This window comes from Patiria miniata, unplaced genomic scaffold (assembly GCF_015706575.1).
Source record: "Patiria miniata isolate m_02_andy unplaced genomic scaffold, ASM1570657v1 HiC_scaffold_29, whole genome shotgun sequence".
NCBI classification, from domain to species: Eukaryota; Metazoa; Echinodermata; class Asteroidea; order Valvatida; family Asterinidae; genus Patiria; species Patiria miniata.
Window position 1 is genome coordinate 535,186 of NW_024037068.1, and position 282,065 is coordinate 817,250.

General features: G+C 40.0%; 16 protein-coding genes, 5 long non-coding RNA genes and 1 other non-coding gene across 29 annotated transcripts; 8 read left to right on the forward strand and 14 right to left on the reverse strand.

The window, feature by feature from the left end:
• Positions 1–4,150: 4,150 nt before the first annotated feature.
• Positions 4,151–8,823, reverse strand: LOC119735822 (methyltransferase-like protein 22). Its single transcript, XM_038209758.1, has 9 exons — positions 8,671–8,823; positions 7,715–7,990; positions 7,550–7,590; positions 6,333–6,477; positions 5,982–6,125; positions 5,493–5,570; positions 4,608–4,707; positions 4,310–4,472; positions 4,151–4,204 (listed from the first exon to the last, which is right to left on the reverse strand). Exons 1-9 carry the CDS (start codon positions 8,750–8,752, stop codon positions 4,151–4,153), a joined length of 1,083 nt encoding a protein of 360 aa, XP_038065686.1. The 5' UTR covers positions 8,753–8,823.
• Positions 8,824–12,084: 3,261 nt separating this feature from the next.
• Positions 12,085–14,921, forward strand: LOC119735728. The gene is made up of 3 exons (XR_005272215.1): positions 12,085–12,212; positions 12,491–12,642; positions 13,204–14,921. It is a non-coding gene; the product is annotated as an uncharacterized LOC119735728 (long non-coding RNA).
• Positions 14,922–18,196: 3,275 nt separating this feature from the next.
• Positions 18,197–36,750, reverse strand: LOC119735729 (intraflagellar transport protein 56-like). 2 transcript variants are annotated; one of them, XM_038209628.1, is made up of 17 exons: positions 36,552–36,750; positions 35,192–35,329; positions 33,945–34,152; positions 32,726–32,767; positions 30,236–30,285; positions 29,316–29,461; positions 28,198–28,369; positions 27,278–27,352; positions 26,593–26,695; positions 25,934–26,043; positions 25,164–25,227; positions 24,204–24,292; positions 23,507–23,590; positions 23,272–23,341; positions 22,077–22,183; positions 21,213–21,346; positions 18,197–19,921 (listed from the first exon to the last, which is right to left on the reverse strand). In XM_038209628.1, exons 1-17 carry the CDS (start codon positions 36,552–36,554, stop codon positions 19,807–19,809), a joined length of 1,710 nt encoding a protein of 569 aa, XP_038065556.1. In that variant the 5' UTR covers positions 36,555–36,750; the 3' UTR covers positions 18,197–19,806. The 2 variants fall into 2 exon arrangements, with proteins under 2 accessions (XP_038065556.1, XP_038065557.1); XM_038209629.1 differs by lacking the exon at positions 32,726–32,767.
• Positions 36,751–38,313: 1,563 nt separating this feature from the next.
• Positions 38,314–45,742, forward strand: LOC119735741 (uncharacterized protein C630.12-like). The gene is made up of 8 exons (XM_038209658.1): positions 38,314–38,426; positions 39,197–39,504; positions 39,602–39,779; positions 40,691–40,834; positions 41,264–41,422; positions 42,030–42,080; positions 42,738–42,924; positions 43,398–45,742. The coding sequence occupies exons 2-8, from the start codon at positions 39,236–39,238 to the stop codon at positions 43,538–43,540; spliced, it is 1,131 nt and encodes a 376-aa protein (XP_038065586.1). The 5' UTR covers positions 38,314–38,426; positions 39,197–39,235; the 3' UTR covers positions 43,541–45,742.
• Positions 40,526–40,598, forward strand: Trnat-ggu. The gene has a single exon. It is a non-coding gene; the product is annotated as a tRNA-Thr (tRNA).
• A 2,438-nt stretch (positions 45,743–48,180) lies between the features above and the next one.
• LOC119736003 (folliculin-like) lies at positions 48,181–62,212 on the reverse strand. Its single transcript, XM_038209988.1, has 10 exons — positions 62,120–62,212; positions 58,866–59,219; positions 57,263–57,409; positions 56,022–56,297; positions 54,245–54,458; positions 53,343–53,494; positions 52,214–52,327; positions 50,605–50,863; positions 49,527–49,629; positions 48,181–48,932 (listed from the first exon to the last, which is right to left on the reverse strand). Exons 2-10 carry the CDS (start codon positions 59,112–59,114, stop codon positions 48,743–48,745), a joined length of 1,704 nt encoding a protein of 567 aa, XP_038065916.1. The 5' UTR covers positions 59,115–59,219; positions 62,120–62,212; the 3' UTR covers positions 48,181–48,742.
• Positions 62,213–65,223: 3,011 nt separating this feature from the next.
• On the reverse strand, positions 65,224–72,232 carry LOC119735362 (sulfotransferase 1E1-like). The gene is made up of 8 exons (XM_038209062.1): positions 71,949–72,232; positions 70,846–70,992; positions 70,028–70,195; positions 68,729–68,859; positions 67,927–68,167; positions 67,241–67,335; positions 66,890–67,079; positions 65,224–65,527 (listed from the first exon to the last, which is right to left on the reverse strand). Exons 2-8 carry the CDS (start codon positions 70,904–70,906, stop codon positions 65,424–65,426), a joined length of 990 nt encoding a protein of 329 aa, XP_038064990.1. The 5' UTR covers positions 70,907–70,992; positions 71,949–72,232; the 3' UTR covers positions 65,224–65,423.
• A 2,377-nt stretch (positions 72,233–74,609) lies between these two features.
• On the reverse strand, positions 74,610–81,008 carry LOC119735361 (sulfotransferase 1E1-like). Its single transcript, XM_038209061.1, has 8 exons — positions 80,827–81,008; positions 80,220–80,364; positions 79,863–80,030; positions 78,849–78,979; positions 78,056–78,296; positions 77,165–77,259; positions 75,699–75,888; positions 74,610–75,127 (listed from the first exon to the last, which is right to left on the reverse strand). Exons 2-8 carry the CDS (start codon positions 80,278–80,280, stop codon positions 75,024–75,026), a joined length of 990 nt encoding a protein of 329 aa, XP_038064989.1. The 5' UTR covers positions 80,281–80,364; positions 80,827–81,008; the 3' UTR covers positions 74,610–75,023.
• A 3,115-nt stretch (positions 81,009–84,123) lies between these two features.
• Positions 84,124–109,897, reverse strand: LOC119735363 (putative sodium-coupled neutral amino acid transporter 10). The gene is given in 20 exon segments (XM_038209063.1): positions 84,124–86,239; positions 87,343–87,864; positions 88,981–89,067; positions 89,454–89,563; positions 90,114–90,234; positions 91,172–91,236; positions 91,523–91,648; positions 92,449–92,632; positions 93,637–93,749; positions 94,457–94,574; positions 95,700–95,882; positions 97,205–97,307; positions 98,253–98,374; positions 103,905–104,045; positions 105,570–105,663; positions 106,468–106,495; positions 106,498–106,512; positions 107,386–107,503; positions 108,425–108,737; positions 109,739–109,897. Coding segments are annotated over 19 exon segments (3,795 nt in total). The 5' UTR covers positions 108,518–108,737; positions 109,739–109,897; the 3' UTR covers positions 84,124–84,787.
• Positions 109,898–114,683: 4,786 nt separating this feature from the next.
• LOC119735747 (caspase-7-like) lies at positions 114,684–119,631 on the reverse strand. Of its 2 annotated transcripts, XM_038209663.1 has the most exons (6): positions 119,391–119,629; positions 119,018–119,144; positions 117,422–117,732; positions 116,428–116,603; positions 116,024–116,171; positions 114,684–115,416 (listed from the first exon to the last, which is right to left on the reverse strand). In XM_038209663.1, the coding sequence occupies exons 1-6, from the start codon at positions 119,533–119,535 to the stop codon at positions 115,178–115,180; spliced, it is 1,146 nt and encodes a 381-aa protein (XP_038065591.1). In that variant the 5' UTR covers positions 119,536–119,629; the 3' UTR covers positions 114,684–115,177. The 2 variants fall into 2 exon arrangements, with proteins under 2 accessions (XP_038065591.1, XP_038065592.1); XM_038209664.1 differs by lacking the exon at positions 119,018–119,144 and having other exon boundaries at positions 119,391–119,631.
• A 797-nt stretch (positions 119,632–120,428) lies between these two features.
• Positions 120,429–157,903, forward strand: LOC119735749. Of its 3 annotated transcripts, XR_005272220.1 has the most exons (7): positions 120,429–120,558; positions 122,891–123,022; positions 124,018–124,093; positions 140,820–140,941; positions 153,591–153,718; positions 155,732–155,807; positions 156,969–157,903. It is a non-coding gene; the product is annotated as an uncharacterized LOC119735749 (long non-coding RNA). The 3 variants fall into 3 exon arrangements; XR_005272219.1 differs by lacking the exon at positions 156,969–157,903 and having other exon boundaries at positions 155,732–155,962; XR_005272221.1 differs by lacking the exons at positions 153,591–153,718; positions 156,969–157,903 and having other exon boundaries at positions 155,732–155,962.
• Positions 157,904–157,914: 11 nt separating this feature from the next.
• LOC119735748 lies at positions 157,915–167,090 on the reverse strand. The gene is made up of 6 exons (XM_038209665.1): positions 166,995–167,090; positions 165,458–165,523; positions 163,224–163,331; positions 161,745–161,807; positions 159,450–159,554; positions 157,915–158,560 (listed from the first exon to the last, which is right to left on the reverse strand). The coding sequence occupies exons 1-5, from the start codon at positions 167,082–167,084 to the stop codon at positions 159,456–159,458; spliced, it is 426 nt and encodes a 141-aa protein (XP_038065593.1). The 5' UTR covers positions 167,085–167,090; the 3' UTR covers positions 157,915–158,560; positions 159,450–159,455.
• An 8,345-nt stretch (positions 167,091–175,435) lies between these two features.
• On the reverse strand, positions 175,436–180,471 carry LOC119736136. The gene is made up of 2 exons (XM_038210148.1): positions 180,320–180,471; positions 175,436–178,787 (listed from the first exon to the last, which is right to left on the reverse strand). Exon 2 carries the CDS (start codon positions 177,784–177,786, stop codon positions 175,675–175,677), a length of 2,112 nt encoding a protein of 703 aa, XP_038066076.1. The 5' UTR covers positions 177,787–178,787; positions 180,320–180,471; the 3' UTR covers positions 175,436–175,674.
• An 11-nt stretch (positions 180,472–180,482) lies between these two features.
• Positions 180,483–183,535, reverse strand: LOC119736137. Its single transcript, XR_005272280.1, has 4 exons — positions 183,505–183,535; positions 182,824–182,884; positions 180,865–181,063; positions 180,483–180,513 (listed from the first exon to the last, which is right to left on the reverse strand). It is a non-coding gene; the product is annotated as an uncharacterized LOC119736137 (long non-coding RNA).
• Positions 183,536–198,700: 15,165 nt separating this feature from the next.
• Positions 198,701–201,658, reverse strand: LOC119735413. Its single transcript, XR_005272164.1, has 3 exons — positions 201,591–201,658; positions 200,174–200,283; positions 198,701–199,724 (listed from the first exon to the last, which is right to left on the reverse strand). It is a non-coding gene; the product is annotated as an uncharacterized LOC119735413 (long non-coding RNA).
• A 4,314-nt stretch (positions 201,659–205,972) lies between these two features.
• LOC119735823 (caspase-7-like) lies at positions 205,973–207,804 on the reverse strand. Its single transcript, XM_038209759.1, has 3 exons — positions 207,742–207,804; positions 207,061–207,211; positions 205,973–206,563 (listed from the first exon to the last, which is right to left on the reverse strand). Exons 1-3 carry the CDS (start codon positions 207,802–207,804, stop codon positions 206,361–206,363), a joined length of 417 nt encoding a protein of 138 aa, XP_038065687.1. The 3' UTR covers positions 205,973–206,360.
• An 81-nt stretch (positions 207,805–207,885) lies between these two features.
• Positions 207,886–208,852, reverse strand: LOC119735824 (caspase-6-like). The gene is made up of 2 exons (XM_038209761.1): positions 208,567–208,852; positions 207,886–208,078 (listed from the first exon to the last, which is right to left on the reverse strand). Exons 1-2 carry the CDS (start codon positions 208,748–208,750, stop codon positions 207,891–207,893), a joined length of 372 nt encoding a protein of 123 aa, XP_038065689.1. The 5' UTR covers positions 208,751–208,852; the 3' UTR covers positions 207,886–207,890.
• Positions 208,853–213,132: 4,280 nt separating this feature from the next.
• Positions 213,133–229,323, forward strand: LOC119736056. Of its 3 annotated transcripts, XM_038210060.1 has the most exons (15): positions 213,133–213,273; positions 214,053–214,126; positions 216,145–216,289; positions 216,915–216,971; positions 218,445–218,533; positions 219,229–219,277; positions 220,089–220,227; positions 220,343–220,560; positions 221,618–221,772; positions 222,720–222,808; positions 223,453–223,626; positions 225,637–225,727; positions 226,045–226,234; positions 227,208–227,406; positions 228,508–229,322. In XM_038210060.1, exons 1-15 carry the CDS (start codon positions 213,184–213,186, stop codon positions 228,663–228,665), a joined length of 1,917 nt encoding a protein of 638 aa, XP_038065988.1. In that variant the 5' UTR covers positions 213,133–213,183; the 3' UTR covers positions 228,666–229,322. The 3 variants fall into 3 exon arrangements, with proteins under 3 accessions (XP_038065988.1, XP_038065990.1, XP_038065989.1); XM_038210061.1 differs by lacking the exon at positions 213,133–213,273 and having other exon boundaries at positions 214,062–214,126; positions 216,150–216,289; XM_038210062.1 differs by lacking the exons at positions 213,133–213,273; positions 219,229–219,277 and having other exon boundaries at positions 228,508–229,323.
• Positions 229,324–231,362: 2,039 nt separating this feature from the next.
• Positions 231,363–264,698, forward strand: LOC119735610. 2 transcript variants are annotated; one of them, XM_038209380.1, is made up of 18 exons: positions 231,363–231,532; positions 245,543–245,596; positions 246,556–246,585; positions 247,953–248,153; positions 248,873–249,147; positions 250,015–250,047; positions 250,579–250,872; positions 251,428–251,527; positions 252,105–252,268; positions 252,862–252,923; positions 253,454–253,696; positions 254,246–256,464; positions 257,168–257,285; positions 257,885–257,974; positions 258,418–258,618; positions 259,053–259,220; positions 260,022–260,114; positions 260,736–264,698. In XM_038209380.1, the coding sequence occupies exons 4-18, from the start codon at positions 248,002–248,004 to the stop codon at positions 260,850–260,852; spliced, it is 4,329 nt and encodes a 1,442-aa protein (XP_038065308.1). In that variant the 5' UTR covers positions 231,363–231,532; positions 245,543–245,596; positions 246,556–246,585; positions 247,953–248,001; the 3' UTR covers positions 260,853–264,698. The 2 variants fall into 2 exon arrangements, with proteins under 2 accessions (XP_038065308.1, XP_038065307.1); XM_038209379.1 differs by lacking the exon at positions 231,363–231,532 and adding an exon at positions 235,199–235,673.
• Positions 264,699–264,804: 106 nt separating this feature from the next.
• On the reverse strand, positions 264,805–273,384 carry LOC119735611 (meiotic recombination protein DMC1/LIM15 homolog). The gene is made up of 13 exons (XM_038209381.1): positions 273,189–273,384; positions 272,748–272,792; positions 272,508–272,558; positions 271,658–271,753; positions 271,265–271,347; positions 270,361–270,413; positions 269,802–269,916; positions 269,005–269,096; positions 268,075–268,148; positions 267,792–267,906; positions 266,742–266,802; positions 266,332–266,448; positions 264,805–265,182 (listed from the first exon to the last, which is right to left on the reverse strand). The coding sequence occupies exons 1-13, from the start codon at positions 273,240–273,242 to the stop codon at positions 265,113–265,115; spliced, it is 1,026 nt and encodes a 341-aa protein (XP_038065309.1). The 5' UTR covers positions 273,243–273,384; the 3' UTR covers positions 264,805–265,112.
• Positions 273,385–273,823: 439 nt separating this feature from the next.
• Positions 273,824–280,469, forward strand: LOC119735435 (NHP2-like protein 1). Its single transcript, XM_038209135.1, has 4 exons — positions 273,824–273,963; positions 278,410–278,536; positions 279,372–279,509; positions 279,984–280,469. The coding sequence occupies exons 1-4, from the start codon at positions 273,961–273,963 to the stop codon at positions 280,106–280,108; spliced, it is 393 nt and encodes a 130-aa protein (XP_038065063.1). The 5' UTR covers positions 273,824–273,960; the 3' UTR covers positions 280,109–280,469.
• LOC119735436 lies at positions 275,008–276,059 on the forward strand. The gene is made up of 2 exons (XR_005272170.1): positions 275,008–275,187; positions 275,504–276,059. It is a non-coding gene; the product is annotated as an uncharacterized LOC119735436 (long non-coding RNA).
• Positions 280,470–282,065: the final 1,596 nt, after the last annotated feature.

Sequence of the window (282,065 nt, forward strand, 5' to 3'; positions counted from 1 at the left end):
GGGAGGTCCATAATTGGTCGTTTCCTGGTGACGTCATCGGGTGGAAGTATGCTGGCGGCAAATTCGGCATTCCCCCGCCGCATTTGAATATCATAACTTTCAGCCCCACTACACACATTATTTTGTTTGCAGTATATTTTAATACTTATTCACACTTGTTTTGTTCACTACAGTGTTTGTATTTTTCTTAATTTGTGTGATCCATGAGACACCTTTCACTGGCTGATGGGGGCCGGCGCTCACCCAATTTTGTTGACAAATAAATTGACTCCAAAAAAATTGGGATCTGGTAAATATTCCTTTAAATAACAAGGGGTTGGGTGTAATGATCCTGAATTGTAAGCCTCAGTTTGCAATGTCATTTTTATTTCCAAATTGTTTCTTCTTGTTCCTATGGTCAGACAAACATCATGATGGCAGTTTACGGTTGCGTACACTGCACATAAATGCAACAGAGATTAGAGTTCCTATAACATTATAGACATGGTCTTCGTATAACAAATTATTTATTTCTCGCACATCTTTCCAATTTTGAAATCAAAACATGCACATTTCTTACCAATTTGTTATGCTGCAGCCAACTTAGTGCCAGCAATTGGAGTCTTCAAGTCGAGCTGCGATCATATTTTCACTCTAATGACAATGTACGTGCAGTTCGTCTCCACTCGACAGCCTCATTTTTCATCTCCAGAAAAATTAAACCTATCCCACCCTTCTAGGCAGGGGATGTGGGTACAGTGGGGTTAGGAATTTGTTCCCCATCTCCCACCACACCTACATTTAATATACGTTTGTCTTTTGCCCTCCCAGTACACTTTTGGATCCCTATAGCTGCAGAGGTACATTATGTACTGTGCCTCCAACTTTGGAGGCAAATTTGTTATTAACTAATACTTCAGTTCATTTCATTTCATTTGTTTTTTATTCCAACTTAGAACACACCCCTTAACCCCAAGGGAGGGTTACTTTAACATTTTAAACCTGAACATTTCAATATACATTGGCAGGAGAAAGCAAAGTCATCAAGAGCTAAGATTGTCTTTTAAGTTCATAAATAAACAGACGAATTTGGCAACACAATTAATAATAGATTCATCTGTTGAACTCATAAGAAATTACATTTTTGACCGTTTGTAAGCAACTGAAAATGTTAATTTTTTTCAACTTACAAAGTTCAACATTTGTTCCCTTAGAACACTGTATAATGGTCAATTGAATAAAAAATGGATCTCAGATTCAACTTCCAAATTACAGTGAGGGCAAATTCGCTGGTCATATTCAATACCTATAACCTTCCAATTTCTATATAAAGCTTGTGTGCACAACATCTGGCAAAATAAGTTCGATATAAAGAATTATCTACGGAACATAGATACAACTCGAGCTCATAGGTTTTAAAGGGATTGGGATTGGTCCTGGCATCATTATACAAGTATAATCTAGAATACCAGTTATCAATAAAAACATTACATAATTGCTTAACAGTGACAAATAAATCCAAAACAGTCTGTTGATTTTGAAGGCCGAGATGTTTACTGGGGCATTCCAATTGACTGCATCAAAAGAATTCTTTAATTTAAGAAATAAAGATGGCTTTCGTTTAAGATAATGGACCGTAATTCTGCCATAAGCCCAGACTGGGACCTCAAGTGCTGGAAAACATGCAATACAACATCAGGCCAACTTTACTCACTCGTTAGCCGACAAAATTCTCAAAAATTTCCATGAGGCAAAGAAAAGGTGCTCAGTATTTCACCAGCCAAGTTTGAGGTCTAAATTCAATTTTTAAAGGAGACATTTCTTCAACAGTGATTTTGCACCTGAGAGTGATACAAAGTTATTTCAATTTGAAGCCTGAAGCTAGACTGGTACATGTCCAACTTTTTTGATAAAATTGACCCTTCAGTAGTCTGGTGGCATGACCTGATGACTATGGAGAGAGTGTGTAGAAGAAGAGACTAGATACCAGATGTTTCTTTTGACACAGTTGATTGATGCAGTACTAAAAGGGTGTTGGACTGGTTGTTTCAAGTGCCAGTCTATTTTCTTGTATTGCACGTTTTCACCATCTTAACTTTTGGGACTCTTAATCTTATACACAGTAATGAGAGTTACATTTTAGGACTAGCTATTAGCCCTGCCATGGGACTCTCATACACAGTATTGAGAGTGCCAAATTTACAGACTAGCCACTAGCCCAGCCAACTGCGGACATGATCAACAGCACTCGCATCTCTCCAGTGCCACACTGCAATTTTCAGTCTCAGGCACAGGGTGTCATTGGGTTGTGCAGTCTCGGCTGTGATTTCTAAAATCATCATGGGAATGATGTCCATTGTTCATGATGCTCTTGTCCACCGACGGCAGATGGTTTAAAACTTGTCAGCGGTCCGTCCAACAATGCAGGAATCTCCAGCAGCACTTTGCCCTGTCAGAAATGAAAAAGAATGGATACATATTGGGTGCGAATTCATATTTTCATGTTCCAATATTACGTCCAACTGAATTATATTAAACTTCTGAAATCATTAAAGCCGACTCTGAGAACTGCAGAATCTCATATAACATCTCCCACTATACACCCTTTTATTTATAGGCATATAGGATCATTTGCTGTTCATGCATTTTGTTCGTTTCCAATAATAACACCACTCAAAATCCAACAAAGAATGTTCAAAACCTAACCTGTTTAACTTTCATATCTCAGTGGATATTACACTTTTCGAGAAAACAGTGACAACCCACGCACAATTTTGGTCATGGAACACGATGTCATCCATAGCACTCTTTGACTGATCGTTGGAAATCACCTACATTTCTTGATTTCTTCTAAATGACAGCAAGCCAGATGGAATAATTTCACTGGGTGTTTAACCAGTTCGCGCCGGGATTATTTTGACAAGATCGAAACAAGGAGCAGGATTACTTTTCACTCGACCTCAAGCCAGGCGGGTTGAAGCAATCACCCTCGGGCAGCACACTCATATCAATCAAATTTACTTGAGCAAGACAGTGCTGGTATAGAACACTCACCAGTTTCTTCAGACCAAAACCACTCCTTCATCAGATGGCTGTTTTACAATTAACCGTTTGACTCGTTCAGCTTGTTTGGTCAACTTGCAGCTTGGCTTGCTCGTTGTGTGGTGGGCTAGTTGGCGGGCTGTCCCAGGCCTGTTAGTTTCGCATTAGTGTCCCCAATGACACTGATTTTCCACAATTCCTATTTGGAAAGAGTAAAACAAGACGATTGAAGACTTCAGTTTGAAGTTCCTAATTGGGCACTTCCCAGATCATAGGGCCCATTAAACCATTCCTTACAACGAGACCATCGCAGTTCCCTCGGCAGTACAGACAATGTGACATTTGTTTACGAACTGAATGTTGTGATTACGTGCTGCCATCTTTCAGCAAACGGTTCTCTCCTGCACTGCATGTATATCTCTCTTGAAATATGAATGGTTTAAAAGTGTTCACATATGCTGTTTAATGTGGGCCAAATAATTAAATGTAAAAGATGCATAAATGTTTGTGTTGCCTGCTGGTTGATGTCGGCATGACGTCACAGGGCACATGGTCTGTACACTGAGCTGAATGCTACCCGGCATTTTTCAGGCAAAAATGGCTTATTCAAATGCAACATCTATATTTGCCCTCACAGTTACCCATGTTAGGCCAAAAAAAAAAGTCTCCGGTTTCTGGTATGGAGCTTACCCAAAAAGTGGTGCGGCGACGCGGCTTTTTTTTTTTTTTACCTGTTTTTTTTGCTTCAAATGTCGGCTGATGACTGCAAATGGTGCCCAACTAAACTTAGTGCAAATATTATGGGAGACCAGAGAGGCCACATAAAGCTTATTCTCGATCATAACCCCATCTAAAAACACATTAAAATTGTGCAGCAGCAGGATTCCAGTCAAACCAATGAGTTTGGCAGTTTTGAGACATCATCTTTCATTGAAAAAAATACTTTTTAATTTTGCCGACGCGCACGGCTACGGCAACGCGCGCGCATACCAGAAACCGGAGACTTTTTGTTTTTGGCCTTATGCTTGGGATGAGAGTAGCAATTAGTCACAATAAAGTGCCTTGCTCAAGGACACAAGCACCACAACCCCTCTTGCTGGACTCAAACCCACAGTCTACAGAATTAATCTTAAGATCTGTAATTGGATGCACCAGACCACAAGGAAACAGCACTCTCTTTCTCCTAAGCACAGGAAATATTTGACAAGAGATGCATATCTATAATACACCTTATACTCTAATAATCTTTGACATTTTTTAATTTTGAATTATCGCAGACTCCACTTACCAGCTGCTCAGTTCTTCGGTACTGAAAACACAGTGGGAAATCGATTGGCAGCAGCTCAACACAGTATTTCACATCTTGAGAGGAGGTTAACCTTGTAATATGCCAGCGGAAGTGGTCGTAGGCTTTACAGGTCACGTCCAGATCCTGAATTGTAAAATTCAATCTGCAAAATGAAGGAGAAAATAACTGAACTAAGGAAAACAGTGAAAGATCTTTTAAACACGGTATTACCGTACAACATGTACTAAGTAAACACCAAAAACTCTGCTCATGAAATTAAAGAAATCAAGCATGTTACCTTTTTTCCAGAGCTAGAAATGCAGTCTTATCCTTCCCTGTAGACATGAGTCGAATAAGTGTGTTGAAGAAAGCATCAGTCAAATCATCATCGTATACAACTGCAGAAAAAAAGGGCGGTAAAACATTAACTGAGTTCATCACAAGTCATCACAAGTCTAGGGCTGTCCATTTTTGAATGATTTAGTATCTGATTATTCGAAACTGCATTTGACCAGATATTCGAAACTCTGCGGTCAAGTTTACACATGCCAGCTGCAACTGCATGCCGCACCTGTCAAAAGTTGCACGACTAAAGCGCGCCGGTTAAAACCTGCGCGTGACGATCAATGTCATGGTCAGCAGGAGTGTTTTGCAGTAAGTATTTTATAACTGTCAATGGCATCTGGCAATAAAAAGCAACAAATTTACGATCAAATTAATATCACAGTCATGTGAGTGCATACGTAGTTTTTTATCTTTCGAATACCCAAACCAGCATAAAGCTATTTGAATATTCGGTTGACGATCGAATATTCAAATATTTGGTATATTCAGCAGAGTCCTACACAAGTCCTCTCATGTCCTTACATGTCATCACAAGTCCATCACAAGTCATCCAGTCCAACTCACAGACAATTCAAATGAATCGTGATAAAGCCATTCTTTCGTTATCGTTCATTCCCTGTTGTTTGTGCCTGGACAAACTTGAAAATTTTATCAAACATCTAGTTTTACGGAAGTTCTCTCAAATGTTGGTATCATTCAAAATTTCGGTAGGTTGGTTGTCTTCTTTGGTTGTTTGTCCCCTTTGAGAGGTTAAAAATGAATGCGAAAATAAAAAAACAGGATTACAGAATTCCTATTTTTGTTTTGCTTTCGATTTCATAAATAAAAACCATCTCACCATCTGCAGCAATAATAACAGTGACTTCTTCCAGTTTCTCAATATCTTTATCACTCCATTGAAAAGGACCAGGATCATCTGGAAAACAACACAATCCAGAATAGATTCTCTTTAAAAAAATTAACTTCAAAAGTCACAGATAATTATACAATTTTGAGATTTATTTGAAGTTCATTTAATTCAACGTCTGTTCCTGCCAGCTTTGTAGGCCTGGCATGCTAGTTTGTTGAGTACCTGAGTCCTTGAAAAAAAAAAGTAAACAAGCAAGATGTTCTGGGTTCGAATCCTGCCAAAGCAAGCCTTTGTAAGTCTTTTTACAAGCTTGGGAATTATATCCTACATGAGGAAGTGAAAAATCCTGCTTCATTAATTGAGTTCCATATGGACCAAAATGTGAGAGTTTTACAGCAACACTCTATCTGATAATTAAAAAGTAACATGAACCGATGTCATCAAATGCTTCCAGTGGTTTTACAATTGCTGATTTACCTGTACTCTTGGTGGACTGAAGCCAGTCTAACTCTCTCACTTGGACGACTGCCTTTTCCTCACTCTTATCCGAATAACCCACCAAATTGTGGCAGTTGTGGTCGATGTTTCTTTGGCACATCTCCAAGACGTTTGTCCCAGTGTCTGAAACAGTATTCAAGTGACATGTGGAACGCACTGATAATTTACAATATGTCAAAACACTGTGTAAAAAAACTAAGTCAAAATTACCCAAATGCTGTTGTAATTTGAGTGCCAAGTCCATTGTTTACTTGACAGGAATTTAAATTTTGTTTGTATTTCTCAACAACTCCGTTGTATCTTTCCCCAAAAAGGTTCAGAGATCAGTACCTGTGGCGAATACATGGGATGCAGCCGTTGCCATGACGATGCTGGCCAGTCCGACCCCTGACCCCATCTCCAAGGCAACCCGGCCCTTGAACATCTCCCGGTGAGTCAGGAGGAAATCGCAGAGAAGCAGACAACCCTGCCAAACCTGCGAGAGTATTGTACAAAAGAGACAGTGTTGTCATCATATTCATCACAGTGCAATCGCATGTCATCCATTCTCATGTCACGTTACAAGCTATTCAAATGAACTGTGTCAAAGGCATTATTACTATACCTCATACATATTCATGATCGAGAGCCGAATTCTCACTGGTCCATTCATCATCACGTGCCAGCCGCTATTTTTGCTGTTTACCAAGCGCGCACGCCAGTATTCACACACGGGGTAAATACGCATGCGTAGTAGACTGTCGCACGGGTTACCCGCGTGAAAGTCCTTACGCATGCGCTTTATGAAGCAATCGTGGAACTATTGTACGGGTGTGGTACGCACACGCAAACATCGTCGTAGCTACACATGAAAAGATAGGGGCACATGTAAATGTTAATTCAGTTCAGTTCATCAGCATTTCCCGAGCTCATTGATGCCAAACTGGAGAATATTGTGGACAACAAAGATGTCTCCTAGCTACTAAAAAAGTTGTCCACAATGCGGTAGAAACTCTTAGGAGTTACTGTATTACCAAAGATCTGAACTTTTCTGAGGTTGAGCAATATTCTTTTGGTGAGCTGGACAAGTTTCTCCGAAGATTTTATGTCGAGGTGTGTACTGCAACGGGAAAATTTGGCAACTGAATATGTGTGAGGTATAGTAAAACAAATATAACATGGTTTATTTCGGGTGGATAGCCAATATTAGCTCCCCTCGGTATTGGAAGTTGACAAACTGGTCTTGTCAACTTCCAATACCTCGGAAGCTAATACGGCCTATCCACCCTCAAACCATGTTACCATTTGTATTATTTGTTGTTGATCATCCGATGTTACTTGTGTCTGGACTTGTGGACCGACTTATGATTTACTTCTGACTGACTTGTGAACGACTAGTGATTGACTCGACCAGAACACTAACATTTATTGCATGTGACTGCTTGTAAGCTACCTTTAATAAAGCACATGAATATATAGCTTCACGAATACAGGACATTTTTTGACTGTTCTGTTTTTGTTAGCTTTGGTTTGAATTGCAGTTTTGCAATAGAAAGCCGTGACAGTACCTGCAGTCCAACGCTATCAAGTGTAGTCGCCATGGAGTGATCTGCAAAAATAACACACAGAAAAAAGTAAAACAATTACAAATACAGCAAGTTGTATATAATTTTTTTCTAAAATATGAAAACGTAAAATAACATGAAATAGAAAAGCCAGAAATGGAGGCTTACTTATAACAATGACGTTCTGCAGCTCACAGTGGCTCCTCCTCTTCCTAACAACCACCAAATCTCCATCCTCATCTACTGTTGCCATGGCAACAGACTCATCATCATCATCCCCATCATCATCATCATCATCATGTGATTCCAAGTGCCTAGATTCCAATCTCTGCTTTGCGCTAGACCAGCACACATTTTCCTGTGCAGTGTGTGGTGTCTTGCGTGATGGCGATGAGACTAGCTGACTTGATGAATCAGGAATTTCAAAGTAGAATCTTGTAATTGCTGCACATTGTAAAGTAAACAATTAAGGTTTAACTAGACCCAGTTACTGTGGCGCTACAACTTCTTTTGTCAAATTTTGATCCCTTGTACGTAGGATCGACCAAAGTCTAAATTTGAAAAGAAAAAAAGGAATTCCAGTTCATAACATTGATTTGGTAGAAGGGTAATGATGCAGTATCCCAAGAGTATCCCAAGGGTAATAGTGCATGTCTGCACTACGACATGTATGAGTATGACCTTGGTGATTGTCAATCATTACAAATATCAAAAATCTACAAATTCAGGACATTTCCGAATCTGTCAAGTGTTAGAAAAAGCTGCATGCATGGCTGTAGTGTTACTGTTACTGTTAGAAGGTTTTGAACACATCCACAAACTTTAAACAAATTAGATCAGGATATATATGCCTTTACATCTTTCCATGGAGGTAGACCTCAATGATCGTTCTTTCCCACTAGACCCATTTAAACTAGGGTGCTATAAAATCTCTGTTTTCGACTTTTGTTTACTTTGGTACCAAAGTCAAAATTTGCAAAAAATTGAGCTCTAATCTGAAATACTGGCGCCCTAGGTCGATCTTTCCAATGGGTCACGCTTCGACTTTCGAGTAAAAAACTTGAGAGTAAATTTGTGAAATTAATTTAGCAATTATCTTCAAACGATTGCTTTCGATCGCCTACCATGTCCCTCATTTATCAGCTGAGAAGATGGAGGGACGTAAACATGGACATCTGACAGCACCTGCTCTCCAGATTCACACATGCTGCTCTAATTTTAAGTTGCGCCAAATGTAAACAACCATCAGTGCAGGGCACGTGCGATCCTAACTCTGCTGGAGCGCCCTCTATTTAAAAAAAAATAATACATATATTATGGCGAGCGCCCTCTATAAATACATCTCATATACGCCGTGCATTCAAGAAAAGAAGACCTCTTTGTTATAAACCTGTAAACATACCGCCAATGTTTACGGGTCAAGCCTTGTTAATGTTTCACGGAATTGTTGTTATTATGCTTAAGTACACAGCAATTCTAGCACGGTAACAGACACACGTAAGCCAAGTTGCATTAAGTTATAGTCCTGCACAAGTCTAAATTGTGTACAATTAAATCCTCCAATTGTCATTTTCATGTCATTTTTCTGTGAAAGTTCACTCATTTAAGGTTTCTGTAAATTTCTTCAGTCTTTGTTTTGCTCTTCATGAATTTGATTACGTAATTCTATTGTGGACACATATACTTTTAGTAAGGTAGGAAACCTTGGGCCAACTTAGTTTTCATTGACAAAGTCATTGGCAGTTGAACCATTGAGGAAAGAATGTATCCAGACGCCACTTCAGCGGTTGTGTACATGGAGAGTCGAGAACATTTCCAAATTATTTCCTAACAAAATTGGAAATGTTTGTCAGTTTAAGATTCATGTCTTTTCAACATTTTTGCAATAACTGATCATGGAGATAATGATTTGGAGGTTTGTGGTAACACCATGTGAATCATCTCTCAGTTTGAGTTGTGTGCTGGGTTATAAGAACTAAGAAGAACCAGTTGGTTTATTATTCTGTGATGATAATGAAACAAGTGGCGTCAGGACAGGATGCAACATTCTTTTCATTTGAAAATTATAATGTTGTATTAATCTGTCCAACAAAAAAAAAGGTTTAAGTCTATATTTTTAAGTTTCTTTCAAGGCTTAGTTTCTTATTGATAACCCCTGCATTTAACTTACCGCCTAACATGGTTCTTCTGTTTTTAAAACTTCTGAATTTTAGGAGATATGACAGGGAGATCAAAGATTGTGGCCGTCGGATAGCTGATTTTTCGAAGCATGGTCCAAAAAATTGATTGAAATATCAAACAAAACAAGAGACTATGAGCACAAGATTACTACTGATTGCCTTCCGTTTGCATTTGCAGTCTCAAAATGCAGACGGTTGAATGAATTTCTAAAATGGGATTAATGGACTTAGGCCAAAAAAAAAAAGTCTCCAGTTTCTGGTATGCGCGCGCGTCGCCGTAGCCATGCGCGTCGGCAAAATGAAAAAGTATTTTTTTTCAATGAAAGATGATGTCTCAAAACCGCCAAACTCACTGGTTTGACTGGAATCCTGCTGCTGCACAATTTTAACGTGTTTTTAGATCGGGTTATGGTCAAGAATAAGCTTTATGTGGCCTCTCTGGACTCCCATAATATTTGCACTAAGTTTAGTCGGGCACCATTTGCAGTCATCAGCTGACATTTGAAGCAAAAAAAATCAGGTAAAAAAAAAAAAAGCCGCGTCGCCGCACCACTTTTTGGGCAAGCTCCATACCAGAAACCGGAGATTTTTTTGGGGGGGGGGGGGCTTTGAGAAAAGTCTTTTCAAAAACTTTGTAAGTAGGCTTTCTGCAAAGATGATCTGTTTCGAATACTTCCAAAATATTTAGTGCAGTTTCATCAATATTTGCTTTGATTTTGAAGGTTCTCATCGGACAGTGAGAAGCGAGCAAGGCAGACAAGCCAGCAAAGTTGAAGGAATGGAGATTGGGCCTACGCGTACGGATAGCCCAACAAGAAAACTCACTTCTGTATATTTTCTTAGATCTGACTGAGAGAGAAATTTGGTTCTGAGATTCGTAAAGCACAAGACTATATGCACTGGTATATGTCCAACTGGAGGAAAAGGCGGATCTTTCCACCGGCCTATTCAAGAACGCCTGCTTGACTTTGTCAAACTTTTAATAATTATTATTAATTATGCTCGAGTCTGAGGATATACAATGTATAATGCTTGAATGTATGATATGTCTTTATGCTGTGTTATTCAAAGAAAATTCCAAAGTAAATTGCACGTGTCCAAATAAACATAAAAACTGCCAACTCATAAACCTACACTTGACTTATATGTACAGCTGTGTCAATTATAACAGTAGCCCTGGCCTGCTATAATTTTCTTCGAACATCATCATGCTTATGAGCGATCGGTCAGTGAATTTGAATTATTTTTTAAAACATGAACTGTGGTAGCTCTTTTTGGAGTTTCATATTAAAAACAAAAGTGGGTTTTTATAGCTATTTTTATAGCATCACAAAAGATATTCATTTCTTGAATGAGACATCTGCCCACTTTTATTATGTAATAATTACTTCACAAATAGAGTATTTGCGGCATAACAATAATTCAAAGGCCACCCATTCAGTATTAATTATTGATAATATGGAACTGGGAACCAGTCTTCTCCCAGGGTGGATAAAATGCCGCCTTCTTAATTACGATGGGTATACAAGACACCAACAATAGGGAAAAGTTTTTTTTTTTTTTAGACAACAGTCGAAAGGTCGCCATGAGAAAAGTGACTATATTAATAGCACAGTACATCTATAATTGCCCATGAAGGTTATTTTTTATGAGACAAGCATTACAATTAAATTCACCTTTCATATCATTTCAAATTTTGTTAACATTAGTGAATAAATGTTGGAGAAAGTAATTGACCTTAAAAAAAATTGGTGTTTTGCGACAGTCGCACTGCATTGCAAGTGTAAAGTTCAGGCTTTCGAAGTAGCTCTACCCGCATCGTATGTTTTATTTAAACTATGAAACCACTTGATTTTCTATTTCGCTTTCGGACGTTTCACGCCGTCAGAAAAAAAATACTAAGCTTTCTGTTTTAGATACCCGCGATTATTGGGCTCTTAAATAGTTCGAAATTTTTTAACATCAACCTTCTATATTTAAACGAGGGCGGATTGTTTCTATAAATGTCTCATTTCAAAGTGCAAAGCTTTCGTATTGCTAGGGGAAAAAAAGAAATTTAGAAACAAAATGTATTGTTCATTGTGAAACTAAAAGGTTTTGCCATTATACTTGTCCAATATTTAGCGCCCTCTGTTGAAAAAATGAACAGCTCCCTCTATTGATTTGCATAAACCGCTATTTATTTATCCAATAAATAGCGCCCGCTATTGAGAAACATAACAGCGCCCTCTACGGACCATATAGTTACCGACTCGCCCCCATTTTCGCCCCTTACCAACTCGCCCCACTTGTTCGCCCCAAACGGGAAGGGTCAATAGAGGGCGCCATTCATTTTGTCAATAGAGGGCGCTATTTATTGGATCAACAGAGGGCACTGTTCTTTGTATCAGTTGACGTCAGATTGCGCCAGTTATCGGGCCATACAAAACGGGAAAATATCAACGTGAGGCACGTTTAGCCTAGGTACAGTTAACTCGTTTTTAAAGGTAAATTCAGAGTAAAATACAGGATTCTTTTTTAAGAGCAGTAACGTGAATGAATATTTTGTGTCCGTTCTGATTTGGACTAAATATTATTGGTAAAATTTTACAGTGCCACTGACGTCACTGTCACTTTGTGTCAGTCACTCAGTTTGCGTTTGCAACTGCAAGAACAGTCTCACAATTTCGGACTAGGTTCAACTAAGACTAAAAGTGTCGGCAAATAACTCACAATTTACTAACTTTATTTATGTAATAAAAGTGCCTTTCTTTCTGTATTCTAGGGTTTAATAGTTGACGACGTGAGCATGCAGCCAGTGATATGCAAGCCACGGCACAGTCAGTGGGAAGATGCAGCATTATGATGGCAGTTCAGATTGCAGGTTGATATGCAATGGCAGCAGACATGGCTGGATGTGCATATGGGATGATACAAGTAGGTTTATGTTAGTCCGAAAATTTGGGACTCTCAATACTGTGTTTTGCACGTTTCAGAGCACTCCAGGCATGAGTGGTCCCAGTCTGGGTTGATGTTATAGAAATATAGGGCTGCAGGGCATGTTGGGCCTGGGGACACAGATTTTATATTTCCATTCAATTTCCCAAAAGTTGATGAAAGGAGTGGGTGCGTTCCAGGCTTTTAAGGAGCTTGTGAGGAAAAAAATGTGTACGCTTTCTTGACCATTGTTGACTGGGAGTCAAACCAAATAGCTGACACCTACTATTAATTGCAGACACCTATGAGCGATTAACTTGAGCATCATGCTTGTTGAAGATGTTGGGGCTTGTTGAAGTTGTTGAAAGCTCATGGAGGAATTTTTTCATTAAAAAACCTTGAATATGTTACTGTCCCTGTGGAAAACTTAATTAAAGGATAAAGCAAAGATGTGAGGTTGTTTTTTTCAGAATGAAGAATCAGATTGCATGGCAAGATTCAAAGTCACTGTTAAAAATGTATTTAGCATTAATTTGTTTTAATGATATTATTATTCATCAGGACTCGGGAGTCATTGGATGACTGAGCACTCATCAGAATAGCAGCAGAGCACAGACAGAAAAAGCAGCAGCGATACGGTCTCAGCTGTCTGACACAGCAGAGAGGATGCCTAGCTGAGACAAAGAACGAAGACAATGACGAAGGCTGATTATCTACAGCGATGTACCGAGATGTTCACTGCAGAGGGTCAGTGTAGTTGAGTCAGCTGCTGGATTAGAGGACGTGCTGTGAATGTGTCACTTTGCCTTTGGCAACTCGGACAAAATTGACCCGGGTGCTGATGCGTGACATTAACTTCAGCTGGAGGATGTTGCAGAGTAGACTGCAGAGCTGAGGAGGTATGTACGCTCCTTGCAGCTGCTTTAATTGGCATCCAGACTGACTCCTGCTAAAATGTGATCAGCAGGTTGGTGGAGAGAGGCAAGATCATGGAGAGGCTCACCCAGCTGTCACAGACTGGACTTGGACTGATATAAACTTCCATATATGCAATTTGGACTGTTTTGCATGTTTAGTAACTCTCTGTGGTGTGGTTTGGGCTATTCACAGAAGTCTTGTGCTCTATGAAATTCCTTGTACCAAGTTTTGTAATTACATGTAATTGCTTGCAATATTAACAGTCAGATATTGGTGCATGGTACCCTTTCGATTGAACACAGCATAAATATCTGACTTGGATATATAGTCTGAGAAGAGACATGTCAGTGTTGTCTTCATGACCTTTGACACCACTCCCTTCATTGGCCCATCCTTGGATCCGTCACTTTTCTGGAGCTGTTATAGCAGTATAATTTCAGTAATCCTATTAAATTCCCTGGTCGGCGTCTATACATGTATTAAGATTTTATTTGTTTATAAAACGGTTACCACTGTCTGTGCAATTTTCGAGCACCCCCCCCCCCCCTTCCCAGAGAAATATAATTGTTTATATTGCTGTTTATTTTAACAATACAACAGTTAGTCACTTTTAAATGAGAACGAACAGTTTGTCCCATGTTTGGTTATGGAATGATAACTTTACAGATTTTAATTATATAGAGATGTCACTTTTCAATTTCTAAACTGAATTCAGGGGTTGTTTTTTTTCAAAAACTGTGACGAATTAAAAGTGCCGGATTTGGTCTGAAACATCCAGAAAACACATTTCTGAAAGGGGGCAAGGGTAGTTTCAGGATTTTCAGTAGTGTTTCAGGCTTTTTTATTGACATTTTGGTGGTATCACTGATTATGCAGCCCAATAAAAATTCAGTTCTTGTAGGGAAGACTGGTTCCCGACTCAGAAATGATGATGTAGGGGCTGGGAAATAGCCTGGCTTCTCGCACAGGGGGATCTGTTTGTGCGCAAAAGCTACAAAAAAATACATGCCTTACTTGTTCAGAGGGTTGCAAATGCCCCAAAACAGAACAAAACAGTTGGGTTGTGTTCTGTTAAACAGATCGAAAATATGAAGTAAGAAAAAATTAATTAGCTAATTTTGTGGACGCTGAGTCATCTTAAATGCCTGTTACTTGCCTGATCATTGCTTTTTAAAAGTTAATTCATACAGTATACTGACATGCTTTAAATATTTTGGTAAAAAAATGTTTTATTTTTGCAATAAAGTGCTCTTCAAGACTTCAAAATAGTTCGATATTATAAGCACAGTCAGTAATAACCCTGTGTTAAGTTTGATATAAGCTGTTGAGGTTGAAAGAATTAAAACTTTAAATGCTTTCCAGAAAACACTGTTTTATGCATGTTCTTTGCCAAACTTGTCTCTCCTATAGTTTTCAATTTCTTGATCCAATCATGGAGGAATAAATTATATTAAAAATATATATATATATATGCATGCATATATATATATATGCATGCATGTTTATAGCTCTACAGAGATGTATCGAGCACTGTGAATTGTGATAGAAGACGATTTTATTGGATATATATATATGTGTATATAAATTAGGCCTACACATGAATTTGTTGGTGTTTATATTTTAAATATATTGATACTGAGAAAAAAACTTCTATTTTGTTAAAAAATAAATTCAGTAAATTTATGTTTTAGGAAGGTAAAAAAAGAAGAAAATAAAATAGTAAGGGTGGGACTCGAACCTGGGTCGCCTGATTGGTAGTCCTACGCCGGTCCACAAAACCACACGCGTGTTCAAGTATTAAGGCTGTTCTGCTCAATTATAACTGTGGGACAGGCTTATCGTGGCTTTTCACGTTGACGCCCATACAAGCTTAGACGTAATACACAGTCTGATGATGTAACTCACTCGTTTGATTTTGAGTTAAACTGTTTGAGTTGAGCTAAATTTGATTGGAAAAGGGTAAAGGGTGTAAACTGCACTACAATCGTGAAAATCGATGAAATAAAACTTGTACAATCCTTGGTTTCAGTACGAAACACACGTGTTCAACGGATGCAGAGAAGACCATTTCTTTTGTCCATTTCCTTTGTTGAATCTTGCGTTAACAATAAAATGTTTCCATTGAGGCAAAAGGATTAAACGCCGCGATCTTTTTTCACGCTTGAGCGCCTCTGAATGGGGTATATTGAAGCGGAAAATCACGGAATACAGCACTTAGGCAGCGTTTTAGGCCACATAATGATACTTTTTGCAGAGGAAATTACATACTGAATACAACTATAGTTTCAAAATGTAAAAATTCGCCGTATTTAAAAAGTCGAGGTAAAAATTTTGGGAAAATTTTGCCAAAACTTTCCTCTTTCCAACGTAGGTGGCGCTATATATATTTCATTCTCGCATGTGCCGTTGGTTAGCGCCATGGCGCTATATATGATTTTATTTCTCAGTGCGTGCTAGCCGCCTGATCTTATTTCCAAGCATATTTTATAATAAGAAAACTTAAGAATAAGTTGAATGGGTCTTCAACTAAAACAAAAGCATGAGGTCAGCGAGAAAATGCGATCCGAATAGAAGTCAACTTTAACGGAACAAAACAGGCGATATTGATCACCCCCAGAGGAACTTCCGCTAGGGGCGACCTTTCTTGTAGCCGCCCCTAGCGGTATATATTAACGCGCGTACCGCTGGGGGCGACCACTATTGTCGTCCCTAGCGGTACACCGCTGGGGGCGACCGATATTGTCGCCCATAGCGGTATAAATTAATGCTTGTACGGCTGGGGGCGACCGTTATTGTCGCCCCTAGCGGTATACCGCTGGGGGCGACCGATATTGATCGCCCCCAGAGGAACTTCCGCTAGGGGCGACCTTTCTTGTCGCCCCTAGCGGTATATATTAACGCGCGTACCGCTGGGGGCGACCACTATTGTCGTCCTTAGCGGTACACCGCTGGGGGCGACCGATATTGTCGCCCATAGCGGTATAAATTAATGCTTGTACGGCTGGGGGCGACCGTTATTGTCGCCCCTAGCGGTATACCGCTGGGGGCGACCGATACTGATCGCCCCGTAAGGAACTTCCGCTAGGGGCAACTTTTCTTGTCGCCCCTAGCGGTATATATTAACGCGCGTACCGCTGGGGGCGACCACTATTGTCGCCCCTAGCGGTATAACGCTTGTACCGCTGGGGGCGCCCTTTGTCGCCTCTAGCGGTATATATTAACGCGCGTACCGCTGGGGGCGACCATTATTGTCGCCCCTAGCAGTATACCGCTGGGGGCGACCGATATTGATCGCCCCCAGAGGAACTTCCGCTAGGGGCGACCTTTTTTGTCGCCCCTAGCGGTATATATTAACGCGCGCGTACCGCTGGGGGCGACCACTATTGTCGCCCCTAGCGGTATAACGCTTGTACCGCATAAATTTAGCGCGCAGTTGGCTAGCGCATAGCGTGTGTGTATGGCTTATTAAAAGGGGATGCGTGGGGCTGGCTTGATTTTTGGTATACATATACGATTTATAAACCTTTTTAAAAACTATTCCTCCACTAACGACTTTTAAATAAATATATTTTATAACAATAATGTGATGATTTTTTTTCTAGGGCTAGACTGCTTTCCAACCCCGTTCCCACGCGGCGAAAAAAAATCCCCGCCTCCCCCTGCCTCTTGCTTCATGCGATAGGCCCTTGGCGTTATATACACGCCTGTTTTGTTCCGTTTAAAGTTGCCTTTTATTCGGATTGAATTTTCTCGCTGACCTCACTCTATTGTTTTAGTTGTTGACCGATCCAACTTATTCTTAAGATTTCTTTTTAAACTAATGTGATGCTCGGATGTAAGATCGGGCGGCTAGCGCGCGCACTGCAGAGAAAGCAGCACATGCGAGAATGAAATATATATAGCGCCACCTACGTTGGAAAGAGGAAAGTTTTGGCAAAATTTCCCCCAAAATTTTACCTCTACTTTTTAAATACGGCGAATTTTTGCATTTTGAAACTATAGTTGTATTCAGTGTTCAATTTCCTCTGCAAAAAGTATCATTATGTGGGATAAAACGCTGCCTAAGTGCTGTATTCCGTGATTTTCCGCTTCAATATTCCCCATTCAGAGGCACTCAAGCGTGAAAAAAGATCGCGGCGTTTAATCCTTTCGCCTCAATGGAAACATTTTATTGTTAACGCAAGATTCAACAAAGGAAATTGACAAAGAAAATAGACTCCCTTGCATCCGTTCAACATCTGTTCGTTGACAGCTGCCATGGTACACATCGTGCACCACAGAAGTACCACAATCTAGCCGCCTGTAGACAAGGCTAGCCCCTTATCTATTGAACGGCGTGCCGATGCCATGGGGTGTTTTTCAAATATCGGCATCGTTACCAGCTGAGGCCCATTGATAGTAAATTCTGGCTAGATATAGGGTAATCGTTTTGCTTGTGGAAAAATTAAATCATATAAATTCTCCCACGGCAGTGGAGTTATCCTGACTCTTGGTCTCTCTTTCGAATAAATCTCTATTATAGATAGAACCTATACTAACCCCCTCCGCCCAAATAAAAACTACAAACCCCTCCCCCAAAAGAAACCCAAGCAAACTCAACCAAGAAAACAAACAATAACAAACAACAGTATTTTTCTATTTATGATTTAATATTCTTTCAATCAAAGAACTATGCACAGCATTCCAACAATCTTTTAAGTACATGTTTACATTTACAATACACCTACACAATATTTACACGCACTGTAAGATAGGATTTATCGGACTAAAAGAAAGGCAGTAAATATAAACATTTAACGTTTTGACAAATGAAGTAAAGAAATGAAGTCGGAATATGTATAGAATATCACACAATATTGTACATTAAACAAATATTATTGACAATGTGACAGATTATGAGAAAGATTCTGCTGGATTGAAATTTCTGACTTTGAAGTTGGATGTAGTGACAAGAAAATCGCAATGTCGGTTACAAGTTTGAGGGAATGAACAAGAACATATTAAGTATAATGTCTTTGTCACAAGTACAGTTGAGTAATTATTCATAAAATGGAAATAGCATCGGGGTGATGTAATTTCAATTTTAGGTTTTGCCCTTCATTAACGTATTTTTCTCACAATCACTGGGGGGCAACACCGAGTTTAGAGTGTTTATAAAATAATTATGTCGGTGAAGGGCAAAACCCAACATTGAATTGACACTCGAGAAGCATCTGAACCAACTTGGAACTGGATGACTTAATTGTGATGTTTTTAAGGATTTGTGCAGACTTGCGATGGACGTGACTAAAACCTGTTCCTTTCACTTATTTCCAATTTGTTTCATGGCCTTCTGGACCTGAAATGACTTCACAAACGTATCCTGAAAACTTGTGATTTTATATTCACATATGAAGCATTAATTAGCAAAATGACAGGTGCATTACCTAACATCCACGATGACTACCCCCTCCTGGCATAATCATTCCTGGCCCCGCATTTTCATGCCCTTGGGGTGTAATTAAACAAGCCCCACAAACTCCAAGAAAACAAAATTCCGATTGTCTCAAAGGCATATACAGTGAAATCTCGATAATTCAAACTTCAAGGGAACAGTTTCGAAATGTGACTTAAGCAGAATTTTGAGATAAGCAGGGTTGTATATCATTGTTATACTACTGAAGGCAATGGATTCTTTGTTTGACTTAACAGTTGTTTTGAGTTGTTAGAGTTTGAGTTATCGAGATTTCACGGTAAGATCATTTGCTTTTCATGCATTTTGTTCGTTTACAATAATAACACTACTCAAAACCCAAAGATGAATTTTCAAAAACTAGACTGTCGAAGTTTCAACTCATCTGTGGACATTACACATTTCTCGATTTCTTCTTAGTGACAGACGATATGATTTTAGTGGGTGTTTAGTACCAGTATGATCTTTAATCCAAGTAAGCTTTTTGAAAATAATTTGGTTGGCTACTTTTGGGATGAATGCAAATGACCCTATATGCCTTTAACCTTCATAATTATAATGAAAATTTCCATGCTTAGTATTTTTAGTTAAAGATCAGACTGTTTGAAATAGTGCTAATATAAAAGAAATATACATATTTCAAGGCAACATTCCTATGTGAAGATCAAATCACTTTGATACAACAGTATTGTTCTTTTGTTTTATTTTTGGAAAAATCCCTTTGTGAAGCAGGGGTTTTTGGAATGTACAAATTTAAACAATCTAGTCAAGACTAGGAGAGGGACCTCCTCAGCTCAGGAAACTGGTACCCTGTTGTCCTTGGCCCACTTCTTCATGACACGGATGATGTATTCCACCTGCGGGTTACCGGTGTTGCGCAAGATTTGAAGGATGTCTCGCAGTGTTTCCCTGTAGAGGAAAAAATGACAAATATTTAGTGTCGTTAACTTCACTGGGTTTTGTACATATAAACATGAAAGCTGTACAAAAGAAGAAAAAAAAGTAGGAAAAATCTGTAAAGATCAATGAATTTGAACTAGAGGGCTAAGAAGGTGAAAAGTACTCGAAACAAAAAGCCGCATCTTCTTTGAGTGTTGCCCGTTTGCTATTTCCCAGGTCTGCATCATGACTGCCTGTGGTCCATGGCTGCACATACAAGTTTATGGCTTCTAACTCGTGCCCCTTGAACAGAGATGATTGATGAACTGGGGAACCACCAACATTGGGCTGGATAGCTCAGTTGGTAGAGCACCAGAGTGATACTTATTGAGATGTAATTGGTCAGTGCGCACTGTTTGATTGATGTACTGTTGTCACCTGACCATCACCTGACCAAAACTTGAGATCTGATTGGTCAGTGTGCACTGTTCGATTGATGTTCTGTGGTTACCTGACCAAAGGTTGAGATCTAATTGGACAGTGTGCACTGTTTGATTGATCTACTGTGGTCACCTGACCAAAGGTTGAGATCTAATTGGACAGTGTGCACTGTTTGATTGATCTACTGTGGTCACCTGACCAAAGGTTGAGATCTAATTGGACAGTGTGCACTGTTTGATTGATCTACTGTGGTCACCTGACCAAAGGTTGAGATCTAATTGGACAGTGTGCACTGTTTGATTGATCTACTGTGGTCACCTGACCAAAGGTTGAGATTTAATTGGTCAGTGTGCACTGTTTGATTGATGTACTGTGGTCACCTGACCAAAGGTTGAGATCTAATTGGTCAGAGTGCACTGTTTGACTGATTTACTGTGGTCACCTGACCAAAGGTTGAGATCTAATTGGTCAGAGTGCACTGTTTGATTGATCTACTGTGGTCACCTGACCAAAGGTTGAGATCTAATTGGTCAGAGTGCACTGTTTGATTGATCTACTGTGGTCACCTGACCAAAGGTTGAGATCTAATTGGTCAGTGTGCACTGTTTGATTGATCTACTGTGGTCACCTGACCAAAGGTTGAGATTTAATTGGTCAGTGTGCACTGTTTGATTGATGTACTGTGGTCACCTGAACAAAGGTTGAGATCTAATTGGTCAGTGTGCACTGTTTGACTGATCTACTGTGGTCACCTGACAAAAACGTTGAGATCTAATTGGTCAGTGTGCACTGTTTGACTGATCTACTGTGGTCACCTGACAAAAACGTTGAGATCTAATTGGTCAGCGTGCACTGTTTGATTGACAGACATGACACCCACCTTGGTTCATGACCAGCAATGATCTGCTGGAATACGCCCACGCACGCCCCTCGCTTGCCCTCCCAGTATTCAGGATTGGGGTCCAATCTTTCCAGGACATCGAAAGCCTTTGCCGCATAGTAGAACTGGCCCATCTACCGACGGAGAAGTTGGAAAATAAAAATTCAGAAGAGACTGTGACAAGCTACAATTTGAGGTCGAGCAAAAACAATCAGAAGTTTAAGTGAAAAGCCTGAATTTTTCAATCATTTCGCCATCATTTTCACAAAACGATGAATTTGTTCAAAATCAATATTTTAAGCAATTTGGGGTTTTTGGCTATTCTAATCTTTTATGATGTTCTCTACATGCTTACCAAAGTTCGAGACACAAAAGTGCATCCTTCGTAATTCAAGCTCATTACACAAAGTGGTAAATGTGCAACGAATCAGGGTCTTTTTTTTCATTTTGACAGGGATTCATCACTTATTTTACACGTGAGAAAGAATGTTGCAACCTGCCGCCACTTTTTTCTTCATATATCTTCTCAATAAAGCTCAGTAATTGCAAAAACGTTTAAAAAAAACATGAACCTGGGACTGAAAAACATTTCCCATTTTGTTAGGAAATGGTTCACAGATTTTCTTGACTCTCCATAGACTTTGTACACAACCACTGAAGTGGCGTCTGGATACTGCATTCTTTCCTACACATGTGCTTTATTTAGATTGATGTCTCCTCTACGATTTGTGTTTTGACAAAGTGACAAATCTGTTTCGTGAAATCGGCTGTAGGTCTAGATTGAGTGACTGGATACCAATTTGGGGCTTAAGCCAAAATATTTACCAACCATACAACGGACAAATATAGGGGATGATGTTTTACCTTGTAACAATCGTTGGCAATGAGCTGCAGCAGGCTGAACGATTCGCCAGACGTCTCCATCTTAAGGTACAACTCCCAGGCTAGTCTGGCCTTACGATTCATGATGTCTGAACAACGAAAAATACAGACAGAATGGTTATAAATACAGTAGGAGACCACTATAACAAAATGCAATGGGGCCAACAAAAGATGGCTCGGTTGCATGGATGCTCGTTTCAGCAATTTTCGGCCAGCAATGTTCAGTGTAACTCTCTCTTAAACATTTGGGTGTCACGGGAATGTTCATCATAGCAAATATCTGTCGTACAATCTGCTTAAAATGTGATAAAACAGTCTCAAATGGCAAAAATACAATTAGGATGTGACGTTAACACGTTCAAACGAAAAACAAATTCTAAATCCGTTTTTCAAAATTTTCCAAAACATGTAAACGAAACCCAAGTTATAAAAAAGGGACCTCAGTTCATGCAATCTGCCTTTGAGATAAACAAACATAGCACAAATAATTAACGATCCTCCAAACCTATTTAATTTACAAAACCTTAGAAGCACCACAGTGGTTGAATACATTCGGGGTACATTTAGTTACGTTTTTACTGTATCAATGACTGCCTGGTATTTACTAAGTCAATCACTGTTGATTTTATCATGTCAATCACGCCGGTCTGCAGATCAGACATAATGGGTAGGCAAAAGCCATCGTGAATGGCTAAATGTTTAAACGGTTCTTCAAATATTTGCTTAACATTTACAAAATTAAACGCAAAGTCACATCCTTAATGTACGAACAGGGCGATGATAGGGACCCTTCCATTCTACTTCACACATGGGCACACATGTGCATCTCCCTTATCTCAGGCATGTAACTGGGAATTTAGAAGAAAAAAAAGAGGAAACTCCAAACCAAACAAGACTTGTTCAGTATTATTCAATTTGTAATGGCATTCATGAGAAGTAGATAACGAAAAAATCAGCGGATCAGAAGAAATGTTGCATGCCTGTTACATGCCGCGCTGCATTTTTCAACAGTACATGAAAAGTGCGCATGTGGCGTGTCGTGACTCTAGTTGAACAGTTGCGGTTGTGATTGGTCAAAACATTATGAGTTGAAGCTTAACGGATAGATTCATTCTCATAATTAGCAACTTTGAAGTTGGAAGAGGAAACGTCGTTCACAATTGATGGTAATACTCACAGCATCTTGCCAACCAGCTGAGATACGTGTAGTCGTTCTTGATCTTCTCACTTTGGATGAGCATAAAAATCTGGAAAACAAGAAAAAAGAAAGTCACTCCTATTAAATAATGGAAAACCAAGTGTTCCTCACCAAAACAGTGGTCTATTAGGCACGGGAGGTGGCACAGAAAGATCATCAACCGGGTTTTAGTCGTGTAGCAACAATGAAAATTTGGTCAGAGAGTTCAACCTACCTCCTCTGCTTCCTTGAAGTTGCCTGCCGTGGCTTTGGCCTGGGCATAGTTGTAGTTGAATCTATCGTCGTTGTAGAAGTAACTCTAGAAACGTAAACATACAAAAAGTCATCTTAGTTTTTCTGATAATTTTCCCACATGCACTACTTTTTTTTTCCAAAAAAAAAGAAAAAAGGCCAATACAGCTAAACCATGCCACAGAAACAACTTGAGCAAGTTGGGGCGAGACTAGTGGTTGATTCGTAATGTAACTTGATACCTGAGCTCTAATAGCAACATGCAACTGCCTCTAGTCAGACGATGACCAGTCAAAATAATATGCACCATGATGCCTACAGTTATCGGTAACCAGCGATGAAACTGTGCCCCACGTCTGGTTCCAAATTATCTGGTCCAACCATCCTTCGTTCAAAGTAGTTTAATAGTCGAAATATGGTTTACTATAACTTGCTCTATGGTGTGCTCACCTAGTACAGCACATGGGAAAATGGCAACACACATTTGCAACACTTTTGTAGGTATTTTGGTTTTCAATTTGTTGCAAACACTTTTATCAATCAAACACACAGTGCTCATCTTTTGGACCAGGTTCAGAACTACCCATTGGTGAAATGAGCGCCCCTCGTTCATGTCCAACAGTAAATGTCGCAGAGCGCCCTCTACAGTCTGAGCAGGACCATTGCCCTTACGCACTCACCTTGACCGAGTTGAGATATATCAGCACATCCTCAAACTGCTTGAGAAGGAAGAAGCACGCTGCCATGCACTGCCGTCCCGGTATCGTGTCTGGTATCAAGCAGATCGAAATTATGAAATTATCAAAAAACGAAACAAACAAACCTCACCAATACTTTGTGGGAAGACTCTCGGAGAATAAACAACATGTTTTGGAAGAAAACAGGTTGTGAATTTATGGTATCATGATGTTGGGACACTGATAATGGCCCCAGCCGAAGGCGAGGTACATTATCGGCGACCAGGCCCCAAGCTGGTTTTAAACGTACTTGTTTAATACCAGCCAAGTACATATTTATTCTCATATATACCTTTTGTTCAAAAATTCAAAAGTTAAAAATTATAAATTACTTCACGTTTTAGCTACGTTTATGGTAAGTGCCTCTCGCGAGTAGTACTAAAGTTCTTCTTATATGGAGATTGGCACGCGCATGGCAATGTGGCGCAGAATGCAGCGGTGCCGGTGAAGTGTGAATTAAGACTCTATGAAATGCGGACTCATTGGTAGTATTGCGCATGCCAAAGTCAAGACTGTGAATGTTCAACCAATAAAAGGGTAAAAGGTACCATATTTCATAGGAGTCCAAATTTCATCAACTTTTTAAATCACCCATGTGGCGGGCTCTCGACCAGTAGGAATGGGTCAACTGTCTCAGGTATTTATGAATATGGATTAGAATCCAATTACAAGACTCTGTATTTGTGTCCTTAGGCAGTGCTCTTTACTCTTAGCGGTTTTCCTTTCCCTAGCAGTGTTCAGTTACTGTATGAATTTGTTACAATCCAAAGTGGCGGCCGTCTAGTTTGTTCCCACAGAAGTCGATATGGATCCAAGAAGGATATCAGTCAATCAATCAGAAGTAAAGTTCAGTAAAAGTGTCAGATGTCATTTTTTCTACAAACTTTTTGAGGGTGAACTTACCACATTCGCTCGCTGAGCCGCCAACCAACTGGAAATACTGCTGAGCAATTTTCAGATGTTCTCTCTGAAAAGAAAATAATTCAACGCAATTAAGTTTTTTAAATTATACTCCCCTAAACACTTCTCACCCTTATGAATATATGTGAGGCGTTCTGGCAAAATGAGACACAGCTGAGGTCTAAATGAGGGTTTGCAGGTATTAGGGAAGAGAATACAATTGTCCTTACAATACTGTTTGTTGCACTTCAATCGGACACTCCGTTGGCAAGTTATGGCTGTTTAAAGTTTACATTTATCGACATGTCAAAAAGTAAAATACCGAGAAAAAGGCCTTTCAAGTTTCGAGGTTTGTAGCCGTGCAAATGAAAGATGCTGATTGGTTTTCCTTAAAAACACGTTTACTCCACAATTTTTAGACTATTTCTTTTAAATATTCGTGGTAGACATATCAAAGGTTATAAATATCAATAGATCTGAAAATTAAAAAAAAAATCACCCCCATTCAGTTTTTGCAAAATTTCTCCAATACGGCCTGTGCCCAGTTCCGTCTCATTTTGCCAGAACGCATCTTCTCTGGACCACTGTCCACTTTTATCCACGAGTAACATTAATTTATTTAGCTGCGAAAATTTAATACCAACTGTCCAATTTCAGAAAATTATTTTTTTTTTATCAAATTCATTTGCTTAGCGACAATCAGCGATGTGCATCACATGACATTTTTTGGTGGTAACCAATATTTGAAGAGCGATTATTTTTTTAACTCTTACCGAACCCTGTTCCTGGCCTAGTGCCGCATTGACCACGCCCTTCAGTATGTACTCCTGGGGCGTGGTGGGTTCAATGTCCTTGAGCAGGTTGTATGCCTCGTTAACGTCATCTACAAATATTTTAGATAAAAAATATATGACCCTTATTCATCGTTTTATACTTTACATTGTTCTTCCTTTTCAACAGACAGATCCATAAAAGGCATATAGGATCATTTGCATTTATCCCAAAAGTAACCTACTGAATTACAATCAAAAAGCTGACTTGGATTAAAGATTGTACTGGTACTAAACACCCCATGAAATTATTCCATCTTGCTTGCTGTCATTTAGAAGAAATCAAGAAATGTAGGTGAATTACAACGATCAGTCAATTGACTGATTTTTGGAAATAATGAATTCTGTTGATGAAATCGTGTTTCATGATCAAAAGGTTGTGAATGTTTTTTCAATGTTTTCACAGAAATATCCACTGAGCTGAAACTTCAACAGGTTAAGTTTTGAAAATATTTCTTTGGATTTTTAGCGTTTTTACTATTGGAAACAAACAAAATGCATTAAAAGCAAGTGATCCGATATGCCTTTAAATGTTACGAAGTTTAAAATTGCTAACGTATTTTAAATTTACAGTGGTAAATGCTTTAGCAACTTATTCTGACCTTGCTTGAGATAGTAGATAACAAGATTGAGTCTCGCTTCTGGGATGACGTCGATTAACGGAGGCAAAACTTGTAGGGCGCCCTCACCTCCTCTAAACACAACCTGTTCATCAAGAAGATACACAAAACATTGTTTTCCAAGTACAAAATCCTGTGACAACAGACCAATCTGAGAATCACCGCACATATTTTGCAAAATAAACCATTTTTTTCAACCCACCGACCCCATTTTGAAAGGCATGTAATCGGAAGCAGAAGTCTAAGAATCTCAGAATCTCAAAAAGTTGACTGGATATCGCCGCTAGGCCTCATCATCCTCTTTGACTTCACGCCGGTGCCGTGCAAGCGTGAAATTAAGGTTGTGATGCAAGATGTTTTTCTAGGGCTGTCTTAAACTGGGATGATGTTTGATGGATAAGTTCATCAGGGAGCTCGTTCCAGTCTACAATCTTCTTTGGAAAGGAATTTTTGTGGTACGCTTGCGTGCGGTATTGCAAGGAAGCGTAGCACTGATTATGTCGATTTCTTGTGATCTTTCTACTAAGGTGCTGTAATAAGAGATGTCAAGGCAATTTCTCAGAATCTCAGGTTTTTTTTCCCCTAAATACATTAAGATTGATCAAGAGCAACAGTTCTAGTCTGAAAGGACAGAGCAAATTAAAAAAAGAAGAGGAAAACTACTTACCAGATTGTGCTTGATGAGGTCTTGAGCAAATGTGAAAGATGGGGATGCAAGGTCCTGGAGATTCTTGAGCTCCGCCTGCGAGGAAAAAAAAAATCCAACTCACGTATTAGATCTGATATATAACCAAAAGTTTGATCGGGAAATTGACTTGTGAAGAGCCCTCCAAAAAGTTAATTCCATGCCAAGAAAACTTAGCTGTGCATACAAAAAAACTACTTGGTTGATAGCTTCAGCTGACCAATTTGACGATAAACGTGAGGCGTACTTGCAAAATTGAGACAGAACAGGGTAGCGGTCAAAATGAGGGTTTGCGGGTAGTTGGAACTAAAATTAAATTCTCCTTACAATACTGTTTGTTGCACTTCAATAGGACATTCCATTGACAAGTTATGGTTGTTTCACGTTTTCATTTATCGACCACGTCAAAAATGTTTCGAGTTTTGTAGTCTTGAAAATGAAAGATGCCAATCGTTATTCCTTAAAAAAAATAATTTCAGGATTTTCTATTATTTCTATAACCCTAACCCCTTGGGCTCTTTTACTAGAAAGTAACCTGAATCTGCCAAAATCCATCAATTTTGCCATGCAAAACAATTTTGGTGGCCAGTGAGTCCATCAGAATCCACCAGTTAGGCGGGAGTAAATCTGTTGAGATCCTGAATCCGCCAAAGTCCCCCAACAGCTCAGTGTAGAGGTATCCTGAATCCATCAAAATCCTGCAGTTCCACTAGGCTTACAATCCTGAATCCATCAAAATCCCCCGGTTTGTGCAATATGGAGGTATCCTGAATCCGCCGAAATCCCCCGAAACAGGGGTGTTGATTTTGATGGATTCTGGTACGTTAGGGTTAAAATATGTGTTGGGCTCTGTGCTCTCTGTACACTTTAGGAAATGTTGTCGATTATGGATGACCCCTTACCTCGGCGGCCTTTCCGTTGTACAGCCTGAAGTGATTACAAGCCTTGAGGTTCAGGGCGATGGCGCTGTCGTTGAAGTGCTGCAGATATACTGCCAGGACCTCCTGCGATACATCGTAGTAGTCCAACTTGTAGTAGCACAGGGCTACATACACATTCAGGGCTAGGTAGTCTCTACAAAACGACAAATCAAATACATAGCTATCTTTCTCATTTTGATCTGAGCTCGCTTTTTTTCTGTCCCCTTGTTGTGTGATAGGTGACTTCATAAGAAAAAAAAAATCACCAGGCCTCCCTTACTGAACTGAACATCAATGTACATTGTACACAAAACTACACAAGCTTGCGATAGATCACAATTCCATCATAAGTGCAGTCACAAGTAACAGTGGATGAACAATATAGGCTCCGTGCGCCAACAAAAGAGGGCGCACTTTTAACACTTCTGAGAGCCCCTTGGACGGGACACCGCGTGTGCGCACTGTAATTTGCGCGCGAAGTAGGCACAACTTTTTTTTATCCTGAATGTGCACAAAGCCAAGCCACAGCGTCTTCACGCGTTTCAAATATGCTCGAATTAAACTTGCGATGGTCTCCCAGACTCATCCCCAACCCCAATAACTTTGGATCAGTCGAAATACGCAGTGTATGGATCGGGAACCAGTCTCGGTCACCCCTAACTCTCCTTTTCTGGCCGTTGATGGGGTACTTATGCATGCACCCCATAACAAAGGAATGCCTTTGTCACACTCCATTTGAATGGTTTGTGAATTGAATTGGGACTGGAGGACTTGTGATGGATTTGTGATGGCTTGTGATTCATGCGGACTTCAAACATGTTGTAGCATGTACCCACACTATCCAGCTTTCTATCTATGCACAAATACAGGGGAATTTCCCATGATAAATGGCCTGAAATTCGAGGTATACCAAGTCGTGTCATCGCTGGCCAAGGCCCGGCTGACATGCAGTCCAAGGGAATATGCTGCACACAAAAATAAACATGGCTGAAACACTGTCCTTGCAGGGCAATAAACCTCAACTGCAAGGTAGACAGTTTCTGCATCGGAATGCTATGTACGTGTGTAACTGTACTTTCAAACATTTCTAGCCTGGCTACCTGTTATCCAGCAGGATCCTCTTGTAGATGTCTATGGCCTCTTGGTAGTGGCTGCGCAGGTAGTGTATGGAGGCCAGGCTAAGCTGGTCCTGGATGATATCCTGCAGATTCTGATGATGGGACATCAGCTTCTTCTCATCGTTAAACTGAAATAAGAAAACACACAAACCAAATCTGAATTTCCAGGATCCCAAAATTCTCCTATACATTTACTACAGATTTTTCGAAGTTGAATAACAAAATTTACTGGAGTCGGGTTTGAACCTGCGACCTCCAGATTGCCGTTCCGGTGCTCTACCAACTGAGCTATCCAGCCCTATGTTGGTGGTTTGCCAATTTGTCAATGTCTTTATTTAAGTGCGCTAGTCGGACTTCTGTTTTGTTTTTGTGTGTTTTTTTAAATATTTTTAATGAAAATGTAAAGACACGTTTGAAAGCTTAGAAATTTTATGATTGACCTAAGGCGGTAGAATTGCGTTAGAATCGCATCAACACAGCTTGTGAAATATTGTTTTATTACACGATTTACAAATGGACGCGAAACGCGCAACATCTGAGACAAACAAAACTTAGCGTAAAAAAAAATTACATAGGGTTGTCTAAGAGGCGTTGCTTAGTTGCAAACGGCGATAGGTCAATTACAATGAAAACTAACAACTTTCATCATGTAATCAAGAAAAATGGTAAATAAAAAACATGGGAAAAGCTAATTAGTTTAAACAATAGACTCCTTTTTGGTTAAGTAAAATTAAATTTACAAAAATAATCAAACTACGACGATTTGCCTCCATAAAAGATTCTGATGAGATGGAAATAGTTATTTTAAAAAAATTTCACAATCATACTTCTTTTTGCCTTGTAGCACCCAATATGATGCAATCGTGGGACAAATCTGATGCATTAATTTATGTCGCACTCACCTTCTGTGACAGGTGGAACAGCAACCTGTTTTGCAGACTGCTTTTGGGCACTAGAAAAAGAAGAAAACCAATTGATTGGGTGACAAGACGAGGCTGAAAAGACAAATTGAGTTCTAGTCGACTCTCGTTAATCCGAACTCGGTTAATACATATGTTCTGGTTAGAATGAACATTAAGCCTCGGTCCCGATCTGTGCATTTTCCTGTTCTTACAAATCTGTTACAACAAAGATTATGGCTAAGCCCGGCTGAGTTTGTATCAATGCGAGGCGACTGTAGTAAACACTTTTACGGTAATATGCGCCATCTTGTTCAAGAGGCAACAAAAAACATGCGTTGTTGAGCGCGCACGTCAATCAAAAACTTTTGCGCTTTCAAGTCATCATGCCATTATTCCAAAATGCGCTCGCGACTTGTCTGGCAACACGTGTTCTTTTTGCCCCGTGAACAAGGTGGCGCATTTTATCGTTAAAAGTGCTTATTGATTGTGAATAATTGACTGACTTGATTGAGCTTTTGCTAGACACACCACCCTGAAAACATGAGATGCCAACAAGTTGGAAAAGAAAACTGAAGCTTTGCATGGTGAAAGTGGGTATTTCGTTATTTTTCTAGGATACTCCGAGCAACTCCTCATTCCATTTTTATCTCCAAGTTCAAACAAAAGAGGGTGAACTTATATTTCCTATATTTTCCGCTGAACAACATGGATATGCTCCATCAAATTTTGTGCACTCTTAAAGTAGTCTGAATTATAAATAGCAGATTGGCTTTATATTTACAGGTGAAAGCAGAGAATTTTGACAGCAATTTGACTTGGTTTGGCCTATATGATGCAAATAGCCAGAAAATATAAAAACAACAACCAAACGGGTGAATGATTCGCTGTGAAATTTTGCGACAGACAGGCAAATCAAATAACCATCTGACAGACCAATTTACTGCGCCGACGAACAGACTGAAACGGCTAAAATTTGAACAAACTGACTGCACCTTTGTTAATGAAGGAAATTATGTGCTAAATTCAAATTATGAGTGTGCCACTTAATCTGCATAACATAAAACTTTTGTATCCAGATTCACATCCAATTTATTTTGTACAGATGACATAAGACCTAACAAATATTGTAAAAATATCATAATAGGACAATCCTTCAAAAAGTTTTCGGGAAAAAAAACACCAAGATTTGAAAATGGATAGTGATTGATTTAAAGCAAGCTCCAAAGTGCATGTTAAATTTCTGATCAGGAATCCATTACTTGCAAAAAGCAAATAACTTTGTCCTACAGTGGTACTTTAAATCCCAAAACGTAATTCCTGGCAACTTTTGATGGGGAGGGGGAAGGGGGGAGGGGGAGAGGGGGGGAGAGGGGGAGAGGGGGAGAGGAGGTGAGGGGTGCGATGAGCAATGACTGTAAAGGAAGTTCAATAAGGCCAGAAATCTAATGTTACCATAAATGAAACCAACAAAAAATGTATTGGTCCATGCTAACATTTTTAACCAAATATTATAGAGTCCTTTGTAATGAGATGCAGTCCCATATACACGATACAGTATCAAAATCAAGCACAGGTGGTGGGTTGGAATAGATTTTGAATGGATTAGTAGGAAAGACCATGACAAAAAAACACAGGTAAGGACAAATACCCAGTCAGTGCACACAAGAAAGAATTAAATATACATTTCTACAATCTCTGTAAAAGATGCGTTCCCAAGGCTATTTTTTAGTTTTACCTCAAAAAATACATTGAATTTTTTATTTTTTATGAATTGCTATTTTATGGTATTTACCTAGCAATATAAAAGTTATTCACTTTTGAATAAGACACCTAACGAAATAATTCACCGACGCTTAGTTACTGATCTTATTCATCACAAAAATTTAAATTACTGGCTGTCGGACAGTACTTCGGCTCTCTCCAAAATAGGAATAAGTAGTGTTTTCTCTTTAAAAAAAACATACAAATTGAAAAAAAAAATGTTTTTAAGAGCACAGAGTATGCATCTTTAATGTTTGAACTAATGTTCATCTTTATTGCAGTTTCTAATAATGTGTTAGAATCACGAGCCTGTAATATTACATTGCCAGCACTTCTTAAAATAATCGCCTGCTTTTAATTCAATTTCTTTTCAGATTGATTTTTTAATTATTTTTTGCTCATTTTGTTTTGTCCAGTGGATTTTCAGTCAAGAATCAAGAAATGTTGTTCGGGGGATTATTTTTTCCAGATTCATGAATTGCAGTGCTGTTTAAATCTTACCCATCAAAATCAGGCCGAGAATTAAAAAGTTGGTGAAATACATTCATTTTTTCGTTCGTTTATTCGGACCGACAATGTGAGGACAGACACAGCTTTGTATAGGTACAGCATCCACCAGAAAGATCACAAGAAGACAGGGAGAAAAACTCATAAAAACCAAAGAAATGTTTGGACTTTGGATGAAGGATCTAACACTAGATTTCAAGTCACAACAGAAGCAAAACTTACTGCCGTCCTCATTCACAGCCTGGTGACTAGATTTGCCCAGGCCTGGGATGTTGGGAATAAAAACGAATATTAATTGACACAAACAAAAAATGTGACCTGATCCAGCAAAAAGTGAGTCTTATACATTTTTTATCACTTATTGCTTTTTATGTATTAGAAAGAGTGTACTAAGCTCCTCGTTTTGACATATCACTCGGTCTGACTACTCATGAAAGTCGGCACTAATATGGGAGAAAATGTTGAACATTTAACTTGATTTCCACTGTACAAGGATTCTTTAAAAAAAAATTGAGTCAGTTGAATGATGCAGTTTTCTGATTCTGACACAGCATTGATTCGCCATGGGGCATCACATGTTTCTACTAAGACAGTCAGGAAACTAGACTTTGATATTGAATTGGAAAATAGAGAGCATGCAAAGAGCGCCCTTACTGTGGACAGGTCTGCGTTCCAGTATGATACGCTAGAATAGACACTCTGGGTTTTCATTGTCGCTGAATAAATGAATAAAAAAAGACCACGAAGGAGACCATGAAGGAGTAGAATGGCGCGTGACAAACAAGCTTGCCCTACTGTTAGATGAGAAAGTCGCCCATCGTAAGCAGTTATCCAATGTACGGCATCACCACGTGAGCAAGGAACTCCGTCTGTGCCTCTACAACGCGTTCATGCTCCCTGTACTTCTCTACAACATGGGTACCTGGGGCCTCTCTCAGAAACAGAACGATCAACTGGACTCATTCCATTGAAGCCAATTACGACAGATCATTGGCATGCGGTGGCCACATGGCATCTCCAACAAGGCACTCTACCATCCTTGCAAGTGTGGTCCACTCAGCATCAGGACCCTTGAAGCACGCTGGCGACTCTTCGGCCATGTCCTGCGGCTACCGAGAGATGCACCCGCTCAGAAATTCATTGAGGAGTACTGCGGCACAGAAGCAGGCATTGAAGGTCGGCGAGGACGCCCTTGTACCACAGTACCAAGCATTCTCAAACAATGACCTGAAGACGGTAGGCAAGCGCCTACGCAACACCGCCAACTTGCAGCAGCTATGACTTCTGGCAAAGGAAGAGTGGAAGGTGCCGACGAGGAAAATCGTCGAGACGGCAGAAGCGAAAAAAACACAAAAACTGCTTCGCACGCAAACCTGTCCACAGTGACTGCGCTCTGTGCAAAGCTCTCTATGAGATCCTAAAAATAAACATGTTGGCTCACCTTTCCTGGCCGCGGTCTCTGCCTCTGGGTACATCCCGAGGAAGAAGTAGCAGCAGCCCAAGTTGACCCAGACGTCGGGGTTCACAGCCTCTTTCTTGCTGAGCTTCTCGTACTCTTCCATGGCCGCCTTGTAGTCGCCCAGGTGGAAATAGCAGTAAGCAAGCCACATGTCCGTCTCATCACTACCCTTGCCGCTGTTTCTCGTGAACTGAAACAGAGGGAGACAGAAATGGAAATTGATACGTACGTTCATGTCTTGATCAAGAATCCTGGTTAACTTGTGATGTCACTGTCAACGAGTAATCTTGTACAAGTTATCTTGTTCAATTTTGACATTCTATAAATTCTATAAAGGGCATTCTCAAGGATATCTGTGCTACCATCTTACGGAGGCGTCATTCCTTCTTTTGTCACGTCCAACGGCTACCGGACGACACGCCAGCCCATTCGGCCCTTAAGCTGAGTGTCGATGTACTGGGAGGACATGGCAGTAAGCCAGTGAGCAAATTTTTTTCTCAAAAGGTTTTCAATAAACCAATGTTTGGGTCCGTAAGTTGAAAACAGAAAACCCCTGAACTGAATTGTGTCTTCCTAAAATGACATCACAGCAACAGTGCCCTCAGTTGTTCGAAAAGGCATGGATAATGTTTAAATGTTTAAAGAAGTGCACCTTTCAATACAAGTAACTCAAAAAAAGAGGAAATCAAATAGTTTTGTTCAGTACAAAGTTGCACGAAATGTGTTCCTAAGAAAAAGTCATTTCATGGACCCTTTAAACCCTAACTCCCTAGCCATTTCTGCAAAATCCTCCACCTGCCTCCATGTAAAAATAGCACATAGCCTCAATCCTGCAAAATCCTCCGTTATTTCTTGAATGTGGTCCTTGGAGGGGTGACTACTGCCTCAATCCTGCAAAAGCCTCCAGCAATCACTGTCAGTATGTTGAGGCAGAGCCAGTGACATCCTGGAGCAGTGCAGAGGACTTCAAGTATAATCTAGGCCTAAATTTATGCATGGCTGAGCATAAACAACACAAGGTCTGGCCCAAGACCTTGACACAGCGCATCCTCCGAAATCAGCAAAACGCTTTTGCCATGTAACCTCAATCCTGCAAAATCCTCCATTTTGCAAAGAGGATTTTGGAGGGTTAAGATTTTAATGAACCGGTCTATTAAGGGCTGCCATCTGCGGTCCAAGCACGGAGTCTATAGAGAGGTAACTGAAGTATCTGGGCCCCATGTCCCTACCTCCAGTAATGTAAAAGCGCCGGTGTAGTCCCTGGAATCCAGGTATTCTTCCAGCTTGGGAAGCTGTTTCTTCTTCTTGCTCTCCTGGGCTGGAGTCGAGGAGCCAGGCCCAGTGGCCGGCTTTTGCCTTGACAGCATCTGTTTGGAAAAATTACAAATCCAACACACTCTCTATCATATCAATCGACAACGAAATAGATGAATTTACATTTATTCTTAACATTTGAAGGAAGAATGTAGTATCCTAATGCCACTTTTCAGCATTACCTTAAATTAGGCCAAAAAACCACATGATTTTGGGACTTTCACCAAACAGAATATTTCGAAAAACTTGAGCCGTTTCAAAAACATGCCCAAAAAGCATCCGTGATGTAAACTTCTTTTTACATGTTTGGTTTTATACTAGCCATTGCATAGACCTTTATCATGCTGCCACCATTTCAGTCATGTTCCCTGTATCCAATAACAGTACTGAAATTATGATAATGTTTTTGTGAAAAAAGGAACCAGACTATTTTTCCTTCCAGCGTCGCTTTGGTTACGTTGATTTGAATGTGAAAAAACCAAGATGGCTCCAACATGTTAATGGTCTATTGGCATTGTGTTTGACAATGATGTTACATTGAATGTCAATGATGAAGTGGAGCAGGGCAGGGTTTAATTATTCGAAGTGGCTATCGTTACGGCACTCGTTGTTTAGCGCCCTCTACGATTTTTTTTTGATACGCACGCAGGTATATGATTATTTGTTTCCCCACGTTTTATCGAGCAGTGCGCCAGCTCAGCCGATAGAGGGTAGGATTTTGCACCGCGAGGTTGCGGGTTCGATTCTCAGTTTTGCACTCGAATTTTTTTTCCTTTTCTAACCTGAGGCTTTGGAGGATTTTTTTAAAAAGGGAAATAAAGTCCGAATTTCATAAAGTTCAAATACACTTTTTTCCTTCTAATTTTATATTTTCTTGTCATGTTTTTTTTATAAAAGTTGCCAGGTTGCAGTCTACCGTAACGATAGAAAATGGGAAATGCGTTACGGCTGCCGTAACAATAGCCACTGCGTTAATTATTTTTTAACTTTCATATTAAAATAAAATTCAATGAAATTCTTTCAACACAAATAGTCCACAAACACCTGTCATGCCCTCTGTTTAATTCAGAAACACACAGAGCAAAACTAGTAGTAGGCCTATGGGTGTAAAAAACATCAACACATGACCCATGGATTCCGAGACCGTACTGCATGCACAGCTGATCGGCCAGCATGCACAGCTGATCGGCCAGCATGCACAGCATGCACTCCAGATCCTCGGCTCTAGCTCTGCATGCAATCATCAGCGTCTGTTGCTAAGTAGCCAAAACCTACCATCTTGAGACCGGTTTCGTCGAAAACCCTTCGCTAATGTTCAGTTTATACGATCTCCATGAATGCTTCCAGTTAAAAAGCACTAAAAAAGATTGTAAAAACCGCTTCGTTTCTACGAATTTTAGTAGGTTTTTCCACCGAAATCTGCGTTCGACTTGCAGATTTTCACTGCCTACAACTATGCCACCGTAGAGGGCGCATTGCTTATACGGACTATAGCGCCCTCTGTTGACATACAGTTATTTTTCTCATCTCTCTATTCATATTAATCTGAGACACAAAAGGTGTTTATTAGCAAAGAAAATAATTTTCCACTAAAAATCTGTGTGGGCAGAGCCACGTTTTTTTGGAGAACAATTGAAAATCGTGATTTTCCCACATTTCAGGTTCATTTTTTTTTTCAAAGTCGCGCCACATTCATTGTTAAAAATACTAAACGAATAATTTTCTGCAAGCAAAAGACCCGGCGTCCCAAAGAAAGGTGGACCGTGACTTAAAATTTCTAGCAGCAATGCGGGTTGCGGAACGTATTGCAGGCCACGGTCTTCTGGCCCTATTTTGTGCCTTTGGAAATTTAATTTGGACATGGAAAAGTCAAATTTTCTTATGGGAAAAAAACATCGGTCGAACGTAATTCAGTATGTTTAGAGGGTTACACCTCTATGTTCCGACACCCCTATGTTCCGACTGCACATATTCCTATTCCTAACCCTAACCCATATAGGGGTGTCGGAACATTTCTTTTTTAAGACAAGTTACTAACTGATTGTCCTTTGCAGCTAGCCGCAGCTCAGTCGCGGGAATGGAAACAGATTTTGAATAGACGACGTACAGAACTTACATCCACTAATTTATTCAGGAGAAAACAAGGGTCAATAACAGTACATTTTTAAAGGTATTATGCCTAATAAAAAAAAAAATAGATTTTTAATTGAACGAATTTTGATATATGTTTAGTTTATAAACGAAAAAACTCCCTTTTTTCGATTCTGGGCGTCTGCAAACCGGGGGCTTTCATTTTGCGCACAGACTAACCCACCCTGCGGCATCCAAAAATTCGAATTTTGTAAAGTAGTAACGTCGCTGGTCTGTCCGCTCATTCAAAAGTGTATATATAGCTGTTATATGTGCTGGGGAAAATAGTACGGGAAGTATACATCTTTAAATATGGCTCATATATGGATGAATCGTAAACCTCCAAAGCAAACTCATCAGTTAGAAAGGATCGGGTGCAATATTACGGTCGTCCAATTTCAATTCTGCTTTCCGTTCACCGGCACCCCTCGCAAAAAGTGGTCGGCCAGCTTTCGGTACAAAACCTCATTGGCTCGTGGTAATGTGTTTAAACCTTTTATCAGTCAGCCGATCACGCTCAATTGACTTCGGCAAAACCACAAGACCCATATAAAAGGATAAGTTAACCGGACCATTTTTTTCCCAAGAGTGTGGTTTTTAATGTTTATGTTGGAGATTCTGGTTTCTGTAAAACGTTCAAATGCCTTTTTTTTATTTTTCCCAGCAGAAAATTTGACTTTTTAAAAAAAGCACAAAATAAATTGAAAATAACAGCACAAAATAAATTGAAAATAATCTGAATTTCAAACAAAGAGGAAATTTGGGGGGGGAGGGGGGGGGCCTTTCAGTAAAATATGGACGGAGAGGGAGACGCAAGTGGTGCCACGCTTTGTGCGAAGTGGGCGGAGCTTAATTGATCGGTCCCAGATGACAGTCACGTGTCAGTTCACATGACCTTTAGTTATTTACATCTCAACCCCCGACTTTTGAACCTTTTGCAGCAGATCGATCGTGCATCACACGGGCGAATATGCCTAGCTGAAAAACAATGACAAAGTGCCCATCATAAAATCGTAGAAGGTAAGACTGCCGTATTGTTCTTAGAGTTTCGGTAGTTAAAGCATAGAGCAAGTTATGGTTATAAAGAGATGAAATGGTGAAATTTCCATGGTGGTGTCCATCCATAATCAGCTGAGCAGGTAACGCTTGCAACGCGCGCGCGTTGTCTCACACAAACATGACAAATTGAATGCGAGTGCGTAGAAATAGGACCGCGTAGCTTTAGGGGGTCTGGCGGATGGCTCCATGGAAAGATTTCCATATAAGAAGTTCACTAATTTTCCTCTGTATTGACTAACAAGCCCCCAGATAGCAATTTCATGTCATCAAAGTCAATTTGACCAGTGAGAAAATACAAGCATTTTCTTAGAAAACACTGACGTTGACTTAGAATTTTTCAGTCCAATCTCATAGTCATAGGGTTTGTACACAGGGTGTTGAGTGAACTTCGTATATGGAAATCTTTCCAACTTAAAACACCACCCTCTAAATCTTTGATCTGTACTGATTTCTCAAATGGCGTTTTTTTAAATAAGTTTTTTTGCTGTTGTCGGGGTGAAATATGATGGTTTTTGTGGGTTTTTTTGTACGAATTTGAAGGGTTCTGCTGAATTCTGCATGCAGTTGTTGCACTATTATTTAATTTACTTACTGCTGTACGCAAATGAATTATATGCTTTACCGGGAGCTTCGCAAAGTGTAGAACTAGAAATCAACATCAGTTATAATCTGATATCAACAATAGTAATGATTTACTTACCTTGCTTATGTTACCTCCCCCTAATTAAAAGAAACACCCACATGCAGGGCAGAGCCATCCATTCATCATCATGCAGAAGTTTGTTCCGTCCTCTTGCTACACCATGCTGATGGTCAGCGCTCTGGGGCTCATCATCTACAACGAGTACCTGGAGTTCTACCTCCTCAAGCAGAACCAGTGGACGGGGGCCCGGCACTCCATCCTGCACCCGACAGCGAGCACGGCGGACGCAGAGCAGACGGGGACCCCTCCTCAGGATCCTGTCCGGATTTTGTTCGTGGGCGACCCCCAGATACAGGGCTACCAGGACGAGCCAGCGATTTTAGGGTACATCACAAGGTATGAAAATTAGGGAAAGGATTTCCTCCACAAACAGTCAGGTTGGTAAAAAAACAATCTAGGAAAACAACCAACTCTCCTTTTTTTGTTTGCACAGATGGGACGCAGACGTGTACCTGCAGAAGTACTTCCACGAGGCAATACGATACATCAAACCAGACGTCGTCGTGACAATGGGAGACCTGATCGACGAGGGCAGTATATCCTCCGACGCTGACTTTGAAATATACGCAGAGAGGCTCAAGAAACTCTTTGCTGTTCCTGATCATATCAAGGTGATTCCTAATAGGCTATACTTTCTTTGTACAAACACTAGCAAAAATCCCGTCTAGTGAAGACATTTATTATATGTATATGACAAAATTAAACCCTAACCGCCCCGAATCCTTCAAAATCCTCTTTGTCTAAGTGGAGGAATTTGGAGGCTTGAGGTTACGTGGCAAAAGTGCGTTACTGATTTCGGAGGATGCATTTTGTCAAGGTCTTGAGCCGGACTTTGTGTTGTTTTTGCTCAGCCATGCATAAATATAGGCCTGGATTATGCTTGAAATCCTCCGTTCTGCTCCAGGATGTCACTGGCCAAGCCTCAACATATTGACAGTCACTGCTGCAGGATTTTGCAGGATTTAGGCAGTGGTCTCCCCTCCACGGACCATATTCAAGAAATAATGGAAGAATTTGCAGGACTGAGGCTATTATGCCATTTTTCCATGAGGCCTATTGGAGGATTTTGCAGGATTGAGGCTACATCCTAGCAAAAAGGCCTATGGAGTTAGGGTTAATAAAATTAACGTTAAAAGCAAAATAACGGCCAGTAGAGGTGGCAAACCTGAAAAGGCAAAGCTTGTGTGTGGCTTGCCAAATTTAAACAGACAAACAAGCAAATATTTACCATCTACAAGGATAAAAGAGTCATACAATTCCATGCACCAATTGTTAGGAATAAGGAGCCATGAATAGTCAAGTGTTAAAAGTTTGACGGCCTTACAAAAAATCAACACATTATAGACTGCCAACATAGGGCTGGATAGCTCAGGTGGTAGAGCACCGGTGTGGTATACCGGAGGTCGCAGGTTCAAACCCCGCTCCAGTCAATTTCTTTGTCCACCCAGTCGGTTCCCAAGGTGGTTTATTTAACATCGAAAACTTCATTACAGCAATCGTTCTTCTCCTATTCCTTTTCCAGTCTATTGTGATTCACCTCTCTGGCGACAATGACATAGGCGGAGAAGGTTCGGACCCCCTGACAGACGACAAGAGAAAACGATTCGAGAAACATTTTGGCCCCGTGACGGAAGCGGTGCACTACAAACACGTTGCGTTCTTCAAGGTATCCCAAAAGATTCATCTTTCCATTTCTCAGGGCCGGGGTTTTAACACTTTCTTTTTAACCAGTTTGCGTCGGATGTCGTGTATACATGCAACGGTTTTGCGGTATTTGGAACGGATGACGGATAAGCACACAAAGAGCGAGGCTGGAAATATTTTGCCAGCGACCCGCTTGCAGCGAGCGAGGCCAGAAATATCAGGGTGTGCTACCCACAGATGACGGCCTGAACCCGTCTGGCATCGAGGTTCATGAGAAACAATCCCGTGCCTGGGTCCGGTCACTGTCAAAATAATCCCGGCGCGAACTGGTTAAGCTTGTCGCACTAAAAATAGTACAGCCCAAATTCCTATCCTTGCAGTTAATTTGTTGGGGCTCTGTAGTTGGTTTATGTTTATCCTAGTTTTACTTTTTGAATTGTTTTCTCCACAGATCGATTTTTTACCGTATTTACATTTCGTGGGCAAAGAAAAAGATGAATTACTGCAAGTGGAACTGGAAAAGATGGCCGACGAATCGAGGGAGTCTTCAGTAAGAATAGTCCTGTCGCATGTCGGCATGAGTAGCTCAATGCTGTACAGGCACATTGGGGTAAGTGTCTTGCCTATGGACTTAAATCTGCAATGATACCACTTTGTTGTGATATCTGCATCACCATACGTTTTGAAAACTTAAACTTTTCATGACTTTTCGAGAACAAAATTAAGCCAAATAAGCCAAAATTTCTTGCTAACCGTGCAATACGTTTACCATGAGCACAAAATTGTCTGCTATAGTATTAAAGCGGAGCCATGAAATTACTTACTGTTAGTAAAAAATATACCTGCTTATTGTAGCAGAAAATCTTGTGCTTACGGTAACCATATTTCACTGCTTAGCGAGGAATTTTGGCTTCTGCGCATACGTACATCCCATAACTAAGGATGCTCTGCTTACGCAAAATTTTTCTGCTAGCGCTGTTAGCAAAAAGTTGTGATCGTAAGGGCGGAATTCTGTGGTTAGCAGAGCCATGAAATCGGGCCCAGGTGCAATATTTCTGGATGAAACACAATGTGCGACTGTAATTGTGAATTTCTGTGGACCAAGATTTCCTTCATGGGCACTGCTGGGGTCAAGTTAATGGACTTTTTTTTTCTATTATGATAATGTGATTATTCTATTTGCAGTAATTGACAAAGTTGGTTTGGTTTGTCCACAGGTCCTGCGTACGCTCAGACCTCAATATGCTTTCAGTGCCCATTCGCATCATGTAAGTTTTCAGACCAGTGCAGAAGTCCTGTATACACGTCTTAGCTCTTAGGGCCCGTCTGAATTCATATCTGGGACGAGTTCCGGACAAGTTGTGGGTATAGAATCACTCACTTTGTCCGAATAAAAGCTCTGCATTTGACACTTCTTTTTGATTAATTTCATTGAAAAGTGCACTTCTAATAAAACCTTTTACAAATTGTCCCTGCTTTTCCGGACAACTGAGGGTGCTGTTGCTGTGATGTCATTTCAGGAAGACGATGTTCAGTTTAAGGAATTTTCTGTTCAAATCGTGAACCCTAAAATTTGCTCATTGAAAACATTTGTGAGAAAATTTTGCGCACTGGCTTACTGCGGTGGACTGACACAACAACGAATCACCAAAGAAAAGCGACAGCGAAATATCAACAATTCTGGCAACTTTTGGGCTGAAATAGCTGTAACATTGAGGTTTCTGCCTGAAATGGCATCACACTTCTGCTCATAAATATGGAAATTCGTATTCCGGAATACCCTTGGAAATGGCCAAACGAAAATTTAAACTAAGGTTAATGGGACACAAAGCTGCATTTCCAAGGATTGCATTCAAAAAAGTTACATTGCATGGCCCCTTTAAAATGTTCTCTTCCCCAATTCCTAACCCCGTTCTCCGTCACAGTCAGGCTTTGTCAAGCACCGCCTCTCCAAGCTGATGGGCACTTACAAGGGGGTCTACAAAACCGAGCAGAGGCCCATCGCTAACCTCACACCGGAGGAAGAGAGTTTCGAGACGGAGGAGTACAGAGTCCCAACATGCAGCTACCGGATGGGTGTGCGACACATGGCGTACGCTGCAGCAGTCATCGGTAAGTACCCTTCCCTCACAGGTACCCATTTATACTCCTGGGTGGCGACAGGCAATTGAAGTTGAGTGTCTTGCCCAAGGGCACAAACGCTATGTTCCTGGCAGGGTTCCAACCCCCGCACATGAGTCAAACACTGTAACCAGTGGACCATGGGATTCTACAAATGGTTATTCAAACAAAATCATCTCGAGTTGCACAGGGAACCATTTTACTCCCCGGTGAGGAAAAGCTATTGTGATAAAGTGTCTTGCCCAAGGACACATTCACTGAAACTCAACAGGCTGGACTTGATCTCACAGATTCCCACTGCCATGTCGCTGCATGTAACATGTGAACGGAGCGGATAGGCCAATCTATTGAAATCTTAAAGCCATTTACTGAGGTGGTTGCAAATTTGTCTATTTGTAATCATGTAAATTAAGAAAATAACCAGTTGTTAATTGTAATTCAGGTTTTTTTTGTGCTTTACGCAGACGAATCGGGAAACCTTCACTATGCGTTGCTGGAGTTGCCGTCACGGTTCAAGCAGTTGTACCGCTACGCCATGTTTGGGGTCTTTGCGGCCATCGTCGTGGTGTGGACGTTTGTTTCACATTCCATACGGCGGAGAAGATAGCAGATCATTAGTAGGCTAATGAGAAGTAGACCAAAAAATGGAACCAGACTATCTGCATAAGCAAAGTTATTCCCGAAAGTTCACACAAGACTCTACATCCAGTCGGTCTGTAGCATGAGGATCTGTTGATGTTATGCCTCCATGGAAATAGCGTTTTGGGGGGGAAATATCTGTTTTTTGGAATTTGTGTCCGATCTTAAATCCAGATGGAGGCATGTACTATGCGTGGCTGGTGCAGCCTGCACGCTACTAGCAGCTGTGGCGTTACGCCACATTTGGCATCTTTGCTGGGATTGTACATGTCTGGGCAATACTGATAATATAGTATACAAAGTGGTGAGGATGAAATTGGAAAAGTCAATGAGTTTGGGTCCCACCCTGACATCTAGAGTTTAGAAATTCACAATCTGATGTTGAACAAAGAAATTTACGTGAGTGGGATTCGAAACTTGGACCTGCAGAACATTGATTGGTCGGCAGTATTGTAGTCAAGTATATTTCCATGAGTACGAGTATGAGTACTTTGCCATGAGTACAAGTACCTTGCCGCGAGTACGAGTACAAGACAAATTATTTCAATGTGTGTGAGTACCGGTACGAGTATGACTATTTTATGAATAGCCTACAAGCACATATTTGTGGGTACACATTCTCTCACAGGCATTTTTATGTCAATATGGGTATTAAATGAATGCCAAAAAACAATACCGTACCAAAAAAATGTCTTTTCCTAAAAAAAGAATAAGATACCAGTAAGAGCATAGGTAATTTTTTTGGCCCTGCGAGTATGAGTACGAGTACATTCGTCAGCCCGGTTCATACTTCACACAAAAGCGAAAGCGAAGCGAAATTTGTGACATCAACAATTATGTTCAAAGCACGCCCACCATTGTTGATGACATGAATTTCGCTTCGCACTTGCTTTCGCTTGAAGTATGAACCAACCTGTATTAGTATTCTCATGGTCAAACGGTGCAACTGGTTTTAAATTCCCCCCCACCCCCCCAAAAAAACCCCAATCACAACAAGAAACTGAAATTTGTACCATATTTTTTTGCATTGTTTACAATCTGTGGTAGCGATATTGGCATAATTGATTACCAAAGAGAAAATATAGAAGACCTTGAACTTTTAATGCAATTTTTCTTGATAATGTGTGGGGTTTTTTTTCAAGATATGCCTTTTGCCATGAGAAGGGCCGAAATATGAAGTGTTTACTTGGTCACACCAGATCTTCACAAGAGGAATATTAGTCGGCAAACTGTCCAAAGTTTGAAACATGGTGCAAATCAAAATAATGTGAGAAGTTAAAAGTAGAAATTACAAACAGAACAACCCATAGGATAGTTCTTCGTGCACTTTACAAATCATCCTGTGCATACGGGCGAATGCAATTCGTTTTTCAAACTGTTTACAGTAACACAGATGGAATTTGTGCAAATTGTTACAGTGACTTAAATATTAACGACGGTATATGGCACTGCATTCTGAACCATGTTATTACTTGGGTCAATATTGGTCAAGACCCCCATTGGTTTGTTAACAGTATGCCAGGAGGTGAGGAAGAACATTGTATTTTCTTCTTGACCATCAAAATGAAATATTACCAAAAAAACTGCACGAGTTGCACACTACTTGAGTGTCACTCCAATTAAATAATTACACATATTACGTTGTGATAAAATATGTTAGGTATTTAGAATTAGCAGTTTTGTCGCCAATTATTATTATTATTACAATAAGATATTTTCTGATTAACCACCACGTGAAACAGTGTTTGCTAGTTATTTTTTTTTCGAAGGAAGATGTTATATTTAAAATTAAAAACAGTGTGCTTTCATTTTTTTTCTTCAGATTTTTGTTTCTAGCGATTGTGATTTTTGTTTGTAGGTTTATGCTTTACCATTCTCACTTTTAATATTCTCAGTTTTAATGTGAACCAAGATTGGATTGAATTCGTAAGAATGAAATGTCATTCCTGACGTCATTTCAGGATTTCACTGTGTGCTCTCTCGTTTTGCAAATTTGTGTTAGCGTTTTGGGCACAATTAAGTCATAAGAAAACACCAATTTTTATCAGAATGAAGTTTCACAAATTGTCAATATAAATTTTATTCATTATGGAGAAGTTGTAAATATAATATGCTATGTACAAAGTTACATCATACTAAATTAAACCAAATAAAATGAACGTAACATGCACTCAATGTCTGAAGAGATATTGTAACTGTTTTGTTTTTTAATCAATTTAATCCTTTGGCAATGCAAAGTGCATATTAACTCTGGTTTTGCCAACTTTCCGAAAGGGTTTAGAGTGTTGAACATTTTTCCATTTTGTCAAATGTCAAAACAGTGTCCTGGCGACTCAAAATAAGCATGAAGTGGGACTTATTAATTTTTATTTCTAGATTCTGCAGAACAAAATCTTTGTAATGGTATATAACATTTGGGGTGTACTGAGTTCAGTTACAGAAATATAGACTGCCAAATAAAACAACGTTTTCAAACAAATTTTTTAGAAAATGAAGTTAAAAGTCCCGCTTTTGTATTGCAGTAAAGTGAAGTGAGTTAGTACAACGGGAAAGATGTTAGAAAGAACCAAAAAAGTAGGGAAAGATGTTTGATAAAACCAAAAAAATAGGGAAAACTTAGAACAAGACGCATCGACCACCCCCTCAGTTTTTGACTTTGCCCCACAAACTAAAAAAAAAATTAGGTTTTGCCCTTCACCGACATATATACACTGTATACTCGGTGTGTTACCTCCCGAGTGAAAGTTGGAAAAATATGAATAGTTAATGCGGTACCCGCTGCTATATACATCAGATTCGAACCGGCCAGCCGATCCCGTTAGCTCGGTGGTCGAGTGGTAAGACGTCTGCACTAGAAAGCAGGAGGTTGTGGGTTCGAGTCCCACCCGAGTGATTTTTTTCCAACTTTCACTCGGGAGGTAACACACTGAGTATTACAGTGTATATACGTCGGTGAAGGGCAAATTTCTGAATTCGTGCTCATTTCGTGGTGACAGGTCACGTATGCTAGCAGATTCAGTAATCACTCGTCCAAAGACGGCGACCTCCAGATTTTGATAATCCAGTGGGTGTCTGTTATTGTGTCCTTGGCAAACCGATGACATAATTGATGAAGAAAATCGCGCAATACTGCAGCTTTTACAGGCCGAAACAGCTGATAAATAATACATTTTCCTTGAAGTTGCGTTCCTCGTGCTCTCCATAAATTCGATATTTTTTCTATCGATAAATTTTCAACAAGTATGTTTTATTGCTACAAAAAACATCCTTTTTTTCCCCTTTTTTGGACGTCCGCAACACTATGAAATAAAAAGGATCTCATTTTAGATACACACAGATCCGCTTTTTGAGCAGACTGACATTATCTATACTGACTGTGGGGCGGGAACCAGCCTACCCCATGACAACAAAGTTATTGTCTGGCAGCCAATACTTCGAAATTGTTGAGTAATAATTCTACGACTAAAATAACATGAGTTTCACCACTAACCAACTGCTATGGGCTAAGTAACTCCAGCATTTTTAGAATTGATTCTGATTCTGTCAAGGAATTGTGATTCTATTTGGAATCGCAGTTGTCACCAGCAAAAATAACATTGGTATAAAACCTCCATCTATAAAGCGTCTGTGTGAATAGCGATTAATTGTTCATTAGAGATTATTAAGACTTGTAATCTCTCTGTAGAACATGATTCATCTATCTCCAAAAAATTCTTTTTGAAAAATAGGTTTTCTGAAAAATTAGTATTAGCACACAATTCAAGACAATCAAAAGTATTTGCAACTGATTTTTAAACGACAAACATGAAAAATAAATGCCTTCACAGTGCAATAAACCCCTTTCTTCGTTCATTTAAAATAAAATCTACATTTAATTAAATTTATTCAGGCCATATAATTTATCTTTCTTCAAAGAATCGTGGAATCTTTGAACATGTCTGAGTCGCCTAAAAATGTTTGGCACTTCTGAGATTCGAATTGATTCTTATCGTTTCCTCAAAAAAAGTGGCATGATGATTTGATAAGAGCTTGGAATAATTGGTTCTCAAAACGCAGGAATTACTATTCTGATTCGCAATCGATTCCTCAAAAAGGTGGAATCATTATTCCGATCAGAGTTTGGAATAATTTCTTATTGATTTCTCAAAAAGGTGGAATCATGATTCTGATTCCAAGTTTGGAGTCGAATCTTATCGAAACCTCCGAAAATCGCACAACATAATGGATTTTATCCACCGTTCACGAGGCCACTCATTCCCGACCGGCCATGTGCTAGCGGACGGTGCGGTACGTAGGTACGCTGGAACCATTGTATATCATCTTTGTATATGCACGCATGTGCGACACAGTGACTTTTCCGTCAATGTTTAACCTTTTGTCCAGCCGGAAAAGGCTCCGATCAGTGTTATGGCCCGTGTTTCTACCGTTGAACACTCCAATAACGACTGGTGAAAGAGATTAAAACTACGTTCACGATGATTTTAACGTGCCATTTCCATCGACTTTTCATCGACTTTTTTTCCAAATTATGATTGAAATAAAATGATATTTTGTGAAAAAATCGTTACAAAATCAAATTTTGTGGGACACATTGTAAAAAAATCGGAAATTTCGTTGGAAAATTCAAAAAGTCGGATTTCCGATTAAAATCGGAAAAGTTTCATCTTTGCAGTTTGAAATCGATTCCTCAAGAAGGTGGAATCATGATTCTGATTCTGAGTTTAGAATCCTTTCTAATCGATTCCTCAAAAAGGTGGAATCATGATTTATTATTTTATTATTATTATTATTCATAATTGGTTTATTATTACACGCATATCTTTTTTCGCCGCCAGCAGCCGAATTGTAAAGAACATAACATTAATAACACAAACTTTACTTTCCAATTCCGAGTTTGGAATCGATTGTTATTGATTCCTTAAAAATCTGGAATCATGATTTCGATTCCATGCTTAGAATCAATTCTTATTGATTCCTTACAAAGGTGCAATCACGATCCCGATTCCGAGTTTGGAATCGATTCTTATCGATTCCTCAAAAAGGTGGAATCATGATTCCTATTCCCAGATTGGAATCGATTTTTTATCGATTCCGGTGCGGATATTCCGGTTCGGAATCTCCCACGTCCAAACTGCCAGCCAACCAATAATACTCCAGGATGAAACTCACTTCATGAACTGGAAGCACCCATGCTGGAAGTGGTGAGCAGATGGGAGCGATACTGGGAGCTGAGGCCGTTGATCCAGTATTTCAGGAGAGATTTGTCCTCGGGTTTGGCCTTGAGGATTTCCAACAGTCGCTCCGTCTCCTCCTCGGTGTGGGAACCGGCCCGGGTGAACTTGAAAAGCAGCTTGACTTTACTGTATATTGCAAAATACAAAAACCCAAACACAAGAAATGGTTCATATCTGTCAAATTTGTGTGATACAAAAATAAACTGCAATGTGCACAAAATGTGGCATGGTATTCAAAACTAGGAACAATTTGGCAGAGCTACGAATTGAGAAACAGCAGCAAAATGACATGGGAGTGATTTTCAGCAATTTTGAGATTTTAAAATGTTTTGATGCTACTAATGTTTTAAACGGGAGACCTGTTAAGGTTTCAAACTGAAATGTTACATACCATTTCACAAAGTTACGCTTTGTTCAAGATTTTCTTTTGAAATTGCAAAAAATTAGCATGACATTTCGAACTACCCTTCAAATTTTAATAACTTTGCTGTTTAATATACAATTTCGATAACCAAAGCGGCATTTGAAAGAGCAAGGTCTACATTTTACTAATATTGCAATAACTCAAAATGGACTTCTTGCCCAAACTTAAGTGCCTGATTCTCACATACCATGTCACATAATAACAACACAGACTTGACGAAAGAATCCCCCCCCCCCTAAATTTAACACATGTTAACGTGGAATTATACTCATCTACATCATGAAAGAATGACTCACTTCATCCATTCCTCTTTCAGAGCAACCAGGAAGGTGTGGATCACCTCCTGGTTCAGGTTTCTGTTGTCCAAGACGTTCTCGATCTTGGTCAGAATGGTAGGTGCTGAAGAAAAAGAAAAAAAAAAAAATTGGGAAAAAAAGGACGAAAGTTCAAGTCCCCCATGGGACTTGACTTTATGAATAATGATGCATTCCCCTGAATGACGCATTCAACAAATTCTATTTGTTACAATAAATACATTTTAAACTTGTGTGTTTTATTCCCAACGAAAATGCTCCTTTTTTTTTCCTTTTTAAGCTCTGGCAGGAGCTTCAACATGTCTCTTGGTGGTCTGTCTGTCTGTCGGTCTGTCTGTCTTTCGTGGTGTCTGTCTGTCTGTCCCCGGAAAATTGATCAAAAGAATGGTGTTTCAGATGTGCCATCGGTGTCGCATTTTTCGACGTCGCATTTGTCAGCTCCGGCAGGGATCGTTTTCATCGATTTCATGCAAGACTTCTTGCAACATGGCCACTTGTTTTTTTAACATCTGCAAACCTCTGAAAAACAGCGTTTTTGTTTTGGGCACAAACACATTTGCTTTGCAAGCAGACTGGCTCCCAGCCTGTACGTTATCGATACTGATTGTAGGGCGGGAACCAGACTACCCAACATGAATGGAATTATTGTTTCACAACCAATAACTGAAAAGTGTCAAGAAATAACTCAATAACTAAACATGGGTCGATTTTTTTCGGTCTTTGTCTCATCCAAAAGTGAATTGTGAACTATTGGAATGTTAGAAAAATAGCAATTGAAAAAAATTCTATTTTTTTTAGCTGAAACTTGAAAATAGCATGGGGAATGCAACTTTAACACTAACTCCCTAGCATGATTTACAAGGAACCATACCCATCCCGGCAAATTCCAACACCATATGGGAAACTGCACACACATATTTCTGACTTTGATTCTGAAGGTGTGCCAACCCAATATAAAAGACTGTCAGTGTTGTGGTACTGTACCCATCCTGACAGATTCCAACATTACATGCTGCTGGGGTTTAATGGGTTGAGTTCTGTTACGGCTAATGGGCCTTACCTTTGTCTGGTAATGACCCCGTGCTACTCATAGTGATGCCAAACCCATGGAAAGGGTCAGGTTCCTTGACGACGACCCTCTCACATTCCCTGGGCGACTGGCTGGGGCTGATGATGTCCAACAGGATGAAGAACTCCGACGACTTGATGTGACCCGGCAGACTGGTGCTCGGGGACAGACCCAGAAAGTTGCACTTGAAGGACTCCTCGTAGTGGTCGCTGTGGGTGATGATGTGGCAGCAGCCGACTGGCAAAAGAGTCTGGGTACCAGACAAAAGTTTGAAAAATTAAAAAGATAATAATAAGTAACAAGCATATACCTCTCCTTTGCTATGTCACATTTTACAATTGTTGACTGCTCTAATGTGGGATATGGCGCGTAGCACCCAAGACAAAGCCAAGGATGCTATACGCTCAAGTGGGTTAAAAATGACACATCCCACATCACAGCAGTCATCAATTTGTTGTTTACATTGTACCGATCCGCTCCGTTCACAAGTACCCCCCTCACCGGCAAAGAAAGTACAGTTGGGGGTGACCGACCGACGCCATCTTGCCTGACTGCAATTTTGCCGCGACGCGCGGCCACCACTAGCACTGCCTGTACGTAGTACAACTAAATCCCCTGGTGTACGTGTGTTATGGTCACACACAAGAAACGGTGCGCGTCAACCAGTGAAATGTCCAGCACATAGGACGTCGTTGCTAGGTAAAAGGCCGCCCTCTTTCGTTGGCACACAGAGCCCATAGTAAGTTAAAAAGATAAAGGCTTGTAACTACTATGCAAGAAATAAGTCAAATCGCCGCAATGTAACCTTTGATAACTGCGAGCTTTCCTGTTGGACACGAGACTGAGCGTGGTCACAGTTCTCAGTCGCAAGGCACGCGGGCAGGCCCTCGTGTGTGCAACGCAGAGGTAATTTACATGCTACGCTGAGTATATGGAGTAAACTGTTATTTTTATGGACTGGACACTCGGCCGTTCTAGACCAATGAAATTACAGTATCAAAGATGCAATATAACCAGGACATCAGTAGGGGCACCAGACTGTCCAAACTGGGAACAAATAATAAGCAAAGAAAAAGTTTTTCTTGGGGGGGGGGGAGGGGAACTGCAAAATATTTTCCCAACATGCTGTTCATTATACATGCACACTCATGTACAACATTGGCTCTGTGCACAAGTACCCCTTCAACGGCCAGAAAAGGAGAGTTGGGGGTGATCTAGACTGGTTCCTGATCTATCCACTATGTATTTTGAATGATCTAAAGTTATTGGGGGGTGGGGGCTAGTCTAAGAGACCATCGCTGACGACGCCTGACGCTCACGCGAAGACTCTTTAGCTAATAGCTTTGGCACAGTCAGGAAGTCGTGCGTACTTCGCGCGCCAACCAGTACAGTACGCACATTTTGCGTCCCGTCCACACGGCTCTCAAAAGTGGCGCACGGAGCCCATACCCTGAACAGCAACACAATAGGTCCCTTCAAACAGTTTCTACTCAGATTCTACTGTTAAACATACCATCAGTAAATCATGGGAAAAAGGTGTGGGGCAAACTTGGGGGAGGGGGGACCCCAATTTTTTTTTCTCACGTTGTACTTTGCTTACCTTGAGAACTTCAAAGAAGGAACGCAAGGTGCTCTTGAAGGTGCACCTGACTATGATCTGATTGCCAATCAGCACGTGGTGGGCAAGATCGTGGAAATTCAAACTGCCCAAGAGCTGAAACAGAACACAAATAGCTGTAAATAAAATGGACAATCCAAACTCAGCAAGACCTAGGCCAAAATGTGTGTTAAAAAGGAGAGTGCCGGTCCCATTCATTGTACACACAAATGCACAGTCAGGACCAAGGCTCCATTGTGCAATTTGTTATAACTGAGTCAACTGTACTTGGATGTTTGTTTATGTTTGGACTCGAAACTTATTGGAGAATGTAGCCACACAATCCAGCTCCATGTCCATGTAGCATATGAGCCTCCATGACCAAGTACCGAATAATAATCTCATCTTTATTGGTCGTCGCTGGAAATAGGTGAAAAGATAAAGAAAAACATAAGCCAAGGTGAACAGTTGTTGTAAGACGTTCGGCTAGCACGAACGGATTTGCATATTGTAGCCTAGCCATGTGAGGTCTCTGAGCGCGCTTTACACGTGTACAGTACGTGTGAGTAATAGTGCACGGCTATGGTTAGAGGCCAGCCATCAATCATCGGACGCTATCGTGGAACGCCTTGACCAAGGCTATGTGAAACTTGGTTAATTTTAAGAACCTACACAAGAATTGCGCACAAAGGCCACACCCGTTTTACTTAGGCCAAGTTCGGGCAAGGACCATTAGTCGACTAGTGGTTGATTTGTGACGTACCTTACGCCTGCGCACTAATAGCAACGTGTGAACGTCTCTAGTCAAACGCTGGTCAAAATGTCATCGCAAAACTTCTGGATCCTGGCTCCCTGCTAGCGTTATGAATGTGCGCGGCTATTGGTTACCAGCGAAGCAACCAACCCCAGTAGGTTGGTTCTAAATAGTCGACTAGCGTAGTCAACCACCGTCGACTAGACAGAGTTCTGGCAAACGTTAGTTAACCATTGGTCAACTATAGTCCTTGCGCGAACTTGGCCTTAGCTACGGCCAGCTGTAACACACGTGTCTATGGGAAGTGGCTACGCCGTTCTTCCATAGACGCATGTGTAACTTTAAGCCGTAGCCATGTAGGTTTTGACGCGGCCTTACTCGTCTGAGATGATGCAATGACTTGACAGATGGCCCGCCATCTTGCCACTCCTCTCGGCTGTCCTGGATGGCTGTTGGGCCTTCCGCCGTCCCTCCCGCTGGATCGGGGTCCATGGTCATGGTGGAGACCTTGATGAAACCTTCCTCGGTTTCTGTAAAAAAAAATTTAAAACAAATGTTTTTGCTACCAAATTTTCCCTTTCTATTTCATCATGAAAATTGGTTTCCCAAAACAAATACAAAATTTACAAAGACTTTTAATGGCTGCTATGGTTACTTGTCCTTTGGGGGGGGGGGGTGGGAGGGGAGAGGATTGTACCCATGTGTCTTTATTCTATCCCTCCATTTGGGTGGCATGGGTGGCTTAAGAGTAAAGCGCTCGCCTCTCACCAAGGTGACCACGGTTTGAATCCTGGCCGCGGATCACATGTGAGTAGAGTTGTGCATTGGTTCTCCCCTGTGCCAAGAGGGTTTTTCTCCGGGTCCTCCGGTTTTCCTTCCTCTGGAAAAATCAAACACTTTCCAATCTCAGGCTGTGCTCCGTGGTCATATATGGGTCGATGTGGCCGGCAGCCATAGGCGCCTTTACGTGCCAGCGGCCCGACCACGTTGTAGCCGCGTCCTTCGCAATTCAGCATACCAGCTGCGAGTAAGGATGATTAGCCTCCCAAATTATTATTATTATTATTATATGAACTGTTCTCAAAATGAGCAAGCGTTGTTTTGTTGTTGTTGTTGTTTTTTTGGCTGAATCCGAAGGGTCAGCCTATCCTCTTACTTACTGTCCGAGTCAATGAGACACCGACTATAAATGAGTAACTAAACTGAAACTTTTGAGTCCAGTTTGACTAGGCAAACCTTGTCTTTAAATTATTCCTTTGTAATTTTGAGGTAGGACCAACCTTCCTCGTTGTCCAAGTCAATCAGAGCCTCTTCTTTGGGCGGTCCCTCCAGGACCTTTTCCGTCATCCTGCTGCCGCCGGCTTTCAGTATCCACGCGAAGACCATGTGCAGATAGCGGAAGACGTTCTTGTCTCTGGTCAGCTCTAAGAGGGATCGAAAGGTCTTGCTGCCGCCCCTCCGCCTCCGGTAAAAATCCCCCGGGGCCAGAAACTCCTGCAAATTTTTTTTTACCAAACACAGTGTTTCACTTATGCATAAGAATTTAGGCAATGTATTTTTTTCTGCGAGGCTGAGTGACACACTTAGGTTATGTTGTCAGACTCTCGTGCGGTGGTATATAGGTTTGAACCCTGAATGGTGCTTGTGTTCTCAGGCAAGACACTTTACTATGATTGCCTGTCGTGACCCTTAGGTATACATGGGTAACTTTGAAGGAAGAGACCAGATTGATTTCAAGCTGCTGTGTTAACTATGATCCAATGCAGTGGCAAGTTGGAGGCATTTGATGGCTTCATAAGGTATTTATTAAGGTTTTAAGACGGCTCAGGCATGGTGTCTGCCCTGTATCAACCTTGATGAGTTGTACAATAACAGGCTCCAGGACCATCACGATTTGCAGGTAAAATAGGTCATTTTCAGTTACTATGTATACTCCGCAGCTATAACGTCACCTAAAATGATTGCGCAAGTTACGGCATAATTTGTTGCACACGTCACTGACTTGCGCATTTCGAAATTTTCATGAAATTGTCACAACTGAAAAGTTGCGCAATGAATTGAGGCGCTAGGGGGACTTTTTCGTGAAATTAGCTGCGGATCCCTTGCAAGCATGGACAAGCTACTGCAGTTGTAGCGGGCGCACTACCAACAAGATGAATCAGTCTTGGGAACTTTGACAGCAGGACCCCAGAAATTCTGAGACAGCTCACACACAAAATTAGCTTGTACAGGGCTCGCAAAATCAGTTGTCAGACGTCCCGGGAAAACCACAATATTTTGTCAGACAACCAAAAGTTCCAGGTTGCCTGCCCAACAACCACTTTTTTCACCAATACTCACACATTTTCACACTTTATTTTAGTCCATGGGATTTTCAAAAATTTCCAGAATCCCATACATGTGCAAAGCGTTGAACAATAACCATGATAATATCGACATTTGGTACTACGCTGCTGCGCTGTCACCATTTTGCAAGCGTGTGTGACCGGCCGTGGCTGCGTGCGTGTGTACAGTACAGGCGCTCTGCATGCACGCATGGAAGGTCCAGTCGTAATATAATTGGAAACACACGTACATAAAGGAATGCATTCGCTGCCTACATACATTACATGTGCGAAACGTCGCTGCATGATGTAGCTGGACCGTACGTACAGATTGAGATTGACCACTGTTCCCTTTTGGCTGACACCCCTTATTGCTTTATTCGTAGATTACCAACATCACACTTTTTACGGGCGCTACGTTGCGCTTTGGAACTGTGCTGGACTCTATAATCCACGTCCCAAATTTCTTCACTTTTTTTCTGAGTTTTTCCTTAAGTTTTTTTTAATATCCAATGGTGACACTTACCAATATAAATAAAACATTAAAAACCAAGAAATACAACCAGATTACAAACACCCCTGCCCGAAGGGCAACTACATTTTTAAAAATTTTACGAGGCCTGTTTTATGCTTTACAACTGTTGTAGCTTGGCCATGCTTGTAAAGGATCAGGACCAGCCGCATTAGGAGAGGACAATCCAAACCCAGTCTTGAACCTAGACTTAATCGGTACCTGGTTGATGCGCTCTGCCCGCTGCGGGTGCTCTGACTGCTCCTGCTCGTAGACTTTGAGGGCCTTGGCCTGCAGCTCGTCGATCAGGGAGCGCATGTTGGCCACCAGGAAGGGCCAGGAGTTGAGCAGGAAGATGCGATCCATCATGACCACGATGACGCTGTACCAGCGCTGGAAGCCCCGGGCGTGGCTGTCCTTGATGAAGAAGGTGTAGCTGAGCACGTAGCCGTGGTGCTCGTCCCCGAAGAAGATGGGGCCCTCCCGACCTTGGCAAACCTTCAGTTTTGTAGAATGAGGAATTTGAAAGGTTTTGAATGCGAAAGGATACGCATACACGTACATTAAACTGTCTGTATTACCTTTATCCGCCATTCCACTGTTTCACACTTCGTACTTGTACACACACTTAGCTATCAGAAGTCTAGGGGCTGGACGTTGTTATGGTCGATACGTGACAACCGGCCCCTGCGAGAGGGCGCTATCACAACCAACCAATATCGCCCACGGCCTTGTCAGGAACAACGTCTAGGGAATGTTGTATAGGTTGTGTAATGCGTGCACACCTGTTTGGCCTAATATATGCAGCATGCAATTCAAAAAAATTATAGTAGTTCCGAAGCAAACTCTCAAATTTCTTCCAGTGCAATAAAAGATGCAGCAAGACCTTTGTGCAACTTCACTGGTCAGCTCTTTTGTTGTGTGTAGTATGTGTGGGACTGAAAATGGACCGTAATTGCCTGCAGAAGTCGCGCATGCGCACTAGTTTCCCCCATTTTTCGGGGGGAGATTTCAGCAGATTCCCTAGACGTTGTTCCCGACAAGTCCACGGGCGATATTGGTATGTCGTGATAGCCCCCTCTAGTGGCGGTGGGTTATCGCGGCGGTGGGTTTTCGCGTATCAAACCATAACAATGTCTAGCCCCTAGACTAAGCTATAAGGTCTATTCTAGTAGCAGCAACCGCAAATGGCAGACTCAAACAAAAGCCCTGTTTCTGCGGCCAATATTGCTCTGAAGCACAAAATGGCACACATGTTCAGCAACTCATTCCCAAGTCCTCACAAGTTGATCACAAGTCATGCAGTCCCGAGTCAAGTCAAACGGAATTAAAATGAAATGAGACAAAGCTTATCGTTCATCCCCGGTTACTTGCGACTGGACTTGCGACTGGAGCTGATTCACTTGTGTCTGGACCGGTGATGGACTTGTGACGGACTTGACTATACAACACTTCTTTCATACCTCACAGCTAAGGCTCCGGACGCAAGCCTGCCTGACCATAGTGAAGATCTGAGGGTTCTGTGGGTACTGCGTGCTGATGTAGCTGATTCCAACCTCGTGGTCGTGGCTGATGAAGTTTGGCTGGCCGGGCTGGAAGGACCTGCACGCCTGTATTGAGAGGTTGAAAGGTCACGGGATGAGAGTTGAAAGGTCATGGGATGAGAGCTGAAAGGTCATGACTGGTAAACAGCAGGGATTCACCTTATACAATTACTATGGGCTAGGTGCACAAGTACCCAATCAACTGCCAGAAAAGGAGAGTTGGGGAGACCTATACTGGTTCGCGATCCGTACACTGCATATTTCGAATGATCCAAAGTTATTGGAGGTGGGGATACGTCTCGGAGACCATCGCAGGTTGAATTTGAACATATTTGTGCGCCGACGACGTCTGACGCTCACACGAAGACGCGGTGGCTATAGCTAATTTGCACATTCAGGAAATTGTGCGTACTTCGTGCACAAATACATACAGTACAATACGCGCACGCTGTGTGTCCTGTCCACGGAGCTCTCAAAGGTGGTAAAAACGCGCCCTCTTTTGTTGGCCCACAGAGCCTATATGTGACCCACTCCACAAAAAAGGGTATTAAGTCGCGCTGTGCATTATCGTGTAATGGCCCGCTCAATGTTGAGAGGGTGAAAATTTTGTCAAAATGTGATTTTCATTTTTTTTATGAATGACATCTTTAATACCTAAAGTTTCAGGGTTCATTCACAGACATGTTGATTTCGATGAATAAAGTGGGAAAATACGACAATTTTGAGTGCATCGTGCCCAAATCTACATCAGAGCCAGCTATTTCAAAGCCTGTTTTCTCAGTTGTGTAATTCGAACTCCAAGGAAGTGATTAATATGCAAATACGTTATATCTCCAGAAGGGGAGGGGCTATGGAGCTCTTTTATATACCGAATGAAAGCTTATGTTGTGGGCTTTCCAACCATGTATATAACTCAATTTCACTTTTTGGCGACTTAATACCCTTTTTTTCGGAGCGGGTCACATATATATGCAGAAGGCAGCTGAGGGGGGAGGGCATATGATCGTCCGACCCAATTTTGGTGCTAAACAAAAAATGTGTAATTGTGACAATAAAGTACATTAATAATTGAAAGTTAACGGTGCCAACTGTAATTAATGGACTTGTTACATCCCAACTAAGGCACTATCCCAACTATAGTTGGGACAATTCCAACTTCAGTTAGGATAGTCCCAACGATAATTAGGAATTCCCCAACTATTATTGCAAAATATCAGGACCATTGCCATAGTTGGGACCATTGCCATGGCAGACTTGTACCCATGGGCACATTATGTACAAATGCACGCATAAAGATTCCATTACGAACACTCACCACTTAAGTGTCAAATGATGTCCAGCCCCCCCCCCCCCCCCCCCCCCCCCCCCCCCCCCCCCCCCCCCCCCCCCCCCCCCCCCCGTATTTCAAATTTGCAACATCAAGAGAAATGTCATGACCTTTTCATTTTCATTTTCATCGCCCAATTTTTCGACACAGATTCACACCTCTGGTTTCAAGTGCAATACCATCTTGATGGCTCACCTCACAAAGTTCCGTTTTGGAGGCGGGGGACTTGTGGTCCCCACTGCCGGAGGCAGTGGACACGGTTGAGTCTGTGGATCTGGACCGACGGAACAACGGGTGTCCCGACAACCCGGACGCACCCTGGTCATTCTTGCCATCGAACGCTGTGGGCTGCCGCTCCTCATTGGTGTGGAAGGACTGGGTACAGAACAGAATGCTTGGTCCGTGTAGCTCGCAGAAATGGCACAATGCGATCACGGCGTTCATGGTTGGTGGAGCATTTCAGGTGCTGGGTATTATGGTGGGGACTTCTCCAGTGATCAGGAAGTGAGTATCAGGCTGTTACTCTATACCGCTGGCTTTGTTGTTTGTCTGAATGCAGAAAATACAAATGGGAACCAAATTTAAAAACTGACGCCACTTTTTTCTTCATATATCATCTCAACGAAGGTCAGTCATTGCAAAAATGATGAACAGACATGAATCTGGGACTGAGAAACATTTCCAGTTTTGTTTCCAATGCTTAGAGAAAATTTCCTTGACTTTCAATAGACAATAGACTCGCGGAAGTGCTGTCAGGTTGCAACATTTTTTCCTACAAATGTTCCTAAACACTGTCAGTTGTGACTTTGTATTCACGAGATGGGAATCAGAGCATTTTACAATTTCAGACTTACTTTCCCTTTTCAAAAAAATTCTCCAGAGCCAAGAATCAGATTAGGAAAATGTCATACACTGTAGGCCTAATTAAATGTTGAGTCAATTTAAAACAATAAAAGCATGTTCTTAATTTTTTGGGGGATGGAAAAAAATATATCGAAAAATGTCACTAGCCGAAGTTGTACCAAGGATATTTCAATCATGAGATACACACACTATCCACTCGGCCCTCGATAGTGCACAAACGATGATGGTAATTTAATACTTTTTGTAATGTTACCAGTGATGTAGTGCCTTGATGCTGGGCCTTGGCCTTAAGGCTGCCTTAAGGCTGGATTTTAGGGCCTTGGCCTTGGCCTCGAGGCTTGAGGGCAAAAGCCTTGGCCTTGGCCTTGGCCTTGAGGGTTCAGGGCCTTGCAATTTTGAGTCAAGGCTCTTCAAGGCCCATAGATTTTTGCATTTTCCAGATAAATCTGTTCAAAATTTTGCTGTTACCGTTTTAATCGTATTACCATGGAGGAGGGAAGCACCCTATAGATTTGTGTGTTGGGCACACTTCCACTTTTGTAGCATCACATTTTGTTACCATTGTAGTAGATTTGCTGCAAAAATATTCCGTACACTTGTGGGGCTAGTGAGATGATCACTTTAATTGCATATAATAATAATAATAGAGAACATTTATATAGCGCCAAAATCCGTCTAAAAAGACGCTCAAGGCGCATATAACTATGGAATAGATCTGATTGGTTGTATATGTCTCCCTGATAAGTGCTAAAGATTTGCATGTATCTGTTTTAGATAATGCTGATATTTCTGACCAAGTTGGGCCAGCAAATAAAAAAATTCCCAAATCAGTTTCTCGGATCCCCTTTTGATACAATTGGGAGAATTGTGTGTCAATATAGAAGTAAATCATTATTTTGTCTAGTTAAACCATATTGAAGACCTGAACTTATACTTTAATAGATACAGTGCAGTCATAAAACGGTGTAGGCCTATGCGAGCATGTTGATTGCAATTAAAGAAATGTTGTTCTTCGTAACGAGCAATTCGTAATGATAAGGGCGGATCCAGGGGGCCAAAAGGGGCCATTGCCCCCCCCCCCAAAAAAACAAATACGAAACCGTTTTTTTTTTAATGTGACGTCGTAATAAAGGCAGGCAATGAGTACACCACCATCTTTTCCTCAAAAAAACATCGGTAAAAATGGTCAGAAATTGCCTCAAATCGCACCATAGAGCATATCTCGAATCCAATTTTTTTTCGGGGCCCTTAGGCGGGCTCCGAAGCCCAAGCCGTAATTTTTTGACCCACTTTGTTTGGGGGGGGACCAAAATTTCTTTGCCCTCCCCCAAATTGTGTTCTGGATCCGCCATTGCGTGATGACGTGTCACTCATGTGACTATAATTAGTTCTATATCAGTGGTCATTTCATAAAACAGGGCCTTGGCCTTGGCCTTGGCCTTGAGGGTTAGGCCTTGGCCTTGGCCTCGAGGCTTGAGGGTCAAAGCCTTGGCCTTGGCCTTGGCCTTGAGGGTCAAAGCTACTCCTAGAACTATGAGGCTCCGCGTGAGCGGAGCCTCATAGATCAAGAAGCCCGCAAAATTGCCTGCAGCACAAAACACTAATAAAGTACAAAAACGTCCATCAAAATGCAGCCATTTCACACAGAACCGCTGCACAGTTTGCCCCTATACTCCGTACTTTATCTCTTGACATACTCACCTATCTTGTGCGGAACTAACATGGGTGGATTCTGTCGGTTTTTAGGCCAAAATGATGAAAAATATGCCCTTTCCGCACTGAGCCAACCTGACACTTGAAACGTGCACGCATATGATCGAGCGATGATTTTCGGTTCGCTCGGAGCGCGCCGCGGGGGGTACGGTACAAGCGAAATGATAGTATGCACATGCGTACAAGTGCATGTATCGTACCCCCCGCGGCGCGCTCCGAGCGAACCGAAAATCATCGCTCGATCATATGCGTGCACGTTTCAAGTGTCAGGTTGGCTCAGTGCGGAAAGGGCATATTTTTCATCATTCTGGCCTAAAAACCGACAGAATCCACCCATGTTAGTTCCGCACAAGATACGTGAGTATGTCAAGAGATAAAGTACGGAGTATAGGGGCAAACTGTGCAGCGGTTCTGTGTGAAATGGCTGCATTTTGATGGACGTTTTTGTACTTTATTAATGTTTTGTGCTGCAGGCAATTTTGCGGGCTTCTTGATCTATGAGGCTCCGCTCACGCGGAGCCTCATAGTTCTAGGAGTAGGTCAAAGCCTTGGCCTTGGCCTTGGCCTTGAGGGTCAAAGCCTTTGCTCCAACACTGTAATGTACGCCTACTCGTACACAGGTCAAAGAGGGCACTGTACAATCTAGCTGGCTTAATATCGTTACTAGAAGAAAGCCGGTTAAATCTAGCCGGCTAAATATACACTTCCTCAAAAAAAACCTCCAAAGCTAATGCACTGATTTACAAAGAAGAAAATGAATTAATATGATTTGATTAAAAACATAAATTATATTAAGAAAACTAGTAGATTCGATCGCGGAATCTTCCATGTAGTAGCACTTGCAAGGAAGAAAAACATGATTTAGGGCCTACCTTGTGCAATTTCAGGGCCTTAAGTTGAACTTGAAGTTGAACTTGCCTCTTGAGTGAATGACGTGTTGACGCGCGCAGTGCCAGTACTACGGCGCGGCACGGCTATGATTGTGACACAGTCACAGAGTAACTAAGTTTTCAATAGGCCCATTCGCAAGAAAACCTCACATAAAAATTCAAGGAAAACCTCAACATGACGAACGACGCTGGAGTGGAATCAAATTAAAGCCCATTCCTTATTACTAATTCGAGTTTGACTCTTCCGTGTTCATGGTCTTCGAGTTCGAAGTCAGAGAATGAGTAAGAAGGTAGCGTCAGTATCACACTGGGAGGAAGGTACACTTATCATAATTTATGCCTACGTCACCAAGTCGATGAGCTGGTCGTATGACGTTGCTAGAACATGAATTATGCAGATCCGTGCCAACAACGGCCGAGGCATGCATGCGCCAGATGAAAGCGCTGGCTCGTATGCGCAAACGATAGCCTAGCAAAGCTGACCGTCAACTCAAGATAGCGGCGGTTTATTCCCCCATGGTCGAACTAGCCCGTTTTGGCGAGTCAAACATTATTAGTACAGCTACGGGCAAAGATGAAAAGAAAGGAAGGAATAAATCATTGCATTCAGAAAGCAAATCCGTTGCTGTATCAATTTATGGTTAAATAGATCTGTTTATTAAAACACTGACGAGATTGCCTTAGGATACTCAAAAAAGGACAACGCGGCGGGCAAGCACAGTAACCGGCCCTGATCAAATTACATTACATTTGAACGGCATAAAAACAAAAACGACATCGACAATGCATTTTTTCTTTCTAGTTTATTCATTTTTGTAGATAAAAGATCTTGATACAATATTATTCCCGTTCCTTTTTTTACGAAACTTTCAGTTTTGATATCCATGTCCATGCAAACTTACAAGGAATTGTACGTGCCCGTAAAGTAGTTTAAAAACACTGAGCAATGTCAGTAATGTTCATCAACTTTTTCGTTTGCAACAAAAGTGCTAAAAACTTAACTTGGCCGGCCGGTGCTTAATTGAACAACTAACCTGATTGCAACTTCGTCAAACATCACCACTGAGAAATAACTTGAACCTCAGTTTAAAAGTTAAAAATATTCAACAAAGTTCTTTTGAAGGCCCATCTTTAAAAAAAAAAGTGGATTTTATAAATCATATATTGTTTGCGAATTGCTAATGACTAGAGCTTGTTGTTGAAACAAGTATTCTGTGTCAATTTCTTCGTTGTTCCAAGCAGTCAGAATGATGCACAATAAATTGCTTTTTTTTGACGAAACAGGTTTCTAGGGTCATTGCGTTTTAATGGTGATATTATTTGAACGGATTGAGCAATTTCAGTAATTTCTTTTTTTTATCTAAAAGTAGTTTCTGAAATAGGTTTTCCAGTCATTATACTTATTTTGGTGCTACATATTTTTTTTTAAATATGAAATATATTTTTGGAGGTTTGGGTTCAGCTTCTTTTTTTTTTAACTCACCCTGCACTGCTGTTTAATTTAAATAAATGAAACGAGAACTGTTTTATACTCGAAGCTTCTGCACAGTTTTCAGGAGCCGCGTCAGTCCACGACGCGGCCGCGCTAGTATAGTATAGCGCCGTGCATGCGATGCACGTGTTCGCAATAAGGTATGCATTATGGTATGCATCTACTACTATCATCCGGGACATCCATGTGCATACGTACTGCATAATTCATGTTTCCAGTGATGCTAAATGACCTCCGTGGCGAAATGGTGACGTAAGCATAAATTATGATAAGTGTACCTTCCTCCCAGTGTGATACTGACGCTTTCGAGTAAGAAATGGATGGACGTTGCAAACTGGCACGTGACGATGTAAACACAAGACTCGAGGCTGAAATGTGTTAGTCAACAGAGGGCGCTAGTCTTTAGAGCCGGTGGAGCCGATGACTTCAGCAAAATTCCCAGAGACAGCAGTGCTAAACGCCCATACTTCAACATTCTTTTTGAAATACTCAGACCTCTCACATGTATTTCAGCTGCACAGAAAATGATGATCAATATGTCATCTTTCATTTTCTTTTCAATTTTTGGTGGATTGACCTTTGAATTAACGATGTTTTACCCAAAGGGCCTAGGTCTAAATGTAGCCCCCGCCTGTAACAGGCCCACAAGTTCAAGTTGAGGCTCGTTTATTGAAATTTCGTGCAGTAATTGTTCTTGAGAAATTGTCAAACATTTCACAAACAACATGACCGAAACAATACATTACAGTGTTTTAATCTCGCAAAATACAATCCGAAGTAAATTCACCTTTCATGGAACAAACGCGGCCGGGAGCCGCTAATCCAGAGTTATATAATCATTGTTTGCATATTAGGGAAAAAAGATTATAATAATGATGACAATTAAGAAGATGTTATTATTCATAAGATGGAATCTGCTTTGGGGTGATGTAAATTCAATATTAGGTTTGGCCCTAAAAAAATTACATGTTTAAATCTGAAGTATCCAAAACTCATTTTCAAATTCTACCCTTAATTCTTCGCCATATTTATTTACAATAGATAAATAAAGATTCTCGCAAAATGAACAATTAATGTCAAAGCTGATGTTGTCACCTGCATTTTCTATTTTAGATTCCCTTAAGGCTGCACAAATGCAGATCAATTATTTTCAAAGTATTTCGTTCCACATAATGTACAATAAAAATGTAAATAAAATAGAATATATGCAACAGTTTATTTTTAGGTGAATAAACCCTACTATGCTATATAGTTTACAGGTTTTAAAAAAATGTTATAAGTACACTTAGCTTGGTTGCACGCATACCTACTCATGGGCGTCGCCAGGATTTTTTTCTAGAGGGGGGCAAAACATATTTTTACCCCCCAAAATCCTGTATTTCTCAACATTTTCTCGAATTATCAGTTTTAGAGGGAGGAGGGGGGGGGGGCAGGGACATTTCGCCCCCCCCCCCACCCACCCCATTACATTTACACTACTATGACTGCGTCTTCTTTTTCTTTTCTTTTTTCTCTCTTTTTCTTCCTTTTTTTTTTTTTTTTGCTTTTCCGGGGGGGGGGGGCAAGCGCCCCCTTGCCCCCTTGCCGCCCCCCCCTCGCGACGCCCATGTACCTACTGAGAAAACTATTTCCTGTACGTTAACTGTACGTTAAGAAAAGTGATATTTTTTAACAAGTCCAAAAGGCTAATTTGTAAATTTAGTATTTCTTTAAACGCATGTATATACCAAATGGAACAATATATCTGCTGATTTTTAAAAACGTACAATTTCAAAGGCCACAGACAGTTTGTTATTATTCGAAGGTAAGTCCTGTTCCCGCCAATTTCTCCTTGCAAAGGGCATCCATAGCCTCGCTTTGAGCGTCAGTCAGCTGAGCTTTCCAACCTCCAACTTTTCCTGTTTCAAGACAAAAAAACAAAGAATTGAAAGCCAGTTATACCGGTACCTCGGCCTCAAAATAATCAGGCTGTTCATGCTGCCCAGGACCGGGCTGGATGGCTGAGACGAATCTCAAGCAGTAAAAACAATTAGTCTCAACGTCTTGAGTCGAGTACGACTCCAGTTGCGTCAACTAGAAATAGTATACCGGTAGCTTATATTTATTAACATAGAAGCTCTAAAGAATTCACTAAAAACGAATTCGTCCCCACTCCCCCCGAGTTGTGACGAGTCGACTTCAATCAAGTCGAGGCAGGTCGAGCCCGCCCAATAATCTTTGTCCAGAAGCCCCGGTCCAGCATGCAGGAGCGGAGCTCCTCGGCGGTGCCTGTCGAGCCGGTGTCAGCATGTCCACGAAGGAGAGACTTTTTTCTTCCTCGTGAGGCAGTGCGCCATGTGCTGGGCTCCCAGAGAATGATTGGGCTAGCGGCCAGCTCTAGGTGACGGACGCAATGTCCTGCAAGCTTGAGACGGCGTTCCCTGATATTTTCGTCACCTTCTGCAAGCCAGCGTATAGAGGTCTGCTTCCTCATGTGATACTGCCATGGGATGTTCAGGGCCATGCGCAGCATCCTGGTGTAACATCCATCCAGACATTTCTCCAGCTGCGTACAGAAGTACTGCCTCGTCTGTACTTCTGACGAGCCGACTTGAGTCACATTAAGCAGGTGATTCAAGTTGAGAAGAGTCATTAGGTCAAGAAGGTCGAGTCGTGTCTAGTCACTGTGGGGGTCGAGTCTAGTCGGTTCGAATCAACTTTTCGCTCGAGTCAATTCGAATCGCTGATATTTGAACACGGCTACAACCGTTGACGCTAACGAGAAGAACGCGAAAATAATACCTTTGTACATTAGCCTTAGACTCGAGTCAAGTCTTTTGATGAGGGACTCGAGAGGAGTCGAGTCATTTTTTCGCAGTAACTCGAGTCCAGTCGAATAAGTTACCCGTTGGGACTCAAGTTGAGTCGAGTCGCCAAAAATGTGACTCGAGTCGGACTCGAGTCGAGTCATTGACTCGAGTCATTACAACTCTGATTCCCCCAATCCATGTAATGGGAGCATACTTGCTGAAGTTGTGTATAAACACAAAATCCCACGCGGGCCTGATTTGCGTGCCCTCAATTGTTATTTGAATTGTAAGATGGAACCTCACATTGTACAAACCTCCAACATTGGTAATCCTGAGACGAAACTGCAGTAGCAAGCGGAACTGTTTCCTTTTGATCGGAGGGATACATTTTCAAAATGGCTGCAAGCTTGGGTTGCAGCACTTTTGTTTGGGTGTGTATATTTTGGACTGAGGGGCTACACAATGTATTACCTTTTCTCATGAACGATTTTCCCTCGGGCATCTGGCCGCCATGCGCGTTCTGGAGCAGAGTGTCTGGGTTGGTCATGGGGTTCTTCTTCATGTTCTCAAAGGTGCAGTGATCAGTGATGGCATCGATGACGTCATCCGGCAACGACTTGCCCAAGAACTTGCTGATTCTCATAACGGTGCCACGGAGGTCCTACGGGTTGTGATGGTAAAAGTTCAGTATTCAATCATTACGGTAATAAAAAGTAGCACAGTGGATTGGCGATCAGTAATATTTTCCAAAACATATATACATTCCTCAAAAGCGCTTACCACTGATTCATTCGAGGAAATTTTGCAGAACTATAACTATACCTTCTTTATGTCCTCAAAGCGAAGAAATAAAATGTTGTCGTCGTTACGCCTTTCCCAGAAGTACAGGTAGTGTTCCCACCATTTGCCGTACGGCACTTGAGGGGAAAACAAAATACAGGAATTGTGCACATGTCGAAAGAAAATGTAAGTTTGTTTCTGTGAAAGGGGCACCGTATTCAAAACTTCAAGCTGAAACGGATTTTCACGATGCAGAGACCTTTTGACAAAGTTAACAAAAATATATACCGAGCGGGTGTTCAAAACGTACTATCCCACATCATTGTTAATTAACTCTGGTACTGAGGGTCTGTGGGGGAGTCAGTCAGCCAGTAGGTCAGACGCAAAGAGGGCAGTAGGTTGACCCTCTTGATCCTCCCTGTGCTCTAGAAAAGCATTAGTCAGATTTGACGAGAACTAGTCAAATTTGACTAGCTATTCAGGGTCAGCTGGGTGCAACTGAAAATCAGTCTTATTTCCTGTCAGTATTATTGACTTTGGAAAAATAGTTATGCAAATAACTGAAATTGGAGTCGAACCCAACTACTTTTTCTAGTCAAAGTATGAAACTTTGCATGTTTAACTAAATTCCTAGTCAATTTTCAATAACTGGGAAAACCAGTCAACATTTTGACTAAGTTGTTTTTAGAGTGTATGGAAACATACAAAAGAGCAAAAGAAACCCTTACTCGTGCCATTGATAAACCTGTCAAATATGTCGTCGAAGTTAGGCTGTCGGTCGGCCGGAGTCAACATCTCGACGTGGTGAAACGTGGACACCACCACGTCCTTGGGGTTCCTAATGACGTAGACGATCTTGATCTTCTTCTCCCAGACCTGAGGGGGCAGGAGCTGACCCGGCAGGTGGGACTTTATGAGGCGGGGAGAACTCCTCGGCATCCGGGGTAACAATTTGTGAGCACGTGGTATCTGGCAAGAAGTAAGTGTCACACCACGTATGAGGTATAATGTGCTTCTCTCATTGGCCGATTAACGCTACACGTAAAAGTAAATATCCCACACGTACCACGTACGGCTTCCTCCATGGTACTGCTGGTGGGCGCGGACATCCGGGAATGTGCTTTACATCGGCTAGCTAGCATACCTATGTTCCTGAAACTCATGGTTGTTGAGTCTGAATGATATTACATAGAAAACGATGAAACTGGTTTGCAAATGAATAGATGCTTTCGACGCATGACATTATTCCGTCCTGTTGGGACTAGGCCTATACGTGACGTCACCGAACAAGTGAATAAACATCGTTAATGCATGAGAATTTTAACATCTATTGCGCGCGAAGATTAAAAAATTGTGCATGCAGCGCCTTTGGCAAAAGAAATGACATGTTCGCAAGGATATGCAAATAAATATGGCACCTCGGTGGTAACCTCTAGGGGGCGCACCATAAAGGGTGAATCGTCAGTTACACGAATTAAATGCTGATTCTTTGAAGCAAACCTTCTGAATATATAAATGCCATTTTCTTACATCTTTATGCACCGTGGCGCCATGTGTCATCTCCAGGAAGGGCACCCTCATCATCGTGTGCCTCTGGTTGAGTTTCTTGATGTCGCCATCGTGCAAAATGGCTGACATGATCTCCTGCGTCCACGTGGTACCTGATCGAAAGCGGAGTTAGAGCGCGCATCATCTTTATACAACACGGCAAGAAATACTGTACAAGTGGAACAAAAGGTAACTCAAGACAACAATTAACCAAACGATCTGGGCCGCGTCCTTATAGTAATTTTCATGTAAATACCTTCGGGTATTTCAAGACGAAAAGTCCAACCAAAAGGCAAAAGCAGTTAATGCTTTCTTGTGAGTAGCAAAGGCTGGGTACACCGTAGGAAAGTACACAAGTTAATGGGATGTGCACAATCTGAGTTGATGCATGGTTTCAAACTAAGTACATGAACTTTATGCTTCCCACAATGCTTTGCGCGATCTATAAGAATCACACGCCCCAATTCAAAAAAAGTCTGGCGGCACCCGTGCAAACACGAAAATGTGTCAACACATCAATCGTGGACCTCGATTCCTTTGTTCTTGGTTGGTTCTTCTTCTAAATACTCCACGTGGGAACACCGGGGCAAACCCCTTCTCTTAGCGATAAGTGTTACTGGGGTTTTTTACGTGCATTACATTACACAACACACGGGACCTACGGCTTTTATGTCCCGTCCGAAGGACGAATCAATAATGGTTAAGTGCCTTGCTTAAGGGCACAAGTGTCCAGACCCGGGCTCGAACCCACGCCACTGTTGCCTCTGAAACACCAGAGCATGAGTCAGGTGCTCTTAACCGCTAAACCATGACATTCCAACTCAGTTCTCGTTTTGAAAGAAAAATTTAAAGAAAACCACCAAGGTCACAGAATTATCAAATACGTGCAATGAAGATCCGTAGCGTTAATTTTGTCCGTCTGTTAATAATCAATTACCCAAAAAGTGAATAATGCCCAAATAGCTTTTGTATACGATTTCCAACTATGGAATTCACAGAATCGTGGTCCCTATTCGCTCTTTTCACCCCCGCCATTGGGCATGCAGAGCCTCGACTTATCTGGCAACTTTACACAATAAAAATAGCCGGTTCAGTCGGTGATCTGAACCCCGACGCCGGAATCACTGAACCGGCTATATGTATTGTGTAAAGTTGCCAGATCGAGGCTGTGCAAGCCCATGGCGGAAGTGTGAAAAGAGCGAATTGTCCTCCATATTGGCAAATGCGTATACCTGGCCACCTCATTCACCCCTGGTTTACTAGTATTCTGGAGCATAATACCTGCTTTTGGCATGGTAACAATGAACACGTCGTCTTCCCGGATCTCGAATGTCTTCAGGTCATCCATGGTACTTTTCAAAGTATCCTCAGCGAGGGGAACTCCCTCATACTCGTAGGTCTCCAACAGACGAATATCCTCCGGTTTCAACTTTGCCATAATAGCCATCACTGGGTGATAAAATAACACAATTTCTGTGACACGAAAGCCCTTGCAAAGCCTTTCTATTGTAAACTTTCTCGTTTTGAAAGAAAAGTTTAAAGGGCCCATCGGAAGTGAATATTTCCTAGGAACATATTTTGTGCTACATTCTAATTCTCTTAAATGTATGAAAAGGAATTGACATCCCTTTTTGCTTAAGTTTATTGAAAAGTGCAATTCTTTAAACAACAGCTTTTACGGACAACTGAGGGCGTTGTTGCTGTGATGTCATTTCAGTAAGTTAATTTTAGGTGTTTTCTGTTCCAATTGTGAAACCCAACATTTGCTCAGGAAAAAAAACGTTACGAAAGCGAAATATCCAACATTCTGGCAACTTTTTGTGCAAACTAGTTGTAACATTGAGGTTTCTGCCTGAATTGACATCACAATTTTGCTCATGAATATGGAAATTTGAATTAGCATAAAAACCAAAAAGGCACCAAAATACCCTTGAAAAAGGCAAAATGAAAATTGAAAATAAAGTTAATTAGGACACAAAGGTGCATATTAAGGATTGCATTACAAAAATACATTTAGGCCTAGAATTATCAAATACACGCAATGGAGATCCGTAACACTAATTTTAGTTTAACTACCACACGCACTAATTAAAACTTACTGCGCTTTTGATACATGGACTCCATAAAGCCCTGCAAATACTTTGAAAACTTTTGGCCCATCTCGAACGCTGGGTGGATTCTAGCTCAAGAGAGACTGGAACAAGAACGCAAGTCGATGACAAATCGATCTTCGGTATTGGTAAGTCCTGTCGAACAAAATATCAGCAATCATTTTGTGGACGTTGTTATTTCACTTAGAGTTGTAACGAGTCACTGTATTTTGTGACTTGAGTCGAGTCGAGTCATTTTAAGGAAGTGACTCGATTCGAGTCAAATCATTAGGGCAAGAAGGTTGCGTCGAGCTTGAAAGTAAAGTACGCGAACATACATAAGTTCATACCGTAAGTAAGACATTTTCGCACAGTTTTGAGACTCGAGTGTTATTAGCCGCCGACTCGAGTCGAGTCTTCTGATGAGGGAGTCGAGTCTTCTGATGAGGGACTCGAGTCGAGTCATTTGCTCGAAGTGACTCGAGTTCAGTCAAGTCATTTACCCGTTGAGACTCGAGTCGAGTTGAGTCGCCAAAAATTGTGACTCGAGTCGGACTCGAGTCGAGCCATAATTGACTGGAGCCATTACAACTCTGCTTAGAGCACAGGGGACTGGCGACAAGTCTATTGGACGAAGATCTTGTCTCCCCTTTCCCTTCAATAGTAGCTCCATATTATTGTCAATTGTATTGAAGAAACATGTTAGCACAAATCGAGTAAATAAATCATAATTCAAATTTTACAATTATTCCTTTTATAATGACGCTAAAAACATGAGGTGCAAATGGCCCCTCCCCCCCCCCAAAAAAAAATCCAAAAACATTCCATTTGACGTGCATGGCAACGGTCTCCCCCTAAATGAGAAGGGTGCATTTGTATACTTTTAGTTAAAATAGTGTGCCTGATTGTAGGATTTTACAGCGCTCCCCATTGAAAATATGGTGTTGCCCCCCCCCCCCCCCCCCCCCCCCCCAGTTTGAAAAGTACGTGTTCCGCCGCCCCCTGATGGATTCTTATTAACTTATTGGTTCTAGTTGGAAGTCATAATCAACCTACACTCGTAAGGACTAGTAATCTTGCATTTCTTCCCCTCAACACATTATAAAACTTACCTGGTATGGTAGTTGAATCACGCAAAACAACAACCTGTGCTCCCGTCACTGTGTATTACTACTGAGTCAACTTTGCAAGCACTACTTCTGCTAGTCACCCTTTCTCATACTAGCCAAGGATAGCCACTCACACATGGTCACGGTGATTTCCCATGCCTGTTGAACTCGTTCACCTTTTGCACTACTAAGTTATGGAACGCCACATACGGGTGGGTGTGTGTTGGCGTAATGGCCTTGAAAGTCCTAACCAAATAACTTTTAACTAGTAGCATCACAGATTGGTACGTTTGGCGTTCCATACACTTAGTAGTACAAAGGTGAATGAGCTTTATGATGCAACACGCATGCGCATGCCCGTTGCAAAGTTTGTCACCTTTGTACTACTCAGTAGTCACGTAGTACTAAGGTGAACCATATAGTAGTGAGCGATCTCGTTCACCTTTGAACGATTCACCTTTGTAATACTTTAATGTAGGTTTTTTCGCACATTTTAAAACTTTTTTTTTCATTCAAATTCATTAACGGTGCAATTTCGTCTCGAGAAGACCGGAACCCGCAAATGATACAATGAATTTAGTCATTGGGCATTCCAAATGATCAATGGTACATTTTCGTCATGATTTCAATGGAATTTGTCTCACCTGATTAGCATCTACATAATGTAAGGATTGAATTCGTCTTTGTTCAATCGATTTCAAGAAATGTTCTATCAAATTCACCAGACGAATGCGCACGCCATGCACACACTTATTTGGCACGGTGTAGGCCCTTGCAAGACAAGAAATTGAAGGTTTAATAACCAATCCAAAGTTGACTGTTAGTCCAAAAGATGTGAAAATATAAATGCATTTAGCTGATAACTACATAAGTTTAGGCCTACTTATTTCTTGCATGAAATGGAAAGTATGCATTGCAATGCACAGACAACTCAATGCATTGAGTTGCCTGTGTATATATTTCATTCAGTTGTTGACGCATAAAGTTGTCAAAAGAACTAAATGAATACATGCACAAATAAGTATTGAAAAGAGATTACAATTTTGCATAATGATTATTACATGAAACCTATGTTAAACAAGGAAAATACAAAACAGACACAAACACAATAAAGTATAAATATGTTTAAAGTAGAACAGATGAAAACGTAAAAAAAACGAAGATAGCATACAACCATGAGACGATTTTGAATCATAACTTTATATAACATTTAATTGCAAAATGACAAAATTGCTTCATCTATCGTGCGTTCGGCAATTGCGCGCGGACGACGAAATTGAGTTGTCTTTCACGAAAAAGTACTGGCCAAGGTATAAAATTGTTTGAACAAAGTGCGAAAATGAGCGACCAAAGACTAACATAAAGGGGTATGCAATTGAAGTTAATTGTTTATGAATTTCAATGAAAATAAGTTTTGAAATGTGCGGAAAAACCTATAGTATATCATAAAACTTTTCCTGGTAGTAGTTGAATCATGTAAAACAACGGGGTCCGACGCCTCATAAGTCCGACAAAATCTCATCCCCAACCAAATAAAGGCCCATATGTCCGACGCCTCAGAGGTCCGAAGGTATATACGATATGCCTCATGTAGGTCCGATGTCTCGTATAGGTCCGACATTTAAATTTACTTCTAATTCGGTCCAGAAGTCCTTCGATTCATAAATCCGACGCCTCATAAGTCCGACGCCTCGTTTGTCCGACACAATGGCGGAAGTAGAACACAATTGGGGGGAGCAAAAAAAAATGTGGTCCCCCAAAAAGTGGGTCCAACTGAAAATTTCGGCGTGGGCTTCGGGGCCCGCTTAAGGGCCCCGAAAAGCTTTTGGATTTTAGATGCTCCGTGGTGCGATCTGAGGCAATTTCTGACCACTTTTCCCAATTTTTTTCAGGAAAAGATGGTGGTGTACGCAGTGCCTGCCTTTATTGCGACGTCACTTAAAAGAAAAAAAAAATTGGGTTCGCTTTTTTTTAGGGGGGGGGGGGGTTCCACCGGATCCGCCCTTGGTCCGACAGCGAATACAAACATCGCGTTAAATGTCATAATGTTAGCGCCAACAAGTGTTAGAGTCATAAGAGACACCCCCCCCCCCCCCATTTACGTCCGGGCATTAACCCTTGCGCCAAAAAACTGCGCGCTGAGACTCTTCTGACGCTGCAACACTGCAACAACCCCAACAGCCCTACAGACAAGTGTGTATTTGCCTGCAATCGGGGACCCCCTATTGTCCCTCTTTTGTTTGTACTCAACTTCTTAAGAAGACCTCCCATATGTTGTGTACACGAATCCAAATCGGGGATCTCTAGGGAATTGGCCGGACCCTATTGTCCTCTATTGTGCAACGTCCCCTATTGAATGCAGAAACAAACTCAACCCAACAAACAAACAAACAAATAAACATTGTGCAAGTCATAGTGGACATTCAAATGAAACAAAAAAAAAACAATCAACATACCCCTTTAAAAACTTTGAATCATTGACAAGTATCTCAAATTTCAAAATTCAAGAAAAACTTCATTGCAAAAAAAAAAATCTCCGATAAAAAAATGACATGTATAAATCTTCAAATATCCAAAACTCATTTTCAAATTCTACCCTTAACTTCATTCTTCCCCATATCTATTTACAATAAATAAATAAGATTATCGCAAAATGAACAAATGTCAAACCCTGTTGTCACCTGTTGTATTTTAGATTCATTTTAAGGCTGCACAAAATATAGATCAATTATTTTCAAAGTATATTTTGGTTTCACATAATGTTCAATAAAATGTAATAAAATAGAATATGTGTAACAATTACAGGTGACAGGTTTAAAATTTTCGTTGAATAAAATTAGGCTACAGGTTTAAAATATAAGATGTTTAAGTACACATATTGCTTGGTTTCACGCACACCTACTGAGAAAACTATTGCTGTAACGGTTAACTTCTAAGAAAAAGTGGTATTTTTTAACAAGTCCAAAAGCCTAGTTTTTAAAGTTAGCTTTTCGTGAAACCCATTCATACACATACTTCATGGGAAAATAGGCTGATTTATGAAAGCGTACAATTTCAAAGGCCACAGACAGTTTGTTATTATTCGAAGGTAAGTCCGGTTCCCGCCAATTTCTCCTTGCAAAGGGCATCCATTGCCTCGCTTTGAGCGTCGGACAGCTGTGCCTTCCAACCTCCAACTTTCCCTGATTCAAGACAAAAACAACGAATTGAAAACCAGTTATACCGGTACCTTAATTATTAACATGGAAGCTCTAAAAAAAAAAAAAAAAAATTCGTCCCCACTTCCCGAGTTGTGACGAGTCGACTCGAGTCATTTGAAGGAAATGACTCGAGTCGAGACGAGTCATTAGGTCAAGAAGGTCGAGTCGAGATGAGTCGAGTCACGGTGTGTGGTCGAATCTAGTCGACTCGAGTCAACTTTATGCTCAAATTCGAGTCACTGATGTTTGAACACCATCTAATATATTACAGAATGGAAGAAGGAACACAAGGTACCAAAATTACGGAGATCCAGAGACTTAAAATATAGACAGTTAATAACAATCGCGCCATTGCAGAATTGTAGGATATAAATGGGAACCTCACAATACAAACCTCCAACATTAGTGATCCTGTGCTGAAACTGCAGTTGCAAACAGAACTATTTCCTATATAGATCGGAAGGATACATTTTCAAAATGGCTGCAAGCTTGGGTTGCAGCACTTTTGTTTGGGTGTGTATATTTTGGACTGAGGGGCTATACAATGTATTACCTCTTCTCATGAACGATTTTCCCTCGGGCATCTGGCCGCCATGCGCGTTCTGGAGCAGAGTGTCTGGGTTGGTCATGGGGTTCTTCTTCATGTTCTCAAAGGTGCAGTGATCAGTGATGGCATCGATGACGTCATCCGACAGCGACTTGCCCAAGAACTCGCTGATTTTCAAAACGGTGCCACGGAGGTCCTATACGGGTTGTGACGGTAAATGTTCATTATTCAATCGTTATGGTGTAATGAAAAAAAAGTAGCATAGTGGATTGGCAATTAGTAACGTTTAAAAAACAATTGTTACACCTCTGTCTTAAATACTGCATTTCATTGGCCTAGCCTAGAACGATCACGTGTTAGGTTATTAAAAGTGATGGCACACTCCCTGTGGGATATCACGTATACGGAGTAAGCTATGAATTTGTACGTACGGAACGTACGGTGTAAAACGCTTCTATCGTTGGTACCTATGCTAATGTGGGAGCAGTGAACTAGCGCGGACGATCAGCTGTTTCAAGCAAGCGACAGTTTTTTTAATCGAGGTCGTCTTCGATTTGGTCCCTGTCCTCGATTCACCGATATAACTGTCTGTCCTCGATTTACACCATAAACAAACTCAACAATAAAACTGGTTGCTGACAGTGTTACGAATCTGCGTGTGCGCGTTGCTACAAGGTCAAACATCGAAAACTTGATGCTTCGAAAACCTGAGGTATACAGGCCTACACGGACAATTATATACATTGTACAACTGTATCACCGACACCACGAAGTAACACCCATCTACATACCAGTAAAAACTAGCAATCGGAGAAAACGGCAACTAAAGTTGAACGCCTTCTAAAACAACACTTTGCGTCAAAACGACAGAGTATTTTCAATTGGGTTTCTCGTTGTGGACACTTGATGAATTGAATTTATTAAATCTGCTGTTTTTCACTCGTTTGTGTATTAAATAAACAAGAAATAAGAGAAAAAAGATAAATGTTAGTTCGTGAAACCGAAAAAGCTGTGAATTTTAACGGTAAATTTTCGTTTTCACGAAGTAACACTCTTCAATGTATTTAACACGAGGAAAGTGCAACTTCAGGTCAGCGCGCGCGCGCTCATACAACTTGTTACAAGAAGAGTGTTACTTCGTGAAAACGTTTTTGCTCACTTATGAGCAGAGTGCGCGCCATGCATTGCAATGGAAAATGGAACTTGAGTGTTACTTCGTGAAAACGAAAATTGTCACTTTTGCGCAAAAGTTGCCATGGATACTTAGCGTAATTATTAAAGTAAAGCTCTTGGAGCTTTGATACTTCGTGCAATGGTAGGCCTTGATGAATAATGTTTAAAAATCAAAAAAACTGAAAATCGAAAAAAATATGCTTTAACACGGTAGAGTGTTACTTCGTGGTGTCGGTGACGGTATATTTACCAAACGCGATTGCTACTGATTCTAATGAGGACATTGTTCAGAACTATACCTTCTTTGTGTCCTCGAAGCGAAGAAATAAAATGTTGTCGTCGTTACGCCTTTCCCAGAAGTACAGGTAGTGTGCCCACCATTTGCCGTACGGCTCTTTGAGGGGATACAAAATATAGGAATTGTGCATATTTCAAAAGAGAAATAAGTTTGTTTCTGTAAAAGTGGGAACGAATTCAAAACTTCGAGCTGACATGAATATTCGTGATGCAAAGACATAATAGCGAAGTTAACATAAGTATTGGTCTGGTACCAAGGGTCTGTGAGTGAGTCAGTCAGCGAAAGGTCAGGTGCGAAGAGGGCAATACTCATAGGTTTTCCTGGCCAATTTCCTAAAATGTTCATTCACTTCTGAAAATCGGTCATTTATTTTCTTCTGAATTTGAGAATAGCTCTGAACACAGACGTTTCATTTTCGCTACCAGAGCATTCGATTCCATTTCAGTTCGCCGTCAAGTAAGTGATTGAGCAGCACCTTTCGTTTATGTCCATTCAGTTTACAAGACGTCGTTTTTAGAGGGCGATTTCAAACATTCACCATTCTATTTCACTTTTAGTTTAATGCCTTCGGCACCAGATACAATTAGGGTTTCGTTTTAATTAACCGTCAATCAAATTAGCTGTACCTGAAATAAATTTAGAAAATGTATGCTTGCGCAGTAGATGAATGCACAGGTAATGTAATTGGCCGTCTGGCCGTCTCAAAACCGAATCCACGGACAATGAAAACGACTTTCGTTGAATTGAAATGGGATCAAAGACGTGCATTCAAATCCAGACGAAAGTGAATGACTGGTTTTCAGATTTGAATGAAAATACCAGGAAATTGGCCGGAAAAACCCATATTTGGCTGGTCCTCCCATCAACAGAAAAGAATAGCAGAAATCCTTACGCGTGCCATTGATAAACCTGTCAAATACTTCGTCGAAGCTAAACTGACGGTCGGCCGCAGCCATCATGTCGATGTGGTGAAACATGGATACCACAACATCCTTGGGGTTCCTGATGACGTAGACGATCTTGATCTTCTTCTCCCAGACCTGAGGGGGCAGGAGCTGACCCGGCAGGTGGGACTTGATGAGGCGGGGAGAACTCCTCGGCATCCGGGGTAACAATTTGTGAGCACGTGGTATCTGGGAAGAATAGTATCGATAACATAAATATGCTTCATAAAAGTAATTGTTATAAATCTGTCTTGATATACTTATATTTTCATTGGCCTAAAGCGATCACGTGTTAAGTTTATATTACGTACGTGATATCCCACAGTGTGGTTTGACTTTGTACGTACGGTACTTACGGTGTGAAACGCTTATACCGTTGGTATACCCACGCTATTTTCAACATGTTTCCACACATGAGTGGGGGCAGCGTACTTGCAGACGATCAGCTGTTTTGAGCTCGGTATACGCGACATGCACGTGAGTTGACGTTCGATTGTCATGCCTGTTGTGTTTGAACTGCTGCTGTTTGTATTCGTATTTTTAAAACTCCAAAGAATTCAAGACAGAGGAATAACAAAACAATTGATGACTGATGTGACGTGGGCATGACGTTTTGAACACCCTCAGGGCGCATAGCACCCTCGGCTTCACCACGACAAATATTATGACCAACTTGTGCATAAGGCCTATGTTGATGACGGCCCTTTGAAGCAAGCCCGATGCTAATGGTCATTTTCTTACATCGTCATGCACGTTGGCGCCGTGTGTCATCTCCAGGAAGGGCGCCCTCATCATCGTGTGCTTCTTGTTGAGTTTCTCGATGTCGCCGTCGTGCATTATGGCGGACATGATCTCCTGCGTCCACGTGGTACCTGATCGAAAGCAGATTCAGAGCGCATGCATCATCTTTTATACAACAATGCAAACACTACTGCACAAGTGGAACAAAAGGCAAGTTAAGATAACATTATTAACCAAACGATCTGCGTTCACGTCCTTATATGTAAGTTTCATAGAAATACCTTCGGCCAAAATCCGACCGAAAATAGGAAAGTACACAAGTTAACGGGGTTTTGCATAAACTGATTTGATTTTTCGGCAAATTACCAAAGATAGGAGGGATATACGCCTACATGAATTTACGATTCCCACAATGCATTATTGCACGATCTAAAGAATCACACGTACATGTACGCACAATCAAATAAGTATGTCGGCACCCATGCACACACACAAATGTGTCAACCCATCAATCATGGACCTCGATTCCTTATTGTTTATAATCAAACTAATAGGGAAGAATTTATGCTCGGAATACAGGGCGAGTAAAAAACAATCAAAATGGCAGGAGTATTTTCTAAATGAGATTCCACATGTAGCAATTTCAAAATCTAGGATATAAAAGCCCAAATAATAAGCTTTCTTTTAGTACAGAAATCATTCAAATCACTCATATACTTTTTAAGTTACGGGATTCTAAACGCAACCATCCGTTGTAAAGTTTTGTCCACGGATCACAAAAAGGTAAGTGTTCTTTCAGCAAAACAAAATCAATTCACATACACTGTGCGTATACCTGACCCTTCACCCCTGGTTTGACCACTCTATTCTGGAGCATACGCTGCAAAAACTGTAGTGTTAATTTAACACCATTCGGTATCTATATAGGACAACACCAGTAAAATTTAACATCAGATGGTCCTATATAGATACCAATGGTGTAAATTTAACACTGCAGTTTTTGCAGAGTAATACCTGCTTTTGGCACAGTAACAATGAACACGTCGTCTTCCCGGATCTCGAACGTCTTCAGGTCATCCATGGTACTTTTCAAAGTGTCCAGTGCGAGGGGCACTCCCTCATACTCGTAGGTCTCCATCAGACGAATGTCCTCCGGTTTCACCTTTGCCATGATAGCCATCACTGGCGGATAAAACAACACAATTTCTGTGACACGAAGCAAGCCCAAAACAGTTCTATTGTAAACTGTCTCGTTTTAAAAGAAAAGTTTTAAGAAAACCATGGGTCACAGACTTATCAAAATATATGCAGTGGAGATCCGTAACATTAATTGTATTTGTTTACTACACGCACTAATTAACTAATACTCACTCTGCCTTTGATGCATGGACTCCATTACGCCCTGAAAATACTCTGAAAATGTTTGGCCCATGTAGGCTTGAAAGCTGGGTGGATTCTACCTGAAGAGCGACTGCAACAACTATAGCACAATCCGATGACGAATCGATCTGAAGTCCTGTCGAACAAAGTATCAGGAGTCATCATAATTGCGGGCGTTGTTATTTCACTCAGAGTTAATTGTAACGAGTCAGTGTATTTTGTGCCACTCGAGTTGATTCGAGTCATTTTAAGGAAGTGACACTCGAGTCAGGCGCGGATCCAGAGGGGGGGGGGGTGAAATTCATAGAAATTCCTGAAAAAAATGCAGTCGAGTCGAGTCGAGTAAGTTACCCGTTGGGACTCGATCGAGAGTTATTCCTCGTCATATTGCTTTATGTTATAGCGAAATAAACGCGATCGAACATGTTCTTTTCCTCGATCCACTTTCACACCGTTAGCATGTGCTGTGCGTGCATAAAACACCGCCCTGCATTCCTATTAAGAAGTCAAAATCAGCCTACGACCCGGGGAGCAGTAATCTTCCATCCATTTCTTCCTCTCAACACACGTTTTTGTTTGATATATACATAAAACTTACCTGTAGTGGTATAGTTGGATCATGCAAAACAACACTGTGCTCCCGTATTACTGCGAGTCAACTTTGCAAGCACTATGTACTTCTGCTTGTCACCCGTTCTTCGGACGAATTATCTTGTATAGTCACTGATATTACTGTTGATTTACGGGCTTATGACTTGCAAGGCCACACGCCAAACACACTTGCACCCATGCCCGTTGCATAAACCTCGTACCTGCCCCCCCCCCCCCCCCCCCGCCCGCCCGCCCAGGCCGAGCGAAGTACCTTTGTGCAACTGTAGTATACAAAGGAATGTGTCGTTTGCCAAAAGATGACTTGCACTTTGCAGAATGGGAAAGAATTGATACGTTCATTTGCATATTTTTTTTTTGGCATCCTGGGGCAGTCCTGCTATGGCCTTGTCTTGCCTTTTTATGGGGGAAAGGTGAAATGTCCCTAGGGTCGGAATGCCCCCGAAGCTACGCAGCCGAAAACATCACACCAAGAAATGAGAATTTTACACAAAACATTTTTTATTAATCCTGGTGTAGTTACAATGAATGCCAACAATCATGTTTCGGCACTTAATTAATACAGAAGTCAAAAGTACACAATTCAAATGAGTTGATCCTGGCCTACAATAGGAAAATATAACAATCACATTTTACTTATTGCGACATTCAAATGGCAAATACATCTTAAGACAGTGCCCAAAATGAATGACAACAGAAATTAATTCAGAGAAAATAACCCCAACAACTTACGGTGTCTGTGAAAATAAAGCTGACAAATGCCACACAAAATAAATATTTTACTCTGTACTTGGCACAAAACGTATCATGCAACACCTATTTAGAGCACATAATGGATATTAAGATTTGCATAGTAGAGCAATGAGTATCCCCAAAAGGCAGGTTTTTCTTGCATCAAGAACAAGTCCCACAGAAAGTAGGGGGAGGGATTGTTATTTGTTAACACTAACAAACTAAAATCCTCCACGAGAACAATTCATATGCAAATACATGTAGTTCATTACTGGCTTCAGCATAGCACCATTGGGATTTCCAAGCAATTTTCTTGTGTAAGTACCTTAAGGCTTTTGGCAAAACAGTAATCACCCAACTTGCTGCAATTAACTACTAATTCAAAGTGACATTTCATGCACGAAATCTTTAGAAAACGGGGAACAGATTTCACGTGGCCGCAAAACAAGAACCACATTTGGGTGAAGAAATCCTAAACTGCTGAACTGCCCTGCTGGTCGCAGGGAAATACTTTCAGGAGCATTTGTGAACGAGATCTTATAATGATATCACAAGGTATCGCAAGTCACATCGTAAGTGATATCTCAAGTCCAATCTTGAGTCAATAAGCTTTATCTAAATTGCCATATTAAACATTGAATCTGAGGTAAAACTCTTCATTCTTAGAACTTGTGAGTTAAACAGACCCTTGTTTTAAGCCACATTTAAAAAAAAAACACGAAAGTGAGGCTTGGAACGCCCTCCGTTCATAAAATAGTCTGGCACCATCCCACTCAACAGTTTACAATTTATACAATAGATTCAGGGCGCACGATCGAAAATGGCTTCGTAAGTAAATGGTCTTTGCGAGTCACTGTTCAACCCCTTACACGTGTCTGATCAACAAATTTGTAATGATTGACCTGGTGACCGTGCAAAGATCTTTTTGGCAAATTGAGTCAGTAAACCAAGGGTCTCTGTCAACAAAATTGAAACTCGATTTCAAAGAAGCCGGTGTAAATTTTTCGGCTCTGCTTATACCGCAAGCGAAGAATCTTCTTTGATAGCAAAATTTAATTATTTACATGTACTTATGTTTAATCAACGAGGTGAAAGATACTGCGTCTGACAAATCAAGACAACCTACAATACTTTGTTAATTAATTTAGGGAAAAACCATCGCCCTGTTATCCACAATACAATAGGTAATTGACATCATTGTATCAACAGTTGAAATAAAGACAGGTACACAAACATTATTCAAATCTTAAAACAATTTAAAAGCAACCCTGAACAATCAGACACAAAAATACTTTAATACATGGACAGACAAAAAAATAACTATTTATTCAAAGGCACAGTAAAAATGCTGATAGAAGTTTAATTTCAAACGAAAATCTCAACGAATAATTTACTTAGTTACTTTTCCACATTGGCAATACGCTGCGTGCAAACGAAAGCTTCAAAGCTGATCAGCCAAATGTCTATTTCTGAACCTTTAAGCAAATGCCAACAGTCTTCATACGTTCAGCATATAAAACAATGTACATACTATTAGAATAATTTCCCACGTTTCTTCTTCTGGAATGCTCACATAGAATTAGGGGACTCTCACAAAAAAATATTATTTACATTTATTAGATTTCCTGTTAAAAACACACAAAAGGGTGGGATAAACAGATTCTCGTAAAAACCCAAAACCAGGCATGAGAATGAATTTCATTGAAGAAAACAAGAAACTTGTGCAAAAATAGGGGCAAAAAGATGTGAAATCAAGCCACAAAGCCCCAAAACAGGCTCAAAAAGAAAAAAATTGTGAAACAAAACAAAACCTGAATTCCTGTTTAAACAGGAAGATTCTCATGCCTGTAGGACAGTTTACCCACCATTGGTTGAGAGCCTGTCAAGTAGCCGGTCTTATACAGAGTGATAAATACATGCCTGTCTGGTCTTAAACATTTTTCCAGGGTCACTTGAAATTTCGACTTCAATGAAATCCAGTGCGTTTTATCGTTTTATTGGCTGAATGTTCACAATTCTCACGTAGGCATGCGTAACACTACCAGTGAATCAGTATTTCATAGTCCTAAATTCACAACGCACTCGCCACAGTTGCACATGCGCGACATTGCGCAGTACGCGTGATGCGCCCGCCAATCTCCATAAAAAGACTTGTTTATGTCTTACTCGCGAGCTGGACACTCCATTTATAGCTAGAGGGGTGTTTAAAAAAACATTAAGTAAAATTGTTGAACAAATTTTGACACGTTGAACAAATTTTGACTTCTGGACCAAAAATTTTTGATTTTTGGACAGAAAAGGTATTTGTAAATGGGAAGAAATATGTGCTTGGTCGGTATTAAACCCTATGTTTAACACTGGTTGGAGTCTGGATGCTGATTATTATCCTCGTCTTCAGCTCGAGTAATTGTCACCATCCAGACTCCAACCAGTCTTAAACATAGTGTTTAACACCTCCCAAGTCCACATTTATTCCCTTACTATAGGTCTTATTCAAATGATGTCATTTCCTACAGACCATCCACATACATCAGCATTTTGAGCGTCAACTTCCAAAACGTGCATCGGGAACACATTTCGAGCAACAAACGCGCGTGTTTGGAACATTTTCAACACTGCGCAATGCATGCTTGATTGCGTAAAATATGCAGTTGCAGTTCTACAGAGATGGCCGTCACTGAGTGAGCCCTATTAGGCAGGTTGCAAAGGGGAGAAGGTTGTGTTAGACAAAGAGGTGTTAGACAAAAAGGAATAAAGAGGTCGTGACGACCTCGTAAACTACGTCCTGCTTTATAAACCGACTCTGAAATGTTACTATTATTTTTCTATGTCCATATGACAGAGTCCAATATCAGTCGTCACGCTGCTAAAGAGGTATTTGTTTTCTAGAAAGACAGCACGAAATACAAAGAATTGTTAGGGTAACGTTTCCAAATAGCAGGAATGAAAAGAAAGTAACTTAAAATTCTTAGTTAATCATAGTACATGATAAAACAAAATCAAAAATACCTCCTAGACCTGAATAATGCCTCCTCTGTTTTTGAAACAGTTGTCCGAGTGCATGTCCAAATGTGGTTTCTTTGTGCTTCTTTGTTTGGAAGTTCAAAGAAAATCTTTTTTCTAGTGATTTCTCAAAGGCAGTACATTCTAAGATGGACTTTTTTCCCTCCAGATGTTTACAGTTTGAACAATTTGTTTTTTCATTGGTCTGGCTGATTTCAGTGCCTTCTGTGACGCGACTTCAACTTTTCAAGTTGTTGCTCCCAACGTTTTCTTAAATAATGAGAGTGTGCCTCTGCCGTGTTTTTATTGGTCTCTGCAATGCTGATTTCATCGTGAGGCTCCTCCCGATTCTCCTTCAACTCAGGGGTTTGCTTGTTTGTCAGTCCCTCTTTCTCTGTCTTTGAGCCCGAGACAGTCTGAATGGAGTCCTTGTCTGGGATGTTCTCGGTGCTTTTGACAGACATCTCCTGGCGGGTCTTGTATTTGACTTCATGCTCGTTCAGTCCCTCCTCTGTTTCTACTTTCACTTTGTCTTCACCACTGTCTCTTTTTCCGACCACCTCTTGCCTCTTGCCAGTATCAGTCTCCTGCTCCTCCTTGGCATCATCCTTCTTGAGGTCTTCATCTTTGACTTCACCGTCGTCCTTGGGCTTATCCTCTGCCTCCTTCATGGATGGAGCATCTTGCTTTTCTTTCTCCAACACCTGATCCCTTGTATACACCTTGGCGTCTTCTTTTTTCTCCTCCACAAGTGTTTCTCTTGATGCCACCTGATCGTCTTTCTTCTCCTGCACCTGCTCCTCCTTGGACAGCTGTTCATCTCTGTTTTGCTGAAGCTGTTCTTCTCTGGGTTTCTCTCCATTGTTCTCACCGAACTGGTCATCAACTGGTACGATGGGTTTCTCTTCTGCATTCTTGTCTTCCACCTTTTGATTTCTGTCATCATCCCCATCCACTTGCTCATGGTGGAGTTGCCCGATGGCCTCATCGCTTTTTGGCTCGATAAGTTTAGCCTTTGTATCGAGTGCCAAATCCGCTGCTGCATCTTTGTCCTGTTCTGCCTGCAGTGAAGGTACCTGGGAGTCGCCTTGCAAAAGCTGTCGCTGTTGGGCCACTGCACCCTGCATGTTTAGCTGTGGAACCTCTTGGCCGGGTATTTTCGGCTGAAGTGGTTGTTGGCCTGCCACATTAAGCTGCTGGTTCGGTACGTCAAGCTGTTGCTGTTGAAGAGGCAGATTGTTTGGCATCTGTTGCTGAAATTGAATTTGCTGCTGCTGCTGCTGCTGAAATTGCTGCGGGACTTGCTGTTGCTGCGGGACTTGCTGTTGTTGTAGTACCTGCTGTTGCTGCACTAAATCAAGGTTCTGCTGATGCAGTTGGGGATTCAGTTGGGCATCCCGTCGAACAATGTGACCATCGTTGTTTACATGCTGGTCTCCTGTGTCAACAGGTTGTGGCGCTAAACCACCTGCTTGAGGTGCTAAGCCAACTTGAGGATCTAAGCCAACTTGAGGTGCTAAATTCCCTGGGGGTCCTAAATTCCCTTGGGGTGCTAAGCCGGGTTGACCTGCCCCGCCCACTTGAACAAGAGGCTGTCCACCTTGCTGCAACCCAGGCTGCAAACCTTGCATGTCCTGCTGCTGCATGACTGGGACCTGTGGAGCCACCTGGATACAACAGGAAACAAACAATTAGTCTTGTTTCGTCCTTACAAAATAAGATTGTTACAGAACCACATGCCTCTCTTGAGAGGTTAGCTTGCTGTTGTAAAGAATAATAACAATGTTCTACATGATATGCTACGCCCGTCCTTGAAATTTATCATAATTGATCAAAGAGAGGTTTTGGGGAGCTGAATTGAAATCCAGCCAGGGCTTTCTGCAACGGAAAGGCAGAGAGCCATACTCAGCCTGGACTCAACAAGACAGGATTCAACACCAGTAAAATCTGGACTCAACACTAGTAAAATCATCTCCACCATGATGTTCATTCTCGGGTGATGAGAATGGACAAAGCGGAGCAATTCAGATCAAGAACCAAGGTTACCTATCAGCACTTGTACAACATTGTGTGACATTGTGTGTATTCCCTGTTGAATCAATAAAACCAGCACTAGAGGGGGTGGAGGGGGGGGGGGGGGGGGGGGGGGACAGTACGGGGAGTAAAAAGTACCTAGGGCAGTTGGGGGAGGTACTTGGACTAAATGGGTTAACCACAGCTCAGCTGACCTTCATCAAATGCCAGCTAGTCGACACTGGCGATTCACGTTTGTTAGACTTTTCCAACAGAGGTTAGTCACATTGCTACTTTGAAACCCATAACCGAATGAATCACGTTAAACAGAAGGGACCGAGGACCTCAAGGTTTTGTGACGATGATTGACCACCGGGTTTGCTTCACAGCTACTTGGGTAGCGCCGGCAGTAACACACGTCAATGAAAAGCAGCTTCAATCACTTTTGTGGGCAATCACTTTTGTTTTACTATACTCCTGAGGACAATGCTTTGTGTTTCCCTTTATCCCTGCAATATAACACTCTCCCATAGACTAAGCACAACTTACTACAGAGGACTGTTTTGAACAACAGACCCAACTCCCGAGGACTGAAAGGATCTGTTGTTCTCCCATTGTGTGTCAGTCCTCGGGGTTATGGAGAACAAGTACATATGTTTAATTGCAAGCTGCAGCCAAGTAATTCAGACACGGCTTAATTATTATCGCAGTAGAGCTAGGAAAATAACTTCAGCCTTTCAAGTTGTGTAACACCCACCTGTTGTTGGCCTGCAGGCAGTTGCTGCTGCACTATAGGCTGCTGCTGCTGCACTATAGGCTGCTGTTGCTGCCCTATAGGCTGCTGCACTATAGGCTGCTGCTGTTGCACTATAGGCTGCTGCTGCTGCACTATAGGCTGCTGCACTATAGGCTGCTGCACTATAGGCTGCTGCTGCTGCACTATAGGCTGCTGCTGCTGCACTATAGGCTGCTGCACTATGGGCTGTTGCTGCTGCACTATAGGCTGCAGTTGCTGCTGCTGTTGCAGGCCCACTTGAATAGCCGGCACATTGGCATCTGGTTGCAGCTGACCTCCGCCAGGTAGTTGCTGCAGGTTCTCCATCTGACCACCCATCTGACCACCCATCGGGCCGTCCATCTGCACACCCATCAGTTCATCGATGACACCTCCCACTGGCAGGCCCCCTCCCAACTCGGGGGCATCCTGGTGTTGGACTTTCAGCTCCTCGATGACCTCGGCCTGAGCCTCGATGATCTTCTCTTGCTCATGTTGTCTCATCTGCGACAGGTTATATAGAAAGATCAATCAGGAACCTCTTTTCCCAGATCTAACCCCCCCCCCCAACATAACTAACAAATGGTATCTCAGCAGTAAAATCAATCAAATGACTGCTTGTTTTTCAATCTAATAGCCTACTAAGAGCACCACTGACTGGCTGTGATTGTTTGTGGACTTGATACGTCATGCTTTGACTTTGCTACATCATGTTTTTGGGCTTTGTGCATCATGCTAAGTGATAGCCAGAGCCATTAGGGAAGAATGCAAAATTGAACAAACGGCAACTCAAGGTTGAACCCCGAGGTACCCCATAAAACCTGATAGAACCTTGGGAAACCAACTGTTAAATTCAAACTTCAGTCTCTGCGACTGTAGTAGACTTGGTGCGTACGGTAAACGGTTACTGGCTCTGCGCACACAAAATATCCCTACAATGCACGCAGGCTGGTTTCCAGACCAAATGATGCGGACTATTTCTGATAAAATTACCGACTTGGAGAAAACATTTCAAATTTGTATGGAAGTATATTGAATCGCTAGCGAATTCTATGCAAGCACTCTGATTACTACAGATTCCAGTGTTTTCTAGGCCGCCACGGAAGATTATTCAGATTATTTCGAGGGTTTGTACTTTTGTGTTGTGTATCATTAAAACATTCATAATAGGGCATACATGACTCAAATAAATCAAGTATATCACAATAACAATATATTTCTATACACAATTGACCTAGCTGAGAGTATTGGTCGTTAAAACGGCGCCAGATCATGTAACAGAATGAATAAGTCCTCATTTGCATAGCGGTGCGCATTGGATCTCACTGCAAAAATGTACTGCATATATCAATAGCTGTGTGACAATTTGAGCGTCAAGTCGTTAGATTTGTTGCAACCCAGCCGATTACGTACTAGCCTTATACCAGCCGTGCCGATGGAATTTGACTGAAGTTCACGGACAAAATACGACTATTTAATGACTTATCATCAAGTATACAACTGTGGCTGGGATTTAAGGCAAGACAAAAGGCCAAGTAGGCTCCATTTCTTAAAATTTTCCTTTGTTTAACTGAAGTGTTTGTGTTGCTTCCACACATCAAGCATTCTCAACAGATTTACCTCTAATTCTTCCAGTTTCTTCTTCTGCTCCTCTTGTTTCTGCTCCTGCTCAGCGAATTTGTCCACGACGATCTTGTCCAAATTCTCCTGCAATGTTGCAAAAAACACAATCAGCATCAAGAGCTCTAATGAGGTACACTACAGACTTACATAAAAAGCATTCATACCAGGATTCGCGCTTCTTCTCTATAGTCTTTTTGAAGAGCTTCTTAGGCTTCGGCATAAGCTCTTGCAAGGCAAAAGAGCATACAATGGTTGAGATATTACCTGTGTGATGGGCAAACACTTGTTTCAGAACTGTACGTCAACGATATCAAATGTCAAGAGAACGTGGATTTTTCCAACTTGAAATTTAATGTGCTCCCAACTTGAAAATGTTGTAAATGCCGACACTCCTATACATGATTGCAGCCATTCCATTAGTAGGGGCATCTTGTTTTTGAGATGCTCATGAGAGGAATCAGTGGGCTCACCTCCTTGTCTTTCAGTTGCTGTTCCTTCTCTTCCAACTCCTTCTGCTTCCTCTCGTTATCCTTCTCCATCGACTTTACGCCTGCCTCGTCCTCAGCATCTTTCTTCACATCTGATGAAGGGGGACCAAAAAAAAAGGTTCTTGAACATTGCGTCTCGCCTGCTTTCGCGACTAAGAGTGACCTTTAACCTTGTGTTTGACCTATGACATCATTATCATTCGAAGGTTCCAAGGACACAAGTTTGGTTCCAACTGGACTTTAACTTTTGAAATGAGACCAATTTTACATTATATTAAAGCTTGACCTCAGATGACCTTTGTCATCAGTTTCATATGATGGTTGCCATGTTGCATCTATGACCCAAGTTTGGTTCCAATGGGACCTCAACTTTGAAAATGAGACCAATTTTACAAACTATCCAAAATACCACATATACATACGGACAGACATATAGTGATTGCATAGTCTCTTTCCTGAACAAAGTTCAGGCGAGACAAAAACTTGTCGCCACACCATTTTGGGGCGAGTTCCTACCAGAATCTGGAGACTTTTTTTTTTACCTTTACTGGTCCAAACATTTACACTCAAAGAGCAAGAGGTCAGAATGAATGTACAGTGCATTACTGTTTCTATTACTGCATCAAAGTAATACAGCCTCACCATCACCATCATCCTTGTCGTCAGCTGGGGCCTTCTTTTCCACGTCTTGGGGATCTTCTTTGATGTCCTTCTTGACCTCTACTTCATCTACATCTTTCTTTACATCTATCTGCTTTTTATCCTGCAGAAAAAAAAGGGAACACCGTGTATTTTAGTATTCAAACAATCACTTGAAACTCAAGTTGTTAAAAAAAGATGTTTTGTAAAAAAGAAAGAAAACAGACTCAGACAGGTAGCTGGTTGCAAACAGGTTTCTAAAAACTGTTGAAGATCATCAAATTATACAAATTTCTCGTTTAGAGATCAAAGAAAGAGGCTTTCCTTGAATTGGTATCTCTTTACAAATCGTTCAAAAAAATCATTTCTGGAATTAAAATTATGGCCTAAAGCTTGTATGTTTACAGGGCGAGTAAAAAAGAATGAAACCTAAATGTCGCAAGCATTGTTTTTGTGAAGTTCTCATGTAGCACTTTCAAAATCTAGGATATGAAAGCCCAATTCATAAGCTTTCTTTTAGAACAAGAACCACTCAAATCACTCCTTTAATTTTCAAGTTACGCAATTTTAAACACAACCACTATTTACAATTCTGTCCACGGATCACATAGGGATGTGTGTGAATTGTTTTTATTTCGCTGAAAGAACGCACACGTTTTTTGGTGATCCGTGGACAGGAATTTATAACAGTGGTGGCTTTTAAAATTCTGCAACTTGAAAAGTACATGAGTGATCTGAATAATTCTTGTTCTAAAAGATAGCTTATGAATTGGACTTTCATATCCTAGATTTTGAAAGTGCTACATGCAGAACTTCACAAAAACAATGGTCCTGACGTTTTGGTTTTTTTATTTTTTATATCACCCAATATTTAGGATCACAGATTTGCAAAATGATTTGAAAATCAACCCCACTATCTTAAGTGCAATGGAAAGCTGCACATCAAACTTTCTTGGAAAATCCTGCCAGAGGTGAAGCTTAGCATGATTCCAGAAAATGGGCTGCAAAAAAAACTCTACTTGTCCCAGACAGTGACCCTCGACATTTGACTTATGACCTACCTCTTTGGAGTCTGGGGCGTGTGGTATTGGCGGCTCCTGTCGTTTGTCATTCACGTCTTCGTCATCTGCAAACAAGGGTAACGCAACAAGCCTTACAATCTCGGCTACTATGGGCCATCAGTTTCTGGTTACACAAGGGCGGATCCAGAACACAATTTTTTTTGGGGGGGGGGGCCCAAACAACGTTTAGTCCCCTAAAAAGTGGGTCCACAAAATTACGGCGTGGGGTTCAGGGCCCGCTTAAGGGCGCAAAAAAAACCAGAGTGTTTAATACCGACAAAGCACTTATTTGTTTTCTCATTTAAAAAGGACAGAATGAATCCTCATCCTCTTGAGTCTTTGTTTTAATACCTTTCTTCTCGTCTTGTTTCGCATCGTTCCCTCCCGCATCAGGCTCTTCCTTTTTCTTGCCCTCCTCCCCCTGGTCTCCTGCCTTCTGATCCGCTGGTTTGTCTGGGTCTTTGATGACATCTCCACCTGAAATAGATCAGAATTTTGATGCAACTGGTGGCAGCTTTTAAGGAACCGTTGAACACAAAATGTGTTAAAGGAAATGTACATCATTTGCTTTTGTAGTAATTTTTCAGAAACGGATGGATTGGGAGATTGGTCTTTTATAGCAAATATTTTCACACTGACTTTTTCGACATTTTGGGTTGTAGATGCTGGAAAAACCAAGAAAAACAATCATGTTCTTGTAGTTAGGTTCCCTGACCCCACTTAAGATGAAATGGAGCATGTATAGACGTTGCGTTGGGGACTTTTGACGTCAGGGGATCAGTCTAGCTGGCTTGTGCCCGTTCACAAGTGCGTAATCGATTGGAAAGAAAATGTGGACTAACTAACTTTGATAAATTGCGAGCAGTATTTGAAAAAAAAAACCCACTTTTTTTCATGTACGCGATGGCACGCACTACACTGAACCGATGAATAACAGCAACCACGCACGTGTGTATGTCGTGTTAATGCTCGCGCGCACTCATTCACAAATTTGCGGAATTACAAAGCAACTACATGTACTAATGTACTAATTGCTATCTTTAAACCAAGTAAGCTTTTTCAACAATAATTTTGTCAGTTACTTTTTGTATAGCTGCAAATGATCTACTCTACCTTTAAATAAAGAGAAGAAAAAAAAAAAGCTTTCCGAGAACTTCAAACTCCTGTTCTACATTTACCCTCACTTGCCATAAGCAACAGGTGAAAAATGAATCCAGATACAACTGAAAACCAAACATGACTGCTTTCAAAAAAATAAATAAGAAGGGCAATCTTACCAGCATCTACATTACCACCAGCATCAGGTTTAACAGGCACCTTGTCTTGGTCCGCGGGAACTTTGTCGGGGAAATTGTCAACCGGTTGAATGGGGACTAAATCCAATTCGGGTTTTGCTGTGGTGGTACTGAGATTGTCATAGGTACTGCACACCAATAGCAGCACCCCAATCACTAGTATAATCTGCAAGTTTGATTCAAAAGGCTTGTGTCAACCCATCAGGATCAGCATTAGGTGTGACGGCAGTGGCAGTTTTAACAACCAACTAGTTGGGAGATTAAAATTAGCACTGTAGTCTCTGTGTTTAATGCCCGACTCACAGTGTTCACATTCGAAGTTATTTTTTTTGCAGAATCAATCCTTTAACCCTAACCGCCCTGAATCCTTGAAAATCCTCTTTGCCAAAGTGGAGGAATTTGGAGGATTGAGGTTACAGGGCAAAAGTGCGTTACTGATTTCGTAGGATGCACTTTGTCCAGGTCTTGGGCCGGACCTTGTGTTGTTTTTGCTCAGCCATACTGCTCCAGGATGTCACTGGCTAAGCCTCAACATATTGACAGTCACTGCTGCAGGATTTTGCAGGATTCAGGCAGTGGTCACCCCTCTACGGACCATATTCAAAAAATAATGGAGGGATTCGCAGGATTGAGGCTTTATGCCATTTTATAGGCCTAGGGAGTTAGGGTTAAAAGATGAGATTCCACATCACTTTGCTAGATAATGTGCGTACCTCTGTCGTCTCTTTCACAACACAAAATACAGATATTTTTTCACAAAAAAAATGAACCCTCCAGACTTTCATATGGAAGATGCATCGCGCAGTTTTGAAAAAAAAAATTGGACGTGATGTGACATGCAGGAGATAACGTGAGCAAATTTAGTGCGTGCAGCCTTCAAAATATACTTGCAGTATGCTCTAAATAGTCAATCAGCGTCCTTTTTCGCATTTTACACAGTCAGAGATTAGCGAAGGAACGTGCAAGCAGCCCATACAAGCGAGGTGGACTTGATGGGGCTACTAAGCAGAAAATATAACTAAGCAAAATTGTATGTGTTTAGCGCAAATCAGCTGAGAACCAGTGAAAAACCATACGCATTGGATGAGATTTTGGCCGGTGACCTATTTTTGCTGATGACTGAGTACCAGCCTGGCCAAGATGTGAGGAACATGCAATGTAATTATTTACCTTTGCGTTGTTCTTGTTCGGAACACCTGTCGTGCGTAGGTAGATTATTGCCGGGAGGATGAAGCCAATGAGTGACCCCATGGTTGCACCTGTCAAGCCTAGAATCGTCTCAACTGAAGACAGAAGGGAAACACATATAACTCATTGTTGGGATCACCACAAAGTTTTGAATGGGAAATTTCCACATAGCATGAAGTTACTGATCCCGCATAACCCTTATACAGGGTGAGTAAAAAAAAAAACGAATCCCAAATGTCAGGACTATTGCTTTCGTGAAGTTCTGCATGCAGCACTTACAAAATCTAGGATATGAAAGCCCAATTCATAAGCTTTCTTTTAGTACAAGAATCACTAAAATCACTCATGTACTTTTCAAGTTACGGAATTTTAAACACAAGCACCGTTTTTTAAGTTCTGTCGACGGATCACAAAAAAAGGTGTACATTCTTTCAGCAAAATGAAAACAATTCACACACATCCCTATGTGATTTGTTTTCATTTTGCTGAAAGAACACTTACCTGTTTGTGATCCTTGGACACAACTTTAAAACGGTGGTTGTGTTTAAAATTCCGTAACTTGAAAATTGCATGAGTGATTTGAATGATTTTTGTACTAAAAGAAAGCTTATGAATTAGGCTTTCATATCCTAGATTATGAAAGTGCTACATGCAGAACTTCACTAAAAGAATGGTCCCGACATTTGGGTTTCAATTTTTTTTATACAGTGACTAAAAGATTAAACACAATTTACTCAAGATTTTCAAGCAGGAAAAAACGTTTACACCCCAAACCTGAAGACAGAATTCTGTCCTATCTTACCGTTAGGTATCGTGATGCCCACCACAAGAGTTGCAGACACTATCATCAGGGTGATGAGCTTAAACTTGGCCGGGGGTATAAAGTCCCCGCCCCCATGGGGATTCTCCACGCTGTGGGTCTACGAGATAAAAAATGCCAAATAAATGATCGTCATAGGATTCAGGAATGCGTTCTGGGGTAAATACATTGGTCATGAATTACGCATCCCAGCATTTGTACTTCCTTTATACATCAAAAACTGGTAACGTCTTAAAAGTTCCAAACAAAAAATTCTGACACCTACCGGTTCACAGTAAGTTATTGCAAATGTCCCGAAAAATTCAACAAAATATGGACTGTTCAAGGTTTTGCTAAATTCTGTGATTGAAGAACTTGTTGACTTTTCTCATAAAATATACCAAAAAAACACCCGGTTTTTCATTGCATTCAATTGCTTTAATAATGACTATAGGACCCAGATAACACATCAAGAAACACAAGGGCAATTCCATGTGAAAGCAGGACATGACTGGGCACTGGAAACTTGACGAAAATCTTCAAAACTGCAATCATTACAACCTCAAATGTGCAAAAAACATGAGGTAAAATTTTGTACAAAATCATTGGAAATTAAAAATTGTTGACTTATGACTTTTTTATTCCAAAAGATATTTATGAATGGGAATAAATATGTGCTTGGCCAGTTTTAAACAAGCATGTTTTAAACCGACTCAGGGTCGCCGATAATGTCCCTCAACTATCAGCGTCCAGACCCCTGATCCTTGTTTAAAACCGGCCAAGCACATTTTTATTCCCTTATTACCAACACCAATCAATATGTCATTGAATATGACGTTGAACGGTTAAGAGCATCGGACTCATGCTCTGGTGTTTCAGAGGCAACAGTGGCGTGGGTTCGAGCCCGAGCCTGGACACTTGTGCCCTTATAAAGCAAGGCATTTAACCCTTATTGGTTTGTCCTTCGGATAGGACGTTAAGCTGGAGGTCCCATGTGTTGTATAAGGCCTAAAGCACGTAAAAGAACCCAGTAACACTTATCGCTAAGAGAAGGGGTTTGCCCCGGTGTTTCTGGCCTCCTAGTTATACTCCCTTGTGGAAGTCCTTAGGAGAAGAACCAACCAAGTACCAAGTATCACCTTCCGTGCTTAGTACATAAATTTGCATACTAATATTTTCTGCTAAGAATCTGATTAAACATGGGCCCTGAATACAAATTAAAACTTAGGGAAAAAAAGAGACTCACTGTGTGGCAAAATAGTGTATAAATACTGGCTCGGCATGGGAATATGCAGAGGGGGAAACTCAACGCTACCGACACGGTGAAACCAATCCGTAGGACCTCTGATAGTAGCGAGGGATGGAAGTTGAGCAGAATGTCGCCCTTTATACCGTCTTTGTAGTAACATACATAGCCAAAGAATCCAACCTGAAATCAAGCGGGCACATTCAAGACAACAAAAAAATTAACTTTTCTATCCAATATTTTGTAACCCTCCTATGCAAACATACACTCTGTGCAAGGTTGTCCTTTCAGTCAAAATCAGTCAGGTGACTGTTTTTGACGTTTAAGAGCTCCCAGCGTACACAAAGTAGAATTGACTGGCTGTGACTGTTTATGTAACTTGATACAACTATGTAGGTGTTTGATAAGCCAGCTGTGCCTAACACTTGCCGGCTTATGTCGGTTGACTGAATTTGACTAGTCACAGTGCTTGCTTAAAATATGATCTGACTGTTGGTGACTAGTCTGTGTATAAGGCATGGAAGGAGAAGAGGATTTTTTTTTGACTGTCTGTGACTGTTCAGACAGCAGGAGGGTTAAAGACCTTGTAACTGTTGAGTACTGCAAGGAAAACATTGCATACATGCTCTTGTCTGTACCTCAATTAACAAAGTTAAACCTGAGTCGTTCGACTCAAGTCCAAGACTCGGACTCAAGTGAGTAGAGTCAGACTTGAGTGAGTCGAGTCCATCTTCAGTCACATCGACAAAACACTAGGACTTGGACATGGAGTCAGAGCTTTGACTTGGCAATTGTGTCTCACACTCAAACACTCAGGACTCGCGAGTCATATATTTTTGTTTATGACAGTTGCTCAAACTATGGACACTGTATTTTCATCATTGCAATAAGTTTTCCCTCGACACACTGAGTATACAGTGTTTAAAGGGAATATACAACATTTGCAAACATCGAAAAATAAAACTACCAAGTTTTTGCGAAATACCTTAATAGGATGTTGGTAAATGACAGTCTAAAGCATCCTGTAAAATTATGGCACCTGGTATACTGTCATTTTCAAGAAAAGTTGTATTTTTGTATCAATTTCCAACGCTGATCGGCCGATCAGCGTTGGAAACAACTGGCTTTTTTCAAATACTGGCCCCAATTGACCATTGCACTTGTTTGCAATCGATTACAAGCCTATGAACGGGTACGAGCCAGCTAGACTGGTTCCCTGACCTTACAATTCCCCAATGTATGTAAACTGCTCTGTTTCTTCTTATATGGAGTCAGGGAACCAGACTACAGGAAAATGATCGTTTTTCTTGGTTTTTATAGCATTTTCGAACCCAAAACCTCCAAAAAGTCAGTGTAACTATATTTGCTTTATATTTCCAACCCCCCAATTCCATCCATTTCTGAAAATTACAGCAAAAGCAAATGATGTATATTCCCTTTAAATGTCGGTGAAGGGCAAAACCTAATTTGATAGTCCCCCGACTTGGTCCATCGTTTGGACTCACCAAGATGTAGATACCAGAGACCATGTTGACAGACTTGGACACGACAGCTTCCATCTGCTTGACTGTTTTCTCTTGTAAGGAATCGTAAACGACAAACAGGGTCCTGGGCAGGGAGGGGGAGGAAGTCAATCTCGGATTTATCTTAACCAGCAACAATGTAACAAAGAGTGCTGTACATGAATGGTAGATGACAGCTGTGTGTGGGGGATGATGTTCATCGGGTCAGGTTGACCAGGCCAAACCCACCCAAAACACTAAAGGTATAAACCGAATCCAAACCGAAATCGACCTGAATTCACCAAATCTGACCTGACCCGATCCAACCAAGATCAAGCAAAAACCGACCTGAACTGACCCGACCCGAAAATCCCCAAATCGCTTGCTTGGGCAACTGTGCCCGCTTTTTGCGCCTGAACTTACCTGCGAGGCATTAAAGTCGTCATCTCACAGTAAAAAATCATACCGTATGGAACAGTGAAGACTCATAACTTTACCCACATAGACCGTGCGTGATAGACCGCAAACCACATACACATTCATGCGGTACTTGGGTGAACGTTGGTCGTACTGGGCACAATAACTCTGCAATAATATAATTAAGTCGGTTTTGGGTTGGGTCGGTTTTGGGTCGGGTTTGCACAACATTAGTTAATGCGCAGTTGTGCATACGGCGTGAAGTACTCAAGACCAATTTGCATCATCTGCACGTGAGCACTAGGTGTGCAACAGCAATGGTGCAAAGAGAATCACCCAACACTCTTCCTAACCATTTAGCAATTACTTGTGTATGGAGTCTATAGGCTGATCACTTCCTCACAAAAGACAGTTGAATTTGTCTTGAATTGCGAGCATACAGGGTGGTCCCTAAAAAAATTGTACACTTTTTAGAGGCAGGTTCCTGAAAAATGAAGAGACATATTGTTTTAAGACATTCCTAACTACAAGATCTCGGTGGTTTATTGTGAAAACGACGTTGAGACACATTGAAGGACCTTTACACCCCTCCGGCCGATTTTTTTCGCAAACTGGTCACTGTGACCTGACTTACGTTTGACAGCAGAGAGACATTGAAAAGATGGAGAGTCCTTTGAGCACGCCTGGTAACCGCCATAGTTCCATTGTATCCATCCACTTGAGAGAGAGTAAACTGGGTAAACTGTCCCATAGAATCTAGGGAAGCGAAGAAGGAAAAAAGAAAAAGTCGGTAATTTTCACTGGAACTTGGCATCAATGAAATGTAAGGTTTGATTTGTGAAATTTTACTCATTTGAATGTTCAAATAGAAACTTAAAGGGAATTTATACAACATCTGCAAACATCAAAAAAACAGAATTACCAACTTATTACAAAATACCTTACAGGACTATTAGTGAAGACAGTCTAAAGCATCCTGTAAAATCATGGCACCTGGTGTGCTGTCATTTTCAAGAAAATTGTATTTTTCTATCAATTTCCAACGCTGGTCAGCCGACCAGCATTGGAAAAAAAAAACTGGCGCTTTGTTTTTCAAATACTGTAAAGGCCTTTTTCTCAGTATTTTACATTTTGGACTTGTTGATAAGTGTAATTTGAAACAGCCATAAATCTTCAATGAAATGTCCGATTGAAGTGCAACAAACAGTATTGTAAGGAGAATTTTATTCTCTTTCCTAATACCTGTAACCCCTCATTTCAACCTGTGCCCAGTTCTGTCTCATTTTGCCAGAACGCCTCACATCTGATATTTTTTTAGATTGTGACAGCCATGTACATGTACATTGTAGGCAGTTTGTGTTTAATAGTTTCATCACACTGGGCCACGATCAATGATTTGCTTAGTGCTTGTCCAGTCTTAGTCTGAAAGAAATTAATGTTTACAGTTTCAATTGAAAGTTTATGAAATTAAAGGTGGATTTCCATCCTTACATTGTTATTTGAAATTTGAAAAGTATTTGCCCAATAAAATTTACATGCACTGTATTGTATGGTCAGTACTTTCAGAGAACTTGAGTTGTTAGCAAATTTCATGAGAAAATTCCAGAATTTTTTTTTTTAACCAATCTGACTCCAGAGAAAAAAAACCTATTCAAAATTGATATATTTTGCAAAACACCAAACCAAAAGAACCAAACGAACAATAAATAATAAATAAACAAAACAAAATCTATGAAATTGTTATTGACTCAAAGATACAGCTGTTGACAGAGAGAATGCCAATTGATAATCTATTTCAGCCAGGTTGTCAGCTTCAAATGAAATATCAATATTATAATGAAATTAACAATAGTGATTAGATAAAAATGAAATATCAATAGTGATTACATTGATTCCTATACTGTTGACTCAAAATTCTGGTAATGGGCAATTCCACGCAAAGTGGACATAGCTGAAAAGTGGAAAATTTATGACATCTTCAGAAACATAAGCATCACAATCTAAAATGTGGTATCCAATTGCCGGGGACAACAAGACCTTTTATTTGAGTGGTGTGCCAGTGAGATAGAATGTGGTTACATATATTGTATTTGTCAACAAATTTGTTTGGGGCTAAAATTATTGGTTTTAGGTGGTCATTTTGACATCTTGTTTTCCCATTCCAAAATGCAAGTGTTATTGTGATTTTTTGTTTTTAAGGCAGAGAGAAAGTTTCGTATTTTATGAAAATATCACACAGAACAGAACTTAGAATTCATGTAACATGATTCAGTATATGTTTTTTATCACAAGACTGAAGTTGATTTCAGACGCGTAACGTAATTTCACGGACTTTTATCGATGCATACTGGAGAATGTTCCAAACAGTCACGCTTGTTGCTCGAAATAAGTTAGAAATACGACGCAGCCAAGGCGCGTTATGCAAGTTGACGCTCAAAAATGCCAATGCACATGGCTGGTCTGTAGAAAATGACATCATTTGAGAGAGACCTATTGCAGAGATGTCACAGGGTCTGCTTGAAAAAAACGGAACTGGGTCTGCTTGAAAAAAAAAACGGAACGGCTGCTTGAAAAAACCGGTCTTTTTTTGTGTGTGAAAAAGCCACTCCGTGTCTGACACAAAGTCCCCGTTGTCACCTTTATCTTGTAGCCAAGCCAAGTTCTGTTTATTTTTTAATTTTGCTTCTATGGCTTTTAAAGCTGTCGGTTCGTTCAATCACTTTGACTTTTTCCATATTCCTCATATTTATTCTGCCTACCCGAATTTCCAATGTAATATTCGACACGAAACATGCACGATTCCACAACACTGCTGTCGGTGTACATGATCCTTACACTAGGCGATGCGCTCAACGAAAACATGGTTGGTACCCGGCGTTTTTTGTATTCACATATATCACTGCAATCGGAAACCACCGATAGCTGAAATGATAGACTTGATTTCCAGGCTGAATGCTACGTGTGCTTAGCACACAGCATGCCCGCATGCGGTGAAGCACGCACGAGGCGCCGTTGTATACTGCGTGGAAGTACGTTGGCCGCTTGTATCGCATGCAGGCTCGGCAACAACATACACGAAGACTGTTTTTAAGACTACTTCAACGAACAACGTTGTGCCATGCGTGCGCCTAAATGTACTAAATCGAGGTAAAAATCAACGCATTTCCACAGTTTTTCTTCTCTTTTTCTGGTTAATTTGACGGCCGGAATTTTGTGAGATTTTTTTTAAAAACCGGAATTCCGGTTAAAACTGGAAAAGTGGCATCTCTGCTATTGGGTAATCGTACATGGAAGTGCAGTGGTTTGGTCCTACCCATTGTGCGGAAATGATGGTCATTGCTCTTTCCTAAAAAATGGGGCATCGATTTCACAGGATACTCGATCCTGTTACATGGATTAACTTACAATCAAGTAGCATATGATTCATATTTTGACAATTTCATTTTCAATGTTTGCAAATGGTTTCTGTTACCTTGAATGGAACTACCCGCACATTTTGCAATATGGTCAAAAGTTCCCTTCGACAATTGTGTGCATGCTTCAAAAAACTAATTACATTTTTAAAGTTACCTCTGCATTTGACCATAAAACATACCAGCAGATTTGTAAATTGCCTTTATTCAAATGACTTCAATAATTACAACAAAAAAACAACCAAACAAATCCACATATTCAATTACTATTCACTGGTAACCTTTTCTTGATTGTTGCCCACAGTACCATTGAAAGTAGGCGCGATTGTTTTCAACAGGGTACCAGCACACATACATTGCATACAGCCACCATTGCATACAGCCACCATTGCATTACAGCGTGCACATAATTACGTATATTCCACAAAGTTGTGGATCTCTGTCATTTCGTTCATTAACCCTAACCCCTTGGGTATTTTTACTAGAAAGTAACCTGAATCCGCAAAAATCTATCAATTTTGCCATGCAAAAAATGTTGGTGGCCAGTGAGTCCATCAGAATCCACCAGTTAGGTAGGAGTGTATCTGTTGAGATCCTGAATCCACCTAAGTCCCCCAACTGCTCATGGAGGTATCCTGAATCCATCAAAATCCTGCAGTACCGCTAGGCTTACTGTCCTTAATCCATCAAAATCTCCCAACTTTTTCAATATGGAGGTATCCTGAATCCGCCCAAATCCTCCAAAACAGGGGTGTGGATTTTGATGGATTCAGGTATGTTAGGGTTAAAGGGAATGTACAACATTTGCATTTGCTGCAATTTTCAAAAGGAAATTTGGATTTGGAGGATAAGGATGTTATAGAAAATTATGTTAAACTGACTTGCTTCACATTTTGGGTTCGGAGATGCTGGGAAAAAAAACAAGAAAACCAATCAATGTTCTTGCAGTCTGGTTCCCTGACCCCACTTTAGAGGAAACAGAGCAATTTATAATTTTTGGGGTCTGTGAATCAGTCTAGCTGACAGTCTAGATTAAATGGGAGTGTAATTAATTGCAAAGAAAATGTGGAACAACTTTATATATGAAAAATTAGGAGCAGTTTTTGAAAAAAGGTTTTTGAAAAAACGCTGGTCGGCCGACCAGCATTGGAAAAAATACAATTTTTCTTGAAAATGTCAGCACGATTTTACAGGATGCTTCAGACTGTCATTCTCTAACAATCCAGTATAACTTCATCATTGCGTTTTTTGATGTTTGCAAATGTTGTATCTTCCCTTTAAACATTGAAACTAACAAAATTGAATGTACCTAACTTCCAAATATATAAAAAAAAACTCCTTCTCCTTCAGTTAATTATCTAACATTTTCTTAATTATTTGTCCCTAGACAAATCTTTTTTGGAATTTGTATTTTCTCTGTGTTGGGCAATGAGAGGTACTATTTTTGGCAAACACACATGTATGTATACGCAAGTTAAATATGAAGAATGTACAAAAATAAACCAATGCACTCAAAGGATCGATTTCTATTTGCTTACTCAGCTGTTCATTCGTTATAATGCAAATAATCCTTTCTTTGGACCACCACAGAGGTTGAAATTATAGTCAGAAATTTCCAGAACGGTTCACCACAATTTGTCAAATTTTGTACTGCACATGCATTGTCGGTTTGTGAACAAATATGACTGATCAATTACACCCCACCCACTGTGGAGGGGCCACCCCCTCCCCCTCCCTCAGCAGTCACTGAATTTTTCTCAAATAAAGCCATTTTTCACTTGTGAGAACCCCCCCTCCCCCCAGTAGTAACCTCGCTGGATTCGCCCCTGATACGTGCACTTCTCCAAATGCCACACTACAATGTTCCAGCCACACGCACACTGTGTAATATTTTTGAATGCATGCATGATTAGGCTTTTTGTCAGACATGTGTTTGCGTAAATCAGGACTGAGATTAGTGAAAACATCATGGGTCTATTGTCCCTGGTAAATCAGTGTGCCCAAGGATTATTGAGATTACCCTTATACCCCCTTTAACCACATAACACCCATATCACACTGGAAATCCAAAAATCGCGCCGAACAAATAAATATTAGGAGAAACTGGGGTCCATCTAAATAGATTATGGCTCCAGACATGTACATGTAGTCTGAGTATCGCCCGTTATCCACGGAACCCAATCTCTTTATAATGTCTGATATATCTAAGCATGCAGATGACTCAGCCAACTGGAGTTGACTTTACTTAGTCATGAATGTTTGATTGGTCAATTCGAATGCAGTGTTTTGTAATACAACAACGGCCGGGCGCCTATCGCATTACATAATATAGAGCGCGTGGCCACAGCATTTGTTGCTGTCTAGGTTTCTTATGCATATGTCTATGATGCGACAATGTAGAAAGCGCCTGCTGATTGGTCAAAATCTAGAGGTCCAGAGGCGCTTGTCTTGCATACTTAATCAGCGAATCTGCTCAAATATCATAGCCATAGTGATTTTTACATACATGTAACGGGCCATTAAGAATAGTCAATGTTAAAAAAAATTGGATTGTTTTTTTGGGGGGGGGGGGGGAGTTATTGTGTTCGGAGGGTCTAAAAAAATAACTGAAAATTATATTGAATAGTCAAACAACAATCATACATTTAAATTGTGGGTGGGTGGGTGGGTCAAAACAATTTGGAAAAAAAAAATCGAAGTTCTGAATTGCCCCTTTTGTATTACACTCTATCTTTGGACAACTTTTTCATGTTGTCATGCCTAACTGTTTCAAACGTAGAACTTAATTGAAATCTGTTGGGTTCGACATGACTCTGGAACGCAAAAGTCTTAAACGGGTGTTACTTCACAACAAGAAGGAAAAAAATACTCACGTCTAAAGTGAACAGGAGATAAAAGCAAATGGACATGAGGCTGAGACTACCCAGGCTCTCTACGTTGCGTTTCATTCCGAGAGGCAACACGATGAAAACGGCGACTAGGATCAGCAGACAACACCTTAAGTGCCAAGAGTTCTGAAACGAGAACAGTTAACAAAATGATATAGAAATCCCACGCTATCAACATTTTCTGTATGGCTGTTAGTACATAAGTATAATTGTGTACATATCTTTTAAAGGGAATGTACATCATTGGCTTTTGCTGTAATTTTCAGAAATGAACTATTTGAGAGGTTAGTATAATAGATCAAATATTGTTAAACTGACATTTTTGAAGTTTGGTGTTCAAAAAGGTTGGAAAAACCAAGAAAAACAAAATGTTCAAGTTGTCTGGTTCCCCGACTCCACAAAAAATAAAATGGATCAATTTATAGATGATGGAAAATTGTAAGGCAAGGGAACCAGTCTAGCTGGTCTGCACCCGTTCATGAACATGTAACCAATAGCAAACAAAATTTGGACTGAAAAAAATGGTAAATTTGGAGCAGTAGTTGGAAAATAGTAAGGTTTTTCCAACACTGGTCGGCCGACCACCGTTGGAAATGTTTACAAAAATACCATTTTCTTGAAAATGACTTCACACCAGGTGCCATAATTTTACAAGACGCTTGAGACTGTCATTTACCAACATCCTAGTAAGGTATTTCGTAAAAACTTGGTAGTTTTATTTTTCGATGTTTGCAATTGTTGTATATTCCCTTTAAAGTTACAGGATGATTCAAATAGCGGAACCCAAACCCCCAAAAATATATTTCATATTTTAAAAAATATGCAGCACCAAAAATAATAATGACTGGAAAGCCAATTTCATAAGCTACTTTTAGATGAAAAAAATTACTGAAATCCGTTCAAAGAATATCAACATTTAAACCCAATGACCCTAAAACCTGTTTCATAAAAAAAAGCAAATTATTGTGTGTTCTGACTGTTTGGAACAACAAAGAAAATGACACAGAACACTTGTTTCAACAACTGTCAACAACTGCAGTACACAATATCTTTGTTAAACAACCATGCTTAATAGGCAAACAGTAGGAGTTATCAAATCCACCTTTTTTTCAAAAGACAGGCCTTCAAAAGGACTTTGTCGATTATGTTTAACTTTTAAACTGAGGTTTTATCACTGGTGATGTTTGAAGACATTTGTGACAACAATTCTTGAAATCTCATTTTTGGATGACAGAGGTTTTAGGGCCATTGTGTTTAAATGGTGATATTCTTTGAATGGATTGAGCCATTTAAGTAATTTATTCATGTAAAAGTAGTTTATGAAATTGGCTTTCAAGTTATTATTATATTTGGTGCTACATATTTTTCAAAATATGAAATATATTTTTTGAGGCTTGGGTTCCGCTTTTTTTTTTTACTCACCCTGTACAAAGGATCATGTGCTGTTTGTACATTTTTTTTTACTTAGCAAGAAACAAAATTGTTCAAACTCTTAAGAAGGGTGCATGACAACTAACTTGTTGAAGTTTCAGCTCAGTAGATACTTTGTGAAAACATATGCACAATTTTGGGGGTCTTGTTTTCGGATTCCGTAGAGGAATACCCAGTAATGCCAATGTATGAGATAAATAACCCCTGGACAAAACTTACTTCTAGACCCAGCCACCTGGCCACAATAGAAGGCGCCAAGTCCCCGATGATAACAAAGAAGGCTATGCAGGTACACATCAGCAGACCGATGATGCTGAATATGAAAACAAACAAAAAGTACGATGATGAAATAAAGACATATTTGTCAAGCGTACTTGGCTGTAGTGAACATTTTTAGCCTTATTTTCCATGTTCAGTTTTTGACAGTGATGTCACATGTACATGTACTAAAAAAGAACCAAAACTCTCCCAAATCTTTTAAAGTTGTGCATGTACAGCACAACTATTATTACGTCAATGAGGACTTGTTTGTGTATCTTGAAAGTTTCAAGGACAGAGAATGTGACACTGGGTTCCTACAGAGGGATGGATTGTGGAGCATCCGGGGAATTTTCCAAACAAACATTGCGTCAAAGACAGTTTTGTAGTCAGTCTTCATATTAAGTCCATCACAAGTCCGGTCACAAAGTATTAGGGCGTGAAGAACATAAAAAAATACATCAGAGTAAATTGTGATTGGCTTGCAATTGACTTGTGATTGACCTGTGATAGACACATGATGGACTTGTGATGGACTTGCGATTGACATGTGAAGCGCTTGTGATGGAATTGTGATGGACATGTGGTTAACTTGTGATGGACATGTGATCGACTTGTGATGGACTTGTGATGGGCTTGTGATGGACTTGCGATCGACAAGTGATGGACATGTGGTTAACTTGTGATTGACTTGTGATGGACTCATGATAGACTTGTGATGGACTTGTGATGGACATGTGATGGACACGTGGGGATCTGTGATGGACGCAACTACAACACTGCAATGGGAGAGTTACTTTTCACAAAATTAAGTTTTAGGTTCGCAACGTTGCGGTAAAACAACAATTTGAACACTTACGAAAATTCCACTGCCATCTTACCGCTGCTCCCAATGCATGTTGTGCTGTGGAAAACAAAACAAAAACACAAAAATTATGTGCCGGTCAAAGTAAAAACATGAGGGATTTTTAGAGTAGCAAGTAGCTGTTCTTTTGACAAATTTATGTTCCTTGAAAAATGTATCCACTTGTAAATATAACAGTTTGCAAACATCCTTTGGAAAATTAAGTTGAAAGGCAGGCAACATGAATCCGAGGTGCCAGTTTTGAAACTTGGGTTCCATTAAAGCATTTAGGAAAATCTGTGAAAATTTTGATATTTTTTTGCATTAATGTTTAAAGGTAGGTTAGATAATTTGCAGCCATCCCAAAAGTAACTGACAAAATTATTGTTGAAACGCTAACTTGGTTTTAAAGATAGGGATGACAATAAACCTCCTGTGAAATTAGTCTTTCTGGCATGCTGTCATTTTGAAGAAAACAATCAAAGAAGGCCATTTCCAAGAAAAGAGTCAAGTGACTCATTTTTGGAAATTTCTGTTTGTAGTTGGTTTGCAGTTCAGAGAATCCATAAAGCAGTTCAGAGAATCCATGAATGGGTGCGCGCGCAAGTATTGACGCACACGTGCGCGCGGTTGCTATACTTCATCAGTTCAGTGTGTGACATCGCGCAGCTGCTATCAGCTGAATGAGACAGCAATTCCAAACGTAACTCTACAACTTTTTTTATTGAAATTGAGGACCCACAATATTGTTTTCTCAAAATACACAACATTCACTGAGCTAAAACTTCACCAAGTTAGTTGTTAAGCACCCATCTTTAAATCTTAAGCACCTTATGTTGCTTCAAACGCACACAAAATTGCACAAATGACAAATTATCTGCCACACCTTTAAACGGGATTCACATCCTCAGCGTCTTGTATAATTTGACTTACCTAAGAACTCATACGAGTGTCTTCTGCTGACTTTGGATGCTCGGAGGAGCAGGTAGCACGTGGCTTTGGTTAAAAGCCCTCCACACAACAACAAGGCAATGCCGAGAACAACACCGCACTGGATCAAAAGATGGATTCATATTGAATATTTGCATCAGGGCAGTTGAAATTTGTAATGGAATGGTTGAAGAGTGACTCAGCTCAGGTTGACCCAAAAATATTTTTAGTTTGAAACAAGAAAACTGTATTTATCTTCCAGTGACTAAAATCTGGAGAGAGATGGTGAGAAAGGGTGATTTGGGGGCGACCACTAGGAGAGACGTTCGAGCGCAGTGCTGACGCCGCCTGACGCTCACGCCAAGATGCTATGGCTTTGTGTACATTCAGAATAACACTAGTTGTGCATACTCTGCCCAACATGAGCAGGAACGTACGTACAGTGTGTCCCATCCAAGGGACACCCAAAAGCGGTAAAAAAAACGCCCTCTGTTGTTTGCGCACAGAGCCCATAGCCATCTCTACCAGGCTTGCGGTAAAGCACAGGCCCCGTGATCGTTGGATTGTGAATTCGAGCCTCGCTGGCCATGCATGTTGTGCCCTTGAGTAAGGTGCTTTACCTCAATTACTCCTCTCAACCCAGGTGTTAAATGGGTACCAGAGTAGCGTGAATATCCGACTCCATGAAATATGGACTCATTGGTAGCATTGCGCATGCGCAAGTATGATAATAGCCTATTTATAGGCCTATAGGAGAGTGACTTGTCACGTGTGAGGGATTAACCAATAGTAGGGAAAAGGAGTCCGATTTTCATAGGATTCAGATTTTTATATGTATGACACCGGCATCATTCTATGCTGGGAAGGTAACAGACTCGCTGTGGAGGAGGTGTGGCGATCCCCCAACAGCATTACATTGAGTCTGGCCCAATCGCTTCGAAAGAGAGATGGGCACTCCATTCCTGCGAATACAGGTTCGTCCCCTTTACCTTTTTTTACCCATAGTCTTGTGACAGAATTCGTGGACTTTTTTTGAGCCTACCTCTCTGAAGCACCACGGCATAGCCAATACGCTGACCCCGATGATGCTGTTGCCCAGGTTGATGACCGCGTTCCACGGCACGTGATTGGCCATCTCTTTCCTGTCGCCGGTATCCGTGCTCAGTTGGTTACCGGCTACGATGTTGCTGCGAGGTCTGTATGGGTCCTCGGGGGTTTCATCGGCGTCGATGGTGACAGAGAAAAGTTGAACTTAGTTTGGTCGGCAAGGAGTTATAGGGGTGGGGGTGGGGAGACGACTTGAAGAAGAGGGCGTACGTAGCATTGGGTTACTCAGCCGGTTGGAGTACAGGCAACTGTAATTCAAAGAAAATAAATTTCTATAAGAAATACTATTCAAACTTACAAACATTAGGGGCGTTTGAATGTTTAAAAGGTTTCTGAAGTCATTATTAACTGATAACATTGACAGAGACACTGTCCGAAATTGGGCTTCTAAACTTGTTTTGAGCTTCTTGTTCTAAACTTGTTTTCCCTGAAGTTGCCTCGTTTTCCCATTTGATATTCACCATGAATTTTTGGTACTTAAGGCCTACCTGGTTAAGACAAACCCTGGAAAAATCCAAGTCCCCCTCTCTAGACGTCTATTTATCATGTTATTTTGAGATGAAAATTGGAGAAAGTTTGACCAAACTGATAGCAGGATTAGAAGCACAGTTGCCTTTAGACCCAGTAACTGGGGTGCTAGAACCTTTTTTTTCCCCAACCAAATCAAAATTCGGGGGGGGGGGGGGGGGGGGGGGGGGGGGGGGGGGGGGGGGGGGGGGAGGAGGGAGGAGTTTTAGCACCCAAGTAACTGTGTATCCAGATTGCCTTCTACTAGTTCTAGTTCTTGAACTTACAGTTAAAGTAGACAGAAGCCAAATGAGATTGGATTTTGAACCAGCACATGTACAACCCTGTGTACATATGCGCCTATCATTATCAATTGTTTCCCCTCCCCCCCCCCCCCCCCCCCACACCACTTCACACACTCAATCACAGTATTTCCACAATTGGAAATGTTTCTCTTAGTCTTATCATCATTTTTGCAATGACTGACCTTCATTGAGAATGAGATGATATATGAAGAAAAAGGTGGCGTCAGAATGCAACTTTTTTTCCAAATGAAGAAATGACAAAATAACGTAAAAAAAAATACAAACAAAAATTCAATATTGAACACAAGTTGAATAGTCGTTGAATATCATATGTCGCCCTCACACTCGCCATGATCGCAGTGAAATCTGATAATATTTAGCCAATTTCAGTGAAAATATTGGTTGTCGTCGGGGACTCTTCTCTTAGCTCTACTCACCACAACTCGTGTAGTCAATATGTACATTAAAAAAAAGCAAAAATCGTTCCAAAAACACGGTCACAACACAGCACTCACTAGTTGTTGTAATGTTACACGTCGACAGCACAGAACGTCGGTCACACAACTTGACGGGGAGGTACGGACCCGACTATTTTTTCTGACCGGTCGCTGGTAACTATGCATGATTCCGACTACGAACATTCCGAGCGAGGTACCAGTCATTGACAAATTGTGTCACGTCCCCAGCCGATACACGTGGCATTCAATAGACTGTCAAAATTATTCGCCAATCAATTACTACTAGATAGCAGGTGGCACCGAGTTTGAAAAATCAGCGCGTGATGTCACTTTAGTGACATTAAACCCATCGAAATAAGTAGTTGTTTTGTTTCACCTGTGCGTGATAACCGCCAAATGGAGGTGATTTGCACAGTGTTGAGAATTGAGCAGAAGCTACACATTATTTCAATGGGCGGGGTCGGGATGGGCAGAAAAAGTAACTTTGGCTAGGCCTATTTTCTTCCTCGAATAAAGTTCTCACATCTTTACGGTGCTCGAATAAAGTTCTCACATCTTCGTGCTTTTTAGATTATGCCATCCCCAGGCGCGGTTCTACGGGGGGGGGGGGGGGGCTTTAGTCGTGACAAGGGTGCATTTGTACTTAATATAGTGTGAATGATTTTAGGATTTATTGGCGCTCCCCATTGAAAATATGGCATGAGCCCCCCCCCCCCCCCCACACTCCACCCACCCACCCACCCACCTATTGATTTTCGGAGGCCTAAGTGTCTGGAAAAATAACCGGTCTACATTTCAGCACGCCTTCCTGAAAAAATCTGGATCCACTCTGCTAGCCCCCCCCCCCCCCCCCCCCACCAAAAAAATATTGGTTCTAGAACCGCGCCTGTCAGCAACTCCAGAAATACAAGATGTATTAAATTGAATTTTCGTGATTTGTCATTATGTTTAACATTACGAGATTTAATTTCATAAGAAACCGTCAAACAATGAAGCTATATTGACCGTAAAAAAATTTAGTGTTTTAAGCGCGACAAATACAATCCGAATGAAAGTCAATGTGGATTTTTTCGCTTGTAAGACACTACATTGTTACGATCATATTAATTTTATTGATAGACTGTTTCTCCTGATATTCAATACACATCTAACACACATTGTGAAATATCAGTGTTCAAAATTTCAGTTAAATACAATTTGTATTTCTTGAGTTTTTCATCGGAAAACGAGCTGTTAATTTTAATTGTTCAATAGTGCAGATCTGCTGGTCTCGCACTTTAATTTTCTTTCAGTAGAGGGCGCGCCACATAAATAGTGGTCTCGATAATTATCTGCCACCAAACTTATTTCTTGGGGGGGGGCAACAACTCCAGAAATACAAGATGTATTCAATTTAATTTTCGTTTAGTGATTTGTCATTATGTTTAACATTTCGAGATTTAATTTCATGAGAAACCGTCAAACAATGAAGCTATATTGACCGTAACAAGTACAGTGTTTTAAGCGCGACAAATGCAATCCGAATGAAAGTCAGTGTGGATTTTTCGCGTGTAAGACACTAAATTGTTACGATCATATTATTTTTATTGATAGACTGTTTCTCCAGATATTCAATACACCTTTGGCACACATTGTGAAATATCAGTGCGCAAAATTTCAGTTTAATACATCTTGTATTTCTTGAGTTTTTCATCAGAAAACGAGTTGTTAATTTTGTGCAATAGTGTAGCATCGGCTGGTCTCGCACTTTAATATTCTTTCAGTAGAGGGCGCGCCACATAAATTATGGTCTCGATAATTATCTGCCACCAAACTCGTTTGGGGGCAACAACTCCAGAAATACAAGATGTGTTCAATTGAATTTTCGTGTAGTGATTTGTAATTATGTTTAACATTACGAAATTTAATTCCATAAGACACTGACAAATAATGAATCTATATTGACCGTAACAATACAGTGTTTTAAGCGCCACCAATGGAATCCGAATGTAAGTCAATGTGGATTTTTCGCGTGTAAGACACTACATTGTAACGATCATATTATTTTTATTGATGCACTGTTTCTCCTGATATTCAATACACCTCTGACACACATTGTTAAAAATCAGTGCACAAAATTTCAGTTTAATACATCTTGTATTTCTTGAGTTTTTCATCGGGAAACGAGTTGTTAATTTTGTGCAATAGTGTAGCATCGGCTGGTCTCGCACTTTCATATTCTTTCAGTAGAGGGCGCGCCACATAAATAGTGGTCTCGAACATTATCTACATCCAAGCTGTTTAGGGGGCAACAACTCCAGAAATACAAGATGTATTCAATTGAATTTTCGTGTAGTGATTTCTCATTATGTTTAACATTACGAGATTTAATTTCATAAGAAACCGTCAAACAATGAAGCTATATCGACCGTAACAATACAGTGTTTTAAGCGCCACAAATGCAATCCGAATGAAAGTCAATGTGGATTTTTCGCTTGTGAGACACTACATTGTTACGATCATATCATTTTTTTATTGATAGACAGTTTCTCCTGATATTCAATACACATCTAACACACATTGTGAAATATCAGTGTTCAAAATCTCAGTTAAATACAATTTGTATTTCTTGAGTTTTTCATCGGAAAACAAATTGTCAATTTTGTGCAATAGTGCAGCATCGGCAGGTCTCGCCTTTAATATGCTTTCAGTAGAGGGCGCGCCACATAAATAGTGGTCTCGATAATTATCTGCCACCAAACTTGTTTGGGGGGCAACAACTCCAGAAATAACAGATGCTTTAAATTGAGTTTTCGTGTAGTGATTTGTCATTATGTTTTACATTTCGAGATTTAATTTCATAAGACACCGACAAATGATGAAGCTCTATTGACCGTAACAGTACAGTGTTTTAAGCGCGACAAAAGCAATCCGAATGAAAGTCAATGTGGATTTTTCGCGTGTAAGACACTACATTGTTGCGATCATATTATTTTTATGATGCACTGTTTCTCCTGATATTCAATACACCTCTGACACACATTGTGAAATATCAGTGCTCAAAAGTTAAGTTGAATACTATTTGAATTTCTTGAGTTTTTCATCGAAAAACGAGTTGTTAATCTTGTGTGTCAGAGGTGTATTGAATATCAGGAGAAACAGTCCATCAATAAAAAATAATATGATCGTAACAATATAGTGTCTTACACGCGAAAAATCCACATTGACTTTCATTCGGATTGCATTGGTGGCGCTTAAAACACTGTACTTGTTACGGTCACTATAGCTTCATCATTTGTCGGTGTCTTATGAAATTAAATTTCGTAATGTTAAACATCATGACAATTCACTACACGAAAATTCAATTTAATACATCTTGTATTTCTGGAGTTGTTGCCCCCCAAACGAGTTTTGTGGCAGATAATTATCGAGACCACTATTTATGTGGCGCGCCCTCTACTGAAAGAATATTAACGTGCGAGACCTGCCGATGCTGCACTTTTGCACAAAATGAACAACTCGTTTTCCGATGAAAAACTCAAGAAATACAAATTGTATTTAACTCAACTTTTGAGCACTGTTATTTCACAATGTGTGTAAGAGGTGTATTGAATATCAGGAGAAACAGTCCATCAATAAAAATAATATGATCGTAACAATATAGTGTCTTACACGCGAAAAATCCACATTGACTTTCATTCGGATTGCATTGGTGGCGCTTAAAACACTGTACTGTTACGGTCACTATAGCTTCATCATTTGTCGGTGTCTTATGAAATTAAATTTCGTAATGTTAAACATCATGACAATTCACTACACGAAAATTCAATTTAATACATCTTGTATTTCTGGAGTTGTTGCCCCCCAAACGAGTTTGGTGGCAGATAATTATCGAGACCACTATTTATGTGGCGCGCCCTCTACTGAAAGAATATTAACGTGCGAGACCTGCCGATGCTGCACTTTTGCACAAAATGAACAACTCGTTTTCCGATGAAAAACTCAAGAAATACAAATTGTATTTAACTCAAATTTTGAGCACTGTTATTTCACAATGTGTGTAAGAGGTGTATTGAATATCAGGAGAAACAGTCCATCAATAAAAATAATATGATCGTAACAATATAGTGTCTTACACGCGAACAATCCACATTGACTTTCATTCGGATTGCATTGGTGGCGCTTAAAACACTGTACTGTTACGGTCACTATAGCTTCATCATTTGTCGGTGTCTTATGAAATTAAGTCTCGTAATGTTAAACATAATGACAATTCACTACACGAAAATTCAATTTAATACATCTTGTATTTCTGGAGTTGTTGCCCCCCAAAACGAGTTTGGTGGCAGATAATTATCGAGACCACTATTTATATGGCGCGCCCTCTACTGAGAGAATATTAACGTGCGAGACCTGCCGATGCTGCACTTTTGCACAAAATGAACAACTCGTTTTCCGATGAAAAACTCAAGAAATACAAATTGTATTTAACTCAAATTTTGACCACTGTTATTTCACAATGTGTGTCAGAGGTGTATTGAATATCAGGAGAAACAGTCCATCAATAAAAATAATATGATCGTAACAATGTAGTGTCTGACACGCGAAAAATCCACATTGACTTTCATTCGGATTGCATTGGTGGCGCTTAAAACACTGTACTGTTACGGTCACTACAGCTTCATCATTTGTCGGTGTCTTATGAAATTAAGTCTCGTAATGTTAAACATAATGACAATTCACTACACGAAAATTCAATTTAATACATCTTGTGTTTCTGGAGTTGTTGTCCCCCAAACGAGTTTGGTGGCAGATGATTAAAGAGACCACTATTTATGTGGCGCGCCCTCTACTGAAAGAATATTAACGTGCGAGACCTGCCGATGCTGCACTTTTGCACAAAATGAACAACTCGTTTTCCGATGAAAAACTCAAGAAATACACATTGTATTTAACTCAAATTTTGACCACTGTTATTTCACAATGTGTGTCAGAGGTGTATTGAATATCAGGAGAAACAGTCCATCAATAAAAATAATATGATCGTAACAATATAGTGTCTTACACGCGAAAAATCCACATTGACTTTCATTCGGATTGCATTGGTGGCGCTTAAAACACTGTACTGTTACGGTCACTACAGCTTCATCATTTGTCGGTGTCTTATGAAATAATATCTCGTAATGTTAAACATAATGACAATTCACTACACGAAAATTCAATTTAATACATCCTGTATTTCTAGGAATACCTTTGCCCCCCCCCCCCCGATCCGCCCTTGTTTACAACTAAGATAGAGTTATAATACTGCTACTTATATTATTATGACAAGTATACTATTACTTTAATACATTACATGTAAAAAGTAAATGGATAACATCCAAACAAAAGCAGATGCACTATACAGCAATGAAAACTGAGATGAAATTACTGCACATATTAATGGTTATTTGAATGGAAGTAAAGCTCTTTAGTCAGCGTTGACGTGTAGTACGGCATCTGTTTCTTGTTGTCGAAGTCAGGCATGCTCGAGTTGGAGCTGTACTCGTACGCCACCACGTGGTTCACCCTGGTCAAGAGTTGGTTGATTTCCAGCGATGGTCCATGATCCTTCAGTACCTTAACCAGAGCTTGGATAAACCACGCCCCCAAGGAGACATTCCGCCATGAGAAGTAACCTATTCCCAAGAAAATACAACTTGTGTAATAATAACATTCATCCCAATTGCTCGCAATGCTTTTGAGTATTTCCTCCATAGTGCCTTTATTTAAATTTATATGTGCAGTGGAAGACATGCGCATGTTGAGCTTAATACAACAACCAATCGGTGGAAATCTTCCGTCGGTGACTTAGTGAGCTCACAGCCATCGACCAATCACAAGCCTTCCAATCGTGGTTTTTGGGGGGTTTTGTTCACGAACCGACCACGCAGCGAACTTTCCACCAATCAGTGGAAATCTTCTGTAGGTGACTTCGGGAGCTGACAGCTATCGACCAATCGGCTCCGATTTGCTGGCACACCGATCGATATTAGATTTGCGTTTCAATGGGACGTTCGTTCGGCCGGAGCGGGGCTCGGAGCGCGGCATGCAGCGGATGATATTCGGACTATGTCAGAAGAATCGATATTATTCCTCTGATATCTAATGGGGCTGTGTACAGGTGAATTCGGAGCACTTTTTGTTTAATAACAAAAATAATTTACTTGGTTGCACGATTATTTGTTATTCTCTGAATTATTTCAAGTTCGAATGTGAATTCACAATCATGTCAATGTTGCTTACCGGGAGGTGATGAATACGCTACGAGAAAGTCTGCTTCAGCGGGAATCACCGGCGTTATAGACAGTGTGCCACCGCTGTCAACTTCGTCTGTGCCTTGGTCGTCCACGGGAAGTTCAACTCCGTTGTCGAGAAGTTCCCCACGGCAAGCCTGTATGGACGGGGACCGGAGCAAAGGAAGAATAGGTTCTCGATTTTATCAACTCGAATAGCTGAAAAGCGTGGGCAATGAGACTTTTTTGTTTGGTTTTCAGTTTACTGCGCACTTTTCTTCTTCCGAAGTTTGCAACATATTTGCAAAAATAACAGTTTTATTAATGAACTTGATAATAAACTTGTAAGGCTGTGACGCCCTCTGTTGGTTTAACTTTGCATTTGGCAGGTAAGAGCACACTCTAATATTTTACCTGAATGAAAAAGACTTTGGGTTTTCCAGCAAGAGTTTTGCACCGATCTCCCTTCAACTCTTGCATGAGGTCTTCTAAGTACAGGACACCGTCTGTGCAATATATCACGCTGTTTGAGCCATGCGTCATAATGCAAAACATGAAACAGTCGCAGTCACTGTGATCTTGCGCAGACACTGCAAGAAAAGAAAAGATGGACACCCGTTTTATTTTCGAGTATCATCCCGAAAAAATAAAAAATACATGCATGTATATTTTTTAAATGCTATACAAAAACTTGTTTAATTTTAAATATAAAACATCGAGCTTAAAATTAGCCCTCGTTTAGTTTTGCAATAATTGTTTTGCAATTTCACATTTTATTTTAGTGGTCGGGAAATTATTAAATTCTAAAGGGTAAACTTGTTCCCGCCTCATGCATCAGAATTCACAATATGAGGACTGGGAACCTTTTACTCACAAGGCAAATTTATTAAATTCATTCATTTATTAAATTCTCAAACTGTGTTAAAACAAAAACGGAATCAAAGCCTTTTTTAGAGGGTTGCATTTGGGTGTGTTTTTTTCGTCAAATAAAACATAAAAAATTAACATTCATGGAAAGAGAGGAAAAGGAATTCGTTGATGGGCACGAGCAGATATCTTAGTATAGTATGGAACGCCAAAGCGGTATTTAAGTGAGCATCGAGACTGTGATAACATCACGAAAGTCCGTCACCGACAAGCCCATCATCCGTGCAACAGCCCATCACCGATTGCGAGAGTCCGTCAAGACCATAGAGCTATATTAATTTAATATAGCTCTACGGTCACGACCGAATGCAAAGTCCATCACCGATCGACAAGTTCATCACCGATCGCTAAACTCCATCACCGATTGCGGAAGTCCATCACCAAATTGCAAAAGTGCATCACCGATTCGTGATGACATTATACATATGCCTCTGTTGGCGTTTCACATATCACGGAGGATATAGGCCTAGCTGGTCCTCACCATTTTGGAAAACTCTCTCAAGTTCAGAACACGTCAGATCCTTGTATCGTTCCGTGCCGAATCCCAAAAGTCGCAGGGCATCCGCCAGTTCGTCTGCGTCCTTCTCGCTTCCCGCCCTTTTGCTCATGTTCGTGGCCGGCGCAAAGTTCACGTTGTTGACAATGAGCACTTTGCCGCGTGACGCGTGGGACATGTCATACGTGAACTCGGTGGCCATGTGGCGATGAATGCAGCTCGTTGACTGGCTACCAGTTGCCGGCAGACTTTCTTCGTCATCGTCTTGTGCCGACACTTCGTTAATTTTCAGACTTCTGTAAAAAAAATTATCCAAGAATAACCACCTTTTCAAATTGAACTATTACTATTACTGTGATGATCAAAGTGCGTTTTGTCTTTGAATTCTCCGGTGCAACAAACGTTGTCTTATAATTATGTTTTAAATGCAAAAGGTACGAAGACCCAGAGGGGACATCGGGGACATGAAGATGTTTGTTTCGTATTACGTACCCGTATGTATTCACGTACGTACGTAATATCATCACGTACGTATACGTGATAATTTTACGTATGTACGATAATTGGAGCAAAAATCTTAATGTCCCAGATGTCCCCTCTGGGTCTTCGTAATACGGTGAGTAAAAAGTGAAAATATCTTCTTCTTCTTTTTTCTTTTCCCCCCCAAAATGCGATGACAATAACAACAGGAATGTGTAAACTTGTAAACCACAAATTACCACATGACAATTTGTCCCTTTGTGGATTGAGCAATCACAGTTTGTCAATTCGTGGTTTTAGTCGGTAGGCCCAACGTGGATGTTTGTCGGCATGTAACTTGTTGGTTTTATGCGGATGCGAATTTCCATATTCAAGAGCAAATGTATGACGTCATTTCAGACAGAAACCTCATCTCAGGCTCAATCAATGTCAGCTATCTATTTCAGCACCAAAATTGGCCAGAATTCTGGACATTCTGCTCTTGCAACTTTTCTTTTCTTTGGTGATACGTCGTTGTGGAAACTGCATCTACATATCAAACGTACCGGTTACTAAGTGGAAGCACAATTAGTCAGGATAATATGGTTCAATGATACAAATATTCACACAGAAAAATGCTCCAGTATTTTTAATAACCAATTTAAAACATTTTTCCCAGTTTTAAAATGATGAAAACTTACAAAGATGTCCACATTAATTAACCACAAGGATTTTCAACTCCCCCTCCCCCTAGACTGAGTATCACCCGTAATCCACGGTGCCCATTATAAAGACTACTCAACCTCCCCCCCCCCTTCCCCAAAGGGGAAGAAAATAGAGCTGTATGCATGGGCGTCGCCAGGATGGGGCAAGGGGGGGGGGGAAGGAAGGGGAAAAAAGAGGTGCGAAGTCATATTTGCTATATTTTATCACACATTTAACAAAATGGGCGTCTGCCAGGATGTCAATGGGGCGGTTAATGCCCCCCCCCCCAAAACAAAAATGATGAATTAAGAAAATGCTAGAGAAAGTATAACGATTTTGGGAAAATGAGCTTTGTACCTCCCTAAAAAAAATCCTGGCGACGCCCATATGAATAGAGCTGGTTTCTATTGAAAGTACCTGAGAGATTTCCCGAGAGTTGTAGGTGTAGGAGTTGTGGCCTTAGCAACCGCATCCGGGACATCCATCTCAAGATGGTCCACGTGACCATTTAGTTCGTGAATCGTCATCTCTTCACTACCTTCGCCTGTTTTTCAAAGGAATATTTTTGTGTGTGATCTTTTGACTGCAAGCATTCAATGTCAACGAAGTTCAATTCATGTCTATCAAATCTTACATGGATAATAAACGAAGACGTTAAAGAGATCCCGGACATTCCATCTTTAACTAATGTGCATTAATTCTAACTCATTTGGGAATTAATTTGGTCATGAAAAAATAGTCGAACGTAATGCTTTGAAATGACAAATCCGGACAGAAACGCTGATCTTACCTTTCGTAAGAAGTGCTGTCACAGGCATCTTCTTCTCGCATGAATATATTGTTTTGAGTGACGAACTAAAAATGATTATTAACTCTAACCAGCAAAAAAGATAGCGAAGTTGATCTTCTCCACTCAGCTTAATAAATAACTTCATGTTATGCGTGCAACAGTTTAATATAAGCCTTTACACATTTCCGGAGTTGGTGCGGCACGTGTAATACCTTAAGTACACAAAAGCAACTGTACAGTTTTCCCCGAACACTGTACAATCTCATCAGAGTTCTGGGTAATCCTGTTCACGCAATACAAATGTAGTATTTGCAGATAGATCCGGGGTGAACAAAGTGCAGGGGATTCCCCGTAGACTTCTACAAGTCCGTTCTTACTATCCGTCTTCCCTTCAGCAGTTTATAAACTTCCTCACGTCATGAAACTGGGTCACATAGTTCCGATGGGTCAACTTTTCCTGTACTGTACACGTTTAAACTTATTACAAGTTTATTTTAACGTTCATGTCACACAGATTCCTTATAACGATACTTACATTCTAGGTTTGATATATTTCTGGGCATGTGCAGCTGAGCAGGACATATATCTAGGCTTGAAAATCAGCCTATAACTTGTCGCAAAAATAAATGGACTTTTACAATTACAAAATTGTTTACTGCGTGATCGAGATATTGTGTCCCCAGAAAAAAAACCAGTCCGGAAATAACATGGGTATCAGTTCCCGTACTTTACCCTGTGCTGGCCTTAAAAAAAGAAGAATTTTCCGGCCTCTAAAAACTTTCGAAATGATCGGGATCATATTTCGAAAAATGCGGGCCATCGAATCCGGCCGCGTGTTATTCAATGCACGTCATTGTGCCAAGTAATTTAATTATTTGAATCTGGAAGGAGAAGTGTTTCTAGTAAAAATCAAAAATCAGCTTTATAACAATTTTTTCAAGCCTTTTAGTGACCCTGGATGTGTTTGACAAAATCTATTTTTCGAGGTCACTTACACGTTGGTCTAATGTAATTGCGCCCTCTATCGCCATCGTTAATTTAAATCCCACGCAATGTCGAGTCCGCACACGTACCGTGCAAACATAGCTGCATGTCTGTTCCCCACTTTTCTTGAACTAATCAAAGATCTAATGCTAGATAAAAGAAGTGACATTACACTGTACAGACTGTAAGTAAATAGCTACTGTTGTCTGTGTGTTTGCATGCTTCCACCGTTCCACCGTTCCTTGTTTTACCAACATCCGGCGACAATTTGTGCACATCTGAATGGCTGTGTGATGTGTCTGTAATTTTAACAAACATGACTGAACAAGTTTGAATACAGAAAACTTTCATTTCAATCAATTTTCCTCCATTCACATTGCTGCATTATTCACTGTTGTTAATTGGGAATAACATTATTTTAAACATCTTTTGGGAAGAAATGTTGCAACCTTACGCCACTTTTTCTTCATATCATCTCAATGAACTTTGAAGGTCAACATGGTCATGACAATGCATGATGATAAGACATGAATCTTGGACCGAGAAACATTTCCAATTTTGTTAGGAAATGAGACTCTCCATAGAAAGATAGACTTTGTACACAACTGCAGAAGTGGTGTCAGCTTGCATTTTTCTTCCATTTTTTGGACTCTCCAAAGACTTTGTACACAATGGTACTAGTGCCGTTACTGTCAGGTTGCAACATTTTTTTCCATTTTGATACTTAAAAAATGGTGGGTGTTGAAGTCCCAGGCTTTTCCAGTGGATTTGGAGGGGGGGGGGGGGTCAGTGGGTGGGAAGGGGGGGGGGGAGATCAGGCGTTTCATTCAGTTTATAAACTGAGAATCAAGGTGTGCTATATTGAGTAAGGAAATTTTGGGATTTTCCCATGTATGATGTAAATAAATAACCTTGGATCTGCCATTGAATTTGTTTTTTTTGGCATAACATAGACTACCTTGTGCTGTAAATTGTTTCTGATTTGGATGCATTAATTTGATGACCAAAAATGTCTCTGAAAATTACTGGGGAAATACATTGATAGTGCAAAAACAATTAATGTGATAATATTGCTTGCACTGTTTCATTCAACAAATTGATCATCATCGGATGGGAACACCTTTCCAATTCCAAGGAGTATTACATTTGAATATCCCAGCTCTAATTATTGGAAAATTTGGAAATTTATTGGAAATTCTTGAATTTATCGGAAATTCAACAAAATTCAATTAATTGGGGTTTCCCTTGCAAGCTTAGTGAAGGTGTATTAAATGGCACTGAAACGTCCCAACTACAGCAATGGCCCAACTACAGATGGGACTGTCCCAACTATATTTAGGTTATTCCCATGTGTAGATGGGTATTGTAGTCAGGGTGTAGTGCTCTCTCGTCCAATATATTTAGATTATTTGAAACATTGCGCAGCTACGCCGAGTTTCATGAAATAGGTGTTAAGCTTATTGCGCAGGTAGTTGTGCAACAAATTTGTCGCTTAAATCCTTTGCGTGGCGTAAGTTACGCACTGTTTTGTGAAATCGGCTGCAGATTTAATGGTCATTTTCTTAAAATCTTTAACACAATTCACCACTGATGTCATATGCGTTTCATGCCTTTTGCGTTGATTTATTGCCCAAATACCAGTAAGATAATTAACAAAACTACCGCAACTTAAAAGTTATTCTAAATACAGCTACGTGTGGAATGAATTCTACCCATTTAGTTTTATGGTCTTAGGTATAATTAGGCCTACTGTTCCCCAACCTACCCCCACCCCGTCCTGCCCTGTATGGTATGTTAAGTTTTGGTCATTAGGGTAGCACAGGGGCCGGGGGGGGGGGGGGGGGGGGGGCATATAACAATTGATGTGCATAATTTTATCAAAAACAAGCTTATTTACAGTGCAAAAAGAGGAAACTAATTGAATGTACATGTAGTTAAACTATTAGTTATTTTCAATAATTTATGAATTTGACTTCATTTTTCGGACATTGAATATTCATTGAAAAGACACCATTTGGGCCCCTGCCTGCATAAGATTATGGGTAATTATGGAGAGCCACTTGTTGACCTTTAGTTCTCTGCTATAAATGAAAGTTGGAAAAAATCACCTGGGTGGGACTCGAACCCACGACCTCCTGCTTTCTAGTGCTTTCTAGTACCTGCTATTATGTACATCAGATTCAAACCAGCCAACCCATCCGTTAGCTCGGTGGTCGAGTGGTAAGACATCTGCACTGGAAAGCAGGAGGTCATGGGTTCGAGTCCCAGCCAACTGATTTTTTAAACTTTCACTCGGGAGGTAACACATTGACCATGCAGTGTTTATATGGTACGTCGGTGAAGGTCAAAACCTAATTCCACTTACATCACCCCGACCCAAAATTCCATGTTTTGAAAGTGCAGATAAATAGCCAGTCTGAATCAGTTGAATATAATTATGTGCACTCTGGGTCAAGCTCATATGCTAGCCTCACCTTGGTGTTCTGAATCTTGATCATTTCGATTTTGTTCTTCAGGTAAAATGTGCAAGAGCAGAGGCCCAAATACCGGTATGAGCTACAAGTGACTGTCAGTCGATGATCTGAACTTTCTGTCGGACCGTGTACAGTGTTACCGGGTACCTCGCACTATAACGCTACATATCAAAGGTACTGGGCGATTACTATACCTCATACGTATTCGTGAGTGAGAAACAAATTCTGAAAGGTCCATTCACCAATATGTGGTCACCGTTTTGACGGAGTGACGAATCTGTCCAAAACCAAGATTTCTAACAATTTGAGATTTTTTGGATATTTTAACATTTTGTAATGGCCGCGACGTAATTACCAAATTTCGAGACACCCAATTGCATCATCATTAATTACGCTAATTATAAAAGTGATTAATTTGCGACAAAAGAGTCCCCAAAATTAGAAAGAAAAATTACATAATTTATATAAAAAAAAACTTAGGATTTGATTTTAATCAATAAAACTAAAAGTAAAGAAAACAAACTTTGGGAAACTAAAAAAATCCCTGCACCGTTAATGCAATTTAGCTACCACAGCACTTCAGTTGTGATAATAATTATCATGTAAATTATGCAATGTGTTGCAATAACTATATGAATTAGCTCTAGAAAGCACAGGCTTAAAAACTTGCTACTTATATAATATTTGCATGTAAGGCGAATTAATAAATATTTTACTTGACAGCGCCAGTTTCACGTAAAACTAAACTGAGCCCTTTAAGGGAATAAATTTGTGCTTGGGAGGTGTTACACACTATATTTAAGACGGATAGGAGTCTGGAATGCTGGTAATTATCAGCGGTATTAGCAGTGTTTAACCTGTTGAAGACTGGCCATGTGACAGGCTCTTGACCAATGGGAATGGGTAAACTGTCTTAGGTACATTGTATTTATGAATATTGTTTATTTGGGAATTGATTCCAGGAGAAAGGTTGGTGCATGCCACAGAGGTACTTTCCTTGCCTTCTGCCTCAGTGACCGAGGTTCGATTCCCACCCGGGCCAAATGATATACAAATTGTTTTTATCACTGCCTGATTCAGTAGGTTTTTGCGCCCGAATATTTGTCTGGCTTTTTGTCCTGTGGACGTTTCACTGACACCGAGCATTTCTTGATTATCACTTTCTACAGTATTCCTCAGGCTTGAAAGAAATTGTGTTGGGGACTTTTGAGGACTCCCTGGTTTCATTATCAGGAGGAAGTACCGGTAAGTAATTAATTTTATTACACTAACCTTCCAAAATCCTCCAAAATCCTCTTTGCAAAATGGACGATTTTGGCTACGTGGATAAGTGTTGCTGATTTTGGAGGATGCACTGTGTCAAGGTCTTGGGGCGGACCTTGTGTTGTTTATGCTCAGCCGCGCATAAATTTAGGCCTAGATTATACAATGTACTTGAAATCCTCTGCAATATGCTCCAGGATGTCACTGGCTCTGCCTCAACATATTGAAAGTGATTGCTGAAGGATTTTGCAGGATTGAGGCAGTGTTCACCCCTCTAAGGACCACATTTGAGAAATAACAGATGATTTTGGATGATTGAGTCAGTGAATACATGCAATTTTTACATATAGAGGCAGTTGGAGGAGTTTGCAGGATTGCGGTTGCATCGTTGCAAAAATGCCTAGGGAGATAGAGTTAATTATAATTTGTAATGTTAAAATTGCGGACCGTCACTGTTATTCAAATCAGGCCTGATACTTTCCTAATGATCAGGATTTTGTGTCTCTGTTCATTTCATATTATTTCCTCCATTTTCAGTATTCTGTAGTGTAGACATTACACTTCTAGGGGTCTGCAGGACACGTTTTCCTTCTATCCTGAGGGTCTAATGTCTTGCTTTAATTAAACAAGTAAAATATCAATCAGCCTTACTTCTATAAATGGCTCTACTGACTACATGTAAGCAATGGTACAAAGCAAAACGGTGCATAATAGATTTCCCCTCATTCCTGCACCTATAGAGCCTTTCACTCTATCTCAAATCTCAGAGATTTCAGGAAACCCTTTCACACTAGAACGAATCCAACACGGCTTCTACACGGGTCAGGTACTCTCTGCACGGGTAAAATTCCAGGTCGGGACCAGGGTTGAGAAGCTCTACCCCGGGTAGGAAAACAAAACATTTGCTGACCTGGGTACACACCGATGTAAGTGTGAACTGTATGCTTTGCCCACCCGTGTGTTCAATGGGGCCCGTTACTGCTTATGGTGGAGCTGTGTTGATTTTTATAGTGTGAAAAGGACTTCCAATTTTCATGTACACTAATTTTCAAATTTCATTTAAAGGGCCCATGCAATGTAATTTTTGTTAATGCAATCTTTGGAAATTCAAATAGTACTCGAGTACGAGTACCAAGTGCAAGAACTACAACACTGATTTTGCCATTTTCAATTAAGGGCATTTTGGTGCTTTTTTGGTTTTTATGCTTTTTGTTTTTTTGCATATTCATGAACAAACAGTGTGATGTCATTTCAGGCCGATACCTCAATATTGCCGCTATTTCAACATCAAAATTTTCCTCAATTTTGGATATTCTGCTATATGGCAAATTTTCTTTTCTTTGGCGATTCGTTGTTGTTTCAGTTCATGACATTAGGCCAGTGAGCAAAGTTTCCCCACAAATGCTTTCAATGAGCAACATTTGGGCTCACTACTTGAACAGAAAAGCCCATGCAGCTGAACAGTGTCTGCCTGAAATGAATTCACAGCAGCAGCGCCCTCATTTAATTTGTCAAGGAAAGCATGGAAAACTTGAAATATTAAAAAAAAAAGTGCACTTTTCAATAACAACCAAAAAGGGATGTCAAATACTTTTCATACATTTCCAAGGAGTAGAAAGCTGCACATACCCGGCAATATTAGCCCCAGTAAAATGGACCTATCGTGGTAGAATCACGTTAAAATCACGTCAACGCAGTTTGTGGTATTATTGTCCAATTATATTCGAATGGAAGCGGAACACGCAAAATGTGAGACAAACAAAACTTAGTGTACAAAAATTTCATAGAGTTGTCTAAGGGCCGTGGCTAACTCGCAAACGGCGATAGGTCAATGCATGTCATGGGCCCTTTAATTTAAAGGTTAAACGTTTAAACAAATTGTGACTTTTGGCATGAAATTGGTTTTTCTTCAGTCATATACATCCACTCACGGATCCACTATGAAACAGCTGCAAGGGCGGCGGTGCTGAATACCACTTGAGTCCTGGTGGTCCAGTGTGAGGTGGTCTCTTTTGGCTGAGAGGTCTTAGTCAGCTCCTTGGCATCCGAGGCAAACGGCTTCCTTGGTTTCAGATGCTGTTGGGAGCCAGTTCGTGACAGAAGGTGGTTTGGTTCCTGTGAAGATCTTGCTGTTGCCGAGGTTGCTGCTTCCAGTCTGATTTCATCTTGGATACCAACGAGTGGTTGTACTTTTTAGTAAACAAGTTGGCAAAAAGTCTACCATTGAAATTTTTTTAAGGACTTCGTTCATGACTGAGGAAAAATCCAATTTCATGCCCTAATAATAATCAAGAAGTCATGGTCTGGGGATATAGCTACAAACTTGAAGGCCTCGATTTCTCTCAGCTCCCGTCGTTTGTGTGTTCGGTTCAAGCGTCAGGGTGTCCTCTACTAATAATAAAACAAAGTAAAATTGATCACAAATGGGGAAAGTGGGGGAGGGGGGTGGAAATGACAATTCCATCTGTTGTTCGTGCACAGGTTCAATATGGTACAATATTTCATTAAATTTTGTTGCTAAACTAACAGGCCACATACCGGTACTTTTATGCGAGTGACTTGGCTGTGCCAGCTACTTGTACATGTGCATTCCAGGGTCCAGTGCTGGTGGCTCATCAGACCAGTATGCAATGGCTGGTTGGTAATTTGGAGCGGGTGGTTCACATGCAAGCGTGAGTTTTTGAGTCCCCTCGCAGATCTATAAAAAGAAAGAAAATAGGTACATGCACGTAAAATGTATAAATGTACCGTACCAGTATGTAGATTTGTTCACTGATCAATCATGTACATATATTTGATTCACTGCAACTCATTCTCTCCCCCCCCCCCCCCCCTATTAATGTATTCAAGTGCACGGATGTCCCTCTTTCCATTGTGATATTTGTTTCCCTACTACCGGTATTACCAATTGTAAAAACAAAACCCTCTGCGGGCTGCTAGAAGCGTGCTTACAAAAAATACTTCCTCTCTCCTGATGTAACATAGTTTTTGGTTTCTCCACTTTATATTCATTTGTTTCAAACTTTTCCCCAAAATTTTGAAAGTTTTTTTTTTCACCCCGATACTTGCCCGTTTGCATTTCTCACACTTACCGGTACCTCCATGTTATACGATGTGTGCATCATTCAAACATTATCTTTCCTCTATTATATCATATTTTAGTATTTCAACTTCTACTCGTTACCTTTTGTTCGTCAAATTTTCCTCTTTTTCTTCAATTTTTTCAATTGGGTCGTCAGCCCCCATTGACAAGAAATCAACGCATCATTTAAGAAAACTGAAAGCCTACCTCTTGCATTATGTTCATTTGCCTTTCATCCACAGGATCTTCAGGAATTTCTTCGATTATTCCATTTATCTGTCCATAAACAATATAACAAACATTATTCCTCCATTTCTCATTCTTCTTGGAACAATGTGTGGTCATCAAAATTGATTGTCATACTAAAAAAATAATTTAAAAAATATATGTACATGTAAACATTCTTATGTACAGTTTGTTAAAGGTCATGGCCTTAATTACCTCTTGAAGACAAAGCTTACTCTTCTTTCTTCCCTCATCTTGCTCATATTCTTCCATCATAGTTGGGAAGGCATCTCCATACGTTCGCTTTTGTCTCTGTGAAATTATGAGACAAAAATTAAGTACGGAAAATTCTCAAGGGCTTTAAATGTCAGTGTCTTAAACAGTGACCTAAAACAGGGGCGTATCCAGGTGTGGCTCTGGGAGGGGGTGTTGGAAATCTGTCTGGAGTTTAGCAGGCATACACTATGTTTTCTGTTACTTTCCTTTTTTTGCTGCGGGGGGGGGGGGGGGGAGGTCTATGTAATAGACCCTGGCCCTGGCGAAGCCGACCATGGTCTATGATACGTACATGTAAACAGATTCGGCGATAAATTATGCAACTAGACTGTGTATGACCTCCAGAAACTGACCAATCAGCAGGTGCCTTCTATAAGCGCGTAATGCGAGCTCCCTGTGTGCGTAAACATTACGCCCACGATGCGCAGCATTTTTGTACAGGTTGTTAATTATATTACAAAAACATGGCATCGAAATTGACCAATCACAATCTTAGTCCTGATTTCGGAATGAAATGACGTCACGCATGCTTAGATACAAATGTATTAGACGTTATATTGGAGATGGGCTGCGTGGAGAACGGATGATACTCGGGGGGGGGGGGGGGGGAGGGGGGTTAAACCCTTTAATCTTCCCTCTGATGCTACATAACCATAAAGGGAAATGTACACAAGGTTGTAACTTTTTGTACTGTTTTACAAGTCTAACATGTAAGGGCGGCCTTAGGTCGACCTGTGATTTGCTTGCGTTGCTACATATCCGTCAGCATCAAGCAGAAAAGTCAGGCTCAGGTAACAAAACTGAACAATCGTTAGGTTAACGTGGAACAAGTGGCATCTCAACGCAACAACGATTCCTCGGCAAAAACTTGATGGTGTAACCTCTTCAAAATGGTGGTGCACGTGTTGATAACAAATCAAACGATCTTCCATGGCCACGTCTGTTCATTCGTCCATTTTTGCCACATGCTGCTTGGCTAATGAAATAAGATGACCTGGATGCGTGCACAGCGATGTAACTTCCTGCCTGTCGAGAACACATTCCGTTGCAACACAGAGTTGAACTTTTACTACCCTTGCAACTGTTGATTTTTTTAAGCTCCGACTGATGCCGATCGGCTTAATATCGTCACAGTTACACTGATATTGCAAACAATCGGTGACTGATGTGTTCCTGGCAGTCGTACAGTACCTGTAGCTCAGGCTGGGCTTGATCCTGAAAAGTCAGTCACCGACTGTTCTGTGTTGTCGCAAGGTCGACCTGAGGGCGGCCTAAGTTTGCCACACCTTATTTTATTCATTTGTACAAGATTAAGCTCAATTACTTCGAAAAAAGAATGAACCCTTGACTTTAACATCTCTCTTTGGCTACTTCATCTTGAGCAAAAACTTCAACCTTTTTTTGGTAAATTGATGGGTTTTCCTCATTTGTAGATAAAGATATTAGTTTGTGAAAAATGCAGTTTCATTTCTATTAAATTTAAAAAGTTATAAATAGTGTATGTGTCAGCCTTAATAATTGTCTTACCTCATTTTGGAATGGATTCTGAAACTCCATTGGAATCCATTCATGTGCCGTTTCTGGAATGGCATCATCGACGACAAATTTTACAAAAGCGTCACATACCAGTGTATTTATCTGTGGATAAAAATCATGACAAGTGATTTTAATACAATTTTGACTGGTCCCTGCACTTCTGTTGTTCTGCCTATAATCCAAACCCCCTCGGCCTGTTTGTAAAGATGCACCCTCTGTCCTGCAAATTCCTCTGCTATTTCTTCAATTTGTTCATTGGAGGGATATAGACCACTCCTTCAATCCTGCTAAATGATCCAATAGTCACTGTTAATATGTTGAGGCAGTGCCAAAATGATATTTCCAGAAGCAGTGCAGATGATTTCAAGTATTATCTAGACCTAAAGTTAAGCGTAAATAACACACGGTACCGCCTAAGACCTTGACACCATGTATCCTCCAGAATCAACCAATGATACATTTTGCCTTACAGCCTCAATCCTGTAAATCATCCAAATTGTGTGAGGAGGAATTTGGAGGATTTTGAATGTTAGGGTTAAGTAAAAAAACAAGTACCGGTAAGTGTATTGTAGCAAAGTAAGAGATACAAGGTACCATACATGTATGTGATGTTTTGTAAAAGGTTCTTGCTGCCAACTCACAGTACTCTCAAAAGTAGGATAATCGGTCATTTCCTCACACTAGGGGTTTTTACATGTACCGTTACTTGCAGTGTATGTCCCTACAGGAGGACATCAAAGTCACAATTTTCAGATCACTCAATCAGCCAAGAGGTTTAAACTTTAAGATAAAGATCATTAGGCCTATCGCTTTGTTTTTGTTTAGGGGCAAATGTTTCTTTCTTTAGAAATAGTGTTTAATGTGTTTAAAGGGAAAAATTTAATGAGTCTACATACTTTTTTTATCATTTCACTTTCTTAAATATTATACGGTATACGAATTTTCCCTGTTTTGTTTAGCATTTACTCTTTGGGCACAATGACACTATAATGATAAGTGACAGGGTTTCCACCATGCCCACAGTCAAGGAAAAAACAAACCTCGGAAAATCCTGGAATTTAAACTAATGGAAAGTCGTCCATGAGAAAAGTCATGGAATTTTGTTATTCTGCAAGGAGTTATGGAAAGTTGCCATGCCAAGAAAGTCATGGAATAGAATACACGATGATGCATTTGGCAGTCTTCAACTAGCAGCTAGTTGCTGCTTCTCTAACGTGGCTAAATGCATGTATGTATTCTTGTTTCATGTAAGGTGCACCATTGTGATACTTTTGTGTTGCTTAGTGGTCTTGGTGCTAAACTGGAAGGCTAAAGAGGGAGTCTTGCCTCAAGTGTGATGATTGGGCCCTAAGGTTCTGAAACAGCATCTAGGAATTGGTCATGGAAAGTCCTAATTCTGTCCTGGAAAAAGTCATGGAAAAATCATGGAATTTCATTGTGAGAAAACAGAATGAAGAAAAACAAAATGATCAAGTTGTCAGTATAACTTTACCCTTCTAGTGTCGCTAGTTGGAGGATTATCACGAGGAGCTGAAAGAATCTGTGAAGTGAAAGAAAGACGTTAAAAATACTATTTGTACTTGTATGCCTATTTGAGAGATTGAGAATTTTAGTTCATATTGTCGTTTCTTCCAACTTCTGTCTTAGCTAGAAACCAGGCCCAGATCTAGCTTTCTGGCAAAAGGGGGGGGGGGGGGGGGGTCGATGAATTTTCTCAAAGGGGGTTTGGGTGAAGGCTTGCCTAAGGCACGCTTTGCTCAGGGGTCTTGGGCATGCTTTTTCTTTTTTTCAATGCTTTCTCTTGTATTTTAGCAATTTTGAGATTAAATTTAGGAACTTTAACATCCATTTTTAAAATTTTGGCCCCATTTTTACATTAGTCTGCGGCTCAAAATCAGCTCCCTACGGTAGATCCGCCTCTGGAAAAAGTTTTAGAAATGACCCAAATTGGGATTGGGAACAACCTAATGTCTACCCTGTTTCAGTGTCATTGCTGTGGGATAAGAGCAGGAAATTTCTGTTTTCACCATGCTTTCACGCATGAGTGGGAGTAGCAAACTAGCAGACGATCAGCTGTTTCGAGCTTGCAACATGCTTGCGAGTTGACGTTTGATTGTCATGATTGTTGTGTTCACTGCTGTCTGTTTTAGTGATTTTTAAATCAAAATCCAAAGAATCCAAGACAGAGGTATAAGAAAACCATTGTTGACTGCTGTGATGTGGGATATGACGTTTTGAACACCCTCGGGGCGCATAGCACCCTCGGCTTCAGGTGCTATGCGCTCCTTGGGTGTTCAAAACGTCATATCCCACATCAGAGCAGTCAAAAATTGTTAATTTTCTTCTGCGGACTTGTAGTGAAAGCACAGTAAACTAGTCTGATACATGATAGGCTTATATGATGCACAAGTCCATACAGTTGCCATGCGTGTTCATAATCAAAATCATCAAATTAGGTTTTGCCCTTCACCGACGTATAAACACTGTATACTCAGTGTGTTACCATTAGATTCGAACCAGCCAACCGATCCCGTTAGCTCGGTGGTCGAGTGGTAAGACATCTGCACTAGAAAGCAGGAGGTCTGGGGTTAGAGTCCCATCTGAGTAATTTCTTCCAACATTCACTCGGGAGGTAACACACTGAGTATACAGTGTTTAAACGTCGGTGAAGGGCAAAACCTAATTTGATTTACAAATGTACATCACCCCGACACAAAAAATCTTATTCATAATCAAGTTCTCTGTACAAGATGATTTTGGACATGTACATGTACGTAGGTGCTGTACAAGTAGCTGGTGTTGAAGCTATTTTGTAGAAAATAAAGTACCCACCATATTAAAATGGTCGATGACTGGCTGCACAATCCTATTTTTTGTACGATTTGGATGCTGTGCGTCCATCATCGGCGGACTCGATGGCAACATGTTGGAATGAACAGTTGAATGTTGATCTGAAGAGTGAAAAACAAAAGGCAAAAAGTTAACATCAGTATTATTATTATTTATTTATGGTAATAAAAGTAAGAATTTCTCAAAAAGCCTCAAGGAACAGTAACTCGCCAGACTGAAGAAACCTGTAGAGAGAAGTCAATGAGAAGTGATTACAGTTTTAGAGGTGGGAGGAAAATCCTTAGGAGAATATTAAGGGGGGGGGGGGAACGAAATATCGCGTAGGGACTGAAAACCCAATCCAGTGGACCAATTAGGCAGGAATAAAACCCGGAACATAGAGGTTGAAGCAGTGGTAGCACCAGCAGTCTCTAGAATTTGAAGGCGGGGGGGGGGGGGGGGGGGGGGGGGGGGGGAGTATTGGGGGCAAGGAAATATTTTTTGGGGGGGGGCCAGGGGGAAAAAAAATCTTAAGCCTGTATAAGCGTGTGCTTGCCCGCCCATTGTCAATGGTCCAGAAACATGCAACTAGAGCAACTTGTGTAGTCATTTTTTTATGTATACGCGCGCGTGTGCCCATTGTAAATGGTCCGGAAATAAGCAACTTGTGTAGTAATTTTTGTGTTAATGAGAAATGTATCAAACCGAAAAATGGTGTATAACAAATGTAAGACGTCGGCTACACACTATCTAGGGCTGTACAAATGCCTGTGTGGCGTGTTTTGTCTTAACTACTGATGGTTATAATGCTTTCATTGGCCCAAAATGTGTCCACATTTTATGAATCTTAGCAGTGAAGAAAATGAACATAATTGATCTATTTGTTGATAAATTGTTGGGAGAAAAATGGGGGGGGGGGAGCAAACTGGGGGGGGGGATGACAAGGAAAAAAACTGGGGGGGGGGGGGAATGGGGCAAATGCCCACGCGCTGCCACTGGGAAGAGTTGGAAACTCGTTAATCCTCAATGAGCTTATTGCAGGATTCCGAACAACTCCGGAGGAGTCTTCCCCCAGTGAAGGATGAGCATTACAAATGTCATTTCAGGGAAAATCTGTAAAGTTATATTAAGAAATGCGTAGCTAATACCCAATAGGGTGGGCCTGTAGCTGGTGAACTTGTCCACAACTTATACCGATATATATCCCAGATATCGTAATGAGCTGACTTATTAGTTGGATGGAATTTGCATTGTCTGAAAGCTTCCCAATGCAAAATAAGAAAGTTCTGTCCCCCCCAAAAAAGAATACAAACAGACGCAAGAAAACGTGAAACTAGAGAAACTTGTTGGGTTACCGGGTACAAATGCTGGGTGACTGGGCCAAAAACTATGTCACAGGACATTGACCAGTTGTGAATTTTTTTTATGTACAATTGTAAGAATGGAAAAGGATCATGAAATTTAGACTTTCCAGTAAATTTATGCCCCTCTCACACCAATCCAAGACCAGTGTGAGGTCGTGCTTCGGAAATGCATTTTTTTCCACAGTATCCTTGGTCTCCGGTTTTTTGGGTCAATTTTTTGATGCCAGCACGTTTTTATTTCGTGGTACCCGTTTTTACTTCGTGAGTAATCCGTGGCCACCTCGGAAATACCACGGGACCAACTCGGGCTCATTTCTATTTCCTGGAATTTACGGACTGCACGCCGGCGACATCTCGTGGCCATCCCTATTGCATGCCGTGATGACTTTGGCGCCAGCTCGAGACTACTGCGTGGTGTCAGTGGTGACTACGGCGCCAGCTCGAGAGTACTATGTGTAGTCCGTGAGCACTTCGTGGCCAACTCGTGGACACTTCGTAGTACCATCGAGTCCCGCATCATGAAAACGGCCGTAAAACAGGCCAACAGTCAAACCGGGGCCTTCCCGTAAAATCCGATATAACTTCAGCCCAACCTCGAGAACACTATGAGAGTACTTTGGATAAGCCTTATTGAAAACATTTTCAATTCGGCAATAAATTTCCGAAGTGCACACATTTCAGTTTTTCAACATCCGTGGAGCATCCGTGAGCATCGGCCCACAGAATTGACACATCCTTAATTCGTGAATAGTTCGTGGCACCATGTGAGATCCGATTCCATTTTGTGGTTACTTCGATTTTTTAACTTTTGCGCCCACAGACACCTCAAAGTGGCCACGAAATGGCTTCACGTATTGGTGTGAGAGGGGTCTTAGTAATATACACGTCTTATCAGGGATGATGTTGGTTCAAAGTTATAAGTTTATACCACAGACTGTTGAGAAGAACACCTGTGGATGTAGTGACGAGAAAAAAAGAAACAAAGCACGCTGGAAAGAAACAAAAAAGATTTATTCGAACAATTCTAAAATGGTGATCGGGTTCAGCCCAATCATCCCAAAAAAGAAGAAAAAAAAGAGAAGCTGGAAAAAACAAAGTGAGCTTCCTATTAAAGGGACTTAACCAGCGACATCGTGAATTTTTATCACGACGAGTTGTGAATTTTTTTCATGGCAAGTCGTGAACTTGACTAGTCATTAAAAAATTAACGACAGGTCGTGAATTTTGTTGCTAAATATCTGTCAGTAACTTCCGAGGGCAAAACCATGAGGTAGGCCTACATGTCTATTTTTCTTTGTACGCTGGTTGTCCTCCAGCATCAGGGGGCAAATATCTCTGCTATCCCATGATGCACATTGTTAAACCCTCCAAGATACTGGAAACAAAATCATGAAAAACACTCACACAAAAATTTCACAACTAGCCGTGAAAAACTCCACAACCACCTGTAGCTATTGCCCTTCAGGACCACCAATTCTTTTTGATTTCTGGCTGATCTTTGGTTGAGAGTTCCTTCTTGTTTTTACTGAAAATATATAGGACCAGCAAAGATAAAGTGAGCCCATTCAACTTCAAATGGGAACCAGCAAAGTCCATGTACCGATGTACGATACAATGTAGGCCTACATCACCAAATATGTACATGTACATGTACGTGGAGTTACTTTACATTTGAACAGACAGGTACCGTAACTTTGATGTACTTGTTTCAATTATTATCAGGAAATGGTTTGCGGTATGCACTGTCTCATTGTGTTAGAATTACACATTATTAAACAAAACTCACCAAACAGGCTAGATAATTGCCGCTTTTCCGTGCACAAACGTTTGTGAAAATCTTTTTGGAATTCCCCATAAAATAATGTTAAGCATGACGTCACTGCACGCAAGCGCAGTTGTAACTTGGTCACGTCATTATATTTTTTACAAAAAATACACACGTGCAAGATCATGATCAATACAACATGGTCGATTTAGAATACTTGTTTCAACAAGTAAAATTTAAAAAATTGTTATTATTATTTATATTTTTGGTAATTTCCTGTTGTTTTGGCAAACAGTTATTACAGTAGTTGTGTATATTTAGCATTATGTACAAAACGATTTAGTTTACATACATGCCTTAGAATGCCCACTTTTCATTCTCAACTGGAGACCCCATATTGTATTTTTTGTTTTGTTAAAAAAATATTTAAAATAATGTTTAAACCGATAAACAAAACTAAATTTTAAATTGCCTTATATTGCTCATCCTGGGAATTCCAACTTTGTGACCTTGGTGCCGGGTGCTTTTATTGAATGCCAGGATTCTGTTCAACAGGATTTGTTCATGAATTTGATCTTTGATCTTGTGACATTTATTTCCGGATCATGCATTCAGGACTATTAAAGGGCCCACCCCCCCCCCCCCCCCCCCCCCTTTGTGCATGATGACGACGTACAGCAATTTTCTTTAACCCTAATTTTCTTTAAGCCCGCCAATATCCATCAATCACACTGCTTCCAATGCATGCTTTGCTTTAGGCCTCCAGGCCCACGTCCATCATACTCCATCAAAATGTCACACCAGGCCTGCAGGACCAAGTCCCCCCTAAATCCATCAAATACACTGCATCCAACGCATGCGTTGCTTGAGGCCTCCAGGCCCAAGTCCATCATACTCCATCAGTATTTAGTCACACCAGGCCTGCAGGACCAAGTCCCCAAATCCATCAAAAAATGAGGGGATAAATTTTGAAAGAGTTGGGAAGGTTAGGGTTAATGTGGTCGTTGACAATGTACCTTTGTGTCCAATTGAACTTATTGTCAATCATATATTGCCATTTTCAAGTGTTTTTTTGTGTGTTTATGCTTAAAGCTATAGTCCATCATTTGCAGCCATCCGAAAAGTAACTGATGGCGTGATTATTGTTGAAAAACAAACTTAGTTGAAAGATAGTGGGGAACTAAACTCCCTGTGAAATTATTCTTTCTGGGAAGCTGTCATTTTAAAGTAATCAACGAAAGAAGGCATTTCCAACGGTGATTCTTAAGAAGCACCGTAGGAAAATTTAAATTAGTAGTTCGTTTTGTTATTCAGCGCAGCGCGCGCAAGTATTGGAACGACGCACACGCGCGCGCGGTTGTTATAATTCGTCGGATCAGTGCGCGACGTCGCGTATACATGTAGCTGCAATTCAAAACATGATTCAGTAACTTTTGATTTGAAATTGAGATCTTAGAATGCTGTTTTTTCTCGGAATGTACAGCTGAAGCTTAGCTGAAACTTTATCAGGTTAGTTGCTTAGTATCCTTTATTAGATTTTGAACTCTTTTGTTGCTTCAAATGAACAAAATGCACAAATTACAAATGATGGACTATAGCTTTAACTACAGAACAGTTCACACAAATATAACTGTAGGCCTACTGTATGTAATGACTTTGGTATTTTTTTTGGGGGGGGATTTTTGTACGGGGGGGGGGGGGGTGATTCATTGCTGTTTCAGCAAGCAAATAACTTATGCACAACTGTTTTCAATGAGCCAATTTTTGGGATCACAATTTGAACAAAAAGTCCCTGTGTCTTAAATAACATTCCCCGAGTGGCCATATAGTTGCCAAAAAAAATCTGGAAAATCATAGCCCTAACAGTCCTGAATCCTCCAAATTCAATACGATTTTGCACACCCCCTAGGGAGTTACGGTAGGTTAAAACATACTTTATAAGATTTTAACCTATTTAAAAAGTTATCATCCATTCCAGAGAAATAACTTATCATCTGAAAGTCACTTTGTTTATTCCAAATATTGTATGTTCATGATCACAACTTGTTACAAGCTTGTCTCTTAAGGAGTCTCTTAAGGGTTGAGCCTAACTTCCCTGAAACCATCAGAATCCATAACCCTGTTTTGGAGAATTTTGGCAGATTCAGGATACCTCCATATTGAAAAAAGGTGGATTTTGATGGATTGAGGACATGGGCGTCGCTAGACCATTTTGAATGGGGGGTGCCATCATGAAATTTGCAGAAAGACGGTCATGCAAAATAAGTTTAATTGATAATATCCGCCCGAAATTATCACTTTAACTCCATTTCTAATTTCCTCCAGAAATATGAATGGTTAATTACTTGGAATGGATTTAATTTTTCAGAGGGATAAGTTCAACTTCAAAAGCAAATCGCCAGGACTTTAAAAGTAAAATCTTCAATTTGAATGCCTGTGTGTAATCTGTAATTCTCACTCAGTTCAATAATCACCCTGCGCAATGTAGGCCTCACTGACTCAACATGTACATAGATGTGGGTAGTATTACCAGGGAACTTTGAGTTTACTTGTTCCTAATGTCTGAGGAGATATTATTTTCAGGAAACGTTTGGAGTATGCACTTTGTCACTGTGTAAAATCATACATATTTTATTACATGAAACTTACCAATCAGGCTTAAGAAATTCAGCGTCTCCGTGCACAAATGTTCACGATGGATATCAAATTGGAATTCCTCTTTTCCGTTTAGCACGATGTCACTGCATGTACGCAAGCGCAGTTGTCACGTGGTCAGGTCACGTCCTGATCACGTCACCTCGTTCAATTGTGTTTGCCCAAAATATACGCACCTGATCATGAACAATTCAACTTGATCAATTTAGAAAATATGTTTCTCAAAAAATAAAAAAACACCTAAACCCCCTTTTATTTTTTAAGTTTCTGTTGTTTTGGCAATAGTTAATGAATGACACAGTAGTTGTTTCTTGAAATAGCTGGTACTCCTGTCCATGCATTGCCATGTACAGTATCTGAATACACAGTGGCGCCCTTCGGACTCACCGTACTCGAGCTGCTCCAAACTAAAGAAAACAAGGGACCGATCAAAAATTGCCTGATGACTGGTACGGTACAGTACCTGGAAATAAATTTCAAGATTATTGGCTGTTAAATTTGGCGAAACAGCCTTTGCTTTCTTTAAGATTGTTTTTTTTGGGGGGGGGGGGGGGGGTTGGCCAAAACAGCCTTGTTCTTTTAATAAGGGAATAACTGTGTGTTGGGGATGTTTTAATCACTCTGTTTAAGACCACTTGGAGTCTGGGGTGCTGATTAATTACCCGAACTGAACGCATTCTTAAATACCTTTTTGGGCAAAATAAAACCCAAAACTTTTAGGTCAAAAACCAGAAAGGTGTACACAACTCCTTGTATGGAGATTTTTCTCATTGCAAAATGTACAGGGGGCTGTGTCTGGAAATTGAACATGAATTGTACACGTATATCTATATATATAAGAGAGAAGTTTACTCGCCCCCGAGACGATGTTTGCTCCTGAAAGGATCCGAGACCGCGGGCTCCCGCGGCCCCAAAATCGCTCCACGTCCGTGGAAAAATACGGAGGGTGTCTTCCGCCGGGTCGGACGCTTCGGGTCGTCCTAATTTTCCTGTACGGACCGGCGATCCGTTTCGTCGATTTTTCGTGACTGCATTTTGCGCAGGAATTTGCCGTCGTGTGCGCTTTCACGTTGACTGCCTGGCCGCCCCCCGTGCTGGCTTTTCTGCGTGTCTAGACTGTGCGAGGTCAGCGAGGTCAACGTAGGGGTTCCGTTTACGTGTTCTACTCGGCCCTTCTGCGAAAGCGTTCACCAAACGTTAGTATGTGGTGACCTTGGTAAAATATTTTTTGTCCATGGTGCGTGGCCACCAAGTGTCCCTATTCTTTCATATGCTTCGCTTGCCGCCCCTGCGCCGAGTGCAACGAATACTCAGAAGGACTATACATGATACCATCTTTAGATCAAAAATTATGGAAGTCGGAACTCAAAGAGATGTGATGAAGTGGCCCTATTTTGGCAAGAAAATCCAAATGAGAGTCCCCGACAAACGACTCATTTAGCTTGATCGCATCCCAATTATTGGAAAATTTGGAAATTTATTTGAAAATATTACTGAATTTTATTACCAATTGAACAAAATTCAAGTAATTAGGATTTTCCCAAGTTTAGTGAAGTTGTAAGTGGTACCGGTACTGTTGCGCCCCATTGCGCAGCTATGCCAAGTTTTGTGAAATAGATCATAAGTTTATTGCACAGCTAGCAGTGTAACAAATTTGCCGCTTAAATCCTATGCATGGAAGTTACGCACGGTTTCTTGAAATTGGCTGCATATTTAATGGTAACCTTTCTCAAAATCTTAAAGTTCACCATGTGTAGGTTTTTTTTTCTTCAGATGACATAAAAAATACATAAAAATAAAATTAACACTGACGACAGATGCGTTTCATGCATTATGTATTTATTTAGGCCCAAATAAGACAAACTATTCCATCCTATGAATAAGACAAACTAATTAACTGTAGCTTAAAAGTAACACTAAAAGCATCTACCAGTATATGTACGTATGAAATGAATTCTAAAAAGCAATGTACAGCTAAGCAAGTGTTATGCACTTATGTATAAAAGTCCTCCCTCCGCTCGCCCCGCCTGCCCCGCCCCCCTATTGTTTGTTAAGTTTGTTGATTAGGGTAGCCTAGGGGAGGTGGGGTCATATGGGGGGGGGGGTGGAGAGAGATAGGGATGGAAAAGAACAATAGATAAGTGCATAATTTTAGCAAAAACAAGCAGATTATATAAATTCAAAAAGAAGAACATACATGATGTAATATTTAATGAAATGAAATTTATTTACAATAATATGTGAATTTTGACTTCCAATTTTTTTGGACGTGGAAATTAATTGAAGAGACACCCTAGTGTCCTCATTTTACCCGACTGACAGACTGATCGATTCACTGACTGACTGGCCAACTACTGACTGACTCCCCAAGTGAACTGGGCAGTGCTGTTGTATAGGATTACTCCATAATGCAAACGACTGGACTAAAACCTGGCCCGTTGTGTAGAACACGTGCATGAACGAAATTCAGATATCAAATTAGGTTTTGCCCTTCACCGATGTATAAACACTATATACTCAGTGTGTTACCTCCCAAGTGAAAAAAATCACCCCGATGCAAAATTATATCACATCAAAGTTACATCACCCTGACGCGAAATTCCAACTTATGAATAGTGAAATGCGGTACCCGCTGCTATAGATTCGAACCAGCCAACCAATCCTGTTAGCTGGGCATGCTGGGTGGCTGAGTGGTAAGACATCTGCACTAGAAAGCAGGAGGTCGTGGGTTCGAGTCCCAGCCGAGTGTTTTTTTTCAACTTTCACTCGGGAGGTAACACACGTCTGTGAAGTGCAAAACCTATTAAGTACCATTTACATCACCCCGACCCAAAATTCCATCTAATGAAAATTCAGATAGATAGCCAGTCAATCAGTCGAATACAATTATGTGCACTCTGGGTCAAGCTTTACTTATATATATGCTTGCCTCACCTTGGTGTTCTGAATCTTGATCATTTTCATTTTGTTCTTCAGGTAAAAGGTGCAAGAGCAGAGGCCCAAATACCGGTATGAGCTACAAGTGACTGTCAGTCGATGATCTGAACTTTCTGTCGGACTGTGTACAGTGCACCTCACACTAATGCTATATATCAAAGGTACTGGGGGATTACTATACCTCATACATATTCATGAGTGAGAAACAACTTTTTATACATGTAGGTCCATTCACCATCATTGTCATCACCGTTTTGACGAAGTGACAAATCCGTCCAAAACCAAGATTTCTAACAATTTGAGATTTTCTAGCATTTTGTGATGTCCTCTACCATGATTACCAAATTTTGTGACACAAAATGTCATCATCAATAATTATGCTAATGACACAAGTAATTAATTTATAACAAAATCAGTTTGTATTCGTCACTTGGTCTCATTGATTTTACTTGTGTGCTAAATACCGGTAATCAGATTCATGTACATGTAACCTTTACAATTTGTGTGTTTTGACGAAGTGATGAATCTGTGTTCTCAAATATACGCATACATGTATATGTGCGCGACGAATTTGGGTTTTGACGAAGGGACAAATATCTTTAGTAAGTAATGTCTCCTAATTAAACATGGTTTTATGAAAACAGACACAGTTTTTTTGGCTATTTAACTACTGGGCTATTGCATCAGATATTTTTTTTTTCTCAATTTTTGGGGGAGAAAGATAAACGAAAACACAATCTAAAAAACTGACCAACTTCAAATTCGATTTTCTCAAAACTCGGTTTTGCAGCTGTGCGCGCAGATTTGTCACTTTGTCAAAACGGTGACGATGTGTCAGTAGTTTTGCTATTTACGCATGTACACACAAATGTTTTGTTGAGATAACAATACATTACAGGACAAAACTTTGGTGAGTACGTATGTGACATAGTAAAGCAGATATTTACATGTTTATGATGTAACTTTCCTTGACAAAAGAATCCCAAAATTAGAAAGAAAAAATTACATAATTGATATAAAAAGAAAATTAGGATTTGATTTTAATCAATAAAACTAAAAGTAAAGAAAACAAACTTTGGGAAACTAAAAAAATCCCTGCACCGTTAATGCAATTGAGCTACAACAGCACTTCAGTTGTAATAATAATTATCGTGTAAATTATGCAATGTGTTGCAATAACTATATGAACTAGCTCTAGAAAGCACGGGCTTAAAAACTTGCTACTTATATAATATTTGCACGTAAGGCGAATTAATATTTTACTTGACAGCGCCAGTTTCACTTAAAACTAAACTGAGCTAGCCCTTTAAGGGAATAAATTTGTGCTTGGAGGTGTTACACACTATGTTTAAGACTGATTGGAGTCTGGCATGCTGGTAATTAGGCCAAAAAAAAAAAAAAGTCGGTCTCTGGTCAGCGCGCGTGTCGATTTTAAGCATGCGCGTCGATCTTTTTTTTTTCCAAAATGTTCCGCGGTAGCTCCAACAGCGCCCTCTATTTCCGCACCTCCTCATTTTTTTTTACCAAAGAGCACCAAGGAATGGGAAATTGCACCAAGGCAAATGATCGAAAGCACCAAGGCAAATTATGGAGGCCACCAATGTACATGAGGACACCAAAAAAGCAAAATAGTTCCCACCTTGTCTGTACAATCCGAGCTGAAGACAACACGAATATTAGTTTATGGTCTGAAATATCACTGTTCAGAATCCCCGCTGTGGGTTTAGGGTCTGCGTTTGTTATGATGTTGTCGATCAGCGTCTTACTTGTGGCAGTTATGCGAGTTGGTCCATTGATCAGAGTGTAATGGCCGTTATCGGAGACAGCTTCCTTAAACTCTGTGACGGTGTGATGTTTGCTAAAAAGATTGATGTTGAAGTCCCCCATTATGAAAGACGTTTTGTTTTCCTTGTTTATCATTGAAAGGATATTTCTGAAAGATTTTATAAATTTTTGATAAGGTTTTTTTTTTTTTTTGGCTATAGATGTAGGAACATAAACAACACCAACAATGATATTTTTACCAGGTGGTCGGAGAATCTCAATGAAAAGGGAATCACATGGGGTTGGGCACCCTTCTACTGGTATCGTCATATCAGGTCGTCTTTTATAATCGATGTCATTACGCACATACAGACCAACACCACCGCCTTTTTTCCCTCGCTCTCTATTTTGGATAAGAAATTCATAACCATCCCTCCTTATATGTTTCGGAAGAGTATCCTCTTTAAGCCACGTCTCTGCTATTCCAATAACATCCCATTCTCTTGGTATATCTACATCTAGATAATTAGCTACCTTACCCCAAGTTTTGTTAATCAAATCCTCGGCGTTGATGAAACACCCATTAAATTGATCATTTGATTTTTTGTCCTCGCTGTTGGTTGTTGCCTCCTGAAAAAGAGAAATTTTAGTGCGAAAGAGAAAACACAAGTTCAGCTTCACATCAACAAAGACCATTATTGCATTGTTTTTGTTCACTGAATGTGAAAAAGTCAATGTGTTTAAGAGTCAGTGTGTTTAGGAGAATTTTTTTGCATGATAGATCCAGTAGCGTGCCACCAGTGGTGAACTTTCAGGTCCTTTTCTCACAAAAAAGAAGAAGAAAGAAACCATTGGTAACTTTCTTGAGTTGAAATGGAAGTTCCATGCTTTCTCTTTTGACTACGTGAAAATATGAAAATATGAGACTGTGAAAACATGAGACAAAAATTGAAGTACAGCAAACTTGTGGACAACTCACAAGGGCTTTACATTAATACCCTAAACAGTGACCCAAAAGAGGGGCATGTCCAGGTAAGGCTGGGGGGGGGGGGACATTTTCAAAGGGTTTTCTTTTGGGGGGGGGGGGGGGACATTTTCAAAGGGTTCACTGTGCACTTCAAAATAAAATCGGAAAAATCACGCTGAAGTAAATTTTTCTTCTAACTTTGTAATCGGTCTAGATACATGTAAACTCGTGATTTATGAACGGGAGTGTTTAGAACTTGATAAAATTCAACTGTCTGTGAAATTTCAGTTAAACTTGTGCTCTAGCTAGGCGCTACAGGCGAAAAATCAAAGTGGGCTACGTATAGGGGCCGCGCCATGTTAGGAAGGGAATAAAGAAAAAAAAAAGAGCCTGTTTTTTTGAAAATCATGGCCTTACCTCTGGAAGACAGTGATCAGTCTTGCTTCCCTCCGATTGGTCATACTCTTGATTGGAGGAAGTTAGGTGCCTCAGCAATTTCCAGAAAATGCCAGCCTGGAGGACAACATTTGTTTTTCATAATAAATAATCGTGTTACCGATAGCTACTATTCTGAAGCTGATAAAATACAGAATACAAAAATGTCATTCAATTTCACATTTAATGCAAATTTGACCCACAAATGGGTGAAAAAAAGTATTCATTGGTTCAAAGGCAGACATTTTGACAAAGGCAGAATTTTGTTTTTGCATTTTACCCCAAAATGAGCTGCTTTTATTTTACCAAATTTATTGTCAGTCTGTTACCGAAATACCAAAAAAGTTTTTTTTTTAGTCTGTTTCATAAATTAGATTAACTTTCTATTTTGGAATCTCTGTAGTCATTAACCCATGAACAAAATTGACATAGACAATTTACATAACGATTTGTTATTATTCAAATAAACCGCGGTAACAGACTGAAGCCTGTGGTAACAGACTCAAGATAAAAGACTGACACATGCACAAGTCTATGGCTGTAGATGTAAGGCATTGTGGGTAAAGTGCATTGTTACATTAGTGGCCCAGGTGAAGATTTTCTGGCCTTTGGCCTTTTTTCCAACTATTTGGCGAGATTTGTTCTGCTGCTGCCACCACAAGAGGACGCTTGGCTTTTTCAATTTTATTTTCTATTTATCTAAAACACAGTATATGGGGCATAACGTTCTACATTTTTCATTCAAATGCTGTCAAATTTGGTATAAACATTATTTGGGTCGGATCAATAGCTACATATGTGTTTAAACAATCTCCCCAATACTAAGGTGGTGCTAGAGGGCGCTATATAAACTTTTTGGGCCAAAATCATCTTGATTTTATCCCAAAAGTTGAATTGTTCCATCCAAAATCACACCTGTTGTTGATGCTGAGTCGCCCACGACGTCATCGAATCTCGGGCAGTTTCCTGTACCGGTATAGAAGTCATGTCTTCCTTAGAATCATCACCTCCCTTCATACACTGTGGGTAAGAATGATGACCATGATTTTAGTAAAATTTTAACAGGTTTTAGAGCCTGTGGTTAAGAGAAAATTATAGAAAGGTGGCATGTTCATTTTTCTATTCAAGGAATATTCAAAATTGAGTACAGAAAACTTCCCCATACTAAGGTGGTGCTAGAGGGCGCTATATAAACTTTTTGGGCCAAAATCATCTTGATTTTATCCCAAAAGTTGAATTGTTCCATCCAAAATCACACCTGTTGTTGATGCTGAGTCGCCCACGACGTCATCGAATCTCGGGCAGTTTCCTGTACCGGTATAGAAGTCATGTCTTCCTTAGAATCATCACCTCCCTTCATACACTGTGGGTAAGAATGATGACCATGATTTTAGTAAAATTTTAACAGGTTTTAGAGCCTGTGGTTAAGAGAAAATTATAGAAAGGTGGCATGTTCATTTTTCTATTCAAGGAATATTCAAAATTGAGTACAGAAAACTTCCCCATACTAAGGTGGTGCTAGAGGGCGCTATATAAACTTTTTGGGCCAAAATCATCTTGATTTTATCCCAAAAGTTGAATTGTTCCATCCAAAATCACACCTGTTGTTGATGCTGAGTCGCCCACGACGTCATAGAATCTCGGGCAGTTTCTTGTACCGGTATAGAAGTCATGTCTTCCTTAGAATCATCATCTCCCTTCATACACTGTGGGTAAGAATGATGACCATGATTTTAGTAAAATTTTAACAGGTTTTAGAGCCTGTGGTTAAGAGAAAATTATAGAAAGGTGGCATGTTCATTTTTCTATTCAAGGAATATTCAAAATTGAGTACAGAAAACTTCCCCATACTAAGGTGGTGCTAGAGGGCGCTATATAAACTTTTTGGGCCAAAATCATCTTGATTTTATCCCAAAAGTTGAATTGTTCCATCCAAAATCACACCTCTTGTTGTTGCTGAATCGCCAACGACGTCATCGAATCCCGGGCAGTTTCTTGTACCGGTATAGAATTCATGTCTTCCTTAGAATCATTATCCCGCTTCATACTCTGTGGGTAAGAATTATGACTATGATTTTAGTAAAATTTTAACAGGTTTTAGACCCTGTGGTTAAGAGAAAATTATAGAAAGGTGGCATGTTCATTTTTCTATTCAAGGAATATTCAAAATGGAGTACAGAAAACCTTTTTAACAATTTACAAAAGGTTTTCCCTATACTAAGGTGGTGCTAGAGGGCGCTATATAAACTTTTTGGGCCAAAATCATCTTGATATTATCCCAAAAGTTGAATTGTTCCATCCAAAATCACACCTCTTGTTGTTGCTGAATCGCCAACGACGTCATCGAATCCCGGGCAGTTTCTTGTACCGGTATAGAATTCATGTCTTCCTTAGAATCATTATCCCGCTTCATACTCTGTGGGTAAGAATTATGACTATGATTTTAGTAAAAATTTAACAGGTTTTAGACCCTGTGGTTAAGAGAAAATTATAGAAAAGTGGCATGTTCATTTTTCTATTCAAGGAATATTCAAAATGGAGTACAGAAAACTTTTTTAACAATTTACAAAAGGTTTTCCCTATACTAAGGTGGTGTTAGAGGGCGCTATATAAACTTTTGGGGCCAAAATCATCTTGATTTTATCCCAAAAGTTGAATTGTTCGATCCAAAATCACACCTCTTGTTGATGCTGAATCGCCAACGACGTCATCGAATCCCGGGCAGTTTCTTGTACCGGTATAGAATTCATGTCTTCCTTAGAATCATTATCCCGCTTCATACACTGTGGGTAAGAATTATGACTATGATTTTAGTAAAAATTTAACAGGTTTTAGACCCTGTGGTTAAGAGAAAATTATAGAAAAGTGGCATGTTCATTTTTCTATTCAAGGAATATTCAAAATGGAGTACAGAAAACTTTTTTAACAATTTACAAAAGGTTTTCCCTATACTAAGGTGGTGTTAGAGGGCGCTATATAAACTTTTGGGGCCAAATTCATCTTGATTTTATCCCAAAAGTTGAATTGTTCCATCCAAAATCACACCTGTTGTTGATGCTGAGTCGCCCACGACGTCATCGAATCTCGGGCAGTTTCCTGTACCGGTATAGAATTCATGTCTTCCTTAGAATCATCATCTCGCTTCATACACTGTGGGTAAGAATTATAACCATGATTTTAGTAAAATTTTAACAGGTTTTAGACCCTGTGGTTAAGAGAAAATTATAGAAAGGTGGCATGTTCATTTTTTTTTTTCGAGTTCTCGAAATTGAGTACAGAAAACCTTTTTAACAATTTACAAAGGTTTTACATTTTAAAGCCAGAGTCCATCATTTGCAGCTATCCAAAAAGTAACTGGCTTAATTATTGTTGAAAATACTTGGTTGAAAGATACCTGGTAGTAAGGGGACTAAACTCCTTGTGAAATTATTCTTTCTGGCATGCTGTCATTTTGAAGAAATCAACGAAAGAAGGCCTTTCCAACGGTGTGTCTTAAGAAGCACCGTTGGAAAGTTAGTTTGTCGGTTGTTCTTTTCCGACATACTTTCAGGTTGCATGTTCCTATGACAGGAATTGTTTGTCCGCTATATGACACGAGCTTCGTTTTCGTCTTCTGTACTGTGAAGTTTCGTGCTATTCGGTTGAATGTTTTCTGCGATATTATGTTTGCCTTTGCTCCAGTGTCTATTTTCAGTGGTACTCTCTTGTTCTTGATGCGGAGGTTGACCCACCATTCGTCATCATCATTCACATGTCTGTTCTTGTCACCTTTGTTGATCTCTCCTATGAACAGAGTGTCCTCGTTGTCGCTATCTGTTTCCACAGTATGTACGTTAGTGCTTCGTGTGCGACAAAACTCGGCAAAATGATGCTGCCTATGGCACTTGCTGCATTCTTTGCCCCAAGCAGGACATTTCCATGGTGGGTGCTGCTTTCCACACCTTCCACAGACTTTGGTTGGCTTTGTCTCTGTGGGTTTTCTTGTTTTTGGAGCTTTCTTTCCACTGATTTTGCTCTTTTGCCTCTTGATGTGATCTCCACTAGTTGGTGGCTGATGGGCACCTTGTGGTACTGCACCTTGGTTCTGATGCATGAACTCTATTTGACTCTTACTGGCTATTGCTGCACGACAGATGTCAATGGCTTTTTCCAGGTTTAGGTCTTTTTCACGAAGCAGAGTCTCTCTGACTTTGTCACTTTGTATGCCCATTACTATGTTATCTCTGACGAACCCATCACTAAGGTCGCCAAACCCACAGCTTTTGACTAAGGTTTTCAATTCAGTTACAAATTGTTCAACAGTTTCACCCTCAAGTTGCTTACGTTTGAAGAACTGGTAGCGCAGAAATGCTTGGGAAGTATGGGCACTGCAGTGCTGTTTGAACTTCTCTTTGACTTGAGGCCAAAAAAAAAAAATATTCGGTCTCTGGTCAGACCAAAGTTCCAGAATTGACGCGGGGACGCGGCTTTTTTTTTTTTTCTTCAAGCTTGGATTGTACAGACAAGGTGGGGTACTATTTTGCTTTTTGGGTGTCCTCATGTACATTGGTGTCCTACATAATTTGCGTTGGTGCTCTCAATCATTTGCCTTGTTGGAATTTCCCATTCCTTGGTGCTCTTTGGTAAAAAAAAAAATGAGGAGGGGCGGCAATAGAGGGCGCTGTTGGAGCTACCGCGAACATATTGGAAAAATAAAAGGTTGACGCGCATGATTAAAATCGACGCGCGCGCTGACCAGAGACCGAATACTTTTTTTTTTGGCCTTAGCGAGCTTGTTCTTGTCTCCTTCCACTTCCCACGTGAATGTGTTGTACAGCTTGATTGCGTCTTCTCCCGCGATGTGCAAAAACAACGCTGTTTTCTGGTCGTCAGGCTTACTCGTTTTGCCCGTATCGAGCATGTAGATGTCGAACCTTTGCTCAAACCATCTATAATTTTCTGCCAGGTTTCCCTGCAGTTTCAAGTGTGCTGGGAGCTCGACTTTATCTATCCTTTTTGATGTTTTTTTCGGCCCACTTCTGACACCATGTCATGGACGGGTTCTACAGACACGCCATCTTGATTTCGTGTGTCGTTTATTGATTATCGATATATCAATTAGAATACAGTAACCACATGGGGGCGCTATTACACAAGACCATACATGACAGTGACTAGTGTTGTGGTGTGCACAACCTGGATTCTCCATTATTTTTAAGAATTATTGACCGTAAATTTTGTTTACATTTATTAAGGCAAGTTTTTGTCACTTTTTGTGGCCATTTTTATGCCCCGCGGCGAAGCTGAAGGGGCATACTGTTTCCGCCTTGTCCTTCCGTGGGTGGGTGAGTGTGTGTGTGGGTGGGTGTGAGCTTGTCTTACATACGCAGTGTGGACTTCCGAACAAAAGACGTCCACATAATGTAGGTAGCACCGACGTTGTGTGGACTTGCCCACGTCCACACAGTGTTTCCCCATTTCTGGAAAACAGGTTTAGAGGCATTTTTGGGTTAGGTTTATCTGTAGCAGAATGAAGAGAAACACTAAAGGGAATCATAGAAAAAAAAATTGGGTTGAAAGAGTTTTCACAGTTTGAGAAAAATGAGTTTTTTCACTGGTTTTTCTTAACTACACGAAAGCAATGGAAAGTCCACACTAGTCATGTGAAACAAGTGTGTGTGGGTGTGTGTTTGTGTCCGGACAAATCTTGTCAGCGCGATAACTTGAGAAATACTTAACGTATGAACTTCAAATTTGGTTTGTGGATTGTCCTTGGCAATTCTAAGAAGCCTTTTGCATTTGGGGCCAAAAGGTCAAGGGTCAAGGTCACAGTGACTAAAACAAAAAAAAAATTGTCAGCGCGATAACTTGAGATATACTTTACATATGAACTTCAAATTTGGTTTGTGGATTGTCCTTGGCAATCCTAAGAAGCCTTTTGCATTTGGGGCCAAAAGGTCAAGGGTCAAGGTCACAGTGGCAAAAACAAAAGAAATTTTGTCAGCATGATAACTTGAGATATATACTTTACATATGAACTTCAAATTTGGTTTGTGGATTGTCCTTGGCAATCCCCAGGAGCCTATCGCATTGGGGGTCGAAAGGTCAAGGGTCAAGGTCACAGTGGCTAAAACAATAGAAATCTTGTATTTATTCTGAGATCATAGGGATTAGGGATTAATTCATATAAAACCTACAGAAGACACTATCAATGAACGTTCCATTTGACCAAGGTACATGTAAGTTGATGTTAGAGTGGTGTTATGTCATGGAAACAGTCACGGTTGCGGGGCATTTGTGTTTGTAAACACACCTGACTTGTTTTTATAGCTTTCGTGGCGCAAATGGAAGTAGTTCATGCTGAATTTCGCATGCAATTGAATACCCCATTCAATCAGCACAAAAAATAATAGCAAAAAAATGTCCTACCGACCCACACTATTTTTGAAAAGCATGTAATCGAAAGTAGAACTATTTCTTTTTTTGGCCTAAACCACATCCTGTTCGAGGCTCCATTGCATACAGGACGTGCATACGTACTGCATGTGAAAATTTGGGATGCAAATTAACAGAACATTTGGATAAAAAGGCAATACCCCATATTTTCATAAAGAATACTTTTATATCAGTATTTGAAAATAACTCACATGTTCTTGATCCGAGCGGTGGCGCTGTGCAAGATATCTTTGGAGTTGTTGTAGGCCAAAGGCTGAGGTAACAATGATCACCAAAGTCAGCACCCCTTGCAACCGAAATTCCATTGTTGCAGTTGCACTTCCTCCGTTTGGAGCGGAGTTATTGACTCCTATTTGCAAGTACCCGGCCCGGCAAATGGCAGAATGTCAAGTTCTGTTATTTCTAGATTAAACCAATAAACAGACTGCAAACAAATAGCTTTTATCTCTGCAACGATCTCTGCTTTTTTATGATCCGGAAATGCACTCAATTACATCATGGTCTTCATGCAGATACAGATACCGGTGTAGCGTGAATATCCGACTCCGTGAAATGTGGACTCATTGGTAGTACTGCGCACGCGTGAGTACGATACTATGCTATTTTTAGGATCGTTTCCGGAGAGTGACCTGTCACGTGCGAGGGATCAACCAATAATAGGGAAATAGGGGTCCGATTTTCATAGGAGTCGGATTTTCATGTGACACCGGTAATTAACCTTTGACATTCCCTAGACTGGTTCACTGTCGCATGTACACACGACACAAACTGGATAATCGAAAATGGATATAATGACCATGTTAATGAATTACCCTCCACACTGTGGGTTCTGTTGAGCTACTTGTACTTTGTTCTGTACAAGCAGTGGTCGAAACGTGCAACCGGCGACGGAGGTGGGAGACTAACATAACCCATCTCCGCCACACAGTGGCGCCCTTCGGACTCGCCATACTTGAGCTGCTCCAAACTAAAGAAAACAAGGGACCGATCAAAAATTGCCTGATGACTGGTACAGTACCTGGAAAGAAATTTCAAGATTATTGGCTGTTAAATTTGGCGAAACAGCCTTTGCTTTCTTAAAGATTGTTTTTTTTTTTTTTTGGGGGGGGGGGGTTGGCCAAAACAGCCTTGTTCTTTTAATAAGGGAATAACTGTGTGTTGGGGATGTTTTAATCACTCTGTTTAAGACCACTTGGAGTCTGGGGTGCTGATTAATTACCCGAACCGAACGCATTCTTAAATACCTTTTTGGGCAAAATAAAACCCAAAACTTTTAGGTCAAAAACCAGAAAGGTGTACACAACTCCTTGTATGGAGATTTTTCTCATTGCAAAATGTACAGGGGGCTGTGTCTGGAAATTGAACATGAATTGTACACGTATATATATATATATATATGTGTGTACATGTACCAGTACATGTGTAACTGCAGTGCTGCCCAGATATCGGACGCATGTTTTAGTTCTGCCTACAATGTATTTTCCAATTTTTTTCTCGTATGCCAGTTCCATCTCTGATAATTGTGATGCGATCAAGCTAAATGAGTCGTTTGTCTTTTTTTCCCCCCAGTTTTGAAAAGAGCTCAATCTCAGTGTTACTGCTGTGAAAACCGCATGCTTATTACCATATTTTAAATTATGGAAGTCGGAACTCAAAGAGATGTGAAGAAGTGGCCCTATTTGGGCCTGAATCTCCAAATGAAAGTCATCGTCAAACGACTCATTTAGCTTGATCGCTTCACAATTATTGGAAAATTTGGAAATTTATTGGAAAATATTACTGAATTTTATTACCAATTCAACAAAACTCAAGTAATTGGGATTTTCCCAAGTTTAGTGAAGACTTGTGGTACCGGTAGTGTTACGCCCCACTGCACAGCTATGCTAAGTTTTGTGGAATAGATCATAAGTTTATTGCACAGCTGGCAGTGTAACAAATTTGCCGCTTAAATCCTATGCATGGAAGTTAAGCACCGTTTCTTGAAATTGGCTGCATATTTAATGGTAACCTTTCTCAAAATCTTAAAGTTCACCATGTGTAGGTTTTTTTTTTTCAGATGACATAAAAAATACATAAAAATAAAATTAACACTGACGACAGATGCGTTTCATGCATTATGTATTTATTTAGGCCCAAATAAGACAAACTATTCCATCTTATGAATAAGACAAACTAATTAACTGTAGCTTAAAAGTAACACTAAAAGCATCTACCAGTATATGTACGTATGAAATGAATTCTAAAAGCAATGTACAGCTAAGCAAGTGTTATGCACTTATGTATAAAAGTCCTCCCTCCGCTCGCCCCGCCTGCCCCGCCCCCCTATTGTTTGTTAAGTTTTGATTAGGGTAGCCTAGGGGAGTTGGGGTCATATGGGAGGGGGGGGGGGGGTGGAGAGAGATAGGGATGGAAAAGAACAATAGATAAGTGCATAATTTTAGCAAAAACAAGCAGATTATATAAATTCAAAAAGAAGAACGTACATAATGTAATATTTAATGAAATGAAATTTATTTACAATAATATGTGAATTTTGATTTCCAATTTTTTGGACGTGGACATTTATTGAAAAGACACCCTAGTGTCCTCATTTTACCCGACTGACAGACTGATCGATTCACTGACTGACTGGCCAACTACTGACTGACTCCCCAAGTTAACTGGGCAGTGCTGTTGTATAGGATTACTCCATAATGCAAACGACTGGACTAAAACCTGGCCCATTGTGTAGAACAGGTGCATGAACGAAATTCAGATATCAAATTAGGTTTGCCCTTCACCGATGTATAAACACTATATACTCGGTGTGTTACCTCCCAAGTGAAAAAAATCACCACAACGCAAAATTATATCACATCAAAGTTACATCACCCCGACGCAAAATTCCATCTTATGATTAGTGAAATGCTGTATCCGCTGCTATGTACACGAGTGGTAAGACATCTGCAGTAGAAAGCAGGAGGTTGTGAGTTCAAGTCCCACCCAAGTGATTTTTCAACTTTCACTCGGGAGGTAACATACGCCTGTGAAGTGCAAAACCTATTAAGTACCATTTACATCACCCTGACCCAAAATTCCATCTTATGAAAATTCAGATAGATAGCCAGTCAATCAGTCAAATACAATTATGTGCACTCTGGGTCCAGCTTTACTTATGCTTGCCTCACCTTGGTGTTCTGAATTTTGATTATTTTGATTTTGTTCTTCAGGTAAAATGTGCAAGAGCAGAGGCCCAAATACCGGTATGAGCTACAAGTGACTGTCAGTCGATGATCTGAACTTTCTGTCGGTCTGTGTACAGTGTACCGGGACCTCACACTAATGCCACATATCAAAGGTAATGTGTGATTACTATACCTCATATGTATTCGTGAGTGAGAAACAAATTCTGAAAGGTCCATTCACCAATATGTGGTCACCGTTTTGACGGAGTGACGAATCTGTCCAAAACCAAGATTTCTAACAATTTGAGATTTTTTGGACTAACATTTTGTGATGTCCTCTACATGTACGTGATTACCAAATTTCGAGACACGAAATTGCATCATCATTAATTATGCTAATTACACAAGTGATTAACTTGCGACAAACTTAGTTTGTATTCATCTCTTAGTCTCAATTATTTAACACGTGTGCTATCCGGTTCATTAGTAAAAACGTCATATGCCCATTGGATAAACGCTCCAGTTGCGTTAACTTCCGGTTCGTGCTTTACCGTGTGAAGTACGCATGGTTGAATTGAGATGACTTCACACTAACGAACCGGATGGTTAGATTTATGTAACCTCTGCAATTGTGTGTTTTTGACGAAGTGACGAATCTGCATATACCATTATATCATACTATATGTACGCATATGCGCGCGACGAATTTAGGTTTGACGAAGGGACGAATATCTTCAGTAATTAATGTCTCCTAATAAAACATGGTTTTATATAAACAGAGACAATTTTTTGGCTATTTAAATACTGGGCTATCGCATCAGATATGTATTTTTCAATTTTGGGGAGAAATATATACGGAAACGCGATTTGAGAAACAGACCAACTTCAAATTTGATTTTCTAAAACTCTGTTTTGCAGCTGTGTGCGCAGATTTGTCACTTCGTCAAAACGGTGTACACACCAATGTTTTGTTGAGATAACGATACATTACAGGACAAAACTTTGGTGAGTACGTATGTGACATAGTAAAGCAAATATTTTCATGTTTATGATGTAACTTTCCTTGACAAGAGAATCCCAAAATTAGAAAAAAAAATTACATAATTGATATAAAAAAAAAATTAGGATTTGATTTTAATCATTAAAACTAAAAGTAAAGTAAACAAACTTTTGGAAACGAAAAAAAAATCCCTGCACCTTTAATGCAATTTAGCTACCACAGCACTTCAGTTGTGATAATAATTATCATGTAAATTATGCAATGTGTTGCAGTAACTATATGAACTAGCTCTAGAAAGCACAGGCTTAAAAACTTGCTACTTATATAATATTTGCACGTAAGGCGAATTAATATTTTACTTGACAGCGCCAGTTTCACTTAAAACTAAACTGAGCCCTTTAAGGGAATAAATTTTTGCTTGGGAGGTTTTAAACACTATGTTTATGACTGATTGGAGTCTGGAATGCTGGTAATTAGGCCCAAAAAAAAAATAAGTCGGTCTCTGGTCAGCGCGCATGTCGATTTTAAGCATGCACGTCGATTTTTTTCCAAAATGTTCCGCGGTAGCTCCAACAGCGCCCTCTATTTCCGCACCTCCTCATTTTTTTTTTTACCAAAGAGCACCAAGGAATGGGAAATTGCACCAAGGCAAATGATCGAAAGCACCAAGGCAAATTATGGAGGCCACCAATGTACATGAGGACACCAAAAAAGCAAAATAGTACCCACCTTGTCTGTACAATCAAAGCTGAAGAAAAAAAAAAAAAAAGAAAAAAAAAAAAAAAGCCGCGTGGCCGCGTCAATTCCGGAACTTTGGTCTGACCAGAGACCGAATATTTTTTTTTTTTGGCCTTATCAGCAGTATTAGCAGTGTTTAATCTGTTGAAGACTGACCACTTGATGGGCTCTTGACCAATGGGAATGGGACTTAACTGTCTTAGGTATTTATGAATATTGTTTATTTGGGAATTGATTCCAGGAGAAAGGTTGGTGCATGCCACAGTGGTACTTTCCTTGCCTTCTGCCTCAGTGACCGAGGTTCGATTCCCACCCGGGCCAAATGATATACAAATTGTTTTTATCACTGCCTGATTCAGTAGGTTTTTGCGCCCGAATATTTGTCTGGCTTTTTGTCCTGTAGACGTTTCACTGACACCGAGCATTTCTTGATTATCACTTTCTACAGTATTCCTCAGGCTTGAAAGAAATTGCGTTGGGGACTTTTGAGGACTCCCTGGTTTCATTATCAGGAGGAAATACCGGTAAGTAATTAATTTTATTACACTAACCTTCCCAAATCCTCCAAAATCCTCTTTGCAAAATGGACGATTTTGGCTACTTGGATAAGTGTGGTGCTGATTTTGGAGGATGCACTGTGTCAAGGTCTTGGGGCAGACCTTGTGTTGTTTATGCTCAGCCGCGCATAAATTTAGGCCTAGATTATACAATGTACTTGAAATCCTCTGCAGTGCTCCAGGATGTCACTGGCTCTGCCTCGACATATTGAAAGTGATTGCTGGAGGATTTTGCAGGATTGAGGCAGTGGTCACTCCTCCAAGGACCACATTTGAGAAATAACATCTATGATTTTGGACGATTGAGTCAGTGAAAAAAAGGAAATTTTTACATAGAGGCAGTTGGAGGAATTTGCAGGATTGCGGTTGCATCGTTGCAAAAATGCCTAGGGAGATAGAGTTAATTATAATTTGTAATGTCGTTATATTTGCGGACCCTCACTGTTATTCAAATCAGGCCTGATACTTTCCTAATGATCGGGAGTTTTTGTCTCTGTTCATTTTCTATTATTTCCTCCATTTTCAGTATTCTGTACTGTAGACATTTCACTTCTAAGGGTCTGCAGGACACGTTTCCTTTTTTATCTTGAGGGTCTATGTCATGCTTATTAAAACAAGTTACTTTTGAAATGCGTGTACGTGTATGCATTCAAGTGAAATGTTAATTAGCCTTACTTCTATAAATGAATTTACTGGCTACGTAAGCAAAATGATAAGCAAAACACTGCACTATTAGATAAAAGATATCCCCTAATCCTGCACCTATACAGGGTAAGTAAAAAAAAACGAAACCCAAATGTTGGTACCATTGTTTTAGTGAAGTTCTGCATGTGCATGTAGCACTTTCAAAATGTAGGATATGAAAGCCTAATTCATAAGCTTTCTTTTTAGTACTAAGAATCATTCAAATCACTCATGTACTTTCAAGTTACGGAATTTTAAACAGAACTACTGTTTTAAAGTTCTGTCCACAAATCACAAAACGGTGTGTGTTCTTTCAGCAAAACGAAAACAAATCACATGGGGATGCGTGCAAATGTAAATGGGTTTCGCTTTTTTTGACTTGCCCTCTAGAGCCTTTCACACTATCCCAAATCTCAGAGATTTCGGGAATCCTTTTCACACTAGAAAGAATCCAACACAGCTTCTAGTTCTACACTCTCTGCATGGGTAAAATCCAAGGTCGGGACCAGGGTTGAGAAGCTCTACCCCGGGTAAGAAAACCCAACATTTGCTGATCTGGGTACACACCGATGTAAGTGTGAACAGTAGCTTTGCCCACCCGTGTTCAATGGGACCCAGATCTGCATACGATTGACCTGTGTTCATTTTTATAGTGTGGAAAGGCCATACATGTATCTTTCATGTGTACTAACTTTTACATTTCATTTAAAGGGCCCATGCAATGTAATTTTTTAATGCCATCCTTGGAAATTGTGCGCCATTTAACCTTATTTTGAATTTTCATTTCACCATTTTTAATGAAGGGCATTTTGGTGCCCTTTTTTGGTTTTTATGCCAATGTGTATTTGCATATATATTCTTTGGCAAAAGTGTGCTGTCATTTCAGGCAGATACCTCAATGTTACAGCTATTTCCACATCAAAATTTGCCACAATTTTGGATGTTTTGCTATGGCAAATTTTCTTTTCTTTAGTGATTCGTTGTTGTTTCAGTACATGACATTAGGTCAGTGAGCAAAGTTTCCCCTCAAATGTTTTCCATGAGCAACTTTTGGGTTCACATTTTGAAAAGAAAACCCCTAAACTCAACAGTGTCTTCCTGAAATGACAACACAGCAACAGCGCCTTCATTAGTCAGGAAAAGCATATGGAAAACTTGAAATGTTTTTAAAAAAGGGCACTTTTCAATAAAATCAACCAAAAAGGGATGACAAATACTTTTCATACATTTAAGAGGAGTAGAAAGTTGCACAAAATATGAGTGCAAGTAAAATTGACCTATCACAGTAGAATCGTGTTAAAATCGCATCAACGCAGCTTGTGAAATTATTGTCCAATTACATGATATACGAATGGACGCGGAACACGTAAAATCTGAGACAAACGAAACTTAGTGTACACAACCTCCATAGGGTTGTCTGAGGGGCGTGGCTAACTCGCAAATGGCGATAGGTCAGTGCATGTCATGGGCCCTTTAAAAGATAAACATTTAAACAAATTGGCATGAAATTGGGTTTTCTTCAGTCATATATATCCACTCATGGATCCACTATGAAACGCTGCAAGGGCGAAGGTGTTGAGTGCCACTGAGCTGTCCATGTCTTGGTGGTCCAGTGAGAGGTGATCTCGTTTGGCTGAGAGGTCTTAGTCAGCTCCTTGGCATCTGAGGCGAACGGCTTCCTAGATTTCAGAAGCTGTTGGGAGCCAGTTTGTCTCTCTGCTCTGGTCTCGGTTCCATGGAGATGCTGGTTGGGTTCCTGTGAACGACGTGCAACTGCCAAGGTTGCTGCTTTCAGTCTGATGTCGTCTGGGATCCCAGCCAGTGGTGGTACTCTGTAGTAGACTAGTTGGCAAAAAGTCTACTCTTTGAAAAGTTGAAGTTTTTTTAGGACTTCGTTCATGACTGAGGAAAAATCCAATTTCATGCCCTAATAATAATCAAGAAGTCGTGGTCTGGGGATATAGCTACAAACTTGAAGGCCTTGATTTCTCTCAGCTCTCGTTGTTTGTGTGTTCAAGTGTCAGGGTGTCCTCCTCCTAGTGAAGAAATAAGAAAACTAAAATTGATCACAAATGGAATGTATTTAACAGGGAAAGTGGGGAGGGGGTGTAAATGACTAATTCCGTAAATGACTAACTTTGCATAACTTAATTAGCATAAATTTAATAACAATATGTCACACACAGACCGATCAAAATGTCACACACGTGACCACAGAACAATTCCCAGGCAAGGGCGGATCCAGAACACAATTTTTTGGGGGGGCCAAAAAATTTTTTGGTCCCCCAAAAAGTGGGTCAAAAAAATTACGGCATGGGGTTCGGGTTCAAATTTTTTGGATTCTAGATGCTCTGTGGTGCGATCTGAGGCAATTTCTGATCACTTTAACCAATGTTTTTTGAGGAAAAGATGGTGGTGTACTAATTGCCTGCCTTTATTGCGATGTCACATAAAAAAAAAAAAATTGGTTTTGTTTGGGGGGGGGGGCCATGGCCCCCTTTGGCCCCCCCCGGATCCGCCCTTGTTCCCAGGGTGTGTAGTCTGTAAATCATAAAAGACTAGTCTTTCTCTGAAATTAGCACGTGTGTGTGTCCTTAGAACTTTGGAGAAAAGCGTGAATTTCCGATATGGGCCCGATAACATTTGTACGTCTGATGTCACACACATGACCAAACTTTGATGATTCCTCCTAATATTTTGACACAATGTGTGAAAGTGGAAACTATACTCTGAAGTAGGGAGAAAAAAGTACTAACCTGATGAATCATTGAAAGTAATATGTCAGATGTAGTTAACAAGGGGTGAACTCAAATGAGCCCAATTTTATCTCACACAGTGACCAAAGAATGGCCCATACCAGATAGAGTCCTTACATGGTAGAAAATTCTGTAAATTTAGTTGCTAGAGCAATCACAGGCAACATACCGGTATTTATTGCAAATGACTTGGCTGTGTCAGCCACAAGTCAAATGGTGCTGGTGGTTCGTATTGGGACGGCGGTCCACGTGCAGTCAACATGAGCTTGTCATTCTGCTTGTACAATGTACAGAACGTAAGAAAGAAAACAGGTTAACTTTATAAATTTAAGCAATGTACATTGTACATGTATGTACATGGGCGTCGCCAGGATTTTTTCTAGAGGGGGGCAAAAATTTTTTTTGCCAAAAAATGCTTGTATTTCTCAACACATTCTCGATTTATCAGTTTTAGAGGGGGGCAGGGACATTTTGCCCCCCCCCCAACTCATTAAATTTACACCACTTTGTCTTCGCGCCTCTTTTTCTTTTCTTTTCTTTTCTTTTTTTTCTTCCTTTTTTTTTTTTTTTTTTTTTGCTTTTCCAGGGGGGGGGGGCAAGTGCCCCCCCTTGCCCCCCCCTCGCGACGCCCATGTGTATGTAGATTCATTCGCTCACATAGTCAACCCCCGTTTAAAATTATACGGTACATTGAATACTGTACAAAGTCAGCCAAACTTAACTAAAACGTTTGTTGTATCCAAATTTTGTATCAGTACCGTACATGTACCGGTAGATGTAGGAGTGCTGGTACCGTACCATAATGCATTTAAATGCATATCGATAGTCAGAACTACATGTACGTGTAAGACTTTATGTTCACTACATGTATATAATCAAAAGTTTGTTTGTAACAGAGTTTGTTTTAACGATAGTCAACTGTATAAATTTACAATCAGTGGCGGCGCAAGGGGGGATTTGTTTTTCTTGCCACCCCCCAGTTTGCCCTCCCCCCCCTCCCAGTTTTCCCTGAACACTTTATAGAATAATTTAATTGTGATTATTTTCTTCGCTGTTAAGATTCATAACAAGTTGAAGATAGAGAGAGAATCATCAGTTTTGAGGACACATTTTGGGCCAATGAAAGCATTCTAAATGTTTGTACTTTGGTAAAACAAAACATGCCACAGGCATGCATTTATTCTGCCGTGGATAGTGTGCTGTAACATTTCATTGGTCCGAATTCCAATTGGTCCGAAGTCTCATTGGTCCGAAGTCTCATTGGTCCGAAGTCTCATTGGTCCGAAGTCTCATTGGTCCGAAGTCCCATTGGTCGGAAGCCCCATAGGATTAGGGTTAGGGTTAGGGTTACGGTTAGGGTCAGTCAACCTGAACCAGTGGAACTACACAGTATTATGATTCGTCGGACCAATGGGACGAATGGGACTGAGGACCAGTGGAACTTTGGACTATCGAGACGTAACCATGTCTTTGAACATGTACATTTGTTAGGCCAAAAAAAAAATAAGTCGGTCTCTGGTCAGCGCGCGCGTCGATTTTAAGCATGCGCGTCGATCCTTTTTTTCCCCAAAATGTTCCACGGTAGCTCCAACAGCGCCCTCTATTTCCGCACCTCCTCATTTTTTTTTTACCAAAGAGCACCAAGGAATGGGAAATTGCACCAAGGCAAATGATCGAAAGCACTAAGGCAAATTATGGAGGCCACCAATGTACATGAGGACACCAAAAAAGCAAAATAGTACCCACCTTGTCTGAACAATCCAAGCTGAAGAAAAAAAAAATAAGGAAAAAAAAAAAAAAAAAAAGCCGCGTGGCCGCGTCAATTCCGGAACTTTGGTCTGACCAGAGACCGAATATTTTTTGTTTTTTGGCCTTATACATAAATTTGTTGTATTTTTTTCTGCGGATTGATATATTTCTCATTCATAAAATGACTACATTTCTAAATTTGCTCTACTGGCTTCTGGACCTTTGACTGCCCCCAAAAATATTTGCTTGCCCCCAATTGCCCCCAAATTTTAGAGTCTGGCACCACAACTGTTTACATATCCTCACAACTCATAATTATTAGCAGATTTTAAGAGAGAAATTCACCCCTCCTATACATTTAGTCATTCAATTACATTTGTATACTGAATGTTATAAATGTAAATTGTACCACTTTGGCTAGTGCACCAAAGCTTTTAACAATATCATTCCCCCTGTGAAGTAGGGATGCCCTGTCCAACGCTCAGATGTAAATTCCAATAGTGCATGGTATACGCATGTACTGCGAAGCATGGATGTAAATTGGTATGCATACAAACATGCCTGTACTATCCATGCTTGAACACCTGAATAGGCGGCGTCCATCATCAGTTCAAAATTTCCAACATGGTGGTGCATCGTCATTTCCCCCATGATCACCACTGATGGGATACAGGCTTTAGTGGTATTGGCAACTTTTAAGAAACTGAAAGCTCACCTCCTTCATTCTAATCCGCCGTTCATTCATCCAAATACGATGTTCTTCACGAACTCTGTTATTCTGTTCACAAAGGAAATATGATAAAGGGCGATTCCACGCCAAAATTAATGTGGATTGTGACAGCTGAAAAAGGGAAAATCTGTGTAATCTCCAGAACTGCAAGACTGCAACCTCGAAATGTGGTGTCAACTTAAAGTGGACAACAAGACCTTTCATTTCAGTGATGTGGCAATATGGTCAAATTTATTCATTCATGAAAAAAAAAATGTTGTGGGGGCTAAAATCAGAGTCATTTTGGCACCTTGTTTTTACATGTACCCGGTATGCACAATGCAAGTGTTAAGCCAAAAAAAAAAAAAAATTCGGTCTCTGGTCTGACCAAAGTTCCGGAATTGACGCGGGGATGCGGCTTTTTTTTTTTTTTGCTCTTTTTTTTTTCTTCAAGCTTGGATTGTACAGACAAGGTGGGGTACTATTTTGCTTTTTTGGTGTCCTCATGTACATTAGTGTCCTCCATAATTTGCCTAGGTGCTCTCGATCATTTGCCTTGGTGCAATTTCCCATTCCTTGGTGCTCTTTGGTAAAAAAAATTGAGGAGCTGCGGCAATAGTGGGCGCTGTTGGAGCTACCGTGGAACATTTTGGAAAATAAAAGATTGACGCGCATGATTCAAATTGACGCGCGCGCTGACCAGAGACCGACTTTTTTTTGGCCTTATTGTGGGGTTTTGTTTTTAAGGCAGAGAGAAGGGTTCATAGTCTGTGCCAAAAGAGATTATTTGGTTTGATTATGAGTTTCTTGTACCGGTAAATGTATCTTTTAACTTGTACCAAAGATGGGTGGACAAACTGTAATGCGAGTTACCGTAATGCGAGTTACCGTAACGCAAGTAACCATAACGCGAGTAATAAAAATTTATCCATCTAGAGATTTTATGATTGATTTTTTGTTAACAATTGTTATGTAGCATATGACCTACTGTTTGTACACACTAATGATGTAAGGATGCTGGAAAGATTCTTCCAACAGTGTGCAGTACATGTATAAGGGAATTTCCAAATTTATGCAGGGTATAAGTTAACAATTTACAATCTTATTGCAGAACCAACAAAATTTCATTAGCCTCTTTTTTAGTAGCTTAATCACTTAATTTCAAGGGATCTTCTGTGAGAAAAACCCTCCCTAAAGCCCGGTTCATACTTCATGCGAAAGCAAATGCGAAGCGAATTTGACGTCATAAAACATTCGCTGCGAAATTCGCCCGAGTTGAAATATGTTTAACTTTTACGAAATCGCAGCGCACATACTTGCCATGACGTCACAAATTCGCGTTTGCTTTCGCTTTCGCGCAGAGTATGAACCGGGCTTAAATGCTTTGACTTTATCAAATAACAGCACAGAGTTGCTGTTAAAAAAAATTGGTTTCAATTCTAATAACAGATTATCAATTAGTGTGTCAGTCTTTGAATGTCTTACCTCAAGAGATTGAAATTGATGCTTATTCTCCAATGCACTATTCAAATCTTGGGAATTGTCTTGTACTCCAGTCATAAAGAATTGGGAGTCATCATCCCATTTCTTACTCTGTGGATAAAAATTATGACGTGATGTTTTAGTAAACTTGTAACAGGTTTTAGACCCTCCGCCTCTGTTATTGCTTCCTCTGTGTTCTTCCTTTTAAGCCTACATGTACACGTATTTCAGCAAAGCAAGATAAAGAAAGAGATATGTGCAGGGTATGTTCTTGCAGTTTACATACCTGGTACCGGGGTATTTAAAGGTACCGGTACAGTCCATCATTTGTAATTTGTGCATTTTGTTCATTTGAAAAACATGCTCAAAATCTAAATACAGGTGAACCTGATGAAGTTTCAGCTCAGCTTCAGCTGTATATTCCAAGAAAAAAACACAGCATTCTAGGATTCGATTTCAAATCAGAAGTTGCTGAATCATGTTTTGAATTGGGCCTGTATTCAGCGTCTGAGCCGATTGCAGCTGCGCGATGTCGCGCCCCAATCCGACGAATTATAGCAACTGTGCGCGCGTGCGCTTCGCCAAATAAAATAAATGAACTACTAACGGAATTTTCCTTCTTAAGACGCACCGTTGGAAGGCCTTCTTTCGTTGATTTCTTCCAAATGACAGCTAGCCAGGAAGAATAATTTCACAGGGAGTTTATTCCCCTTACTATCTTCAACCAAGTATGTTTTTCAACAATAATTATGTCAGTTACTTTTTGGATAGCTGCAAATGATGGATTGTAGCTTTAAACCATTGTTGACTGCTGTGATGTGGGATATGACGTTTGACCAGATCACAGCAGTCAAAAATTCTTTCGTGCTAAATGGTTGTAACTTAATCTGCAAGAAATAAATTGAATCTCTGTGTTGTAACCTTTGATAACTGCAGGCTTTCCTGCCCGATATGAGACTGAGTGGTTGCAGTTTTCGGTCACAAGCGACAGGTAACACAATGCACGCAGTCTACAAATGTATATGCAGCGCAATGTGTATGAGGTTTATAGAAAATTTACATGTATGGAACGCTGTGCACATTTTATGAAGTAAACAGTTATTTTTACAGACTTGACACGTACAATGTATAGCCATTCTATACCAATGAAATTACAACATCCAATCACATAGAGCTGCTTCAGCATAAAATATGCTTTAAGCACAAATTAACTTTGCTTATATCATCAGGTTACCCATGCGATTGTTGCTAAGTAAACAACAGCTAAATACCAGTCACAAGCAATGTACATCGCATGGCGTTTTGGCCGGTATCCTGATTATATTAGGCAAGGTTCTTTTGTGCTTTTAAAGGAAATTTAGTGCTCAAGCAGCTCTAGGAAATTGGTCCATGGCAGTCTTCAAGTTTACGTTGCAATAAACTATACTTCTCTAAATAATGTACGTTCTTGTTGCATACATTTGGTGGTGCTGATGAGTATCAAGCTGGAGGCTGAAAGGGAGTGACGTCCCTTGCCTCAAGTGTGATGACTCAAGTTGTGGAAAATCATGGAATTTCATTGTAAAGGCCCTGTCACACTGTCACGTCCATACATGGCGTCCACCGTAAATCTAAGACGTCTGTGTGGCGTTCTATGGCGTCCTTGCAGCGTTAATCTGTATGAGTTCCATTGAATTCCAATTAGAAGTCTGCGCGGCATCCTCTGCGTCCTCGCTGCGTCCTCGCTGCGTCCTCATGGCGTCCAATAAGTTTGTACCACGTTCTTGGAGTCCTTATCGCACGCTTGATGCGACCTTAAAACATACGTGTGATGTCAGCAGCCAGGAGCGCGGCGTATATAAATACTCGGGCCAAAATGGGCAATAGTCATTAGAGGAGACGTGCAGTCCTGATGCATGCACATATCCGTGGAGTACTCAGGACGTCGCTCCCGTCTGCCTGCACGTTGCCATTACGTCACGGCCATTTGGAAGGAGTTCGCGCAGAGTCCTTATCGCGTTCTGATCAAAACGCCAAGGTGCGACGTTTGTTTACTAGATATGTAAGATCAATGAGTCCCCAAGCCGTATCTAGTATCAATGAGTCCCCAAGCGTAATCAGCGCTCTTACCTCGTTTTAGTCAATTTTCTTGGTCGCGGTACAAACTCCATACCAGAACGTGACAGTGTGACAGGCCCTTAAGCATGTTAAGAAAACAGAGTGAAGAAAAACAGAATGAAGCTCACAGTGAACTGTACCTTTTCGGTTTCGATGTTTGGAGGACGATCATCAGGAGCTGGTAGTGAATTTTCTCCTCCCAAAATCTGCGAAGTGAAAGAAGGACTTAAAAAAAACTCTCTGTAGTTGTGTGCCTGTTTGAGGGAACAAGAATTTAAGTTCATATATTGTTGTCTTTTTTCCTTCCAACTTCTGTCTTAGAAAACAGTTTTAGAAGTTACCCAAATTGGGATTGGGAACAATCTAAGGTCCACTCTGTTCAGTTGTTGGGTTCCGTTGCCGTGGGAAAAGAGAGGGAAATTTAGTTTAATTTTGGTTGGGAACAAATGTTGTCAAGCCTGCTTGGCTTTGGAACAGACTATTTTGTCTGCCTCGTTTCCTTCTTTTTTTTGGGGGGGGGGGGGAATTGCCACGGCCCCATTGGAATGGGGCTATTCGAGGTGTGTTATGCTGATATCGTTTTAAAACAAATGTACAAACTCGTTGAAATACAGGAGTTTTGTGTATACATATGGTCTCTGTATGTTTATCAGATACAATTAAATAAATAAAGTAATATCGCTTTTCATCATCAACAATCTCAGAGCGCTTTACATTTATTCCCCCATTCATCAGGTCAGTTTTTTGTCTTGCCCAAGGGCACAAACACCATGCTCCTGGCAGGGTTCGAACCCAGGCACCATTGTATAGGAGTCAAATTGCATGATACAGTGGAACGTCGCTTTACCGTACACCGCTATATACCAAACATTCAGCTATACCGAACATCGTCCTTGGCTACCGATGTTTGTGTACAAAACGTACTGAACGTTGCTGTTGAAAAAAGTCAACAGAAGAGCGACAAGTGGCTATTATTTCCCCAAGGAATAGAAGGTGGAAAGCCACCCATTGCTGTAGGTAGTAAGCTCAAAACTGTGTATATTACATGATTCAATAGTCGGCACGTGTTCAAAGTCATCTTTCAGTAGGGCGTGCAGGGTGACGTTCTGAAGGGCGCTATTTTGAGTACCGGAGTACCAGCAGCTTAAGATCGCTATACCGAACGTTCGCTATTACGAACAATTTCTGTGGATCCCGTGATGTTCGTTATAGCGGTGCTCCACTGTAAATAAGCCATGTAATGCTGTTGATATATTCTGTAACATGTAAATCCTTCTGCGGACTTGTAGCAAACGCACATTAAACTAGTCAACGGCGGATCCAGGAGGGGGGGGGGGATTTTTTTGTTATGGTCGCAAAAAAGGCAGCCATTGCATACACCACACACAAAACTCAGCAATACATTTGCACCCCCTTCCCCTTGCTTTTCATATTTAATTTGGGGCGGAAAATCTTTGGACCCACTAAGCTTATTCGGGAACAAATCTTTTATGGTCCCCTCTAAAAATTGGGTTCTGGATCCGGCCTTGTCTGATACATGTGACATGATAGGCTTATACATGTAATGCACAAGGCCTTACAATTGTCATGCATGTTCATCGCCAAGTTTTCATTATAAGATGGTTTTGGACATGTACGTGGCTGTCGTGTTGAGCCATTTTATCGTGTTGTACCCACCTTATTTAAAGGACTTAATGCAGGCCGAATGTCATTAAGTGGATGCTTTGCATGCTGTTCATCCATCGTATGGGGACTAGATGGCAACATGGTGTTGGACAGAACGGCTAACGATGTAGCTGTTGACTTGATATCTTCGGAGCGGTAAACTAAGGCAAGAAAAAGTTAACAGCAAGATTAGTAAAGTATCTGTCTATGGTAATGAAACCAAGGATTCCTCAAAAGCAGCCTACAGGTAGGTGCTGTAGAGAGAAGACAATAAAAAGTGATTACAGTTTTAGAGGTGGGAGGAAAACCCCAGAAGGATATTCCGGGGAAGACCCACAGAATCAGGTAGGGACTGAAAACCCAATCCACATGTGGCCAGGGCAGGAATCGAACTCGGGCCATAGAGGGGGGAGGCAAGAAACGATCCACTGTGCCAACCTGACTTCCTGACATACATGTACATGTAAAAATGTCGCAAGAATATACCGGTAGATATCAAGGCTCTACACAAGGAAAAAGTATCCTGGTTGAATTGCGGAATTGTTAAATGTAATCCGCAATGAGCTTATTGCATTGAAGAATTAGTTGCAGGATTCTCAACAATTTCTCCGAGATCTTTCCCAAATGAAGGTCCAAGCATTAAGCACGTATACGAACTGATAACTTCATTTTGGGGAAACTCTGTGGAAGTGTTTTCAGAACCTCTGTAACTTCGTGTAATACCCTATATAATTGACCCATTGCTGGTGTACTTGTCTGAAACTTATTTTGGTATATTTATCCCAGATAAATCGTAACATAAATCGTAACGAACTGTTTTCTTAGTATGATGGAATTTGCATTGTCTGAAAGCTTGTCACAAAATAAGAAAAAGAAAAGAAAACATGAAACTAGAGATTCACGTTTGTTGAGTTACAAACGCTGGGTGATCGGGCCGAACCCTGTTTCACAGAACATTGCTCAGTTGTGAATATTTTTTTTATGTAAGAACAGAAAAGGATCATGAAATTAAACCTTTTCAGTAAATTTGCATATAATAATATACACACCTTATCAGGGATTATGTTGGTGCAAAGTTTCAAGTTTGTACCACAAACGGTTGAGAAGAACACCTGTGGATGTAGTGACTAGAAAAAAGAAAGAAAGATGGAAAGAAACAGAGAACATTTATTCGAACAATTCTAAAATGGTGATCGGGTTGTGCCCAATCCCCCCCCCAAAAAAAGGAGAAAAACAGAGAAGCTAAAAAAAAAAGGTGAGCTCCCTGAGGCAAAAAAAAAGTCCTGTTTTTGGTCAGCGCTTGCATGGACGTAGCCATGCTCGTCGGCAAAATCTAAAAAAAAAGAAGTAAATGTAAGATGGTGTCTCCAAACTGCGAAACCCACTGGTTTGACTAGAATCCTGCTGCTACACAGTTTTAGTGTGTTTTTAGATGGGGTTACGATTGAGTATTTAAGCTTTATGTGGCCTCTCTGGGCTGCCGCTAACTTTAGTCGGGCACCATTTGCAGACGGTGTTGTAATTTTGTCCAAACTTCTAGAAGAATGTTTGTGTCGGTTGAGATACTAAGCCGGTGCAGAATTCTCAAGCCTTATGGCCTTACTGAGGTCACCTCAAGCTCCACCCATGGACATTTTTTGAGAGTTCGAAGGGGATGGAAGCGTCATCTGCAACATCAGCCGCCATTTGATTTGGGGCAAGCTCCATACCAGAAACCGATACTGTTTTGGCCTAAGAGGGACTTAACCAGTTGTGATTTTTTTTCGCGACATCGTGAATTTTTATCATGACGCTTTGTGAATATTTGTCACAACCAGTATATTTGTCATGACTAGTCGTAAAAAAATTAATGACTAGTCGTGAATTTTGTTGCTAATTTTTTTTCCAGTAACTTCCGAGGGCAAAACCATGAGGTAGGCCTACATGTCTATTTTTCTTTGTTCGCTGGTTGTCCTTCAGCGTCGGGGGGGGGGGGGGGGGGGGGGGGGGGTAAACATCCCTGCTATCCCATGATGCACATTGTTAAACCCTCCAAGATACTTGAAAAATATTCGGGAAAAACACTCACGACGTCGTAACAAATTTCACGACTAACCATAAAAAAATCCACAACCACCTGTAGCTATTGTCCCTTCAGGATCACCATTTGTTTAAAATATAAATTCTTGTTGCTTTCTGCCTGATCTTTGGTTGAAGGTTCTTTCCTTTTTTAACTGAAAAAATAGGACCAGTAAAGATAAAGTGGGAGCTTCAAAGTGGGAACCAACAAAGTACATGTACATGTACAATGTATGTTTAATTAGGCCTACATCACTGAAAATGAACATGCACGTAGAATTACTTTACAGGTCCCTTTGATGACTTTGAAGTACTTGTTCCTATTGTTAGAGGACCTATTATTGCCATGAAATGTTTGAAGTATGGTATACACTTTTGATTACATAAAACTTACCAATTAGGAAGGATAATTAAAGCTTAGCTTTTATCACGCAGAAGAATAAACCAAAATCTACTGGAAAGTCCCTCTTTAGCATGACGTCACATGCACGACGTCACACGCAAGCGCAGTTGTTACTTGGTCATTCCATTATTTTGTGTGCAACCAAAACACGTACGGGTTCATGATCCATACCACATGATCAATTTAGAAAACTTGTTTCACCAAATAAAGAAAAATGTTTTAATAATTTTGTATTTTTCATTTCCTGTTGTTTTGGCCATATAGTTCATGAATAACACAGTAGTTGTGCAATAGCATTATTTAGAAAACAAATTAGTTTTACATTAATGCCACAGAATGCCAATTTTTTTTACTCTCATCTTGAGACCCCCAGTGTTTTAATCGTTTTGGAAAAAAAATGTCGAAATAATTCAAGTTAACATTGATAAACAAGGCTAAGTTTTGATTTGCCTTATTTCTCATCCTGGGAAAAACCCAACTCTGTTGCCCTATTGCCCTGCTTTTATTGAACGCAAGGATTCTGTTTTAATAGGATTTTATTCATGAATTCGATCTTGTTGACATTTATATCCTGGATCATCCGGGACTATTAAAGGATCTACTGGAATGTTATGACAATGTACTTAGGAAATAAATGTGTGATTGGGAGGTATTAAACTGCCTGTTTAAGACTAGTTGGAGTCGGGATGCTGATAATTACCCTCGCCTTCGGCTTGGGATATTATCAGCATCCAGACTCCAACCAGTCTTATTCATTTTTTTCCAAATGTTGTATGTTCATGATCACAACTTGTTACATGCATGTCCCTTAAAGGCCACCATATACTTACTATACAATTTTTTCTTCTTTTTTTTTGGGGGGGGGGTTGACATATGGTTGAGTTTTTTTGTTTTTCAAGTTGTTTTTCAACTATATGACTAGTAAATGAAAAGATAAAGCAAGCCCATTCAACTTCAAGTGGGAACCAGCTTACATACAGTGACTGAATTAGAAATAAAAAATAAAAATAGAAAACATTATGTGGCTCACTTTTTTCCATAAAAATGACATAACCTACACGTTATTGACGTTAGTAACTGTGAAAATTTCACATAATTTGCCTAAGCACCGTCGGTATCACAAACTTCAATAATTGATATATCGGAAATCCAATATCGAGAATATGGTATATATCATTTATCTCATAGAGATGACACTTTAATCAAAGTAAAATCTTAAGTCCCTATTTTCCAATGGCTTCTTCAACAGCATATTGCTCAAACTTTTTAAAAATAAATCTCAGCACTGACAATTTGTCCAGAACGGGCGGTTTCTTTTGAGGAATTCCAGCAAACGTAGAGCACAAGGCGACACTGCTTGGCATTTGGCGATGTTTTTGCTTGGAGTCAGAAACAAGTTGCCGCCGAGTTTTATTAATTGAATAACAGTGTGAGGAGCCGGTGTTCACTGCGTGATAATGACCGGGTTTGGGGTGACCGCTGTTAATGGACCTTTCCTAAACCAATCATCTCTGCCATTCTGGACACAAGGAATGTGTAAAAAGCTTCCTCCATCAGGCAAAAATATGAAAACATTGTTGTATTTTCGGACTTATAAGGCGTCAGACTTATGAGGCATAAAATGTATTTATTCTGCCTCATATGTACATGTAGGTCCGATGCCTCAGAAGTCCGACGCCTCATAAGTTCGACAACGGACAAACTAGGCGTTCAATTTGTCGGACTTACGAGGTGTCGGAACTATGAGGCGTCGGACTTATGAGGCGTCAGACTTATGAGGCGTCAGACTTATGAGGCGTCAGACTTATGAGGCGTCAGACTTATGAGGCGTCAGACCTATAAGGCGTCGGACTAATGGGCCTTTATTTGGTTAGGGGATGCGATTTTGTCGGACGTATGAGGCGTCGGACCTATGAGCCGTCAGACTTATGAGCGGACCCTGAAAAAATGGAGTAATATCGATGTATCGATGGTGCTTATTTATTCCCAAGTTATGTCTATTTTACTAAAAAAAAATCACAAAATTCAGCTGCCCTCCACTCCACCAGTGATCATTTACTGTTCTATGAACTGATGAGTACCCATTAAATACAATGAAACATTGGAACGAACGAAAACTTGCCAAAGAAAACGGCCAAAAATCGCCAGCAATATTTCAGGAAAAAAAGTCAACTCTTTCCTCGTATTCAAAACACAAAACCGGAAAGTTAAAGAAAAAGAATATTTCAGACTCAAATGATAAAAATCTCATTTGTATTTGAATGCCTGTGTGAAATCTGTAATTTTCTCTTAGCTCAATAGCTTCCATGGCATTCCCTGGACAGCTATAAAAATGGTTTCTTTTAGTAAAAATGCATAACTTCTGATAGCATGGATCAATTTCAGTCATTCTTTTTTTCAGATGAGTAAAAGAACATGCTCTTGTAAGACATACTATAATTTGTGTATCAAATGTGATTGTTTTTTAAGAATACAAAATCATTAATCCAGGTCACTTTCTTTTTGAATCACACTTGTGCAGTATGTACAATGTAATGAGCTCAGCATGTAGAATGTACGTATACCAGTATGTAGAATTCATTTCTATAAAAATACAGTGAACTTTGCTCGTTCATATTTTCTGAGGAGCTTTTATTATAAGGAAATGTTTGGAGTGTACACTTGGTCACTGTGTTACATGACACATTTTATTAGGTGAAACTTACCCGTCTGACTTGAGAAATACAGATTTTCCGTGCACAAACGTTCGTGAAAATCAATTGGAAAATTTCCCCTTTTCTTTTAAACATGACGTTGCCGCGTGCACGTGAGCAAAGTTGTCACGTGGTCACATCACCTCATTATTTTGTTTATAAAAACATCAACACATAGGATCATGATCAATACAACTCGATCAAATAAGAAAAACATGTTTCTCAAAACAAAAAAAACCCGTTATTATTTATAATTTTGTTTTGTTTTGGCCACAGTTAATGAATAACATAGTAGTTGAATATCAATTAGCATATTTTATAATATATGTAAAAAAAAAATACACACTTGCGATCGAATGTCCACTTTTTTTTAATTCTCAACTTGACACCCCCCCCCCCCCCCCACAGTGTAATTTTCTTTCCCGATAAAATAAATTGAAATCATTTAACTTTGACAAACAGAACTAAATTGATTTGCCTTACATACTGTGTATTTCTCATCAGGGAAAACCCAACTTTGTCGCCCTATTGTCCTACCTATATTGAATGCGAGGTGCTCACTGATCTCTATGTAAAAAATCTTGATAGCCCATTCACTGTTCAAGTTAAAGTCGCCTTCCGCCGTATTACTACTCCCATAACAATAGATTTGTAAAGAAAGATCTATGTTTCATTAAGTTGATATATTTGTACCCTTTTTTTAACTCAATCTTTGTACATGTTGTATTAATGAAAAATAAGATGGCAGCAAAAGATATTTGGTATAAATTTTAAGTTGAGAAGAAAATGCTTTGTGTGTTTTCAGAAGGTTCTGTTTTAGTTCTTTTGAACGATGGGAGCAGTTGAGGCTGGTTCTCTCCACACATTTGAATGGAGGGATCGGGAACCAGTGTGAAGCTTCACTTTTCATTAAGACCTGAATGACCAGCGAGCTATTCAGATTTATTACATGGAGATCAGTGGTGTTCTTTACAAGATTTTATTCATAAAGTTGATCTTTGATCTTGTTGTTGACGTTCCGTGAATATGTTGCATCTGAAAGAGCTTGTGCAGTAGAATTTGTTACTGCAATCCTTCAAAATTCACATTTGTGTCTAGTGGCGTAGCGAAAAAATTTGTGGTATAGCGAGAAAATTTTCCCCCCAAAAATGAGCCATCAAAGAAATTCATAAAATAGGGAGTCACAGCCACTGATCTCTATATAAAGACTGGATAGCTAATAAAGAGCCGCACAATGAATGAATTTGACACCATATTGGTGAGACCGGCTGGTGATCTACAAAGGACAAGTTGCCGTCTTTATAGACAGCATAATTTCTTTTGTAACGTCGCGGTTCACTTGACTTATATTTTGACCACCACCACTGACCAAGGTTAACTACAATTTTTCTAACGTCGTGGTTACTAAAATGCCGCAAATATCACTTTTTCGGTGTTTTGAAATAATAATCACTACGGAAATGTGTCCCTTTTAGAACATCATAATATGTGTACGTGACCAAAATGCGCGTCAACTGTTGATACAACGCGCGCGTATTTACGCGTAGAACGTTCGTATTATACGCAGCCATCTTTGTGAGACCAGGGGCGAATTGGTCAATATGCAAAGTCTACTGTGTGAATGTTGTATGCATATCCGCTATCCAGTCTTTATAATAGAGATCAGTGGTCACAGCCTGGGTTTGAGAAATGGCATGACGAGACGGTTTCAGCCACATCTGCATACAGCGTGCCATGCCCAGAGAGCACGTTGAGGGCATTGATCAGATGTACGGCTGCCCCCACCCTTAAGGCTTTCCCCTTTCCTCCCCTCCTTTTTTAAACAATTTTGTTCAACAATTGTACCTCATGTTTTGTGAAACACCCCTATAGCTTGTGCCTCACGAATGTAGTACCAAAAATCTCCCCGTTTGGATATTGGCACGCGGGCGCGGCGCGTACCGTGAGATGTGGCGCAGAACACAGCGATATTCTACTGGTGGCTTAAAACCAACCTCGTGACGGGCTCTTGACCAATAGGAATGGGTAAACTGTCTCAGGTAATTATGAATGCTTTTTCAAGAGGGTTATGGTAAAAATCAAGTAACAAATACCAGGTGACACTCTTTTGACTATATATAGAGAGAGATTTGGACTACAAAAGTGTATGATCTTGAAATGTGTAAATCTGACTGTTCACACACAAAAAAAGAAAAAGATGGGGGCAAGTCTAGTGAAACTGGCCCCAGAGAGCATACGATTCAATTCAGTTGATTCAGAATGGCCATTCACTGGAAGTCTTTTTTAGTGAGTGGTCTACACAACAATCTGGATTCAGCCTATTTCAGGGGTTTCCTATACAACAGCACTGCCCGGCACTCTGCACCAGCCAACAACCAGGCCAAGTCACAAGTAACAGTCAGTCAGTAATGGTGAGTTAGTCAGGTACAAAGAGGTCAATAAAGAGAATTAGCACCAAAAAAACCTAGCACATGACACCAATTTACAATTATTTGTTTTGCCACAAAATAAAGCAGCATAAACCTATTTATTCATTCATAAAACGCATAGTGAAATGGTTTAAGTTAAAAGTCAAATAACATAAAATAAGGAAAAGGTAAACAAAATGTGTAACTTTGTAAAACTAAGATTTGGAGTGTTTTGGTCTGTTATTACCAGTTCTACATAAATCACTTAAAAATGATCTCTTAAACCTTAAACATGTTCACACTTACATTAGATAATATGTAGATCAACAGCTGAATTTTCTTACTAAACTACTATTTGATATCTTGATGAAATTAAACTCCCTGTAATCCGCACATCCATGGAGTAAAAAAACCAGACAAACAATTTTGTGTGACAAAAAGTCTGGGAAAAAACCCCATGAATAGTACTGATTAACATGGATATTTGTGAACTATTTTTAACACTGTTTAAAATATTCAGGATGAATCTATGATTTATATAAATGCTTATTGTTTGCAATAATGTTCATAAGTTTTAATAGTTAATAGCCTTAACAGTTTTCAGAACGAAGCAGATTTTGATTTCCCAAGTTCATCTCGAATTAATTTTGAGTCAATTGTTGCACCACAAAATGTTGTTTTTTCAACTTTTTTGATTGCTGAATCCAATGAAGGCCTATTGGTATTCTTTGGGTTATTCTGTTCATTTTCTTCTACCGGTATTTGTGTGGTTTGTGTGTTGATATTAAATCTGATGTAATGACATCTATTAATTACTAGATGAGGCAGCAAGCCATTTTCCTCGAACCATTTCTGAAGATTATTAAAGTTGTCTTTCTACTCTTTGCATCTTACTACTGTGATAAATTATGGCTACTTCATCTTGGTGTACAATAACGGGACAAACAGTGACGTTGTTCAAGAAAATAGCATAAAGAAGAAACCCAATCTGGGTATATTACATTACAACACTTCAATCATGTTCTTACTAAAAGTTGGAATGTTTGTTTCCAAAACAAGGTTTTTGTCATGACATTTCTCAGAACTGAAATTATATTCTATATTCAAGAATATTTTTCTTGCTTAAGAAATTAATTTTTGGGTTGTGTGTAAATGTCATAAAGAAGAAATCCAATGGAAGAACAAGGTATTCCAGTTGATACTTCCTTACAGTCAGACAAAGACGATTTGTATTTGGTATATTGATATCTATGTTCAAGATAACTGGAAAACCAGTCATGAGTAGTCCCACGGATCCCTATTTCCTTCAATTTATCAAGCAGGATGCCTTTGTCAATGGCCGTGAATGACCTTTCTAATTCACCAAATTTCTCAAATTCATCGGGGTGTTTATCATTGTTGATAAACCTAACTTCTTCTAGGAATTGTTTTGTTTGTTTGTGGACAATCCTTTCAAATATTTCACCAAAACAGGACAAAGTCCATTTCTCCTTACATTCTTTCTTCGTGAAGAATACAGTACGTTTCATTATTTTCATAGCGTCAGGAAAAACACCTTGGTTTAAAGACTGATTTAGAATGTGACTTAAGGGTTTGCTTATAGATTTTATAACTTTCTTGACAACGTACGGACTTATCCTATCAGAATCAAGAGGTGAATTATCTTTGAAAATCTCATCTGCTGTTTTTTCAATTTCTTCAGATGTTATATCAGTGAAGTGCATAGTCGCACAGACAATAGGTGTTAGTAGATGTTGTTTTTCTAGATGTTTTTGATTAAAAGGTTTGCCAGGTAGCCGATAAGTATGAACTAAATTCGCCATTTCATGTTGATTAGCTTCTTTAGAGATACACGAGCATACTCTGCTAGATTTATAATTATGTTGTTTCAACCGATGAGCTTCATAGGGAATATCAATATCATAATTGTGGAATTTAGAATTATTGTACTTTTTTTTAGCAGTTTCTATCAACTGCTCAAGTTCCTTACAGATCTTATTGTACTTTGAATACATCTCTATCTCCTTAAATAGTCTCTCTTTTTCTTCGATTAGTTTCTCGTTTTCTTTAAAATGTCTCTCTTTTTCTTTAAAAAGTTCCTCTATTTCTGTAAATCTTCTCACTTTTTCTTTAATATGTCTCTCTTTTGCTTGATAAAGTCCCTCATTTTTTTGAAATAGTTTCTCCTTTTCTTCAGTTTTGTCTAAAATTTTATCCGTTATCCATGTGTCTTCAGTTAATGGAAAACATTCATTGTGTGATGTATAAAACATTGAGAACAATTTATTACACTTTTCATTGGGTTTGTTTAAAGAGTAGACATGGCTCCAATCAGTTTTCTGTAATTCATCCTTTAATTTGTTGATGTCTTGGTCTCGAATTCTTCGAAAAAGTCGTGGTTGTTTGTTATGAGGAGTAAGGTGCGCAACTGGAGAGAAAAAATATATTGGATTATGGTCCGAAACATCACTTTTTAAAATCCCCGCAGTGGTTTGATACTTTGCATTCGTGATAATGTTGTCGATTAACGTTCTCCTTTCAATTCCTTTCTCTGTGCTTACACGAGTTGGACTGTTGATAAGAAATGAATGGTCATTATTATTGACAGCTTCCTTAAACGGATGATTGCTGCAAAGATTGATGTTGAAGTCCCCCATTATGTAAGAGATTGTTTTGTTGTCCTTCTTTATCGTGGAAAGGATATTGTCAAAAGATTTCACAAATTGACCATACAATTCTTTGTTTTTTCTGCTTATAGTAGGAGCATAAACAACACCAACAACAATGTTTCTACCAGTTGGGCATGGTATTTCAATGAAAATGGAATTGCACCAATTTCCTTGTATTATCAAATCTTTCTTTAGTTCAAAATGGATGCCCTCACGCACGTAAAGACCAACACCACCTCCTTTTTTACCCTCTCGGTTTTGACCAACGAATTTGTAACCACACATATGTAAGTGAGGACTGTTCTTTTTGAGAAATGTCTCAGAGAATCCAATAAAGTTCCAATCATATTTCAGGCAATCTAAATAGTTATTTATCTTTAAATGTTTGTTAATAAGATCATCTGCGCTGATGAAAATCCCAGATAAGTGATTTCCATGACTTTTGTTCGAATATTTTTTTCTGAACATTTTACTATCTAACGTTTCACTATCTAACGTTTCACAGTTGCCGGAACCACATTTCTCCAGAAATGTATACCGGTGTCTGTTATTTTCTGTATTTTTCAAAGCCATATTATTGGGACCGCAATTTGGATGAGTCTGTCAACCGCGGTAAGCTGACCAGACTGAAGAGGGCAAAGCATTGTTTAGGGTACCTTTTCTAACCCCCTCCCTCATGCGAGGGTGGGCAGTGCTGTCCTAAAGAGGCTGCCCAGTCGCCCTGGGTGCTGCCGAGCTTTCCTGGTTGCCCTCAAAGTTCAGGAGAAGAGCGACCACTCTCCCAAAGGCCGCCTACGTGCAGGTTTGTGACTAACAACTGCCAGTGCTCACCAAACACCTGTTGCCTCGCCACTCGCCCATCGCCGCAGGACTTTTGCAGTGGATGACCAGGACTTACTATGTGTCACGTCCATGCTCTAACGCGCTCCACAAGCACTTGCTGACACCGCCTTCACGACCGTTGGATCCACTGTTGATCTCATCCGCTCGCTCTGCCGGGAATCAGTCTTCACATGCAAGGGCTGACATACCCATAATCCTTTGAAACTACTTTGCCAGGGGTGTGGCCGCTGTCGCATGCAGACAGCTACAAGTATAGACTGCCAGCCAAGGCTAACGAGCTCTACCTGCCCGGGTTTGTGATCAGAGTTGTCCTTCTCCTAGGCAGACAGCCGTCCTAGGCTGACGAGTTCTACCTACCCGGGTTTGAGATCAGAGTTGTCCCTCTCCTAGGTGGACTGGCAACCAAGCCTACGAGCTCCACCTACCCGGAGCACCTGGTTATAGCGCCAGGAACACGCTGACACCCTCTGCCGTTCAGTAAAAACAGGGTTGGCACGAGAAGCCAGACAGTAGGATTTGGTTAGGAGAGGCTAATGTTGAGACGCTGTGCTATGTAATGGGATATTTCAGTGGGAGAGGAGCTGCTCATTTCTCCAGTCCACCCCAGCACGTCCTAACCCATTTAACCCCAAAGCTATATCTTGTATTTTCTCCATTGATGACTCTCTGCTTCCTTCCTGCTGGTCATTTTCTTGAGTTGGATTGGAAGTTTCATGCTTCCTCTTTTGACTCTGTGAATATATGAAACAAAAATTAAGTACAGAATTTTTTTTTTAAAGTTACAAGGGCTTATTTACATTAATGTTCTAAACAGTGACCCAAACAGGGGCTAGTCCAGGTTTGGCTTGGGGGTGTTTTCTTTCTTTTTTCCTATATATAGCAATCCATTGTATTCAAAGTTGTCCACCTTTGGCATTAGCAATCAATGTACTTCATACAGAATTTGCCTGATATAAGTGGCTGCTTAGTTTTATTGCCCCATGAGGGATATATAGCAAGTTAGATCATTTTGTTTTCAGCTTCTGCAGAATGTCATGATGCAATAGCAAAGTTGTATTTCTCATCAGGGAAATTTGGTTTGTTTCGCAATGCCTTGGGATCCATTGTGTGATTCCCAGGGGCTGTGACTTTTCATTGTACAAGTTTGTGCGCATTCATGCTTTATTACCTTTTCCTGGATTCTTTTTTTTTTTTTTAGATATGCTGCACACCTACAGCCACACGGTTGCCAAGGCAAAGCGTCAGTCATTGTCAAGGAAAGCTTATCCGACTACATAAAGACACTGTAACAGAGCATTGAAATTCGTGAACCCCCCCAAACATGGCCTTTCGAATGTTGTGTTTCTCAGAAAATATGCTCAGTATGATTAAAATGTTACATTCTAACTGAAGAACAAATTCTTAACTGCATGTCAGTGAAAAAAATCGCTGTCATCGATGCCAAAATGTCAATACTGGTTACTGTCAAAGCTGACCTTCAAGTCTGGAAGAAATTGTTCGAAAACTTCCCCAAATGTATATATTTATCCCAATTTCTAGGAATTTACCCAAGTTGTTATTTCACAAGTATTTGAACAATTATATCATCTAAGTATATTCAGAATTTCAGCTTAATTGGTTGTTGTGGACGCTAGTGTTACGCCTTGAACATCTCCAGTTAATAATTGCCAACATTACTGACACATTGCTGTAAAAAGTGGCTCTCTAAGCATTCTACACAAAATCCCAAGTACCCGGGGTGGTATACCGGTAGCTTCAGTGGCGTAGCTAGGAATTTTGTAGTGGGGGGGGGGGGGGGGGGCATAGGGGGGCATCAGAATATCATTGGGGGGGGTGGGCACATATCGCAAATGTCCTATTGCAGTTTTCCCAGTTGGGTCCCATAATGCCTCGCTATATCCATTGACATAAGAAATTATAAATAATAAGCCGTTGGCTATACGACTTACAAAAACCCTTTCTGGTTGGGGAAGGAAAAGGGGCATTATCAGTATTTTGGTGGGGGGGGGCACAGAAAATTTGAAATCTGGGGTTCTCTCTGGTATTTTGGGACACTTGCTGACGTTACCTTTCATCTTGGGCGAGTTTTTTTCTTGCGCCTAAGCGATCACATTGTTTAGTGATCACTTCGTTATCACATCAATCACATTATTGCAAGTGGTCTGTAGAAGATTTCTAAATTCTATAGAAGATTCATACATTTTCTTTAAGGTCCTATAGGTCTTAAAGGGTAAGAAGAAATGAAAAATAAGCAAGAACTCACTGTGTCAGAAGAGTTTTCATCTTGCTCGTCGTCGAGCTGTAGAGCAACGGCCTCATCACGCGTGATCTTTTCTTCTGAGCCCTTGATGCCGTCTGGGCTGTGCCTTTTTCCAACTTGTTCGTAGTTGGGCTGTTGAGCGACGGCCTCATACCGCTCTACATTGTATCTCTTTTTCTGAGCACTCTGGACTGGGCCTTTTTGCCAGTAGAAAATAAAAGAGAAATAGGAGCAAAACGAAAATACGGTAATCAATAACACAACAAGCATGCAAATATTTCACATGGCCATGTGACACTTGTTTCAATTTTGCCGTAATTAAAAAGCCATTGAGAGTGTTATTGTGTTTGGAGACAGTTATCATTAAAGGTGTTAAGTTTTGCTTAAAAAATAACAAATTTACCTATCACCAAAAAGTACGTAAAAAGTTCTTGTAACGCCAAGGATGAAGAAATAACGAACATTCTGATCATTACAGTAGATTGAATTTTTTAAACCAAGATACATGTACATAAAGCTAAACAATGCAAAACAATATCGACGCTTACCTGCTTTTTGTGCTGGCCAGTGTCTGATTCTTTTTCCTTTTACAGCCTTTGCCCGTGCCCTGCTCCTTAGAGGTGCAGCCGTTGGTCTTGAGCTACTGTGTTTGAGTGACAGCTGATGAGAAGCTGGCTTCAGTCCCACTGATCTGTTCCTCCTGTTCACTCAGTCCCTCAGTTAAGCCATTTGTTATATTTTTTAGAACTGATACAAAAAGAAGAAAAAGGCAACCTGTACTTCAGAAGGTGTCCGAAAAAAGCCTCCAAAAATGAGCCCTCGAAACTCCCTCTATTTCACAGCACAGTGCTTTTCAACAGCGAACAAATCTTTCCAATCCGGTAAATATTGATTGAGTTATGGCCAATGCAAAATAAGTACCGATTTTTCAATCAGTCCACGGTCTCCATTGTCATTTGTCAGGAATGTAAAGGAGTAGGGCTAGGGGAGTTTTAATTTCTTGACTGTTTAATCATTCTTTCTTTATCTGGCTCTTTTTTGCAACATTGACCATTTATCCCTTTGGAAGTATATTGGTAGTCCAGAAAAGGACTGTTTGGTTAACTTCTTAGATGTTTACTGTGCTGCTCTGTCTCTGCCCTCTACTTGGTAGCCTTTTTCATGGATGCAAGTTTTGGCACGTCTCCTTCGTGTGGCAGTCAAAACATCAGTGGTCGTGGACAAAATGAAAAAACGGCACTTGTGTTCAGTTGCCCATAACTCAATAAATAATTACCGGATTGAAAAGAGTTTTTAAAAAACTAATGAATTAAAAAGCTAATGAATTAAGCTTTCTAACAAATCGTCACCGACACCACGAACTGACACTCTCTGCATCACATGTGTACAAAACATTTTAAAAATTCAAATTTTCTTTTTTTGCCGATATTTAACAGTTTGTATCATGAAGTTTAACATGACGTAGTTAAATTTCTGACATCATCTAAAATAAGCAAATTTTACTAATGAATTTTCAAGAAATTGGTCAATTCTGGTGTTTTTTGTTACCACGAAGTGACACTGCACAGAGTGTCAGTTCGTGAAAACAAAAATTTACGTGTTTTCAGAGAGTGCGCGCATGCAATAGCGTAAGGGAGTGTCAGTTCGTGAATCGAAAATTGACGTGTTTTTCGAGAGTGTGCGCACGCATGCACAGTGTATGCGCGCACTTTCCCAAAACCGTCAAGTTTTGTTTTCACGAACTGACACTACATGTAACTAACAATATTGCATGCATGCACTCTCCAAAAACACATAAATTTTCGTTTTCACGAACTGACACCTGTCTTAATCATTTAATTGCTAATTAACTAAGCATATTTTAACAATATAACGTTTATAATTGAGTAGTTGGAGCATTTCACGTTAAATGATACTAAAACCAGATAAATGGATTATTTTACTGAGTAAATTCGTGTCAAAACTTTAAAAGCGTTTTTCTCCGATTTGTATAACTGCAACGCTGACCACCGTGGTGTCAGTTCATGGTGTCGGTGACGAAATATGTATAGATATTTGCGATGTATTTTTTTTAAGACAGGGATTTTTTTTAAGACACCCTGTATCTCTCTTTGAGAGAAGATCAAAAGATGAGGAAAAGGTGGCTCATGCAACAATTTCCACAAAGTTTCCATAACTATTTTTTCACCATTCAATAAATACATGTATATATCTTGTTATGGCCATACAGAAGATATTAAACATAATTTCCAGCTATATGCAAAGATTCAATATGTAGATGTTGTAGATTACAAAACTGAAATGACATTTTTCAAGTCGTCCCCCCCTCCCCACACTTACAAAAGGAATCTCTCTGGAGTTCTGAACTTGGTACACCCATGCTAAACAAAAACCAATTTGTTTCCTGATGTATTTCTGACCACTGCAATTTTTTGTTTCATCCATTGTACAAGTGTTCAGTTGATATTCTACTACACACGAATTGTAAGGGAAAAAAATGCACTTACCATATTGTTCCTGTTTCAACTGCTTGGTCGACTCAGGCATTTTTAGCATACTCTTGTTATTCTAAACGAAAGAGAAGAAATGCAAGTGAAAACCAAGTTAGCACACCACATTCAGTTGCCAGAGAGAGGAAGGCAATCTTACAAATAGTGCAAGGCAAGAAAAAACAATGTTGTGTCTGTCGTCTGGGGAGACTCCTTGAAGGAACTGTTATCTTGGACCAGATTTTTCTGGTGCCTGAACGATCGCGGGTTTAGTAATCGCTTGGGTATCACATCAATCACATTGTTCAAAAGTGGTCTAAAGATAGAAGACTTAAATAGAAAATTCATACAGTCTCTTTATAAAGATCCTATGTTTTTTTTTGTAGAAATTCTATAAAACGTTTGAACTCTAAAGAATGAAGATATATTTTTCATGAAATTCTACTACACATGCTGAACTATAACATGACTGCCTGCTGCAACTAAATCTAATGAGCATGTACGTACAGTAAACGAAAGAGATGTGGTTAAACCATGGAGCCAAGGGTAAACCATTGATTTACTTGTGTAAATAGATTTTTTTCTTTGTCGAGAATGTTGAATATCTGATGTAAAGCTAAAAACAAGCATCAAAATCCGTCAACTGAGGCATTTTGGATTTCCGACCACAGTTGAAGTGAAGGAATTTTAAAAACTCACCTGTACGTTTATAGCTGACATTTGACTGCCAGCACCAAAAATAGGCTGTTCACGGCTGTTCACGGGTTTATATACTCGCACATCAAGCGGAAGTTGTGCAGCAGGCGGTGACCTGAATTTTTGAGACTACGTGATTGGTGCTCATACAATGATGTCATGTTCTATTCCTGTCATGTTCTAGACCTGAATTTTTGAGACTACGTGATTGGTGCTCATACAATGATGTCATGTTCTATTCCTGCCGGCATTGCGTGCGCATCACCGGGAATTCCAAGTTGTACAATAAGCCCTTTCAGAGTTCCAACTGCCCATTCGTACCCTGTGGCAACGCGCATTGTTTGTCTCAAATGGCCTTTGACAACATCGCGCCACTGACTTTACAAAAAGGCTGTTTGTGCATTGTGGGTACTCTCAAAGGGCATTTGAGACAAACAATATGCGTTGTCACAGGTTACGAATGTGCGTAGTTGGAACTCCGAAAAGGCTTATTGTTGTGTAAACTTTGACGGGAATAATACGTCATTTGCTTTTGCTGTAATTTCAGAAATGGATGGATTTGGGGGTTGGTAATAATAGCTAATATTGTTACAATGACTTTAAAAAAAAACTTTTTGGGTTCGTAGATGCTATACAAACCAAGAAAACCATCATTTTCCTGTAGTCTGGTTCCTTCACTCCATTTAAGATGAAACGGAGCAATGTATAGACGTTGAGGAATTGTAAGGTCGGGGAACCAGTCTAGCAGGCTTGTACCCGTTCATAGGTGTGTAATCGATTGCAAATAAATGTGGACTTACTAAATATGGCCAATTGGGGTCAGTAATTGAAAAGAGCCAGTTTTTTTTTCCAACGCAGGTCGGCCGATCAGCGTTGGAAATTGATACGAAAATGCTACTTTTTACAGGATGCTTTAGACTGTCATTCACCAACAGCCCAGTAATATATTTCAAAATAATTTGGTAGTTATATTTTTTGATGTTTGTATTTTCCCTTTAATCCATCATACTTCAACCTCGTCCCCAGTGCTTACTTTATTTCCAACCTCGTTTCCAATAGTAAGCCCTGGATAGGAAACTTCCTTCCTGTATCCTGATTCGATATGGCAATTTGCTAGCAATGGATTTATATCGTGTACTTGGTATTGTTATTTCCAACATGCATTACATATGTTTTCACGACCATTGTAATTATAACGTCCACACACCTTCTAAAAAAAACCTTTCCTTTCCAATTTGCGCATATTAATATAAAATGGGATATTGCATATTGGCAGGATAAGATTGTAACAATTTAACTTCGACAACAAGTGTGTTTTCGGAACTCACGGCACGACGAATTGATGTTGTATTTACCCCAGCATACAAAAACAAACGGTAATGTAATGCACAGGTTGATCATACCTATGCCCAAGAGTATTTTACAATGTTGCAATCAACATTCTAAAACAGGTTTACTTTTACTCACTGGAGATATTTGTTGGAATTTTGGTAAGAGATGAAGAGTTAGATGGTGATTGCATGTCAAAATATGGCTCTCCTCAATGTTGTTTTTAGAAATTTGAAAGTTGAGCTACATTGTACTTTACCTGTTAATAATTCTGCCAAAAACTGACTTGCAAGATGCTATTAATGTGGAAAGAAATGCTCGAGTTGGCCATTCAAAAATGTGGTTTTGCTATTTGATATTGTTTGCCCTTCAGTTGCAATAAGTCTAGCAGGCCTAATGGTGTTTAATATTTTTAAGTCATCCTTTTGTCATACATGGCACTTCATAGAAAGGTCATGTGTTTTGATGGGATCCTAGAATAACAGTGTACATGATTTACTTGTGACAGACATATACATTTCAAATTTGTTTGCACGACATATATTGCATTCGACTTTGGTATTTTTTCCGTTTTATTCAATTTACTCAATGCATCCATTGCCATTGGTCTATTTCTCATGAGGGGAATTTCCACTTGTGCCCACAAAACTCAGTAGGATCCATTGAATTCAAGTTTTTTCTCACCTCTCCCATGGGCAGATTGAGGGGTTAGGAGGTTTACAGAAAAACCCAGGCAACAAACAAACAAACAACCCAACACAACCATTGACACAAATGCTTTTATGGTCTATAAATCGGTATTTTAGTGCCATATTTAATGAAAGGCTCCTATGATTGACGTAGGCTCTCTATAATTTGATTGGTTGTTTTGCACTGCCGGTTGGGAACATGTGTGTTCTTTTTATGTTTCGGGCTATGATATGCTAAATGACAAAAATATGGACAAAGGGGTGCATGTGGAACACGCACTTTGAGCATGTACTTTGTGACCTGGTTTTGTGCATGCATCATATTATAGCATTCAGAGTCCACTCACTACGTGCATGCACAGTTTACAAGCAGACAAAAATAAATTACAAGCAAACTAAGTACAACAGGGCCCAATTTCATAGCTGCTTAACAGTAAGCAGAAAAGTTGTGCTTACTATAGCAGAAAATCATGCTGCTGCTTAAGCACTATTTCATGCTAACGGTTGCGCGCGAATGAAGATTTCTATTGTTACGTCACTGATTTAAGCAAAGTTTTCTTCTGGGGTTAAGCGTGCTTATGTGCTTACTGCTTAACGGTTCCTGATGAAATAGATGGAGGCTTGATAAGCGCAAAGTCGGCTGTATTAGCAGCGCTATGAAATTGGGCCCTGCTCATTGGCCCACAGCCAGGCTTTGTCAAGTATTACAGAACAATTAAGATCTTCGATTGGCAGGTTACCCCTCCAATTTATAATCCCAATGCCTATGTTCCCCAATCCCTGTGTTACCCAACCCTTATGTTCAATCCCCATAAGTCCCTATTGTTCCCCAATCCCTATGTTCCCCAATCCCTACGTTCCCTAATCCCTATGTTTCCCAATCCTATAGGGTTAGGTTTAGAGACTGGGGAACATTGGTATCGGGAAACATAGGGATTGGGAAGCATAGGGATTGGGGAACATAGTACTAGGGAACATATGAATTGGGAAACATTGGGACTGCGGAACGTAGTACATGTATGCACCCCTGTGAACTACTTCTCAAATGTTCAATTTACACACTATCCATTAGACAATAGACAAAACAAAAATATCTCCAGGAACACAGGAAGACAGCAGAACTGTCTTGATTACCGAGAACTACAATCACAGAATTTTGGCGATTCTGCTATCAAAATAAGTTTGTATCGAATTGTTATACCGGTACATGTACGTGATTCCAATGCCTGGCTGCTACAATCCCGGCTGATGAAATTTGATCGTTGTTATGAAATTCCCGCCAATGAAATGCAGTTTATATAGTTTCAAAAAGGACTTGAATCCTAAATAGGGTGTCATGTGCAGAGGCTGATTGTGACTTAGTTTGGCATTTTGTTTGTTTTTCGGGCTGTGATAAACTTATTGACATGCATGTGTAATGTGCACTTGAACATGTAAAGTTTACGACCTGGTCAGAGTCTAATTACATACACATCAGCATACAGAATGTAAACAGTACTTTCAATTTATAAGCAGACAAAAATAAACTACAAGCAAACACAGAAAACAACCAACCCTACTGGAAAAACAAAGGTCCCAAGTACACAATAGTTATATATCAAAAGCCTATATATGCAGAGTGTGTCATGGAGTCATTGAAGCACCGGTGGAATTGAACCACCCACTTACATCTCCCTCGGCAATTAATAATTTTGCCAACATTACTGACACATTAATTAATCTATTAGTCAGTGTGATGTTGTCAAATTATTTCAATTCATCCATTGTCATGGGCTTATTTCTCATGAGGGGAAGTCCCGCTTGTTCCCACCAAATTCAATAGGATCCATTGAATTCAAGCTTTTTCACCTTCTCCATGGGCAGATCAAGGGGCTATGGGACGGTTTACACAAAACAAACACCGGTACCCTGTCAACAAGCAACCAAACATGCCTGCTTTCTGTAAACTGCATGGTGTTGGATTTTTTTTCATTTAATTTTTTTTATGTTCATGTTTATGTATACATCTTCTTGCCAAATTTCTAACCAAATATTCCTGCATATGGACCATGTGCCATATGATGTCATGCCTACAGGCAACCGTTAGCGAAATATTGAAGCATCTTTCACATGTGATTTGCATCACATTTAACATTATGGTATGTCAACACTTTATACCATTCAATAGGTATTCGTGTACATGCAGTGCACATTTGTAGAGAACCATTTACTGAAAAATGGCACCACTTGACTGCAGAAAAATTCACCACAAGACGCTAAAATTGGACTACAGTATATACTGAATGTACGGTTTAAGTTTAAAGCAAATTCCAGTAGATCCTGAATATAAAGAAAATTGTAAAAAGCCATAAAAATCTGAATACTTTACCACCGAGCCTAGAATTCCAGGGAGGTGGCAAGTATTTTGTGATGTTGCAATTGATGTTGGTAAAGTATGTGAAAGAACATAGTTCCACGACTAAGTTCTCCAGATACGGTAGGCCTATTGGACTTTGAAATATGCACCTTTAAGATGACATCTCATGACCCAGGATGATTTGCGAGGGAACAAAAAGAAGACAGAAAAAAAATCAGAACAAAAAGAAAGGCTTTTTCACAAATTTGCGCAAAAGCCAAAAATCTGACTGGCCTGAAACAACACCCCCCCCCCCCACCCGCAAAAAAATTCTGGATATCTCCCCCCCCCCCTTGCTGGTAGTAACTAACGTTTATCACGAGCCAGTTATGGCCTATCACACTGGTGTTTCCTTGGCATGAAACAACTGAGAATATTTCTGTTCCCCCTGAAATATGGATTGGATGCCAGTCCATTGCAGGTTACCCCCTAGCTACTGCTGATCAGTGCTGGTACCCATGTATACTCAGGGGGCCAGGGGAGGTAAAGTGGCTTGCCAGGGGGCAACATATTGCCAGCAGTTGGATTCGAACCCCTGACCCTAGGCAAAGCTCCACCATGTCAGTATCTTCTGAATTGGTATTCAATATTTCAAAGTCATCCTTTTGTCATGATACTTCATAGAAAAGTCATGTGTTTTGATGGGATCCTAGAATAGAACTTACAATGTACATGGTTTGACAAATGCTACCGTAATTTACAAGCAGAAAGGCTTAATTAGTTCAATTTTTCATATTCATACCATGTTATATATGATGGAAATATTGAGCAAAATATTTTTGGGGGCAAATTATTTCAATGCAACCATTGCCAAGGGCTTATTTCTCATGAGGGGATTTCCCACTTGTTCCCACAAAATTCAATTGAATTCAAGCTTTTTCACTTCACCAAGGGTACCCTGGCAACAAGCAAACAAATATGCCTACTCTGTTGTTTGTGCTGTGTTTGCCTCGCCTGGACTTTTTCCAAGGAAGAGACTTTGCGATCACTATGTCTGTCCATATGTATGTACATGTAGTATGTAGGCCTTTGTAGTATACCTACCCTATTTTCAAATGCCATGTACTCGGAAGCAGAACTATATTTTTTGCCTAATTGTACATCACCTTTAAATTACACATTCATAAATACCGAAGAGAGTTTACTGCCATTCCCATTAAACACTTTTCCAGTGTCACTTTGAAATTTGGACTCCTATGAAATCCACTACCTTTTACCGTTTTATTGGTTGAACGTTTTCAATCCTCACGTAAACATCCATGCGCAATACTTCCAGTGAGTCAGTATTTCATTGTCCTAAATTCACAACTTACTCACCACAGCTGCATCTGCGGGTCTTCGCGTCATACGCGCCATGCGCGCGCCACTCTCCATAAAAGGAGTTATTTTTACATCTTACTTGTGAGCTGGAAACTGTATTATAAAGCTGAGGGGCAAAAAGTAAAATTGTTGAGCAAAATCGTTGGAAATTTGTAATTTTTGACTTATTTGGCATGAAGCAGCTAGATTTGAACCCCTGACTGTCTGATCATGAGTCGGGAACCCTAGGCCACACTCCGCCATATATATCAATATCTTGTAAATTTGTATTTTATATTTCAAAGAAACTGTTGTCATATATGTACTTCATAGAGAATTACGATCACTGTGTTTTAACAGGAACCTAGAACTGAACAAGCAATATACATGATTTATGTTTATGTACCGCGGTACCAGTAGAAATGAAAAAGCAAGGTACATGTACATGATTTACTAATGTACCGGTACAAATTAATGTCAAGTTTTCATGTTCGTACCATATTAAATTGATGAAGGCAAATTTGGGCAATTTTTTTTTGGGGGGGGGAGGAGAAAGGGGGCCCAAATGATTTCAATTCATCCATTGTCATGGGCTTATTTCTCATCAGGGGAAGTCCCGCTTGTTCCCACAAAATTCAATAGGATCCATTGAATTCAAGCTTTTTCACCTTCTCCATGGGCAGATCAAGGGGCTACGGGACGGTTTACACAAAACAAACACCGGTACCCTGTCAACAAGCAACCAAGCATGCCTGCTTTCTGTAAACTGCATGATATGGTGGTTGATTTTTTTTAATTTAATTTTTTTTATGTTCATGTTTATGTACACACCTTCTTGCCAAATTTCTAACCAAATATTCCTGCATATGGACCATATGTGCCATATGATATCATCCCTACAGGCAACAGCTGCGCAAAACATTGAAGCATCTATTACATGTTATAAATTTGCACCACATTTAACATTATGGTACATGTATAAATTAACACTCCTGGTGTGCATGCTGACATTTTCAATGAGTTACAGTGTTTTCACAAGACAAATATGGGTAGGGTCTACCCTGGCAACAAGCAAACAAATATGCCTATACTTTCAATAAAATGTTGTTTGTGACTTTGTCCAAGAAAGAGACTATGCGATTACAATGTCTGTCCATGTACATGTATGTAGGCCTTGCCTACATACATGTACATGTATTTGCAAAATGTACATGTACATGTCTGTGGTATTTTGGTTTAAATTTCTTAAAATTGCAGTCTCATTTCAATGGTTGCTGTCCAATTGGAATCAAACTTGAATCATAGATGCATCACAATAACCTTCATATGATAATCATGTCAAAGGTCACATACGAAGTTCAAAGATCACATACCAAGGTCAAAGGTCATCTGAGGTCAAGTTGTAAAATAGGCTGAAAATGTAAAATTGGTCTCGTTTCAAAAATTGAAGTTCAATTGGAACTTAATAGATGCAACATGACAACCTTCATATGATATTGATGTCAAAGATCATTCACCAAGGTCAAAGGTCACTCTTTATGATGATTGCAATAGCAGGCAAGACGCGTGGTTGGAGATCAAGAACCGATTTAATTGTTTTAATGTTCCATGTATACATCTTCCTCTCAAATTTCTATCTAAACATTCTTGCATAATTAATAGAGCATGTGCCTATATATGCCAACAGGCAACTGCTGGGCAAAACATGCATCTTTTCACATGTTATTTGGCCCACATCATTGAACAGTATTGTCAATCCCTTGAAACCATTCAAAATTTCAAGAGGTATTTCAAAATCAAGCCGGCATTTCCTTGGCATGAAACAATTAGTGAGCATATTTTTGGTCCCCTGAAATACGGATGGGATGCCAGTCAATCACTCATGCCGGCACCCATTTATACTCCTGGACGGAGAGAGGCAAGTGGAGGTGAAGTGGCTTGCCCAAGGACACAACATATGACCAGCAGCTGGATTTGAACCCCTGACCGTCCGATCAAACACTAGGCCACTCTCCACAGTGCCAATATTTGGTATAAATTAGTATTCAATTTTTCATTCCAAGTCATATGCTTTTGTCATATACATGTATTGCACTTCATACAGGTGACATTTTTTTTTAACTCCAGCAGAATGTCATGATTGCAAAATCAGGGTATTTCTCATCAGGGGAATTCCAGTTTTCTTTTCAAACACCTGGACATCCACTGGATGTGAAACTTGCTGAGGTTTCAACTTTCATTGTACAAGTTGGCACACATTCATGCACGAATGGCTTCTATAAATTTAAGCCGACATTTGAAGAAAAAAAGTAGGGATAAAATGAAAGCCGCAGCGCCACAAACACTTTTGGGGCAAGCTCCATACAACAAATAGATTTGTTGATAGATTTGGATGATATGGTTGATAGATAGATTTGGATGAAGGAAGTGTAATATCTTGAAATGTGCAAATTTTAATGCAAAAAAACGGGGAAAAAAACAGACAAGACATGCCGAGTAAACCTAGGTCCTAGAGTTCATAAAATTCTTGCAGAATGGCTGTTCCCTGGAAGTCATTTCAAATGAGTGGTCTACACAACAATCTGGATTGAGCCAATTTTGGGGTTTCCTATATGACAGCACTGCCCCATTTCCCCTGGCCGGGGCCATTTCATGGCACTGCTTAACAGTTAGCAGAAAAGTTGTGCTTACAGCAGGAAATTGACTGCTAACCCTAAGCACTATTTCATGGAATGGATGTGCTATAAGTTGGAGATTTCTGATGTTAAGTCACTGATTCAAGTAACTATTCAAGCGTACTTTTGAGGTGCTTATTCTGCTCACGATCTCAAGGGCGACATAATCAGTTCTCAAAAGTGGGGGATGGGGGATGTACCTTGCTCAGGACTAATGCCAGCGCAAAGCCCTAACGACATGGGGTTTGGGGTGCATGCACGGTCTTCATGAAATAGAGCTTAGCAGAAAATCATGTGCTTAATAGCGCCATGTAAATAGGCCCAGTCTAAATCTTAACCGGGCTAAGCCACGAGTACGTTCACCATCAGTCAGTGATAGTCAGTCAGTCAGTCCAGTACAAAAAGTATATTGTAGTAGAATTAGCAAAAACTAACACATGACACCAATTTACAATTATCTGTTCTGCAAACAGCTGCACAAAACCATTTATTCCTATGCAAATGACCTCATAGTGAAACTCTGGCATTTGAATAAAATATTGTGTTTTGTTTTTTTTGTACGGACGGTACCAAGACAAACTGATATTCTTGTGTGTCTATCAATTAAGTTTTAAGTCACAAGTACACAGCCAAATTATTTAACATTGCAAAAAAAACACATAATAGTGAAACTTTTAAAGTTGAAAGTTACATGACATACAAATATAGAAAGGTAAATTACATGTGCAACTTTTTAGACTAAGAGTCTGATATATGTATTTGTAAGTCGTATTACCGGTTTACTCAAATCACTCAAAATCTTAGTTCACTTCGGTGTTGTACGCACTCAGACAAACCGATTTTTGTTTGTACCCATAAGTTAATTTTTGAATCACAATATCAGCCAGACTATTAAATAAGCAAAAAATATGGTAAAATACTTACTCCGTAAACTAAGATTTTGAGTGTTTTTTTGTAAGTTACTGATTTAAAAAAAATCACCTTTTGTTCTTTAAATTAAACAATTGCACACATACACAGATAAAGTAGATAAACAGTTGAATTTTCTCACTCAACTATTTGAAATCTTGATCAGTGTTAAACTCCATTTAATCCGCACATCCACGGAGTGAAAAAAACAGACAAAAAACTCTTTTGAGAAAAATATCTGGAAAAACCCCATGAATAGTACTGATTAACATGGTTGCCGTGCAAGGCTACGGGCTTTTACATGTACCAACTTGGGTTTGTTATCGGAGTTGTCCTTCTCCTAGGCAGATTGCTGTCCAAGGCTGACGAGCTCTACCAACCCGTGTTTGTGATCAGAGTTGTCCTTCTCCTAGGCAGATTGCCGTCCAAGGCTGACGAGTTCTACCAACCTGTGTTTGTGATCGGAGTTGTCCTTCTCCTAGGCAGATTGCCGTCCAAGGCTGACGAGTTCTACCAACCCGTGTTTGTGATCAGAGTTGTCCTTCTCCTAGGCAGATTGCCGTCCAAGGCTGACGAGTTCTACCAACCCGTGTTTGTGATCGGAGTTGTCCTTCTCCTAGGCAGATTGCCGTCCAAGGCTGACGAGTTCTACCAACCCGTGTTTGTGATCGGAGTTGTCCTTCTCCTAGGCAGATTGCCGTCCAAGGCTGACGAGTTCTACCAACCCGTGTTTGTGATCGGAGTTGTCCTTCTCCTAGGCAGATTGCCGTCGAAGGCTGATGAGTTCTACCAACCCGGGTTTGTTATTGGAGTTGTCCTTCTCCAAAGCAAGTTTAGCAAGTGTATAGGCACCACGTGCTCTGAAACCACTATCTTCACCTTGCCATGAGCATTCTCGGCATCGCGGATCACAGCATCCAAAAATGCCTACAATGAGATCCAGTCAAGGAAAGCAGACCAGCACAGACGGGCACCAAACATGTCCAACGCCATCATCAGCAACGACCCACCAAGCAAATGGTTTTCGAAACTTGAAAACTTAACTCGAAACTCGACAATTTAACTTGAAACTCGAAAAGTCAACTCGAAACTCGAAAAGTCAACTCGAAACTTGAAAACTGAACTCGAAACTCAAAAAGTTAACTCGAGACTTGAAAACTTAACTCGGATCTTGAAAAGTCAACTCGAAACTCGAAAAGTCAACTCGAACTAACTCGAAACTCCAAAAGTCAACTCAAAACTCCAAAAGTCAACTCGAAACTCGAAAAGTCAACTCGACACTTGAAAACTTAACTTGAAACTCGAAAATGTAACTCGAAACTCCAAAAGTCAACTCGAAACGCGAAAAGTCAACTCCAAACTTGAAAACTGAACTCAAAACTCGAAAAATTAACTCAAGACTAACTCGAAACTCGAAAAGTCAACTCGAAACTTGAAAAGTCAACTTGAAACTCGAAAAATTAACACGAAACTCGCAGAAAAGTAAACTCATCCAAAAATGCCTACAAGATCCAGTCAAGGAAAGCAGACCAGCACAGACGGGCACCAAACATGTCCAACGCCATCATCAGCAACGACCAACCAAGCAAATGGTTTTCGAAACTTGAAAACTTAACTCGAAACTCGAAAACTTAACTCGAAACTCGAAAAGTCAACTCAAAACTCGAAAAGTCAACTCGAAACTTGAAAACTGAACTCGAAACTCGAAAAGTTAACTCGAGACTTGAAAACTTAACTCGGATCTCGAAAAGTCAACTCGAAACTCGAAAAGTCAACTCGAACTAACTCGAAACTCCAAAAGTCAACTCGAAACTCGAAAAGTCAACTCGACACTTGAAAACTTAACTTGAAACTCGAAAATGTAACTCAAAACTCGAAAAGTCAACTCGACACTTGAAAACTTAACTCGAAACTCGAAAATGTAACTCGAAACTCCAAAACTTAACTCGAAACTCCAAAAGTCAACTTGAAACTTGAAAAGTCAACTCGAAACTCGAAAAATTAACACGAAACTCGAAGAAAAGTAAACTCATCTAAAAATGCCTACGAGATCCAGTCAAGGAAAGCAGACCAGCACAGACGGGCACCAAACATGTCCAACGCCATCATCAGCAACGACCCACGAAGCAAATGGTTTTCGAAACTTGCAAAACTTAACTTGAAACTCGAAAATTTAACTCAAAACTCGAAAAGTCAACTCGAAACTCGAAAAGTCAACTCGAAACTTGAAAACTGAACTCGAAACTCAAAAAGTTAACTCGAGACTTGAAAACTTAACTCGGATCTTGAAAAGTCAACTCGAAACTCGAAAAGTCAACTCGAACTAACTCGAAACTCCAAAAGTCAACTCAAAACTCCAAAAGTCAACTCGAAACTCGAAAAGTCAACTCGACACTTGAAAACTTAACTTGAAACTCGAAAATGTAACTCGAAACTCCAAAAGTCAACTCGAAACGCGAAAAGTCAACTCCAAACTTGAAAACTGAACTCCAAAAATGCCTACAAGATCCAGTCAAGGAAAGCAGACCAGCACAGACGGGCACCAAACAAGCAAATGGTTTTCGAAACTTGAAAACTTAACTCGAAACTCGACAATTTAATTCGAAACTCGAAAAGTCAACTCGAAACTCGAAAAGTCAACTCGAAACTTGAAAACTAGGCAGATTGCCGTCCAAGGCTGACGAGTTCTACCAACCCGTGTTTGTGATCGGAGTTGTCCTTCTCCTAGGCAGATTGCCGTCCAAGGCTGACGAGTTCTACCAACCCGTGTTTGTGATCGGAGTTGTCCTTCTCCTAGGCAGATTGCCGTCGAAGGCTGATGAGTTCTACCAACCCGGGTTTGTTATTGGAGTTGTCCTTCTCCAAAGCAAGTTTAGCAAGTGTATAGGCACCACGTGCTCTGAAACCACTATCTTCACCTTGCCATGAGCATTCTCGGCATCGCGGATCACAGCATCCAAAAATGCCTACAATGAGATCCAGTCAAGGAAAGCAGACCAGCACAGACGGGCACCAAACATGTCCAACGCCATCATCAGCAACGACCCACCAAGCAAATGGTTTTCGAAACTTGAAAACTTAACTCGAAACTCGACAATTTAACTTGAAACTCGAAAAGTCAACTCGAAACTCGAAAATTCAACTCGAAACTTGAAAACTGAACTCGAAACTCAAAAAGTTAACTCGAGACTTGAAAACTTAACTCGGATCTTGAAAAGTCAACTCGAAACTCAAAAAGTCAACTCGAACTAACTCGAAACTCCAAAAGTCAACTCAAAACTCCAAAAGTCAACTCGAAACTCGAAAAGTCAACTCGACACTTGAAAACTTAACTTGAAACTCGAAAATGTAACTCGAAACTCCAAAAGTCAACTCGAAACGCGAAAAGTCAACTCCAAACTTGAAAACTGAACTCAAAACTCGAAAAATTAACTCAAGACTAACTCGAAACTCGAAAAGTCAACTCGAAACTTGAAAAGTCAACTTGAAACTCGAAAAATTAACACGAAACTCGCAGAAAAGTAAACTCATCCAAAAATGCCTACAAGATCCAGTCAAGGAAAGCAGACCAGCACAGACGGGCACCAAACATGTCCAACGCCATCATCAGCAACGACCAACCAAGCAAATGGTTTTCGAAACTTGAAAACTTAACTCGAAACTCGAAAACTTAACTCGAAACTCGAAAAGTCAACTCAAAACTCGAAAAGTCAACTCGAAACTTGAAAACTGAACTCGAAACTCGAAAAGTTAACTCGAGACTTGAAAACTTAACTCGGATCTCGAAAAGTCAACTCGAAACTCGAAAAGTCAACTCGAACTAACTCGAAACTCCAAAAGTCAACTCGAAACTCGAAAAGTCAACTCGACACTTGAAAACTTAACTTGAAACTCGAAAATGTAACTCAAAACTCGAAAAGTCAACTCGACACTTGAAAACTTAACTCGAAACTCGAAAATGTAACTCGAAACTCCAAAAGTTAACTCGAAACTCGAAAAGTCAACTCCAAACTTGAAAACTGAACTCGAAACTCGAAAAGTAAACTCAAGACTCGAAAACTTAACTCGAAACTCCAAAAGTCAACTTGAAACTTGAAAAGTCAACTCGAAACTCGAAAAATTAACACGAAACTCGAAGAAAAGTAAACTCATCTAAAAATGCCTACGAGATCCAGTCAAGGAAAGCAGACCAGCACAGACGGGCACCAAACATGTCCAACGCCATCATCAGCAACGACCCACGAAGCAAATGGTTTTCGAAACTTGCAAAACTTAACTTGAAACTCGAAAAGTTAACTCAAAACTCGAAAAGTCAACTCGAAACTCGAAAAGTCAACTCGAAACTTGAAAATGAACTCAAAACTCGAAAAGTTAACTCGAGACTCGAAAACTTAACTCGGATCTCGAAAAGTCAACTCGAAACTCGAAAAGTCAACTCGAACTAACTCGAAACTCCAAAAGTCAACTCGAAACTCGAAAAGTCAACTCGACACTCGAAAAATTAACACGAAACTCGAAGAAAAGTAAACTCATCCAAAAATGCCTACAAGATCCAGTCAAGGAAAGCAGACCAGCACAGACGGGCACCAAACAAGCAAATGGTTTTCGAAACTTGAAAACTTAACTCGAAACTCGACAATTTAATTCGAAACTCGAAAAGTCAACTCGAAACTCGAAAAGTCAACTCGAAACTTGAAAACTGAACTCGGATCTTGAAAAGTCAACTCGAAACTCGAAAAGTCAACTCGACACTTGAAAACTTAACTTGAAACTCGAAAATGTAACTCGAAACTCCAAAAGTCAACTCGAAACGCGAAAAGTCAACTCCAAACTTGAAAACTGAATTCAAAACTCGAAAAATTAACTCAAGACTAACTCGAAACTCGAAAAGTCAACTCGAAACTTGAAAAGTCAACTTGAAACTCGAAAAATTAACACGAAACTCGCAGAAAAGTAAACTCATCCAAAAATGCCTACAAGATCCAGTCAAGGAAAGCAGACCAGCACAGACGGGCACCAAACATGTCCAACGCCATCATCAGCAACGACCAACCAAGCAAATGGTTTTCGAAACTTGAAAACTTAACTCGAAACTCGAAAACTTAACTCGAAACTCGAAAAGTCAACTCAAAACTCGAAAAGTCAACTCGAAACTTGAAAACTGAACTCAAAACTCGAAAAGTTAACTCGAGACTCGAAAACTTAACACGGATCTCGAAAAGTCAACTCGAAACTCGAAAAGTCAACTCGAACTAACTCGAAACTCCATAAGTCAACTCAAAACTCCAAAAGTCAACTCGAAACTCGAAAAGTCAACTCGAAACATGAAAACTTAACTCGAAACTCGAAAATGTAACTCGAAACTCCAAAAGTCAACTCGAAACTCGAAAAGTCAACTCGAAACTTGAAAACTGAACTCGAAACTCGAAAAGTTAACTCGAGACTTGAAAACTTAACTCGGATCTCGAAAAGTCAACTCGAAACTCGAAAAGTCAACTCGAACTAACTCGAAACTCCAAAAGTCAACTCGAAACTCGAAGAAAAGTAAACTCATCCAAAAATGCCTACGAGATCCAGTCAAGGAAAGCAGACCAGCACCAAACATATGCGACACCATCATCAACAACGACCCACCAAGCTCTCCGGATAGCAACTCCGAAGACGAATACGTGTTCTAAATTGAACATGATTCAACCAACCACCAAGTGTGTTATCAACAACACCAAAGAACAAACAAGCGTACGTGTTATCAACAACACCAAAGAACAAACAAGCATGTTAACAATGACCACAAAGAATAAACAAGCGTGTTAAAAAACGACACCGAAGAACAAACGAGCGTGTTTAACAACAGCCCTTTGATAAGCATAGAACCTCATGTGATGTACTGAGATGTACTGAGACACAATAAACCAAGCAAGCATCGAAGCAACAACTACTATCCATGTGCTAGTGACAAGCTCACTACATTACACCGTCCAAGGCTGACGAGTTCTACCAACCAGTGTTTGTTATCGGAGTAGAAGAGAACATGAATATTGGATAATGGTCAGAAACATCACTTTTCAGAATCCCTCCTGTAGTTTCAATGGTTTTATACATGTAGTTTGCGTTTGTGATGATGTTGTCTATTATCGTTTCATCCGTGCCAGTTACATGAGTTGGTTCATTGATCATAGGATAATGGTCGTTATTGGAGATAGTTTTCTTAAAATTTTCAATGGTGTAATGCACGCCGGAAAGATCGATATTGAAGTCCCCCATTATATAAGAGATTTTGTTTTCCTTGTTTATCATTGAAAGGATGTTTTCAAAAGATATTAAAAATTTACGATTCAATTCTTTGTTTTTTTTAGCTATAGATGTAGGAACGTAAACAACACCAACGACAATATTTTTACCAATTGAGCAGAGAATTTCAATGAAAAGGAAATCACATGGTGTTGGACACCCATCTACTTGTATTATCAAGTCATCCCGTCGCTTAAAATGGATGCCCTCACGCACATAAAGACCAACTCCTCCACCTTTTTTTCCTTCTCGGTTTTTGAAAATAAATTCAAAACCAGGCCTAAGTATACGTTTAGGAGTTTTTGTCTCTTTAAGCCATGTTTCTGCTAATCCAATAATATCCCATTTTTTTTAAAGCAAAACAGGAGCAGTATTTATCTTTTTATAAGTTTTGTTAACAAAATCATTAGCATTAATAAAAAACACAGAAAAGAGATCTCCATAAGTTTTGTCCAAATATGTTTTGGTAAAGGTATCGCTTTCTAAATCATCAGATATCGCAGCAAAAAAATGACCAGGAATAAATTTCCTGTGAAAAAGGCCAATGTATCTTTCAATTCTTGTGTCTTTCAAAGCTACATCTCGACTTTCCTCTGTTGATGGCTCTTCTTCATCTTTATGGTGGGTCGTGGCCTCCTGAAACAGAGAAATTAGTGCAGAAGAGAAAATACAAGTTCAGCTTCACATCAACCATGTCTACTTTATCTTGTCTAAAATGTGTAAAAGCTTCTTTTTTTTTGTAAAAAACATTAATCAAAGTAGCTATTGGCTACACGTTCAATTTTATCAAACCAACTTTACAAATGGATTCATGTTGTATTTTGGTATTAATGGGGATCATGCTTAAACCCATTCAACATGTAATTAATACCACCCCAAACCCATCATAGTAACTGTAAACCACCATGAGATCAGTTGGCACAATAAACACTATTTTAACAGTGTTTCCGCAACTGCTGAGGACGTGTTACATCATGTGAGTGAATGAAAACTTGCAGGTGTCACTTGTTACGTTTGGTGTGATGAAAACTTCTTGAAAGCTGAGATATATGTAAAGTGAAACAACAAAATTCAGTGTCACTTACCAAATCACTTTTGGAGACGGTCCCATTGTTGGTTTCTGCATCCTGGTTTCTATTAAAGTCAGACTGGTTAATATCGAAGTTATCGACATTCTTAGCAATAGCAACAGTTTCTGGAACAAAGAAAGCAATGATAGCCATCAATACCACAGTGCTTCTACATTAAAGGATGTGACGTTTACACGTTTAAACGAAAAAGAATTGGATATCCGTAAATATTTTGCAAAACGTGGAAACGAAATCTTTGATATGAAAAGGGGACTTTCGTTTACGTGATGTGTCCTCAACTTGTACTACGTTTATTTCAAAATATCAATATGTTTTTAATCTCATTTAATTTACAAAGTATTAGAAGTATTAGAAGCGCCGCACTACTTTTGCGCAGTCTGAACTTGATTTCAACATTCAACCAAAGACTTTTTTTTCCAAAACGCTATCAACAGTAATTTTTTCACTGTTTTGAATTTGATGAAAACACTTTTTACTTTCCACCTGAACAGTTATCTCATCCTTTTTAGTCCTATTTTAAAACACTTTCAGCATCATAAGTATGTTGAATATTGAAGAAATTGCACAAAAGAAGGATGATTGTACAGTAGGCTTGCAGTAAAATGTTTCACTGTTTGAAGTAAGTTTGAGTATAGGATGAAAAATGACTACTTTTACATTTCCTTAGCAACCTAAAGTGCTATTTTTCATGATTTTTTTCTCAAAAGAAAATGCTCTCAGCTTTAATCTGATACCCAAAACCTAAAAATGCAACGATCCCTTTTTTAGAAAGCAGAATACATGTTTTAGGGTTGCATTTTTTGGGTCACCCTGTATGTCAATTGTACAATACAGTGAAACGCCGCCATAACGAACATGATGGGGTCCACAGAAAGTGTTCAAGATAGTGGTTGTTTGTTATAGTGATTGTGCATTAGGCCAAAAAAAAAAATATTCGGTCTCTGGTCAGACCAAAGTTCCAGAATTGACGCTGCCATGCGGCTTTTTTTTTTTTTTTTGCTTTTTTTTTTCTTCAAGCTTGGATTGTACAGACAAGGTGGGGTACTATTTTGCTTTTTTTGGTGTCCTCATGTACATGGTGTCCTCCATAATTTGCCTTGGTGCTTTCGATTATTTGCCTTGGTGCAATTTCCCATTCCTTGGTGCTCTTTGGTAAAAAAAAAAATGAGGAGGTGCGGAAATAGAGGGCGCTGTTGAAGCAACCGCGGAACATTTTGGAAAAAAAAAGATTGACGCGCATGATTAAAATCGACGCACGCACTGACCAGAGACCGACTTATTTATTTTTTTGGCCTTATAATAGAATTCACTATTTCGGGAGCCCGTGGGGAGGTTCATTATAACCAAATCTTTGTTATAGTGGTGTTCGTTATGGTGGCGTTTCACTGTAGTAAAAAAAAAATAAACATACCATCAATTTCTTCTTCTTCATACACTTCTTCATCAATCGCCGGCACTGTACCGGTAGAACTGCCCGAGTCGCTTATCGACTCGGACAGCTTTATGTATTCATTATCAGTCTAAAAGAGAAAGAAGAAAAGTGAGTTATAAATGTGATGCGATCAAGCTAAATGAGTCCTTTGTCGGGAAATTTTATTTGGAGATACAGGCCAAAATAGAACCACTTCATCACATCACTTCATCACATCTCTTGGTGTTCTGACTTTCATAATTTTGAAACTAAACATGGTATCAGCATGTGGTTTTCACATCAGTAATGCTAAGATTGTGCTCTTTTCAATTCTGTTATAAACAAAATTGACCAGGGTCGACAAACGACTCGTTTAGCTTGATCCCATCGCAAATGTTCTTATTAGCCACTTAACAAAAAGGATAATGACATAGTTGGCTCGTCAGCCTTGTCACAAGTTAGCATGGTTCCAAATTCATTCACATCACAAAATGCACGATCGTATCAAAGATGTGCAGTGTACTTTCATTACTACTGTACAGTATGTATTTCTGAGTTTCACCATTGGTAATAGATTCTATTTTCAAATTTTGCCAATTTTCTAGCAATTCAAAAATTGATTGAAGTGAGAAAAAAAAACACCGCACAAAATTCTGATGGAAACCTGTATGAAAGAATTATCAAAATCTGTCTGCATTGTATACCACTACAGTTTTTTAATCAACTCACATTTATTTGTTTCAGTAGGTTTGTCATGTAAATAATGGTGCTTCAAGAGAGGGAGTTAATGCATGTTCACCGTTTATATACTCTCACACATGACGTCAATTGGTCACATGATGTTTTGGTAGTTGGCACGAGAGGGTACGTGGGCGTTGCATGGCAAACACTCATAATTAATCTATTCCCATTGTCATTGGTGTATTTCTCATGAGGGAATTTCCCAGCTCTTCCCACAAAATTCAAAGATCCATCGAACTTTTCAACCCTAGCATTGGCTTTTCATTGTACGAGATTGGAGCCTTTCATGTCTTACAAGTTCCTAACTTGTTTTGGTAAACAAATACTTCACACTAAAGTGCCATGTTATATTTTTGGGCTAAGCAAGTTTTATTCAAAATACTACATCTTCAACAGATTCTCCACATTGTTTTTTTAGATCCAACAAAACAAAACTAATGCAGTGTGTTGTAAATTGCAATCCATTATATTCAAAGTTGTCCACCTTTGGCATTAGCAATCAGATACTTCATACAGAATTTGCCTGATATAAATTAGTTGTATTGCCCCATGAGGTATATTTATAGCAAGTTAGATCAAAATTGTTTTTAGCTTCTGCAGAATGTCATGATGCAATAGCAAGGTTGTATTTCAGGGAAATCCCAGTTGTTTCGCAATGCCTTGGGATCCATTGTGTGACTCCCAGGGGCTGTGACTTTCATTGTACAAGTTTGCCTGCATTCATGCATGATTGACTTCTACTGGATTCTTTTCATAGGGTTGCAGTCCAGTAAATCGGTCCAAAATTGCCTAGGCCGGCCAAATCACGATTTGCATGCCTTCAAATTCTTCGTCAAAAACAGTTGTGTTAGGGCGCTCTACAACAATAACTACCGGTAAAAATAATCGGACAGTGACGTTTTGGGCCAAGACTATCTCACACAATGTTCACGTGTATTATACATATTCAAAAACAAGACTGAGGAGGCTTGCTTTACTTAGCTTTCAAGAGTGAAAGCAGACAAAATTTGTTTTCCTATCTTAAGAATTTTTGTAAAGGGTGCCCCTTTTGGCAAGGGATATTTCTTCTCTCACTATTTTGCACACCTCTTGTTTATGAATGGAACAGGCACCCCCCCCCCCCCATCCTAAATATATATGGACACTTTATTGAGAGTTACCTGATTTAATACACCAAAACAAATGTAGGCTTACTGACATACATGGATTTTGTGTGTGTGAACAGTACACATTTCAGGACCTTATACTTTTTCATCCAAATGTTTTTTTAAAGTGGGATATGGCAGCCAATTAAGTAGCAAATATCTTGTGACACTCCTATTGACCAATCAAGGCAGAGATGTGGATGAAAAAGACTCAGATTTTTGGCCCAGGACTCGACCAAAAAGTACTCGGACTCAGCCCGTACTCGGCACTGTGTGTACTCGGAAAACTTGGTACTCGAATTCTGGTACTCGACTACAACACTGGAAAAAGTGTAAGACTTTAAAGAGAGATAAAAGATGGAGGCAAGTCTAGTGAACCTGGTCCCAACTCAATGTTCAGTTGATTTTGAATGGCTTTTCACTGGAAGACATTTTTATGTGAGCTGTCTACACAATGAGCTAGATTTAACCTGGATTTAGGCTTTCCTATACGACAGCACTGCCCAGCCCTCTTCACCAGCCAACCAGGCTAAATCATAAGCAAGTCAACACTTGCCATCAGTCAGTGATAGTCATTTAGGCAGTATGGCGTAAATCTGTGACGGCGAGTGGGGGGGGGGGGATGGGGGATGTCCAAAATCATACAAAAATTGCCCATCTGTGGAAATTGGAAAGGGGGGGGGGGGACTGAACACGGGTTGTTCATGATACAGATGTATCTTTGTTTACTCGTGCTTTACCTCAACGAGGCATTTTAAGCTTTTGTACTCTTTTCAACATTTTTCGACATTTTTCTGTGCTATTGAATACATTTGGTTGTTGGGAAGTTCGAAAAAATACCTCCAAAAATCTGCATTTTTTGGTTTCTCATCGCGAAAAAGTTGAGGGGGGGGGGTGATTCAATAGCCCATCCCCCGGTCAAAAAGTGGGGGGGGGGATATATACCTCCATCCCCCTATCCCCCCCCCCATCTCCTCCCCCACCCCAGGGATTCATGCCCCTGCAGTCAGGAACAAAGAGTAGGCCTACAATATGTAGGATTTGCAAAAACCAGTACATACACGTATGACACAAATTGACAAGTATCAGTTCTACCAAATCAGCACAAATCCATTTAATGTAAACATAAAATAAGGAAAAAGTAAACAACATGTGTAACTTTGAAGGTGTTGATTTCTTTTTTAAGGTATTACTTATTTTACATATATGGTACATTTTCACTTAAAATCTATTCATTAACAGGCATGCAAATTCCTCGGATCCGCTGATTTCTTCGGTTTTTTTTTTACTTCTCACGAATGCCATTACAAATTGAAAAATACTGAACAGAGTCTTGTTTGGTTTGGAATTTCTTCGATTTTTTCTACATTCTTAATTGCATGCTTGTAAACAGTCGTAAGTTTCAACTACATGTATTTGAAATCGTTACGATGTTAACCTCCAATAAATCTGCACATGTATGTTTACGTGGAGTATTTAACTTCAGTACATTATAAGATATACATTTCAGTTGATATAAGATACATCCAGAGGAGATATATAGAAAAATTAGTAGTTGATAGAAAACGTAAAATAAAACAATTCCTCTAATAAGGTCCAAATATACATGTAACACCATTACTATCATGTTCTCATTGAAATAGACATTTCATAATTGTATATTAATCAGTGCGATATTAAATAATCTTTAAAAAAAAAAGGAGCAATTACATAGAATTCTATTCAGTGAAGTGCCAGTACCGTAGGTATTCTCTTAAATCCAAATATACATATAAAAACTGAGGTACATGTGAACAGGTGTCGTGGTTTTATTGTACCAGGAAAGTATGCCACTATTTTTGCTATACATGTAGATACAGGGCGAGTCAAAAAAGCAGAACCCAAACCCCAAAAAGTATATTTCGTATTCAAAAAAAATATGTACCACCCCCAAAAAATGACTGGAAAGCCAATTTTCATAAGCTACTTTTAGTTGAAAAAATTACTGAAATTGCTCAATCCATTCAAAGAATATCACCACTCAAACACAATCATAACCTTAAATCCTTTTCCGTCCAAAAATGCGATTTCAAGAATCATTGTCACAATTGTCTTCAAACTTCACCAGCGATAAAACCTCAGTTTAAAAGTAATAAATATTCAACAAAATTTTTTGAATGCACATCTTTTAAAAAAGTGGATTTATACATCATATTGTTTAGCTAACCAGAGTACGTCGTTAATAAAGATATTGTGTACTACAGTTGGTGACAGTTGTTGAAACAAGTGTTCTGTGTCATTTTTTTTGTTTGTTCCAAACAGTCAAAACACACAATGAATTGCTTTGCTTTTCGGACGAGACAGGTTTTAGGGTCATTGTGTTTAAATGGTGATATTCTTTGAATGGATTGAGTAATTTCAGTATTTTTTACATCTAAAAGTAGCTGATGAAGTTGGCCTTCCAGTCATTATTTTCGTGCTACATGTTTTTTTATTTAAAGTTTGACATATATTTTACGGGGTTTGGGTTCCGCTTTTTTTTACTCACCCAGTTTTAAACGGCTAGTTTAAAACCGGGCAGGGGTGTGGTCGCCACCCGAGCGAAGCCATGTTTTCTTCCTATAAGACAAAAAAAATGTAAACCATAATTAGTCCCTCTATACAAATTTGTATAATTTTCACACTTCAAAACCTACAAACTTAATATACATGTACATTTTCGTAAGCAGACATTTATTGTCCTGATGTAGGGGCCACCTTTATTTCTGGCCGGTCTTAAAAACTTTGTGCCGGTGTTTTAGCATCTGTTTAAAAAACACCCACGTGAGGGGCTCTCGACCAGTAGGAACAGGTAAACTAAGTAAGATTGAAGAAGAAATTGCCAATACTGCACCTTTTAATGTTTTTATTCATGGAAGTAAAGGTCTTTAGTCAGCGTAGACGTGTAGTACGGCATCTGTTTCTTGGCCTCCCCCTGATACGCCACGATGTGGTTCACCCTGGTCAGGAGTTGGTTGATTTCCAGCGATGTCCCTTTTTCGTTCAGTACCTTGACCAGAGCTTGGATAAACCACGACCCCAAGGTTGGATTCAGCCATGACACGTACTCTATGTCCCAAGAAAATACAACAAACTATATAATAACATTCATCAAAATCGATCGCAATACTTTTGGGGTATTTCTTTGCATAATTATCACTACATATGTAGGCGCTAGGCCTAAGTCTGTGTGCGATTCAGCACTTCAAATTTTAACCAGTCAGTAGAAATCTTTCGTCATTGACTTTGTGAGATCACAGCCATCGACCGATGCACAAGCCTTCAAATCTTTTTTTTTTTCACGAACCGATCACACAGCGAACTTTCCACCAATCAGTGGAAATCTCCTGTTCGTGACTTCGGTAGCCGACAGCTAGCGACCAATCAATAGCCTTTGTGCCATGTTTCGCGGACGGCTCCGATTTGCTGGCACGCCGGCCGTGTAAGATTTGCTTATAAAGTATAAAGACGTGTTTATCCAGGACTTTATCTTGCAACATGTATTTGTTATAATTCTCTATTTTCAAGTTTCTTGCATCATAAATTCAAATGTCAAAGTGGCTTACCAGGAGGGGTTGAGTACGCTACAAAAAAGTCTGCTTCAACAGGAATCACCAGACTTGTGGATGCTGTGCTTTGAACAATTTCAGCGTTTTCTCTGGCTTGGTCGGCCTTGCCAAGGTCAACTCCTCTGTCGCAATGCATACCACGGCAAGCCTATAAGGACGGGGGACCAGAGAAATGGAAAATTGTGTTCACTTTACCAACTCAAATTTTAAAATATGTAGCTGGACATGTTGTAGTCTAGTACTTTTTTCCGAGTACTGAGTACTGCCGAGTACTTATGTTACCGAGTACGAGTACGAGTACTTGTATTCCGAGTATGGCCATACAGCAAATGGTTCATTGTGCGTAATTTGCCCAGGCCAAGTCAGACTGATATGCAGACCCACTCGAGGCTAGCTGTTAAATGTGTTTGTCCGGACGTGCACAGATGAAAATCAGGAAAAGTTGATTTCTCCACAAGCCAATCAACCATTTCCAACTGAAAGTGTCGATAAAATAAGGCCGTGGTGAGTCAAGCTTTACCATTTTTTTTTTAGTACTGCTATTCGAGTATGAGTACATGTACTTTGATGGCGGAGTACAAGTACCTTCTTTTGAATTCAAGTACTTTGATATTCGAGTACAAGTACTTGTACTCTAAAAAAGTATCCGAGTAGTACTCGAGTATGAGTACCGATTACGAGTACTACAACACTGTAGCTGGATGATACGGCTGTACAAATGTTCTCAGTGTGTTGTGCCATTTATTAGTAAAACAAATTAACTTGTGAGGCTGTGACGTCCTCTGTGTTGGGTTTAAATTTGCACCCTGGCAGGTAAGAGAACACGCTTATTTTACCTGAATGACAAAGACTTTGGGCTTTCCAGCAAGACTTTTGCACCGATCTCCCTTAAAATCTTGCATCAGGTCGTCCAAGTGCAGGGAACCGTCTGTGCAATGTATTTTGCCGCCTGAATCGCCATGCGTCATAATGCAAAATATTAAACAGTCGCAGTCACTGTGATCTTCTGTAGACACTGCAATAAAACAAAAGGAAGACAGATATTTTAAAGATGGATATCCGTGATATTTTTGAGTTTCCTCCCGAAAAATATAGATAAATATATATTTTTTTAGTTTTAGGCCTGTACAAAAAGTTGTTTACTTTTGAATGAGACCTCGAACTCAAAAATTGGCTCTATTTCATTTTTGCAATAATTGCTTTACAAGTTTTCTTTTCTTGTTTCTTTTTTTCTCTGTTTCTGCCGGAAAATTCTCCAGGGTAAAATGCTGGGAACCATGATACTCACAGGGCAGACTTTTTTTATTTTGTGTGCAAAAACGACACAGAAGAAAAGCCCTTTTTTTTTAGAGGGTTGCAGACGCCCAAAATAAAAGATTTTATTGTTTAATATTGAAATAAAACATTGAAAATTGAAAATTCGTGGAGAGAGAAAAAATAATTTGTTGATGAGCACAGACAGTTATCGCAAAAAAGAGGATAGCGGCATATTCTGGTCCTCACCATCTGTGAAAACTTTCTGAAGTTTGACACGATTCAAATCCTTGTGTATTTCCGTCTTGAATCGCAAACGTTGCAGGGCATTTCCCAGGTCGGCTGTGTCCTTGTCGCTTCCCTTCCTTTCTCTCAGCCACTTAAAGCTCACGTTGTTGACAATGACCGCTTTGCCGGGTGACTTGTGGGACATGTCATACGGGAACTTGGTGGGCACGTCGGGAATGCAGCTTGTTGACTGACTGCTTGTTTTTAAATTTTCTTCATCGTCGTCTTGTGACAATTGTTTGGCGAACGTGAGCAAACTCAAAAATGAAAATATATAGTAAAAATGAAAATATATTTCTGCAATCATTTCTTACTACAGCTAAAGGACTGTGCAAACTAAATTACCACAAATTACCACATGACAATTTGTCCCTTTGTGGATTGAGCAATTACAGTTTGTCAATTCGTGGTTTTAGTCAGTAGACCCAACATGGATTTTTGTCAGATTGTTGCTTGACCTCTCAGTGCCAGACTATTCCAGTAACTTTTTAAGCTCTGGCAGGAGCGTCTGTCCTCGACAATTGACCAAAAGTATGGCGCTCCATATGTGCCATCTGCATCGCATTTTTCAGTGTGGCATGTTTAAGCTCTGGCAGGGATCTTTTTGATCGATTCATGCAAGACTTTCATGTAAGACTTCTTGCAATACGGCTTATTGTGCAGTCACACCTGTTTAATTTCACTAATTTTGTGTGTGTGCAATACCTAACTGTATGAAAGTGGTGGCAAATGCCTTCTCTCATTTGTACCATTCCATTTGTTACACAAAACCTAATTAATAGTCGATTTTTTTTTAATTTCAGAAAATTGCAAGTTTATTCCAGTTTTTTTTGTGGTTGAGCACATTTTTTTTGTGGTTGAGCAACTACATTAAATTATAATACACTTAAAGAAACTGTATCTATTTATCAAACGATCCCGTTAGGAAACTCAATTAGTCAGGATTATGGTAAAATTGTATTATGTTCCTCACACTAACTGAAATTTATTGACCTGTTGTACATGTAAATTCACAAAAGATCACAGAAAATTGCACCAGTCTTAATAACAATTTAATAGGGCTTATTTTTTCCCATTTGAAAACTAATAGAGATTTCCACGTTAATAAACCACAAAGAATTTTCAACTCGCACCCTTCTCCTTTCCCCCCCCCCCCCAAAAAAAAAACAGGAAAGAAAGTATATGGTTTCCATTTAATGTACCTCTGAATTTTAGGACTTGGTACCCCATCCGGGACATTAAGATGGTCTTTGTGTTGAATAGACATCTCTTCTCCGCCTTTGCCTGTATTTCAAAGGAATATTATTTGTGATTTTTGGATGAAAGCATTCGATGTCAATGAAGTTCATTTCATGTCCATCAAATCAATCTTGGATAATAAACGAATAAAGAGACAGACATTCCATCTTTAGACAAATTAAAAAACCACAAGTAACCAGAAAATGTTGTGTGTGCACGCCTCAGCCGGAAGGGTTTTATACCCAAAGGTTTGACAACTGACAGGATTAAGGTAGTGTCATTATTAGCAGTATCAAAAATGAGAGGAGTGGCCGTATCGAAACTGGGGGCACTGTTATTAGTGTTACCCTGCCCTTTACCTTGAAACGATGCTTCACCACCTGATCTGGTAGACGATTTGGCCCCTCGACGCTGCTTACTTGGCTGTACTCCATCATGGCCATGGTCCGTGTCGATGTCTGCTGAACTTGACAGTGGTGGTGCTGTCCGTTTTGGTCCTGGCATCGTCCAACGTAGATAATTGTCCTAATCGAGTTGAGCCAAACAATTGTAAGTCTGTAACGTTGTCCACTGGTGTGTCACACTGCTGTTCAGGAGCTGGAAGTGAAAGTTGATGCAAAATTTGAAACTGTTCAGGAAAATTGGTCAGGCGCCCCAATCCACGCTTGAAGACAGGCTTGGATTAAGTGTTTCGTAGGCCCTATACTCTGCTGTAGGCACCGGCACCAAATTCATGTTAGCACTGTACAAATCTAGCCAGGATAATCTGGTTTAGGTCCTAGGCTCTAAAAGCCTGTTGGCACCAAGGGCGTCAATCGCTTCTCAAAAGTGGGGATGGTACATACATGTGTATCTTGATCAGAACTTATGCGAGTGCGAAGCCTAAACGGCCTGTGGTTCGGGGCCCGCTTAAGGGCCCCCCCAAAAATGGGATGCTAGACGCTCTGTGGTGCGATCTAAGGCAAATTCTGACCACTTTTATCAAAATTTGTTCCATCAATTTATCATCATCTTCGAGTTTGTGGTCATTGAATCAGCAATTTGGAGCTACAGAATCAAATGTAGGCCACATTCTTTCACTCGGGGACAAACATATGACGATTGCGTAAAAAAACATAATGGGAGGTCTTCCTAAAAAGTAAAAACAAAAGAGTGACAATAGGGGGTCCCCGATTGCAGGCAAAATAATACACACTTGCATTTGTGGGTAGGCCTATTTTGTGTTTAATGGCACACTGCGGTATTTTCATAGGCCCCCAAATTTTTCGTATAGGCCCCAAAATTTTCGTAAAGGCCCCAAATTTTTCGTAGGCCCTAGGCACAGTGCCTACTGTGCCTTTTAGGTAATCCGGGCCTGCTTGAAGATCCTTTTAGAAGTTTTCCACTGGGAAAGCAACAATCTCCCCAAAAACAAAAAGCTGTGTCTCAGTACAAAGGTGTGGGACATCAGTTGTGCAAGAGATGTTATAAAAGACTCCAGAAAGAATTAAAGTTTATAAAGTTGTAAGAATGTAAGAATTAAAATTTTTGAAGTAAAATTGACTACACAACTTGTTTCTTCAAAGGCTGAGACACAAGTGACTGCATAGCAATTTTTCCTTACCGCCTAAACTTTCTACCTCTTAAGATGTAAAGAACCAACCCTACTTTTCATTGGTCCATAGCCAGGCCTTGCCAAGTGTCGCAGATCAAGATCCCTTATTGGCTGGTTGCCACTCAAAGCCCTCTCAGCAATTGGTTAAAATACGGTATGTGGCTGTTGATTGGTTATTCTCCTGTTTCCAGGATCCCACTTGTCACAAAATTGTCTATGGGGTTTTGTACAAAGTTCTCCATAAGAAAGTACAGTATGCAATGCACTCACAGTGAGATGTTTGCATGAGGTTAGCCTTCATTTAGCACAACACGTATAATATACAACCAACAGGAGAAGATCCATTGCAAATTTGGTACTTTTAAATAATTAGATCATTTAGTGATAAAATTGATTATAAGCAGACAAATAAAAAAATTACAAGCAACACAGTACAATCTTGGGTACAATCTTGCTGCTCCATTTGGTTCCCATCATGACTTGTACGTTAGTGAAGGAACGTGCACCTGCCCTTGGAGTCGAGACTGTCGCAAAATGTACATATTTGGTTCATAAGTGACTTCGTAATACACGCGCATACACCACTAGACTGGTGCCCATTTGGCTAAAGTTGCATTAACTTCCGGTTCCATTGCACTGTGTGCTGTAGACATGGTTAAGTTGATTACGTCACAGGTGAACTGGTCAAAATGCAACAGAGTTAAAGCGTTATGTGGATGAGCTATCCAGCCAGAATGTAAAGATAATGGTTTTAACCAACTCACCTGTAACTTCATCTTCAGTAGACTGCCAGAGTGCCAAAAATAGGGTGTACACGGTTTTATATACTCTCACTTCACTTGTGACGTCAGATGGTCACCTGATGTTTTGGTAGTTGGCAGGAGATGGTACGTGGGCGTTTCATGGCAAACTGTCACACCCACCTCCCATTGTCATTAGTGTATTTTCTCATGAGGGAAAGTTACAGTTGTCGCCCCATTTTTTTTATCCATTGAATTCAAGTTTTTCCACCTTGGCATTAACTTTTGAATTGTACAGGTTGTGTACCAGTCATTCATGCATACATGTTTATTTGTTGTCTGTTCACCGAATTTACAGTAACGCCCAATAAAATTGTCCAGGTTGGTGAGAAAATATTTTTCGAGTCCCGAGTGATTTTTTTCCAACTTTCACTCGGGAGGTCACACACTGGGTAAACATTGTTTATATACGTCAGTGAAGGGCAAAGCCTATTATTGAAAATATTTTTGGGTTAACATTTATTTTTATTTTTATTTTTGTTTTGTCAATCTTTTGTACTTACTGTTTACTTCTGGGTACCAGTATTCTGTTTTAATTATTAAAACTAAAAGTACACCAAAAACTCTTAGCGATTCCAAAAAAAAATATTTTAAAAACACCCTTTATTTTGATTTATTTGTTTGCCAAATATAAAGGCAAAACAAGTTTGAGGTTGGAAATTTGACCTTAAAAAATCCAGGTCGGTTAAGTAAACACATACATGTACTTTTCTTTGGCCTTACCAACATTCCTGAAAACAAACTCTTTATACAGAGGCGGCATGTTATATTGAGGTTCGCTACATTGTAGTTTTACCATACTTTGAGGAATAGATAAACATGTACAGTAAACTCTTTCTACTGCACGTGAGAAACAAACAAGTTTAGAACTTGTTCTGAAGAATCCTTTGGTTTGATGGTCACCTTTGTGTTTTTTTGCAGATTTCTTGAAGAGCTTTCTGTAATATGTTCCCTGCCGTTGGAGTTTCACATCTCTTAGCTGTCGTATTCCTATGTTTCCTGCATTCGTCCTTGTGTGTCAGTGCAAAGAAAAAGGTGAATATACCCACGGTAGCTTTACAATTTGTTCACGCAAGGGCCTAACTTTATTGAATCATAAAGCAGAAAGATATACAACAATGTACAGACTTATCATTGGGTATACAGGTTTATCATTGGGTAGTATTCATGCACTCTCGTCTGCTCCTTCGACCAATAGGAGTAATAAAATATATGCTCGCCTCATAAAAAACGCATGCGGCAATGTGCTTGGAGGTAGTTCCTCGTATTTGGAGGTGGAAAATTACATCCCCCACCCCCTCCCCTGGATTTTGTATGCCACTGGATGTTTTCTTTTTATGAAATTATGACATTCTACATTGACAGTTCATAAATACCCCCTTAACCCCCCCCCCTCCCTCAGATGCTATATGCCACTGAATGTTCTATTCATGAAATTATGACGCTCTGCATTGACATTGCATAAATATACCCCCTTTCCCCCCCTATCAGATGATTTGCCACTGAATTTTCTATTCATGGAATACTGACGCTCTACAATGACGTGGCCCCCTCCCTCCCCCCCCCCCCCCCCCCCCCGATGCCATGCCACTGAATGTTCTATTCATGAAACTATTACGCTCTGCATTGACATTGCAACCCCCCCCCATCAGTATGCAACTGAATGTTCTGTTTATGACATTGTGATGCTCTACATTGACAGTGCTTATTTAGTTGCTCCTAACTGTTTCAAACATTGAAACATCACAAGAACTGCAGTCTGAAATGCAAGAAAGACAGTTTCATTTTTGTTGTTATTTTTGATGTTGTTGTAGGTGTTGGCTGATTTGACAAGTAACAAGCTGACCAGAGAAAACGACGGCAGTTTTGGCCTTTGGTCATTTCATGGGTAAGATCATTTGTGATGAATTGTTCGGTTTGTACATGGTTTTCAACTTCACTTTTTTGTGTGTGAAAGGTGCTGTGTAATACAAAATTAAAATGAGCAGAATTTTGGTTCAGTTAATAATATACCGGTACATGTACATTTAAACCAGCAATTGCATTTTGAAGCCTACTAGTAGGTGGTCAATGTAGGTGCCCCTCCCCCTTTGGAAAAACGGAAATAAGAAAATTATCTTTAGAGCAAACTGTTTATAAAAAGAAAAAACCTCAGATAGCATTTTTGAAAAAGTTCAAAACTTCCAGTATCCAATCCCACCGATTTCAGGCCACCTCTAGCTACCCCTCCCCAAAACAGAGAAACTATGATACATTTCTCTCCTTAACCTGTTCTGTTCTGTACTAAAGGTATTCTCAAATCCTTTTACCAAACAAGAAATAACTGTTCGCCCTGCCCCTTCCTCTCTTAATAGTTTGCCGGCCAAATTACAATGACTGAATGTGGTTTGTTTAGACAGAATTCATCAGCCAGCTTGTGTGGTGAAATTATTTTGAGGGGCCTACGTTTTACGAACAAATAGTTATCAATAGAGGGGGCTAAACAAGATCTCTAAAAATAAACCGGTATCTGGGCAGACGTGCCGAGGTCACTAAGTCATGCTGCAGGTGGTTGGGGACTTTGGGGAGAAAGTTATTACAATTGTATATTTATATTCTATTGTTAGGAGAGCTGGAGTAATCCGAGCATGGTTTTCGAGGGCTGGAAGAAAAATGGAATAAAATTCCTGGCTCCAGAATAAGTGAAATAGAAAAAGCAGTTTCAATGAGTGTTATTGTTCGAGTCGAGCGACGATAAGCTAGTGTTATTTCCGCCCCCTCACTTCACATCGAAATACTTGCATTTGTCCTTTTGAATTTGACTATAATTAGAAATGGAATTTCCCATGAGTAGAGAATGACGTGATATGACACGGTTGTCAAAATAGTGGTAACTGGTGCAGCTTTTAAAATAGTCCAAGTATTATTTGTGACTAGAAGTGATATTTTTCCAGTGACGTATATAAACTTAGATTTTAGTGGTGATGTTGAAAACAGAAAATATTAGCCCGACAGAATTGTTGAGTTCATCGTGCATGTCGGCCATTTTGGAAGACATAGCTAATATGACTTAGGAAGACTGTTCACATTGGTGGGAGACCGTTCACATTGGTGTTATAATGTTTGGCAACTTTATTTGTGCATATGTTGCTTACTGTGGGAAAAGTACTTTTCTCATAAATGGAATGAACTCCATGAGTAAGGCCAACAAAAAAGTCTCCGGTTTCTAGATGGTATGGAACTTGCCCCAAAAGTGGTGCGACAACGCATTTTTTTTTCCACCTACTTTTACTTTTCTTCAAATGTCGGCCGATTTTGCAGATAACACCTCGATCCCCTTTTAAAACTCTAAAACATATCATTCAGGGTGGGCCATAATGCTCTCCACTGACACGAATGTTCTTTGAGAAATTTAGATAGTCAAGACAAAAATCAGATATAACAGTAACGTCAGACTATACAATGTACATGTACATCATATATCAACACCATGCATGCTACCAGGTTGGTCATTAGTCTGGTCCCTTACATATTGCGCCAATTAAAAAGCATTGACAGGTTCCATGCAGATACACGACCATTGCTCCCTCAGTCTGGCTTCCAGACGCACAATTTAAAAATTACAACACGTACGTCTGCAAATGGTACCCAACTTAATTAAGTGCAAAATATATGGGAGCCCAGAGTGGCCACAACAAGTTTATACTCGATTGTAACCCATCTAAAAACACGTTAAAATTGTGCAGCAGCAGGGTTCCAGTCAAACCAGTGAGTTTGGCGGATTGAGACATCATCTTACCTTGAAAAGTTTTTTTTTTAAATTTTGCTGACGCGCATGGCTACGATGATGGGCGCGCTGACCAGAAATCAGAAAAGAAATTAATAAATACGGTAAACACCTGGAACGATTATTTTCTGTTGTCTCAGGACAGCAGCTGAGAGCCATGCTGATCAAACAGTGTTCACGTACAATGCTGATCTCCTGTCGAGTGATGGTAGTCGGCACGTCAGTATCGCCTCTACCCTCTACCCATGGATGGGGCTCACCTCGGACCTAGATCCACTGTTCCAGGTACATGAGAGTCTGAGTCTGATACCAGATTTTGGATTTTTGTTTCTCTCGTCTTGGTCCGAGACTGGCTTTGAATTTTTTGTTTCCCCTTTTTTGCAGCCAGACCAGTGACAAATGCGGTTAAGTTGATGCAGGGTTGGAGATTGTAATCCAGTCTTGGCAATATTGGCAGCGCTACCCAAGAAATTCTGAGCATATCTAATGCACATGCATTACTTTACATGCCTCACTTTACAGTGTGCATGGGGTATGCTCGGACTTTCGTGGGTAGCATTGCCAATATTCCCAAGATTGGATATTTGATACCTCTCGTTGATAGGAACCTAGTTTGTTGAAAGGGTACTTGTTCAAAAAAGGTGCTGAGCTTATGATGTCACTCTTGTTTCAAACATCTAACATATCGTCGGGTGCACCATGAAGTGACGTACCATCATGCATGGACTTTGTGCACACGATACGTCACTTCGTGGTGCTGAGGATATATTTCAGATCTCAGGAATAATTTCACTCAACGCATCTGCCTGTCTAATAAAGCTGTAGATCCAACTGAGTATACTGAAAATCATATTTTGTTTGTGGTCAATAGTAATCCACAATAGCATTTTCTTGTGAATTTTGTCCATAGGAGTATCTGTTCTTACAAGCGAGGGCCGCAGGCATCGACGGTTTTCTCCTAGAATGGGTATGTGCTTGAATTTTAATTGACTAAATTTAAACCTGAATACATGAGGAAAGGCGATTTCCATGGTGCGCAGCCTCTAATTTTCACAAATTTGGCACAAAGACTTGAAGCTAGAACAAGGGTGGATCTTGGGGGGGGGGGGGGGGGTGGGGTGGGGGGGGGTGGGCCAACGGGGGCCATCCCCCCCCCCCAACAAAACCAACTTTTTTTTAAGTGGCGTCGCAATAAAGGCAGGCACTGCGTACACCACTATCATTTTCCTCCAAAAGATTTTGTTTAAGTGGTCAGAAATTGCCTCAGATTGCACCACAGAGCATCTAGAATCCAAAAAAATTTTGGGGCCCTTAAAGCTGGCCCCGAATCCAACGCCGTATTATTTGGGACCCCCTTTTTGGGAGACCAAAAAATTTTGCCCTCCCCCCCCCCCCAAAAAAAATTGTGTTCTTGATCCGCCCTTGAGCTAGAAAGTCATGAAACTTCACAGCGAAAAACACGCATTTGGCTAAAGTATTGCAAAGAGAAGTGCAGGGGACCACAAATTTCCTGCAAGATTAAAGAGAGTGAAATGATGATGCTTTTAAACTTCTGTGTCGCAGACTGCAGTATGTGGAGACTTTGAAATTGCAAGAAACTGTGTATTTTTGGGAAAAATGACACTCAATAAATCACTTGTTTTCAAAAAAAGAATGAACGGGTTGGATTTTTGAGTACCCCTTACGTCAAGGTTGTTGTATGGCTGGTTAGATTCAGCTTGATCAAATACTTTTTCAAGCAGTGAGAGGTCAAAGTAGCCTTGTGGCATATACATTTTGTAAATTTTAGAAATGCACTGTATTTTTTGTATCCTGGTGTTGCATGTAAAGGTGACCGAGGAATTTCCATTCCATCTTCTTTTAATGCATTCTATTGTTAAAGGTAGGGTACATCATTTGTCATACATGCATTTTTTTCATTTGAAGCAACAAAAGTGCTCAAAATCTAAAGGCGGGTGCAACTGACCTGATGAAGTTTTAGCTCCGTGAATGCTGAAAGTTTTGAGAAAACAATATTCCAGGATCTCGGTTTCAAGTAAAAAGTTGCCAAGTCATGTCTCGAATTGCACCCGAAATCAGCGTCCGGGACACGTTCTCATTCAGTGAATGAACGAATATCAGCAACGCTGCGCGCGTGTGCATCGTGTCAGCGCTTGCGCACACCCATTCATGGATTCGCCGAACTGCAAACCACCTTTAATTTCAGTGGGAGTTTAGTACCATTAAATCTTTAAACCAAGTAAGTTTTTCAACTTTAATTTCATCAGTTACCTTTTTGAAAGCTGCAAATGATCGACTCTACCTTTAAGCACATGGATTCAGAATGTCAGTGCCAGAATGTGTCACAAAGTGCTCTAATAACTTCATCACACTCTTATAGATACACCCGTCATATTTTATGTCCGTTGTTGAATACAAGCATCTTTGATCATTACTTCAGGGCCACATGAACCACTCAAGCAACACAGCCCTCCGACAGCTACTGAGAATTGCCAAGAAGTACGGAGCGTTTACCCTCGCCATCAATTGGTAATGGATTCATTTCAAAGAAAATTATAAGTGGTACAGTGGTTATTGTGTCAGGCTCATGTGTAATGGTGTATGGTTTTTAACTCTGATGGGGAACATGGTTCTTGTGTTCTTGGGCAAGCCAGTTTACTACAATTGCCTCTCACCATCCATGAGTATAAATGGGTACCTGTACGGGTAGAGACCAGATTGCACTGATCTTAAGCTGCAAGATTTAGGTCTCATGGCCTGATGAATAGGGGTAATAATTGTGAAGCGCTTTGCAACTTTGTTATACAGTGCTTTATCTTCAAGCAAACTTGAATCCTTGATCCTGATTGGTCTATCCATGGCAACAACAGTGTAATATTATACCTAATAGCATGGTCAGTATCGCACTTTGCATATCATCACGCTTTTCTAAGATGCGCGCCGATTAAAAAAAGAAAGAAGAAACTTAAGGCCAGAATGCATCAATAGCCTGGCCCCATCCATTTCAACAATTCACAATTTATAACATACATTCAGGGAACATGACCCAAAATGGCTTCCTCGTGAATAAGGTCCATGTGGTAGCCCCGAATTGTTTCAAATTTTATCTGAATTTAAATCTTCAGCATGATTTGTGCGAACAGAAATCTGAAATGCCAGTTCCTGACTTGGCGTCAGTCAAATATGAGGACGATTATTAGGGTGGTGTTTTTTTTGTTTTGTAGGTGCGACCACTGGCTCACGACAGAGTTGAAGAATAAGACCAGTGGAGAAGTAGGTAACAGTCATTTAGAAGCTAGCGTGGCACCAGATACCACGCCGTGAATTGCCACAAACATGATGTGTATTTTGTGAAGCACCACAATTAAGTTGATAGCTTGGCTCAAAATGTGATGGTTTTATGGTTGCAATAAGTATATACAGACAAGGCAAAAGTCACTAAAGAAATGGCGTGGGGGGGGGGGTCCAACAAAATTTCTGTAAATGCAAGAAATACAAATATTGACTGCTTCGAGTGGTGTAGTAAAACTGGCCTCTTGAGGTGATCGATGGAGCATTCTGTTTTGCCGAGGCATAGCCTAGGGAAAGAGAATGCTCCATGGATCACCAAGGGAGGCTGGTTTTACTACACCACGAGATACATGTAAAACCGTCTATATTTGTTTTATGACACCTCTCCCACAGATTCTGCTTGATTTTAAAGGATAACTGATTAATTTAATCTAAATACAATTAAAATGTTCTTCCATTTTGAATACGAAATTAGTTGAAAATTTACTTGCACTTATTCCAAAGATACTTTCACGAAATGTTTGAACCCAGCTCTGTAGCGCTAGCGCTTGGGAACAATACGTGCAACGTGCATGCCATGCAATACCAGTTGCTATATGCGTGTGGTACTTGGGTTGCTATGGGTATAATACTTTGGTTGCTTCGGTTATAGTACGTTTGGCCGTGCTCAGCAAGATGGCAAAAAATAGCGAATGCCATGTGATGCAGAATCCGTGGGTGAGGTGTTATAATAACATTTTTGTCATGCTCTTGGCTGAAAATTGACCCATATTTTTCTCATCCTTTTTCCAAGGTGGTTGATGCATTCCACAGGAACTTGCAGTATCTGATTGACACTGTGTTCATACTTGGGCCCGAGGTTGTACTTTACCATGGCAACCATCCCGTCATCTTCATCTTTGGGGGAGGCCTTACGTCGGAGCAATTTAAAGGTATCGTTTACTACACACCTGCACTATATGTTAATGAATTTAATTGGAATATATTTGCTGTCTTCCAAAACCAAAGATTTTTCTTTTAAACTATTTGAAAATGTCTCTTTTGCAGATCTACTCGCCAAGCCCCTTCGCCTCCCTCCAGACATGACCACCCCTATTTGGATTGGTAGCTACCTCAACTTTGCCTCCGGTCCTGCACTGTGGGGTGAATGGGGCGGCCTGCTCAACGGCACTTTTGGGTGGGCGCCGTTCATTGAGAAACCCACTCCAGCTAATATGTCGGAGTGGGACTACTACGGGACATTAGAAGATGCTGTGCAATACCAGGTGAGGTGTTTTCGAAGTCTGGGCCATGCCTCCAGCTTCGGTTGGATTGGTGACATCAGAATCATTTACAAGTCTTTAAAGATGCATGAACTGTGATTGCATTTTGTACTTTGAAAAATAGCTTCCAATTTTAAATGTTTTTTTTTTCTGCCAATACAAAAGTTGCTCATATAAAATGAGACATTGACCAAAAATGTTTTTCTTATTTGATTAAAACAAAACAAACAAAGTGAAAAACTTTAAGGAGAAAAACAGTCGATTTTTGAAGAGCATGGAAGTCATCTTTTGCAAACATTTAACAATGAAACTGCCAAAATATTATACGTTATCCCGCGAGGGCGAGTGGAACGCGGATTAATGTAGTGCATCTGTGTCCCACATACCACGAGGCCGAAGGCCGAGTTGTATGTGGGACACAAATGCACTACATTTTCCATGTTCCTCAAGCGCGATTGTGATAACGAATTTATCTATAAGCAAACTTGACGCGCAGTATAGTTGGAAAGAGCACACTTTGCACTAACATTTCAGCAATTTAGCGCATGCAGCTGGAATGTCGCTCGCATCTTGGAATAGCGCAGTACGCAGGGTGCGATATGGACCGTGCAATACAGTATAATATCACACTATTGTTGCCATGGATCGACCAATCAGAATCGAGGATACGGGTTTACTTGAAGATATTATGCTTAATTGTAAGTGAATAATAGGATCAAACATCCTGTGAAATCATTGCACCTACATGTAGTATGGTGTTCTGCGAATAAGAATTATTGTTCCCGAAAGACAAACTGGGGATCATACCACAAGAGTGTGTAAGTCAAAAAGTAGTAATAAATAATTAAAAATGGAGGGCTTTCAACAGAAATCTTACTTTGTGTCAAGAAAAGTAAAGATGCATTTCCACAGTTTCCTCAGAATTGATGATATCTACTGAGCTGAAAGTTTTGCAGGTTATTTTTTTTAATAATCTGCTTCAGATTTTATTTATTGTTCTTGAATCGGCACAAATACACTTTTGTACAAATGGTGAACATCACCCTTCATTTATTTTCAGAGAAACCTGAGCAAGTTTGGCAATGATTGTGTAGCAACTGGTTCCTGCGTGCTGTGGTGCGGGTCTGCGTCCCCCGGCTTTGATAACAGGGGCTGCGCAGGCTGGGGGCGGAGTCTAAGATACCTCCCACGACGGGACCTGCAAACACACCGCAGGTATTGTCAACTAGGTTTTTGAAACCGCGGCTGTGTCTCTCAGTTTTGGCTTCATCCCTGGATGTCCGCAGGGTTTCCAAAGTCAGGGAAAAAACTCATGGAAAGATCCTGAAATTTAAAACTATTATGGAAAGTCATGGAAAATCCATGGAATTCGTTATTTTTGCGAGGAGTTGTGGAAAGATGATATTCCAAAAAAAGTTATAAAAAACAGGTGAAATACCCGCACAACCCATACGTGATTTAAAAATGCGTATTATTCGTAGGGGTGTGCATCTGAACCGGCTACCTGAGTACCCGACTGCTGATGTCAGGAACCAGTTCTAGATTATGGAATCGAGTGCCTGTAAACAGCTTTACAAATTACTCAGTAACTTCTCATACACGTACAATGAATAAGAAAGGTTTTGAATGCCATTTGCGGAGAATTTTCAAAATGATAACTAGACTACATGGAAAATCAAACCAGATTTCACGTCATTCTATGTCAATGACTCTCGCGAAAGTTGCAGTTTGCACCGTAAAGCAATAAAGCTGTTCAGACAACTTCAGGGATTTGCATTTTGGGGTTGGGTTTCTTTTACGGGTACCCGGGTATCCGTGCTTTGCTTCAATAGGGTACCCGGTTTCCTTGCTACCTGTATTTGCACAGCACTAACTATGTGTTATAATGTGTAGATGCCTTATTTAGTATATGGTGACATGTAAGTTTAACATGAAATCATGGGAGGAGCAGATGGCTGTGAGGGGAAGTGGAGGCCATCTTGATGGTAATGCACACTGCACAGATATTTATTTCAGTGTAATGAAGACTTATTCCAGCTTATTGTAAATATGTGCCTAATATGCCAAAGCAAAGTAGGAATTGGTCATCGAAAGCCCTTATTTTGCCCTGGAAAGTTGTAAAGGACATTTTCAGATACATCACTGCTTCTTTCTCCCTCCAGGAGTACATACAATGCTCAGTGGGAGTTCTACATTGGATTAGCCTCCTCTCCAGATGTTATTATCATCCCGACCATGAATGATTTCCCAGGTAAGCATCATTCTGTTGGAATGTGAATGATTTGACGCTTTGCCTCCATTAGGAATGAGGTCTTAGGTTTGAAACAATGTTCTTACTTTGTCTGAAAGCATTGCTTTGTCATTGTTCATTCTCCGTTACTTGTTATCTGACGTGTGACTGACTTGTGATTGACTTCTGATTGACTTCTAAATTGTGATTGACTTGTGATTGACTTATGATTGACTTGTGATTGACCTCCGACTTGATTTGTGATTGACTTCTGATTTGACTTGTGACTTGACATGTGATTAACTTCTGACTTGACTTATTACTGACTTGTAATTTGACTTGTGGTTGACTTTTGACTTGACTTGTGACTGAATTGTGATTGACTTCTGATTGACTTCTGAATTGTGATTGTTTTATGATTGACTTGTGATTGGCTTGTGATTGAATTCTGACTTGACTTGCGACTGACTTGTGGTTTGACTTGTGATTGACTTTTGTTTTGATTTGTGACTGAATTGTGATTGACATCTGATTGAGTGCTAAATTGTGATTGACTTCTGATTAAATTGTGATTGACTTCTGACTTGGCTTGTGACTGAGTTGTCATTCATCACTTTAAAATTATCAATAAATATCAATATGAGCGACTTTCTTTCTCTGTGCAGAAGCAACTGTGATACTCCCCACCGGTCCCGCCATGGATGCATTACACAGCACAGCCTGGCTGTCAGCCAAATGGAAGAATATCAGTGCTGATACCACAGGCGTGTCCCTCCCTGCTAGTTGGTTCAGTCTGTACCGCCAGGCTATCTTCTACCAGCGAACGCCACATCTAAATGGTGAGATTTATTGCAGTAATTTCCCCCTTTTTTCTGAATGGGTTGTTTTTTGTGTTAGTAATGCTTTGCTTTTTTTCTCAAAATTTTCTCAATATAAATTTTATATGTTTATCTAATATAAAATAGTAGAAGTATTATTCCTACAAATGTAAATCATGACAGATCTCCCCTTTGGCAAAACTTTTGCCAAAATTAGTGGGTAAGACGGCATGTTTCATTCCACTCAGCTTCGCCTTGTGGAGTATGGAACATTCCATCTATCAAGTCACAAAATTATCACCCAATGAAATTATTCTCACCAATGCACTCACAAACATTTCGTTATTTGTGCATTTTCCATTGCATGAATGTGAACCATTCATTATATGTTTTATACAAGGAATGAATAAATCCTCATCAGAGCCGCCAGAGTTGTGTTATAGAACCACCAATAGTATGCCCATGCAATGGAACTTCTGTTTACCATGGAATGGAACACGTTTTTTTTCGGTGGGGATAGTCATTGGGTTTGGACAAATAATTCAATGACATGTGATCAACGACCCGCCAATCAGATGACAGGGATTTATTCAGGCGTTGTTTACGTATAATAACCATTGACAGAAACGAATTGGGACTTGGAAATTATCTTGGGCAGGAAACCTCATTGATCATTGCCCTGTCAAGGATTAATAAGGGAATAAATATGTGTTTCGGAGGTATTATAACACTCTGTTTAAGACCGGTGGGAGTCTGGATGAGTGATAATTACCCTTGGCTTCGCCTCAGGTAATTATCACCCATCCAGACTCCCACCGGTCTTAAACAGAGTGTTTAATACCATTCAAACACATATTTAACTCCCATTCATAAATACCACAGACAGTTTAGCTATTCCTATTGGTCGAGAGCCCGTCACGTGGCCGGTTTTAAACGGATGATAAAGACATGGCTAGCTGGTCTTAAACACTTTTCCAGTGTCACAATAAAATGTGGACTCCTAAAAATCCAGTGCCTCTTACCGTTTCATTGGTTGAACGTTCACAATCCTCACGTAGGCATGCGCAACACTACATGCGAGTCAGAATTTTATAGTTCTAAATTCAAAACGCAACGGCCCAGGTGCGTTCTGCGTGACATCGCGCAGAACATGCTACGCGCGCGTCAATCCCCATAAAAGGGTTGTTTACATCTTACTCGCCAGCTGAACACTCCATTATTTTGCTAGAGGGATGTTTCAAAAAGCATGAAGTGAACTTGTTGAACAAAATCGGGATTTTTTGAACGAATTATTTGATAGTTTTTTACGGATAAGGTATTTATGAATGGGAATAAATATGTGCTCGGTCGGTATTTATCACTCTGTTTAATACCGCTTAGAGTCTGGGTGCTGATAATTACCCGAGCCGGAGGCGAGGGTAATTATCAGCACCCAGACTCTAAGCGGTATTAAACAGAGTGATAAAAACCTCTCGAGCACACATTTATTCCCTTATTCATAAATACCTTTGCGGTCAAAAAAAAAAAATCTTTTCGGTCCAGAAATCAAAACAAGTCAAAAACTAGACGTTGCCAACCATTTTGTTCAACAATTTTACTTCACGTTTTACGAAACACCGCTCTGACTATAATATGGAATGCTCCTCCACAACTCGTTACCTGATAAGGACATTGGCGTGCGCGTCGCGTGTACTGCGCGATGTCGCGCAAAATGCAGCTGGGCTGGTGGTGTGTGAATTTCGGACCATGAAATACTGATTCACTGGTAGTATTGCGCATGCATATTTGAGGAATGTGAACGTTCAACCAATGAAACGTTAGAAGGCACTGGATTTCATGGAGTGTAAATTTCATGTGACACTGGAAAAGTGTTTAAGACCGGCTAGCCATGTCTGTATCATCCGTTTAAGACCGGCCACATGACGGGCTCTCGACCAATAGGGAATGAGTAAACTGTCTTTGGTATTTATGAATGCCTAATGATATATCAGATTTTTCAAATCAGTTCTCACTGTGTGTGTTATTTGTCAGTTTCACACATCATCTCAGCACTAAACCAGACAGCTTCACTGATCAACAACACACTGTACGCCGAGGCATCTAGCTCTCTGCATATCATCAGGTATGTTTTTTTCCTTACTCGTTTTTACATTTTTCTTTGTCTCAGTGTCTAACAACCAAATATCCAAGGTAACACTGTCCAAGGTGAAACATTTCCTGTATATCTAAGGTTAACCAGCCCCCAAAAAAGGTGGACAACATAGATTTTAGAAATGTTTACAATTTTAAGCTATTTTCACATTTGTTTTATGTAGTTTGCAATTCATATACCACTTCCAAAGTCAACTTTGCAACGTATGATCCATTTTTCACATGCCATGGTTCTGGAGCATTGAAATGTTTTCGTTCCATTTGAATTAATATTTCTTTCCTCCCCAGAAAAGATCTACAGAAGCTTGCATCCAGATTGAAGGTGACAAACTTGACCTTTGACCTACCAAGCGAGGGCCTGTATCCTACCGTCAAACCAACCACACAGAATGGCTCGTATGTCGTCAGCAAGACCGACGGGCTGTTCCTTGCTGTGGAGGAGACCAAGGCTGCTATGCTGAGAGCTGCAAATTTTAAGGTGAATTGCTGATTATTTTTGCTGGTCAAAGAGGGGCCATCCTAAATCCCTCCTTGTTATGCAAATAATGAATGTTTATTGAGTGCAATGGAGGGAATATTTTCCAGGCAATGAGGCGTAGCCGAGTAGAATGGAACGGTGGAATACGCCAGGAATATTTTGACAAGAATGGAACGACCAGGCGTAGGATTACTTTTCACTCTCTACCTCAATGCCAGGCGGGTTGAAGCCATCACCCTCGGGCAGCACACTCATATTTCTGGCCTCCCTCGCTGCGATCGGGTTGCTGACAGATATTTCCGGCCTCGCTCACTGCGTGTTTATCCCTCATCCGTGTTAGCTACATTTTGATACCCCGTTTGGTACCAAAGACTGTAAATCGTCCAACATTGACAACGGTTTATGAAAAATGATGCAGTTTGAAAAGTTGCAAATTTAAAGAGTATGCGAGTCGAGTGGAAATTGCTGATTGACAATGTGACACTGCCCGAAACGAACGGCAGGAAATATCGATCACACAGTTCTTGTGTGCATGGGAACATGTGAAATTGCATTACCCACGCTTTGTGCGGGCACTGTGCAGGCGATAGGGGCCAATGAACTACAGGCATGTGTGTTGGCGCTCAGCAATTTCTCCCTGCGTATCTCTGAAATTGCAATTTCAAACTGCATCGTTTTTCATAAACCATTGTCATTCTTGGACAAACTACGTGTTTGGGAGCAAACAGGGTGTCAAAATGTAGCTAACAAAATCCCCCAAAGGTCTATATCAATGATGTTATCATAAGACGATCGGATTCAAAATTATTACCCCTCCAATGATTGTGGACTTTCTTTTTTGCGGTGTTTTCAATGTAAAAGTGATCCCTACTTTGGCTGTAAATAAAATAAAGAAAATAAAGATACTGTCAATAGTCGTCTTCATTTCTTGCATGTGACTAACCTTGGGCTCAACCTCACTCAATCGATACAGGGACTACTACGATTTGAGTATCGTCTGCAGAAGGAGACCTTCTCACATCTCAAGGTGTACTCCTCAACATCCAGACAAAATAAACCACCAAGGAAAGAACTTCTTGTATCAAGGTATTCAGAAAGCGGTCGGGAAAAAGAGGTTTTTGTCAAACACGGTGATTTTGCGGAGGTGTGTGACATCATGGTGACATCATCAGGTGGGCATATCTGACATTTTTATAGTTTCTGGAATTGGCATTGTGCCAGGCATTTTGAAAATGTGAAAATTTGAAAATGTGAAACTTTACGTGGTTACCATGGCAGTGTTGCCAGGCGACAGTAAGCACGGATTGGGTTGGAAAGAGATTTCATATTGTCGGTATTGTTTTATACAGAAATCTATTAGTAAGAAAATAAATATTAAAATTTATAAGGAAAGGAACTGAAAAAGAAATTGGATAGAAATTATAGGAGCACAGCTACTGTTTTGAAGGACCGTGACTTTAATACAGTAAAATTTACAGTGGAAATTGCGGAGAAGTACAATATAAATGCAAATATTTGCATCGGTTTTTGCAATAAACGGCGCCACCTTGTGTCCATCAGAGAATGGGGTGCATCAGAGGATTGCAGACCGTAAACAGACTGCCATAGACCTCAGTGATAATTACATGCATTTCCTAAAATTATTCAAAATACTCAAAACTGTCCAAAGTGTTTGCAACACACCAAATTAAAGCTTATTTCAACATCTTTCATTTTCCGTTCAATTTTTGAGGGATTAACAAATGAATTTTGAGAGATAATTCCATCCAAAGATGATCACCATCAAAAGCAGGCCTGAAGCCCAACGCCATTTTGAAAACAGCCTACACTCCATTGCAAAAAAGAGCCGTTTTAAGGCCTGATTTCATCCAAATTTCACACTAACACGAGCTCGCAGTCCTCTGCATGGCTTCCACTCCTGGCCCTCAAAATGCTCTAATACCGGAGAATTTGAGGGCATGCAAATCGTGATTTGGCTGGGGTAAGCAATTTCGGGCCTATTTACCGGCCTGCACCCAGAGAATGTCAAGATTTTTTACGAAAATATTGAAATTTCTTCAGGTTGTATGCAGCTGATAAAAACTGAAGATTTGGGGAAAAGAAAGTTAAAAAAATTAAAGAAGAAAAGGGATTTTGATCTGCTTGGAAGGCCATATTGAATGGAAAGCTTAACAGAAATGTTGCTGGCTTTTGCTGGTTACTTGGCTTGTTTCATTGACGTTTAAAAAAAAAAAAATCATCACCCCCCGTTTTATTTTGGTTCCATGTATAAGGTGCCTGGGAGTCTGCAGTAGTGGCTCTGCTCAAAGTCAACCAGGCCTGGGACCACACCGCTGAGCATTCATCAGATCTGTACTTCGTAGCTGACGAGTCATTCTTACTGCGCAACATCTCTCTCGAGTTTCAAGTCTTTTCTGTCGATCCAAGTTGATGATTTCAATTTATATATTTATTTAATATTTTATTATTTTCATCCATGGGTTAACAGAAAATGTATTTAAATGTAATACATCTTCAGAGATTTTCAAACGTTTAATATATGGTATATCTTGCCATATACTTTGTCTACTTAAAACTGCTGTAGGGGAGCTTTTTAACAACTTTACTTGTTTTCCTAACAAAATTATATATTTGGCATCAACAATCATCTTAAAATAGAGGCTTCCACTTTGTTGTGTCCACGTATCTCCTAAAATGGTGTGTGAAGTTATGTTCCTGAAACGCGAGTTTTCAATGTCAAAAGGTCACACCTCGTTTAGAAAAACCCGGATGTAGCCCGGACCTTGATGCACGGAGCGTATCCGCGCGAGATATGACTTTGTTGCAGAATCGAGTTATGACCTTGTTGCACTAATGTGACGATTTGTTCTAATAGTTTTATTAACATTGTTAACTAGGCATGGCCTAAGGGCCAAAAAAGTGTCTGGTTTCTGGTATGCGCGCGCATCGCCGTAGCCATGCGCGTCGGCAAAATGAAAAAGTTGTTTTTTCAATGTATGATGATATCTAAAATCTGCCAAACTCACTGGTTTGAGTGGAATCCTGCTGCTGCACAATTTTAACGTGTTTTTAGATGGGGTTACGATCGAGTATAAGCTTTATGTGGCCTCTCTGGACTCCCACATATTTTGCACTAAATTTAGTCGGGCATCATTTGCAGACAGTGTTGTAATTTTGTAATTAAGAAAAAAAAAGGAAAAAGTTTTTTTTTAAAAAGCCGCGTCGCTGCACCACTTGTGGGGCAAGCTCCATACCAGAAACTGGAGACCTTTTTTTTTGGCCTAATGATGTAATTTTGAAATGCAGTAAATTGTTTTAAATATTAAAGGTGTTTTTTAACACTAGAGATAGTTCCCTGTCTTTAAGTAAGTACAACTTATAACTTCTTCCTGGGAAAGTGCTCTTAATAATTTATAAATAATTTAAAAACATTGTTTAGTCCTAGTACAATGAGACTAGAAGGCAGATTGCGTATAAGGTACCAACTTTATTAAAATGTTGGTTGTAATTGTCAAACGTTTAGGAAAACTTGTACATGTACATGCATTATTATTTTCTGTTCATAAACACGTAAGACAGTTTATCAATTCTCATTGGTCGAGATCCCGTCACATGGCCGGTCACAAAAAGATGATAAAGACATGGCTGGTTGTCTTAAACACTTTTCCAGTGTCACATGAAATTGGGCTCCAATGAAATCCTTTTACCGTGTCATTTGTTGAACGTTCGCAATCCTCACGTAGGCATGCGCAATACTACCAGTGAGTCAGTATTTCATAGTCCTACATTCACAACGCACTCACCACAGCCAAGGGCGGATCCAAAACACAATTTTTGGGGGGGCCAAAACAATTTTTGGTCCCCCCAAAAAAGTGGGTAAAAAAATTTACGGCGTGGGGTTCGGGGCCCGCTTAAGGGCCCCGAAATTTTTTTGGATTCTAGATGCTCTGTGGTGCGATCTGAGGCAATTTCTGACCACTTTAACCAATGTTTTTTTGAGGAAAAGATGGTGGTGTACTCATTGCCTGCCTTTATTGCGATGTCACATAAAAAAAAAAAAAATTGGTTTCGTTTTGGGGGGGGCCATGGCCCCCTTTGGCCCCCCCTGGATCCGCCCTTGACCACAGCTGCATCTGCGCATCATTGCGCAGTACGCACAATTGATGCAGTACGCATCAATCGCCATAAATTTGATTATGTCTTACTCGCAAGCGGGACACTCCATTATATAGCTAGAGGGGTGTTTCGGAAAACATGAAGTTAAATTGTTGAACAAAATCATTGGACATTTTAAATTTTGACTAATTTTGACTTTTGGACCAACAAGTTTTGATTTTGAACCGAAAAAGGTATTATTTATTGAAATAATTATGTGCTTGGTCGGTATTAAACACTATGTTAAGACTGTTTGGAGTCTGAATGCCGATAATTACCCTTTAACCAGTTGTACACATAGTGTTTAATACCGACCAAGCACACATTTATTCCCGGCTTATTAATGGCAAATTTAAGTGAATTTGTTTGGTGTATCGAAAAAGTTTGTGTATTTTAGAGTATGTGTGGTATTGAAATTATATTCTAAAAGATTTTTGTTTCTAAATTATAGAATATGGCACATTTGGTATACGGCCATCTTTTCTTGGTCATCATCATAATCCTTTTCAGAAATCTGAATCCATTATAGGCTCCAGCCTATTTATTTTTGTATATTTGATACTTCGAGCTTAAAATAACAGAATTCCCAAATAAAGACACATTGAAAATTAATTTGTTTGCTTCATTTGTTCATTTTGTCTGTAGACTTTTTTTTTTATGCCTCTGACAACATTATGACAAAATCGAGGGTGCGCGCCAATGATGAGCGCGCCAGCGGCCTGTAAAATGTATATAGCGCCCTCATGCGGCACTAGATACCCGTCTGGCTGGCACAAAAGTGCAGGCTGCTGATTTGTCAAAAGTTCTATTTCACTACGTGCGTAAAATATTGCACCAAAAAAGTAAGTTTTTTCTTTTCGCTGATTGAACGCATAAAAAGGCTTTTCTTTTTTTTAAACACGTTTGTGTAGCATATAAAATATTGAAACAAAATTTGGGAAGATTTAAGCGATGAAAGTGTCTAAGTGACATCAACTGCTGGGAAGAAGATTACACCAACTGCGTGATGCAAAAATTTAGCACGTGCTACGGTGCGTGATTTTTGTTTGATCGATCATGTCGATGGCATTCCTGAACTGATGCCTGAACTGTAGTGCAACTCCGAGCTGTCCAGACGATGTGATCACGTCAGTAGATTTGCAGGTAATCTATCATGTTTATTTCTTGTGGGCTTGTATTAAACTAAAGGCAGTAGCAACAACAAAACGGCATACTCGTACTCGCAGTATAAATCTGGCACATTTTTGTCATCGGTTGCTAATCATTCAGCACTCCCTAGACCCGTGAACGTGGCTTGCTTGTTGTATACAACGCCACGTTCACGGGTCTAAGCACTCCCCTGTCTCCAGACTCAAAAAACTATTCGGGATGGTTTCACAGTAAAATTGAGTCTGGGAACAAGACAAGTGAACTTTTTAAAGAAAATTTTGAAAAAATGTTGCATCCTGATGCCACTTTTTTCATATCATGTCAATGAAGCTGAAACATTGCAAAAAATGGTGCCAAGACATGAATACTCGGAGTCGGACCAAGTGAGAAACATTTCCAATTTTGTTCGAAAATGCTTTGAAAATGTTCTTCATAGAGTTTGTCATGTTTGTACACGACCGCTGAAGTGGCATCTGGGTACTATGCTAGGCCTACATTCTTTCCCTTTATTCCTTGGAACTCACATTTTTGCAGGGTGCGTCAGATTTCATCTTTTGGTAATCCTTACTTTTACTTTTAGGACACCTCTATTTTTTTACGAGTTCTGTTCAAAACTGACATTTGCAGATGACTGTCCAGTACCAAAGTGACTTTTGCAGGCTAAAGCAGTCTTTTTTCATCATATAAACTCATGTTAGTTGTAATTTTGAAAGCACTTTCAAAGAAAATGTGACTTTCCTACCTTTTTTCACAGTCAGACGTGCATGTTGTACTTATCACACGCATGAAAGCCCTACATAATGAAAGCTTGATGCTGATTTGCTGCTAAAAAAAATAATTAAGATCTTTATTTTTTATCAGCCAATCAGCATCGAGCTTTCATTGCATCGAGCTTCACATTTGCCATCTTGGTTTTTGAGTCTGTTTTCTGGTTGTCATCATTGTCTTTTACCCCTTAATTTCCCTCTAAAATCAAAGCCCTGCCCTCTTTCCACAAACTTAAACCTGCTGATATTCAAGACCCATACCCATCTTTCTCTGTGATTCATGGCGTCGAAGGATTTAATTAAAGGAAAGGAAAGACCGAGAACATTTAATGATGCATACATTTTAATTGGTCCTACTTCTTTTAAAATAGCGTGGTGAGGGTCCAGGATTGGATCGGATCCCACTTACCTGCCGCCAAACACATCAATTTTCACCTCACCTTGTGATTTCAGTGTTCCAGAAAGATCAGACAATGTGAATACATTTTAGGAGAAAGTGTTTTTAGAGCACATTTTGGATGCACACATCGTTGGCCAATGACAGCATGAGCCAATGACAGGGCAATACCTAATTATGAATATCTAATTTCTGATGAATATTTAGTTTATTAAATATTCCCTAGTCTTATTTCAATGGATCCGTTAAAACTTAAATAGTTCAAAAAAATTCACTGCGTTCAAGCCCACTCACGGTATAGCGGTTAGAGTCATGATATTGGTGTAATTTAAAGACGACAGTCCGAGGATCGAGTTTCGATGGATCTCCATGAAGTAAGTAACTGATTAATAAAGAGAAATGGAAGAAAGGAAAAGGTGAGAGTCAAGGAGGGAAAGTGGAGGAAATAATCATACAGGAAGCAACTTTTTAGCACTTGAAAATTAATTGACAAAATTCTGAGTGCACAATTCTTTCCAGGGTCCGGAAAGAATTGTGTACAAAATAAATCTATGGAGAGTCAAGTACATTTTCAAAGTATTTTCTAACAAAATTTGAAGTGTTTCTCAGTCCCAGACTGTTCATGTCTTTCCAACATTTTTGCAATGACTGACCTTCACTGAGATAATTTATGATGAAAAAAAATGGCGTCAGGATGCAACATTCTTTCCGAGGGTCCTAAAACTAAAATGCAATGAAGTGAAGGGCCACTTTCCCATTTTAATTTCTAAGAGAACGACACTCTTTTTTTTGGAAAGAACGTAGTATCCATTCGCTACTTCCTTGGTTGTGTACAACTTCTACGGTGAGTCGAGTGCATTCATCCTTTTACGTATTTCTTACGAAATTAGAAATGTTTCTCAGTCCCAGATTCATGTCTTTTCAACATTTTTGCAAATGACTGACCTTCATTGAGAAATGTTATGATGGAAAAAAAAAAGTGGCGTCAGGATACAACAGTTTCCTGCTCGTTGTACTATATATGCCTCATACTGGACTCAAATATAGCTATAGCAATGACCAGTGTCAAAAAGCAACAGTGCACATTGTGGAAAGAGAAAAGCCAGGGTTGTGATTTTTTCAATGTGATAATTTAGGGTAAAGTATTAAAGGGAAGATACAACATTTGCAAACATCTCAAAATGAAATGATCAAATTATCACAAAATACCTTACTGGATTGTTAGGGAATGACGGTCTAAAACATTCTGTAAAATCGTGGCTCCTGGTGTGCTGTCATTTTCAAGAAAAATGGGATTTTTCCAACGCTGGTCGGCCGACCAGCGTTGGAGAAAACTGGCTTTTTCAAAAAGTGCTCCTAATTCTTCATAATTTGTTATTCCGCGTTTTCTTTGCAATTGATTACACACCTGTAAAGGGGTACAAGCCTGCTAGACTGATTCTCTGACCTTACAATTCCGCAAAGTTTATAAATTGCTCTGTTTCATCTTAAGTGGGGTCAGGGAACCAGACTACAAGAACATGATTGGTTTTCTTGGTTTTTCCAGCATCTACAAGCCCAAATCGTGAAACAAGTCATTTTAACAATATTTGCTATAACACACTAATCCTCCAAACCCATTTATTTCTGAAAAAAATGCAAATGTTGTACATTCCCTTTATCAACAACAACGACGACAACAACAAAATGCAACACCACAACATTATGCGATGTGCTTCAAATTGAACGCATGAAAAACTGCATTGATTCTCATATGACATCAACATATATATATACTGTAAATTCAGAATTTTCCATTTTGTACTAAAAAGTGTTCCAAAATTAATCAAAGTGACCCAAATATGGTTATAAAATCAAAAGAAAATTGCCCAAAGGTGACTGAAGTCATATTTAACTGAAACAAAAATGGAAAAAGAGTGGCCCTCACTTCACAATCACCAATTCATGGCAAAAATAATATCTGGCCAGATGTTTACGCTTAAATTGATTGATTTAAGGGGGAAATTGTAAATTCTCTGGCACACGGCTCTCGTAAAGCATAGAGTACACTTATTCATTCAGTGAAAGATGTAATTGATACTAAGCAAGTAATACTATTTTTTAAACGACACATGTGAGCGCAGTCGGAAGTTTTTTGACATGCTGCCTAGACAGCAATCAAATCCGCCCGCCAGGTGAGTCATGAATATTCATAGAGCATTATGTTTACCCAGCAGTCTGGCTTAAAATTGTAGCGTCCCTCTGGAACAGCCCATTCCAGTGACCCACTTTTGATAAAGAGGGGGAACTGTCAACCAAAATAAAAAAATGACACCCAACTAAACTGTGCTGACTAAAATGATATTCACAAATGGATCCTCTCAAGTTTTACATTTGTCAAAAATTAATTATTAACGAATAACTGCTGTGTAAAGTATCCGAAATGTGCTTCATAATAAGTACAATTTAGAGTGGGTGATATTGAACACCCCTAATAAATTGAATGGAAGCTTCCAGAAGGTGACCTAGACACTGTATACAGTGCAGTGAACAATGACCTTAATGTCATTGTGCATGGGATGATATGCTTGTGTAGTTTACAATACACATGTGTGGAATGACGGTTAAATTCATTCACTCATTCAGCGATTGAACGAAGGCTGAACCGTGTTAAACCAAGACACAAACATGATTTTACTGACGAATTGGGGCAGAAATTGGCTGTACAGTTACTGCTAATTCTGAGATAAATTACTCAAATTTTGAGGCCAGTTGTAACTTGCCCACTCTGCCAGTGACAGTGAGTCCAGTTTTGTCAACTGAAGGAAATTGATACAGTTTGGTTTGTCCACACCGAAGTGAAGGATTAATTGTTCCAGGGAATTTTCATCATGATGAAGTTGAGGAGTTCGCGTTTGGTGGCCTCCAGAGCGGCCCAGAAACAGGACGAATCGCCATTCTTGCCTCCAGCTTATGAGGCGAATGGAACCAGGTAATGTGGTCATATTAAAAAGTTGGAAATGTCAAAGTTGTCTTGAAGGGTTCTGTTTTTCCTCCTTTGCTGCTGGCATGCCAAACTCGATACATTTGACTTTTTTATGAATTTGGCATGGCAATATCACAGCATTTAGAACCGTTATTTTGGCTCGACAAATAGAGTTTGGTGCGGCGAACTTTAGTAAGCATCACACATGAGCTTGTGCAATATCTACCTTCACTTTGTATTTTTGTCATCATTTTCGTCATTGTACCCCATAATTTCCCTCTAAATCCATACCCCTTGGCACCGTCCCTAATCCATGACATTCCTGTCGCTTTTCAAATTCACAAGGTACAGTAATTGGGTGAGTCCAATAACATAAAAATGGATAAATTATAATAGTTTATGCGGTACCCACTGCTATGTACATCAGATTCGAACCGGCCAACCGATCCCGTTAGCTCGGTGGTCGAGTGGTAAGACATCTGCTCGGTGGTCGAGTGGTAAGACATCTGCACTAGAAAGCAGGAGGTCGTGGGTTCAAGTCCCACCCGAGTGATTTTTTCCAACTTTCACTCGGGAGGTAACACACTGAGTATACAGTGTTTAAAAAACGTCGGTGAAGGGCAAAACCTAATTTGATTTATATCACCCCGACGCAAAATTCCATCTTATAATAGTTTATGCGGTACCCGCTGCTATGTACATCAGATTCGAACCAGCCAACCGATCCCGTTAGCTCGGTGGTCGAGTGGTAAGACATCTGCACTAGAAAGCAGGAGGTCGTGGGTTCGAGTCCCACCCGAGTGATTTTTTCCACACACTGAGTATACAGTGTTTAAAAAACGTCGGTGGAGGGCAAAACCTAATTTGAAATGTACATGTAGTTGTCTTACAGGCCTGGAAAGGGGTCCTGAACTGAAGTACACCCCAACGATTTGACAGTGACATGCAACAATAAGGCAGTTCGGTATTTCAACTGCGCATGTGAACAATGATGTGGGTCATGGTCATTCGGGATAATTGAACATTTCGAAGGTGCATGAATGCGTGTGCATGAACGCGGGCGCACGAGGCTTGCGTGTAAATTACCAGCAGAATGGGCGTGCACGTAACATCGCGTAACATTACGTCAGCGATGTTATCCAGAATGACTCGGTTCATAGAAATACCAAACTGGCTTATTGTAGCAAACTTATGTGCTGAGTACTTGGACCTATGCTTGGACTGTGGCATCCTGGTACCATCATGGAGCTATAAAAAGGAGCTCCATGGTACCATGGAGGTACATCATGTAGGAACCTCCATGCTGGTACCCACTCCTGTCCATTAGCCACAATAAATTGAAATGCGCTTATCTTATGATAACAGCTCATTATTCAGGCAGTGAGCTTTGGCCACATTAAACTCATTGTGTACACATCTACATTGTAGCTGAGAGAAGCATGTAACTGTCATTTATTTGCTGGAGTGATAAACTTTAATAGTCCATACATGCCATACATGTGTAGCTTTAACACTCAATATTTGGCAGTTGTGTGCCTGGGGTTTTTAAGCTTCTATAAAAGTTTATTCTAGGCACTTTTACGTCCAGTGAAATTATATTTGTATTTCTTGCCACATTTGACCACATTACCCCAATTAGATGACGACAAATATACAGTGTAGATACATTGTGTACATGCAAATTAAATTTCTCTTCAATTCAAAATTCTCTTCAATAAAATAAACGTCTTTAAATCTGGCAGAATTCTAAAGGTGAAAATCTGGTTTTTGCTCAGATTTTCACCAGATTTTCGCCTTAGTCATGTTAGTCCTGTCTATCTAGCTCCTGTGTTTTGTGGTATGGAAGAAAACAGTGTGTGTGAAATGACAGCAGATGAATGACGGGATATGTTTATGTACTTTTGAAAACTGTAAACTTGCTTTACTTTGTTTGCTTATTATGGGGGTGCACTGTTCAGTAGATAAAAGGCTGAAAGAATTTGATCAGATCAGGAATGCAGTACATGTACTTGGCAAGGACAGTTGACTTTTTACAGTTTGCATTTGATATGAGATAAGTTTTTCAAATTTGTAACAATATGCTTGATGATAAAAACATTAACATTCCAAAATCCTATATTATCTTGTTAGACATAATGATGGATAATTATTGAAGTATATCCTTTACACGTTCTGTAATTTTGCCTGGTGAACATGTACATGGTATACATGTACCCCTCCACTAGTGTCCAACAAACTATTTGTCCAACATGTTTGTTTCCGAAGACAGCAAATTTGTCTTGATCTTTATCACGCCTGCTACATGTGCATGTGTGTATAGAACCACTTATTACTAGTGAAAAGATGTTGTTTGTTTGTCCTTTTGCAGAGTTGGTTTAGAGTAAAGACATCCTGGTCATTCAAGGGTTGTTGCATAATGTAGTTTAGCAACCCAATTGCAACAACGCAAGGAATCTTTTTTTTTTACAAATGCGCAGTTAGAGAGACATTATGTGCCCAAATGGACTGCAAAACACGTTTTAAATGAAACAATGTTAATTGGCAAAAGCATTTAAAAGCGGGATATAAACGTCCACACATTCATCCTTTAAAAACTGGGTGTTTTTGTGTTATTCTTGCCACAAACATGCGAGAACGAATTTCGGGGGTCAATATTTTGACTCTCAAAAATCGAGTGTTGAGAGCATGCATACATACATGTAGTTGTGAATCCTGCCGCACAGTGCATCGCATTCTGCGAACATGGGAGAAACAATATTCGTGTATTGGTGCTGTGTGCTACACACACAAAATGTGTCGCACATTGAATGGAAACGGCTGAAAATACATACATGTATGCATTATAAGCCGCGTCCGATGTCAAACATACATATTTTTTTTTCTCATAAGACATTAGGATAGTTTTCTTCCAACCAGACCTTTTAAATGGGATAAGTAAACAATCCAAAACTCAAAATGTTAGAGGATTTCAGGCCGCAATGCCCCTTTAACCTTACATTTGTTCCAGTACATAGCACAAATTCTGGATCTAAAACAGATTCAATGACCGAGCCGAAACTGGGAAATCAATATGGTGCAATATTGATTTACTTTGGTTGCTCTAAATCCATCTGAAAACTCTGGTGGCTACGCCTTTTGTCCCGAGGCTACGTGCTGTGATCTGGTTATTATTATTGGGCCTCATTAGAGAGATGACAGAACTGCAAATACCCTGTAGGCATTTTGGGGGCAAATCCGTGTGTGCAATTGGTAGACCCAACAATCATTTCCCAATTTACTTATAGATAAAGTAAAAACCGGGGGAAAACAGAAATTATATTATACATCACCAATGCTACCATGAATTTTGCTTTGTCGCCAAAGCAAAGTTATCAGGGTTGCATGTAGTCTCTCTTTGTTTTTATGTTCCTGGAATCTATTCCTTGATGAACAGGCATGCAACTTTTCCTCGGATTTGCTGATTTTCTCGTTTTTTACTTCTCATAAATGCCATTACAAATTGCAAAATACTGTACAAAGTCTTGTGTGGACTGGAATTTCCTCGTTTTTTCTAAATTCGCAGTTGCATGCCTGGATGAACTGAAAAATATTTGGAATCAATTGAAAAAGAAAATTCTGATTCCAATTTTACACATGTACTGTTGATTTATGTGCCATAGGTATGGAATTGATTCTGTTAGATTCTGCGCTAGTGTCGCCCAAGCCTACATGTATGATGTACTGTATTGGTACCTTTTGAATACACTGTTTTGAACTTTAAACCTTTGAACTTTGTTTTAAAATAAGTTGTATAAATGTTACTTACAAGTAAAAGTAGTACCCTACAAACAAACTGCAAGACTAGCATAAATATGGTAAGGCACTCTGAACTCATGAACATCAATCTTGATAGTACCATGTTGAAATACTTGCAACGGTTTTATGCTCAGTTTAATTGCACCATTTGTGGTGTAAAATGGCGCTCAGTGCCCACTGCTCCATATTTTTTCTGAAATGAGGTCAGCTAACAGCTCGATATTTGCACAAAATCTTCGTACCTCTTTGTCCAGAGTGCCATTACCCGTTGTGCATTGTTCGGTTTTAGCCAAGTAACGCAATAAAAAAAGTTAAAGTTTTCAATGAAAGTTCACCCAGTTGCCTCCCTGGGTATGGTAACGATGACCTTGTAAAGTGATAAGGGGGTAAGGCATGTGTTTTGTTAGTATTGTTCAGAAGCTTAAACCAAGGAGTCATGGTTCAGTTCCCATACATTATAATTTTTAACTAGTACCTTTACTATGTACAATGTATCTAATCCTTCCAGCGCAGTCTGCAAAATGCTTTTTGAGATGCTAACCAATGAAAGTTAACGCACTTGGGCCCCCCCCCAAAAAAAAATCCCACAACCCCAAGCCCCAGAGTGGTAAGGGGGTAGGGCGTGTGTTTTGTATAGGCCTATTGTTCAGAAACCATGGTTCGTTTCCCATACAATACCATTTTTTTTACTTGTGCCTCTCCGTACAATGTATCTTTCAAATCTCTCTTTGTAATCCCTCCAGTGCCGTCTGCATAATGCTTTATGAGATTGTAACCTTCGCTTGTGCCAAATTGTTATTAAATTTCCACATTATTAAATTACGTGTACATGTAGTTCTTAAAGGGAATATACAACATTTGCAAACATCGAAAAATAAAACTACCAAGTTTTTGCGAAATACCTTAATAGGATGTTGGTAAATGACAGTCTAAAGCATCCTGTAAAATTATGGCACCTGGTATACTGTCATTTTCAAGAAAAGTGGTATTTTTGTATCAATTTCCAACGCTGATCGGCCGATCAGCGTTGGAAACAACTGGCTTTTTTTTCAAATACAGGCCCCAATTGACCATTGCACTTGTTTGCAATCGATTACAAACCTATGAACGGGTACGGGCCAGCTAGACTGGTTCCCTGACCTTACAATTCCCCAATGTATGTAAACTGCTCTGTTTCTTCCTATATGGAGTCAGGGAACCAGACTACAGGAAAATGATCGTTTTTCTTGGTTTTTATAGCATTTTCGAACCCAAAACCTCCAAAAAGTCAGTGAAACTATATTTGCTTTATATTTCCAACCCCCCAATTCCATCCATTTCTGAAAATTACAGCAAAAGCAAATGATGTATATTCCCTTTAACCTAAATCCACCAAAAGCCGCTCCCGGGTTTTGAAATATTTCTTGATGAATTCACAGGGATATAGATACTGGTATGGGGATGATGTCCCACTATACTAGTGTACAAAATACTTGCCATTAGTCTATTAGTATTAGACTTTTAGAGATGGCAGGCACAATAAGAGGGCGCTGTTTGTTCTTGGTAAAGTCTTTTGTATTTACCCAAAGCTAACAGCGCCCTCCTATTGTGTCTGCCATTTATCTCAAATAGGCTAATTATTTTTCTATTTTAGCATGTGGATGCCAAAGTAATGTAAAAAGTCAAAGCTAGATTTCAAACTGCATTTGCAGTATGTACAGTATGTACATATGTACATGTACCCGAGTTGAACAACTGGAGTTACTAAAATTCAACTTAAAAATTTCTTAATTCTTATTAAAAAAAAAGAAGTTATCTAAATGTAACCCTAACAGAACTCAACCCATCAAACCCCAACAGCATGTACATGTATTGTTGGAATCTGTCGGGATTGGTACAGTCATGACAGTACATCTAAACTGACAGTCTTTTACATTGGGTTGGCACACCTCCAGAATCAAAGTCAGAAATATTTGTTTGCAGTTCCCCATGTGGTGTTGGAATTTGCCAGGATGGGTATGGTTCCCAGTAAATCATGCAAGGGAGTTGGGGTTTAAAAAAAAAAAAAAAAAAAAAACAAGAAAATAGGCCTAATTGGGATTTTAAAAAAAGTTGTTACAAGAAGTAGGGAGGTTCTGTTGATTCTCACTTTTCCACCCAAAGAAAATAATTACAGTTATTTCTGACTCTTAAGTCTAAACTGAAAAACTGAACACAATTATGGAGACCTTTATACTGACCTAGTAATACATCATAATTTTTTTAAATGTCAGGTCTCACAAGGACATTACCAGAGGAATGTAAATGGTGCTTGATTGAATTAGACACAAATTGGCCAGTTGCGTGGGGAGATGTATGCACTGTGCACGTAATCATCCAAGGCAATTTAATTGGCAAGTTTATGGTGATTCCAGATTTAGTGCTCTCTTTGGTTGACCCTTGATCCTGGCCCAGTTTCTTGAAGCTGTTAATTTGTAAGCACTGACGTATTGCCAAGTTAATTTATTTGCTCTTCAACAGTCCGCCGGGAACCAGTAATGGCTGGTAATCTTTCTTTTTGCAAACCACAGATCAGTTAATCACATTTCTGTGCTTAAAGGATGAAATGATGGGTCAGGCATGAGATTTTTATCTGAAATCAGATTTTTTTTAATACAAGAGAAAGATTTTATCAGCGATGAAGGAAATGCATCATTCAGACCTTTCACCCAATTTTACGATTTTTTTTAATTAACACTTGCAATTGTGTATAAATTTACACTGTTGTTTTAATTAATACTTTTGTACTAGTTACCACATGGTTCTAAGCCTATCAGTCATGTGACAGGTCGAGTCACATGACTGAACATGTGACAACGGCTCGTGTCTTTCGATCGTTACAGCATTGTATGCAAAACATACCAAAATTCCAATTAAAAAAAAAATCTGTTTCAATTTTTTTTCCCAGGAAGGAAAATGTACAATTTTCTATTTTTCTCATATTATTTCTTCCAAAAACAAAAGAAAGAGTAGAAAAAAAGGGGTAATTAAAAAAAAATATCTCTTCTGAAACTTGTTTGAGGATGTCGTTGTATGAAAATCCTGTTTCCTTTTTCAATATGGATATGGATTGATACAAAGTTGATAACACATCATGTGTTATCCCCAGGAAGCATCTGTCTATTGGAGCCATCTCAAATTGTCATTTCCTGTAGTCACAGTAAAGACCAAGCCTCCTAATGCTAGGGTTCATGCACTACACCGGCGCGTCTTCCTGTTCTTTTCTGGTCGTGTCTAGCGTGATTCATGCACGCTTAGCGGTACACGTGGCTTGTTTTGGGGATTCCTTTGTTTTTGTATTCTTCAGATCTTCGTATTTACTTGTTCTCCACTGTCCAGGCCTGTTTGTGTATTTAATTTGACGCCTACCTACAGGTAAGTTTTCCGCACGGTTATGCTGTCAAGCGTTTAAGGGGTTTTAACGCAGAGTAATAAGCTGTTTTTGTTAAATCTTACTTCATGAGTTGGGCTACATGTGTATGCATATATGTACTGGTACATCAGGTCTTTTGTCTTGTGATTTTTAACTACCATGCCTAGCTTCTTTGGTTTGAATATTAAAGAAATTTAATAAATCTTGACTGTGAAGGAATTTTCATCTGTGCACAGAATAAGCCAGTTCCTTATTTCAATGACCCGAGGTCATCGCGGACGTGATGTTGCGCGATGTTGCGCGATGTTGTGCATGCCATTCTGCTGGTAATTTACTCGTAACGTGGTGCACCTGCGTTCATGCGCCTTCGAAACGGTCGATTATCCCGAATGACCCGTGACCCATATCATTGTGCACATGCGCAGTTGAAATACCGAACTGGCTTATTCACCTCTGTTGTCTTACAAAGTTTTAGCTTGACTCAGACGTTTATTTGCTCTGTTCTTTTAAAATGTTTCTCCAAAAGGCTTTGGCTTTCTTGCAAATCATGAAACATTTTTCTGAGATGCATGTACTCCTTTCTAAAGCGCATGGAATTTTTGGGTGTGTAACACTTATATTATGCCACCCAAAAGCTTATTTAACCCTCCTGCTGACTGAACAGTCACAGACAGTCAAAAAATGAATCCTCTTCCCCTGCCATGCCCTTTACACAGGCTAGTCACCAACAGTCAGATCATATTTCATGCAAGCACTGTGACTAGTCAAATTCAGTCAACAGTCAAAAGCAGGCACCTAGTAGCACAGCTGTCTTATCAATCACCTACAGTCAAAGCATAGCTGTATCAAGTTACATAAGCAGTCACAGCCGGTCAATCCTGCTTTATGTAGGCCGGGAGCTCTTAATTGTTAAAAAGAGTTCACTTGACTGATTTGACGGAAAGGACAAGGATGCACAAAATGCATGTTTGCATAGGAGGGTTAAAAATGACAACAAAAAAAAAAAACCGACAAATAAAAACAAAGCCTGAACTATGACTACATTTGGTTCATATGTTTTTGCTAAGGAAATAAGCCAGCATATCCTGAAGAAACAAAACAATTTACAAGTTCCCCGAATCCAGAGTACGGTATTGCAGACATGACACATTTTGGCTTGTAGTAGACGTGCTTTTAAATTAGTACACATAATGTATCATGACCTGCTTTAGTTTCCTCGCTTATGCATAATTATGCCTGCATTCTGCTCCGTTCCACCTGACCTAGCTTCTACCGGATAGGCCATGCACACATGATGGGCATCAATTATTCAAGTTTAATTGGCTTCGTAGATGAGTTAGCCCGTATATAAGGCAGCCTTTCCACTCTGATCCTGTATTATTGCATTAAATCGGCCCTGTGTGGGTGTACTGGTACGTTGTACATGTACATGTTATTTACCGCCATTACATACTGTACAGTCTGCATTTGAAAATGTTTACAGTCGTTTCATAGTGTTTCGAATCTGGTAATGGAGTACATGTACTACAGAAATGTATCTGGTAAATCGTAATGGATCTACAGACGTGTTACATTGTACAAAGCATATCGTGGCACACACTGTTCTGACGCAGATGGTGAGTTACTGAAACTGTGTATGCTTTCACAAGTTCATTTTGTTTTGAAATTCAATTCAGGTTTGTTCGAAATCCATGACTGACCATTTTAATGCGCGGCCATTCCATATGTTACCAACTTTCACTTTCATGTTGGTATTAATTTAATCTGTTGAAACCTCACCCTTTATTTTGAAAACATGTAATTGCCCAGTTACACTTTTACCAGTTTGAGTTTTGAGTGTTTTTTGGCATCGTTACACGTGCACGTGCACAGGTACATGTACCAGTACATTAACCCTAACGTACCGGTACCAGAATCCATCAAAATCCACACCCCTGTTTCGGGGGATTTCGGCAGATTCAGGATACCTCCATATTGCACAAACCGGGGGATTTTGATGGATTCAGGATTGTTAGCCTAGCGGAACTGCAGGATTTTGATGGATTCAGGATACCTCTATACTGAGCTGTTGGGGGACTTTGGCGGATTCAGGATCTCAACAGATTTGCTCCCGCCTAGCTGGTGGATTCTGATGGACTCACTGGCCACCAACATTTTTTGCTTGGCAAAATTGATGGATTTTGGCAGATTCAGGATACTTTCTAGTAGAAGAGCCCCAGGGGTTAGGCCCAAACAAAGTCTCCGGTTTCTGGTATGCACGCGCGTCGCCGTAGCCATGCGCGTCGGCAAAATGAAAAAGTTTTTTTTTTCAATACAAGATGATGTCTCAAAACCGCCAAACTCACTGGTTTGACTGGAATTCTGCTGCTGCACAATTTTAACGTGTTTTTAGATGGGGTTATGATCGAGAATAAGCTTTATGTGGCCTCTCTGGACTCCCATATATTTGCACTAAGTTTAGTCGGGCACCATTTGCAGTCATTAGCCGACATTTGAAGCCAAAAAAAAAAAAAAAAAAGTTAAAAAAAAAAAAAAGCCGCGTCGCCGCACCACTTTTGGGGCAAGCTCCATACCAGAAACTGGAGACTTTTTTTTTTTGGCCTTAGGGTTAATATATGTTTATTTACTAAAACTCCTGTGGATTTTGAGTGCCTGTGTAATAAACATTTTAACTTTTTTTTCCTGATAGGCCAAGATTAAAGTTTGATTCACCGGAGAAGACCGAAGAGTGGCTGGCATCCAGGTATGTCGTTATGATAATGACAGTGACAAGTTTAGAGTGACAGGACAACACTTGAGTATATATATACAGTGTTATCAAAATACTGTTTACTCAAGTGGGGCGCTATGGTCCAGTGGTTACGGTGTTCGACTCTTGTGCCGTGGTACACGGGTTCGAATCCTGATCGTGGGAACATGGTGCTTGTGCTCTTGAGCAAGGCACTTTACCATTATTGCTTTGTCCTTCGGATGGGACATAAAGCCGTAAGTCCCGTGTGTTGTGTAATGCATGTTAAAGATCCCAGTATACACTTGTCGCTACATGTAAGAGAAGGGGTTTTCCCCCATGTTTCTGGCAGTGGCACCAATATGTGCCGCAGCACCTAGCAAAAAGGTGCTACATAATGGGTCTCATATGTTTATATACTTCATTTACCTGTCTTTGGTTGCATTCTCCCCAGCGCTTTGTATCCTTTGGAAAGGTGCTATATAAATACGGTTGTTATTAAATGCGTCAGTGAAACCCAAATTTGAATTTACATCACCCGATGCCATTTCCATCTTACCGGTATGAAAACTTTGGTTGCAGTACCTGCTGCTGTATCGCATTTGAACTAGCCAGCCAACCCAGGCGAACTCGGTGGTCGAGCGGTAAGACACCTGTGCTATGAAGCAGGGAGTTTGTTAGTTCGAGTCCCACCCGAGTGATTTTTCTCACAATCGCTCGGGACAACACTGAGTACAGTGTTAATGTTTTTAAAAATGCATGTACTGTGGACAAAACTCGATATTGAATTAACATTGGAATGGCAACAACTAGCTGACAATGTGAATGATACAAACGCCATCTCTACCATTTTCATCATATTCATATGATATTTTGTCATTTCCTTATTATTTTGGTTTTAGGGTTTTTTTTTTTTTTTGGTTCCAGTTTTAGTTCCTGGAATTTGAATTTTTACTTTCATTTTTTTTCTACAGGGAAAAAACAGACTACACATACTCCAGAAGGTATGTTGATTACACATTTTGAAATTGTCGGGGTTTTTGACAAATTGATATGCGAAGTTTTGTCAGTGAATAAATGAATAACAAAATTGCACTGTTTAGAATATCATGCATTTCAGCTATATGTCAGCTTAGTAATAGCATGCACAATAGCATAGCAACATTAAGATGTATAGTAAAACCAAAATAAAAGCCAGTAGAGGTGGCAAAATGAAAAAAGAATACGCAGCTTGTGAGAAGCTTGCATACATGTAGATACAATGGACAGATCTACTGATTTCAAGGAAAGATGAAACATTTGTATAATTCCGAGCAGTCTCAACGTTGAATCAGGATAATGTAAAGACTGCATTGCAGGAAATACAATTCAATCCATTAGCACCTGTACATGTGCATGCTACATGTACATGTAGATGTACATGTAGTGTGCATACTACATGTACATGTGCAAACTACATGTACATGTACATGTGCATCGTCTTTCACTTTCAGTGTTTTGATTCCCTGGTGAATGCATAACATCGTAGAGTGCTCAGGTGTCTTGGGCCGTGCAGGGAGCGTAATAGACATGGTGGTTTGGGCGGTTTATTGACTAATGGGTTATTGTGCTTCAGGACTGTCCATTTTCAAATAATTTTAGTATTCGATTACTCGAAACTGCATTTGACCGAATATTTTTTCGAATATACATCGAAACTGCTGGCTGCAACTGCGTGCTGCACTGGTAAAAAGTTACACAAAGAGTGCGGCATTAAAATTCACATGCGGCACTCGATATGGGGCACTAAGCATTTTGTAATTGTCACTGGCTTTAACCTGCTCAATGGATGTGAACAATGATCTGCCATTGACATAAAAGTTACTGTCGACAAAAAAGTGGCAATTGATAATAAAGTGCCACAACTCTACAACGAAATAACATCACATCTGTGTATACATGTATGTATGTGCATATTTTGTTTTTGTTTTTAAACCGTCAAAAAGCTATTCGAATATTCAGTTGATGATCAAATATTTGAGTATTCAAATATTCAAATATACGAATATTTGAGTATTCAAATATTAGGGACAGACCTATTGTACTTGCTTAAAAAATGACCATAAACTTCTAAGGGATACATGTTTTGCAATTTTGTAGTCGAGTCCATCACAAGTCCAGTCACAAGTATATCCAGTGTTCATTCACAAGTAACAGTGGATGAACAATAACAAAGGAATGTCTTTGCTAAAGTTCATTTGAGTAGCTTGTGAGTTGAATTGGGACTGGAGGACTTGTGATGGACTTGCAGGGACTTGTGATGGACCCGACTGCAATGCTGGGATATTGGTAAGTTATTCCGAATGTTTTATATGTCCTATTTAATCGGCAGTGCAAGTTACAGTGTGGACGGCCAGACCAGCGGCTACGAGATTCCCATCATGTCCCGCGTGTCCAGGGGTTCCTTTCTGCGAGACACCAGCTCACCAGCAAGACGCAGCCAGCTCCAGGGAGAGGGGACGGCCAGCCCGAACCGGCGCAGCAGCCGACTGGCCCAAAAGCACAGCGTGCACGATACTTCCGCCACATCAAGGTAACAAGTCAAAATTCCTACTCTATGATTTCATTCATAAAGTGTGGCGTGGAACAACTGATGTGTTTATTTGAGGTCCACATTATATTTTTCTACAACAGTCATCATAAGCAACTCTTTAATAATTGACTGTCTGTTTTTTGCGGCAATTCAATTTTTTTCTCTCAACTTTTTTCAAACGCTGTCTTTTAAACAAACAAAAAAGGATTCCTTTTTTGGCAGTGTCCGTAACCCCCTGAAAAGCTTTAATGAGTGGTTGCTTCTGCACGCGAACACACCTTACCAATATCTATTCTGGTAGAAATAAATTTAATAATTCAAAATTTGCTCCATAACTAAAGGTTTTTTGTTGGCTGTATCGTTCAAAAGTGGATAACATCTGGATCATTACATAAATTTGGGGTCCCTGTTGCATCTGATATAAGACTTTTTAAATTCGGGATACATTCTTGAATGCCTTCGATCTCAAAGAGTGATTATGTGAAGCAAAGCACCTGCCAACAAAATAAAAAACAGTTTGAAGTCAATTTTATTGATACTTGCACGCAGTTTACACAGGTGAGGTGTAACAGGGGCACAAAAAAGTCTCACTTTTGGACCCCAAATTTGTGGAATGATCCGTCTGTATACATGTAGCTAGGGGAGGGGGGGGGGATGAAACTCTAAAAAGCCTAGACAGTACATCTTTGATCTAAAGAGAGATTTCGGTTTCTTTTCAGATTTAATCAGTCGCAGACCCGTTCCCTCCAAGTGAGCCATAGTGAAAGCCACAGCGAAAGCCACAGCGAAAGCCACAGTGCCACCAACCTGCAGACCGCGTCTTTCAACGGTCACTATGAGGACGGGAGCCAAGATGCGGTCTGGCCGTCGTCCACATCAACCATGGCGTCGTCAGCGTCCCGTCTGGCGCGAGGAACGAGGGACGCGACCGGGAGGAGCGGAATGTACCACCAGGTCCATCACGGCAGGGAGCATTCTATCAATCATATGTACGGTAAGAATGTCGGGACTGTAGTGCAGGCTAAAACAACAACAACAAAAATCAGAAAGACAATTTGTGTATACTTTTATGCAGTTGAAAAAAAAATGAGAATTGAGAGTTACTGATTTTAGGAAGAGCGGAAACCTTACTGAGAAAGAAAAGGGAAATTCCTGGTTGGTTCCAAAAATCCAACAAAGTTTGTGAAGTCTGTAAATCAGCACAAGAAAGCTTGATGAACAAAAAACGGACTGAAAAATCACTCATGAGACGAGGATTTTATAGCGTATAGGTTTTTATGGCAATTGGTAAAACATATTTAAAATATCTACAGATTTTTTTTTGAGTAACAAGCTTACATTATATGTACGTTGAAGAGTCAATTTAAAAAATGAAAGATCATGATGCACAAGTAACAGGAATATTTATAGGTTGTATACTCTTTCAAAAATGGATTTTTTTTCTCCTAATGAATTTTTAATGGATATGTTTTATTAAAAAAAAAAAAAAAGTTGTCAGATTTTGTGCGTCTCCAACCCTGTGAAAATGGACCTTCATTTTACGCAGAATTGAACCGTGAGAGCCAAATTATTGTCCAGCAGCTAATAATTTGGATGTTGCGAAGAAATATTTCGATAACTGAAGGTTGATGGATTTTGATCTCTCATTCAAAACTGAATAACTTGTATATTGCTAGGAAAATAGCAATTGAAAAACAGCAAATCTATTTTTGGAAGTGAAACTGGAAAATAGCGTGGGGAACGCATCTTTAAGTTATGAAGTAAAACAATATGTTTAGTAATATCATAGGCCAAGAATGTTCTTCTTCACGATTAATGCTTTTTGTCATTGTCGTTTTTTTCCCCCATTGTTTCAATACAGGGCTGGATGGACATGATGAGAGTGAAATATCAGGTAAAAAAATGAGAATTGTCACAAAAACTTAGCCGGCATATTATAATAATAATAATAATAAGGTCTCAAAAAGATTCACAATTATTGCTGCTGTTCATCAGGCCATGAGACCATTTCTTGCAGCAGCTCGACAGAGCGCATTCTGGTCTCTACCTTCACAGGTACACATTTATATTCCAGGGTGGAGAGAAGCAATTGTAGTAAAGTGTCTTGCCCAAGAACACAAGCACCATGTTCACCATCAGGGTTCGAACCCACGTACCACAGCACATGAGTCAAACACCATAACCATTGGACCACAGCACTCTACGTTAAAGCCAGATGTCGAATGAAAACAAAGTGTCAAGGAACAAATATTTATATAACTAGTAAATTTTGATCATGACATCATTGCAATTACGCTAATTCTAATGTTAAATATGGCAGTATTAAAGCCCAGGCGCTGTGGTACATGTATGATTTACAAATGCTCCTTAGCATTTGTAGGTTTATTACTTAATACAGAACCTTACTTTGCCATTTTGCGTTCAGATACCGAATCCAGTTCAGCAGTGACGTCAGGAGTAAGCAGTCGCACGTCGGGTAGATGGGGCACTGTAGACCACGCCCACCACACCCACCACGCCCACCACGCCCACCATGCCCAATCCTCCACCTGGTTCTTCCCACTCACCATCCTCACTACCATCGTGACCTCGGTCGTGTCGGTGGTCACCACCGTGACCCACACGTCCTACACGTTTCTTGCCAGGGCCGTCTACGGCTCGTCCACGGGAAGTTCTGTGAGTGCTGCGTTCAGGACAGGCACGGTGTCTTCTAGAATAGGTAAGACTGTTGAGATTGTACTGTGCAGAGCCAGTGGCGCACCCAGGATTTGGCTTGGGGGGCTCACAATTTTTTTCAAAAAATGTTGCCCAAAATTTTTGGCAGCAGAAAAATGAAACAAAAATGGGGGGGGGTGTTGGACTATTTTGATGTTGGTGGCGCCAGTTACACCCCGGTTATACTACTAAAAAATAGTCCACATACATTTCACCACAGTCTAATCGTAGAACTACAAAAAAAATGGACCCTCCCCCCCCCCTCCCCCAAAAAAACTGACACCCTCTTGGGTTATCTGGAGTCAAAGCATATATATCTGTACCAATTTACTTAAACAGTCCCAGCCAGTCAATCCTATATATAGGCTGGAAATTCTTAACTGTTGAAAACAGTCACTTGTTTGATTTTGACTGAAAGGACTACTTGGCACAGAATGTAAATTTACATAGGATGGTTAATTGCAACTCCTACTGTAATAATAGCTCTTGGGTTTTTTGTGTGTGTGTGTTTTTGTTTTTTTTACTTGGAGTGCACTTTCCCTCCATTTTTCTTTTGCAGTTTATGTGTGTTCCAGTCTGATGGAGGTAGTCAGTGTAGCCGTGTATCGCTGTGTGACGTATCTCATGTGTATGGATGTCTGGTGGCTCATCTACACCAAGTAAGCTTCCTAGGACTGGTCTTTAGTCTGCTCATGATTCCACGTGTCGTTAATGGCAGCTGTCGGAGAATACTGACATAAATCTATTGCTACCACCTTTGGTTCATCTCCGGACCACTTATCTTTCAAGATTTAAGCCACGTTCGGACTGGACTTAAATTTATAAAAAAGTTACCGTGAGTGATTGTTAAAACTCCATTGTGGTTATTCTACCATGTGTCCGTCCCGTGGAAAGCCAATACCATGCTCTAAGAATCTTACGTTGCTTTTACCTAGCAGTGGTTGTTGGCACGGGACTTTGTAAAACTAACAATGTCATTCTTTCGTGACCCAGTTGGCCCCGTTAAACTGACCGCAGTGGACTGGAAGCAAAACAGTCGACTCTCGACAATTGACAGTTTGAGAAGTTTTCCACCTGTCCACACTGGATTAATTCGATCAAATATATTGAAATATTTGGTGCCTTTGGCACAGTGTCAAGCATCAAGCCCTATGTAAATTAACAGTGGCTGGCCCGTGACCATCTTTCGTGGATTGAATATTGAGGACTTTTTTCTTGCAACTTTTTACATCGCAGAACGACAACTTTAGCACTCCTTGGAGGTCTAGCCTCATTGCTGGGCCTAGGGTCGGCCAGTCAGACAGACAGTGCAGCCATGACATCGGCGATGTTACTAGAGAAGAAGAGAAAGCGACGATCCTGCTGTCTCTGTCTCTTACTGCTGCTGGGGACGTTAGCCTGTAAGTTTATTTTGATTGACTGAGGTAGCCTGTCAATGTTGGACATTTCTGCCTGTCTCTGTGTCGTGACCTGTTGTCTAAATACCTCATTTCAGATGGAAGAATCCAACTTATATTTGGCAAAACCTTTTAAGATTGTTCACTCTGTATAACTGCTTTAAACATCCGATTGAGCATTTTCAAGGCAATTTGAACAAATTCTGTATACAATATCAATGCATTTTCTGGGTTCAATACAAACGGCTTTCGAAAGAAATTATTTTTAAACATGTATTTTTATGTAATTATTGTTGCTTTTAACTTCCGGTTATGATTTGTGTTGCACACACCAAGTTGTGTCTGTGGTAACTAATAAACACTTAAGGAACTGTCAGAATAAATAATTTAGTAAGCCTACCGGTAACTGCTAAAAATCCTTCAAAATCCACCAGGAAGATTTTGCAGGATTGAGGAAGGTACAGCCAAACGAGTTTGATGACCCTAGGAAGCATTTGGTTTCCTTCGAGGATAATTCAAGATTGCCTTAGTAAATCAACCCAGGAAGGTATACCTTAAAGATGTTCAATTTTTTATTTTCTCTTTTTTTCTCCTAGCCTCATATCTTTTGTTAGCAGTGGCCCCGCTGTTAATGGCTGTAACAAGGAATGAGACAAAGGTTGGTTTGACAATATACAAATATTGAGGGGCTCAGAGTAAAAGGGGAGGAATATTATCGCAAGGTAAAATTTGGACTTTTCCATTTCACGAGGCTAAGCCGATTGAATTGGAAAAGTCCAGATTTAACCGAGCGATACTATTCCTCCCATTTCACAATTTAAAGCCACTCAATATTTGTTTCATATAACTGGCATATAGATCCTTGTCATTTGATATATTTGAACTTTTATTTCAATACAAAACTGGAGGAAAATGTATTTCTCTCTTCCAAACCACCCCTTCACGAAAATGTTTGAACCCAACGCTGTAGTGCTGGCTCTTTGGAACAGTACGCGCAACGCTGAACGCACACACCAGCATGCATTTGCACACAAATACTGCATCATGATCCTAACTCTTCAAAAGTAAGATTTTTTAACTTCTAACCCTCTAGCTTGTTCGAAAAATCATTAAAATGTGCAAGATTCAGGATTAAATTTGAATCCCTATCCTGCGTTTTATTATTACCATGCTTTTATGTGTTTTCAGACTGACTCTCCTCTTCACACTGTGGATGAGCAGCTTGGTCTACTAGTAGGCAAGATCGGAGGGAGTTCCTCAGATGACGGCGATGATGGAGGTGCAGCAGCAGCAGCAGCCTTCATGGCCGGAGCCGGCTGTCTGCAGTGCCTTAAACAAGACGACCTCATGGCCTTGATTGGGGTCGTGGTCAACGGTCAACTGGATGACCTGAAGTCCGAGGTCGCATCTCAGAAGCAGCAAATACTGGCTGTAAGTTGGAAAATTCTCATGCCACGTTTCAGAGTTTGGCTTCTCTTTGTATAAAGTTGGCGTGTTCAATGCTTAAATGCAAGCTTCAGTATTCTTTTCCTGTATTCCATAATATCAAAACTTTATCTGAGGTATACACTTTCTTGTTTGAATTGAGGGGTTTTCTACTTTTTGGATAACATTGTTATTCTGATTTCCTTACATTCACAGTAATGCTTGCAGTTAGTTGTGTTTACTATGGAATGACATGAACAATTTTGTGAGGTTATCCTGCACACTAAGTATAATGCCATGGTCATAAATGTTACTGTGTTTTCATCTGTTCACTGACCTGTGGTATTTACAACTGTAGAAAAGGAGAGTTCATTACAGCCAGATCAAACAACGTATTATGTTTTTTTGCTTTTGTGGATGCATCAGAGAGTGATGGAGTGCATTCCAGTGGTCTCTGGTTCTATCCCTGTTACAGTCAAGTGCTTAAGGTGTATCCATCTTTTATGAACTTGTGGCATCGTGAATGTGAAGTTTGTTTCTGTCTTTGCTTTCTAGATGCAACAGTTAAGCAGTGATCAGGAAATTCAAATCAAGGACCTTCAGGAGCAGTTGGGCCATCTGACTGCCGCCCAGGGACGGCCAAACGACCGCACGCTGCTCTACCTGAACACCATGGAGGGTCAGCTGACAAGGGTCAGAGGTCAGCTGCGCAGTCTACAGCTGAGTAGACTGCGAGGGGAGCAGGACTCTGGAAGGGAGAGTACAGAGAGATCAACGATTATCGTTGGTCTGAGTGACGACCTGCAGATGCTTGGGAAGGATGTTGCTGGATTGCAAGCAGAACTAGAGAGCTTCCATGCCCAGCAGGTGCTTGAAATCAGTAAAGCTCAACAAGAAAGCAATCATTTGCATGGCGAATTGCACTCAGTTCATGCAAGCATGCTCTCCTGGGAGGAAAGACTAAGCGTGAACGTCACATTTCTGGAAATGAAACTCAAGGGGTTGCTCAATGACGTAGAGCTACTGAAATCAGACGGGAGGCAGAGCACGGCCAAGCTGGAAGGGCTCATTGACAGAGCCAACTCCTTTGAGTCCGGGCTCTCAGATGTCAGGGCCGAGGTTCGCAATCTGAAATCAGAGTTTGGGGACTTTCTTGCCATGTGGGAGAAGCGAGAAAAAGCAGAGGCTGTGGATTCTAGGCTGGAACTTCTGAGGAGTGATTTTGCTTCTTTTAGAGTTTCCCACGGAGATACCGAGAAATCACTGAATGAGCTACAGAACAAATATCAGACACTGAGTACTTCGCTTGGAGGGGTGCAGGCAGACGTTAAAGACTTACACTCCTCAGTGGAGGATCTTGGAACCCAAAGAGTTGGAGCATTAGAGACCGACTTCAAGCAGCTGAATACAAAACTTGCCAAATTAGACTCGGATTTTAGCTCTTTGCAGGCTAACTTCCTGACCTTACAGGGTACTGCATCTGGAGTGGTAGACCAGAACAGGCAGGAAAGTTTGGAGTTGAGCATCTCACAGTCTCAAGAGCAGCTGAATGTCTTTGTAACAGATGTTGATTCTCTGAAACTTCAGATCAGACAGCTGAGAAGCCAATTAGAGGATGTCAGAGCGAGTCATGAGGAGCATAAAGTACAAGCAGGGGCAGCCTTCCAGGAACTTAGATCTGACGTGGGGGAACTAAACATTAAATCTGACAGGATGGTGGTGCTGGAGAATCTTCAAGGCGATGCCGATAGCGACTCACTGGTCAAGCAGCTCTCAGAGGAGCTGGGATCAGTGAGACTGGACCTGAGAAGGGTAGCATCTCTTGAAGGAGACAGCAATCTGGTCACTGAGGTGAACAGCTTGAGAGAGTCCCTGACCTCGACCAAATCGCAGATCAACTATTTTGACACCACCCAAATGCAGATGAGCCGAACCTTCACAAGTAGCATCTCGGATCTCCGTGACAACATCAGTGAGATGAGCCGAGCTATCGAAGACCAAAAGGCTGCAGCGATTGGGTTCAATGCAACCGTCGTCTCGCTGCAGCAAGGACAGGATAAGCTAGCGGCATTTGCAACGCGGAAGCAGTTGGAAGACCTGGAGAAAGAGATGGTGAATGTGAAGGCAACAATCAGCAAACTTGCAGCAGCTCAGAGCGTCTATGTGACAACAGGAGACGTCGATTCTCTCAAGTCGCAGATCACTGATGTCAAATTGCAAGTAAACAACATACAAGTCCAGCTGACTGACATGAGTGACTCGTACATGGGTGAGGCGTCATCCTACACCACCCTGGCAGCTGATTTGGCCAAGATGCAGGGTACCGTCAACCAGCTTGAGGCAATGCTCTACGATTCTGACAAGCAACCAATCAGCCTCACACTCCTGGAGTCTAGGATTAGCGACCTCACCTCCATGGTCCAAGACAACGACAAGAATCTGGCAGCCCTCCTTGCAGCTGGGGGCACGAGAGGATCTACCGGCTCAAGTGATGCAGTCATCTTATTACAACAAGACTTGGCTGCCATCAGATCTGACACAGATCGCCTGACAGGGATGATGTTTCTCCAGGGGGTGGATGGGGAATCGACCAATGTCATGGCAGGGTTACTGGATCGAACAGCTGCGTTGGAGGCTAGCATGGCCCAGATGAAGTTGGCCGGAGTCGGTGTCGGAGCTGGAGCCGACCAGGACATCAGAATTCAGAGACTTCAAAGTGATGTCAACAGTCTCAAGGAGGACATGATGCGACAGAGTGCTCTTCACAGTGCAGGGTGAGTAGGTATCTTTATCGCCTGCCCCCACCCACAAAAATACCTTTTTTGGCATTGATGTCTTTTGAATATTGAAAGGTTGATTTATTTCATAAGCATTTGCATGTATCATCATTTCACAACCGGTTATGGCTTTTCTTCTTATGTTCATGTCTGCCAACCGTTGGGTTTTGTTGGGGCTGCAGAAATAGATTATGGTATATGCATTGGCTGATTGAAGTGATTATGTAAGATCAGTTGTTGGCACAGCGGTGGGATCATGCTGATGCAAACATGGCAACCACTCACTTGCAGTACCAATGGCTAGATCAGGGCCCAATTTCTTGGCTCTGCTTACCATTACTGAAAAATCACTGTTTACTACAGCAGAAAATTCTGTGCTTACGGTAAGCGTATTTCACGCGGTTAGCAAGGATTTTTTGCTTCTGCGCATGTGTATATCCCGTAACTAAGGATTCTGCGCTTATGGGTTAGCACAGAATTTGTGGTCGTAAGCGCAGAATTCTGTGGTTAGCAGAGCCAAGAAATCGGGCCCTGTTGCCAAGTGTGCGGCGTCGTCTGTCAATAAGATGGATTACGTAACACTTTGATAGGAAATAGTTTTGTTGTATTTTACATTCCACTTACAGTGAAAATGCAGCCTCTCTGAATCCAAAGAGGTCTTTTCTTTTGTCTGAGGGATTTTTGTCTTTGTTTATTTTAGTGCTGGTCTTGGTGTTCTTGGAGCCAGCATTCAGGATGACATGAAGGAAGCCAAGGCCAACATTACCAGATTGCAGGTGGACGTCTATAAATGCTGCAAGAACAAGACAGGTCTTCTGGTGAGTCTTCTATTAGGTTTCCTCTTCTGTCAAGTCTCTTAAATCCAAACTCTTCCTGAAAAAGATTTTTTGCTAGACCTGACGGGTCAGCCTATTGTCCTTTGACTCATTGTCCGTTTGACTGACTGAGTCCGAGACTGACTGACTGAATGACTAAATGACACACTGACTTAGTCCCTAATTGACTGACAGATAGACTGACCAAGTTACTATTAAATAATGTCCTTAAGTGAGACCTTATGATCCGAGTCAGCTATGCAAGCCTTGTCTTGTTTGTATCTGATAATAGCATGAATGTAGCTTTTTGCTAGACCTGACGGGTCAGCCTATTGTCCTTTGACTGATTGTCCGTCTGACTCCCCGAGTCCCAGACTGACTGACTGAATGACTAAATGACACACTGACTTAGTCCCTAATTGACCGACAGATTGACTGACCAAGTTACTATTAAATATTGTCCTTAAGTGAGACCTGATGATCCAAGTCAACTATGCAAGCCCTGTCTTGTTTGTATCTGATAATAGTATGAATGCAGAACAACCTGTTAAGATCAATTTCGAAAACAGAAAGTGACATTGTGATGGCATTTTGCGTTTCAGGGTTGGTGGAGTTCGCCTTGGTTCGGTGGAGGTCAGGGGTCAGCAGCCGATGGTGTCAACTTCAGTGCCTCTGGTAACATGGACGAGGAGGTAAGCAATGATCATAATTAAAGGGGGTGGTAGCTCGAGGTTCACTTGGAGGTTCTACGAGGTTTCACATGGTACCTCAGGGTACGGGTTCAACCTCGTGTTACCGAACTCTTAAAATTTTGGATTCTTTCCTAATGCTAGAGTTTCTCATACTTTTTCATTGGATTATCTTGAATATTGTGATGAAGGTATGACAAGTCACATTCCAAGACATCGCAAATCCATCACCAGTCAGTTGCAAATGCTTCACAGGTTAATCACAAGCTCCATCACAAGACCATTCTCCAGTTTAGTGACAAGCTATTTAGATGACATTGTGGCAGAGACAATGTTTGTTCCCTGTTACTTGTTACCCCACCTGTGACTCGACTCATGAATGTCTTCCGATCGCCTTGATTACAAATCTAGTAATCAGTGCTGTTGTTTCTGTATTGGATACTTAGGCAGTAAAGCACATTGTCCTGAGTGCCTTGCACATATACAGCGCCGACAAGACTGGCATGGTGGACTACGCATTGGAGTCAGCCGGAGGGAGCGTCATCAGCACTCGATGCTCAGAGACTCACCACTCCAAGACTGCACTACTCAGTATCTTTGGTATACCTCTGTGGTACTTGGCCAACTCGCCACGCACAGTCATACAGGTAAGTTACAGTTATCTTTTGTGGAGTTTGAGTTGCTATTTTGTGCTTTCTCCGTTGGTAGTTCTGCTTGGTACTTACCTGTATCCTTTGCACTTAAAGGGTATCAGGTGAAGTAACAGTGGCTGGCTGGACCTGCCACTCTTGATATAATCTACCACAAGCTCCAAGTGGATAGTGAAGGATCTGAGAGGGTGGTGTCGAGAACATGTTTTTTAACTGCTGCGTGATATGAAATGTCTTTGACACTGTGTTGGAGGTGATTTACAGAAATGGAATAAGCATCTACTGGGTTGGAATTGGTTCTGCAACATAAACATAAGCATGAGACCATCTACATTTCTATTTGTGGTCAACGATGACTTTTCGTCAATAGACTCTCCAGGTTTTCAGGTCAACTGATTTTCTTTTCTTCTTCTTTTTTGTTTTGCGTTTAGCCTGATGTTCAGCCAGGTAACTGCTGGGCCTTCAAGGGTACCCAGGGCTACATGGTCATCCAGCTGGCAGGTATCATCAAACCCAGCGCCTTCTCCATGGAACACATCCCCAAATCGCTCTCCCCAACAGGGACCATAGAGAGTGCCCCCAAGGAGTTCAGTGTCTGGGTAAGATTTGGAGACAGTTGAGTTGGGGAGAGAATGGCCATCCGGCCTTTTAAACACTATCATTTTGCCTACCCACGTTGAAATCAACACAGGCCTACCTTGAGATATACAAGGCCAGGTTGAACATGGGTTGATAAGGCATACCGTTCATATTACTCTAGATCCTCTCAGCCCTGGTCCAGATCAGGGCCGGTTTCTGGACCCGTTTCAAGTACTACGAAAAAAAAATACTTTCAGAATGTTGATATTGCGCTGGAGACTGTGGTAGAAGGCGCATGCTGGGGCTGAAAGCTTCTGAAGGAATGCAAGATCACCCCTGATGTCATTGCACACCACCTCGATCGTGTGTTGCGCCAAACGATCAAGGAGGTGTGCGATGACATCAGGGATGATCCTGCATTCCTTTAGAAGCTTTCAGCCCCATCATGCACCTCCTGCCACCGTTTCTAGCGCTGTAGCGGCATTGGAGGACGCCAATTAAAATTGGCAGATTCTGAAAGTATTTTTTCGTATCCTGTTTAAATCCTATCCTCTTGGACAAAGCTGATGGAAGTCACTTCATAAAATTTGTCATGCCTTATTTACATGATCTGAAATTTTGGTTTAATGCCATAGTAAACAGAGTTATTTAGCATCAAAAGTAGGACGTCTTTTTTTGACACGTGGTAGAAGCTATGTTGGATTCTTAATAGTGTGAAAAGGGTTCCTGAAATTTGGAGGTGTAACCTGCAACCTACACAGAGATTTTGGAGTGTGATAGGACCTAATTATGGGGGTTTTTTTTTTGGTTAATGGATTTAGGGTCTACAGGATGAAGATGAAACTGAAGGTGTGCTGCTAGGGGAGTACGTCTATGATCAAGATGGTTCACCGCTGCAGTTCTTCCCTATTGTGGTAACATTCAACTTTGATATTTTGTCACATGAATACTATATTACATTAACCCCAACTCTCTACTGTCTTTTACTAAGCACTGAACCAAGTCCGCCAAAATCCATCAATCACACTGCTTTGCTTTTAGGCCTCCAGGCCTAAGGCCATCATACTCCATCAATATTTAGTCAAGCCAGGCCTGCAGGACCATGTCCCCAAAATCCACTAAAAATGGGGGGATGGATTTTGATAAGAGTTGGGGAGGTTAGGGTTAATGAGATATGCACTTGCGAAACCTCTCAACCATGCCATCAGACTTGCAGTTGTAAGCAGTCATTTTGGTTCTTGACACCCCTAATACTCTGAACATCTTTCTAAAAACTTGGGACTGAAGGCCTCGGTGCAATTTTTGGTGGCACTCCAAACCAGCAGATGAACTCTTGCACCGAGTGCTAGTCTTGGCAGTGACATCTGGTGAAACTGAAGATCCTTGATTTGAATTTCATGATCAGTCCTGAACTGTTGCATCTAAAAAAAGGCAAAGACAGAAACACACTACAGATCGAGACATTAACAAGTCACGGATGATTTACATCGTGGTTACCTGTAAATTCCGTCTTTTGTATCAATTTTTTTTTATAGAGAGATGATGTTGAACCCATACCGGCTGTCGAGCTGAAGATCCACAGCAACCATGGCAACTTGGAGTACACATGCCTGTACCGCTTCCGCGTGCACGGCACCTTGGATCGACGGTAGCAAATCACCCACGCTGGCAGATTCTCTAAAGGTATGTCCAATCTGGGCTGCCGTTAAGGATGCACAATAGCGCCCTCTAGTGACAACAGAGCACTGGCGGCGTTAAAAAGATTACTGTACAAGTGCATGGGAGCTAAGCTCTGGCCAGTCTCGGGCCAGTTTAGTTGCTTAGTGGAGGTACTTCAAATTTATGTGCTAAGCCAGGCCCTGCGAATTTATGTGCTAAGCCAGGTCCAGTGGAGGATCAGTGCTGGACCAGTCACATGCAATAAACATCACGTGATATTTTCACTGTTAATAGGTTTTTGCTGAGCGAATCTTGTTTTGTGCTTTGCAGCTATATGGAGTTACCTTGCCTACCAGTTTGTAAAACAAGAGAGTTGGTTAAAATGTCGGAGACATTACTAAAAAAATTATTTCTTTTTTTACTGTCTACTTACATAGTTAAACAAAAATTGGTGAGGAAGAGAATGAATCACTGCAAAAAGCAAAATTAACAAATACGCACGGAAATCATTTGATAAAAAAAAACATCAGCCCCATTTTTGGAGCCGAGTTTGTTTTCCTTCGTACAATTATTGTGGAATCCCACCGGATTTTTTATAACGCCCATAAGGTGTGCCACAAATCGTGTACATATGTTTTTGTGAAAATGGTGTTGAAGATTAAAAGTATCACCATTTAAAAAAAAATAATGAAGTAACTATGACATTGGTTATTATGTAAAATAGAAAATGCGTAAGATTAAAAATGTAAATATTTGTTGTCCAATGCCAAGCATTGAATATGTTCTTCCACTATAGATTTATTAGAAGGTAGTGTGTGCTGGTGTTTTTTTGGGGGGGTTGTATTGGGAGTTGTGGGGCATTGGTAGTTTTTGTTTAATTGAACTTTATTAACTTAGAGCGTTCAAAGCAGTAGCATAGCCAAGAAGATGCAGAGTGCAACGGGCTAGAGATTTTAACCACTTCGCGCCGGGATTGTTTTTGCTGAAAATTTTGATTTTCGTAGAAGCCAAAATTTCCCAGCCAAATTCTTATGTACAGCCAAACACCACAAATACTGATTTGCAAGAGTCATTTCAACAGTATTTGTACGATATTTCTCGACGAAATCTCATATACTCCGGGTGTGCACTGAAGTGTAAACTGTACAACAATAGGCCGTGCACAACGGCCAATTCAAGATCAACACACAGTCCGCCTCCACAGACTTCACTTGTGTGAGTATAAGTGTACAAAGGCACGAGGGATTAGCGTGTTTAGACGTCACCCGGAGGCGAGTCGAGGCAATCTTGACGTCGTAACCCGTTGGCCATTCCTGTGTGTAAAAACAGCCAGTGCATGTTATCACGTCCCCCGACACAAACTGGCTAAAAGCAACATCAGGACCTTGATATAAGCAAATCAGGATGGCAAAAATGGATTAACAGGACAATTCCATTTAGCATGAGGCAAACAAAATCTAGGATACACACCTGATTCAAAGTTGATTGTCGACAACTGAAATATGCCCTGGTTCGTCACTCACCTACTTACACATCGTCCATTGGCCGATATAAATGGAATCAAGTACAATCCATACACAGGCGTCACAGAAAACAAAAACCACTGTGCGGTGTTCCAAGCTTACCTGTAGGTTTCAGGTGCAGTAGCATGGCCAATTTACAAATGCAGATCTTTTCAGTTATTTTGGGGGGTCGTATTAAAGCTGTGATGGAGCTTTCTTAGTTTTGTTTCATCACAAGAAAAATGTTTATTTTTGTTTTTAGGTTGGTAACAGTAATTATTGGAGCCAGTGGGAATTTCCCTAACAATGCAAATACTCACTTTATTCTTTTGGTAGCGTGTTTTTAAAGTTTGACAGAGACGCTGTTGTACAGATTTACTTAAAAAAAGGAAACAAATTGGACAGTTGTATCATACCTTTGTTTGGGAAGTATTGTATTGGTTATCTTTGCTGAGGCTTCACTAGCAAATAACTTCTGTCTTTTTTGGCAGCAAATGGGCATTTGAGTGATAAAGAATAGTGCGTTTGGATCCCCAGCTGAATGAAATTTAAAAATATGCACAGACAAGTTCACTGTCTTTTCCTTGCATCAAATATGAGTATCAGTATATATCAGAATCACTGGTCCTGAATGATGCTAGTGTCATTTTCAAACTGCATGTAAGCTATTTGTGGCCACACTGACTTGCCAAAAACTAATGTTTAATAGTAACATTATTATTCATCAGCAGTGTACATAATTCAATGCATGTCACACAAGCCATAACAGTTTTTGTTTGTACGGTAAAGTAAAAGTAATATCATAACTACACTAGTGCAGATGAAGATGAGGTTTCCAAAAAAGTAGTTGATATTTCAGTTGAAATATTTGAATTTGTGGTGCTGTTCAGTTCCTTTCATCTCCAAAGAAAATCAAGATTCAGTAGTTGGCAATACGAATATGCAACAGCGAAGGTTTCATATCTTATGGACAATCAATTGCATATATTTCCTAGTTTCAATTGAAACATTTATTTTAATTTTGATAACACCAAAAGTGATTGAAATATTTACATTTATACCCATTACATGTTGCATTTTTAAAAGAAATTCCCTAATTTCCTGAAATTCATCACCATACCAGTGTCGAATGGCACATTCTGTGTAAGAAAATGAAGACATCCAGTCCCAGTGTATCAAGTTATGGTGCTGTGGCCCCGAAGCCATTAAAATCAACACAAAATTGTTGCGTCGGTGCAACAAGGTCGTAACTCGATTCTGCAACAAAATCGTATCTCACACGAATGCGGTCCGTGCAACAAGGTCTATCTCGCGTATCGTGACGTTCGTTGACTCTGTGCGTAGATCCGGGTTATGTAATATGTAAGATACGACATTTAGACGTTGAAAACTTGCGTTTCACATACATGACGTCACACGCCATTTTAGGGAGATATAGGACCTTGTTGCACGGACACGACAAAATGGGATATAGATTTTGATGGTTTTGGAGGGTTAAATATAATAGCACATGTAATTACAGACGGTAACAAAAAGGCAGACGCTTAATCAATCAGACATCTGAAATAATCCATTGAATGGTTTCAATAATTATTAAAATCAATGCTTATTGAAATATTAATTATATAAAAGATTGTATCTTCCCTCGTGAAATATAAGAACATTATGTTGGTAAATTTTGTTTAAAGCAGAAGAAGTGAAAGTGTTCAAAGTGAAATTTGCGACAGAATGTACTTCTGTATTAAAACAGTGCTTATTTGTTATATAATTTGGTGTGATTTTTCTTTGTACAAAGGTTACGGATTGTTTGTGGAATTGAGAAACTTAAGAATAGAATTTTCTAGAAATTATACGATGTTGAAATTTATTTTGATTGTTTAATTTTGAAATATATTTTGTGATCAGAAAGCAAATAAGCGCTAAGTGTTGAATGGTATATAGTTTAGACTTCTATTAGTGAAGGATTTAATTTTTGATGCACATTTGAGAAATGTAACTTACACACTTGTCGGATCTTAGAGAACAACTTCATTTCGTTAAAATTTATCTCCATATGTGTATGCAATAGAGTTTAACAACCAAAGGTGACAGTAGTATGTAAGGGCTTTCTTTCATGACTAGTACAATCAGGCTTATTGGTAAGAATACAGAACTCAGCTTGCCTTATTAGTTATTTTGTCCATAAATGTGATACTCCTAGGTGCAGTATAGATGTAAATTAGAGGCTTTCTCCAAAGACATTGGCAAAGATCAAACTTTTGTATGAGTTGTAAATAAGTTATTAAAGAAACATTTTGGGAGCATTTTTGAATAGTGGCCTAAAGTGTATTAGTCATTGCATTGCCTTTTTGTGTCTGATGTTCCTTCGCTCAAGCTAGCCAATTTTTTGGGATCAATTCGTAATTTGTCAATGAAAATTATGTCACTTGATAAAGACTTAATACAACTTATGCTGTGGTAAAGACTTGATACTCTATGCGGTATCTTGGTAAAATCTACGCATATTGAAATTGTTATGAGGGAATATATACAGTACATATATATTACTTTTGCATGTAATTTACAAATATATCTTGCACAATACAACATCTCATAAGGGGAGACATTCCAACAATTCACATAACAGAATGCAAAATTTCACACCTGCCCCTTGAAATTTACCACTTGCATTCAAAGAGTAGTATACAACATGAAACAATGAGAAAAATGGCAACAATTTAACGAAAATCAACTTTGTGGAAATTGTGCTGTTTACTCCTTTGCATCTACAACGCCGCCTCCTGAGATGGCAAACGTGGCTTCGTTCTCTGGCATGTCAGGGCTGAAAATAGGATTATTGGTTGTTAACAAAACAACTTCCGATACAAAAAAAAATATGAGAGGTTATTATGTTGTTTCGAACGACCGCAAAGGTCAATCTGTGGACATAGTAATTTCTAACTGTTTTAGACTAGTGTTGTGCAAACTCGACCCGATACCGACTTTGGGACTGGTCAGTTTTGTCCATTTCAGTCGGGTCGGTTTCGGTTTTGTGATTTTTGGGTTGGGTCGGGTCGGTCAAGCCATTTTTGAAAAACCCAAAATAAAACAAAATAAACAAAAACCAAAAAGACCAGAAACAGTTCGGAAATTCACTCGGTGCAATATTTGTTGCGGAATCACTGTGTTGGGTATGACCAAAATGGTTTGGGGTCTAACACACACGGTCTATAACACACACGGCCCACCAGTAGGTCACATTGCGAGTACCGTATGGGCTCCGTGCGCGAACAAAGAGGGCGCCCTTTTACCTAGCAACGACGTCCCATGGGCAGGACATTTAGCTGGTTGACGCGCACCGTTCCTTGTGTGTGACGCACGTACACCAGGGGATTTGTACTATGTGCTAGCAGTGGCATGGTACGTACGGCCGCGTGTCACGGCAAAATTGCAGTCGGGCAAGATGGCGTCGGTCGGTCACCCCCAACTGTACTTTCTTTGCCGGTGAGGGGGTACTTGTGAACGGAGCAGATGGTATGATTCAGTTACTGAGGGAGACGATTTTCACATGACGCGGGTAAGTTCAGGCTCAAAAAGCAGACACAGTTGCCCACAAGCCAGATATTCAGGTTTTTTTCCGGGTCGGTATGGTTTCGGGTCAGTTTTCCTTGAATTTTTGTCGGCTTAGGTCGGGTCGGTTTGAAGGAGTTCTGTTCAGATTGGTTTTGATTTATATCTATAATGTTTCGGGTCGGTTTGGCATGATCAACCCACCCCGATGCACAGCACTGTTCCAGACCTCAAACTCTTCATGTACTTCAATCAAATCTTCAGAATAGTCTAGTTTGGTGCAACTCTGTAACGCAAGTCTGAAATGGTTGAGTCAAATTTACATGTAGACTTGTATGAGCCTTATATTTTCTGTTTTGGAGTTAAAAGCACTTCTTGATCAACACTCTTATTAGCCCGCCCTGAAATACTGCTTTCTCACCTGTCATATATCTTGGCAATCCTGAGCTCTCCTCGTCCCTTTCTCAGACTCAGCCGTGTGGTGGAGGCATGGGCCAGGATGTGGCCTCCAATGGGCTTCTTGGGGTCAGCTTGGAAACTGAAACCATGATGAATTGTTGGCAACAGACTGATCCTTTAGGCCCTGTCTACTGTGCGCATGAAAAACAACATGCGTGCATCTCCTATGCCATGCTGCATGTTCCAGACGCATGCATTGTATACATAAATGTGGGCATGTTGGACTTTTGTCGGATATCAATTATGATTGAGATGATCAATACGTATGGGGCAAGGCCTAATAGATAGGTCCGTTTGTGTGGAAAAATTATTTTAAGGTTTTACTCCTTGGAAAGAACATTCACTAATTACTCATATCACTGCTTCACTCACCTCATTGTTGCACCAGGATCGGCAGTCATCTGATTGGTCACAAACACAGCAACATTATACTCTGGTACCAATAAAATAAATATAACGTTAGTACACTGTGTTTTTGTTGTTGCAAGAATTGAAGCACCTAACTAGTTAAATCACAGATCCTCTACACAAGGATAAATGACTTCCCCAAATTTCTGGTTAGATGCATGATATGGCACTTGGGCGGAGTGTGTAGCGTGGCGAGACTCTGCGCACAACTGCAGTCTTTCAGTGGTCAAATTTCTGTCAGGATGCCAGCTGTCGGGGATCATGGTGCGTGCATTGTTCTACATGTTCTATCTGTTTTTCTTTGAGCGGACGCGGCATATCATGCATGTAGACAATCCGTTCCGTACATTTTGTACACAAGCTGGGATGAGTCTTTTATCCTTGTGTAGAGGATCCGTGGTTAAATTGAGTTGTTGAAAACTCAACTGAAGTTTTTCATAGAATACCTGTTTTAAAAATGATGAGTTCTGTCAAAAATATAAAAGAAAATCTGGTTATCTGTTCAAGATCAGTTTTTTGTGAATATTGTCGAACTATAGGTCGTACAATCTTCCCAATTTGAGTTTTGTGGGTAACAAAGGAGGAAAAACGGACATATTGCCTGTAAATGTTTAGGGTAATGCATTTCTAGCACAAATACGTAAACCTCTGTATCCCGACCATTTTTTTTTTACCAGAATGTATGTTCTGGTATGTACCAGTCTTTACACATTTCCCCTCCTCTTTCCTAGTCTATGTAATAGACTCTGGCCCTGGCGAAGCCGTTCATGGTCTATGATGTGTAAGTATATTCAACAATTAATTATGCAAATATGTAATTATTAGACTGCGTATGACCTCAAGAAACTGACCAATCAGCGGGCACCTTATATGCGTGTAATGCGACCTCCGTCCCCGCTTGCGTAAACATCACACCCACGATGAGTAGCATTTTTGTACAGGTTAATTGTTGTATTACAAAAACGTTTCCTTCCCTCCCTACATATACCGCCGACCATAGTTTCTGCTACTGACCTTCAGATATCTTCTGCAGCTTGGACAGCATCTGTGCCAGTTTCTGCTGCCTGTCTGCCAGCTCCCCTCGGCCGCTGAAGTCCACTCTGAACAGGGCCATGATGGAGTCCACAATCTACAATGAAATTAAGCACAAATAATGTACAGCATGTACCTTTAGCTCTATACATAAAAACCAATGAGCTCTATGCTCACAGAAGCTGATGCACCAGCTGATGCATCTGCTCAACTTAAAAAAAAAAAATTGCAATAAAATTGTTTGGGAAGTCTTTTCCAGTCTTACCAAGAGTTTGAAAACGCCCGGTTCCTCATGGAACTTAGCCGCAGCAAAGTCCAGCAGTTCAAATTGATGCTCACCTGAATATGAAAGAGTGAGTAGCATTGACTTTGACGGATTGAGTGACAACAAAAGTGGCATTAAAAAGCTTGAGGTGCATGCAGTTCTTGACAAAAATATCATCAACTTCTTTATGCCAAGTAAGTTATGTGTAGATTTACAGGAAAAAGACGACATATCTCTATTATAAGATGGAATTTTTGCATCGGGGTGATAAATCAAATTATAGGTTTTGCCCTTTACCAACGTTTAAACACTGTATACTCAGTGTGTTACCTCCCGAGTGAAAGTATCTCTATTGAAACATTTCTTTGTGAAAAATGAAAATAAAGCATGACAAAAGCCAGTAGTTACACATGTAGAGGCAGCGAAATCTAATTAAGAATCACAGCTTGAAAGAGTCTTTTCATAATACTGAGGACAGACAAAATGTGACCTACTGAGACAAAATGAAGAATGTCCCCGAAGTCTTGTTTTTGAGTAATCGACGCCTGAAGTCGGATATATTAGAAAAAAAATTGTCAAAATTGATATTGGTTGTCTTGTATTTTTGAGTAGTCAAGGTATCCAAGATTCACACTATGCATTTTTGTTTGGAAAAAAATACCCGCAAAAGAGAAAAAAATGAAGAATGTTTATAACTGCCGTGGGCGAGGCAAGTATTTTTTTAAAGCAGTTTTTCTCGAAATGAGTTTGGCGAAGATTGGCGGGACACTGTTGAAGTTCCTGTGGCACATCTTTGGAATAAATTCAGCTACAGAAATACATTTGGTATCATTGGAAAGCTTTAACATGATGTACATAACTTGGAAAGGTGGGGGTTATTCCTCATTATGCTATGGCAGGTTACAAAAAAAAAATGTGTCATCGTCTTACTTGTATAAGCCCTGGCATACAGAACGTTATCCAGCATTGCTCCATGGTCCAGGTTGAAACGGTCAGCTATATCACGCAGCCTATCAGGGCGACTGGAGAATTGCAGTTAAAGGGAAAATGGCAACCACTTCTTAGAAATTGTGTCTCAGAGAGAGAACCGTGTGTCCCTTCAAATTTGTTTAACTATATGATTGGGAATTTGACATTTGCTAAATCTTATACTTGTTGCACATTCACGTTTGTGCGGAGTGTCTCACTGGAAAGTTAAACATGAACAAATCAATTTTATTCAGAAAGGGGATTGTTAATCTGTTGTAAAGAGCAAACAATATAATTTCTGTGGTATTCTAAATGCTAGTATATTCACATTTTTCTTTTTGCATTTTCAATACATGTATAACACGGTTAATTTTCAGTGAAGCTCAGGTTTAATAGAGCCCTAATACATGTAATTTGAAAAAGTTCAGTGTTTGTTAATTTCGAATCATTGGAAATCATCAATTTTGACCCCAGTGGCAAAAAGCAAAGAAAACAAATCAACAATTTGAATATTTATTTAAATGCTTCTGTGTAACGGAGGCAGGGGAGGGGGTTGGGTGGGGGTGGGGAAGGGTGGGGGGGGGGGGGAGATAGTAACAAGGGAGAGGTAAAGCTGCACATCTGATCTATGCGCTGAATGTGTTCTCTGTACACGGCCCGGGCAAAAACATTTGTCCCTACACCACTGCTTTTGCCGCACAGACTTGGATCTGTTTGCTTTGATTAAGTGAATATTTCTGTTGTTTGAGTAAGGATACAATGTGTTTTCTGTGTCAATGAAGACTACTTTTCCTCCAGGGTAGTTGTTTGCTCCGGGTAGCTGGGTAGTGATACACAGTGTGTGTGACAGCTGCGTCTTGCCTGTGCGGAACTCTGCCAGTGAAAAAAAAAGAACACAAATGGAGACATTATTTTGAGACTTGTGTCACACTTCATCTTGTCTGCATTTTCCAATAAAAACAAAAAAAAATCATGATTGTATGAGAAATGCTTGTGCAAGGTAAATACATTATTTAATGAATACACAGCATTCTCTTGTGCTACAGCGTCCCCCAAAAAATGGACCAAACCAAGACTTGACAAACTGTGCAATACAAAAAGACTCATTTTATTCTTCACAAATGGCTTCAACGAGAAATACAAAAAAATGCAGGAAAACACATAAACTGAACCCATTAAGTTTAAGTGCAAACAAAAGTTAAATACTTTGTATAATAATTGCATTTGAAGTATTTTTTCATTTGCTTCACATTTATTTAATTTATTCATTGCCTTCTGATCATTCAAGACATTTCAAGTTGATAATTTTTGGCTCACCTCCGAAAGCTTCAGTGATGGCCATACTTTCTATTCCTCCCCCGATCAGTTTGCTGGGGGAAAAAACAAGCAGTATTCGTAACTTCATCAAATTAAATAGAACATGCTTTTTAGTCCCTCTGTGAACTATCATCGTGATTGGTAACGATCATAAAAAAAATCCAATTGCAATATCAATACCACTCTTTACCAAACTAAAAATGCTGCCAACATTATATTGTAGCAGTAAAGAGTATGCAAAACAGTCTCATCAACTTTCGTCATTGTTCCCAATCTCAGAAGGAAGTGAGCTATTCTGTTTGGGAATTTGGGGTGCACAGCAAAACTGTCCTTTACTACAAAATTGTGTCAACAAAGCCTTTGCATTTGTTGATCAGGTTTTGAATTTTGCATTCACTGCAATTTCCTCCATGAAGACCGCAGGTTTGCTGACAGATTCTGTATGACTTAGGAATAGTGTTCAGTTTTATTAAAAAGTAGGAAGTGTGGCCCTACTTAGGGTTCGTGACTCATGATCAGAGTGTCAGGGGTTCAAATCCGGCTGCTGGTCATATGTTGTGTCCTTGGGCAAGCCACCTCACCCCACTTGCCTCCATCCAGGTGTACACATGTGTACTGGCATTAGCTGGGGAGTAACCTGCGATGGATTAGCATCCCATCCAGGGGGGAGTAGGCATATTCTCAGTCGTTTCATGCTACTGAAACCGGAGATAAACGTTGGCCTGATGGGCACATTGGCTCCTAACAGACTTTATTTTACTTACTTTACTTAGTTAAAACAACATGCATGCTGTTAACATTTAAAAGCATTTGCCAGTCATTAAAATTCTTATATCCAAAACAGGAATTGAAAACTAAATAAAAATGAACATGCATGAATGCAGCTTTAATAAGGAAGTCTTACTCAAGTTCTGAGCTTCCTGTTGTGATGCGAAAGCAATTCTTGCGTTTGGAGCTGTATTCCAGAGCTGTTATGAATCCATGCGCCTGCGGGAAAAATAATATAAAGAATATAGTCAAGTTGCATTGGTTTTAATTCTTCATCATTTTAAGACAACTTGCAGGCTCTCTCTGGGAAGGGCCTAAGCAATGCCTTTTACCTAAATGCCTTTTGCAAAAATGGTTTAAAAGCTGAAGAATCAAAAGAAATGTATAGAATATCAGAATAATAATATGTTAGCTTAAACTCTTGGATCGCTTCAAATTTTCTGAATTTTGGATGGCAAAACAAAGCACTGATGTCATCGTTAATTACATCACTCTAAAAATCAATGCAATTTTTTCCCAATCAACTAACCTCTAGTTTGGCAGCTGCTTCTTTTATTTTTTCCATCTTCGCCTCTGAGATACCTTTGATGTCACACATTCGTTTCCTAGTTGTCATTTGGATCCCCTGCACAAAAGGCAAGTACAAAATGGTAACCACAGACACTGAATGCAAAATTTTACTGTGGCAGACGACAGGGTACATAAAACTTTACCGAATATTTTTCCAGCAGTAGGCCTACTGCAGTGATTTTTAATTCCTTGAAATAACGGTTGTAACCACCGGAGGCTCAACTTCGAGACAGCAGAATGTCTCCACTCTGCATGGATGTAGTCAGTCCATCACAATTCCCTGCAAGTCCATCACACAAGTCTTCCAGTCCCAATCTCAATCACAAGCTATTCAAATAAGCTCTGACAAAGGCATGCCTTTGTTATTGTTCATCCACTGTTACTTGTGACTGGACTTGTGACTGGATGAGTTTGTGATTTACTTGTGACTGGTCTTGTGATGGACTCGACTACATTCCTGTCACTATGATCCAATCAACATAAATACCAAAACCAGAAAAGAAAGCTTTTAAAGTTTTAATCTGATTTTCAATATCAGGCATGCAACTTTTCCTCGGATCCGCTGATTTCCTCATTTTTAACTTCTCATGAGTGCCATTAGAAATTAAAATATACTGTACAAAGTCTTGTGGGGTTTGGAGTTTCCTCGTTTTTTCTAAATTCCCAGTTACATGCCTGCAATATCCTTTCAGACATTACAGACTTGCGTGCTGTGTGTCTTTTTGATTTGTGAACATAAATGCGGATGGCCCAAAACATGAATAGACTAGCATTGTATGAAGGAATACAATTGACTTGAGCCAACTTACTTTTATGGTACAAATTCCTGCAGACTTCAGCTTCTTGATATCTGCCACATTCTATATAAAATATTACGTAAACAATTGAAATATACATGAATATGCTTTACGTTATTATACCTTTTTTTTGGGGGGGGGGTGGCTTAAACAAAATCAGGCCTAGGTCTTGCAGCAAGTTATCACTATCACAGTCTGAAGCATTTTCTCAGATTTACACAAACTTGGCTTCATTTATTTTAACCGACTTACAATGCCATGATTTTGCAGGAGGTCTATGTCTTGGAAGAAGGACTCCTACAAAGTAGAAGAGAAAATATCAATGTTTACAATTCATACTAACATTGTAGGCCCTACTTAGCAAGTTTGCCTAAATTAGGCCTTGCTAAATTTGGCCTACTTCCCCCCCCCCCCAACTCTTCCCTTTAATTTATTTACCAGTCCTTTTGAAAACAGTCTCAATAATGTTTTGAAATTCCACAAATTGATCATAGGCCCTACAATAAAAATACCAAAACAAAAACAAACGTTTTGTCTCTCTTTCACTGAAATTCCTACCACAAACATGACAAAAAAATCACATCCACACAACATGTACGACTTCCAAGCTGTTAAATTTTGTTAGATACACAGACCACTAATCTACAGTCATGATAATCATGACAATGACATTGCAAACAATAAAATGCTTACTTCATCGTCCAACTCATTATCCATGTTCTCCTCCACAACCTGATCCTGAAGCATCGTGTCTGCTGTTCGAGTGTTCGTCGAACAAATTCCAGTGCAGAGACTTCAGAATCCTAGGCCAATTTGTTCAGAAATGTTCCTGTTTTTGGTTGTCAATCCAAGACTTCAAGTTCAAGCGTCTGACCTGCTAATAAAATCCCTAGTAGTACATGTAAGTTTCTATAATCTTAAACTAGTGACGCTAAAAATCGTGGGAACACTTTCAAATGTAATTCAGTTTTGAAACGGAGTTCCTCCGGAGTTCTAAACGTCACGCACGACTTGACAGACGTTTCCGAATGTTATGAAAAAGTGTCATTTAATTTTTCGCGCGTTTTTTCAAGGTCATTAAACTTTTGTCCTGTCGCTTCAAGAAATGTCTGATTTCGAAAAGTCTGGACTCGAACAGCTTTAAAATCTATTTTGAAGTCATGCAGCCTGCAAAATAAAAAAACTTTATTGATATTTGCCTTTTTTGAAATCATTATTTAGGCCTATCCTCTTTTAAAGCAGCGCAAGTTAACTTTTTCGCAATGCATTTCGGTATAGTAGTCTGGCGCCAACTACCTAATTCAAGAACGTTCATATGACACTACGAAGCCTAGTCACCAAACAACGCCAGTAACGCATTGAGTTTTCACATAAACCGCACGTGTCTCGTCCTCAGTGAAGCTTATCGCCGAGAGGATAAGATTTTCTCTATTTTGATCCACATTTGCAATAAAATTGTTACAGTATGGTAAGCATAGACCATTTTGTTTTAAATGCTGTTATATTTTAAGTTAACTTGTCGGAGAAATATGAATGGAAATCGACCGTCATCTGGTCATTGTCGGCCCGCACGCGAATGTTCTTTTTCCAAACTGATATCCGCATACATGGTTGTCTAGCGCCCTCTACGATACTTTTATGAAACGTACGCAGACTAGACAATATTATTTTCCCCAGTTTTCGCTGAGCAGTACGGTAGCTCAGTCAATACAGCGTAGGATTTTAGCACGCAAGGTTGCGGGTTCGAATCTCGGTTTTGCACACAATTTTTTTTTTCTTTTTTAATACTACAGTCAATTGACCGGTTCCGCAATTTGACCAGTTCCGCAATTTCGGAAAACTAGCTCTCGTTTTCAGGAAGACGAAAACGTCAAGGACTTAAACTTTGGTACTGATGGAAAGGTTATTCCATCTACTTTTCAAAAATGGTTTTAGTTTTAGGATACTCACTTACATTTAAAAATAAATCCCCCACGACCGTCACTTGCCGTTAACGAACTGCCGAAATGGAACGCGCACGGAAGCGTGATTTCATGTTTGTCGGCCTGCTACACGATTGTTCAGGGGAATTAAATCATGGCGATTGATGCAACTTGTTCGGAAATTATTCATTATTCTACCATACAAATATAAGATTTGAAGTCTTTGAATTTTTTTTTCTATACCCACCAGAGTAACTGCTGGTCGTTTGGCCGGTTCCGCAAACGCATTCATACTGCCTATACAATACACTGGCCATGGTGTGACTGTATTAACCAGTGCTGCTATTGACAAGTATTGTTGATGACGGCCCCCTAGCGCGGTGCACTTTATTTATTTTGGCATGAATCTTTTTTTTTTTACAACTTACAAAGAAGTTGAGAATTTCTATAAATCCTTGTTTAAAAATGTCGAAATTTGATGATCATTTCTGGGTGTTCAGTGAAAAAAATTGAAAACTAAATTGAAACAAATTGATTTTGTTTCTGTCCAGCTTCCGGACAGCAGTGTAGGTTTTTGATTACAAAAAATTGGACTTCAAAATTTAAAATACAAAAATCTTTCTTAATACTTCCCACTAAACGCTTTTCCTTTGCTCTAAAAAAATTCACCCCATACTTGATGTTGAAGCGGTTGTGCCTCAGGGGTTTGAATTCATTTTAGAGTTACAACTCTCCACATCCAGGGTGCATGAGTCAGCCCAGGCTAGGAGGTGAGGTTTGTGGGGACCAATTAAGAATAGTGCATAATAATATTTTTCTAACCCAAAGGACATTTCCAGTAATTTAGTAAATTTAAAATTATCCTTTTTCGGTGGGTTCTAACCTTACTCTTTACCCTTTTAAACAAAAAGAAAAATAGGTCCACTAATATTTCATTATGAAGACCAGTCTCTCGTCAGTACAGAGACACAAATTTTGATTGTTTTCTTGGAGCACAAAATTTGTCAAATACTATAAACCATTTCTCATTTTTGTCTCAATTGGTCATAAACTAAACGTTTTATATAAAATTTCTTTTTCATACAGACAATGCCAAAGACAAAGAAGAAGATTACGCCAGCCTCCTGATAGGCCATAAGAGGCCATCAGCACATCTTTTTCAGTTTTACCTGTGAAGGTCAAGAAGAAGTTGAATATTATAGTGAAAGTACATGTAGCTGTGTGTCTTCATCACCATTTCTTTGAATTAATTTATTTATGTGACAAGTTTTTTTGTATAGTGCTAGCTTCTGGAGTGCTTAAATTATTTGTGTATAACAATTAAACAGACATGCAGGTGTCATAAAGGCAATAAATTTAAAGGCGTTACATACATTTTTATTAACCAGTACATGTGAAAGAGAAGTGAGGTGTTTGAAAAACTATGCTACTTTGCATGAAAAACTCACAGAACATGTCTATTTCTGTGATTCATCACCATTTATTTATATGGCAGGTATATTTTTGGATTTAAAAGGGGTAGCTTCTTGAGTGCTTTAGTTTTGTATTACATTTACACATGCAGGTATCACATGTCAATATATTGAAAGGGTTATCGGGATATACGTGATGAATGTGTTGACATTTTCTTTTAAGAGCATCACCGAACGGTAGATGAGGTTTGCTAATACAGTTGCCCAAGCATGATACACGTACATAGTTAATATGTGCAACAATGTATGAGGAGTAACTGAACATTATAATTAGAAATTGCCATTGCTGTGAAATAGGATTTATGACATTTTTAACAATTTGTTTTAATTTGTTTGTGAAATTTAATTTGAATGTGAAACAATATGTACATGTATGTGGCCTGTATGTATCTGGCCTGCTGAGGCCTGTTCCCCCTCCCCTCCCGGCCCCCAGGTTCCCCCTACTGGATGTTGGTGCACACAAAATTAAGCATATTGTGTTGTTACCCTGAACAAATTGAAACACTCCCCCCCCCCCCCACAAAAAAAATTAAAATGAAAAAAAGGAGGAGGGAATAAACAAAAGTAAATAAATAATAATAATTAAATAAACAAATAATATTAATAAACAGTGCTCCCCTGCAGACAATGATTCAGTTCCAATTCATCCAGCCATGCAGTAACTCCCTTAAGTGTCATAGGAATTAAAAATGATCCTGGAGAAAATATTAATTCAAATTCATAAATAGCTGGTCTGTGCTTATGTGAGAAAAAACAACCAACTGGAGCAATTCGGTACAAGGTTTGTGTCTGGTTCTATCCAACGTCAGAGTGTGTCTAAATAAAAATAAGACAACAACAAAAAAAACAAAAAATTAGTGATTGCAAGATGATAGACAGAATGCACAAAAAGCAAGAAAGTCATTTAATTGGATTGAAGCAAGTCAAAATTATTATAACGTAAAAAAAGATTCAACGAACCATAACAACTTCATGGAGTTACATTTTGTAAATTTGGACGCATTATAATGTGCAGACCTTGGCTCATGCACAGGGAAATATAATCCACATCTTTTCTTGGCTGGTTTGGGGGCAAAAACGATCTAGATTTGGCCAGTAAACAAGGAATATTTTCAGTCCAGTCTCGCAGAGGGCGCCGTTCGCGAAACCGGAAAACATTTGCGGAACCGGTCAAAGCACCGACCACTACAAAATGTCCTGGCAATTTTTTCTTTCAAACGATCGCAGAAAACTATTCATATCATGAAGTAGGTGAGTAATTTGCGCATATTTATAGATAAGTAGCTTCCTGTGAAAGCGCGTTTTTTCGCCACAAGACGCTTCAGACGATTTGCGATTGCGGAACCGGTCAAACGACTGTATAGTTTAAATTCTAAATTCTAATCTGAGGCTTCGGAGGATTTCTTTTTAAAAGGGAAATAAAGTCCGAATTTCATAATGGTCAAAATCATATTTTTGTTTTTTGTAATTTTGTATTTTCTTATGACTTTTTGAAAAGTCAAGTCCAAAACGCCATAGCGTACACCCGGCCATATGTACCCCCATAAATGTGGCCAATTTACTGGACTACTACCGCCGTAAATGAAGGCCACACTTCCACCATGTATAAAAACATGTCGAACTTTGTCAAATTTTGATTTTCACATTTAGGCTTAGTTGTACTTGTACTTTTTTGTAGATATTTTTGCTTTAGAAGCATGGAATTATACTCACCCTCTTTATAATTATAGGCTAATCAGAAAGTGCTGCCTTTTTCAGATGTCTATTTTTCGTGGAATTTCCAGATTCGCTTGCACACGTTTGCGTATCAAAATTTCAACATGAAATTTCATGACAATTAGACATCTGAAAAAGGCATCTGCAAAAACATGAAGAAAAAAATCCCCTTTAGGCCAACAAAAATAAGTCTCCGGTTTCTGGTATGGAGCTTGCCCAAAAAGTGGTGCGGCGACGCGGCCTTTTTTTTTTTACCTGACTTTTTTGCTTCAAAATGTCGGCTGATGACTGCAAATGGTGCCCGACTAAACTTAGTGCAAATATATGGGAGTCCAGAGAGGCCACTTAAAGCTTATTCTCGATCATAACCCCATCTAAAAACACGTTAAAATTGTGCAGCAGCAGGATTCCAGTCAAACCAGTGAGTTTGGCGGTTTTGAGACATCATCTTTCATTGAAAAAAAACCTTTTTCATTTTGCCGACGCGCATGGCTACGGCGACGCGCGCGCATACCAGAAACCGGAGACTTTTTTTTTTTGGCCTTAGGTGACCCAATCTGTCAAACCCCTTCAACAGGCTTGGACAGTTATGTGGTTTAATCCATGGGGGTTTTTGCTGTTGGTGACCAGCCTGTACGTACATGTATGCTATGGGAGAGGAAGTTGATAGATTTTTTGACAGTGTGTGACAGTTCTGTCAGTAGGAGGGTTAAAGGCCAAAACCCAAAGTGTACGTCTCCAAAAAAAAAAACCCAAAAAATCTCATCCTACATAATAGATGTATACCTCATTTCTTTCTTTCAGGCTGCTTCAGGAGATGAAGTCAACCCCAAGGCTTACCCTCTGGCCGACCCTCAGCTGAGCGTCAGTGTCCTGGACATAGTACAGCAGGCGTCCAACTACCACCAGCTCAGAAAGGGAGCCAATGAAGGTCAGATAGTTTGTCAAGCAACTCCCAAACTTCTCTGGGGAGAGGGCAGTATCGAGACTGATCATCAGTGATGGTCTGTCATCGCAAATACACTCAACCAAAAAAGAAAGTCCCCCCCCCCTTCCAATACTTTGTTGTCTAACTCAAAAAATACTGAGCACCTCTCGCTCAAAAAATGACTAATCAGTACAGATATTCCTTAGCAATCCAGCCATATTCTTTATTTGGCCCAAAACAGTGATATGTGTACGAATTTATGCAATTTATGACAAATGATACCAAAAACAGTTGCACTTTTGTATATGTGCAAGTTGTGGTTCACACTCACCTTGCACGTATACAAAAGTGCAACTATTTTTTTTGGTACCATTTGCCATAAATTGCATAATTTTGTACACATTATCACTGTTTTGGGCCAAACAGAGAGTATGGCTGGAGTGCTAAGGAATTTCAGTGCTGATCAGTCGTAATTTGACCAAGATGTACCCAGTAATTTTTTAGCCAAACAAAAAAGTATTAGGGGGGGGGGCTTTCTTTTTTGGTTGAGTGTATGTGTGACATGTTCTGTCGAAACCGGACATGTTTGTGCAGAGCTTGAAATGGAGATAAGACACAGTTTGGATGACTTTTTTTTCTTTGAAGTTTAGGTGTTATTTTTTTTTAAATGCAGGACAACAGGGACAACACCATAATTTTTTAATTTTTACGAATAAAAAGATTTAGGTTCTGAATGATTTTCTATGTGCAGTTTGGGTTCAGTAATAGGAAGTGCAGTGTTTTTTTTTTTATCCTAAAACATTTAAAACTTTTTACTACCTTTTATTTTTTGCTTCAGCTACCAAGACTCTGAATCGTGGTATCTCCGAGTTCATCGTCATGGCTGCCGACACCGAGCCCCTCGAGATTCTGCTTCATCTCCCTCTGCTCTGTGAGGACAAGAACGTCCCCTACGTCTTTGTCAGATCAAAACAAGGTCTGTTAAACCATTCCAACTCGACTATCTCTGAAGCCACGTACTAAAACTACATGAACTGTTACTGCAAATTTAACCTCGCCCTTCCAGCGTTGTAATTAAATCAAGCTCAAGTCATTCAAAAGTTCAAATTTTATGTCAAAGTGCTCACTTCTCTCCACTGGTCCTGGTTCGAATCCCGGTCTCGGACCATACATGCCGTACGTGAGGAGAGTTGTGCGTCGGTTCTCTCCTGTGCCATTGGGGTATTCTGGTATTCCTCCCTCCAGAAAAATCAAACACTTTCGATCTCAGGCTGTTCTTAGTGGTCATATATGGGTTGATTTGGCTGGCTGCCACAGCTGCTCGACCGCATTGAAGCCACGTCCTTCGCAATTCAGCTTCCCAGCTGCGAGTAAGGATGATTAGCCTCCCAAGTTATTATTATTACTATTTGATTACCACTGATTGTAGTCTTTGTTTTGTGATTGGCAGCATTGGGTCGCGCCTGTGGTGTGTCTCGGCCAGTCATCGCCTGCTCAGTCACCGTCAATGAGGGTTCGCAGCTGAAAGCACAAATCGAGAAGATCCGCAAAGACATTGAGAGGCTGCTTCTGTAGGAGCATGCGTCTGCAGTGCACACTTTGGCCATTTTCCCCCCAACTTTGATTGTGCCTCAAGTATAGAGTACATCATCTGTAATGGAACCACATACATAAGTTTTGTTTATTGCTTTTTTTGTGGAAGATTGCGGTAACTCGCAAAAGAAATCGCCTGTGGTGCCTCAAATCTGTCTGAATTCGGCCCCTCTTTTTGCTTGATTTTTAAAAGTGCCAAGTAACCATTACTTTTTTTTATCTCAGGGTACAGTGAACTAATATACAGGCTGAAAATGGTGCCAGTCAGAAACAATGAGCTAATTTAATCATTTCAAACTTCATTTTACATTATGCTAATTCCATTTAGTTATGGCAGTAAATTCCATAATAAACGACTTAAAGGGAATATACATCATTTGCTTTTGCTGTAATTTTCAGAAATGGATGGAATTGGGGGGTTGGAAATATATAGCAAATATAGTTACACTGACTTTTTTGAGGTTTTGGGTTCGAAAATGCTATAAAAACCAAGAAAACAATCCTTTTCCTATAGTCTGGTTCCCTGACTCCATATAAGAAGAAACAGAGCAGTTTACATACTTTGGGGAATTGTAAGGTCAGGGAACCAGTCTAGCTGGCTTGTACCCGTTCATAGGTGTGTAATCGATTGCAAACAAGTGCGATGGTCAATTGGGGCCAGTATTTGAAAAAAAGCCAGTTTTTTTCCAACGCTGATCGGCCGATCAGCGTTGGAAATTGATACAAAAATAGCACTTTTCTTGAAAATGACAGTATACCAGGTGCCATGATTTTACAGGATGCTTTACACTGTCATTCACTAGCAGTCCAGCAAGGTATTTCAAAATGATTTGGTAGTTTTATTTTTTGATGTTTGCAAATGTTGTATTTTCCCTTTAATGTCACAGTACAGTCACAAGAATTTACCATTGTTTTACACAGTGATCAGTTTTTATATATTGGAAAAAGTTCCTAATAAGTAGAAGGTTTTGGCTGGTTAAATTACCCCTAGGTTTTTAATTCTGATGTTAAGGATTTTAAATATTCATGTACTTTTCTCTCTCTTTGGGAGCTTTCTTTAACAAAGGAACTATTGGTTAATCAAGAGATTTTTTTTACAAAAGACTTGAATGTTGTCATTTTCATTCCTTACCAGTTAAGTAATGCAGGGTAACCCCAAATCCTAAAAAAGAAAAATTTTACAAAATATTAGTGGAAGTCACTAATAAAACAGAACATAATGCTCTGCATTAAGATTTTGTAATATTTTCATTGACTTTTTTTCTCTGGAATTTTCACGGGAAGAGAACAAACAAAATGAAAAGAAGTCCACCTCTGTAAATCATGAGTTTTATTTGAAAACCTTGATAAGATGTATGAAGATTAATGTGAATAAAAAATGGTCGGGTTTTGTACAGAAACGTTTAATAGTGTATTTTGTTTTCTATTTCCCCCTTGTTTTTTTGCGTATTTTGATGCTTTGTCCCCAAATAACCCTTTCTAATTCTGTAATCAGCAGAAACATAGTGCTTTTTATCCCCTCAAATCTCATTTTCTTTTAACTAGTTTTGTTTTAAAGATAATGTGGAAGGTCCACACAAATAAAAGTTATCATTGCCAGTGCAAGCCATTGTTCACCAAGTTGCCGCCACATTTTTATGACATGAAATTGATCCTCTGGATTTTTCGGCAGTGCATTGTCTAGGCCACGTTTTTCCAATTGTAAGCCGAGGAGTAGGATATCCATTCCAAAGCTTTTTGTTTTATTTTAAAAGCCAAAACTGCGATAATCGATTTACTCTCGTTGCTAATCGGGTCCAGGCGATATAAACAGAAAACATAATGCTTCACTGGCACCATGGACCACGAGCTCAGCGATGCGAGCACAGACCACATGTGCCTAGCGACCAAGCCAAAATGCAAATAAAGTGGTGCGCCACCTGTCGTCGTTGATGGAAAA

Bases quoted from the DNA above. Each gene is read 5' to 3' on its own strand.
- LOC119735822 (XM_038209758.1), bottom strand. From the start codon at position 8,752: ATGTGTGAATCTGGAGAGCAGGTGCTGTCAGATGTCCATGTTTACGTC. The intron at 6,126-6,332 runs GTACTGATCTCT...ATACTGTTTCAG, and splicing joins ATCCCATGTATTCGCCACAG to ACACTGGGACAAACGTCTTG. The intron at 4,473-4,607 runs GTAACATGCTTG...TTCATTTTGCAG, and splicing joins TTTCTAGCTCTGGAAAAAAG to ATTGAATTTTACAATTCAGG.
- LOC119735729 (XM_038209628.1), bottom strand. The intron at 30,286-32,725 runs GTAAGTTTTGCT...TTCTTTTTCTAG, and splicing joins GGCTGTGAATGAGGACGGCA to TGCCCAAAAGCAGTCTGCAA. The intron at 28,370-29,315 runs GTAGCCAGGCTA...GTCGTTTTGTAG, and splicing joins AGGATCCTGCTGGATAACAG to AGACTACCTAGCCCTGAATG.
- LOC119735741 (XM_038209658.1), top strand. From the start codon at position 39,236: ATGCAGAAGTTTGTTCCGTCCTCTTGCTACACCATGCTGATGGTCAGC. The intron at 39,505-39,601 runs GTATGAAAATTA...TTGTTTGCACAG, and splicing joins ATTTTAGGGTACATCACAAG to ATGGGACGCAGACGTGTACC. The intron at 39,780-40,690 runs GTGATTCCTAAT...TTCCTTTTCCAG, and splicing joins CTGTTCCTGATCATATCAAG to TCTATTGTGATTCACCTCTC.
- LOC119736003 (XM_038209988.1), bottom strand. From the start codon at position 59,114: ATGAACGCCGTGATCGCATTGTGCCATTTCTGCGAGCTACACGGACCA. The intron at 52,328-53,342 runs GTAAGGCCGCGT...GTTCTGTTTCAG, and splicing joins CATTGCATCATCTCAGACGA to CTCTTGGGCAGTTTGAATTT. The intron at 48,933-49,526 runs GTGAGTCATTCT...TGCAATATACAG, and splicing joins CTGAAAGAGGAATGGATGAA to TAAAGTCAAGCTGCTTTTCA.
- LOC119735362 (XM_038209062.1), bottom strand. From the start codon at position 70,906: ATGGGCCAAAAGTTTTCAAAGTATTTGCAGGGCTTTATGGAGTCCATG. The intron at 68,860-70,027 runs GTATTATGCTCC...GCTTTCGATCAG, and splicing joins TGTTACCATGCCAAAAGCAG to GTACCACGTGGACGCAGGAG. The intron at 65,528-66,889 runs GTAATACATTGT...GTCTTGAAACAG, and splicing joins AAAATCGTTCATGAGAAAAG to GAAAAGTTGGAGGTTGGAAA.
- LOC119735361 (XM_038209061.1), bottom strand. From the start codon at position 80,280: ATGGGCCAAACATTTTCAGAGTATTTTCAGGGCGTAATGGAGTCCATG. The intron at 80,031-80,219 runs GTGAGTATTAGT...TTTATCCGCCAG, and splicing joins GTCCATGCATCAAAGGCAGA to TGATGGCTATCATGGCAAAG. The intron at 78,980-79,862 runs GTATTACTCTGC...GCTTTCGATCAG, and splicing joins TGTTACTGTGCCAAAAGCAG to GTACCACGTGGACGCAGGAG.
- LOC119735747 (XM_038209663.1), bottom strand. From the start codon at position 119,535: ATGAAGTTATTTATTAAGCTGAGTGGAGAAGATCAACTTCGCTATCTT. The intron at 119,145-119,390 runs GTAAGATCAGCG...TTTGAAAAACAG, and splicing joins GACAGCACTTCTTACGAAAG to GCGAAGGTAGTGAAGAGATG. The intron at 117,733-119,017 runs GTACTTTCAATA...TTTTTTTTACAG, and splicing joins ACTCTCGGGAAATCTCTCAG to AAGTCTGAAAATTAACGAAG.
- LOC119735748 (XM_038209665.1), bottom strand. From the start codon at position 167,084: ATGTTGCCATCTAGTCCCCATACGATGGATGAACAGCATGCAAAGCAT. The intron at 165,524-166,994 runs GTGGGTACAACA...TTCACTTCGCAG, and splicing joins CATTAAGTCCTTTAAATAAG to ATTTTGGGAGGAGAAAATTC. The intron at 161,808-163,223 runs GTAAGACATTCA...CTTTGTGAACAG, and splicing joins ATCAATTTCAATCTCTTGAG to AATAACAGAGTTCGTGAAGA.
- LOC119736136 (XM_038210148.1), bottom strand. From the start codon at position 177,786: ATGGCTTTGAAAAATACAGAAAATAACAGACACCGGTATACATTTCTG.
- LOC119735823 (XM_038209759.1), bottom strand. From the start codon at position 207,804: ATGGCACAACACACTGAGAACATTTGTACAGCCGTATCATCCAGCTAC. The intron at 207,212-207,741 runs GTAATCGGTACT...CCGTCCTTATAG, and splicing joins GCTACAGTGTTGTAGTACTC to GCTTGCCGTGGTATGCATTG. The intron at 206,564-207,060 runs GTAAGCCACTTT...CTTGGGACATAG, and splicing joins AGCGTACTCAACCCCTCCTG to AGTACGTGTCATGGCTGAAT.
- LOC119735824 (XM_038209761.1), bottom strand. From the start codon at position 208,750: ATGTCCCACAAGTCACCCGGCAAAGCGGTCATTGTCAACAACGTGAGC. The intron at 208,079-208,566 runs GTGAGGACCAGA...GTTTTATTGCAG, and splicing joins TCAGAAAGTTTTCACAGATG to TGTCTACAGAAGATCACAGT.
- LOC119736056 (XM_038210060.1), top strand. From the start codon at position 213,184: ATGTTCCCTGCCGTTGGAGTTTCACATCTCTTAGCTGTCGTATTCCTA. The intron at 214,127-216,144 runs GTAAGATCATTT...CTGTTGTCTCAG, and splicing joins GGCCTTTGGTCATTTCATGG to GACAGCAGCTGAGAGCCATG. The intron at 221,773-222,719 runs GTATTGTCAACT...TTCTCCCTCCAG, and splicing joins GACCTGCAAACACACCGCAG to GAGTACATACAATGCTCAGT.
- LOC119735610 (XM_038209379.1), top strand. From the start codon at position 235,573: ATGATGAAGTTGAGGAGTTCGCGTTTGGTGGCCTCCAGAGCGGCCCAG. The intron at 257,286-257,884 runs GTGAGTCTTCTA...TTTGCGTTTCAG, and splicing joins AGAACAAGACAGGTCTTCTG to GGTTGGTGGAGTTCGCCTTG. The intron at 257,975-258,417 runs GTAAGCAATGAT...TTGGATACTTAG, and splicing joins CTGGTAACATGGACGAGGAG to GCAGTAAAGCACATTGTCCT.
- LOC119735611 (XM_038209381.1), bottom strand. From the start codon at position 273,242: ATGCTTCAGGATCAGGTTGTGGAGGAGAACATGGATAATGAGTTGGAC. The intron at 272,559-272,747 runs GTAAGTCGGTTA...TATTTTATATAG, and splicing joins TCCTGCAAAATCATGGCATT to AATGTGGCAGATATCAAGAA. The intron at 271,348-271,657 runs GTTAGTTGATTG...TTTTTCCCGCAG, and splicing joins AAGCAGCTGCCAAACTAGAG to GCGCATGGATTCATAACAGC.
- LOC119735435 (XM_038209135.1), top strand. The intron at 278,537-279,371 runs GTCAGATAGTTT...TTTTTGCTTCAG, and splicing joins CAGAAAGGGAGCCAATGAAG to CTACCAAGACTCTGAATCGT. The intron at 279,510-279,983 runs GTCTGTTAAACC...TGTGATTGGCAG, and splicing joins CTTTGTCAGATCAAAACAAG to CATTGGGTCGCGCCTGTGGT.